This window comes from Sturnira hondurensis, unplaced genomic scaffold (genome assembly GCF_014824575.4).
Source record: "Sturnira hondurensis isolate 20B ecotype Veracruz unplaced genomic scaffold, ASM1482457v3 Scaffold0011378, whole genome shotgun sequence".
NCBI lineage: Eukaryota > Metazoa > Chordata > Mammalia > Chiroptera > Phyllostomidae > Sturnira > Sturnira hondurensis.
In genome coordinates, this window is record NW_028084009.1 from 8054 (window position 1) to 280104 (window position 272051).

At 53.1% G+C, this 272051-nt stretch overlaps 1 protein-coding gene across 2 annotated transcripts; it reads right to left on the reverse strand.

The window, feature by feature from the left end:
- Positions 1 to 54068: 54068 nt before the first annotated feature.
- On the reverse strand, positions 54069 to 223201 carry PREX1 (phosphatidylinositol-3,4,5-trisphosphate dependent Rac exchange factor 1). Of its 2 annotated transcripts, XM_037059849.1 has the most exons (41): positions 222829 to 223200; positions 156876 to 156947; positions 153143 to 153265; positions 143962 to 144066; positions 136749 to 136850; positions 124494 to 124655; positions 118033 to 118166; positions 113696 to 113814; positions 111977 to 112126; positions 109711 to 109858; positions 102927 to 103027; positions 101610 to 101713; positions 101338 to 101387; positions 99109 to 99184; positions 91621 to 91693; positions 86311 to 86453; positions 84616 to 84708; positions 83687 to 83835; positions 81925 to 82010; positions 80455 to 80591; positions 79653 to 79773; positions 77386 to 77573; positions 76934 to 77095; positions 75650 to 75860; positions 74935 to 75211; positions 73568 to 73774; positions 72144 to 72232; positions 70811 to 70893; positions 70568 to 70658; positions 68633 to 68761; positions 67365 to 67406; positions 66082 to 66302; positions 65502 to 65504; positions 63231 to 63327; positions 61368 to 61511; positions 61159 to 61273; positions 59399 to 59465; positions 58234 to 58406; positions 57779 to 57881; positions 57463 to 57530; positions 54069 to 55665 (listed from the first exon to the last, which is right to left on the reverse strand). In XM_037059849.1, the coding sequence occupies exons 1-41, from the start codon at positions 223039 to 223041 to the stop codon at positions 55623 to 55625; spliced, it is 4974 nt and encodes a 1657-aa protein (XP_036915744.1). In that variant the 5' UTR covers positions 223042 to 223200; the 3' UTR covers positions 54069 to 55622. The 2 variants fall into 2 exon arrangements, with proteins under 2 accessions (XP_036915744.1, XP_036915746.1); XM_037059851.1 differs by lacking the exon at positions 65502 to 65504 and having other exon boundaries at positions 222829 to 223201.
- Positions 223202 to 272051: the final 48850 nt, after the last annotated feature.

The following is a 272051-nucleotide window of genomic DNA, read 5'->3' on the forward strand; positions in this document are numbered from 1 at the left end:
GGTGTGGATGCCAAAACCACGGGGAGAACGATTTTGGGGAACAGGATGTGCACAGGACCTCACAGCACCGCCCCACACGTTATTCAGCAATTGCAAAGGGAAGGAGGATCCTTTACAACAGAGAAATCCAGTGGCCATGCCCTTGACCAAGGGCTCGACCCTGACATCCTGGTGATGGAGAGCAGATGTTACGTGTCCCCCTCTGTGTGATGGCCTGGGCGGAGCCCCCTCTGCAGAGACCCTGGCAACAACGTTTGGCCTCCATCTACCTGGAAACAGTCACGCTCATCCTGTGGGACGTCTGACAGGCCAGCAGGCCCAGCTGACGTCTGACCTCTCACCTGGTGGTCGACAGACACACCTTGCTTTGAGCTCTGCTTCATGCCAGGCCCTGTGCTGGCACCAGATGTGGGCAGAGGGAACCGTGGCCTTCAAGGAGACGATGCTCAGGAGCCTGTATCCTTGGGGTCTCAGGTGTTTGGACAATCTCCAAACCATTTCCAGATGATTGCAACTTCTCTATCAAAGAGGTAAAAAAGAAATATACCTATTTGTTGTTTTCTTCTCCTGGACAAACCAGGTGGGCCCGTTTCAAGAGAGTCCGCCTTCAGCAAGGTGCACTCAGGAGCAATCTGCGGGCTCTTGTCTTGGCTGTCCCATCAGGTGAAATGGCTCAGGTAATTGGGACTATTGCTGTCACAGCTGCATCAGGTCCCATGGCTACAACCTCAAAGGGCATCTCTCTGGAAGCATCAGCCCCGCACATAGCAGACAAGGAGCTTCGTCAGCGTGTCCGAGCCCCCCTGCAGCTCAGCTGCCACTGAGACAGCTGACTTGGCCCCAAAGGGGTGTGGCAGCTTCAGAACCGGAGAGAATGCGACAGAGTCGGGTCTGCAGTGGTCAAAGCAGAACACTTGGTTCAGAATGTGGGTTCTTTAAGGTTCTGAGTATCCAGCCCAGCAGCCTAAGAGGCGGCTCTCCACTCACTCTGCACGTAGCTCAGGAGGGCCAGTGTGTGCCCGGCACAGCTGAGGTCTTTACACTTTACACAGAGCCTCAGGCTGGAGCCTTCCCTAAGCCAACCCAGAGCCTGGGTATTGTTAGTACAGTCGCTGACCTGGAGAAGAATCCAGGGCACTCTGACAAGAGAGTAGGGAAGAGAGACAAAAAGGAGGAGGATTATCACAGCCGCCCAGGTGGGGACACCGAGCAGGTGACCACCGTGGGACCTTGTGCTCAGTCTCACTGGGTCCTGAGGGGGATGGTGTGAAACAGGCCTCCAAGGGGATGTGCTGAGGGCCAGGCAGCTGGGGTTTGTCTCACCAGCTCATGCCTGACCTTTGCTGAGGGTACCTCCCAGGGTGTCAGCTCCCAGGCCCCTGACTCCACCTACCACCCCCACCCACAGGCTCCTGCAGCTGAGGCCTGGGAGGGAGAGCCCTGGGGGCAGTTAGAAGCCACCACCAGACAAAATGGTGAGGAACAAGGGGACAAGTGGCATCAGCTGCAGGCTGCACTGACTGTCCTAGGTTGTCACTGTCCCACAAAAACCAAACCTAGGAAAAAGATAGGTTTTAGAGGTTTTGAACATAATCCACGGCAGAAATAGAAGGACCTGGTTTTGTAGGTGGAAAAGTTGAGTGTACACAGAGGAAATGAGTCATTCACCAAAGTTAGAAGCACATTTTGCTACCGAAGCGTGCAGGTGTACAGTCCACCGTAGGTGGTGACAGAGCACCGGCCACCTCTAGCCAGGAAATGTGTCATGACCCGCCCACAGTTCCTTGGTCTGGGCAGTCAATTTTCAACATTGAAAACGAGAAGCTTCCACCATGAATATGTACATCAAATCATCACGTGTATACTTTAAATATCTTACAATTTTAGTTGTTCATGATAGCTCACCAAAGCTGAAAAAAGAGAAGATTTTCGCCTAAAGATCTAGAATTTCAAGCTTCTTCTGAAAAATCAGAGATGTGGCCAAACGCACCTGCCTTCCATCAGGTAACTCCCGGCCTGAGCAAGCCATGGGGCTGCACTTACACACGCAGCCCCCTCCCTGTGCTCCCTGCGCTCCCTGCGCGAGGAAGCAGAGAGTGATCGATCCCTGTTTACTCTCTCTCCGGCGGCTGGCATTTTTTCCGTCATTAAAACAAATCTCTCTACCCATGTCTCTACTAAACACCAAAGAACAAAAGATAGATCGAGAGGGAGCCATGTGTTTCAAGAGGAATCAGAGTACTTCTTCCTTTGTGGAAATAAATTTCCTATGTATTTATGACGCAAACAAAACGCAATTGTGTTGGAAAAACACACACTCGATCTGCTTCCCTCACCTGCAGCGCCTACCTGGCCTCCATACGCAGGGGCGTTAGGATCTGGTTCTCACAGGCTCTGAGCAGGACCTGTTTCCTGCGCCCAGCTCCGCTACACTCCCCTGAGAGCACCTCCCCCACCCCCACCCACCTCGCCCTTCCATCAGGACCCACAGTCCTGCTCACAGTTTCCAGATGACGTCACCCCTGCGGGAGCCAAGTCTCTCTTTGGAGGTGTTTTCTTCCATTCTTTGTTGTTTTTCCTCCTTTCTAGACCCAGGAACCAATCCAAGCCGTGTTAGCTTCCCCGACAGGTTAGCACAAAGAGCCGGCCCCGCCAGCGGAAGAGGCACATGCGCCCTTCATCACAGCGCGGCGCTACTGACACCCTCGCCTGATGGACAAAGCCCTCCGTTTGGGAGGCAAACGAGTTGTCCACAAACAAGAACACATTTCGTCTTGAACGAAAATCTTCAAGACTCCCTTGGCAGAGAGCTCTGGGTGTTTCTTTCTTTTCCAATTCTGTCCTCTCCCTTCCCTGGGGGACTTTCTTGGTAATGGGGCCAGGCGTGGAGGCCCCACGAGGGTTTCTCCCGTAATTTCCCTCCACCACCACTCTCTTGCCTTTGCTGAAGCTGCAGTGGCCCCCAGACCTGTCCCTTCCTGGGCACAGCACCCTCTCCACGGCCCCAAAGGGTACAGAAGTCCTGGGTCGCCAGCCGCTCTCCCAGCCCCAGGCTCAGCCCAGGTGGATGAGTGACTCAGTGGGATGAACAGCACTGAGCAGAAGTTGCAGTGACGTGGGCAAAGAGCTTGCTTTAGCAGAAACTCCCAGATTACTGCCTAGTGCCACAAATAATGAAATCACCCATCATCCACGGGCTTAAAAGGGAATCTGCTGAGGCCAGTTTGAAAGGGGAGGTGAGGTGAAAGGGGAGTTGGCAGGTCCAACCTCCCAACTGAGCGGTGTGGGCCCTCAGATCTCCCTGCTGCCACAGCCCCGCCAGTCCTGGGGGACTCTGCCCAGCAGGTGCCCCGCCCCTGGAGGTCTTCCTGGAGGAGGAGGGGAGTCACCAACAACTAACCCACCCCGTGTGGGGCCAGGTGGTCCCTAACCCTGAAATTTGCTAACTCGGGACATACACCCTCGGCCCTTGGGAGCAAAGGAGGTCCAGGGAGGAGTGCAGGCCCTTCGGCCCCTCCGCCCCCACTTCCCCGGTCACTATCGCACATCCGTGTTGGTGTCATAAAACGACCTAATTTTCATCGCTTCCCTGGGACCATCTCAATAACACTCCTCCTGGAATCTGGGGTAGAATGTAGTTCAAGGCTTCCAGAATCTAGGACAGACTTCTGGAACTTTCTATCATCCCAATGACCCAGAATTAGGGTCCTCAGTCAGAGTCCCAGCATTAGTAGCAAAGGAAGGGCCCCCACCTTCCCTCCCCCCTCCACAGGAACCTAGGAGATGCAGGTTTTAGCTTTGGGTTCCCTGCAGCCCAGAGGCTCCGCCCACCATGGGCATCACCCACTTACCTGGGCTGCAGCTCTCTGCTGTCTCTGACAGGAGGCCCAGCTCACTCAAGTGCCCTCCAGACCCGAAACCGCTGGAGCACACACTGGGCTGGGCACGGGCACCGTCACCTGGGTTCTTTCCAGTCACAGGATCCAAGGAGGAGCCCTGAGGTCCCCACATGGCCAAGGGAAGAAAAAGGGCGGCTGGCCTGCTGCCTCCCACCTGCCCCAAGGCCAAGGGCTCCCTTTTCGTTGCTTCCTGAACAGGAACTCGGCCCCAGGTTCTCTTCAGCAGCCAATGCTGGGGGCTGATGAGACGTTTGGGAACCGCTCGTGCACGCGCCCCCCCGCCCCCACCCCCGCCCCCCCCCCCCCCGTGGAAAAGCTGCCATGTTCCACCGCGAGGTTCCTGACAATGCGGCAGCGCCCCACCGCGGTGGTCGGGGGCCCCTCCAAGACGCGCGGTGTTTGCTCTAACAGTGCAGACTGTTTGAGGCGCACCAGGCAAATGTAGCTCGTCGGATCCATAATTTCACTGACACCATGGCCTAAGATGAATAAAAGGGGTTTTTATTACAAGCAACTGATTTAAAAGAACAATTTTCATGATCTTAGAGGTAATGCCATTGACCCTTGAACAGCATGAGGGGTAGAGGCACTGACCCTCTCCACACACAGTAAAAAGTTTGCATAAAAAGAAAAGATAATCTGTGTATAATGTTTGAGTCCCCCCAAAACTTAACTAACAGCCTACTGTTGACCGGAAGTCTTACTGATGACATAAGCAGTTGGTTAGCACACAGTTTGTGTGTGTGTGTGTGTATCACACCCTAGATCCTTACAATGAAGAAGCTGGAGAAAAGAAAATGTTAAGATAATGATTTTTTAAAAAAACAGAAAATACATTCACGGCATCTACTGAAAAGATCCGTGGATACATGGACCCGTGTTGGTTCAGGACCAACTGAACAAGCAAATGGTAATGACCGTGAGGGTGGCTGGGTGCCTGCAGTTTGGGAAGCTGATGGGTGAGAAAATCCTCTCTCTGGGTCCCGTGGGTCTGGACACACAGGCTCGCTCCGCCACGTGGCCGGGGCACGTGGAATGGCCTCCTGGGCCTCCAGCTGCTCATGTGAAAGGGGAGGAGGCTGCCAGGGCTCTGTGGTTCCCTCTCCTTCACGTTCAAAGACTGACGGTGGTTGGGTCCTGGACTCCAGAGTCGGTGCCTGGACCAGGATGTCCCACATTCCTTCTGCTGAGACCTCCTGTGTGACCCTGGGAGAGTCCTTTCCATTCCTGGTCCCCAGCCTTCCCTGTGCCTGAACACACCCCAGAGAGCTGTCCCTAAATCCCTCCTTGGGTTGAGTTAGGCGTCTGTCGCTTGCAGCCTAAAGGATATAAATCGCTCTGGACTCGCACATCTTCCTGGGTCTTTGTCCAGGTCAAGTTCTCCTGGCCTGGCTGGAAGCACCTTTGCAGGACCTCTTTCTGCTCCTGGGATCCCCTCCCCCACCCTCCCACCTTCCCTGCCCAGCCCAGCTCATGTGTTGGCTCCTCTCCCCTGACCTCCCCACCTCCCTTCTCTGGGCCACTGGCACCTGCTTGCCTGGACAACTCTGCCCAGTGTGGCCCATCTTCCCCCAGGAACTGACCGTGACCGCAACAGAACTGACTGCGCCCAGCTGGTGGGACACTGACTCCTCCCTCTGTTGACGGGCTACACAGCCCCCTGTGGTGCACGCCCCCCCTTCCTGGGTTAGCATCCCGGTTTCCCGCCGACACGGACAGTCTCTGGGTTTGTAGCAGATACTCAGGTCATTTCCTGGCACATTCATAGCCCCGGGACGACTTCAGTGATTCATGGTGGATATTGAAGCACACGGTTTACGGGTTGAGGGGTGAACATCAGATGGGTGTGGGTGACGCCCTGAGCTGCGTGTGTCACCATCAGGACACCCTAAAGAACACCTGGGAGCTTCAAGTGGCTGCCAGCGCACTCTTCAGTGAACACTGACCATCGTTACTAAACACTAACACTCTCCACAGGAACTGCATAGAATGACCTTGGACTTGTTACTGACTCCTCTCCCTCTCACATCGTTTTCAATTGATAAGCAAATCTTGCCCATGTTACTTTTAAGATATGTCCTGAATCTAACAATTTCTCCCACCTCCACCCTGGACCAGGCGCCATCATCTCTCCCTGGGTAGTTGCTGCCCCTCCTCACAGGCCCCTGCTCCATCTCGCCCCCTACAGGCCATTTGCACTCAGCAGCCACAGGAGGCCTGTTTCCTTCCCTGGCTCATGTCCCCTGTCTGCCCAAAACCCTCAATGGCTCCAGCCACACCCGAGACAAGCCCAAGTCCTCCCCGTGGCCCACAAGGTTCAGAAGCACCTGGTCTGGAACCTTCTGACCGTGTCCCGGCCTCACTGCCCACTGCTCAGTCTGCCCAGGGGCACGGGCTCCTCTTGACTCTCCCCTCCCCACGCTCTCCCCCGCTCAGGTCCTGCCCTTGCTGGACCTGACCCATGTCTCAGCTCGGCTGTGACTGCGCAGAGTGGCCTTTCCTCACTCCCTGGGTCTCACTGTCTATTATGGCGAGACTCACCCCGATGTCTCCAGAATGTTCTCAGTTTTGAAAGGCACTGCATCACAGACAAGGCCTCAGCCCAACATAAACACGGCCACTGGCCACCCCGTGGTCTCTCTCCCTCCTGTGTGCCGGTCACTTTCCCTTTGCCCCTCCAGGTCCTCAGTCCTCCGTTCTCAACCCCGAGTTGTCCCCCTGACGGCTGACCTGTGGGGCTGACCTGTTGTGTTACGGAACAGCAAGTGGGGGCCCTGCTGCCCTCCCCCACCCTCTAGGCCGAATTCCAGAGGCAAAAGTTTGCTGATAAAGAAACGTCGTAGTTTGCATTCAAAAAGATTCAAAATTTTGGAATAACAGCTTTCCACATGCATTAATCACTTAAGCCTAGCAATAAAGGCTAAACTCTTTAACTCCTTAGTTATAGCTTTAATCACTTAAACCTATCAATTAAGGCTAAACTCCTTAACACCAGGGTTCTGCTAGCATTCCCCTTGTTAGTTTAATTATCTTATTTCTATAGGGTTAGTTTACAAACTAAAACCGCAGAAGGTGCAAAAGCTTCCCCATTTTGGAAGAATGGCAGGCTTCTGCCTCAGAGCTCGTGTCCTCTAGAACACTGAAGGAAGAATGACCCTGCCGCCCTCGGCCAGGCCAGCCCGGTTATAGGCCGAACCCGGAGTTCCTTCCCATCCAAAATACCTTCTGTTGGGGAACACAGGCAGCTGCAGCAAGATCACCCAACCATCCTCAAGGAAGAACAGCCAGAGAGCCCAAGAGCCCTTGTTTTATTTTAAATCTTCCAGCCCATAATGCCATGAACGCTGGAGGCTTCTCAGCCAATCCCAAGCCAGACTGTTGCCTCGGGAAACCTCCTCCTACAGCCCCTTCCTACTGCTGCCCCCCAACTCCCGTGACCTGATCAGACCTCTCTTAGCAGTTGGCCTGCCTCACCAGGCTCCCTGGACCCTGGCTTCCACCAGGAACTTGGCTAATGGGAAGGAACGGCGGAAGGTCAGAGGGCAGGGAAGCAGTNACACTGAAGGAAGAATGACCCTGCCACCCTCGGCCAGGCCAGCCCGGTCCTAGGCCGAACCCGGAGTTCCTTCCCATCCAAAATACCTTCTGTCGGGGAACGCAGGCAGCTGCAGCAAGATCACCCAACCATCCTCAAGGAAGAACAGCTAGAGAGCCCAAGAGCCCTTGTTTTATTTTAAGTCTTCCAGCCCATAATGCCATGAACGCTGGAGGCTTCTCAGCCAATCCCAAGCCAGACTGTTGCCTCGGGAAACCTCCTCCTACAGCCCCTTCCTACTCCTGCCCCCCAACTCCCGTGACCTGATCAGACCTCTCTTAGCAGTTGGCCTGCCTCACCAGGCTCCCTGGACCCTGGCTTCCACCAGGAACTTGGCTAATGGGAAGGAACGGCGGAAGGTCAGAGGGCAGGGAAGCAGTTAAGTCAAGGTGTCCATTTCCTACCAGAGGTCCTGTCCCCTGAGCTCCACGGCTCCTGTCAGGTGTCCCGCCTCCTAAGGTTTCTGCTCGACCTCTTTGTAAAGAATGCCCCCCTCTCTTGTCCGTTTACTTGTTCCTGGCCACAGCGTTAGCCCCACTGGCTCCCGTGGCCCTGTCCCCTCTGCTCACCATGCCCTCATTAAACACCCACCCCTCCTCTGTGAGCGGGATGTGTGTTTCTTACCATTTGCTCCCTGGCCAATACACGTAGCCACTTCGTCTCTTCCCTGCAGTTACTACACCTGAAACACTGGAGACTTCACTGACTCTCGGATGCCATCAGTTAGAAGATCCACCATCATTTTACGTACCGCCGAGAAAGAAAAACACGCTGGCAATTAACTCAGAGTGGTCACACACCATCCCTAAGGAGAGGCATTCTCGTTTTAGATACGAACATGGGAAAGCAAATCGTGCGTTTCTGCTTCCACAAAATGCAGAGACGATTCACGGGTTGACTAGCCTCACTAAAGTGTAAGCCCTCTGAGGTCAGTGACACTCTCTTTTCTTCCCTGGGGCAGCTGATGCTTGGCTCCCAGTAGGGCATCAAGAAAGACTTTCTGGGTGAAGGGATGGCATCTAGCTCTCCCTGGCCTCGGCTCCCGTAGGGCACAGCCCTTGCACTAGATACAAGGGGCCCGTGTATTTACCACCTTCCTGCAGGAATCTAGACGTGCCCCAACCTCCTTGCCCCCACCCCACCGCCAGCCTTTCAAGACGGCTTCTAACTTCTCCCCCCAGCCTTCGTACCAGACCTGACCGAAGGCAGCGCTTTTCAGAGCTTGATTCCAAGGTCACCTTGCCCCGTCCCAACGCCTCTGCTGATTAACTTTTCTGCAGGCTTGGATCCAGGTGAGCCAAAGACTTAAAGAAATGAGATGGAAATGTGTCTAAGAAAGAGCCTGTGGGGATCTGCAGAAGTAACATTCCCGTGACTTAATTACATGGGATTTTTCACCTAAAGTCTCTTCCAGCTTGATGTAAAAGGATTAAAACTCCTTCCTTCTGTTTTATTTACCAGCCCGGAGGGGACTGGTAAGTCTCATCTCCATCACACTTAATCGAGTGCCCATTCTAAGGTGACAACATCCCCTTCTGGTGATTTAAAGGCTACGCGTGCAGAACCCTAACTACACGGGGTCCACAAGCCTACCCCGCACCCCTCAGAAAGCGTCAGGTGACAGCTTTGGGTAAGGACATAGTGATCATCATCTCATTTCACTTTAAAAACGCAAGACCGGCTAAAAGAAGGCTTCTCCCAAGAGCAGAAAACATGGGGAATGTCTGTGGGCAAAGACGTGCCCCCAGAATGGGGAGATGAGGCGGGGCATGCAGGGAGCCCAGCGTGGGACAGAGTGGGGCTGAGGTCCTGGCATGTGGGCTGATGATAGGAAACCTAAAGCTGCCCACTGATTTAAGATTCCTTATGCTGGGGGCGGGGGGGAGATTCCTTGTACTGGGAGATGCACGCAGGAAGCCTTTTTCAAGGATATAAGAAGTGAGCAATTATTAAGCTAAGTTGCCATGGCTTCCGAGAGTCTGTGTGAGTAGTTTCATAAGAGAGGTACTGACTTTGCAAAACTTGAAAATCATTCTTCGCTTAGCTATTCACAGTGGGGAGGATGATGAAGTGGCTGCCAGAAGTAAAAGATAACCAAAATATGTTGTCTTTTTAACAGAGCAAAATGCCCCTGTGTATAAATACATAGAGATAGAGAGAAGAAGGGCAGGGAAGATAAAGCAGTGAAGCAAAGAGGGAAAAAGGGAATCGTAATGAAGGAAAATGAGGTTCTTTGTCTGCCGACGTTGTCATAGGACTTTTTATGACACAGAGAAGCTTGAAAAGCCACCTTCAGCCCGCCCTTGGTGCTGTGGCTGATACCTGTCTCCAGGTTCTGGTTCTGGTCGGGTCCCGGGGCCCCAGAGCTCTCAGGGAGCCATAAGGAGGCTACCTCCACCGCCTTCTGCCCAGGAGTCCTGCGTCTCCCCACTGCCTGCCCAGGGTCCCCCGGGTCTCTGCTCCCACATGAGTGCCCTGCTCTGCCACGCCCCTTCTGGCCCCTTCTACTTCAGACCTTCAGGAACCAGAATGCGGGCGATCATTTCACAGGACAACAGGCGTGGCACCAGGACTCTGACTCTTGACCACTTTTTCCACTGACCTCAAAGGCAACATCTTGATTCGGCGCTAACATGTCCTCAGCGCCTCTCTAAGCCTCGCTAATCATCCTCAGGAACAGAGAAGGAACAGGCCCGGGCTCAGCAGAAGGCAGCACCTCTGGGCAGGCTTATTGTTTCTGTTGCCATGGTTACCATCCTTTTGTAGCCAAACACGCTGCTTGGCCATTTGCTCTGCTGACACAGTTTTCCTTTCAAAGAAAAGTTTCTTGGTGAAAACAAAAATGGGGTTATTTAAAGGAAAATATTGAGTGCGCCAGCGGCCAGCCCACCTAAGCCTGACCTAAGGCCGACCGATGGGTGCAGTGAAACCAGAAAAGTTGACATTCGTGTTCCCTGTCACCATCAGAACCAACAAGCAGAGATAGGGACGGAACCTTTACAGGAGCTTTACTCAGACGGCCGGCGATCTGAGAAGATGATGGGTTTGTACCCTAAAAAGGTGGTTGTCTTACATTTCACTGCAAGCCAGCCTTTTTTACAAGTGTAGGCAAGGAGTTTGGAACTCCGGAAAAAGGTTAATCGGGTAGAAACTGCAATCTGGCCATTTCCCTAGCATCCTCCTGTCTGCCGACCCGTGGCACTTTATCTGTGTCCTGTGTCCTGGGTGGCAGGATGTCTCTCCCTGGGACTCAGTGGCCCAGGTACCACCTTGCTTGCAGTCTTCCTCAGGGCACAGAGGCCATTGACTGTGGTCTCCTGGAATCAGGGGAGGGTCCTGTCTTCAAGTGCTTAAAGCAATCGCTTTTCATGTGCATTCATTACTGAGCTTATTCACAATTACCTAAAGGTAAAATTTTCGGCTCTGGAGTTTCCCCATCAGTGCTGAGAAGCTGATTCGTTCACAGACCGTCTCTGGCTGAGCCGTTGTCATGGCGCAGCAGCAGCAGGGTGGGGAAGCTGCAACAGCGACCTCGTCCCACAAGGCCTGGAGGGGTAACCCTCTGGCCCTTCAGCTATTTATCCACCCCTGGAGCAAAGGATCGCCCTGGCGGTGTGCAGGTGTGGGAAACAGTGGCCTGAGAACGATTTAAACTGGTGAACAGTGAGCCATGGTTAGGAGCATGGACCCCAGGCTGAGACCCCACCGGGTGGACCCCAGCTCCCTCACTGACCATTGAATCCCTTCTCCTGACCCCGCCTCAGCTTCCCTGTCTGTAAAATGGGAGATGAGGCCCCACCTCATGGAGCCCTTGTGCGAAGTAATGAGATAATGTGGGAAAGGCACGGGCTCAAGGCCCAGTATAGAGCAGACGGCAGACGGTCGGGACGCGGCCGTGGTCATTATTACGAGTGCAGGTAGGGAGGACACAGAATGTCTGCCAGCTGCCATCAAGGTTGTTAGGGAGAGAAACGTTCACAGTGCCAGGACATCAGACTGAGAAGCCACCTGGGGTTGGAAAATATGGGCCCCAAATTGAAAAAAGGCCACGAAAATATAGCTTTCCCGGCATGAGAGGGCATGTGGAAGTGAGACCTGGAGGGAGGAGGTGAAGGGGAAAGGAGTTGCTAAGTGACACAACCCCGATGCTGCAGTTGGCAGGAGCGGCCGAGGGAGGGGACACGGATAAAACCACCTGCATCACCTCCCCTGAGCTGCTCCAGAGTCACCGGTAAAAGGGGCCCAACGCAGCTGCCACTGGGATGTGGGATCTAGGGGAGTGGGGGACAAGCCGGAGGGGCACATGCCGTGCAGGTGTGAGGGAAGAGCCCCCACGAGATGAAGAGTAGAGAATAGGAGCTTGTCATACGCTGGGAACGAGAGCGAGAGGAGCAGGACAAGGCCAGCTCTGTGGACCCCCAGAAAGCTTGGGGAAGACTCTGCACCTCCCGTTGTTGGTGGGTTCCAGCACCGCTACCTGCCCGCAGCTGGGTCACAGTGAGTCTGTGGTCCTTTCAAGCCAGAGTTGTTTGTGGCCTTAACAAATGTGCTGTGGAAACAACAGGTGCAGTTAAGACATGCTGGCCCCCAGGCCAGGAGAGGCCTTTGCCCCCTCCCGGGACTCCCAGGGAGCACAGGGTCTTCCTGGGGCAGCTGGCTCCTTCCCACACCAGACACCAGGCAGATGCTGAGGAGAGGGGACCCCCAGGGCAGTCACTTCCAGCTCCGGGTTCAGAAACTCCGCCCTGTGAAGAGACGCTAATTATAGCGGCCCCCACAGCAGTCTGTCACCCGCCAAAAATAGGCTGCTCTGTGCTCGCCCCCTCTCCACAGGTGCCGCTGCGTTTGGGGAAACAATGCCGGTTTTAGCGCTGGTGGGAGCAGGAGAGGAGAGACTCCCAGATGCTGGGGAGCCGGGTCTGTCTGCACAAGGACTTGCACATGGAGGGGCCCCACAGTTACAAATCCTTGGAACCTCGAGGAGGACCCAGCTCTCCTGCCAGCACGGTCTTGGGATCCGCTGCCAGGCTCCGCGTGGCTGGTCGGCACACTGTCACGCTGCGTGGACTTGTGTGCAGGCACCGCGGCAGCAGCCGCCACGTCCAAAGGGCGGGATTCTGCTCAGCAAAGAGCACCGAGAGGCAGAGCTCACCGGGCATGAATATGCACCAGCTGCTCCCTGGAAAGTGTGTTTTCCCCCTTCTCACCTGGGGGTGACTCACTGCCGAGCCCCTCAGGTCACAGGCATGCAGCTCTGGGGAGGGCTCAGGGACAAGCCTTAGCAGGCTGTTCCGCCCAGCTGGGGGCAGACCCGCCTCCACCGCACAGAATGTCTGCCTGGTGCTCAGCTACTTACTTACTATCTGGGCCCTGGGGAGGGCCATCTTTGCTGTCATCTCTGGTGTTACGAGAGAAGGGAATCTCTCCACCCAGGAATTAGGGCTCAAAGCCCCTCATTTTCCCCCTGCAGGTGGGCCCCACGTGTCACATGAACTTGAGCACAGTCCCTCTCAGTTCCCTTCCTCTTTAAGGCCGAGTAACAGTCCACTATATAGATAGACATTTTCTTTGATCCGTTCACTCACCTTCCACTTGTCTTTGCTTGGTACATTCCCTCCTCTTCACTCACATCTCAACTCAGATATCTCTTGTGAGAGCCAGCCCCGAGCCCCTCACCACGTGGTAGCATCTGAAGTTGTATCAGTGATCGGTTTCATTGTCCATTTCCTGTCTCTGCCTCCGGGATGAGGCTCCGTGTGTATAGGGACCCCGCCCTTCTGGCAAACCCAGGGCCTAGGACGGAGTCTGGTGTACAGAAATTCCTTGACAAAGGTTTGTGGAGCGAATTGGTCACAGAAGGATTTGGGGCACCTGTGGATCCAGGGTGACGCTCCTTTCTCCCTGAACCTTTCTCTGTGCTTGTCCACTAGCGTCTCTCATCCGGCCAGGCCGATGCCGTGCTGTCGGCTGCGGTTGGTTGGCCTCGGTCACCTTAGACGCATCTCCATCACACGTACGACCTGCTTGACAGCCTTCGGGGAATCGAGCATCCGTCACTCTTGAAAGTGAATGTTATAAATAGGTAACCAGAGGGCGGGGGGAGCATGAAGGCTGAGCAAGGATGCATTTCCCAGCAGTCAGCGAGCACAGGTTTCTTCCTGGTCCCAAGATCACAGAGGATGACCAGAGGGGAAAAACCCTCCAAGAAGTCTATGCTTTTTCCCACAGATTAGCCCACAGTCGAGTGTTGGGGGATCTGTAGCCATGAAAGCTCAGGGATGTGGTTTTCTTTTTTCACTGAAGAAGCAGAAGGAGAAGCGGCAGTGGCCCTGAGCCCAGAGCTCTGGAAGGTCCGTCGGACACCCAAGGGCAGCAGGCAGGACAGGCACAGCTCGGGGACGAGCCCCCCCACCGCCCTCTCCGCTCCCCCAGATACTCAGCCTTCGTAGGCCGTCTCTCGGGAGCTGCCTCTCAAGTGGTCCCCACAGAAACCTCTCTTTCTAAACCCAAAGCCCCGGCGCCAGGGCGGCCTCCTGACCTGCTTCACCTGCGACCCTGACTGGGAACTGCTGGTGGCAGTGGGCTGACGCTCTCGTGGCCCTCCCCCCCTCCCCCCGCCCCCGCCTGCTCCCTGCATCGCCTCACTTAGTCCCCACCCACACGCGATCACAGGGCCCTATCGGGAGCCGCTTGTCACAGGAGAGCAGGGCCCGGCAGGACAGGATGGACGCTCCCAGGCCCAGAGTCCAGGCTCACGCCTCTGACCACGGATCACGCACTGACCGTGTCCTCACTGGTGGGAGAGGGGCCTGGGTGACAACCCCAGACGCCAGTGTTGCTGCAGACGCCTCCTTCTGGGAAAAAGTCCCACCCTTCAGCCATTGCCACCTTTCTCCTTTTTTTTTAAGATTTTATTTATTTATTTATAGATATAGGGAAAGGAAGGGAGACAGAGTGAGAGAAACATCAATGTGTCATTGCCTGTCACTCACCCCCCACCCCCAATGAAGGGCCTGGCCTGCAACCCAGGCATGTGGTCTGACTGGGAATCGAACCAGCTACTCTTTGTTTTGCCGGCCGGTGCTCAATCCACTGAGCCGCACCAGCCAGGGCACCTTTCTCGTTTTAATTCTCAATGACACATGCACCAGTGCTGCTTGTGTGTTTCATCCCTCAGCAAAGTCACAGGCTTGATCTTTCTTGCCCACTTCCCCAGAGAGAATTGTTGGTGAACAGTTTCAGCAACTGGACAAATTGCCGCTGTTATCTGTGTTGCAGGACAGTCAGAGGCTGCCGACTGACTTCCTCCAACGAGAGTCTGATTCAATCTCCTGGTTTCCAAGGCTACGGGCAGGCAGCCCCCAGGAGACTGCAATTACACCTGTTTATGTTCCCTGACCACCCATCTGACCCTTTATTCCTGAACATGCACTTTTAGACATCAGGCATTAGTATAAATTACACTGTACAGTTATTTGTAATTAAGGGTGAAAATGCGGACCGTGCTGCAAAGCTGAGCCCTGTTCTGCCTAAATCACATCTATGCCAGCGTGCCTGCCAGGGAGGCAGCGTGGAGCACAATTAACCTTCCTCTGACTTAATGGGAGTTTATGTCGCTGTTTTTCATAATCATAATATCTCAGGGCATATAAACAGTTTTCCTCTAACGTAATTGCATTTCTACCAAGGAGATGGGCTTGGGTGTAACCATAAACTTGGGCGGAATTCACCAAAAGGACGTCTTATGTGGATGACACTGGCATTGTGTTATAAAATGCATGGACAACTGTCTCCCCTGCGGAGCCGAGGACTTCGGTCCCAAGTCCCCAAGGGCAAACCCACAGCCTCTTCTGCGTGTCCAGAATCAAGTTTATAGCCCAGCTTTCTGAGCCCTTAAAGCCACCTGGGTTCTAGTTCTGTGTCTTTGCACCCCAGAACCCCCCAGGAACACCCCAGGCCACATAGTTTCTACTTTCAACATTTCCCCTTCACACCTCGATTCCTCGGAGACATTAAAAGCTTGACTCTCACAACCCCAATGTAATCCCGACTGCTCCAGGCTCCAACCCAAAGCGGCCAGGAAGTGCTCAGCCAAACCAGTCCAGAACGCACCACAGCCTCTTGATGGAGAGATGGACACCACAACAGGAACTCCTGGTGTCTGTGGGTGTAAGCCAGGTACTCTCCACAGAATGCCTCCGAGAAGGGCGTAGCAGGAACAAAGACGGCTTTCCCAGGGAGAGAGGTCAGCAGGGTGACAAAGGACACAAGAGGAGAAAGGTTGTCCCAGACAGTGTAGTCAGAGATGGACAAGGGCTGGAGAATCAGGAGGCCATGAGGGTCCCGAGAATTCTGCTGAGGCCCCCCTCCCCCTGCCAGATGCAGCTCAGTTGTGACTGAGCGACTTCCCAGGCTGGAGGACATCTGAGTCCCCGCAGCCCCTCTCATCTCCCAGGCAGTCACTGAGCTCCCGCATGGTGCCAGATGGCCCCACCTGCCTGGACAGAACTGGGAAAACTCAGGCCGAGGCTGGGACTCTGAGCACCATGGAGTTCACTGTGAGTTGTGGGAAAGCAACATGGCCAGAAGGTGCTTTGCGGACCCTGCACCCTGGGGCAGCATATCTGAGCTGCTGACTGGTGAGTTAAATCCTCACCTGCAATGCAATCCACAGCGCCTGCCCCCGGGGAATATGCAGTTTGCCTGCACACACGCAAGTGCACACACGCAGAGGCACTCACAGATGAGGTCTGTCCCCTCCTCCCTCACACCATGGTTGGTCTTTGAACAGCCACTGTGGAAAATAATCAAGCGACAGCCACTCAGGCCAGCCCAGCCGCCGCACCACCTCTGCTGGGCATCTCTCTGCCCTGCCTCCATCCCTGTGTGTCCTTCGTGGGGAGAAAGGGGTGTCGCCGGACACTGTGGCCGGCTTGGCCAGCTACAGAAAAACACTGATTCTCAGATAAACAAAGAATAATCTCTCAGTATCAGCATGAACCGAACACACGGGACACAGTCATACTCAAAAATTACTTGTTTATCTGAACTTCAAGTGGAACTGGAATTCCCATGTTTGATCTGACAACCCTCCTCCCCACTCCCCTTTCCACGCACACAAGCACACGGACACGCTTCTTTCACGGGAACCTCATCCAGCACCCCCCATAAGACGCAGTTGAAAGTGAGACCCTACCCCCAGGCCCCTGAGGAGCCTCCATGGACTCTGTGGCCCCAGGTAGGAAAAAATCACAGGTTCAGTGAAAGGGTTGGTGTCCCAAAGCCAGACACAGCTTCAGCTGGGTCCAAACCCACCTGCTAGCCTTGTGACCTTGGACAAGACCCTTTACTTCTCTGAATGCGTTCGCTCATAAGATTCAGCTTACGTTTGAATCGGTCATTTGCACGTCTGTGCGTGTCAGGACACCCTCTCTTGTGGCCCCCCATCTGTCCCCTGACTCTCTCCCACAGAGCAGTCCCCCTCCTGAGGGACACAGACAGGAGGCTGCTCTGGAGAAGGTTCCCTGGAGGGGGGAGGGGGGGAAGCAGGTGGGATGATGGGCTTTTTCTAGAGGACTCCCGGCACCTCTCCTGGGGTTTGTTCACCCTGTAATTACTAGTGAAGGGGATTTCTTACTGCATCTCCACCTGCCATTAGAGAACTGCTGAAGGGTTTTAATTAAATTAAAACTATTCATTAAACACAGAAAGGGGGTGGGGAGGACAGGCTGGAAGACTCCCAGGCTGCTGCTTTTCCCTGTTGGCCATGAAGGAGAAAGCTCACCGCAGCAGTCTGCCCGGCTGTGTCACTGAGGGTCCCAGGAAGCAGCTGGCAGGGCAGTGGCAGTGGGCCTGGCTGGAGGTGGGCGTGGCTGGTGGCACCTCAGACAGCTGCACAGGAAGGACCTGCCTCCCTCGGGCCAAGTTTATGTGCACCCCGCAGCTGGGGGCTGGCTGTGCGGGTTGGGCTCTGGAGAGACCTGCTGCTTCGCTTTGTTTTTCTTTTTGGGAATTTCTGAGTTCTCCTGAAACATTAATAACATGTTAAGTGTCCAAGATTACTGTCTGAGAGACGAGTTAACTCGAAAAGTTCTGGCTTGGAGGATGACCACGTGTATCTCTGTGTGTCTGGGCCTCTGTGTGTCTGTCTGCCCCCAGAACATGGCTCACACTCACTGAACTTAAAGACCCAGTTCATGTATTTGCACAGACCAATAAATACAGAGAGCACCCCCCGCTATTCGGAGTTCGTGCTCCTTGACTTGGGATGATTTTCCTCTCCAATGGTCTGCATTGGTCTGCATCCGAGAACAGCTTCCAGTGCACAGAGTTTGGCTGGAGGGACCCTAGTGCTGTCCCATCCCGTCCAATGGCCGTCGTGACCTGTGCTTTGACATCCCCTCCTCAGAAGCTGAGGACCCTCCACTCAGAGACAACTCCGCCTTGAATGCTACCTCATACACTCTCCATACAACTTTTTTAAAGATTTTATTTATTTATCTTTAGAGGGGAAGGGAAGGAGAGAGGGAGAGAAATATCAATGTATGGTTGCCTCTCGTGAGTCCCCTGCTGGGAACTGGCCTGCAACCCAGGCATGTGCCCTGATTGGGAATCGAACCGCGACCTTTGGTTCATAGGCCCGCACTCAATCCACTGAGCTACACCAGTTAGGGCTCTCTCCATACAACTTTGAAACACAAGCCCACACTGCCCCATGGCCCTGGCTTCTGACTCAAACCTTCATCCTATGAAAACCCCATCACCGCTTGGGACTTAGGTATGTGCTCCCCCAGCCCCAGCATCACGCTATGAGCAGCTCTCCTACATGTGAGGTGCTGGGCAGGGCTTCTCCCAGTGCCCATGAGGCATCTGGCCAGATGGAAGCTGGATCTGTTAGAGGAATTAAAAGGCACTGTTGAATTATTTGTCACACGGTGCTCCAGTGTCACTGAAGTCCAGGAACTGGTCTAGAGAGCGGTGGCATGCGTATCTGCTGCCCAGGTGAGGCAGGTGTCTTGGACAGAAGTTTCTGGACTGTTAAGTCAGGTCTTAACTCTCCAGGTATCTAGTAAATGTCACGTCCCAATAAGCGGTGGCTGGTTGGACGAAATCTTTCAGAAGACTGAGTTAATTCAGCATTGCCCAAGGTGGGCGGCCTTTGTGGCACTCCAGCACACGAGGCCATTGTACCTGCCGTGTCCATAAATGTTACTTAGTTATTTAAGGTACGTGTTTATTTTCCCAGGTGAGATGAGGTCGGCATTCAGGGCAAGATGGCCTTAGGCAGTATGTGTTCATTTTAATGCATATGAGGAAAAAAATAGAAAGCGTGGACACACACTCCATGATTTCCCAGCCCTAAATGCTTGCTTGGGGTTTCATTTTTCACAGCAAGTCCATTCAAAGAAGAGTCTTAAATGACATACAGGGGGTGGTGCCCTAAGGTGACCCAGAACAGTTGTTGGGGGGGCGCACTCATGGGTGACGCTTGGGAAATGCCGAGTTCCTGGCGAGCCTGGTGTGTGGACACAGGGGTTAAATCTCCTCATCGGTCTGGGAAGGCCATGTCCCTACCCCACTGGAGTCACAGAGAGGTGTCAGGGTGGCCTCTCCCCCGGCCCAGTGTGGAGGGGAGGGTTTGGTCTTGGAAAGAAACTGCATCTGTTTTTCTCCCCAGGTCCCCGGATTGATGTTGGAAGAAACACGTTTTGGTGGCCTGGTCTGGCTTTACTTTAAATACTTCAGACTGGCTTCTTCGGCCCTTTGGGGTGATGTCTTTCATATTCTCACCTCCTGTCCGAGCTGGTGAATCCAGGTTGGGCATCAGAAGGAGTTTAGATTGTGAGCTTTGGTATAAAAGACGCAGATTTATAGAGTCTCTTCATTACAGCTGTTTCAGTGAAGCAGGTTACTGTCCCCAAGGCAGGGCTTAACGTAGCGCTACTTACAGGTAGATGCTGCTGTCGTTTGAAAGGATTATTAAAATTGCACTTTAATATCGTGTGGACATAAATCTTTGGACTGGCTTATTTGGGCAGGGATGAGTGCCTCTAACAAGTAAGTCGGCAAGGAAGCTTGCAAGCCAAAGTACCCAACAGCTAATCGCCTCTGAAATGACTAGGATGGAAACATAAGCAGCCGAGACCCTGATTTTATGCCCCGTAAGAATCTGAAATGGTTCTGCAGCCGTTTGCTTTTTGCCAACGCAGCGTTCGGAGAAGCTGCTGACTGCAGCAGGTGAATTATTCACCAGGTGGCGGCCTCCGGGGGCGCAGGCAGAAGGGTCGGGCAGGTCAAAGGGCAGCTAGCCTCTGCTCCTTTTCGCTCCTAAGGCGGTCTCTGGAGACCCACAGAGGGGGAGTTGGCAACACTATCCACTTCTTTGTGGCTTGTGAAGAGCAGGCAAAGGGCTGACTACACCTACAGTGCCCCAGGTTCACGCATCCAACAACTGTGCATCAAGCACCTACTATGAGCCCAGTGCTGCACTGGCTGAGCCACTAAGGAGAGAGAATGTGGACTGAAATACCCACCCGCTGCAGGGTGGTCCCTGGGAGGTGGAGAGGTAGAGTGGAGTTGGTTAGGTGGCTCTGGTGGTTTGTCACAACTGTCACCTTCTCCAAGGAACAGCACACACTCAGCTCACTTTTACTGAGCCCCACCCCCCCAACAGGTGAAGCGTGGTTCTGAGCCGTCTGTCTGTATGAAATCACCTTATTTAACCCTCACGACCTGAGAGGTGCATGGCGTTACTAAGCCCACTTTAAGAACAAGGAGACTGAGTCGAAGAGAGTTGTTAAGCAGCGTCACCCGGTGAGTGCACGGCACAGTCAGAGTAAGAACCACGTTCACTGCCCTTCACAGCCTCTGTGCAAATCACTAGGCCGTCTTACGCCTCCTCCTCCAACCTCCAACCTGCAGCGGCTGCAGCCAGATACAGAGCCCTAAAAAGCCTTTTTTTTTCCCTGAGCCATTTGTCAAAAGACTTTTTTCCCCACTGAATTCCCCGTGCACCTCTGTTGAACACCAACTGAATATAGATGAGGTGGCGTGTTTGTGAGTCTCTCTTGCGTTTTTCCTTAAGCCACTACCACACTATCTTGACGACTGTAGCTTTATGGTAAGTTTTGAAATCAGATCATGCAAATCCTCCAATTTGGTTATTTTAAAATTTACTCGACTATTCTAGATCCTTTGTTCTCACGGAAATCTCATCGTCAGCGCATCAATTTCTAAAAATGCCTCCTGGAATTTCAATAGGGATTGCATTAAATCCAGAGACCCGCCTGGGGAAAATTGCTGTCTTCAGGACGTTGTGGAGTCTTTTAATCCAGGAACCTGGCACACCCTCTCCCCTACTCCGGTGTTACATTTCCATCCGCCACGTTCCACAGTTTTCAGAAAAGAAGTCTTGTGTGCACCTGGTTCAATAAATCCCTCAGTTTCGAAGAGCCTTGGATGCTATTGCAAATGGCATTTTAAACTTTCATTCCCCAACTTTCCACTGCTGGTGTATAAAATGTAAATGGATGTTTCCTATTGATCTTCTGTCCCGCAATCTTTCTAACTGACTCTGTACTTCTTGTCAGTTGTTTTGTTGATTCTTTAGGACAAGTGTCTCTTTTATCCAATTTTGGTCCCCTCCCTAGACATCACCACGGTGATCTGTGGGGTGCATCTTCCTTGATCCTTTTTCATTCCTTTTCCCCACATGTATAGAGGCCCGTTAGAAAGGCGTACTATTTTATCCTATCTCGTGCCAAAGTTATTATCAAACTGGTATCATATTTCAACTTGATGTCATTCTTCAAGTCACTTTCGCTCCACATCACGTCTGGAGGATGTTTCCAAGACAGTGATAAAGATTTACAAATCCACTGTACAGTATTCAGTTGTTTGCAGAAAAAATTGTGTTTAGTTAGCTGTTCTGTGGTTGAGAGACATTGGGCCAATTGCAGTTTTTTGCGGTTCTGATCGTGGCCGCCATGAATATCCTCAAACATACTTCCTCGCTCACGGGGGTAAAATTTTCCCCGAGACTAAATGGATGGGCTCACTGGGTCATGAACTACACACACTTGACATTGGCCCAGCAAGCCTGCATCCTGGCATGGGGTCGCTTCTCCTTATCTGACTGACATGAAGCCCCCTGGGAGGGTAATGCTAATGCCAGTGCTCGGAGACAGGCATGGGTCCCAGTTGGTCCAATCAGGCGAAATCTGAGAATCCCCAGGTGCGACCAGGAAGGTCCTCTCTCCCGGATGCTGCTCAGGTAGGTAGCCTCTCTCCCCAGCGAGGGGGGAGGAAGAGAGCAGCACCACAAAATGGAGAAAATCTGGCTGGAGTCCCTGGATCCAGCCCTACCTGAGGCCCTCCCTCTTTGCTTAAGTTGGTTGGAGCTGCGTTCTGTCACTGATAACTACTGGACCCTTGTCTCGCCCAGAGGGTGGGAAATGACACCCGCAGGGCAGCTGGGTAGTTAAAGGAGACCCTGTTCTTGAAAAGCACTTTGTCGTTTTAAACACTCCATGCCTATGCAGGGCTGCTGGAGGCACTGGTGGCTCCAACCTCATCACCATCCCTCCTCTCCATCGTTCCCCAGGGGTCCAGGCCCCGCCCCAGGGCAGCCCCTAAACTGCCCCCACGGGGTGTTTCATCTCTCACAGCTCCCCCCTTTTGGTGTAGGAATTTTCTCCCTTCCCATTTTGTCATCTGGAGAGATGAGAAATTGAAACGCTCCATTTTCTTCCTGCAACCCAGTTAATACGAGAATGCAGAGCGGTGATGTGCCACAGCAAAAGACAAGTCCTTTACATCAGTTAACAGAGGCAAGCCTGGGCTCCGTGCATGCTCACAGTACAGACTGACCCCAGACGCATGCAGCCCAGCATGAAACCCCAGGATGAAGGGCCTGCTCCCTGGAGCCTCTTGGAGGGAGTGGGTGTCTGGGAGGGTACCACTAGAATTGCAGGTCATACCCTCTCCCTCCCACAAGGTCCCACGGGAAACATGTCCAGGAATCAAGAGGATGTCCCAAGAAAGCAACACCTCACTGTTTCCAAATCCAACTCCGCCAAGCTGGAACGCTGAGTTGGCCTCGTCCTCAGTCCCCCACGTTTTTCCACCACTGCTGCCTCCCTGGGCCGAGCCCCACCATGAGTCACGGCCCTCCTGGGTGACTCCGTCCGCCTCTCCTGGTCTACACGGACACCCACTTCCTTTCACACATACAGCAGTCAAAGCGAGTTTTGAAATGTCAGTCAAATCATGTCATATTCTGCACTGAAACCTTCAATAGCTCCCCACTGCTCTTAGAATAAAGTCTACACTGTCCATCAGAGACTCCAAGGCCCTGCACAGTCTGGCCACCTCTCAGACTGGCCTCCCTACTCTCTCCTGCTCACTCCGCTGTAGCCACACTGACCTCCTCACAGTCCCTCCAACTCGCCAAGCTCACTCCTGCCCCAGGTCCTTTGCACCTGCTGCTTGTCACCCCTTTCCTGTTGGCTCTTTCTTACCTTTCATGTCTCAGCTCATACATGACTCCCCCCCCCCCAGGCTGATGCCGTTTATCCCTTTCACATCCATTCAATCCAAAAACATCTGCTGGACACGTCTTGTGCACCAGCCAATCCCAGGCCCTGGGCAGTATACGAGACAGACAAAAACCCTGCCTCATGNGGGGGGGGGGGGGGGGGTGGTGGTGGTAAGGAGTAGGGTAGAAAACAGCAAACAGGGTAAAAAAGACCAAAAAATGTCAACTACTATAGGAAAAATGAAGACAGGTAGGGGGTGAGGCTGTCATCAGAAACTAGGTGGTCAGGGTGGGCTTCACAGGGAAAGAGGGGCTTGGACANGTCCAGGAATCAAGAGGATGTCCCAAGAAAGCAACACCTCACTGTTTCCAAATCCAACTCCGCCAAGCTGGAACGCTGAGTTGGCCTCGTCCTCAGTCCCCCACGTTTTTCCACCACTGCTGCCTCCCTGGGCCGAGCCCCACCATGAGTCACGGCCCTCCTGGGTGACTCCGTCCGCCTCTCCTGGTCTACACGGACACCCACTTCCTTTCACACATACAGCAGTCAAAGCGAGTTTTGAAATGTCAGTCAAATCATGTCATATTCTGCACTGAAACCTTCAATAGCTCCCCACTGCTCTTAGAATAAAGTCTACACTGTCCATCAGAGACTCCAAGGCCCTGCACAGTCTGGCCACCTCTCAGACTGGCCTCCCTACTCTCTCCTGCTCACTCCGCTGTAGCCACACTGACCTCCTCACAGTCCCTCCAACTCGCCAAGCTCATTCCTGCCCCAGGTCCTTTGCACCTGCTGTTTGTCACCCCTTTCCTGTTGGCTCTTTCTTACCTTTCACGTCTCAGCTCATACATGACTCCCCCCCCCCCAGGCTGATGCCGTTTATCCCTTTCACATCCATTCAATCCAAAAACATCTGCTGGACACGTCTTGTGCACCAGCCAATCCCAGGCCCTGGGCAGTATACGAGACAGACAAAAACCCTGCCTCATGGAGCTACATTCTCGGGGGGGGAGGTGCGGGGGAAGGGTAAGGAGTAGGGTAGAAAACAGCAAACAGGGTAAAAAAGACCAAAAAATGTCAACTACTATAGGAAAAATGAAGACAGGTAGGGGGTGAGGCTATCATCAGAAACTAGGTGGTCAGGGTGGGCTTCACAGGGAAAGAGGGGCTTGGACAAAGACCTGAGGGAGAGACATGTGAGTATCTGGAAGAAGAGTCTTCCAGACAGAGGGATCCGCAAGTGCAAAGGCCCTGGGGCAGGAATGCTCCTGGTGTGTCTGAGGAGCAGCGAGGAGGCCAGTGTGGCTGGGGCAGAGGGAGTAAGGAGGGGAGAGGGAGATGGCAACAGAGGCAGGGGTAGATTATATAGGGCCATCGAGGCTGTGGCGAGGACCCTGGCTTTGGACCTGAGTAAGGTGGGAGCTGAGGAAGGGCCTCAAACAGAGAAGGTCTAGCCAGATTCCTCCATGAGAACAGTTAGGAAAGGACCAACATGGTCCAGGAGAGCACTGGATCAGGAGCAATGATTGTCTACGGGGCAGAGTTTCGGAAGGAGGGTTCGAATTCCCTCATTAATTCACTCGAGAATTCATTCATTCATTCCAGACCTAGCAGAAGCTGTGGATCCAGATGAATATGGGTTCGATCCCTGGCTCCTCCACTTCCTAGCTGAGTGACTTTGAGCAAGCACCTTAACTTCTCTGGACTCGGCCTTCTCCCCTGCACAGTGGGGATTCAACAGTACCAAGCGTAACAGTGCTGACACTTGGCGGAGCTTTCATGGAGCCGGGGCATGGGCTGCACAGCACGGGGCCCAGCACGGGGCCCATCACCCAGCAAGCACTCTGTGAGCACGGCCTGCCTCCCTCCCTCCCTCCTTCCTCCCTTTCTCCCTTCATTCTTTCTCCCCATTAGACAATAAGCTCCACGAGGGCAGTGACTCGTATCTGTTTGGCTCAAGGGCCCAGGACCTTGCTCGGCACAGAGTAAATGCTCCGTAAAAATGTATCAAACAGGCGTATATCTGCTTCCTAAGCAGATGGAAAGCACCTTGCCAGAGTCAGGATTGATGGGAGAGGAGCCTGGGATCAATGCCAAATTCCAAAAATGCACCTCAAAGAAGGCGACAACGGATGTGTCTACAGGGAACTGGATCACCCAGCAAGAAGTGACAGGCGTCACCAGACCTGGTTCTAAATTCTAACAGGGCAAACAAATGAGCATTAATAAAAAGTCTGCTGTCTGCTCTGGCTCATGTGCAAGTTGTAGGTCAGATTTATGGGCCAGGGAGAGTTGTATTTTTAAGTTTTGTATATACGTGTTTTATTACATCGGGGTCCGTTGTATAATCAATATGTTTTATTAAGTCCCAGGACATACATTCATTGTTTTAATCACTGATGGAAGCGTGGTGTGGAGTCTCTGCCTGGGGAATTCAACAGAGCCCAGGGTGTTGGGAGTGCTCCCCGGTGCAGGCAAGTAACAATGAAGTCTTCGGATTTAACCAGCAAACGCTACATGTCAGGCCCCATGTCAGCTGTTCACGTGTGTGATTTTTCAGATCGAATGAGCACACGTTACATGCCAGGTCCCAAGTCAGCCGGTTGCATGTGTGACTCCATCGAATCCTCAGGACAACCCCATTCAGGAGAGTCCTGCTATTCTACCCATTTCACAGACGAGAGGACTGGAGAGCAGAGGAGTCTAGCAATTTCCCAGAGGTCACATGGCTCTTAAGCAGCAGTGTTGGGACCTAAACCCAGGGCCACCCTCCCTTACCTAAAGCCAAGGTCATCGACTCATCCCGGTTTGCCTAGGACGGTCCCACTTTGGAGACTGAAAGGCCCACAGCCTGGAAGTCCCTGGAGCCTTAGACACCTGGGACTTTCGGTTGCCCTACCCAAAGCCCACACTTCGAACCACATTCTTATAGGTGTGCACTCATGGATAGGAAGAAGAATCCTGGAAAGAAAGAGAACGCTTGAAAAATGGAAAGTGGCCATATTTTTTTGGAGTCTTTAGATTTTTTTAAAGATTTTACTTATTTACGCTTTAGAGATGGGGGAAAGGAGGGAGAAAGAGAGGGAGAGAAATTGTGCTAGAAATACATCAATCGGTTGCCTCTCATACGCCCCCGACTGGAGGCCTGGCCTGAAACCCAGGCACGTGCCCGGACCTGGAATGGAACCGGTGGCCCTTCAGTTCACAGGTTGGCACTCAGTCCACTGAGCCACACCAACCAGGGCTGGAATCTTTAGATTTTTAACTTTAAAATAACTATAGACTCAGGAAGCTGCAAACACACCCATTCAGCAACCTCAAGGAAAGCTGCCCCTTTTGATTTGGTCCCCAGAGGCCCCTTCTGAGTCTCTCACTGAGGCTGGGGAATGCACCACACTAATTGGCTAGAGCTCGGTGGTATGCCCGCCCCCGGAACGAGAGCAGGATCAGTCTGAGAGTGGGGAGTAGACCCACGCCCAAGGAAACCTGGGTCACTGTGCCCAGAAGACAGAGGAGGGGTGGATGCTTGACGGGCACCTACATCAAGGGGCCACTGAGGAAGGATGGCTCTGCCAGTGTATCTGGGATGGGCTGCAGGTGAGAGGTCGGCTACAGGTCATCGTGGGGATGAAATGAGACATTGAACCAAGGGTTCAGCCAACAGTAGGTACCTAATAAACGGGAGGTGAGCCTTGGGTTTGGGAAACCTAAGAGCAGAATTTGAGAGAGACAGTGGGACCAGAGATGAGGTGACACTTGAAATCATGAGCAAAGGGGAGCTGCCCGAAAGAGCAGGAAGCAGAATCCTGGGTCATGTGACAAGAAGGGCCAGGAGGAGGGAGACAGTCAGCCAAGGTGGTGAGAAAGAGGAGGAAAATCTTGACATCAGGATCTTGGAAGCCAAGAGAGTCATGGGCAGCAGGAAATTGGAGGTCATTACTGGGGTTGGGTCCTGCAAAACAGTCCAGGATTAAGTGGCGGGGAAAGTATTTGGGGAGGAGAGCTATGAGAGATACTGGTGGTTTTGAGCAGTTTCTAAGCCCCCTCCTTTTCATCAATTATTCATTCAGTCAACCAACATTTCCTGAGCTCATTCCATTGTGTGTTAGTTTCAAGGCCACCCATTTAGGAAATTTCTGTGGCAAGGTCACGCTGGAATGTTCCTAGTTCCCACCGGTTCTAAGTCTGCTTCTCGGCCTTCTCTCATCCTTGACCATTCTTTCTGCTTCCAGGAAATTTCCATTTTGCCTCAGCTGGCCAGATGCGGTTTCTGTTGCTGGAAACCAAATGGACCGAGAAAACACACTTGGTCTACGTGTTTTGAGTGGGGAATGACTCCCATACCCTTCTCTAGGGTGAGCGTGCACCCTGACCAGGCCAAGCAAAGCAGCCAATCCTTGGCCAGAATGAGTGGTTCTCACATCCACCCAGTGAGCATCAGTCTGGGATATTTCTGAGACTCTCACGAAGCAGAAAGTATCTTTCCACCAGGCTTGCTGGGCTGATGGGACAACATTGAGGCATCCTGGATGAAAAATGGAGACAAATCCTTTCCAGCAACATTCGGAGTCCTGGAGCCAGCCCTTCCTGAAACCCCTGACCTTGCCCATTGCTGGACCAACAACTTCTCCTTGTGGCATAAGTCAGTGTGAACTGGACTTATATCACGAGCAATCCAAAAATCTTAGTAATGCAAAGACCACAACACTCTACAGCGAGCCTTCACGCTTCTTCATGAACAAATGTTTCATAGACAAATGTTGTAACTGAATGCGAGACACAGCACATGCCAAGTCCTCCTGTCTCCCGGGCGGATTCACACATGAGCTCCCCGGCAAGAAGAGGAGGAGAGGTACTGCAGGCTGTTTTCTCAAGTCAACATTTCAAGGTCAACAACAGCGGTTTTATGCCCCCTGCCTGCTGAACTCACATACCTTCCCTCATCAGCTTTTTATCACCGTCTTGGGCCACCCAAATTATTCCAAAATAGATCTCCTAAATTCTAAGAAGACAAGCAAAGCTAGTGTTAATGAAATGTTTAATGCCTGTTATAGCTCATATGTTAGTTTTACATCAAATTTATGGGCCTGGAGAGGTGCATTTATATTGCATGATGTGTACGTTTTTATTACATTGGAGGACCCACATATAATTAACATGGACTGTCGATTTATAGCCATCTCTATAAGACTTGGAGTGGAATTTCATTACTTTTAAATATTTACAGAGCTTTAAAACTATAGCTTTGCTGCCCGGTGTGCGGTGACTGAACGTGGTCCCGTCTGTGATGAGTGTGATGCTGAGCCCGTGGTCAGGAAACAACCCCAAGGAGAACCTTGGATCCTTGAGGGATGTGAGCAGGGTCCTGACCACCGTGGGGTGGGGAGTGTCCAAGGGCAGGCAGGGCCTGGGGACCAGGGAGGACATTCACCTGGAAAGGACCCCCAGTGAGCGGGCCACAGGGCTGCCTCAGGACTCAGAGAGGACCCTCCCTGTGAACCTCGAACCACAGAGGAGACTGCAGAGGACACGAGGGGACTGGGCGGGGCCTTGAGGGCAGATGGGGCCTCAGGAGAGGGAGGAGCCAGGGGCGGAGATGGCAAACGAACCACGTGACATCATCCACGTGACAGTCGCCATCTCTCTGAAGATGCTGTGGTCGCCATCCCTGAGCTCTAAGCAGCTCGGGTGTCATTCTGTTACGTCTCCATAAACCCTCCCCAGACACTCTCGGGGACAAGAAACGAGGAGAACAGAGTACAAACCCTCGCAGAGCTGACAGCCTGTGCACAGAGGAGGGAGGGTCCAAGTGAGCATCTTGTTGGGGCTCTGGAGGCGTCCGCGGGGGTGGAGGGTGCACTGGCTCCACTGGGAAATTAACTGGGCGATGTTTTCAAAATTAACGGGGGAGCAGGGACACCCCCATAGACAGGAGGGCTGTGGCGGGGCCTCCCTGAGACTGGAGGAGGCAAATCTGCCCGAGCACCTGCCTCCAGTCCAGGCCCTCGTCCCAGCTCCAGGCACTGAGCTCAGTACCTCCCATGAGCTCCCTCCATCCCCAGGACCACGGGCTGAATGGAAGCTCTGGCCCAAAGCTGCCCTCCCTCCCTAGGTCCTGCCCAGCTCAGGCCCTGGCCACGCTGTTCCTGAAAGAGGCAAACTGCATGTGGAGGATGAAGGGAAAACAGGGGGCCCAGGGCCTCGGCTGTGGTCAAGGCTGTGGCATCTACTCTGAGTTACGTGGGAAACATGAGGGCTGTGGGCAGAGAGGTGACAAGGTCTGACCTTCACGTGGGAAGTACCGTCTCACTGCACCGGAGCCGTGGACTGCAGATGCCCCACGGTGGAGGCCAGAGGCCAGCGGGGAGGCATCTGCAGTGACCCAGGGAGAGGTGACAGTGACTCTGGAGATGTGGGGACAGGAGAGATGTGAAGAGGTGGGCCAGCCTTGGGGTAAAAGCAGAAGAGCCACACCGGGGGACCTCAGGTGGCATCAGGACCAGGAGTGGCTCTCAGATTTGGCCCGAACAACCGCCGGCCCAGTTGTGTATAGAAGTGGCTGGAAGCCTGAGCAAATGGGGGAGGGCGAGACCGTGCGAGTTAGAGCTGGGAACTTGACCAAGAGCTGCTCCCGCCCTGGGCTGCCCCCCAAACGTCCATCTCTGGCCTGAGAAGGAGCAACAACAGGTGTGAGTGAGGCGACCGGGGATGGCCCGGGGCCAGGGCAGCGTGGTGCTCACGTTTTATTTTCCCATTAGGAGGCAATGCGCTGGGGCCAGAGCAGGCGTCCACTGGAAAATCAATGGCTCATTAGACTTCATCTGGGCATCCCGCCCCTGCCCTATGAGTCCATTAGCATTTGGCCAGGTCAGAGCAAGACTCCGCCTCCAGAGGGAGCCTAGGCAGGGCCCGGGTCCTCCCTGCAGGGGCCGCTCCCCACCTGCCACCAGGGCCCCCAGCTCAGTCCCCAGGCCCACGCAGCCTTGCTGAGGTCCCCGAAGGAAGGAGATCTGATGCAGCATTTGGTGGCCCCGGAAATGCAGCTTTTGTTATTTTCCAAAACTTAACATACTCTTGGCTGCATCGAAGCATGATCGTTGAAGCACAGGTTCTGGATCCAGGACCAGTCTGCGGTCACTTCCTCCCAGCAGTGTGACCTTGGCCACCTGTACCTGAATGCTCTGTGCCTCAGGTCCTCTAAGGAATGCAGCAGTGGTACAACCGCTTCTTATTGTTGCTCTGAGGGTTACAAACCTGTTCCCATCCAAGCACTTAGATAAATGCCTGCCGTGTTAGCTGCTTTTTCTTTTCAGTCCCTATTCTTCACAGATGGTAGAAACTTGACCTCAGACAATTGGGGCTGGTCATTCCCCTCTTCTGAGGATTTATGTGGTACCAGGTGACAGCAGGGACCAGCGTGGTCCTCAGGCACCATCTCTCCAGGCCGGCACACTCTGAGACACATCATCCTTCAGCCTGGGTCCTGGGTTGGCTCAAGTGGTTGCCATGGAGATGCTCCTTGTGCCTGTCCCCCCTAGAGTGTCCATTCTGCTATCTCCCTGGAGCACTTGGAAACCTCCCCCCCCCCACACACACACACACAGCTCCAGCACTGGGAGGGGCAGGTGCTCTCATCCACCCTCCAGGCAAAGTTTGCAAATGCAGGTGCCTGAAGGGGTGGGCTAGGGACCTACGTGGGTGAACGGGCTGGTGAGGGGCTGCAGGGGGGCATGTGCCCTGTGTTGAGCAGGGGTGTCCTCAGCTCTGTCACCTTGTTGTGTGAGGGAAGCCAGGCCCCATATGGCTTCCTTTCCTGGTTTTGAATGAGGCCAGGGATTTTCATGTGAAATAAACAGTTGGTGTGTTTTTTAAATATTGGCAAAAAGACAATTTTTAAAAGCAGCACATAAAGGAAAAAAATTAGAGGCATACAGATTAGAAAAGAAAAATAAAATTGTTACTTGCATTCATATGTTTTTTTGCATAGAAAATTCCAAGGAACATACACACATAAAATAGTCTTAGAAGTTAAAAGTGAGCCCTGGCTGGTGTAGCTCAGTGGATTGAGCGCGGGCCTGCGAATCAGAGGATCGCGGTTCGATTCCCAGTCAGGGCACATGCCTGGGTTGCAGGCCAGTTCCCTGCAGGCCAACTCCCAGCAGGGGACGCACGAAAGGCAACCATACATTGATGTTTCTCTCCCTCTCTCCTTCCCTTCCCCTGTAAAGATAAATAAATAAAATTTTTAAAAAAAAGTGAGATTAGCAAGGTCAACACACAAAAATCAATTCTCTTTCTATACAACGGCAATGTAAAATAAGCAATGTATAGTAAGGAAAACAACTTTAAATGCCGCTTATAAAATCTCTCCAAAAATAGAACACCATACTTAAATGTAAATCTAACAAACATGTATAGGATTTGACGCTTTAAACTATAAAACAGTGATGAAAGAAATCAAAGGAGACCTCATTAAATGGAAAGATATACCATGCTCATAGACTGGGAAGCTCAACACAGGAAAGATAACAATTGTCCCCAAATTTATTTATAAATTGTAACACAATATCGATCAAAATGCCAGCAGAATTTTTATAGATATAAATATGTTAATCCTAAAACATATAAATAAAGGAACTAAAATGGCTACAACTATTTTGAAAAGGGATAATAATATTGTTTAAAGACTCACTAGCCTGTTTAATATTAACTGTAAAGCTACAGTAATCAAGACAGTGAAATTGACAAGTGGAGACACTGATCAATGAAGAACAAGAGAGTCCAGATCAGACCCACATAAATGTAACTACTGGTTTTTGACCAAGCACAGAACCAGTCAGTGGAGGATGGGCTGTAAACTCAACAATGGTGTTGGAACAAGTGGTCAGGTGTATGGGAAAAAACAGAGCTAAACCTCACACTTTGTATGAAAATTAGCTCAAAATGGATCATAGATCTAAATGCAGAACAGAAAACTATAAAGCTCTCTCCCCTCCAGTGAAATAACAGGCTGGAATAAGAAATTAAAACCAGTGGGGAGGGGAACAGGGTGGACTTCCGCTTCAACCAAATGTGTGGACCTGGGTTCAGCCCAAAGCCTGACTTGGGCTCATGCTTGTGGGTCCTGGACATCGCCAAAGGTGAGGACAGGTCTGCTTCCTCCCTGCGTCCCCAGCACCACACGCTCCCCACAAGGCCGAGGGCGGCAGCAACCCCCCAGCAGCCTGGGGCCCAGCAGCTGCTGGGTAATTCCTCAGCCCCAGGCAAGCGTCTGCCCAGACCCCATAATCCCTGACCTTTAGGGCTCTCGTGTGACTTGTGCCTGATCAGAGGGAGAGGAAGGGGGAGGAGCAGAGTGAGAAAGAGAAAACAAGCAAACAGAAAATCCCATGAGGCCCTGGAAAAGGCACCTGTTCGCCAGCTGTTAGGGTCCATGACGCACCGTGACAGGCATCACCTGCCTAGGCTTCAACCACCCATTCAACAGAGATCACCCACTCTCCAGCCCACAGGTGTGTGCGAGGGGTAAATCAGGATGGACAGCAGTAGTGAATACATTGCACTGCCCAGCTGCCCAGCAGGTGCCCACCGCATGAGTTTCTGCTCTAGCACATGCCCTGTGGTCCTGCCTTCGTTTGCCTGCAGGTCCTGGGACCCCCTGACTGTAATTGATGAAGCCCTTGTCAGAGCCACTTTGGGGAACTCCATCTACCCGCCAGCCAGGGCCTCCAGGAAGGCAGGTCCCTGGTGTCCTGCCTATCACAGTTCTGGGAACCAGCCCCCTGCCGGGAAGCTTCAGCTGTCAGGGTATTGATCTGAGTATTGGTTGATGGGGGCCTTGAACTACCCAGGCTTCCTGCAAGACCCCTGCAATCCTGGCTATAGGAACCTGTGCTCCTGAGGGCCAGCATTCTGGAGGTTTCTGCAGGAAGCAGGCGGTCAGCAATGGGACACACACCAAAGAGGGGCCTCAGGGAGTCACGACCCAGGGTTCTGCTCTGCCACAGTCTGGGCCCTAGGAGTCCACCTTCTTACCTTCCAAGCTGCATTATAAGTAGTTAATAATGACAGTTCACTCGGTGACCTGCAAATGCACAGGACCTCCCATGTCCTGGGTCTCATGTGACTGAGACTGTGGCCTACACAGAGCCACCTCCCTCTGCCCCTACCCTCTCTACTGCTCTCAGACGACACCCCACTTCTGTTTAGAGGCACATTCCCAGTATCAGGGGTATCACCTGGGCAAAGCCAGTCACGGGATCCACCCCTCACCTGTGATTGGTGGGCATGGACTACATCTGACCAATGGGTGTAAGGGGAGTGTCTCGGTGTTCTGGAAGAACTTGGTTTTCAGGAAAGGGTGAAGCTTTTAAGTAGAAACAACAAAAATAGCAGAAGTATTCACGTATACTCGTTTTTGCCCGGATCTCTTCAATCCTGCTTTGCACACTGCCATCTGGCCCCGTGTCCCACCTCCCTGACCTCCCCTCTGGCCCAGCCCCATCACACCCTGGACCCCACAGTGGTTCCTCCTGGGCTCCCCCACCCCCTCTCCTGCAGTTTGTCTCCACGCCGCGTGGAGAGATGTCAAAGCCCGCTCGGGTCTCTCCTGCGCTGGGACATCCCACAGCCATCTCATTCAGGGCAGAGCCCGGGGGCCCAGGGACAACGCACCCACCTGGCCCCTCTGCGCACCTGGCACCGGCAGACCCTGCTGCTCTCCAGCGGTGCCCCCTGAACCTCTGAGGCCTGAGCTCCGCGCTCTCCCTGCCATCCCCTACCCGACCCTATGTCCAAGTGGCTCCTCCAAGTCCCTCAGGCCTCTGTTCCCAGGTCCCCTCCCTCCGGCCTCCCTGGCTCTCTCACGCAGCACCCCTGTTGTTCCTGGTCCCTTTCCCCTGAGTAGTGTTTCCTTCTAAGACTTATCCAATCTAACATTTTATGTTATAGCTGGTCATTTACTTGTTCAGCGCCCGTCTCCTATGGCTGAACTGCAAACTGCAAGGGGGCAAGAATGTAAAATTGGGGTGTTTTTTCCCCACCGCCATATTCACACAGTGCCTAGACACGTCACCTGGCTCTTCGCTGGAGTCCCACAGATTATTGTCAAGTAGATGGATGGAAGGAGAGAAGCGAAGACCACCACTCCAGCGGGGACTGCGGTGTGCGGCTACCACTCTGCGCACTCCACGTCCGGTGCATTCATGTGCTCGTTCATTCACTCACTTGTCCACTCGTGTGGACAAGACTTCACTGGGCATCTCTTGTATGCCAGCCACGGCTGCGAGTTCCAGGAGTAAGCAATGACCCAAACTGACAAAAAATCCCTTGATTCAAGGACATGATGTTTTTGTGGTGAAAACCAGGCCAAGCACAAGAGAGAAGAAAAACACAGCGTGTGTTCAGTGCTGGTAAGGGCCGTGAAGAGAACTGAGGAGCAAGGGGGAGCGTGTGGCAGGGGCCTGGGTGGGGATTTTTTCAATGGGTGACCAGGGACAGCCTCCCTCAGAGGTGACATGTGAGCCCAGACCTTGCTGAGGTTGTGGAACCCTCCCGACAGCCCTAAGAGGGAGGGAGACCATTATCTTCCTTGTTTTCCCTGTGAGGAAAGCAAGGCTCAGAGGGGTTCAGTAACTCGCCCATAGCCACACAGCTGTCGAGCGGCAGAGATGCTTCCCACCCCTGACCCCTGGCCTGTTTGGAACTCTGTTCCTCCTGGTTCCACCCAGAGTCTCAGAGCGCTCTGGGCCTGGGGTGTTCTCGGCTGGGTCGCCCCTCTCCCCCACGGCTCTGGGGCTGCCGTGGCGGCCACCAGGGAAGGATCCTCACACTTCCTCTGGCGGCCTCTCTCCTCCCAATTTTCTGACAACCAGAGAGAAAAGATCTCGTAGCACAGCTAGAATTCATTTCAATATTAATTCTGGAACCTCGTTTTCAGCGGATAATTAAATTACGCTTTAATTGCAAACAGAATCTCCACGCGTTCTCTGCGAGTGAGCTTGGGCGGGTACAGAGGGAAAACCACGAAGACAGCCTCGAGGGACCGGCCAGCCTGGTGTTTCGCTCCAGCTCAGTTCCCAGCTGTCAGAATCAACACAGGCCACCCTGCTGGGGCCCGGCACCAAGGGTCCCCTCCCTTGTCATGTCTGAAGGTGATGAGCACGTGTCCAGGCCACCCTCCCGCCAGTCATCAGACAAATCTTAGAGATGCCCCTGTGGGTTCTGCATGACACGGGCAGCTGTTGACATATTTGTTCCCGACGGCCCGCCTCCTTCCCAACCCCTAAGACTGCTGAAAAGCAGGCACGCCAAGTTTCCGCCAAAACAAGGGGCGGGGGGAGGAAATCACTGTGAGGTTCAAGTGGCAGAGAGGCGTGCACAGTGAGGCAGCGGGCTGTCCAGATTCGGGCTCCTGCACCATCGGAGGGCCTGGCCCGTGCACAGTGTCCCGGCAGGAAGAGAGGGTGGTGGGCTCTTCCTTCCTGGGCATCTGGGGCTGTGGCATCACTGTCTGAGGGCTGTGGACCTGTCCCCTCCTGCTGGCTCCCTGGGAGAGACCCTCCATGAACCCTCATCCTGGGCATCACTGGCAGGAGTGATGAGGCGTCCAAGCCCAGAGGGTCAGCACTGAAGGGAGCCTCCCTCCCAGTGGGGCAGCCTCCTGGCCACTGAGCAGGTGCAGCCTGGGGACCACTCCCAACACCCTGGTCTCTGAGTGACCTGGGCAGGCTGAGCCCAGAACCGCCTTGGAGGGGACGAGCACAGATGGTGACAGCAGCCCTGGACGGCCCTGCCCCTCAGAGCCCACCCTCCTGAAAGCGCCTTCTGTTGGCTTCCTTCTTCTCCTTGACCCTCCGACCTTGTCATGGGATGAGTGACTCTCAGCACAACGCCCTCCCAGGAACAGATGGCAGCCCCCAGTCCCCATGCCATGTCCTGCCTGCCTTTCACATGAAAATGGGGGAGATGGCCAGACAGATGTCCCCAGGCCGGCCTGGCTGGGCGGTGTGGACTTGAGGACACCAGGTGCCCGGAGCAGCCCCGGTCAAACAGCCTCTGGTTAGAGCTTCTCCTTCCTGTGGCCTTGACCCCTCTGAGCCCTGTCCCTCCTGCACCCACGGAAATCGCATCTGTTTTCTCCCCGGCCCTCGTCCTCTGAGGTCCCGGGGATGGGAGCACTCAGCAGGCTGGGCTGACCAGCAGCCCGGGGAGTGAGAGCAGGGCCTCCCATTTCAGAGTGACAGCCAGAGCCCCCCACGGAAGGGCAGAGCAGGGCTTCACTGCCGACCAAGAGCATCTGCTGCCTGAGCCTGGCACAAGGCCTCCTCGTCTGCGTCCCCACAGACCCTGGGGCAGCAGAGGGGGCAGTCACCCCACTGCTCATACACGCATGTGTGCATGCACTCATTCCTTCATTCACCAACACTGTGGGAGCTCCCCAGTCAGCAGTGGGGATGACAACCATCCTCACTCAGAGGAAGTTGGGGCATTAATGAGACAGCGCTGGGGACACGTGGCACGATCTGGCTCAGAGGACGTGGTCACTAGTGTCTCCTCGGGCCTGGGCTCTCCCTCAGTGCCAGCGAGAGCCATGGGAGGCTCTGAAGCAGGGGGACATGATTAGATTTGGGTTCCAGGGTCCCTCCCACCACATGGACAGTGGAGTGTAGGCAGCAAGGGCAGTGACAGGAGCTGAGCCAGAGCCTCGGTGACAGAGCCAGACATGGCCTGCCCCCGCCTCCCTCCACGGCCAGGCCCCTGCCCACCCCCTGAGTCTGCCAATGGCACCCCCACTAGCCCACGGGGTCCAGGAGACGAGGCCCAGCCTTGTGTTCCCGACAGCCCTCCAGCCGCTCGCCCCCCATGTCTGCAGTGGGGTGGGGGGTCCTCCTGGCTGACTGTGGATTTTCCACCCCCAGAATCCAGCTGCTCCTCGAGGTTTAGCCAGTGCAGGGCTGGGGGGTTCCATCATGGCCCCCCAGTAAGAGGTGCTACAAGGCACTGCTTGTCTAAAAAGCCCACGCAGCGTCGTGCCAGCTCAGTGAGGGACAGGGGGCTCCTTCTACTCCTAGACCCCAGAATCTGTGAGCAAGGCCAACAAGCAGAAACCAGGATCTCTGCCCTTAAGGGGCCTCAGTTTTCTCATCTGCTAAATGGGCTTATCGGAGAAGCCAAGGGTCACTCAGAATTCTGCCAAGGCTGTGGATCTGGAAGCCAGTGGTGACTGGATTTCCCTGCCCACCTGCTCTCCCTTGTGACCCTCTTATGTCTCCTCAGAAAGTACCTCATCTATCCATCTCTTTTCTCCCAGAAGGTGAGGCCCTGTGAGAGCAAGGAACTTGCTTGTCATGTCTACTGCTGGATTTCCGGGCTCTAGAACAGCAATTCTGGCACACAGTGGGGCTTCAAAACTGCTTTTGGAGTGAGTAAATGAATTGGAATGTGAATGGATGGGTCGTATACAACCCTGATCCCGCTCCTTTCTAGCCTCATTAGCCCCCATTCTCCCCCTCACTTATCCGGGTCAGGACGGCCCCCAAACACCTGCTCTTCCTGCCCCTGAACCACCCAGACTGGTCTCCGGTCTAACCCCCTTCGGGGGTCTGTACACACTGCATCACCTCAGGCCCTCTCTGACCACCTTGTCTAAAAACCTTTGAACCATCCCCAACCCCCAGCATTTCCTACCCTCCGGCCTCCACTGTGGCTTTCTTTTCTCCAAAGCACTTCACATCTTCAAATATAATAACTTCTCTATTTTGTTTATTGTCTCACACTCCCCAATGGAACATCAGCTTCAAGAGGGCATGGATTTTTGACTGTTTTAATGGCTAATCTATCTGATGCTTTTAGCACAGTGAGTGCCAGGCACATGGTCAATGGTCCGTAAATACTTGCTGAATGAAGGAGTGAGCTGGAGCTGGGGTAAGCAGAGAGGACTTCCTGGAAGAGGGGACATGAGTCGAGACTACTAGGATTAGGAGAGGCATAAAGTTGGTGGGGTTCCAGGTAGCAGAAAGGATTCAAAACCAAACAGTTTCCCAGGGCCTGGAGCTGGAGGACCACAGGTACACCTTGTTTTTCATTCCCTTCCCACCAAATACTTAGATCTCATGCTGTCTGACAACGGTTCTCAGAAAATTTATTCAATGTTTTATTCATCCTTAAATTCTTTAAAGCTGCAAATCAAACAGTCACCGTGTGCTTTGCTAACATGTTCCAGGCTCCTGTGTTGCAAATAACTGTGCTCTTTTGCATACCAAGCAGACCTTTCGCCATCCCAGGGAAATGAATTTCTCCCAGGGTTCATTGCTCTAATTGCGTCCACCGTGAGGCAGAGCAAACATCTTCTCTTCCTGATTTGCATTATGCAAAACCTTAATCTCCTCAAGTTTCTAAAAGCACAGCGAATGATTCACAGACGCCAGGAAACGCACCGCTGATCTGCCGGCCCGTGTAAATTACTTTTATTGGGACAGAAATAAAAGAGCCTGGCACCATAAACTGTTGGGGAATAATCACCCTGAGCGTGGAGACCCCATCAATTTGCTTCTTCGGGGAAAAAATCAGGGCAGCTGACCACACACATGTTGCCGTATTTATGTCCTTTGTGGAATTATCAAGGAGAAGGAGACAGTGGGCTTCTGTCTCGTGTACTGAATGGGACGGAACTCGCCCTTTGTGAATGGGGGGTAAACCGGCCCATGAAAGGCCCCTGGGAGGCAAAGCAGGAAAAGGGGGCACTCGGGGTCATGGCACAAGCATGGCGTGAGAGCTAGCGTAGAAGCCCAGTGCGCACGTTCACGGCTCTGTGGTGTCAGGCAGGTTACTAAACTCCTCTGGTCTTTCATCTCCTCACCTGTCTTTGGTGGGGGGAGGGAGGTGGGAAATAAAACTCAATAAGCCAGGATTTGAGTGGAGGATTACACGCAGTTCTGGCCAGCATCTTTGCTGAGCGCCTTCTGGGCGCTGGGTTCTGGTCTGTGCTCTTGGGGAAGCAGTGAACGCCAAGTTGGGCACGGGCCTGGCCTCAGGGCGCTCAGAGACGGCAGACAAGTAACATACCTGGTGCCCGCTGTGCTCAGACAATGGTAAGATCTGCCAAGTGAGTGACACAGGGACTGTGGCAGTGAGTGAAGAGAAGGACAGTCCCATTAGCCAGGTGGCACAGTCAGAGCCAAGACTGTCACAGTGCGTGTGGGTGAGAACGGCCTGATCGCAGGCTGGCAGAGGTGGGGGAGCCAGTTAGAGGCATGAATCCATGCAGATCTGGCCACCAGCAGCGGGGGCATGCAGGGTTCAAGACGGAATGAAGCCAGATATATTCATGAGTAGTAGTATTATAATTTTACTACCATTTTACACACAAGGAAATCCACAGTCCACAAGACACCTACTTGATATGCTACCTGTCTTCCATCTCTAAACACACCTGCCTAGAGATGAGTGGGGAAGGAGTGTCTTGCTCCTCTTACCAGGTTCGTAAGCTATCGCCTCTCCACTGAAGTTCACCCCCATGGGCTGCTTTGTGATACTGAGGCGGCATCCACACGGCTTTGCTAGCCGTCCCGTTGGGGTTTGCCAGTAGGGGGTCCCAGAGGGAGATGTGGAAACTGGAGGAGGAAGGAAGGACCTGCTTTTTCTTGTCTGCTTCCTGTCCCTGTTTCACTGCTCCTTCCTGTTTCCCTGTTCCTCTCGATGTGACCCTCGTGTCCTCAGTCATACCGGCATTGGCCAGCCAGTGCCAGACAATTTTCAGCCCCACAGTTTCTGCTCTGCAAGGCCCTTCTTCCAAGCTCCTGTTTTAATAATTACAATGTTTCCCCTTGATTTCCCAGCCCTAAGGGGTTCAGTAATCCCTGCAGTTGCCACCTCTGTGACACCTTACTGCAGGGGTTGGCAATTTTTTTCATGAAGTGCCACGTAGTCAATACTTTAGGTTTGTAAGCCATATGAGCTCCGTGGGAACTTCTCAGCTCTGCCCTGGCCATGTGAAAGCAGCCATAGACAAAATGTAGACAAATGGGCATGGCTGTGTGCCAATAAAACTTTATTTACAAAGACAGCCAGCCCACCCATGAACGGCAGTTTGCCACTGTGTCCTCTCCTGGCATTTCCAGTGTTTGATACTTAGTTAACAGTTATGTGGTTAAAAGAACTGGGATGGTTTCCTTCTCCTGGCTGGGCTCACACAGAAACTGAAACCACAATTAGGGTTTACCTCTGACCTACTACGTAAGGCGTGTGATGCACTTGCCACCTGGTGCTCGTTGGGCCAACAGCAAAACGTCAACCCTGCAGTGGAGCAGCACGATGTCTGGTGCAACGGGAGGATGCTCAAGGATCTCTGACAACCGTGCTGGGGCACAAAGCCGGGAGTTGGCATAGCCTTGGGGCGAGACTGGGAATGTGTGCGGCTGACTCGGACGGGGAAAAGCAAACCACTTCTTGTAGTCCTCGCGAATGGGTCGAGAAGGAAAAAAAGACATCTGCCAGATCAGAAGCCGTGTGTGCGGTGTCAGAGGTTTGCTGACAGGCTCAGGAGAAGATCATACCTCTGGAATGGCAACTGCAATGAAAGTCGCCGCATCTGATTGGGTCTTTAGCCACCTACCGTCATCCTCCAAGAACCACTTGCCCCAGAATGGGCCCGACAGGCCCGTTAAATGGAGACCTGCCTGATCTCCCCGCCCCCGCATCTTTCTGGTCTTTGAGGGTGGTGCTAATCTCTGCTGTTCACCCCAAAATGCTATCCTGGTTGGGAAGGAAATCCCCAAAGGGTTTCACCTGGGTCTTCCTACTGTCTTGGATTTTACTCCGTGAGTCCTCCAGTTGCCCAAGAGCTTGGGAAATACCGTAAGGTGAATCTGCAGACCAACTGGGTCCACTGTGATTGGCACTTGGGTCAAAATTCAAGTTATTACTTGATCTCTTTGTTTAAAGTGAGGGAAGAGGCCATAGTGGTTTCTGGCCACTAGGCAGGGAATATTCTGCTATCCCAACCTGATTAAGTGAAGGCCACCACTGAGACCATTCAGCTGCCACCAACCAGCTAAACAGAGCCACTTCCAGCTTTGTGGCCTACCACTGAATTCGGAATTTCGACCTAGCCTACCCATATCAAAACTTTACTTTGATCCCATGCAGTACGCTGTCCTCCTCAGTCCAATACTATTATAATCTCTTCCTAGACACACTTCCCCAGTTTCTGCCAATGTAAACCAGCCAAATCTAACATCGGGCCTTGCGCTTGTCCCACTGGGACGTGCGGACATCTGACCCTAGTGTGGTAGCCACGAGAGCAGGGGGTGAGGCTTGAAGGCAGCGGGTAGTTTATTGCAAGGACACGTCATAATAACCTTGTAGAGAGACCAGGGAGGGGCTGCTTTTACTTAGTTCCAGTTGCTTCTACTTGGTTCTTCTTTCTTTTTTTTTTAATGTTTGTGTGATTTTCAGTGCACACTATGAGGGCAGACACTCAGTAGGTACACGATAAATATTTTTGGATGGATTAACACAAATATTGTATGGGCAACAGCCAAGCATTTGAAATTCTATTTTATCTTTTAGTTAGCAATAAAGCAACTGTCCGAACTTTGCCTTTTCCTCTAGTTAAATCTTATTTCAGCAGAGCCCCCGGGCCCCCTCCCCCGCCGTCCAGCTCCTCATAAGCCGTATCTCTGGCTAATGGGAAGCCCCTACAGCGCAGGCTCAGGGCTGAAGCCTCTCAACCCTGCACATCTGGGGAATGATTCTTGGCACCCAGCAGATGCTCAGTAAAAGCTCACCAACTGAATGAATGGGGGGGATTGCCCCCAGAGGCCTCTCCCAGAACCATCCATCTCGGGTGGGTGTTGGCCACACCTTACCCACCCTCTGTCTGCTCTGGGTTGTGCCCAAAGAAATAAACCCATCTTTCAATCCCACCAGCAAAGGCTCCCCCAGTCATAAACAGGTGCAGTTTTCAACCCACAAATATGGTGGGCTCCCAGTGTCAGGTCTTGGGGCTAAATGCTGATGCAGCCCTGCCTTGGTGGTCCTCGGGGAACCCTGAGGTCTCTCGGTGGGGCTCCTTCCCAGACATCTGCTACGACTCAGTGGCAGCCAAGCATCCATGTGTGGGCAATGTACTTGACATTGTGGGTGCCAAGCCAATAGCCACTACTGGCCTTCCACCCTGACTCAACTCTGATGTGGCTCAGGCACCAGGGAGCCAGGGCTTTGGAACACAGGCCCTCCTCCCAACCCAGGATGGGCTCCGATGGGCTCCCACCAGGGGTTCCCCTCCCATCCCACCCTCGGCCTCTCCAACAAGTGTACTTGGTGACCTTCCTACTGCCTTCAGATGAAATCATAAATAATTAACCTGTAACGTCACGTGTACTTAAGAACTCATCATAAAGCACTGAATGGATAATAACAAAGAAATAAAAGGAACATAATTTGCAATAAAATAAATCGCACTTCAGTATGCGGATAAGCAGGCACGGACACACCCGGAGAACAAGTGTGCATGTGACACAGGTCAGACGGGCAGCCACTCACAGCAGGACAGGAAAATGAGAGAGATACTCCAACGTAAAGGCCGTATTACAGAAGGTATGTGTGTCCACATCTTTCCAAAGTGTTTTGTTTCAACACATGTTCTTGGCAAAGATGGTTGAAGCAGCTCTTGGGCGTGTGAGTGGCCAGCTTGTCCCACACATTATGGGGCGTTAGCATAGCTAACGCTATCAAAATACTGGTGATCAGGATGCTCACAGAAATGGGTGAGTATGGTCACAAAATGGAGGAAAAAGGGAAGGCTGTGACAAGTGAAATAAAGGAAAATGCACAGGGAACCAACAGTGACAGTAAAAAAACCGGGACTCAAATCAGCGGTTTAGAGCCGAAGGAGGAAAGAAACATTCAACCAGAACAAAATAAAGAAACAAGAATTCAAAAAAAAAATGAGGAGAGGCTTAGGAACCTCCAGGGCAACTTTAAACACCCCAACATTCAAATCATGGGGATGCCAGAAAGAGAAGAGGAAGAGCAAGAAATTGAAAACATTGGAAAAAATAATGAAGGAGAACTTCCCTATTCTGGCAAAGGAAATAGACTTCCAGGAAATCCAGGAAGCTCAGAGAGTCCCAAAGAATTTGGACCCAAGGAAGCACATACCAAGGCACATCATAATTACATTACCCAAGATTAAAGATAAGGAGAGAATCTTAAAAGCAGTAAGAGGAAAGGGGACAGTTACCTACAAAGGCATTTCCATAAGACTATCAGCTGATTTTTCAAGAGAAACCTTGCGGTCAAGAAGGGGCTGGAAAGAAGTATTCCAAGTCATGAAAGGCAAGGACCTACATCCAAGATGGCTCTATCCAGCAAAGCTCTCATTTAGGATGGAAGGGCAGATAAAGTGCTTCCCAGGTAAGGTCAAGTTAAAGGAGTTCATCATCACCAAGCCCTTCTCATATGAAATGTTAAAGACACTTATCTAGGAAAAAGAAGATCAGAAATATGAACAGTAAAATGACAACAAACTCACAACTATCAACAGCTGAACCTTAAAAAACAAAAACAAACTAGGCAAACTTTCCAGAACAGGTGGAAAACTGAGAACCGAGACCCCGATGAGCCCTGAGCCAGCCGAACCCAGGGCTGCCTGGAGTACCCTCTGGATTCCCTGGTTTATGAAGTAATAAGTTGTCTTTAGTATTTAGCTACTTGTTTTGGAGGTTTTTTTTAATTTCTTAAAGCCAAAAAACATCCCATCTATGACAGGTAGAGTCACTTTTGCTCATTACCACAGTCTTTTCTATTTGGTGAGTAAAGACTTCGTCCTTTCCAAAGCACTAGAAATATATTCAAATCATCAGAAGGTGGCACTTCCATGTGAGGTGTGGGTTATGGTCCCCATTTACAGAGGGGAACATTGAGGCCAAGGAGGAAGAGGAAGCAACTTGCCCAGTGTCGGCCACGGGCAGTGGCTGAGCTGGGATGTGGCCCTTGTCCTGCACTGACCCCACTGCATGGCACCCCCTGCCCCCCAACACTGCCTCCAGGAGGCCTTCCTAATTCTGTGATGCAATGCCTCTTCCAGGCCTCCAGGCCCTAAATATCCAGCATCCCTCAACACCATCATTTTACACTCTCCTTGTTGGTGTGACTTCCCTGGATTACCACCCGAGTCTCTAGCCATTCCTTATCAAATGTGTATAGGTCATCTTGGAAAATGAATGCGTATTCAGGAGCACAAAGGAGTTCTTCGTTAGTTCTCAGAGGTGGCAGGCTTAGAAAGAAACAGGACGCAGGACAGGTAAGCCTGGAGCCGAGTCTACTCGTGGTGCCAGGGTGAGCATTCGTCCATTCCTGCATTCACTCTTTCCTGGTGATGCCAGGTAGAGGGAGCCAGATAAAAAGGATGAAGCGAGAGGCCACTGATGAGCCCCCTCATCTCCACTTTGACGGGGGACTGCAGTGGGAAAGCCCCGTCCGGCCAGGCGGCAGCGCCAGGGCGGTCCAGTTCAGCCGGGCTGAACTGTCGGTGCCCCGGAATTTTCTTTGCCCAAAGCTGCGGATCCCTGGAGTGCAGAATGGAGACTCGCAGGCTCATTGTCCAAAGCAAGTAGACGCCCAAAACATCACCTACATGGGCTTCTTTATTGGGTCTGATCTCAGGGGCCCTTGTGTGTTTCATCAGGCCTCTGAGGGACGGGGGTGGGGCACAGAGGGGGAGATTTGGGCAAGTGGGGAAGGCTTGAGACAGGCTCTCTCTCTCTCACACACACACAGATAGACACACACACATTCACACACACAAAATACACCCAGAGACGTGCACACATCCATGCCCAAGACTGTTACTGATGAATTGCTGGGATTTAGACAAAAGCTCTTTTCTGCGGCACTTCTCTCTGGGAACTGGAATGTAGAGAGAAGCACGATCCCTGCAGAATCAAACAAGCCCTGTGTGTACCTGCTCCCAAGCTTAGGTTTGTGGTATTAAAGGGAGGACCCAGGAGAGAAGGTCTGAGAGAGACTTAGCTACCAGCCAGGCTGCTCTCCACAGAGGAGCCTGTGGCTGAGGCTGACTCACAGGCGCGGAGAGCCGGGAGCCGCTGGACTCCCTCACCGCGCTGACGGAGCAAGATCGAATCCCCTCCTGTCCGGTGTGTTCTTGGAGGCCGCGTCCAGTTTCCAGGAATCTCTGCAAGTCACTGGTGGTGTCCACTCTCCGGGGACACACAGGGCTGCCCTTCCTGGTCCCCTATGGCTGTGGGCCATGTGAACAGTTCTGGCCAATGAGGGGAGAGCACAATGATGGCATCACCCACAGGCTAGGCATTTAACTGTCGGTGCAAGACCTCACCCCCAAGTTTGTCTTCTGCCAAGGTAGCAGTGACATCGGAGAGGGCAGCTACCCCTTCACCCTGGGTTACAAGTGAAGAGACACTGAGCACAGCTCCCAGCTGCCCCTCTGTAGTTTGAGCAGGAAATCAACCTTTATGGTCAGGGCCATATAGCTTGAAGGCAACTACTTGTTACGCAGCACAATCCTGCCAAACCTGACTATGAATCTGGGTGTTCAAACCGATCCACCTCAGGGAACTACTGCCATTTCTGCGCATTCCACATGACCTGGGCTTTGCACTCTTCAATGCAATGTGTGTAATATATATAACAAATATGTGTGTGTACTAATTTTCTTCCATCCAACAAAGGAGGAAATGATAAAAATGGCTAGCATTCACTGAGCATTTAAAATGCAACCAGCATTTGCTAAGCACTTTAACTGAGTAAGTTCTTCTAGCCTCACAATAGTCCTGGGAGGGAAGTGCTTTTATCTATTCCCATTGTACAGGTGAGGAAACTGAGGCTCAGAGTGGTCATTCATATGCCTAGGACCACACAGCCAGCAAGTGGTGCAGCTGGAATTTGAACCAAGGCCCACCTGACTCCTGATTTAGGGTTCGTGCTGAAGTTGACTGAGGCGCAGGTAGTGACCCTGAACTCCCAGGCAGGTCGAGGGAGGGGTGCAGACATTCAGGGTCTGTGCTGTCTACACCCTTTGCCACATCTAACCCTGAGGGTGGCACCAGGGAGTGCCGGGGTCAGAGTCAGCAAGGTTCCCGGACTGCCCGTCCTGGCCACTGGAGCCAAGATCATGCCAATGGCGGGGGGGCGGGGGTTCTGGGGAGTCAGCAAATCCCTTCCTACACTGCGCAGAACTCAGCCTGGGGCCTCCCCACCCCTTGGTTTGGAGTGGACCCTCTTCGGGAAAACCCCATTGATTCTGCCTAATTCTCTCTTCAAAACGAACCACGGTTATTTCGGTTATTTCAGGAGCAGCATCCTCACACAGGTTTCTCCCCACCCCCACCCCCCAGCACTGAGGTGGGAAATGCAGATAAGCACACCTCTTTGTAAAGTAAATAGATGCAATTAGGCCCAGGGCCGCAGCCCACCAAGGGCTCCTGGGGGTCGCTTTCACAAAAGGCCTGAGTGCTAGGCTTTTGGAGTGGCCTCCAGATGAGCCCATGTCCAGGGTGGACAAGAGACCGCAAGCAGGTGACTGAATAACCATCGCTGCACATCCTGAGCCGTTCCTGTGACGCCGGTGGAGGCTTTACCTGCAGCCCCCGCACCCCCATGAGGAGCACGCTGCCAGGAGCCCGTGCGACAAATGGGGAAACCGAGGCACCAAAAGACTGCATGATTTCTCCCGGGAAATTTGGACCCGGAAAGTCCAGCTACAAAGTATCCCTCTATCACCATCCTCACATACACCTGAAATTGGTGTATTTTTAGAAAATCAACGGAGCTCCTATTTTCTGAGCAGCACCACGAGGAAGTGTCCATTTGTCCACATCAACATACCGGCCAACTGTGGTTTTCATAACCTGTTTGGGCATTTCTTCATTTTTGTATGCCAGGAGCCTCCCGAGGGGTGTGCGTCCTGGGGGTCCCCTCTCTGATGGGCTCTGCCCACCGTGGCAGTGGGTTCCCTTCCACAAGTGTCCAGCAGGCCTGGGGGTTGGAAATAAGGGCCTCCTGACCCTGGCGGAGCCTTGTCACCCCCCCACCTCCTTCTTCTCCAGCGCCCCTTGGAGGATTACTGTGGGAACCCAAGAGGTGACATGGCCATGAGACCCCGTGCCCAGCATATAGTAGGTGTTCAGTTAACACTGCACATGGGATTAACTCTTCAGCCCCACATGGGCACTGGGATCCCTCTCAGCTGTTAAATGGGAGGAGGGAGGCGCGATTTCCCAGGGTGCCCATCAGGTGGGGTCAGACCCTCTGAGCCCCCCCCACTGGCGCAGAGGAGGGGCATGTGGCTGAGGGAGGCAGGGTGTTCCTGTCCCTTCTGAGAGCTGGGTCTCTGCGAACAGGACCCCCATCCATCCATGCACTTCTCCAGTCATCATTCATTAATGTGGCTTGTGCCCACCTTGCCCCAGGCCCTGGGACCGAAGCCGCATGGAGCTGACCATTGGGGCTGGGCAAGACAGACAATAAAGCAAATAACTCAGTACATGCATTGCACTGTGTGCCAGAAAAATAGCACAGGGAAAGGCAGGCATGCGGGGCATGGGGAGGGGGCAGTTTCAGGGAAGGGCGACAGGAAGGCCTTGGGGAGCTACTGACTCTAAAGAGAGACCTGTAGGAGAGCCACGGGGGCTTGTGGGGAAGGGCATTCCCAGCCCAGGGAACAGCTCGTGCTAGGGCCCTGAGACAGCCGTCTGGTGAGTTCCTGGGAAGCCAGAGCAGCTGGAGCAGAATGAGTGAGGGGGAGAGGAGCAAACAGGAAGTGCGGGATGGAGTGGGGTCTTTCAGGGGAAGGGGCTTTTACTGGGAGTGAGATGGGAAGGCCCTGGAGGGGTCTGAGGGAGGAGGGACCAGGTCTGACTTAGATTCCAACAGGAACCTCCCAGCTACAGGGGTCGGAGCACGAGCGTGGGAGCAGGGAGATCAGCGAGGAGAAGACTGGACAATTCTAGGGCAAAGATGCCGGTCAGGGTCAGAGTGGCAGCAGTCGCCGTGGGGAGAAGTAGCCGTGTCCAAGTCTAAAGCAGGAAGGCATGGGCACAGGGAGAAGAGAAATGTTCCTCCAGAGCCCCCTTTTCAGGGAGAAAAAGGTTCCCCCAGAGCTGGATCCTTGCACCTCATTGGCCAGAAGTGGGTTGAAGCCCATCAGTCACAAAGGGGTGGGATCCTGTGATTGGTTTACATCTCCATCCATAATTTGTGGAGCCCAGTGCAAAATAAACATCTAGAGCCTTGTTGAAAAATTATTAAGAGGTTCAAGACTGTGACCGCAGAGCCTTGAGCCAATCATGAGGCCCTCTGAGCACAGGTCACCCGCCTGTGAAGGCAGCCCTGTCCCCAGCCCCTGGATTCAGTGTGGGGCCACCCAGACAGACTGGGAGGGAAGGTGGGGGCAGGAGGGAGGTGACCCTGACGTGAGTCAAAGCCTCAGCAGCCTGAGATTCAGGGTCCGTGACTCACTGTGCTGGCTTTGCTTGTCCCTACGATGTGGATAACGCCCTGGGGAGATGCTGGGAAGATGTAGGTGATGCATACTGAGCGCTTGGAACAGTGTCACTGTTCTCATTAACTCTAGGGACAAGAGCCACCTCTTTCCCAGTCTGGGGGTGTCACACGGCTGTAACCTAAGGACCCCAGGAGGATTCATCTGCTCCCCCACCAGCCCTAGGACCTGCCACACTCCCTTGAGTCAGCACCTTGAAGAGCCCTGGAGCCCTGCTTGGGGATCATCAAGAGGCGGACAGCGGGGGAGAAAAAACAGACACACCATTGTGTGTCAGCCTAATGCCGCACACTTCCTGAAACGTGATAGGAGAAGCACAGTGCGTTACAGAGATGAAACGTGCCCCCGATGCCACTCGCGCTCTGGAGAGCCCTCTCATTCTCGAATGGGCAGGCGCGGTGGGCGGGGAGCTGGGACCAATGTTTTACAGATGAGAAAACCGCGTGTCCTTTGCTCAACGCGCTCATTAGCAGCTTCCCGATTCCAGGCAGACGCCAAAGCCCGCCAGTCACCTACGTGCCCAGGTCCCTGCCCACTCTGATGTCATGTCCTCCTATCACCTCCCCCCTCGCTGCTCAACCACTGTGGGCTTCTCACTGCTCCCCCAACTCACCAGGAGAGCCCCCACCTCCGGGCTGTTACCCCTGCCCTTTCTTCTTCCTGGAAGCAGCCATCTCTGTGGTCTCTCTTGCTTAGGTCTCCCTCCATGTGAGAGTCTGCCCCAGAGAGGCCTGCCCTGGCCCCTCAGTCACAGAGCCCATGCCCCTGTCTTTGTCCCCCACTTCACGTTTAACTCATTGGCATTTACACCACCTGACATGCTACGCACCTGTGTGTTTAGTGGCTTTTGGGGTCACCTTCCCGCAGAGAATAAACTCCGCGAATGCTTCACTGATGTGACTTAGGGCCTAGAATGGGGCCTGACACCCAGTGGGTCTTCAATAAATATTTGTTACATGATGCCTGCGATAGCCCAAGCAGGTTGTCGAGCCAGACCAGGAATCACACAGAGGTTTCTGCAAACCTCTTGCATGTGGGGATGCTGGACAAGGTCACATTCTGGATAGGGTCTATCCCCTTAGCGCATGGTGGCTTTGCATCATCACTGTGCCCTCCTGCCAAATCAGGCCCAGTGCCAGGTGACTCAGACCCAGCCTGATGGAAAAACACTCTTGCAGGACATTCGCTCCACCATGACTTTCGGCAAGGGATGAAAGGCCCCAGTGAGGTTGCGGGAGAGGGAGACAGATTGAGCAGAAGGGCTACCAGGGAGGCTGGGTCAGAGCCAGGACCATCAGAGCCCAGCAAGGCGGGAGACACGACAGTGGGCTTTCTGAAGCCTGAAGATGAGACCCACATGAACACCTGCCACAAGGGACAGCTGTATGTGGACCAGACTCCTCCCACAGGATCACCCATTGGATGATGCATTCCACTCAAGTCAACAGGCAATGAGCACATGCTGTGCACCAGCCACCGAGCTACAGATGCAGGGAGCACCTGTGAGCAAAGCAGGCCCCCACCCTCGTGGAACACACAGTCCATACCAGGACATGCAAAGACCTCAAGGTAGCACCCAAGACAGGAAGGCAGCCAAGTCCTTTCGTTAGCACGGCGAACTCTTCAACCCTTCCCCTCCGCCGCCCCCATTTCTGCCAAGTTCTGGGACCAAAGCCAGATTCTCCCATGCTGCACCTGGGTAGAGTCCACAAAATCCAGTGGCCACTGGGCGTCCCCCTGGCTCTGTGTAAGGTTGCTGCCACAGCCCTGGAGCCGCCTGAGGGGCCAGCATTTCTGAGTTCTGAGGCCAGGGGTGAGCCACTTTAACTACCCGCACATTTTCTCCTCTGTAAGGTGGGGGGCCCTTAGTAGTGCCCGTCTTGAAGGACTGGTAAGAGGATCTCAGGTCAGGAAGCCGTTAAGCCGCTGGCGAAATGTGCAGTAGATAATACGTGCTCACCAGAGGAGGGAGTCTGAATGTTGCTTTTGGTCCCTCAGACTAGTCTGGGAGAGGCCAAATCTGCAAGAGCATGAGTTCTTTTTGAGGAATGGAGCTGTATGCCCTCTTGTTATAGGTGGGGGAACTGAGGCTCAGAGAAGGGCAGGCCCTTGCCCAAGGTCACACAGCACATTGGGGGACTCTAACTTGGACACTGCTGCTCGGTCAGACTCATCCCTATAGCCCTCTCCTGACCCACCTTGACCCTCCAGGGTACTAGTGTTGGAGAGGGGCAGTTGTTGGCTGTGATTTCTGACCAACCTCCCCACAAAGCCCCAAAGTTCCAGGGACTTAAAACGCTCCCCAGTTGCAAAGAGGCTGGGCAGGATATCCTGGTGCACAGCGCCACCTGGTGGTCAGTATTTCCCTGTGGGTCGTGGATTCCAGGTCAGGTGGGGCTGGGCATGTTAGTAGTTGTGGGGTCCTGGTCACTGACTTCAAGCATCTCACTTTACAAAGGTCTTCCACACCCTCCTCATATATCCAACTGCAAGGGAAGGAAAAAGAAAGAGGGGGGAAAAGCACAAAAAGGAAAAAAGGAAAGACTGCTTCCATACTTTATGGGACAAAAATACATATATAAAAGCTAGAAAGAAAATGGAGGGGGAAAGATAAAAATAATCAAGACAGAAATAAAGAAAAATGAAAATAATAGAGAAAATATTCATGCCAAGTGAGGCTGAGCCCAGCCTAGAAGGGCAGGAGCCAGTGCCCACCATCAAGACAATCCCAGGCCCTCCAGGCCGCCTTTGTCCCAAATGTGGGCGCTTGGGAGCCAGTGTTTGGATTGGAAGCTGACACACAGGACCTGGCAGGACAAGGGCCCAGGTAACCTCAACCTCTGGGCACTTCGCGATCTCTGGCGCCACCTGCTGGATGGACAGGGCACCACGTTCATCCCCTGGAACTTAAACTGGGGACCCTGGAGACTGTCGGCCCCCAGCAACGCAGCCAGGTGGGTGTAACGTCTTCATTTCTCAGACAAAGAAACCAAGGCTCCTAGAGAGCTGGGGATTTCCCGAGAGATGGCCACTTAGCAAGTGCAGAAGCCTCGCAGTACAGGGGGCAAGCGAGGGTCTCTGATTTCAAAGGTCTTGGTCCACACCCTCCCCACTTTGGACAACCCAGCCTAGCTCCGGAACAAAGCCAGGCACAGAACAATGTGGTCAGAGGCACAAGCTTTGGCTGCTTGACAGTGGAAGAACCAGGCTCAGGTCAGTTCGGACACCTGGACCCAGCTGTCATCTTGGGGGAGCAGAGAACCAAGGGTCCAAGACTCATCCGCTTCAGGGTTCTCCCCCCTCCGTCCCCCCCACACCTCGATGTGCTCCTTCAGCCAGAACAGCAACTCTGGCCACCAGGCCCTCCCTCCGCCAACATCACCCCGGCCACTCCAGAGCTGAGGACCTGGACCAAGAGGCCAGCTCTGGCCATGCTTGCCTGGGCCAGGCCATTCCAGAGCCAGTGGGTCAGGTGAAGGAGCGTACTGGGCTGGGCCAGGCAACGGGAACTGGCGAGCTGGCGCCTCGCCCACAGGCTGTGGCCACTTCTCAGGTGCGGTCGACAGGTGGCCAGGTGGGGACATGGGCCATTGTAACCAGAGCTCCTAAGTTCTCAAGAAAAACCAAACATCGGAATTTGGAAGTGAAATCTGTTGGTTCTTAAATGTGAATGTCTAGTTCAACATGGTAAAAACACCGTATCAGGAAAAAAAGAAATCCATCCATGTCCACATTCCAGCTGTCAGCCTGCCAGTCTGAGGCCTCTCTCTTGTCTCCTGGGATGTACCCTGCTCACATTCTGTCGTGTAGCAGGGACAAAGGCCCCCTGGAGAGGGAGGCTTTAGCCCCACATTGCAGAGGCAGCTGAGAACTGTGATTTGCTCCGGGTCACAGAGACCCCACTTGTCAGCTCCAAACCTAAGCTGCCTCGGTCCATCACTACATCACCATAGGAGAACACCCTTTTCTCCTTGCAGGTCCCCAGGGTCCAGGTCAGGCAGAAATGACTGCTTCCTATAACAGTGTCTGCCCGAAGCAAGGCATCCCTTGCTCCCTGTGGGCCCCAAATATAGACTGAGGTGACAGCCCCACCCTTAAGAGGGATTCGTCTGGATCGGAAACTGGCCTCAGATAATTCCAAACAATCAGTCCGCCGCTGTGCCAAAATCCCGCCAGGGTTCACTCTCGCCAATTACAGAGTTGAGGCTTTGAAACCTGCCTTGGAAAGACACCAGTCTCTGGGAGAGACCCAGTCTGGCCTAGAGAGGATGAGCTCTGGCCAGGGCTAGTTCGGGAAGAAAAGAGATTAAAAGAGAATGGGCTCGCCTGGCTGGTGTAGCTCAGTGGATTGAGCGCGGGCCTGCGAACCATACGATTGCTGTTCGATTCCCAGTCAGGGCACATGCCTGGGTTGCAGGCCAGTTCCCAGCAGGGGATGCACAAGAGGCAACCATACAGTGATATTTCTCTCCCTCTCTCCTTCCCTTCCCAAGATAAATTTAACAAGTTAAAAAAAGAGAGAGAGAGAGAGCATGGGCTCTAGTCTGAAACGGCAGGACTGATGTGAGCCTGAGGAGAGCCCCGAGGGTGGCCACAACCGTGGGTGCCTTTAAGAGCAGGGTGTCGGTGTGTCCCCAAGTGCGGCAAAGGAGGGAAAGAAAAGGAGGCGGGGAAAAGGAGGGAAGATAGAGAGGAGGGGCTGGAAAGGGCAGGAGCGGGAGGGAGGGAGGCATGGGGCAGCTTAGCAACCCTGCAAAGTCAAATTCTGCCCAGGGAACGAGATTGCCCTGCCTGGGCAGACAGCCCCAGCACCTTCCTAAAGGTGGCCTGGATCCAGGCAGGGGAGAGCCAGCTCACAGACCGGGACTCAGAGAAAGGATGCAGGTATGCACACTGGTGTCTGCGCCAGTGTGTGTTCTGATTGGTCTGCTTGCAGCCAACGTGGATTCTGATTGGATGAGAACCAGTCCCACCAGTGTTGAGTATTCAGAACTCCATTCCAGCCCAGATCCCAGATCCCAGACTCAAATGGGACTTGTAGGGTGGGACAGAGGATGGCTCAGTGACTTCCCTTGGACCTACCCTGACCCCTGGGCACATGTAAGACCAGGAACTCTGGCATGACACCCAAGAGGGGGTAGGGAACACCTGAGGAGAAGTCACATGTTCTACCACCACAGTGAAATGGGAGGCCAGCATCCGAAGTAAAGGTGAAATACAACACGAAGACCATTGTTTTCCTGGCACACCTGAGGCACAGACCTGCAGTGTGGTCTCGGGCAGTCCTCACCACTCCTCTGCAAGGAAGAATGTACACTGCCCTCGTTTTCACGGGAGGACACTGAGGCTCAGAGGGGCGGCCTCACTGACTAGAGGTCACCATCTCAGTGACTCTCCAAGCAAGTTTTCGAGGTCTTGATTCCTTCCAAAGTAGGGCCGACCACACCACACCCATGCCACCAGGGTCAGTCCCAAAGGAATTACAGATCAAGATATTTGTATTATAAACTGACTTTTAATAATAATAAAAAATCTATAATGAATCTGATGAGCAGAATCTGTACATTTTAAAGTAAACCAGTGCACGAAGCCTTGCCCTCAGGACCCCTCCCTGCTCCCTGGTGGGGCTGAAGCAGGTCCTCGTGGGTACAGCTTGCGGTGTCCAGCAACAAGCCTGCCTCCTGCCATCCGGTGCTCAGGAAGGCGGCCCCTGGAGGCCAAGGGCGAGGAGACATCCCCTCTCTTCTGCCTCAGCTATGACGTTTCCCTGCTGGAGACCAAGAGCTGGAGGGGACAAACTGCGGAGGGGGGTCCCCGAGTGGGTCCCTGTGCCCAGAAGGTGGGCAGGTTGGCTTCCTGTCTCTCTAGCTGGCTGAAAATTCCTGAATGCCCTGCTGTGAGCTAACACCCAAAAAATAAATTACAGAAGCCGCCACCCAGGGTTTCCCAGGAGCCCTCCTACTTGCAGGACACACACCTGTGTGGATGGCATCTCACACGGTGGTCGACCCCTCCAGACCCCGCAGGGCTGCCTCTCGAACCCTTGCAGTCAGCCAGTCACTCAAAGAGCGTGAAGTAACTCATTCTAATACTGACCGGCTGCCAGGGAACCAGGGGAGGGTGGGAGGAGGAACCAAAATCCATACCTATCAGTAATACCTTCTGACCTTAATATTTAGAAAGAGGAAATACTGACATTTTTTGAATTTTCAATAATTTAGTCTTCTTTTTTTTAGTAGAACTGGGAAAAGTTGTCAATACTACCTTATGTTGGTCCCCTGTTAGACAATATACCTTTCTTTGAAATTTAAAAGGTCAAAGATAGAATCACACAACCTGGGGGAGAAAAAGTCTCAACACCACCAACAACATCATAAAACTCCAAAATAAACCATAGAGATTTCACGCCATATAAATAAAGTTGGAGCAAATCTCGCGCCCAGGGCTGATGGCTCAGGTCCCAGTGGCGGTGCTGTCAAAAGCTGGTGTGGCTTTCAAGCGTCCTCTTGGTGACAGGTTTTCCGCCCTGTCCCTCTGTCTTTCCTGGCCGAGGCCTGCTTTTCTGAGTCCACAGAGCAGGTTAGTGCAGGGCTAGGGGTGAATCTGGAGCTAAGGTGAGGCGGCGGAGACGCGTGGGGCACCTGGAATGTGGACTCAGAAGGAACCAGGGGTTTCGAAAGTGCATGTTGAGCCGTCCCGAGGGGGCAGCGTCTGCGGGCCTCCAGCTGCAGCGCCCGTGACTTCCCCTGTGTCCCCGGGACTCAGAGGCAGGCGCCCTGGCCCCGGGTGCCCCCTGAGCTCTGTGGGTCCCCAGCACCCCTCAGGTTTCTGGCAGAAGTATGGAGAACATGTGGGCCCCAGGCCGATCAGCCAGCTCGTCCTAGAGTTGGGGACACAGTCTGTCCTCGCGAGAGGTGATGAAAGGCCGGGCCGATCCCAGAGCAGACAGGAGCGAGGCCTCAGGTTGGCTCTGGAGCAGGCCGGACTGACCCGTGTCCTCCCGAGTCCTGGCTCCAGAGGATGTGGCCAAGCACCACGCGTCTCGGCGTTCAGAGGTCTCCATCCACCGGCGGCTGGCAGAGGCGGTAGAGCCTGGGGGACGGAGGGGAAGAGATGAGGGGCAGCCGGGAGGGCCAGGGCCTGTACCAACACTACTTCCATTTTTACTGATCAAGTAATCCACGCCAGGAGACGAAACTCAGTGGGCAGTTTTAAAATGCCCAGTGACAAATACGCTGCCCACACTTCCCCCGGCTACCGAATCCCCTCCCCACAGCCAGTCTGGTCTCCGCTCCCCGGAAGGCTTCACAGGCACTGCCCGTCTGCGTGTCTGCATGAAGCTGCGTGTGTGGGCATGTGTTTACATGTGTGGGGTATGTGCACTTTCCCACACTAATGGTGGCACACTAGTCACCGCGCCGTAGCCACCGAGTGTTTCCACTTAATATTAATCTGGGGGGCCTCTTCCTGCGCACACAAGAGAGCCGCCTTGCTCTTTTTAGTGTCTGCACTGGAAGGGCACTGAGTTTCATTGTCAAGCACGGAGGAGCTTCGAAGGAGTTTCAGCAGGAGAAGCAGACCTGCTGTGGGGACAGCAAGGGCAGGGGGACCAGAAAGGAGTGGCCACAGTGACAGAGACAAGACAGAGAAGTAAGGCAGGACAGTGGTTAGGAGCTCGGCCCCCAGACCTGGAGTGCTCGGGTTCAGAATCCCAGCTCTGCTGGTTACTTGCTGTGTGACCTCAGGCAAGACACTGAACCTCTCTGTGCCTCAGCGGCCCCAACGGCCAACTGGGGATGCTACTGGTACATTGCTCACGGGGTTACTGTCACAGTTAATACAGGTGAAGAGATAAAACAGAGCCTGGAATGGGGTGAGTCAACATATAAAAGTATCCCCAAGCCCTGGCTGGTGTAGCTCAGTGGATTGAGCGCGGGCCTGCGAACCACACGATCGCGGTTCGATTCCCAGTCAGGGCACATGCCTGGGTTGCAGGCCAGTTCCCGGCCCCTGGCAGGGGACACACGAGAGGCAACCATACATTGATATTTCTCTCTCTCTCTCTCTCCTTCCCTTCCACTCTAAGATAAATAAATAAAATCTTAAAAAAAAAAAAAAAACCCAGTCAGGGCACATGTCTGGGTTGCAAACCGGTTCCTTGCAGGCTAACTACCAGCAGGGGATGCACAAAAGGCAACCATACATTGATGTTTCTCTCCCTCTCTCCTTCCCCTCTAAAAATAAATAAATAAAATCTTTTAAAAAAAAGAAAAAAAAAAGTATCCCCAAAAAAGGGTAACAGAAAGCACAGAAAAACTAGTGACACACGACAAGGTCTGCGTGGGAGCTGCTTCGGTCACCAGTGCCATTTTCTGGCTGTGACAATGTCCTGTGGTCACGGGAGAGCTGCGGGAGGGCACGCTGGAACTCTGTACTACTTCTGTAACTTCCTGTGAGTCCAACTATTTCAAAACACAGTCATTTAAAAATTGTAGGCAGATGCTGATAACACGCTGGGGTGGTGGGGATGGAGCGGGCCAGGCCGAAATCAACGTGGAGAGATGACGGGTCGTGAGGACAGGAAGCAGCCGGTGGACTGGGGGCCCCCGGGTGGCAGGGCAGCCGAGAAAGGGAGGTGCGGCACGGTGGGAACTGAGCCAAATCCTTGCCCCTGGCTCACGGGGGGCCTTGATTCATCTTCCCAGAGAGGGAATTCTTCTGAGAAGAAAAGAACTAAGTGCATTTGTCTCTTCACAAAGTGGGATCCCCGCAAATGAGGGGTGGTGCCGCATATGACTACCGGGGTGTCTGCCTAGGGTGAGGCCAGGCGTTTAATGACAGCCTAGGTCCTGGTCTCCCCAGAGGGGAAGAGAAGTGGGGAGTACTCACCGGGGTGCACCCTGGGGCATCTGATCCTTGACCCGCAGGTTTTTGGCCAGAATCTCCACCCTGGGGCCCTGGAAAGAAAGACCTGTGAGGCTGGGACCTGCCTTGGCATGGAGTTCAGGGCACTTGAGCGAACGTGTGTGGGGGTGGGTGGGCTGGGGGAAGGGTAGGTAATGGGTCGCAGAGGGGGAAATCCCCGATCCCCTCCAGATGGGGAAAAGGGCCACAGGTGGGGCTGATCACCCAGTCCCTGATGGCCACCCCTGCCCTCACCCCAGCCGTGGCTGGGACACGCTGCAGCCCGGTGGGGCTGCCCCACCTGCTTCCGCATGATGTCCGTGGCCTGCATGACGCACTTGGGGAGCAGCCCGTGGCTTCGCGCCAAGATGGCTGCCTGCTCCAGGGAGACACTCAGGGTGCTCCTGCAGGGGAGGGGCAAGGGGGAGGGCAGGTGAGATGGGGCCTCTGAGACCCCCTCGTGCCCAGGGACAGGGCACCATGTTGACCCTCACAGCCTGGCAGGCCCTTATATCCTCCTGTCCCCTGGCGAGACCCTGCCTCGGGGCCAAGAACTGCCCCTGTCCCCACATAACTGCTGGGCTCACTCCCTACTCCCAGGTGTCTTCTCTCCGAGAACCCCCACCCCCACCCACCGATGGCCGCACAAAACCAGGGTTGGCTCACTGCCTACGCCCTCCCCTAACACGTCAGCGGCAGCAGCAGGCACCCCGCCTCTGGTCTCTGTGGCCCCCCAGGGCCCGGCTCTGAGCTCACCTCTGCATGCCGGTGCCGCACATGGCGATCTGGCAAGCCCCCAGGCGGTAGCAGAGCTCGGAGGAGATGGGGATGATGCCAGCACCCGAGCTCCCAGGGGCGCCAGGTTTGGGGTGGACGAAGGACTTCATGAGACGACAGAGCTCGTCCAGGGCGTTGATGGGACGTATCAGCTGTGAGGTGCACACACACACAGACCAGGTCGGAGGGGGGCCCCACCCGGCCTGCCTCCCTATCCACTCCCTCCTGTCCAACTCAGCTACTGCAGCTGTCCCCCCAGGCCCCTCACCGGGGGTTAGAGCCCAATTAACCTTTCCTGAGCCCTGCTCAAGGACCATCTGTGGCTCCCCACTGCCCCACAAGCTGGCGTTCAGTGTTCATGATGCATTTCAGGCCTAACCTTCCAGTCTCATTCTCTTCACCTGCCCAGGTGTACCCCCCAAAAAGCCTGAATGACGTGTCCTCTACTGTCCTCTCCGAACTGTCACACCAGCTCAAGCCGCACCTGCTCCTGCCCAGCTTTCCTCAGTTGCTTTGTGGAGGCATAAAATGCTGACCGGCCAAGTCTCTCTGTGTCATCTTCATCTTCTGCCAACCAGACTACAAACCCCCAGTGGGCCGTGCCCTCCGCTTCTCTCACAGCCCCAGGCTCACAGTCCCCAGGCCAGGACCCCCAGGGCACTGTCCAATCCGAGGCCTGCCTGAGCCTGGGGCCCGTGCCCTCGGACAGCCAGCTGCGGCACGAAGCAACGCAGGCCCTGGAGAGCCAGGTCTCCCCCGTCTCAAGGAAAACGAGAAGCGTCTAGTACACGGGAAATTTTTTGGTTTCAGTTGGCAATAGCTGAAACCAGCAAACAGGAAGACCCTCCAAGGCCACAGCTGGCCGAGCCTCAGAGAAACACTATGATAAACAAAGGGGTGAGGGAGGCACAGGGGAGAGGGTGCCGGTGAAAATAAGCCACCTGGGAATTCCAACACCGCAGTGGGGAAGCAGCTGGACCTCCCAGAATGGGGAGGGACCTGGAGGAGGGACCACGGAGGGCCCAGGCAGCTCTGCCAGGAATCCGGCTGGGATGCGACCCTGAACCCTGACAGCTGAGTCTTGACCTCAGAGCCCCAAACCCTGCCCAAGTTCCACAGCAGGGTGATGTAAGGGTGGACACACCTGGTCGATCTTCACTGCTGTGGTGCTGGCGTCCGTGGGCAGGTTAGATCGTTCCAGGTAAAACGCTCTGAGAAAGGAAGATGTGGGTTGGGGCCGGGGGGCGCCATGGCCACCGTGCATGCAGCCCCCACCCACTACAGCTGCAGCCCATCTTCCCCTCGCCCCCCGCAGCCCCCAAAAGAAACCACTGAGAACACCCTGCATGGCTCTCCATGCCCACAGTCACCTGTTCCTCCAACAGCCCCGGGGGGAGCAAGGAGGGGCCTCCCAGGCACCCCTCAAGTGCCACCTCTCCCTGACGGCCTGTCCTGATCAGTCCTGACAGCCCCAGTCTCTGCGCCCTTGTACCGAGCACCTGCCCTCCGAATGCTCTCACCACTTGGCTCTCAGCTCACTGGTTTATTGTTCCTCAGCCCCCAGAGCAGGGCTTGGCCCACTGTTTCTGTAAGGGGCCGAACAGTCAGCATTTTAGGCTGTGTGGACCAGTCCCTACCGAGGCCCTACTCAGCTGGGCCGCTGCAGCACAAGAGTGGCTGGAGACGATCCATACATGAGTGAATGTGACAGTGTGCTAATAAAACTTTATCGACAAAATGGGGGAGGGGAGACAGACAACAGCTGCTCTAGAATCTACGGTCCATAAAAAGAGGCTTCAGCCCTGGCCGGTGTGGCTCGGGTGCTTGGGCATCATCCTGCAAACCAGAAGTCCGTGGGTTCGTGTTCCAGTCAGGGCACAGGCCTAGGTTGCAGGTTCGGTCCCCAGTCGGGGTGCATATGAAAGGCAACCAAGAGATGCTTTTCTCTCACATCCATGTTTCCCTCTCTTCCTCCCTCCCCTCCCCTTCTTGAAATCTTCTCTCCCTCTCTCTCTAAAAGCAATGAAAAAAATGCCCTCAGGTGAGGGTAAAAAAATTTTTTTTCCTAAAAAAGAGGCTTTATTGGTCACTGCTGACTCCCAGGCAAGCCCCCACCACACAGCCTGGCCCACGGGCACTGAATGAAAGGAGGAATGAAGGAATGGGGATGCAATGTTTTAAATCCGCGACAAGCAGCGTGGAACAGACTGCTGGCATCGGTCAACCAAGGAGATGTCCGTTTTAATAACAAAGATGGACATTTGCCCTGAGCCTTCAGCCTCCCATTTCCAAGTGGTAACGCTGGACCCCAACACCAGGAAGCCCTTACCCAGGCCCTGAAACTCCGGCTCACAGAGGGAGAAGGTGAGGAGAAGGGGGAGGGCCGGGGGAGGGAGGTGGGAGGGGAACTGTTTCCCTGGGTGTGGGGCTTCCTCCCGACTGGTGTGGCCCCACTGCCTCCACTACTCTCAGGGGGTCTCTGCCCAGCAGAGCCAAGGCCCTGGGGGCCACGCCCCTTACAGGCTTCAGAATCCCACCTGGCTCCCACCCCCACGTAAAATGAAATAGGCAGCCTCCCTCAGCTGGAAGGACCTGTTTTGAAGAAGCCAAACAGACCCAGTCCCAAGCTCAGTCCAGCCACCATCTATCTGTGTGACCTTGGGCAAGCTGGGTACACGCTCTGGGCCTCAGTTTTCTCATCTGTAAAGCAGTTCAGAACAGCCAGCCGTGACTCTGGAGAGAGTCTGACGACCATGTAGGCAGAGGGCCCGGCACACAGCCAGTGTGCAGGAAAAGGCATTCTGCCCACCCCCACACTGGGGGCCTATGCACTGTCTTCACTGCTGATACCCAGGCCCCGCAGAAGATCCGATCCCTGGCCCAGCCTGCAGCCCAGGCGGGTACCTGAGCTTGCGGTAATACTGCTGAACCTTCTCCAGGGACTGGGCGTTGATCTCCTGCTGCAAATCCTCTGCCGCCTGGCTGCCTGGGGGAGGCGGCCCCTCCACGTTCTCCAGAGCTGGAAGGGAGAGGAGGGAGGGCAGGTGGTGGGGTCCCAGAGCGCTCGGAGCCTGGGCTGTCCCCCGTGGGCCTGCTCCCCACCCTGCACTCACCCTTCGTGAAGAGCACGGTGTGCAGCCTCAGGCTGGCCCCGCCCTCCAGGCGGGAGGGCAGCTTGGAGAAGTGGTAGCTGTCGAGGTAGAAGACGACCTTCAGCGCCTGCCGGCTGCCCTCGATGTGGTAGAAGACATTGGTGTCTGCGGGGGCACAGGGCGGGGCAGGGCAGGTCACCACCAGGCACAGGTTAGGGCAGCTGCAGACCACCCCTCATGCCTCCACTGGGGCACCCCGGGACCTCCCTGTTCTCCCCACCCCAGAAGGGTCGCCTTAGGCCCCCTTGTCACCCCACGTTCAGGGTGGCATCCTGGGTCGTCCCTGTCTGCCCACGCCAGGGCGGTGGCTTCAGACCTCCCTGCCCTCCCACTTTCCTGGGGTGGCCTCAGACAGCCCAGCCTTCGCACAGCCTGAAGAGCAGCCTCTGACCCCCTCTTTTTGCCTTTCAACAGGTCCCAGTTCCCACTGCTTAATTCTTAGACCTGAAGCTGCCTCTGCCTAGTTGGGGGGTTGTCTGTGTTTGTCTTTGAGGCCTCACCAGTGTTCCCTGTACCCCTCGCCTGGGAGCCTAGGGCCTCCACCTGCCAAATGCTGCCCTCAGACAGGACCTGTGTTTATTTACACACACAGGGAAGACCTTACGGCAGGCACAGCACCAACACCCCATCCGGCACCCAGAGCAGACATCACTAATCAATCAACAGTTCTCCCTAAGCCCAACTCGGCCTATCAATAGGCAGTCACTGAGCACTGACTGCAACTAGTACTGGACACAAACCTACTGTCCCTCGAGAGTCTCACACATTCTCAACAGGGTGACATCACGCCCGAGGAGGGAAAATTGGTTCTTGAAGGGATGTCAAAATAATTTGCTTTTTTAATATACAAAGCACGGATATACATGTGGTACATAAACAAATACACAATACACCCATGGTATTAACATTTCATGGAGGTGCAGCAATGAGGAAAAAACCTATCTACACAGACTCCTATGGAGGTGACAGTTTTTATAAGTTGGGAACCACCGATTGAGTGCCCTGGTTCTCACACGAGTCAACACAGATCCACGGGTTCTACTTCCGGAGTTTCGGATTTGGGTCTGAGGTGGAGCCTGGGGATTCGCCTTTCTAACAGGGACCGCACTCAGAGAACCAGGGCTCCAGAGCCCAGCCCAGCGGTCCTCGGTCTGGGCTGTCTATCAAAGTCACCCAGAAAGTTCTGCTAGAACCCCAGTGCCCAGGATCCACCCCACAGAGTGAGCCCGACATGCCAGGGCTGGGAGGAGACCAGGGCACTGGTATCTTTGCAGAGCTGATGACCGCAGTACAGCCAGGGTGGAGACCCACTGGGCTAGCCTGTGGGCTCCAGGGGGGCAGGGACCGTGGCCATGTTGCTCCAATACGGCCCAGAACGGTATTGAAAACTGGGCCTGACACATATTGTGTGCTCAGAATTGTGGATCTGAGGATGGGACGGAGAAGGAGTGGGTGAACGGGAGGATGAACCATGGCAGGGTCAAAGGGAGAAGGAGGAGGAGCAAGAAAGAGAGAAAGGAAAAACTTGTAATGATGCTATAAATTCTTAGAAAATCTTAACAAGTCTTCAACCCAACAGTGGATATCTTCAGGAATTTTAATACGAACTGGGTACTGGCTGTTCCCTTTTAAAAGCTTTTAGAGACAACTGGATTTATACAAGAAGAGGCCCTCTTTTTCCATGTATGTTGGGAGTGTGAGGCTTGAAAGCACTGGGTCCCGGGTCAACCTTGGGCGTCTGGCCAGTGGCAAGAGGGCCCCCACAGCCGTTCCTTCCACCCCAGAACCCCAGCTCTCACGGTGGGGGTGGGAGGAGTCACTCACTGGCCACGTAGTTCTCGTCCAGCTGCTTGAAGGAGAAGGTGACACTGTCCAGCTCGGAGAGGGTCACCCAGATGTCCTCCAGCATGGTCCGTTCCTCCTGCAGGAGGAAGACAGGGTGCAGGAGTCTCAGGTGCCGCGCCTGCCCCAGGGTCTCACTCCCAGATGCTGTGGTGACTCAGCCCTGGTCGGCACGGCAGGCTGAGGGCCTGTGGGCGCGGGTTCTGTGCTGGGCTCTCCGGGGCTGGGTGTCAGCTGGTGTTTGCCTGTGCTGCAGCTCCAGGGTTGGAACGCAGCCTGCTCTGACGTGCGGGGTGGCCTTCCTACCCAGCCCGCCCTGCAATCCCACTCCACCATCTCAACCCAAGAAGCCCAAAGCAGGCCTTATTCTCCTCCTCCCCCCGCCCCAGTTGGCCCCATCTCACTAAGCACACCAGCATCTGTCCAGCAGCCCAAGCCCCAAACCTTTGACTTGAAGGACTTCTTGACCTCCCTCTTCCTTCACGCTCTATGCAGCCCATCCCCAAGTCCTGATGGGTTGACCTCCAAAACGTACCCCAGGTCCACCCACCCCCTTCAACCCTCCTCACCACCCCTAATACAAGACCCCGTCCACTCTCCAGGAGGACCACCCCAGCCTCTCCACGGGGTTCCTTGTGCCACCCTTTCCCCCGAGTGAAGGGCAGCCATGGATAAAATGGGAGATGCAGGGGGCAGGGCCGCTTGGGGGCTACCAAGCCCAGAGTCACACCCTGGGGGTCCCCTGTGACTGCAGGTTATCTTTGGAAACCTTAACTCAATTTACATCATGCATCTGCTCCAAGCCTCGGAGCTCTCCCTCCGCTCCCGGAATAAAGTCCCGGGCCCTGCAGACGTGGCCCCGCTGACCTCATCCCCCACCTGCTCTGGCCTGAGCCTCTCTGGCCACACTGGTCTCTGTTCAGCACCTTTGCACCTTTGCTGGTCCCTCTGCCCAGCACTCTCTTCCTCAGACCATTTACTTATTAGCAGGCTGTCCTGGGACTCGGGTCCCAGTTCAAACAAACGTCACCTCTCTGTCACAGCCTCAAGAGAGGTCACCTCTGACCATTTCAATCCAAGGAAGCTCAACCACCTTCTGAACCTCCTGCATAACTCCCCTCTTTCCATCTCTCCTCCTTCTTCCTCCCTTCCTTCTTCTCAACCTGCTTCCCAACCCACTAAAGCGAGAGCCCCAGACACCCAGCACTCAGCTCAGAGGCCGGCATGTCGTGGTGACTGGTGATCAACGCGCTGGGCCTCGGGGTTCCCACCTGAGGATAGAGGCTGAGGGTTGGGTGTCCCTGGCTACCTTTCCAGGTACTTTCCAGGTACAGGGCGAGAGCAGAGCTCCAGCCAGACAGTGCCTGTGTGCAAAATTGGCCAGCAGGGGGCGCACCAAGGCCGTGCTCTCCCAAGAGCCAGCAGTGCTGGCTTTGAGTCCTGCCTGGGAAAATGTATAGGTGGCTCAGGGCTGTAAGGGCGGGAGCTCCAGCCTGGGCACACAAGGTGCAGGAGCAAACAGCCTGGAGCAATGATGCAGGCTTCATTTCTGGGGGATATCAGCTCTGGGCCCCACCACCCCTAAATGATGAGTTTTTGGTTCTGCCTCTTGGGGGCCAGCAGACGGACCTGCCCTGAGCCGTGAGAGTGGTGGGATAGTGGGATCAGGGGTAAAGGAGATGATGCAGAGGGAGCAGGACAGCCTAGGGGTTAGTGGGCCTGGAGTCAGGCTCCCAGAGTTCAAACCTGGCTGCCCAGGCCTCCAGGTGTCAATGGTAAAAAAAAAAAAAAAAAAAATCCTGCCTCGGGGATACTGCAAGGATGAACTGAGGTTCTGTTGGCACTAAGGAAGTTCATCCAACTGTTACAAAAGCCTCCTCACTGGCCTCCTGGTTTCTGCCCTTGCCCTCACAGTCTTCCCCACCCAGGAGCCAGGAGCAGGAGTGATTCTTTCAGTGTCAAAGTCAAATCCCACCGCACCTCTGCTCAAACCGCTCCAGGGGCTCACACCCACTAAGAGTAACACCCAAAGTTTTGCAGGAGCCGGCACAGTCCGACCCCGAACAATTCTCAAGACTCAAGTCCCCGTCCAGCAATTTCTGCTCCAGCCACAGCAGGGCCACCTGGTCCTTCCTCAAGCACCACTCAGGGCCTTTGCACCTGCCTTCTCCCACCTGAAAGGCTCCTCCCAACAGCCTCAGGGCTCGCTCCCTCCCCTCCTTCAGTTCCTTCACTTCCTAGGTCAGAAGTCACCTTCTTGCTGAGGCCCTTGCTGGCTACCTTGCTGAAACTTTCAATTGCTGTTGCCCCACCCCTTCCTGTCCCCTTCCCTGCTTGACTTTTCTCCGTAGCCTTCACCACCATATACAGGGGTTTCTCAAGTGCAACACTACTGACATTTAGGGCCAGGTCATTCTCAGGGGTAGGGGCGGGGGGAACTATGTTGTGCGTTGTGAGACGTTTGGCAGTATCCCTAGTCACTAACTCACTAGACACCAGTAGTCCTTCCCCTCTCCTCGTCCGTCGTGACAACTGACAATGCCTCCGGACACTGCCAAGTGTCCCCTGGGAGGTAAAACTGCCCTTGTTGAGGGCTACTCGTCTACACCACTTATTTCACTTCCTGGTGCACACCCCCTCCCCAGCTAGGATTTAAGATCCCAGGGAACAACAACTCTGCTTTGCCCACAGCTGGATCCCCAGTGCCTATAACAACAGCAGATAGTAGGTGCTCAATAAACAGCCACCGAATGCATGAGAAGAGCCCAAGTGAGTAGGCAGGAGCTCTCCTGCCCAGGGTCCCAGCGCACCTGTCCCTCGTCCCCGCACTCACCACAGCAGCTGGGGACAGCAGGGACTGGCAGTGCAGGAGGACGCCGTTGGCCGCCACCTGCTCCAACCACTTGCGGCTGGCATCCCGGCTGCTCTCCTCGTACTCGCCATTGTTGTTGTAGCGGTAGCTTAGGGCCGCCAGCAGCTGCTCGGAGAAGGTGCACACAGCGGCCACCAGGGCCTGGCAAAAGATGGCGTCCCTCCGCAGCTGCAGCTCGGTGTCTGGAGGGTGGGAAGGGGCTCGTTGGGCAGGGGCTCCTGCACCATCAGCAGCCCCAAGCCCCACAGCCCTGGCCCAGAACCAAATGCTGGGCCCAGCGGGCCACCTACCTGGGACCAACTTGCCAAAGATCAATCCTGGCCACAAAAGCACCCCACAAAATCAAGTCTCCAAAAGCAAGCCAATCTGAACAACTCCAGTCTCTCAACAACCCGTCTGCCCCATGACTCTCCCGCGGCCTTCCCAGAACCCTCATCACTTGGCTGTCTCTGCACCGGTCAGGGGGTTTCTCCACCACCACTGGCTGGAGGCCAGTGGTGCCAGGCAGTTCTGCTGAGCTCCAGATTTTAAGAGATGCAGTTTACTGTTTGCTCTATTTCTGAGGAGTATGCCTTCCTCCTGCCCCTTCCTTGCCCCTTCCTTGCCCCTCCTCTTGACATGGTTTGCAGAACTGGCCAATTTCGGGCAATCGCTCATCCACGGTCCCGATCTGCTGGGAGGGATTATTTTCGATGACTGGCTCTGGCCAACTGGTTCTCAGAGACCAATCTGACCCAGATCCTATTCTGGCTTCCCCTTGGCGGAGAAGTTCTGAAGAGAAGGGAGGGGTGAAGAACACCTCCCCACCTCCCCAGGCCCATCTGCCCTTTCCTCCTCCCCACTGTCTGCTGGGTAGCAAGTCCCAGGTGGGGCTGAGGACTCGACTGGCAAAGACCGCCTGTCATCACTGGTCCTCTGTCCTGTGTCCTCCTCAAGATCTGCCCAGGCCTGGGAGGTGGCAGGACACAGGGCTCCTGGCTCCCAGGGCCCTGAGACTGGTCCCCTGGACTCAGGCAGAGGAAACAAGCGAGGTCTTCGCAGTTCTTATAGGTGTGAGAGGCACAGTGTCACCCTCCCCCTCCTCCACCGAGCACAGGTCCTGATGACTGTGGGAATGGCACCCTCAGCTGGCATGAGAGGCCTCCCCTGGGCTGCGGTCACGAGTGCCCATGGCCAGGGTGGCCTCTCCTGGATGCAGCTGAGTGGGTGCCAGTCACAGGCAGCTGCTCCCTCAAAGCCCTCACCTGTGCACTTCAGCAAGGCCAGGAGCAGCTGGTTCTTCCCATCTGGAAGGAGAAGGAACAGAGAAACAACGGGTGGGCCGAGAGGAGTTAGCACAAGATTCCAGCAGAGCTGGGCCCTCCCTACAGCCCGAGCTGAACCCTGCGTGGTGACACCGGGTACACTGGGTACGTTCGTACAGTTGTGCTAAGGAGGCTCTGACTGAATGTTGGATGAAACCCCCAACTTCCAGGGGACGGAACCCCAACTCTAATCGCATCCCAGCTGTTCGCATACACCCACCAAAGAGAGACTAACACCAGCCCCTCCAACTCCTGGGCCAGAGCCCCCAGCCCACACCTCGTACACGTGTGTGGGCACGGGCTCACACATGCACACACAGGTGCATGTAAGCTCACACGAGCACACAGGCACGCACACACACTTTACGCAGCCATAGCCCTACACACGCGGAGATGAAGCTCAGACCTCTGGACACAGGCCTAACATCCTGGTCTCTTTTCTTCAAAACACGGCTCTCAGGCCCAGAAGGGCTAAAGAGAGAAGTCCGAAAGGCTACTCAGAGGCTGCTGCTCTGGAGAATGCTCTGCAGCTGTGCGCCTCCCGCTGGCCTGAGCGAATGCCTCCCTGGCCTAGGCTCCTGCTAAGCCAGGAGTCCCGGACTTCCATGCTGCCAAGGGCCAGGCAGGCAGCGTAGATGTCGCCTGCTTCCTGTGAGGCAGACCCCCGGAAGCCGGGAGTGGTGGGGACTCTGCCACCTAGGACGGCAGCTGCCACTCATCCCCACCTACGTGGGACTGCGGTGCCAGATCTCCTGACTGTTCAGGAGCAGCCGGAAATCTAGATTTTTACGTGGTTATTTCCAATAAAAAAACACTGACAGCCGATTCACATTTTCCTTTATGCTATAATATTAAAACCTATCTGTGGGCCCAAGTCTGATCAGGGGGCCCCTCGCTTGTGACCTTGATAATGAATAAAAGGAACTAAATTAAAGCCACAATCTCTGAAGCTGAGAAGAAATAAGCTCAGCCTTCTCAGCCTCCTGACTCTACAGGGGAGCCCCCAGCACAAAAAAAGCAGCTCCGGGGTGTCTAGTCTAGTCCCCGGGCAAGACACTCAGCTGAGAAAGGGGCACCTGTTCTTCTCGTCCTCCCTAGGCCTGGAGAGAATGGGACACGGAGACAGATCTGCCCTAACCCTACCACAGGCCACATTAAGACCCAATGGCCACAAATCCCCCCGAGTTACCCTGCCCTACCCAACTGACCTTCCACGTATTTCTGAATGTTGTCCACCAGGGTCTTGATGGAGTTGGGGAGGTTCCAGGGGTCCTCCTGGATGCTGATCTGGATCAAGCTCCGGCCACGGATAGTACAGTCTTCTTTCTGTTTGAACTCTGGGGCAGGAGAGCGGCATGAGGACAGGAAAGGGACAGAGGTGGCTTTGGAGAAAGGTGGCACAAAGGCCTACATCCCATCACCAGATCCCAAGGCTCAGAGTCTGAGACCAAGGCTGCTGGCAGGACTCTTGGGTACTATCTGGTCCACGGGGAGCAAATACATGGCATGGCGAGTGTGCCACTGATTCACAGTACCATACCCATGGCAGACATCACTCATCAACCTCAGCACTGCTTCCTCCTAGTCTGAGGCATGGCTCCTCACAGCTGGAACCAAGCCAGTGCAGACATCACAGATCGATCGCTGCACTCTCTTCTCCTAAGCATGGATGTAGTCACAGAAGGATTCTTAAGCACTACGTCCTCGCAGCCACATCAATCAAGTGGACACAGGAGTTAGAACCTAGTCTAACCTTTTCCCTACACAGAGGAGGGAGCCCAGGCACAGAAGGGGAAGGTGCCCTGCCCAAAGTCACACAGCTGGGTAGTGACAGAGCTGGGACTTGAACCTGGCCCCAGCAAGACCATTTGAAGGCCAAGCAGACACAGGCCCCTGTCTCTTGGGCCTCATCCCTGCCAGTGCCCAGGTCTCTGAGATATCTGTGGTTTGGGCTCCTCTGGACTTGCTCTCTCTGAGCTCTGAGGCCCGTCCCTGGAAGACGTGATCCTGAGACAGCAGGAGCAGCAGCCATGTTAGGGCACCCAACTCTCCACACTTCCCACCCCTATGTAGGAGCAACTTCCTGTTGCCTTCCCTAGCTCCTACACCCGGCTGGGAGCTCCTGGAGGTCAGGGGCACTGCCACATTCATCTCAGGGTCCCCAGCGCTTAGCACAAGGCCTGGCACAAACTGGCTCCTGGGAATTATTTCCCGGATGGCTACAGCTGCATGGATGGTGGGTGGATAAATGGGTGGGTGGGTGAGTGGGTAAACGAGAGGGAAGGCAGGTGGGAGGACACACAGGTCAGTTCTTTTGCTCTCACCCATCTCCAGGACAGTCTCCCTTTGGTGCTGCTAAGCCCTCAGCGCCTTCTCTAACCGCGGAGCCCTCTCAGGGAGAAAGAACAGAGGGCTCCGGGCAGGACCAGTGCCTGCCTGCAGTGCAGTGACACTTGTCACTGTTTCTGTTGACCAGGGTCACTGCTTCTTACGGCATGCTATACAGGTTTTCCATATATAGGGAGTTTAATAAGTTCCTTTAAAAATTAAACTTTTGCAAGGGTAAGGGTTTTTTTAAAGTTATGTCAATAATAATGCAGGCAGCAAATAATGTGGTTTTTAAAAATGTGAGCCTGAAGGTCAATTCAGTGAATCTCGGTCATGCGATGGAGGAGGGCTGAAGGCACTGAAGTTTGGCAAATTGAGCTCCATTCTGTCCCCATCTGCTACCTACAGATGTACAGACAGACAGACCGCGGCCCAGAGCAGCCACGGACCAGCCCAGGGCTCCATGCATTTTCACTGTGCAGAGCAGCTAGGAACAGTTTCAGGCTTTGCGGGGCATACAGCCTCTGTCTCATAACCTGTTTCTTTGTTCTGTTCTGTGTTTACTGCTCTTTGTAAGTGAGAGCATCACTCTCAGGTCACAGTCTACACAGAACCAAGCTATGGGCTGCACTGGGCCCGTGGGCTGAATTTGCCGACCCCCAGAAGAGCCCACCAGCCACAGGGCAGGAGAGGGGCAGAGGCGAGAGTGTGAGCCGTGTCCTGCCCCCAGCCCAGCACATGGTCCCCTTGTCGCTGTCTCCTGGCCAGATGCTGGAGGTCATTCCAAGCCCTGTGAGGGACACCCCTGTGCTCACCTTGCAAACTGTGGTCCATGGGGAAATGCTTGGTCTCTTCGAAAGCCCTGCTCATCACTGACCCCTTGAGGAGTGCGTGGATAGAGTCCACCTGGCCAGCAGAAATGTGGGGTCAGTGGGGCCCCATGGCCCTCCAGGCTGCAGAGACCCATGATCCACAGCCCCTGCCCCAGCTCCTGGCTTCTGGGTTCTCACCAGGGGTGACGCCCAAGGTCAGGCCAGGGGTGGGCACAAAGGGCCTACCTGGTTAAAGAGATGTTCCAGGCAGCCGTGAAGCTTGTCCTGCTTGTCTGATGGAATCCGCATGTCACAGGGCAGCTCATCCCCTGGAAGAAGGAAGAAGCCACAGCCATCAGCAAACAACTCTGTCCCATCTCATACCCTCCCACGTCCTTCCCAAGAAGACAACGTAAGTACAGAGCTCCAAAACCCACGGTGGGTATGGAGTTTGACAGACTCAGGTCCTGGCTCTGTGAGAGGCCAAATCCCTTGGCCTCTCTGAGCCTCAGTTTCTTCACCTTCAAAATGGGCAACAGGAGGTAACGCATTACAACTGTAGGCCATTGCTCTTATTCCCAACACTGCAACTGAGACCACGAGCCAGGGACACAGAGCTGGACCCCAGGCCTCTGGACCCATCCCCCTGCGCTGTTTCAGTCCAATACACTGCCACACGCCATGTCCTCCCCAAAACCTCCACAGTTTGCATACAGCTGAATATCTTATCTGATGAAATATTTATCTAGAGTTCAGCAACAGCTTCGATTTTACTTGAGCTTCTTTTTCTTCTGTTAAATTGGAAAAAAAATTAAAATTAAATTTTTATGCCCAGCCTACCACTGCAAGGTCACACCAGGCAGCTGTGACGCAGGGAGGCTGGGCAGCAGGCGAGGGGGATGGAAGGGCTGGAGGGAGGCTTGTCACCACCCGCCCTCTCCTGCTTTCCCAATTACAAACCACGCGGCTGTAGGACCTACTTGCCAAATTGAATTATTAGAGGCTGAAATCAATGAAACCAAAACCAAAACAAATTTTGGCCTCTCAGAAAAAGTTGTTAAGTACAGTGTAACCTAATTTACGGGGTATCGTTTATGTCTGTTCATCCACACAGCCATCTGCCCACACGTCCATCTGTGCAGAACTACGTGGTTACACAAGGTCTCCGAGTGTCACTGATGGTCACTTCTGGGGGATCTAATTTTCACGCACTTCTTTTGAGCTCGTGTGTCATCTGAATTTCTGGTTTGCGTACACGCCGCTTTTGTGGAAACGATTGGGTCACCCTGTTTCGGTGACATCATAGCAACTCCTCACAATCTCTAGCTGCATAGTGTGTGTTTTGTCTGTTCTGTGTCGACACACCACGTGCGTGGGGAACACCGGCTCCATGAGGGTCAGAATCTTGTGTGCTCCATACAATGTGCCGCGCGAGCGAATGAAAGGCAAGACATGACCACACTGCGCAACATGACACAAAATGAGACACCACAGAGTGAGGTACAATAACCTAGAAATCAAACAAAACCTCACGTGGTGGCGGGCAGGCCCTGCCCTTGAGCCAGGCCACTGCACTCACCTGAGCCCATCTCGTCGCTGCCCAGGTAGGAGCTGTTGCTTCGCACGCTGGTGTAGGACAGGACGGAGTCCCGGTTGCTGTTGCACTCGCTGCGAGGGGGTGGAGAGGAAGACGGCGGTCACCCTCCAGCCCACGCCTCTGCTCCCGGCACCCAGAACCCGCCTTCTGGAGTGCAGACAGAACTCCCGGCTCCTCGGGGGGACGACTGGCCCGGGGCAGCGCTGCTGCAGGCCAACCACCAGTGCCAGACCCGGTAAAGGTTGTCCTGGCTGGTGTTCCGACGGCAGAGAAACATTCCTAGGCCCCGGCCCAGAAATGCAGAGCCAGCAGGAGGGCAGTAGACGGCTTTCATTTGGGTGTAAACTTCTGTCACGCCCCTCGTCGCACAGCCTGGTTCCTGGGCACATGTGCACCTGCCACACTCGACCACACGGCTGAATGTTCTGTCTCCCCAGCCTGGCTGGGAACCTCAGGAGGACAGGGACTGTGTCCTCTTCACTTGTATCCCAGCAACTCAGAAGGGATGGGGACCAAAAGCCCCAACCCTGATATTCTTCCCTTCCCCTTTTGACAATAAAAGAAAGAACTGGAGGGCCCCAAAACGTAAGAATGGGAATCTAGGGAGACAGAGAAATCTTGGGCTGTGGTTGAGGTGCCAGGAACACACGGTGCCCAGTTGGCCGAACACTCGGTTATGGAGAAACCATGCCAGAAGCACAGGCTGGTCAGACCCCTCAAGGGGGTGCCGGAAGGCCTGGGGCACAGGCCTTTCTCACCAAATGCGGTCAGTCCGTATTTTGCAGGCACTCAGCTAAAGCGCTCCCACCCCCACGTTCCACTCTAGCAGCGATCGAATGTCCCACCTTCTTTCCCAGGAGCCCGTGGGGCTTGCTGATTTGTGGGAAGGACTTCCACTTACCCACTATATGGTTTATTACAGGAAATTGAGTTTTTCGTCCATTAAGCCACTAATTAGGACTTCACTGGTCTCGTTATAATTAGCTTAACCAGCAGAAAAACAATGCCGAACCTTTCAGAGTTCGGAGGAAAAAGAAATCATCTTCCTCCTTGGACCAAGCGAAAATAAACTGCCCGCTGCGGAAACCATGGGAGCTCTGAGCCACGCCAAGATCCGGGCTTTCCCTTCAGCTGCGTCCCGCCAGCAAGTGCAGCATGGACGTGAGGTGGGACAGGCGGGTGGTGTGCACAGGGGGACAGACCCCGAAACATCAGCCTCAGGACGGGGCAGCTGGCAGCGCTGGGGGCTCAGGTAACCCCCAGAACCCCTCTGTTTAGCAACGCTACCCCATCCGCTGCTTCCTGGGAAATGTCCCTCTAATTCTGACTTCCCCACAAGTCAGTGGCCTCGACTGTCCCGCCGGCCATCCATGCCAAAGCCCACGGGACGCCCATGGCGGCCCCACCTGTAGGAGTCACGGTAGCTCATGGTGTCATGACCCGAGTCCTCCTGATCCTCCTCAGACACCTTGAAACACACTTTCTTCATGCCCCCATGGTCAGTCCTGTCCATCTCACTCTCCTCGCTGACCGGCGGGGAGGACGAGGCCTCCTCGGCCAAGGGCGGATCGCAGGACCCTCCTGAGGTAGGCTCCGTGATGGTGGACAGCAGCCTGTGGGAGCGAAGATTTTGACTTTAAAATCACATGCCTGTGGCTTCCACCACCTCCATGAAGGCTACTGGGTAAGGCCCTGACCTTAGGCTTCACCTTTGACCCTAACAGGGGGAGCCATCAAATGCTCTGTCCCTTCCCTGAAAATCCCACTAGCAACTTGGCAGGTATACATACACTGTCTCTCCTGTAGGGGGCATGAGATACAGAGGTTCCTAATTTTACCACCAACTAACACAAAGTTCAAGGCCCCAGGGATAAGCAGGCCCCAAGGATGCCACTGAGTATCTGACACACCCGACAGCCCCTCCACCAATAACCCAGCACCCACATCGACAGTGTTGAGGCCGAGGAACCCTGCTTTAAACCTAACCAGCCTGCTACTACCTGCCTAACAAAATTAATGATTCCTCAATGTCACCTGGTACCCGGCCTATGTTCCAATGTCCCTGATGGTCTCGCACGTGTCTGTTCCCAGGTGGTGCACGAGAAACAGGACCCTAACCTGATCCAGACATGGTGTTTGCTTGGTATGCCTCCCAAGTCTCTTCTAGATCCTCCTCTTCCTCCTCCTCGTACCTGCTCCCCACCCCAACCCCCACCCATCATGCGTTAAAGGAACCAGGTCCTTTGTCCTCTAGAATCACCCTCCCTCTGCATTTGGCCATCTGTGTCCCCCAGGTGGCACGTCCCCAGCCCCCACCCCCACCACCCGCCGTGGAGCAGTGAGAGACCCAGAGCTCCGAGCAGAGGGCGGTGCAGTTTCTGTTGACGAGAACGCTTGGTATAAGTGCTGCTGTGTGCATGCCGGCTGCATTACACTGAAGGGACATCGTGTCCTGCCATCTCGCCCTCTGTTAAAATGATGAAGTCCCTTAAACCATTCACCCAATAGCCTGTACTGACGGTTGTTGCCCGCGTCCGTCACTTCATTAGAGAAGCAGTTCTCAGTCAGGAGTGATCTGCCGCTGCACCCCTGAGGGGGTATTCAGCAAAGGCTGAAGATATTTTTGTTTGTCACAGCTGGGGAACAGGGAGGCTACAGGCACCTAGGGATACTGATAAACAGCCTGCGACGCACAGGACAGCTCCCCACTACAAAGAATCCTGACTCCAACACCCTCCCCTCGCCCCAAGGTCCCCCTGGGGCCAGGGCTCACCTGTTGATCTGGGTGACATACTGCTTCATCTCCTTCAGGGCCACATCCAGTTTGGTGAAGAGCTGCAGGTAGGCGTCCTGGATCTCACGGTCCTCCTGCTTGAGGAGAAAGCTCAGGCCCCGGTCCTCTGGGCCCAGAGCCCCATTGGCTGGCCCAGTGCTGCTGTCCTGGAGACCTTGATGTTGAGGGTCCCCATTCACAGCAGGCAGACACTTCCAGGACGGGGCCGCCATGGTGGTGATGCAGTGCTGGGTGTAGGACATAGGGTTCAGGTGGCCTACACGGAGAGAGGGAGAGCTTGAGCGGAAACAGTGCCCGGACACCCACAATCCCCTTGGACAGAGATATATAAATCCACATTGAAGATTTCAATGAATAAGAACATTTCCCCTTTTAAATATTATTTTAATCCACTAGATTACTTCAAGAAGAAAGTTTCAGTTTGGTGCTAATATGCCTGTAACTACTGTAGATTTTTTTCCCTGTCTGGAAGGCAGGCATGATGGCTGGTACTCCAGCAGCCATTCTATTCCATGAGGCATCCTTCAGGATGAAAGCCACATAGAGAGATGAGGGTGTAGAAAGAGGAGCCTAGGTTCCCTGATGACTACGAAGCCACTATTCCAGCCCTGGGTCACTGGCCTCCAGACATGTTTCTGTTAAGTATCTGTAGCGTGGGATCCAAACACAATTTCTAACAGACACATGCAGTTACCTTGCTCTGGGTCAAGGCCAATGAGGGAGGGTTTGCGACCAAAGCGAATGCTGAAGGACCTGCCAATGGAGGGGGTGGTCTTGGGGTAGGACACTTCCATGACGTTGATATGGCAATTGGTGGGGCAAAAGTCCAGGCCACACAGCGGATGGGGTTCCAGAGTCGCCTGTTTGAAGGGCGGGCTGACCCTGCTCTTCAGCTGGGCTGCAAACTGACGAAGGTGCAGGGGGGTGAGGTCATGATTCAGGACTCTGGGAACTCTGGCCCCTCCCCAGTACCCACTTCATCCTGGCCTAGGCCTGACATTCCAAACAGGGCAAGATGAACAGCTCCAATGGAAAAGCAGATTCCTCTATACTGCATTTCAGTGGATCCGGATGTCAGGGAAAGTCTGAAAAAATCTGAGGCCCACATCCACGTCCCCACTTTAGCTGCACATGTGCCCTGCCCTCGAGGGACCACCCCTCCCCACCCTGCAGCCCTGCAGTTCAGGTAAGCTGCCTCCCCACCCCTGCACTGACCGATACAGGGTTAGGCAGGGGACCCAAGCAGAGCCAATAAAAGTTCTCACCCAGTCCCTTTACTACACGGGCTGCTAAGTTTAGAGGTACTACTGGGGACCCTTTGGTCACCACATGAAAACAGCCCGCCTGAGAGCGAAGCCAACACAGGAAAATAAAGTTAAGAGGAGAGAGGTCACGTTCTTAGGACAGGGCTACCTATCGGAGCACCTGACACAGCCATGCCTACAGTTCCCCTTCAGTACTTCAAACCAATAAACCCACCCCCTTGCCTAAGCTCAGTTGGGGGTGGGGTTCAACATGTACAACCCGAGTCCTCCAGGCTGAGGCCCCACGGGTGCAGGTACCTGCTGATAGCAGGCAATCCTCTGGCCGATGCTCTCCAGCTTGGTGTCACAGATGTTACGAAACTCAAAATGGGACATGGTCTTGATGTTGTTGCTCAGGGCCATGAGCCGCCCACAGTTCTGCACGAACACACTGTCGTCAGCAGCAAAGGCCTCAAGGATCTGCAGAAACATTAGCCACTCCTGAGCACACACTATGCCAAGCGGCGGGGAGGGGGGTCTTAAGCCGTTTATCTGCAGTGACTCCTATATGCCCCTAATAACCCCTGAGAGGTTAGGTCTGTTACTGGCCCATTTTGCAGATGCATAAACTGAGGCTAAAGAGGTAAGTCACTCTCCTAAGTCCCATGTGGTGGGGCAGAGACTAAANTGTACAACCCGAGTCCTCCAGGCTGAGGCCCCACGGGTGCAGGTACCTGCTGATAGCAGGCAATCCTCTGTCCAATGCTCTCCAGCTTGGTGTCACAGATGTTACGAAACTCAAAATGGGACATGGTCTTGATGTTGTTGCTCAGGGCCATGAGCCGCCCACAGTTCTGCACGAAGACACTGTCGTCAGCAGCAAAGGCCTCAAGGATCTGCAGAAACATTAGCCACTCCTGAGCACACACTATGCCAAGCGGCGGGGAGGGGGGTCTTAAGCCGTTTATCTGCAGTGACTCCTATATGCCCCTAATAACCCCTGAGAGGTTAGGTCTGTTACTGGCCCATTTTGCAGATGCATAAACTGAGGCTAAAGAGGTAAGTCACTCTCCTAAGTCCCATGTGGTGGGGCAGAGACTAAAATTCAGGGCTCTGGGTTAACTCTGAAAAAATGGGAATCAGGCTGCTCCACCCCCATCCAGGGCAGGGCAACGCCCAGCAAGACCTTGGCAGTGAGGCCGAAGCAGCCGCGGGGCTCCACAATCTTCTCCAGCACGTGACACTTGACACCGGCTGTGCTGGAGTATTCATACACCACGCCATGCTCCAGGTGCACATTGTCCACGGTTAGGCTGACCACAGGGCTGTCCTCATGCAGGCTCAGCTGGGGACCCAGGGACAGCAAGGGGAAGGCTGAAAGCCAAAAGGATAGGCAACCCTGAGCAGGGGGCTTCACCCCACAGCCAGCCAGCCCGCTCGCCCGTCCGCTGGCCCAGCACCACGGACAGCTCCTGCTACCCAGATGAAACTGAAGTCTGTGTGACAGCCCCGTTCAGTTCTGCTAGCCAACTATTGTTCACCCCTCGTCCTGGACCGTCTCTCTAGAAATCAGCGCTTGTGCCCTATTCTGTCTATGTGGCTCAGAAGTGGGGACCTGCGCCCTTCACCCACATCATTCCCCCAGAGGCACAGGCCTGGCCTATCAGCATACTCGATTTCCCTTATTCACAGTGACTGGTTCAGAAGTGAGCATGTGACCCAAGCTGAGCCAATAAGAGTCAACTCTGGGATTTCTGTTGGATCTACAAAGAAGGACACATTCTCTTTTCAACTGGATTCCAAGCTGCCAGAACCACCAAATGGAGAAAACAGCATGTGAAAGGAAACCCAACACAGAGGGAGCAGAGCTGAAATCTGAAGAGGAAGAGACCCTTCAGGAGACTCTATTAGAGCACTGGATCAAGCTAGACCTGAAGCTTGTCTGACCCTACTCAGATTTTTTAGTTTTCTGAGTCAGTGCTTTTAGGTAGCCCAGATTCAGACCCAATTCACATGGACCCAGAGAGGCTAAGTGACTCTTCAGAAACCATACAGTTAGGAAGTGACATATCGAGGGCACAAAGAAGGCAATGCGTGATATATGTTAATAATACATGCAGTGAAGAAGAGCAGAATAAGGAGACACTGGGACAGAAGGGCACTCAGGGATGGCCTCTCTGAGGAGGTGACATTTGAGAAGGGAGGTGAGCAAGATAAGAAATTCCCTAAAGGAGAGCATTCTGAGCAGAGGGCATTGTAAGTGCAAAGGTCCTGGGGCAGGGGTACACGGGTGCTGGGGTGGATGAAGCAGAAAGGGCAAATGGAAAGTGAAGAGATGCAAGGCTAGAGAGCCAGGCTGGGCTGGAGACCACGATGAGGACTCAGTCTTTGTCCTGAGGAGGGTGGGAGCCATTGGAAGGTTTTCTTCTCTTTTTTGAGACTAGCCCAGAGGAGGAGAGGTAAGGCGGGGCAGGGAGGACACTGAGCAGGCCACTGCAGTACTCCTGGTGGAAATGACGGTGGCTCGGACCAGGCAGCGACGGAGGTGGTGGGAAGTGGTCCGACCCTGGATGCACGAGGAAGGCAGGAGCAAGAAGATGTGCGGCAGAAGACAGAGGGCTGTAGGAGAGCAGCCGGGGCGGGGCTCTAAGGTCAGGGGCCTGAGAATCTGCAAGGATGGAGATGGGGTCCTCGGGGGCAGAGCAGGTTTCAGGGGAAGGTCAGGAGTTCAATTTTGGCCACACCAAGTCCGTGAATGAAGCCTGTTAGACACTGGGGGTGGGGGGTGGTAGATAAAGACAGGTCTGGAGTTCAGGGTTGACGCTGCGCTAGAGAGATACGTGTGGGAGTTTGAGATGGGCAGAATAAAGGCCCCAGAAAGACGCCCACGGCTCCAGCCCCGGACTCTGTAAGGATGCTGTTACAAGGCAAGAGAAAATTGTAGTTGCTGATGGGATTAAGGTTCTAATCAGATGACTTTGCAACCAGTTGACCCCAGCTGACCCAGGGGAACCCGATGTAATCACAAGGGTCCTTAAATGGGGAAGATGAAGGTAGAAGAGGCAGACTTAGGGAGACGGCAAGGTGCGAAGGACTCTGGCCAACGCTGCTGGCTCTGCAGACGAAGGAAGAGGGCCGTGAGCCAAGGAGCGCAGACCGCTTCTAGAAGCTGGAGCAGGCACGCGAACGGGCGCAGAAAGGAGCGCAGGCCTGCTGTCACCTCGACCCCAGCCTGGGGAAACTCGTTTCGGGCTTCCGACCTGCAGGGCTGTGACAGGACGCGTTGCGCTGTTTAGGCCACCAGGTTGCAGGGCTTCGTTACAGCAGCCACAGGGAGCTGCTGCAGAACTGATGGCGCCAGACGGACGGGGAGGGACCAGGGAAGCGGGCAGACACAGAAGGGGACCCAGGCCCCGCTGGAGTCTCTGCCACGCTGCCCGCCTGTCCCGTTACCTGAGTCAGACTGGTCTTCCTCCCGGGCCCCCTCGCCACCGGGGTCCTCGCCGGGGGCCTCCTGGCTGGCTCGGGCCTCCTGGGCGTCCTCATGGGTGTGGTAGACCCACTGGTACAGGCCCTGTGAGGGGAGCGGAGTAAGAGGGGGCCACGACGCTGGGCACCCAGGGGTGATGGGATGGGGCAAAGGTGCAAACAGTTCCCCGCCTCCAAAGCTCAGGTTTTCAGCCTGGTGGTGACACCACCTTAGGGGAGGCCCCCGAGACTTCACTCGGGAACCCTCCTGAGGGACCTCCCGTCACACTCTGCCCTCACCCTCTACCGTCTAAACTCCACACAGAAGCTGGGGAGGGGGAGCCTTTGACGATGAAAGTCTCCCCTGGGGCCCCAGGGCCTAGAAACATGTCAGGCGCGTGGCGGGTGCTTGATGAACACTAGATGAACCGACAGATGAGTATCACCGTCCACAGAGCCCCAACCCCAATCCGAGTATAGCATCCACTTCTACCACCAACAAGACCACCTGCCCAACGTGCCTCTGTAGTGTTGCACCCATTTCGCAGCTGTGAAAACCGAGGCCATGAGGTATCATGGCCCAGCTCCTCCAGTTTAGGGAGGCTGAGGGGGCACAAGGCCCAAGCCCAGCTCAGTCCCACCAGGTGGGCAGCCCCGCCTGACCCCAAAAGGCGTGATGCCTCAGGCTTTTTCCAGAGAAAGGAGGGTGGTCCTCAGCACCCACCGCGCCCCCCCCACACACACACAACAGGGCTCCCCTGACTGCCCTGGCTGCCAGGTTGCTTACCAGGGTCTCTTCTCGGCGGTTCCGGAATGCCTGGAAGTGCTCCAGGACTTCTGGGGCACCGTCATTCATCACATTGTTGCCACTGACCTTCAAGATACACTGGCCAGCACAGAGCCCTGCGGCCGCGGCCTCTGAGCCTAAGGGAGACAGGAGCGCTTGAGGTTGAATGCCAGGCAATGGGGGCCTGGGCCGCAGGCAAGGAGGGTATCCAGACGAATGCTGTCCCCCACCCACACGCTCCACCTCCAGCGCCCCCACACTCCAGTGGGCAGGGCAGGCGCTAGCATTCTCACTGTGCAGACAAAGACACTGAGGCTCAGAGAAGCAGCAGCGAGCCCACGGTCACACAGCTCGGGTTCCACCCCTGGCTCTACCACTAACCAACCATGTGACCTTCAGTTAAGGTCCTTATCCTCTCCGGGCCTCAGTGTCTTTGTCTGTAAAATGAAGACACTAATAATGTCCACCCATAGGATCGTGAGAGACTCCACGAGTTAAGGCATTCAGGCCCGCCCAGCTCTTCGAACGTGCTCAAGAGATACCAGCTGTTTTACGGTTTTCGCCTGGTTCACCTACAAACACCTACTCTTCTCTGGAGACGCTGCAAGGCAAGGCTCCTCACCTCAGCACTGCTGACATGCTGGGCTGTGCTGTGTACCACAGGGCGTCGGCGACATCCCTGCTCCCTACCCATGAGATGCCACTCCCCCCGCCCCTCCGTGGCAGTTAAACATGTGTCCAGACTTTGCCAGCTGTCTCCAAGAGGGTGAAACTGCCCCCAGCTGGGAGCCCTTGCTTTAAGAATATATAAAATAGAAATGCACTTTAAAATAGTAACCAATTCTCAGATTTCTATCCTGATACGCATTTTCTTAATTAATACATATGGAAAAAAGACAAATATGACTACAGAAGTAGACAGTTAATGTTTAAACTTTAAAAATGGGGCCGACAGATGCAAAAAGGGTTGGGAACTCAGGATCTCAGACTGGTCTGGTTTGCCTCCAAGGTGGAGTAAACCCTTAAACAGCAGATGGAAAGGCAGCACGGGAAGCAGAGGTCTCCAACTCTGAGCCCATGGACTGGCCCTGGCCACAGAGGTGTGGCCAAAGTTCCTATATGGCTTCTCTTTAAAAATGAAATCTGGCAAGGGTGGGCCCATATTCCTGCCGGGCAATAAGGAGCTTCAGCTGAGGAAGACAGCCCCTTTTAGAGTGAAGGTGTACTTTCCACCTTGTAACAGTCCCCACCATTCCCTATTGTCTTCCTCTCACTTACAAATTCATAACTGCTTCCTCACCCTTGTAGGCATTTGCATTTGCATGCCTTTGCTTCAAGCAAATTAAGTAAGTGGTAATGGAGCACAGTGAGGTGCAGGCCTGGTGGAAATGGTTTGGGTGGCTCTGGATTCCTGTCACACACGCAGACCCATTTCCCAGAGTGCCCTGCTATCTGCCAGGCTCCACTCACCTCGCCCCACGGCATAGACGTACGGCGGGGCAGCTCCGCGGATCTGGAAGCACAAAGCCTCTGGGTGGTCGGGGACTTTGATGATCCTGCACCAGGCAGACGCAGCCGTAAGGAAAAGCCGCATCACCCCCAACAGCCCAAGGGACCACCCTGGGGAGCCCCTGCCTCCCAGACTTTGGGGAAATCCAGCCTAAGAATAAGAGCAGGGCCAGGCTCACCAGCCCCCAAATATACAGAGAAACCTCAGGTAGCCTAAGCAAAGCCCACGCCACTGGGATTGTGGGGCTATCAGAACTACTGGCCTGCCCACGAAGCTGAAGCCCACGCACAGAATTCCACATGACCCTCCCCCTTCTCCACCCCCTCCTGGGGGGAGGAGGCCTCTTGGTGGCCGGTCCAGCACCTCAGCCAGTGCACTTGTTATTCAACAATCATGGACAGAAGGGTGAGCAGTGACCTACACATCTTGGTGCCGAATCTAGAAAAATGCCCACACGGGTCCCCTGGAGAACATGGTTCGAAAGCCCAGGTCTCGGCCATTCTGCGGGTGGCACACCACAGCTGAGCAAGTGGCACCTGCCCGGGACCGTGCAGTGGGGGGTCATTAACCCAGGGGCTTCAGTGCAGCTGTCTGCTTCCCCACCAAGGATGTGTCCCCCACAGTGGCCTTCAGGATCATCCTTCCTGTCCCCCACCAGATAAAGCCATCTTGGGAGCCTGTTCTCAAACCCCAGGTGTCTCCAGAACTTAAGACAGGCACGTTCCACCTTGGTGATTTCCGCCACTGCCACATACCAACCAACCCATCAATCATTTTCCCTAAATTGACTTGCCTCTTTACTGAAATAATCTTATTTAAAACTTTCCATCACTCATGTCAACAGAAAACTGCAAAGCGTTTGCCTTAAATAGAAGGGAGAGGTGGAAACCAAATGCACAATTTTTAAAATAGAAAATGCTTCTCCCTGTACCTATATCTGGTATCCAACCACTTCTTGCCACCCCTGCAGCCACGCAGGCCGGTCCAGCAGCCTCCTCACCATGCCTCTGCTGCCGCCTCTGCCCCCCACGATCCAGTCTTCAATAGTAGCCAGAGGCAATCTGCAGAACCCACATCGGATCATGCCTCACCTCCACTCAGAACCTTCACCGGGCTCCACGGTCCTGCTGTGGGCACAGTGTCCTGCAGGACCAGGCCCTGGTTGTCTGGCTGCTTTCACCAGACCACTCTCGCTCACTCCGCTCCAGCCCACCAGCTTCCTCACTACTCCTCACACACACATGGCCATGGTTCCATCCAGACCTTTGCACTGGCTGTTTCCTCTCCCTGGAGCCCTCTTCCCACACAAGTGCCCCCGGACTCCCCTCCCTACCTCCTTCAGGTCTCGGTGGCTCCAACCACCCTCCCTCCACGGAGGCCATCTTTTTTCCCAGCTCCCCAGGCTGGTCTCCACTTCCTACCACCTGGTTTGGTGTGCCCCTTGCTCCCCCATTTTTTGTTTCAGCATCTGTCTCCTGCTCTAACCTCCAACCCAACTGAGATCTACGGAGCATAGAAACATATCAACCCAGGGCCTGAAACACCACTGAACACACTGTGGGCCCTCAATAACCACCTGCTGAATGGCTGAAGGTAGCAGCCTTGAGGCAAGTGCCTGCCGAATGAGCCCCACCCATGGAGCACCAGGACAGCCCAGGCCCCTGCCTCCACCCAAGAGGAAGGTGGTGGGAGGTGGGACGCTTGGCCCCTGGGGACACTCACTCTTTGGCCTTGGTGGCCACCAGGAGGCGCAGCGGGCGGCGGGAGCAGAAAGACTGGTTGAGGATGGACTCCACCTCCGCAAGGGGCCGTAGGAACACCAGATCCTCGTTGATGGAGTAGATCCTCCTGGCCACCTGCAGGCCGGCCATCTTGGCGGGGGAGACACACATGGGACCAAGCATGACCAGAGCGACCCCCAGGGCAACCGCAACCCCTCCCCTCTGCAGGCTGGTGGTAAGAGGAGAGACCACCCCAGCTTGCTCCTGCTTCCTGCCGGGCCTGTGAGGACCGGGGGTGCCAGACTAAGGCAGCCACCTCATGACCGTGAGGGCGTGGCCAGAAAAGTGGAAGAGATGTTGACCCTGAACGAAGACTCACAACCACCTCCTTCGAACCACTTAGATCACTAGACAAACGAAGCCTTCTGGCTCCAGCCTTGGTGGGGTGAGCATGTGGCTACTTGCAGCCGAAAGCATTTGCAGCCACTACGGGGAGGCATGTGGGCGCCTGGACAACCCTCCTCTGCACCCCGGGGGGACAGCTGAGAGGATGCATGACCTGCCACACACTCGCTCTCCTTCCTCCACCAGACCTTCGTCCATGACAGAGCAGCAAATTTGTCTCTTTCAGGCCATCAAGGAGTAGTTTTTCCTCATCACAGCTGATTCAGAAACTTTTGGTTGCACCTCTCCCAAGGGCCAGCAGAGGGGGCCAGTGGCACATACACCAGGCAGACAGCCCTGAGCAGAGGGGCCCTTCCCCAGCTCCCCCACGAATGTAGACAAGTCAGCCCTAGACTCAGTTTCCCCACACAGGCAACAAGCAAAGAGGGGCATCCCAGGAACTGCTGCCTGCCTCAAGAAACATGGACAGACACCCCTCTCTCCGACCCACGCTCAGGCCAGGGCAGCCGCTCCGAGAGGCCTCACCTCGGCCAGCGAGCCCCTCTGGACCGACTTCACCACCACAGCCTTGTTTCTCTCCTCAATGTCAAAGCCGTAGTCTTCCTCCTGGGGCAGGATCTGTGGGCCCAGAGCAGGAGAGAGGCGGTGAGATGGGAGGGATGGGGAGCTGCACGGAGGCAGGGGGCCAGCCCTGCCTTAGCCCCCACAAGACAGACACCCTGCTGGCTCCTCAGGCCCCACATCTGCATGGGGTATGGGTGCAGGGCGGGGGCAGGGGGCAGGTATGGCAGGAGAGAATAAAACAGCACCCAGTACACAGCAAGTGCTCAATACCTATCTGTAAAGACACACCACCTGGTCCCTACCTCGGCCTGGTGCTGATCACACGGTTGTTTACTTCTCATCGCCTGGCTCCCCCTCTCCCCCACCCTGAGGACAGGCCCCTTGGGTATTCACCACCATCTCTCTGTCTGCTGGCGAGCTGTAGGTGCTCAGTAAAAGTGTACTGGCTTAATGAATAAACTAGATCCAGGTGTCTAGCCACCAAGAGCTCAGGGACAAGAAGCAGGCAGCCCCTTCCCCCTGCAGAGTGGCAGGCAGGTTAGGGACACCGGAAATTGCATTTATACGGTCAACAAATATCTGCTGAGCTCCTTGCTGCCTATTATACGGCTCAGGCACTTTACTGGGCGCTGGAAACAGTACTGCACGAGGCAGACGATCCCTGCCCTGATGCATCTGTTTGGTGAAAGAGACAGACAACAAATATAGAATGTGACACGGGGAGTGCATGAAGTTTGAGTTAAAATAAAGCACTTAAAAAGGCAGAACATGGTGTGGCGGGGGGCAGAAGAGGTGATGTGTGAGCCGAGACCTGAATGAAGTGAGGAACAGGACTTTCTAAAGACTGAAGACAGCGCTCCAGGCAGAGGGCACAGCATGAGCAAAGGCCCTGAGGCAGGCCCCGAGGGACTTGCTGGGGATGGGAACAGGTTGGATCAGACAAGCTGGGATGGACTGAGGAAAGGGAGAAGACAGCAGATGAGGCTGGAGAAGCAGAAAGAGTCTCGCAGACCATAGGAAACTGGGTTTTACCCTAAGTGTGGTGGGAAGATGGGCGGGCTGCAGAGCGGGAGAAATGGGAAACGCAAGGACGGCAGCCCCAAAAACGCTGCAGGAGAGCAGTCAGTGGGGCCGTCTCTGTGGATTTAGACTCGGGCCCCCGCTCTGGCTGCAGCAGGAGACCCGAGTTCTCGGGCTGTCCTGACAGTCCACCGCGGGCCAGGCACTGAGATGGAGGCTGCTGTCGGAACAGGGCCTGGTGGGCCGGGATGCCGAACTGCTCTAACTAAATAGCTCAAGGCTATTTACAGCACGTGGAGGGACAGGGTGGCAGCCCAGAAGGCCTAGGGCCCTGGCCTGCAGGATGAGTCATCTCGGGAAGCCTTGCTCTCTGCACAACACCAGGCTGGGAGGTGGGGTGGGCAAGGGGAGAGGGAACGGCCAAGACAGGCAGCCTGGCAAGACCAAACTTTTTTGAGAAGAAGGTTCTCTTGGCCAGTGAAGTGATCTGGCCTCTTGGCAGCACTGCCAGCCACTGCCTAGGATCACCCCTGCTCTGGGGCACACCAAGCTGAGCCCCCATCTGAAGGTGTCCCAGCTGCCAGGCCTGCAGGCGAGTCTGGGGAGAAAGATGCCATAGCTCAGCTCTGCTCCTACCAGCAGGCGCTTGGCCAGAATGTTCTCCACCAGCTTGAAGTCGTTGCGAAGCTGTTTGTTCTTGCTGCTCGTCCCCTCCATCTCCTCGTCTGCGTGGAAGCGAAAGTACTGCGACTCATCCTTGAACTCGCTCTTCTCCAGCACTGCAAACCCACAGACATACAGGCACGGGGTCAAGTTCACAGGGGAAGGGCTCAGCAACACCTGCCAAATGGCAGCCACCGGCCAGAACCAGCCCCTGGACAAGTTTGGTTTGGCCGGTGCCATGCTGTATTAAATGTAATCAGGTGCCAATACTAACATATCAGGGTATCGCACCCAAATGAGTGGCTTTCTGACTTCTCTCAAAAACCCCGAACTTGCCCCACCTGCTATAAAGACGGACTTCAAAGCCACGGGAACAAAGCCGGGGTGGAACGCCAGCAGAAACAGCCAAGGAACCAGTGGAAGGGAAGAGAAATCACTTAAGAGGGCCATGTGTTCACGAGAACTTAGTGCCTGACGGATGATGATCACATGGAAGATTCCAGATGGTGCAGGGAACCCGTGTAGGGGAAAACAATAAAACTGGACCCCTACCTCACACCATATACAGCAAACTCCTGGTGGATTTGAGACCTAAATGTGAACAGGAAAACTAAAGCTCACCAGACAAAATGCAGGAGAATATCTTTGTCCTAAATAGGAAAGGGGGTTCAGATACAAGACACCCCCCAAAAAAGCACTATAATTTCTATGCAATACAAAAGCCATGGGAAGACAGCGAATTAAAAAAAACCGAATATCTAAAACCAACAAAGAATACCCATCTAGAATATGTAAGGAACTCTAATAAACCAACCACAAAAGGTTGGGAAACTCATAAATAAACGGGCAAAAGATCTGAATGGGCAATGAACAGGTGGGTGACCCCTAATGGACAGCCAGTATGTGAAAAGGAGCTGGACTTCATGGATGATCGGGAGACCACAAGGAGGCACTGAGGACCAGAGACAGCCAGCTCCCCACCTCTGTTTATAAAGAAAGTTTTCTTGGGACACAGCCACACCCGTTTATTCACGTGTCGTCTGGAGCTGCTTTGGAGCCACCGTGATGGAGATGAATCACTGCAAGAGACCGCACAGCCCACAAAGCTCAACATATTTATTATCTGGGCCTTTAGATAAAGGGTCTCTTCCTTTTCTTTAAAGATATTTTCCCATTTATTTTATTTTATTTTTTTTAGAGAGAGGGGAAAGGAGAGAGAGAGAAAGAAAGAAACATCAGTGGGTTGCCCTTTGCACACACCCTGACAGGGGGCTGAACCCACAACCCAGACATGTGCCCTCACTGGGAATCAAACTGGCGACCTTTCGCTTTGTGAGATGACACCCAATGAACTGAGCCACACCAGCCAGGGCTGGAGAAAAAGTTTTTTGACCTCTGTTCTAAGACCAACAGGTAAAGGAATAAAAATAACCAGTAACAACCAGTACGACACCTGGTCCCTGTGGATTACAACGTAACCAGGCACCTGCTAGAGCCAAGCTCACCATGGACACAGGCTCAGGACCACCTACTCCTCAGATGAGGCTGTGCTGCGCCCCTCTGACAGAAGGGGAGACTCGGGCTGGAGAAGCTAAATAAACTGAGCGAGGTCGCAGAGCGCCTCCTTTTCACCATGCCGCCCAGCCTGGCCTGTTGGACGGAGGCTGGACGAGTGACAAGAGGAGGGGCGCCAGGGCCAGGGCTCAGGCTGGGAAAGGCGGCTGTAGGAAGTGGGGGGGCCTGAGAGGAGGAAGACCAGCTGCCTGCGCTTCACGAAATGTCCCCGGCTCCCCTGCAGACAGATGCTGTCTGCTGCCTTGGTGACTCAAAAGCAGGAGCAGGCAGCGCTCCATCCATCCTTCTCCTCTTCTCGGACAGCTGGCTGTGGGCGTCCCTCATCCCTCTCCAGCCACCCCGCTTACCTCTGGAGAGAGCAGACACACAAATTACGGCTCTCCCCAGAGCTGGGGAGCCAGGCCCCAGGGGGCCGGCTGGCTCCACCTCCACTGTAAACATGTGGGAAAAAGCAGAAGAATGTTGTGCTGAAACGTCTGGGGGACAGCTGGCGTCCCCGAGTCCAGCCGCTCAGCGAGGTGAGGTCCTGCCACTGCCATTGCCTGCTCGGGCCACGGGCCAGGCTTTGCGAGACGGGCACAGGCCTGGGTGCAGATCCCTGCTCAGCGCCTTCCCAACTTCACGCCCTTACAGCCTTGCTGAGCCTCAGTTTCCTCTTCTACGGGGACAGTAAGGGCTCCAGTGTGGCTGTGAGAATCAAGTGGCTGTGAGGCTCAGTTTCCCCGTGTGTGCCTAAAGTGAGAGAGTCGGACCATCAGCCGCTCGGGTGCCTCCCAGAGGACACCTCGGGGCCCGTGAGCTCAGGTCAGAAGCCTCGAGGCGCCACGCAGGCCCCACCCCACCCTCCACTCTGCCCCCTAACTTGCATTTTGCAGCGGCCACAAACCTAGGATTTGGCCCTTTCCAATTTTAGCCTGTTTTTGAGTTCGTGGCAGGGAAGAGGGGAGCAACGGCCGTGCCCTGCAATTTCTCTCCCTGGGGGGCCCTCAGAGTGTTGGTACAGCCCGGGAGTCACCCCCCCACCGAACGTCCTCAGCCAGCAGCCTTCCCGGAACGGCAGCTGGGTGGACCCCTAATTACTCTCACCCACAAATGAGAGGTTCTGCCCAGCCGAATGGCAGGAGGGACAGAGCTATTGAAGGCCCCACGGGGAGCAGAGCAGCTTCTGGGAATGAGGGACTTGGGTGAGCCAGGGCCAATGAACGGGAATGACGAGGCTGCCCCGGCTGAGCCGAACCTGCCACGCTCAGCTTGGGGGTGAGTCAAACCCTAGGGCCACAGGCCTGCTGATCTCGGAAGGGAGGGAACAGCGAGGCCCCCAGAAGAAAGACGGGGAAACTGAGGCCTGGAGAGCAGCCTGAGCTTATAGGGAGAGAGCTAAGGCAGGCCTAGAAGCAGGCCTGTGGGCTACCAGGTAGGGGAGGAACCAAGTGGCCTTCCCTGTGACCAGCACACCTCTCGCCCTACTGAAGGGACAACGAACCCAGCGGCTGACCCTGGGGGGGGGAAACCCTGGCTGCAGCCTGTGAGCACAGAGGTTCACTGGGGTGCAGCTGTGCCCATTTGTTTACAGGCCGCCTGTAGCTTTGCTCAAGCTGCCTCGGCAGAGCCCAGCGGGGACAGAGACCACGCGGCCTGAAACACCGCAACTGTTCACCGCTGGCCCTTGGCAGAGTTTGCTGACCTCCGAGTTATAGCGCAAAGCAGAAGCCAGGAGGAGGAGCGGCCAAGAGACCTTCCAGTCTCACCCTGTGCGCCACCCCCAATCCAGTCTCACCCCACAGGGGCCCTCCCCGGGACTACCACAGCCACCTCCTCCCTGGCCTCCCGGCTGCCACCCCCACCCTCACAGACACTCTCCCCGGGCACCAGGGGTTCCTGTACAAACCTCAGTGGCGCGTGTCCCTCCTCTGCTCTGACCCCACCCAGGACCCCCACCTCACGGGAAGGAAAGCCAAAGTCCTCCTCACGTGCTTATGAGGTTCCAGAACATGTCCTCACTTCGCTGTTGTCTCATTCTCACACACACGCGCGTGCACACACACATACACACACACGCTCAGAAACACTCAGCACACAGAGCTGTGAGCTCCCGAGGGGGGACGGTCGCCTGCCTTGCTCACTGCTCTGTCCCCAGAGCCTGTACGGTGCCTGCACACAGGAGACACCCCCTCGGCAAGTGAACAGAAGGGCAGCGTGGAGTCGGCCTGACCAGGAGTGCACTGCCCCTCAAAGAAAAGCAAGTCTGACCCAGGTGCCGAGCGGGGAAGGAGAGGAGCCCCTCCAGCTGGGTGGTCGAGGGCTCAGATGGTCAGGGAGGCCTTGCCAGGGAGGCAAGAACTGAGCAGGAATCTGGACCGAGTGAGCGGTAAAGCAGGCAGGGAAGGGCAGCCCAGGTGAGGGCCATGCAAGTACCCGGGACCTGAGAGTTTGCTGGAACCAGGAGACAGGCTCCTTGGAGGGGTTAAAGTCGACCTGTCCTTCCCAAAGGGCAGGAGACTTGAGGATCCCCCAGGGCCGGCAAGGGAAGGCGGGAGCTCAGGGCTGAGTGTGTGGCCAGGGAAGCCGGCCTGCTGGGGTCCACATCCCGACTACTCGCCATGTGACCTGAGCAAGTTTCTTAACTGCCTGGGCTTCTATTTTCTCCTTTACAAACGGGGACGATGTTAATACTGACATCAAAGATCCTTACAGGGATTAAGCCAACACATGGAGAGGGTTGAAACGGCCAGGCTCACAGCCCATTGACCTCTGTTCTCATGTAAAGTGCTATCAATGGAACCATTTTCTCCCTCCTTCCCCCCCAGCTTCCCGCCCCAGGATCATCTCAGGACCGTCCACCTCGCTACCCCTCTCACGTGCTTCCCCCCCGCCGAGGCAAGAGTGACTCATCTGAAGGGTGAGGCTGGGAACTGGGGCGTGAATGTGGCCAGGAACAGCCCTGCCTTCCTCTCACGCTCATAGCCAGTCTGTCTGCTCCTCCCCACGGAGCCTGTGGGCCAGGCCTGAGCCTCGCTGCCCATCCTGGAAGGCCACAGCCCACCCAGGAGGAAGAGCACAGGCAGCCCACGGATTTGTCCTCGAATCCAGTCTATTTCTTNGCTTCCCGCCCCAGGATCATCTCAGGACTGTCCACCTCGCTACCCCTCTCACGTGCTTCCCCCCCTCGAGGCAAGAGTGACTCATCTGAAGGGTGAGGCTGGGAACTGTGGCGTGAATGTGGCCAGGAACAGCCCTGCCTTCCTCTCACGCTCATAGCCAGTCTGTCTGCTCCTCCCCACGGAGCCTGTGGGCCAGGCCTGAGCCTCGCTGCCCATCCTGGAAGGCCACAGCCCACCCAGGAGGAAGAGCACAGGCAGCCCACGGATTTGTCCTCGAATCCAGTCTATTTCTTCAGCCAAGCTTTACCAGCCACCTCGGTCCCCGCCGGACACTAGAAGTGATCTCTTAATCAGTGCAGAACGGAGGGGAGGAAGGAAGAATTCAAAAGTCACCCCAAACCACCCCTCTGCCCCAGTCTACAGGCCTGCAGACCCGGTGCCTAGCCTGGGCTCACCCATGGGCGTGCTGGACAGCCTCCAGCCCACCCTATGCTTCCTCTGGGCCTCAGTTTCCCCTCCCAGTGACATGCACCAGGGACCAGAGGCCTTGCCGGCCCTTCTGTTCCAGGCCAGATGGAGGCCATGGGGAGGGGAAGGGGTGAGTTACCGTGGTGCATGAAGCCGTTGTTACACAGGCCCACGCCGAGCGCCACCGCCTCCTCCCGCGTCTGGCAATCGCCCTGGAATGGAACAAGAACAGGGGACATTAGGTGGACTGGCACTGGAGGGGCTGTGTGGGGCTGGAGGGAAGCCCACCCACCCCCACCAGCACGGAAGCTCCAAAAGGGCAGGGATTTGTGTCTCTTTGTTTACCGAGGTGTCCCCCAAACGTGTCTGGGGTTATTAACAAATCCCAGACAAGAATATTATTTTATTACACTTGTAGTAAGTACATTGAGCAGTGTGTGATAAACACCACAAGAGAGAAATGGAGATTTTTAAGTAGCAGACGCGGTTGGTTGGTTGCCTGGAAACCACCCTCTCCCAAGCCTGTGGCACTGAACCCTCACTGCTGTGGAAGGCAGCGCACCAATCCAGACAAACACAGGCCCAGCCTCCCCTGCAGCGGAAGGTGGTCAAGGAGATGGAAGCCGAAATCACTGGTAGGGAACTCCAGAAAAACCCCCTTTGTCCCTGGCCCTTCCTTTCTCTTCTCCTGTCTGGAACAAAGAGGTGATGGCTGGAGCTCCTGCAGTCACCTTAGACCACAGTGCAACCTTGAGAGGTAAAGAGCAGGCAGAGTGGCTCAGCTCCATGAGGCTGTATTCCCTGCCGCCTCCCAAGGGCCCAGCATACAGTAGGTGCTCAATAAGCATGTGTTGCTAAACTGAAGGTCTTGTGAGCAGGAACTAAATCATGCAGAAGCTTGCAGCCAAACCAATGAGCTTCAACTAAGTTCAGATAGCCTCTCATTTAAATAATTCCCAAAGTGAGAAGGTCCAAGAGGCCCTCGCCAGACACGGCCAGGCCAGAGGCCTCAACTATGCCAGACCCCTTGGGTACCAGAAGGGTCACAGAGGGAATTTCCCAGCTACAGAAGTGAAGGCCGGGGCGGCAGGACTCAGTCTGCCGGGATGGGGGCTCAGACACAGGGCAGATGGCCTAGAAGAGCAGCCGGCCATGGTATTTCACTGCACTGGCTGACCCGGCTGACCAGAGGAAGCCAAATCTCTCTTGGGGGACACCAGGCCAGTGGCTGGAGGGCTAGCGGGCCCAGAGCCGAGCCGGGGGAGACTGCCATCCAGGACAGGCCACACCTAGAGCAGCTGTTCCCAGCTAGGAGGGGCCAAAGGGGAGACACAGCCGGGCCCAGGTGTCCCACAGGCCCAGCTCTGACGTCTGGGAGGCCCAGGCAGCCGCCTAGAGCCCACCTGGTTTCCTGAGGCGCTCTGCCTGGGATCCCAGCCCATCCATGCTCCCCTGCTCCCCAAAGGACCCCGTGGTAACTCACAGATAGGCTACTAAGGATTCTCAGGTTAACAGTGAAAGATGTTGACCCTGGATGCACCCATCAGCTAAAAAGTAAGCCCCCACCGTACCTCCCATCAGCAGTGGGGAGACCACAGGCCACCAAGTCACCATCTTCTCCCCTCCCGGAGGCAGGCACAGACACACAGCACACCACGCTGCCCCGTTCTGTGCCCCCCTTGCCCACTCGCCCCCAGTGCTGGAAGCTCCAGCCATACTCGCCTCCTTGCCACTCCTTCTGCATACAACATGTGACCCCACCTCAGGGCCCTGGCTTTTCAGGTCTCGGTGCCCATGTCACCTCCTCAGAGTGGGCCCTTCCCTAATCCCCCCTAAAGTAGAGCCCACCCTCACCATCACACATCCTCTCCACAAACACTCATCCAGTCATGCTCTCTCGTCCCCTCGTAGACCGGCTGCGCCCGGCTTGTCACAACCAGCAATGAACTCGTCCCATCAGGGCTCGGCTCTCGGGGAGAACCAGCCCATGCTCCCTCCCCCTGGGTCCCTCCTAATAAACGAACTGGTTTAAGGTCTGTCTCCCACCAGAATGCCAGTTTCGTGGGCGACGACAGTGCCTGCCACGTCCACCCCACCCCCACCGTGAAGCATAGCCTATAGCATTTAGGGAGGCACGAAAAAGTCCGATGAATGAATTATCGGATGAATGAAAGGAAGATCCAATTTGGAAACTGAGCCTGAACTCTCCTCCATCTGCCTCCATTTCCGTGTCCCTAGAGGGGGGCAATCACCATGCCCACCCTCAGAGACCCTTGTGAGGGCTCAATGACATGCTCCACCCGGGGCTCCTGGCCCGGTGTGTAGAGGGCACTGGGTGAATGTCAGTCATTCTCCCTCGGCTACCTCTCAGGAGGGAGAACTACCCAGGGATGAAGGGAGCAGGGGCAGCGCGGGGCTGGAGAGGGGATGCAAAGGGGGGCACCTACCGAGGGCCTCAGTGAGCCCCCCTGCCAGGGACTTCTGAAACCCGTGCCAGTGCCCGAGGGGGCCTCTCATGACCCGCCTGATGCCAGGCACTGCACAGTCTCACTCGGCCTTCATGGCCACCCAGAAGCAATCCCTCTTATTAACCCCTCATGATAAACGAAGAAACTGAGGTACAGACAAGGATGGCGCCTGCCCAAGGTCACACTGTGAGAATGGAAGCCTTTCAGAGCCAGACTCTACCCCCCTCCATGGTACCGGTAGGGAAACTGAGGCTCTGAGAGGTCAGTTACCCAGGGCTGCAGCCAGGGCTCTGTCCTGCCTGTTCATACTGTTTCCTCGGCCGTTGCCTCAAGTCACCAGCCCGGCCCTTCGCCTGCTCCCACCCTGGCCCCCAGCCCCCCATACTGAACACCCTGCCACTGTCAGCACCCACCATCTGGCTGATGGTGGGAGTCTGTGTGCCAGGCGCATTTCAGCTGAGCCAGCACGGGAGCCGGGGGATTTGTGCCATCCCGCACCTGGCTCCCGGCCTGTCCTTGCTGGCTCCCACCCCATCTGACGGCCACAGCTGGGGGTGTCCTGGAGTGCAGGCAGCACAGACGAGAAGCCACCAAGCAGAGAGGGGGGAGGGAACAAACTCTGGAGCCTGATTCCCTGGACTCAAAATCCAGGGTGTCCTGTGGCTGTGGGTCAGGACAACCCAGGCCTCCTAACAGCTCTTCAATACCGCAGTCTTATTGGAATACCCCACGTGTGTGTGCCCTGAGGCAGGTTACATAACCCCAGCCTCAGTTTCCTCATCAGTAAAATGGGAAGAACTTCTTCTCAGATTGTTCTCAGGTTCGATGAGGTAACACATGGAACTGATACAAAGCCCAGCTGTCCGTTGAAAGGCTAATACCCACCTTATCCTCAGAGTTAAAAGTCCTCTGATTTGTCCAAGCAGTGGGCAGGAGCCCTCCCCCAGCCTCAGGGGGTGAGTTCTGAGAGATTCTAAACCACTCTCAGCAATCCCTGGTTCTGTCCCTCAGGGAGTGGTTTAGAGGTACATGTGGGACCCAGATGGCCCACGAGACCGCTGGGGTAAGTGGAAGTTTCCTCACTAAACAAAATGAAAAAGCTCTCCCCCACTGCCCCCGCTGCCTGCCTTGGTCTCTCGGTCTGCATAAATGTGATGGCTGGAGCTGCGGCAGACATCCTATGACCATGAAGCAACTGGCAATAGATGGCAGAACAGAAAGATGGAAGGAGTCTGGGTGTAAATGGCCCTAATGAGCTCTGCGACCATGAACCATAGATGCCTAGTTACGTGAGAAAGAAAATGTGTTACTGCATCAGTCAGGTTTCCTAGGATGTGCAGCAAAAGCGTTTCCAGCTAATCGGTGGGTTTCAATCAATAGTTTGTTTCAAGGAGCAGAATGACCTAGACATCAGCAATGAAGATGTATGTCTTCAAAGCAAAAGAATCCTCTGTATGTTTTCCTGACTTTCCTGCTAAGGTAAAGGCGGGCAGGCTTGCTGTAACCAGCCCCCAAGGTCACGTCTACCTACACCAGCCTGTCCCCACAGAGAGACCCCCCCACACACACACCCTCCACCCCCTTTTCCTAACCCAGAGCCAGATGCCAGCTGCCTTTCGGTCAGCCTGTTGGAAGCCATCCTCCTGCATCGGTTCCAATTAGCTTCCCTGTGGCCCCAGCCCAGGCCAAGCCAGGGGAGGTCTGCTGACACGGACAGACACACGTCACGGTCAGCGGCATCCTTACTTCATCATCCTCCCCCTGCCTCTACTTGCAACAGGATGCTTGGTGGGGGGTGGGGGAGAGCACCGTTCTCAAGACCAGCGCGCACTACGCCCAGCACCGAGCACCAAGGAGAAGCCAACCCTGGAAGCTGCCGGTTCCCCTCCTTGCTGGAGTGCTCTCGGTACAGCCCTGAGCTCTCGCACTCAGGCAGGACCCTAGAGTCATTTCAGGCTCCTGTCTACCTGTCACCTCCCACACCCCATCCACCTGTCAGCAAGCTCTGTTAGATCTACCTTCAAGAATTCTGGGGTCTGACCATTTCTCCCACCTTCCCCACGGCCACCCAGTTCTCAGGCCCGTGCTCTCTGCCTGGAGTTCTGAAGTCACCTCCTCCCCGGTCTCCCTGCCAGCCTCGTCACCTACAGCCTGTGCTCCACATAGTCAGAGGGACGTTACCTGGCCAGGGTGGGCCGCTGTCCCCCTTGTGCTCAGAGCCCCCCAGTAGTCAGAGCCCCCCACAACCCACTAGGCCCGTGTGACTGGCTGCCCCGCCTTCCTGGCTGCCCCCTCACCCCTCCCTCTCGGACACACCGAGCTCACCCAGCGCTGAGCCCCCAAGTTGCTGTCCCCACAGAGAAGGGTCCCTCCACACATGCCCCTGGCTGGCTCCCGTCCTGCCTCAGGTCTCGACTCAAATGTCCCTGCTCAACAAGCCGCCTCTGACCCCCTGTGAAAACCGTACCACCCCACCCATTTGAAGGGGGACCCCCCACAACTCCCACACTCTCTGCCCCCACCCCCACCCCGGCACCTCGCACCAGCAGAAGTACACTATATTTCCCTTCTTCTACTTGTTTACAAAATGCCTCCCCCGCCCTTCACCAGAATGTAAGGCCCGTGACAGCAGCAACTTTGTTGAGTTTGCTGCTGCATCCCCAGAACCCGAGGCAGCTTCTCTTGTCATTTTCTCTCCACCCTCCTCTAACTGTCCATTGTGAATACCACCCAAGAGCTGACAAGGAACAACAGCACATCCACAGCGGAGGTGTCACCAGAGCGCCACGTGCATCCAGTCTGCCCCTCCCCCACCCACCCACCAGAAAGCCCATGGGCACCCAAAGGCAGCGCCTTCCCACGCCCGTGGCACCAACGTCTCGTCCTGTCTCTCTGATGCTGTAAATAGCAGTCTCAGCACCCGTCGCTCCGAGACCCCAGGGCTGGTCCCTGAGCCTCACCTCACCCACAGCAACGCACCCAGAGCCTTCCCCGCTCCCCACACAGGCCTCAGATCCACGACTTTCCACCATCTCTGCGAGCCGCCCCACCCCCAGCCCACGCCCAGGATCAACCATTTAAGGCAAAATCCACATTGGGCTTTAGAGCCAACAGGCAGCCGTGGGCACTGAGGGAGCTCGGGAAACACGAGGCCACGGAAAGGTCTGAAGTGCAAGAAGCACCAGGTCAGAGAACCCTGACCCAGGCCACGTCTGGGCTTCAACCACAGAGCCTAAGCCACGAAAGACGACGCCAGGGGCCACCCCTCACCTGCGGCACATCCGGAACCCAGGATTCTGTGCACCCCCATCCCACCCACCAGCTGCTGCTCTCCTGGCTCACTGCGCCTGCGCCCCAGATCCCCCCTCCCCCGACCCAGCCTTCCTTACTGCCTATAATTTCAACCCACAGTGAGTCCTTTCGGAAGGAGATGAGGAACTATAATAACAGCTACATTCCCTGCCTGCCGGACATCCTTCGAAAATGAATTCACTCATTGAATCCTGTCAAAATAACCTAAAGGAACAGGGGTAGTTTCTCAGCCTTCATTTTACCAGTGTGGAAACTGAGGCCCAGAGAGGTTAAGGAGCTTGTCCCAGATCACTCAGTGAGGATGTGGTAGAGCTGGGACTTGAACGTGGGTCTGCCTGACTGTAAACACATGCCCTGGGCTGGTTTCATGGGCTCCTAAGGGCGGTGTGGCACTACGGTTAGCCGCTCCGTGCGTCCCCAGTGTGCACACCTGGATTTACAGCCAGGGTCCTTTCAGGACCTCCCAGACCTCAGGGTCCCACGTCCCAGCAAACAGCTCAAACGGCACCCACATCCTACATCAAGTACGTTTGATGGGCTTGTAAAATATCAGAAAGGGTTTTTCTAAACTTGCTTTTGAAGGTATTTGATGCCAAGAAACAATTACTTTACAGATTTGCTATGATTTCTAGGCAATCATCAGGAATGTGTGCAACAGGAGAAAAGCCAGCCAGCAAACTGTTTTTGAAACACACGAGGCTTTCACGAACATTAAATGGAGGTTGACACAAAGCTGTAAACGTTTAAACATGTATCCACTTTGATTCTGCAGTTGTCTCCTTGTCTTTGGAGCCAATATGTTCTTTTTACAGATGACAAATGCACATTCTCACAGGCTCCCCGAAAAGTCTGTGGAATTGAGGCACCTGTGGGTGACACACACCAGTCCGAGTCCCAGCATTGCTGCTGCAAGGCTGTGCCCCCCAGACCAGGCGCTCAGCCTCCCTGGGCCTCGGTTTCCCCAGCTGTAAGCGGGTTGGAGGACTCAGAGAGATACAGCCCGAAGCCCAGCCAGTGCCTGGCCCAGAGTACATGCCCCTGAACAGGAGCCTCGAAGGATAAGAGGCAGGTAGGCAGGAGTGTCTGCAGCGCCTGATGGAACACACACCTCCGGGAAGTTGCGGCAAAACTGACCCACAGATTTCCCAAGCCTCCGCCCAGCCCCTGCCCACTGGGAACTTGTGTGAATGGAGTAACTCAGCGAATTCCACACGAGACCAACTTGTCCCCATTTGCCCAGGACCATCCCAGTTTTACAACTGAATGCCTTAAGGTGGCAGCAACCCAAGGGTCCGTTCACTGGTGAATTGGTAAATCAAATGTGGTCTATCTGTACCATGGAATATTATTTCGCCTTAAAGAGGGAGGAAATTCTGGCACATGTTACAATACGGATGAACCTTGAGACATTACATTCCCTCCTGCTGAGGGAAATAAGCCAGCCACCGAGACAAATGCTGTGTGGTTCCGCCCATCTGGGGTGCCTGGAACAGCCGGAGTCGGAGAGAGAAGGTAGAAGGGGGCTGCCAGGGGCTGAGGGAGGGAGGAGTAGGAGTCGGTGTGTGCTGGGTGCAGAGTTTCAGTTTTGCAAGAGGCAGAGAGCTCTGGAGAGGGATGGTGGTGACGGCTGAAGAGCCGCGTGAATGTACCTAAAACCACTGAACTGTACACTTAAAAGGGCTAAGATGGTGAGTGTTACATGTATTTTACCACAAGTAGAAGAAAACTCAAAGTGAAAGAAGGAAAAGACCTTGAAGGACCCCATCCCGTTAGGCCCTCAGTCCCGGGCAGAGCCAGACGGCTGGCCCCACGGGTTCGGGGTAGCGGTGGGGGCAGGGAGCTCTCACCTGAGCCAGCAGCCAGTCCACCAGCTTGCTCCCAGGCAGCACGGACTTGTACGTCTTCAGGTGGTAATCGCGGTCTCTGCCGAGAGGAGGAGGCCCATTGTAAGGGGCTGGGGAGACTGGAGGTGGGAGCAGCCCGGGCTTCCCTGCTTCTACTGCCCTGACCCAAGAGACCCAGGCTCTCTGGACCCGGTGGAGGTGGGGGGCACGTACAGGGGGAAGGCCCGGGGACAGCACTGGGCAAGGAGTCTCCACCCGAATTCCACGCCTCACTCACAGCACGACCTGGGGAGAGTCTGTCCCAACCCAGGACGCCCTTCTCACCTACAGAGGGAGGGGGCAGGCGGTGATGGCTCTAAGGATCCTCTCTCCAGCCCAGGGGTTCTCAAGCAGGGGCAACTGTGCCCCCCAAAGGACACCTGGCTGTGTCTCAAGACAGTTTTGGCCATTACAACCTGGCGGGAGGTGGACGTGCCACTGGCACCTGGCGGGTAGAGACCAGGGACGACGCTAAACGTCCCAAATGCCCAGAAGGGCTCTCGGAGAAAGAACCATCCAGCCTGCAACGTCCACAGCACCGCGGCTACGGAAAACCAACTTGCTCTGAGCAGTGCAAACAACCCTCCATTTCTTTCCTTTTTTGTGTCACTGTTGACATTCGTGCAGGCAGAGGTAACAAACTCTTCCAACGTGGAAACGCCTCTTCCGGGGCTGGTGTGGGGAATCAGGCCTGAGCAGAGGGCAGGGGCCTGGGATATGCCTGGCTCTTTTGGAAGTAAGTGCTCCAGCCCGAGTGGCCTCTAACCTCCTGCTGAGTCCTGGTGCAAAGGCTTCTGCTGACCTTGCAACCAAACCGTAACACTGTCTCAGCCTCTCAAGCCACCAAAAGTGAGTGTCTGTGGCCAGCCCATGTCGAGGCTGATAGGGTCCAGATGGGGAGTTTTTCTTTAGGACCTGGAATGTCCAGCAGGCGGGGTCATGGAGGGGCCCCCCTGGGTTTGCAGAAGGACAGCAGGGGAGGGGCTGAGGAGGCGGGGGCAGGTCTGGAGACAAAAGTGGTTCCCAGGGCCTGACCTCCCACAATGAGGCCAAAGGCCAACAGAGGCCAGCAAACGCCAGGAAAGGCCCTTCCTCTCTGCCCCTCTAAGAGGTGATAAGGGCTGTCAGGACAAAGGGACAGAGGAATCAGCACCTGGTTTAAAACCGGGTCAACCTCTCTGTCCTTTCGTCCACAACCATAAGCTTCCTGGGAAAGAGAACAACCAGTCACTGGCATTTCCACAGCACCCACCAAGTGCCGGGCACCATTCACATCGAATCCTCACGATGGCCCGAGAGGTGTGAGCTAGTCTTATGCCCATTTCACAGATGCAAACAGAGAGGCTGAAGAGAGTCACTACCTTTCAGCAGTTACTCAACAGACACTCACTAAGTGCTACTTTGCCCTAGCCCTGCGCACTCCAACATGTGACCATCTTTCAATCAATGCATATTAAATGAAACTTACAGTCACATTCCTCGGTCTCAAGGGTTTGAGATCCACATGGACTAGAAGCTACTGGGCTGGACAGCACAGATACAGAGCACTTCGGCCAGTGTGGACAGTTCTACTAGGCAGCGCTGTCAGCCCAGCGCTGGGACGCAAGTGTGTGAGACACAGCAATGAGCAAGCTCCTGCCCCTGGTGAGTTTACAATTCAACATGGAGGAGACAGTACACAGATATAAAACCAAGAATATGCTGACTGACATACTGACAGCAGTCATGCTGACAAGTTCAAGGAGAAAACCAAAAGGAAGTAAGGAGGACAGTGTGTACCCGATGCTGAGACTTTAGAAAGGTGGTCAGGGAAGGCCCCCCGAGATATCTGAAGGAAGTTAGGAGGCAAATATGCCCGTATGTAAGGGAAGAGCATTTCTGGCAGAGGGAAGAGCAAGTGCAAAGGCCCTGAGGTGGATCCTATTAGTGTCCCCATTCCACAGAGGAAAAAGTTGAGGCACCAAGAGGTTCAGTGACTCTGTCCAAGGTCGCACAGCAGGCTGAGGTTCCAACCCACCACCATGCTGCAGTGTTTCCCCCAAAACTCACTGAGCCCTCATAACAAACCTACAGAGGAGATGTGACTGTTAGCCCCATCTGTTGAAGGAGACTGAGGCTCAGGGAGGCTGGCGGCCAAGGCCAAGGCACTGAGGAGAGGCAGAGTGACCCTGAAGGCGGGAGAGAGTGACTTACTTGATCACGGGGGTGTAGAGGCTGTGAAGGCGGCAGTAAAGCCTCACACCCTGAAAGAGAAAAGCGGGGAGTCCGGGATCAGGCCACAGCCTTCAGAGGGCTACGCATCCAGGCTGCTGGGAGAGGTGGCTCCCAGGACAGAACAGGGGGAGGGGGGAGGAGGGGGGAGACAGGTGGGCCCATGGAGGAGGAGGAGAAGCCGCTGGGGCCCAAACCCACTGTGTGGTGACAGAGGGATCAGGGTGACGGGGTCAGAGTGACGGAGTCCCTACCTTGGACATGATGTCCTCCAGCTCACTCCGGGCCTTGTAGGTGCCATCGTCATAGCGGAAGCGGTACATCACCTGCTCATTCTTGAACTGGTGCTTGTCCGAGACTAGGAGGACCCAGGGGGTTGTGAAGGAAGTAAAGCAGGCCCCCTCCACCCCTCCGGACCCATGCCCACCATCACCACCCTCCCCTCGGCCAAACTCTGTGCCAAACAAAATCTCACTGACTCCCCTGCCCACACTGCATGTCAGGCCCTGCTGAGATCTGCAACTTGGGCCTGGTGCACCTGCGGGGCTCTAGAGAGGCCCGGGAACGCCCCTAATTCAGCCTGTGCCGGGACCATCGCCGGCATCCCCTTGCAGCTAGAGCACCAAAGCAGTGCGGGGCCAGTGTGCTGGGTCCGAGGCCACCCTGTCAGGACTCACGGGACCACCTCTGCACCATGGCCCCAAGCTGCCCTTGGTGCTCCTCTCCTCCCCTCCCTCCCCACTTGGAGCCACCAGCAAGTCCTGCAGGCTCTTCCTTCACGCAGCGTCTGACTCTACACTCCCACCTGCTCCAAGCCACCTTCACCTCCCGCCTGGAATATCACAGCTGCCTCCTGACTGGGCGCCCCGACACCACCCTCGGCACAACAGTTCCCACTCGGCACAGCGGCCCAGAGGGTCCCGTCAAAGTCTGGGTGCAGGCGGGTCTTTCCTGTCCTCGAAACTCAGCAGTGGCTTCACATGTCACTCAGAGTCAAGCCAAAGACCCTACAATCCTCTGTAAGATCCTGGACCGCATCCCCTGAATATTTCCCCCGGGCCCCGTGCCCTCTGACCCCATCGAACACTCCCCCACCCACTCCGCAGCAGCCATCCTGGTCTCCTTGTATTCTCCAAACAAACTGCTTATCCTCCTGTCCCGGGGACTTCGCACTGGCTGTTCCCTCTGCTGGGAACCCCTGGCTCCCTCCCTGTAAGCTTGGCCCATGAGAACAAGAGTTTTCATCTGTCCTGTTCGCTGCTGCGTGGGCAGTGCCTGGCCCAACACAGCCACTCAAGAAACTTAAAACAAGTGGGTCTTGCCTTTTCTGAAAAACAGATAGGAAATTCTCCTTCTGTTAGCCCGTCTTTTCAACACGTCCCCACACTGCTGGTCCACAAAGGGAGTGAGCAGTGTTACAAGGGCATCTAGTTCCCTGGGGCCCACTGCGCCCAGGGGCCAGGGCAGCTGCACCGAAGCACAGAAATAGCCTCTGAGTTAGTGGAAACGGCACCGCTGGAGTCTGGCCCACTCGCACCCCTGGCCCACATGGGCTAGCCCCACGCGCTCACCGTGGTGGATGATCCCATTCTCCAACAGGGCTTGGCCCAGGTTGACTCCTTCTTCAGTCTTGCTGATTTCACCGATTTCCAGGAGCCAGGCAACAAACTCACTGCCAGGAACATCACACACAGCTGAGAGGACCTCCCCAGACCTGGGACCCCCGGGGACCAGCACTGAGCTGGCCTGGCCTCACCTGCGCCTGGGAATGACAGCTAACCCTTCCCTCGGGGAAGCACAGCCTAAGGGCCCACAGCCCGGGGCTTGTGCTGAGGCCACAAGCTTCTCCCCATGACCAAGGGCAGAAGGGTGAGTGTGACCAGACCCCAGGCACTGCCTGGGAGGGAGGGATGGATGGAGGGATGGAGAAGTGAGAAGACGGGTACACAGACACGTGAGTAGGTAAGTCAGCGAACAGAAAGTGAACGGATAAATGGATGGCTTGACAGACTAATGAAGGCGAGGGGGCGGGGAAGGCTGGTGAGTAGGTGGGCAGATGATAAGTGCAGAGATAGCTGAGTAGATGGGGTCGGGGAATGGACGATGGATGGCTTGACGGACGGATGAACCGAAGGAACGAAGAAACAAACAAGCAGGAAGAAAGAAGGGTCCAGAAACACAACTGTGGAGCGTCAAGAGAGTTCATGGTGATCGAATCATGTCAGCCTCCTATTTGAAACCTTCCATTGGGCTTCCCCATTACTCTCAGGGTAAAAAAAAAAAAAAAAATACCAAAACAAAAACCTCTGCCCACCCAAGAACAAGGTCCTGCAGAAACTGCCCATTCCTCGCTGGTCTCATCCCCCATGTCTTCCACTTCCTTTGCTTTGGCCACACCCACCATCTTCCCCTTCTTAAAACATGCCAGACTCCTGCCTGCCTCAGGGCCTTTGCACCTGCTATCCCCGCTGCCTAAGCACTCTTCCTAACCCTTCCTTTTCACCCTCCAGGTCTCAGCTCAAATGCCACCTCCTCAAAAGTCCCTTATCTCCATACAACCCATCTCTTGGTGTTATGCCCCTTTTAATACCGTCTGAAGTTGTGCTGTCTGCGAATTTCCTTACGTGTCTACCAGCCATCTCCCCCAACCAGAATGCAGTCTCCGTGCTGTCAAAGTCACGGCTCCACCCCCGGAACCCAGAAGGGGGTCTAAAGCACAGGGGGGTTCCATAATCATTCACTGAGCAGATGAAAGAAGGAACCATGGAGCCAGAAGGAATGTTCTGGGACCAGGAGGAAGGTCTCGGGGAGAAAGCTGGGCCCAGAGGCCAGGAGAAAGCAGGCAAATCCAACATGACTGACTGCCCAGTGGGGCAGAGGCCCAGCCAGACCCCCGCTCCGGGCTCCTGGCGGGCACTCGGCCGGCGCACAGCTCAGCCCACTGGAAGTCAGCAGGAAAAGGGAGAGCTGGGAGCGCGGCTGCTTCCGCCCAGCAATCTGTGTTCAATGAAAGCAGGTGGCAGCTGGCCAGAGCATAGAGCTCTCCTGCTTATCGAAACCAGCTGTCCCGCCTCCAATTACAGGGCCAGAGGGGGGCAGGGCTATTTTTAGTTCTCCAGGGTTTGCTGAGCAAAGACCTGCCTTGTGTGTAGGTAGCGGTTGTGTGTGAGCATTGAGAGAGCCCCGGGTGCAGGGCCCAAGGGGGCGCAGAAGAAATGGATCTGTTTTGTGGAGCAGAACCCCAGGTAGGGAAGAGTTTGTTCTGGGTTCTGCCCACCCCCAGTTCCATTCTCTGGGTCCCAAAAATCAGACACAGAAAGTTACCAGCCACTGAGAGAAGTGAACAGATGCTGAGTGCCCGCTCTTGGAAGCTGGAGGCCTAGCATCCGGCTGCCCACCCACCGTCCCACTGGGGGCTGCCTCTGGGGTGTGGGGGCAGGGCATGACCCACCGCAGATGTTAGGACAGAAGACAGACCAGAGGACAGCAACGGTGACGATGTTTCTGCCCTGAGCGGAGTCCTGCCCGTTTCACAGGACAAAGGAGGGTTCTCTGGACTTCACAGGTAGACTCTCTAATCAAATAAAAGCTGGGGTCCAGCGTGCAACACCAGATAAAAGTCACCTCTGAAGAGGGGAGCCGGTCCTCACTGTGGCTGACTCCAGCTGCAGTGGGAAGACCAAGGCAGCTTATGGCTGTTCAGGAGAAGCCGGAAATCCCTCATTTCCTGTGAAATCTCCCAACTGGTTAATGTAGAGAGCGAGTCCCAATTTTCTGAAAGCACCATGTGGCCTATAAAAAGCCCGTCTGTAACCTGCACTGGGGCACTGGGGCACCACTTGCCACCACAGGGGTGCAGAGAAGGGTGTTCTGGGCGGCGGGTGGGGGTGGTCAGCACACACGGAGGCACAGAGTGGAGAAAGGTTAGGGAACCAGCGACCCACCGGCTGCTGGGGGCTGCGAAAAGCAGCAAGATCCAGTTTTGCAAGAGGACAGAACTCAGAGCAGTGGTCTGGGGACAGAGAGGAGGCTGCCCCAGTCTGGTGGCGTGTATGAAATTCAGGGCAGGGGGGACTGCTGAGAGTTAACATGCGTCCGGCTTTCACCCCTCCTCCCTTCCTGGTCCCCAGAGTTGTTCACCCAGGACACGTGTACTCAGCCTAGCACGTGCCATGCCCAACACCAGCCTCGGGGATACATGGGTACATCTTTGCACTCTTCCCCAGGGAAGCCCCATAGCTAAGGCCCAGGGTACCACTCAGCACCCAGTTCGCCTTTTCTCAAGGTCCATGAGGGTACGGACTGAGGGGTTTATAGTCATCCCTGTAACTCCACGGCCCCAAGGCGCTTCCTGAAGATGCCTACGGCGAGGTTCCGCAGGCCCTCACCCATCAGCTGTTCCATGAGAACACGGGGCTCCTGAGCACACAGGCGGATGAGACAGGCTCCTTCCACCTCAGAGCTTCTGTTCTGGCGGGCGAGAATACCTGAACGACACCCGACCTCTGTCAAGTGCCTTCCAGGAAGCCTTCCCCGACTGCCCCTGCCAGGCAGACCCTCCCACCTTGGCCCCTGAGCTCCAACAGCTCTGACGGTGCCCTCCCTGGGGGCCGGCAGGACGGTTCAGCCTCATCTCCCTCTCCTGCTTAGACTCTCTCAATGGCTTCCCAGAGCCCCTAGAATGAAATCGGAACCTCTCACCCCGCCCCCGCCTGATCTGGCCCCTGTCAACCCCCGTGATGTGGTCCCCTACCCCTCTGCCCCTCCCTCCCTCCAGCCTCACTGACCTCCTCACTGTTCCTCAGGGTCTTAGTCAAGGCTCGTTCCACTTCGCTGCTCATGTCCCTGCTGTTCCCTCTCCCAGGATACTGTTCCCCCGGGTCTTTTCACGGCTGCCTCTTGCTTGTCACCCAGACATTGGTCAGAACGTCACCTCCCCGACAGGCTCTTCCTGACCACCCACTGGAAACAGCACCCCTTTGCCTTGCCTCCTCACACCGACCTACGTACTTCCTTACAGGACCTCCAGCTCTCCGAAATGCCCATCTTGGTTTATCTTGACTTGTATTTGTCTGCTTGTCTGTTCGCCCCCTCCCTGACTGGTCAATTATCTGCGTGAGGTCAGGGAGCTCGCTGGTCCCGATCGCAGCCCGCATGTGGTGAGCAGACACTGAATGAATGAAGGGGATGACTGGGTGAAGAGTCGATCCTGTCTCCCCAACTAATCTGAGGATCCTAGAACAAGCACCTCCACGGGGCCGCCAAGGTTTTACTCCTCGGGTATTTTCACGTGGCAGCTGTGAGTTCTGTCTGTGCTAGGCCAAAACAGGCCACTCCCTCGAGCCCAATGCACACGTCTATGGCTCTTGCCAGCGCTGTGTTCGGCACGTCACACGCATCTTCTCACGGCATCCTCCAACACCCCTGGCAGGCACGATTTATTTTCTCTCATTAATCGATCATTTATTTACTGGGCTCAGAGGAGTTGAGAAACTTGCCCGAGTCACACAGGCCGATAGTGGGAGTTCCGGGACTCAAGTCCAAGTCTGACGCAAAGCCCAGTCCCTGAAGGTTGGGAAGATAAATCAGACACTTTCTGTTTTCGTGGAAGTCCCTGTCTGCTGGTGGAGACAAATGCGGGGAAAGTAAAGCTATCAAGTAAAAATGAAACATGCTGAACGGAGAGGAAAACGGATACATGCAGCAGAGTGCCTGGATTCAACCCCAGCCTCCCACTTGTGACCTTGTGCAGGGCCTTTGCGCTCTCTGCGCCTTGGTTCCCTCGGCCTTCAAATGGGGGTGACGGCAGTAACCTGCCTCCGGATGCCGGACCAGGGATAAAGGCATGGCCATGTGCTGGCCCCTGGGCCCGAGAAAGGCTCAGTAACTGTGTCCCCATGCTGCTGTTTCCTTCCCCCCCCCCCACCCGTCCAGGGGACAAAGGTGCTCCCAGAGGAGAAGGCTCGGGAGCTGAACCCTGGCAGGGAAGGAGACAGCAAGCCCCAGGTGGGGTGCCGAGCAAAACCATGCAGGGAGAAGAGTTTCCCAGAACAGTCTCCTGCAGGACACAGGCCTGTAAGGCCCCGGAGATTACACAACAAGCTTCAGTTCTGGCCCTGCTTCAAGTGGGCAGTGAAAGAAATCGCCCTAATCCTTCCTGAGGAGACGGAACACTCCCCGAAGCTGTAATCACAGAAGGTCATCCCATCCGGCTGGACTGTGTTCTCAGATGGCACTGGGAGATCCTCCAACCCCGGGGGGCCGGAAGAAGGCCCCTCCTGGGAGGAAAATATCCTTTCTTCCCTGGGATTAATGATGAACAAATGGAGACCAGCCAGCCTGTCCCTTCCCCACTTCCCACATCTCCTCTGCACCCAGGGAGCCTGGAGCTGGGGTGGCTGACCTGAGGGCAACAGGGCAGCCCAAATCCAGGGCATCCTGGTCACCCCTCAGGGGCCCAACCACCCCTGCACCCCTGCCTGCTGCCCTGCCAAGCACGAGCCTCAGGCCAGAACCAGTCTGTGGCCCCAGTGGCCCGCCTGACATCAATGCCCAACTGTCTACCAGGCACTCCAACAGAACACGTCCAAACCTCGGCTCCTCTTCCCCACTGTCTCTGCATCTTACGTTGTGGGGACTCCAAGCAGCACACTCGCCCTGAGTGCCTCCCTCTCAGGCCCCTTCGCTGGCCCCTCCTCCAGAGGCCATCAAGCCCCAGGCCCCAGGCCCCGTCCCCACCACGTCTCTCTCCACCCATCCTCTCCAGCCTTCATTTGGTCTCTGTGGCCTTGAGGACAGCTAACTGTGCATGACTCCTACACGTGGATCTCCAACCCAGACTTGTCTCCCCAAGTGAAGATTTTATTCCCAACTAACAAGTCAACATCTCCATCCCAGTGACTGACAGTCTCAGCGCAGCCGCCCAAACAGAGCCTCTGAGCTCCCCTCTCACCCCCTGCCCCCTGCCCCCTGCCCCTCCCTCCACCCCTGCCCCTTCTCAGCAAGCAGCAGCTCCAGCTTTCCTGGGACTCACGATCTTCGACTGTCCTTGTTCTCAGCCCATCCGCAAAGGCTGACCTGGAATGCAACCGTCTTCCCCCATCTCCACCATCAGTGTCCTCGTCTAAGTCACCTCTCGCCTGGTCTACGGCACTGTAATAACCCAGTGGCTTTTCCCCAAAGCCTCTCCAAAAGCTTTTGGGAAGTAAGTGAGACATAAGTGAACAAATCCTAAATAAAGTCCCTGCCTTGTAGGCAAACGTCTCCCTGAGTTGGACACAGCTCCATGAGGCCAGGAAGCCTTGGCATTCTGCAGCCCTCTCCAGTGTCGACTGCTGCGTCCAGCACACAGTAGGGCCTGAGAACAGCCTGACTGCCTTTCTCCTGCCCCTGCCAATCCCCAGGTGAACGCCCCACCCCAGGTGAATGAAACCTGGGTTTGAGATCCACTCTGGCCACCCCTGTGCTCTGACCCCTTTGCTCCTTGTTTATACAATGCAGGCGGGGGTACAATGTTGTATTAGTAGGAAGTAACGTATTTCCCAAAGAGAGAAATTAGAGGCCCTAAGTACTGAGAAGCCTACAGAATCCGCCCCCTCTGCCTCCCTCACCTATAACTCAGGAAGAGAGGCCTCACCAGGAGGCCTTGTTCTCAGGCGTCCGGCCCCCAGCACCGAGAGCGAACGGATTTCTGGGGCTGATGCTGCCCGCTCTGTGGCACACTGTCACGGCGGCCCCAACAGACTGACGCAGAGCCTGCGTTCGCTCTTCCAGGCCTCCCATGGCCTTTGCCACTGATTCTCTACGTTAAACACCTCTGTGCTGGAAACATCTACAGTGGTGTCTCTTCCCTCGAATGCTAGAGCAGCACATATTTCCATCCCTGGTGGGCAACCCGTTAGTGGTTTGTGAAATCAATTTCATGGGGCTTGCTCAGGATTCGTTTTGAAATAAACAAAGAAATAACTTGAGTAGACGAGAAAGGACAGGATAGGACAGGACAGAAATCACACAGAAACACAGATATTTTCAGAGTACATCAAGCACAGGGAGTTTGGCCAATTTTCAGCTTCATTCACTTACTATGTAGATGTGTGCACCCGGTTACAACAGAAAACTGATGATTTGCAGTGAGTTACGGTCATGCACGTTTGCAAGACTGATACGGGGACCCGAGATCCTTCTGGGTCTCTGAGGGCTGTTCCACGAGGACTTAGGGTCCGGTAGTAGCTCCTCCCAGTGGGGAGGGGCAGGGCTGGGAAGAGCCATGTGGGCACAGACGCTCCACCCACCTCCAGCCTCCACCTGAGACCCAGGAAGCCAGAAGCCAGCAGGAGCCAAGGTCGGGCCACTCACTTGCCAAGGAAGCACTTGGGGACAGTGCTCAGCTTTCTCCGGCGGTCCTTGATCAGGTTCACCTTCTTGCTCATCATCATGTGGTAGAGCTTCTCCCCCTTCTCTGCAATCATGACATAGGCGTCCCGCTCCATGCCCAGCTTCAGGCCTACGGGGGAGGCGCGGTCAGCACCAGGGACAGCGCTGGTGCGGAAAAGAGGGGTAGCCCAGGGCAGACCCTCAGCTCCTGAAAGCTGCCCCCAGCTGCCCCCTACTACTCCACAGCCAGCAGCCACGCATAAAGCACTCACTGCATTGGGTCACTGTCCTAGGCTCCTGGAAAGAACCCCGTAGGGGAGGGTGGCTTATCTCCCCCATTTTACAGACAGCAAAGCTGAGGCCCCGAGAAATTAAATCTTGGGATAACAAGCAGTTGGGCTGACTGAAGCCTTTACCCCGAGGATAAGTTTCCAAATTCAGAGCTTATCAGAAAGCCTGCCGAGAGCTTTTTTCCAGCCAGGGATGGAAACCCCAACACACAGGACCCAGATCACTGCCCCCACACTTTCCACTTGGACCCTGTCCACTCCTGACAACAACAGGAACACAGTCACAGAAAATGCTATGAGCGCCTGCTATAGGCCACTTCGTCCTCAGGACACCTCCAAACAAGTACCCTTATCCCTGATTCACAGATGAAGACACTGAGGCCCAGGGAAATGAAGCCCTCTGTACACGGCTACTCATGCCTGAGTGAGTGAGTGAGAGAACCAGGGTTTGGACCCGGGAAGTCCAGCTCCAGGACTCTGCTCCTGACCACTGCACGGGCCACCACCTCTGCCAACACAGCCCAGAGATCAAGGTTTTGACAACACCCCAGCTGCTACAGCCAAGGCTCTCTCAGGCCACAGGCCACTCATGATCACATACCCTGGGCACTGACCACAGCCTGGGATTCTGACCACAGAGATACCGACCTGCCCCATGAGGCCAGGCCACGCCCCTGACCCCTCCCAGTCCTGACCACACATCCAGCCCTGATCAGTTTCCAGTGTCACAACCAGGGTCCAATTTGGCCTAATGACATTTTAATAAATTTTAACGTAATATTTAAAATTTTTAAAAATACCATCTTAAAATCCAGATGTCTAGCTTCTCTAGGAAAAAAATGAAATCAATGGATCTAGTATGCTGCACCCATCTTCTTGAGGGGTGACAGTCACCTGTGCTTGGGGAGAAGGAGGAACAGGAGAGAAGTGGAGGGATCTGGCACATGTGTGGGAGGCAGAATTAAACGGACTTGATCTACTAAATTGGGTGAGCAGGCTGAAGTCAGAGAGGACACCAAGAGTTTGAATCTGAGCTCATGAGAGAAGGGAGGAGCCACTTCCTAAGACCGGGCAGACGCTGCGATGAGCAGGTTTGGGCCGAAGATGTGATGGGGACGAAGAGTTCCGATTAGATGTGGTGCGCATGAGAAGTCCACGGCACAACTTGGGCAAAGGTCAGGAAGGATTTTAGGGTCATGTATCAAACTGCCAGGCAGGGCCAAATGCAAACCTCACTCAGCAGCATCACAACATCCTGCAGCAGAAACTCGCGTCCCCACACACAGGATGACACCGCCGGGGCCTGGGCAGCTGGAGCAGCTTGCCCTAAACACACCACACCTGGTCTCTCCCAGCCTGGTGCCCACTGCACAGCAGGCCTGTGTGCACCCCAACCTCACCCAGGGATCACACCCAGCCCTGCACTTCCTACGGAGGCTGCCTCACAGGTGCCTGGGCCCAGAGGCTCAGACCACAGGGGTGGGCAGCCCCCAAGGACCTTCCTCCCCAGCGCAGACTAGGCAAGTCTCTATACCACAAAGAGCACCAGGGAAAGGGAATAGAACCGTGGAGGAGAAAAGGTATGTAGGGAGCATCTTGGCTCCCAAACCTCAAGGTGAAGGGTGCCAACAATCCCAGGATGATCAATCGTATCAACATGACCTTGGGCAAGTCCCTCTCGTTGGGCCTCAGCTTCACCATCTATCTAGTGGGCTATCTAGCTGGCTTCGGGTGATCTGAGAGACCACCAGTTACAACACAGTCCCAGAGCTCACTGCCCCGTCCAGGACCTGCTTCTTGTAGCTCTGACTTTTCTAGAAAGGACCCTGTGCTCCCTCCCTAGGCCCAGCCCTCACTCTGCAGAAGTGACCAGCCTGGGGAACGCCATACACAGCCCAGGGGTCCCAGGAAAGCCCCCCAGAGCCTCCAGGGGACTGGCGGGGGGCCCAGCCACTCACTCTCGCGTTGCTCCCGCTCTCGGATGATGGCGTCCAGCCACTTCTGCTTCTCCTCCGCCGTCTTGGCCATGCAGACAAACCACTTGTTCTTGGCTGTGTTGTGGATCTTCCAGCCATTGGTGACAGTGTAGCCGTTGCTGTGGTAATCCGCTGGCAAAGGCGGGCAGAGGTGGGTCAGCGGACTCAGCAACACCACTCTGAACGTCCCCAACCACACGCCTGTGAGTGAGGGGGCGGGGCCAGCCCTCTGGCTCCAGACAGGGCACAGCGGCAAGGCCAGGATCAGGATTTGAGAGTTGAACTTCCAACCCTTTCTAATGCTCACTCCCTGTCCTGGCTCTTCACAGGCGGGCAAGGGAGACCTACAGAGACCCCTCCCAAGCCCTCCATGACAGGGGCTTCCAGACCTCAAACTCCAGGCACAAATGCAAGACAGACTCAAGGGGAGACACCTGCCTGGAGCTGAGGGACGCATCCCTGTGTCCCTGCTTCCCCGCCCGGCTCATTCGGGTCCTCAGGCTACTTGAAACCCTAGTGCAAGCCAGACAACGCCAGGTCATGGGCTCTCACATGCCGCCTGCGCTGCCGGGACCGGCACACCTCTTTGACTACAGGGCGCCGTTATTCAGGGAAGCTGATGCAGGGTACTGCCCGTACCCTGAATCTGAGCAGGGGAACACAGGTTTCATGAGACTGGCAGAGGTGCCTGCGGGCCAAAACCCTAAAGAACCCCTGCCCTAGACAAGATCAAGAGGTTTACACGAGAACTCTCACAGCTTCACTGTTCATCATAGTCAACAGCGGAAATAACCCAAGTGTCGATCCCCAAAGGAAAGGGTCAACTGTGGGCTATTCATGCCATGGAATATTATAAACCAGCCATCCAGAGTGAGCTGGCAATCAACGTGCAGAAACACAAATGAATCTCACCAGTGTGGGGGGGGAGTGAAGGCAGCAAGATGCAAAAGAACGTATGGCACTCGTGACCATTTAAATATAAAGATAGTAAGTAAGTAAATATAAATATATTTTAAAGCCATTAAATATATACAGCCATTTAAATACGATTTTAAAACAGAGAAGTTGTGATTAAAATATGTAGTAATGCACACTTAGGAAGTAAAAATATCTTAAAAAGCAAGAACATGACTATCACGAAACTTGGACGTAGCTACTTCCGAGGAGAAGCGGAGGCTGTGACCAGGGTTGGCGGGTGGGGGGGCACAGGTAGCATTTTACTTGTTCACCAGAACGGTGACTACCTAGGCACCGTATTTTGCCGTGTATAATACATACCCACGTTTCTGGCCCAAACTTTCAGGGAAAAGTATTTTTTCATTTTAATTTTCCAATTCAATATTTTATTTATTTGTATTTAGATACTTGGTTTTTGTATTATAAAGGAATTTCAGCATTTATTTTGAACATACTATGGCATAAGAAATTTTATGAAACAAATAATTACAAAACACACGAACAGATTCAAGCTACTTCAGGTACTACCCACGTATGATGCGTATCCTTATCTTTCCCTCCAAAATGTGGGCAAGAAAAGTGTGCATTTTACACAGCAAAATACGGTACTCACTCTGTGTGCCCAAGGTTTAGGCACTTTTCTGTAAGTAGGTCCCACTTCAAATCAAAGTTAGAACTAACTGGAACATATCATGCCAGGGATCCGGTGGGGCTGGGCTCGGCACGGCCTGGGGTCGGGCCTACCTGTCCCATCCTCGACGTTCTCCACCTCCATGACCTCGGTGTTGATTCGGCCCCTGAAGATGTAGAGGGAGCCGTTGATGGATTTGGTCCTCTTGGTGGATTTCTTGCCCCCGGTGACCCTGAAAGACAGTGGGAAGAAGTCAGTGTCCCCCACGCCTCACCCCACAGTGGCTCAGCTCTCTTCAGCAGAGCTCAGTGGGGAAAAGCAGCAACGCAGAGAGGCACCAGGGATGGGAAGGGCGCCACACCGGGGACCCGAGCCCGGGCTTTTGGCCAGTGGCTGAGTGACTTCTCCACTCCATCGATGATGACACAGGTCTCCCCCTAGTCTGTAGCCCACCCTTTTACTTTCCTCATGGTGTCTTTGGATAACTTCTTAATTTCAGTGCCAACTGATGACTCTGTTTTTCCTTTGCAACGGTACTTTTTGTCCAATTTAGGAAATCTTTGCTTACCTCCAGCTCATGAAGATAGCCTCCTCCACCTTCTTCTAGAAGCTTTATCGTTCTACCCTGCACATCTAAATCTCCGATCCATTTGAAGTTGATGTTTCTGCATTTTCTGAAGTGAAGGTCAAGTCTCATTTTCCCCACTGGATACCAAACTGACCCGGGCGGTTTACGGAACTACGCTGGCGCTTCTGTTGACATTCCACGGACTGCTTACACGTGGGTCTAGGTCTGGACTCACTATCCTACGCCATGAACCTACCTGCCCCTTTTTACAGCGAAACCGCATCTCAATTTCTGCAGCTCTACAGGAAGCCTGGTGTCAGCAGTACAAGCCCTCCAGCTCTGGCCTCCATTTTTGTGTTCCCATGTAAATTTACGATCATTTACAAACACACACAAGCAACCTTCCTCCCAAAATTTTTGTGGAAATTTCACTAGGGTTCTGGCGAAGGTTTGATGATGGAAGGAAAAATGGGAGTCAGGGTGAAGTGGGTCAGAATCAAGGGCGACTGAGACTCTGAGCCCCTGCTGGGGCCGCGGGCGAGGGAGGAGGGAGCTCACGGAGGAAAAGGCTGAAAGTGGGAGTTGCACTGGAGATAAAGCATCTTGTTTTACACACGGGTTGAGTGTGAGTTGTGTGTGAGACACCGGAGTGAACGCAGAGATTTATGTTCCTTCTACTTCACACACATGCGCCCGGCCTCTTCTAACCACTTCGCATGTTTGATTTCACTTAATCTCTAAAACCAGCCCTATGAGACTTTTATCCCCATTTAACAGGTAGGAAAACAGAGGCACGGAGAGCTGGCACCCCTTGCCCAAGGTCGCACAGCTGGTAGGCGGCAGGCCTCTGCACCTTTAACCGCTGCCTGCTGCTGCCTCTGTGAAGATGCTCGGCAGGCCGTCGATACCCATGAGACTCAGCTCCTCTGAGTTCATTCCCCTTCTGCAGAATGGGCAGTGGGCTTTTAAAACACTCCCTTCCACTCTGGCATCCAAGGAGCCTCTGCTTTTGAATTAGACCAGAAATACTGAGTCAGAGACCTTCCCTGACCCATGTCCGGGACAGGCGGTGCCCTGCGTGACCCAGGCGAAGACAAAACAGCTGGCAGACACCTAGCTGCGCCAGGCATTTCCTGTGACCACATCAGAGTCGGGCCAGCTGTACAATCCACCACTGCCCAACTCCTCTAGGGCCTCCCAACCCAGAGGCAGAAACACTGGCCACCTGCCAGGTCCTCGCAAGAGACAGATGTGTCCTCCCCCTCCACCAGCCCAGCTCGCTTGCAGAACTGAGGAGGGACGGGCCTTCAGCGAGCTCGTGGCGGCCACAAGGCAGCCCTAGAAGGCCCACCTGGTATCCAGGAAGGTCAGGACCAGCTGCTATAGTTCTGACAGGTACGACCACGCCATGCAGCATGGGCCGGAACTGGGGTAGGCGAAGCTAACTCAAGCAAACTCGGCCAGAGCTGGGAGCAGGTCAGAGGCCTGAGGAAACCCTGTGTTTTCTAAACCCCAGTACTCTGGGGGGAGCACCTATTTCAGACAGCCCAGGCTGGGTGGCAGGGAAGGGGCGGAGGTGCTGGCAGTGACCTGGGCACTGGCAAAGAAGGGCTCTCAGAACAGGCCCAGTGGGAACAGGTGAGTAAAGCAAGGCAGAAGGAGAGGGCGACGCTGATGGGGGGGACAGAAGGACATGGGACAGACCTGGCAGAGTGGGAAGGCATAAAAATCAACTGAGGAGACAGGCCGATGTGCTGCGGCCAGGTGGTGAACGAGGGAGACCAAGGTCTCTAACGAGAAAACCTGAGCCCCAGAACGGGGGAAACGGTGGGGGGAAGAAGCCTGCGACTGGAGCAACTACTATGTGCCAGATGCTGCACCTGTGGGATGGCACTGGTAGAAACCCAATGTGTGCGGAGGTTAACAGGAACAGTAAGAGCAGCTACCCCTTATTCCGTGCCCTTTCTATGTGCCAGGCACCCTTAGCACATTCATCCTTCACAATGACTCGGGGGCACATACGATAGTTCACCCTATTTTACAGGTGAGGAAACTGAGGCAAAGAGAAGCAAAGTCACAGATGCAGAGAAATCGCTGAGCAGGGTTTCCATTACGAGGAACTTGGCTCTTACCCAAACACCATTGTAAGAAAGGTTTATCAACCCCATCTACAGAAGAGAAAACTGAGGCTCAGAGAGCTCAGGCCGGAAGGGGAGGCCCACACATGTGCATGGAACATCCATCATTCTTCCTGTGGGAAGTCCCTCCCCATGACATCAGGTGGCCGGCAGAAAGAGACGAGGAAAATGAGGCTCACACAGGAAGTGCCATGCCCAGACCAGAAAGGAAGTTGGAGCAGTGCTGAGAGAAGGGCCCAGAGTCTGCACCCCCCGGAGCTGTGGCTTTTGTTAGATAAAGGAGTAAAGCCTTGGAGAGTCACTGTTTCACCCCTAACACAAAGTGACAGGAAGCAGAGTTCAGAAAGGGCTGCGTGGGTGGGTACGACAGCCCTCTGCCCGCTGAGGACTGTCATCGTGCTTTCATACCCATTTCTCCAACTACCCAAACATCCATATGCTCCTCCAACGTTCTCTCCATCCCTCCAGCCAGCTGCCTCCTGCACCTCCAACCACTTAGCCTTTCACTCCTGCACCTGCTCACTCAACTCAGAAGTCAATTCATACATCCGTCTGATCTCTCTCCCCGTCTGCGTCCCTTCATCCACCGCTCACTCATCTCCCAAACTTCCTACTACCATCCACGCCTCCTCTCCTTCGCCCATGCATCCCACCACTCACACTCCCAATCACACACACACGCGTGCATCTACCACTCACCCGCCCATCCATTCACTCCTAGACTCTACAAAGTGTAAGGCGCTCTGGTGAAAGACGCAGAGATGACAAAGGTACTATCCTCTCCCTCGAACAGCTTAACAATAGAAGAGGCCCTCTCCCCTTGAACTCTCTACCCTGGATCTTAGTTCACAGGATGCTAGGGACACAAAAAACTTTCAGACCTCCGTGGTTGCCCTGGCTGGTATAGCTCAGTGGGTTGGGAATTGTCCTACGAACCAAAAGGTTGCTAGTTTGATTCCCCAACAGGGCACATGCCTGGGTTGTGAGCTGGGTCCCCACACTTGGGGACACACAAAAGGCAACAGATCAATGTTTCTGTCACACATCAGTGTTTCTCTCCCTCTCTTTCTCCATCCCTTCCTCACTACCCAACAATAAATAAATAAAATCTTTCAAAATAAAACTTCCCATGACTGCTTCAACCTACATAGTCCAGTCACATACGGCAGCCACAGTCACATACGGCTACTGAGCACTTCAAACGCGGCTAGTGCAAAGTGGGACGTGTGGCGAGTGTAACGCAGCGTGCGGCAAAGGTGGGTTTGCAGTTGTTTGCACAGAGAGTAATGCAATAGTTAATAAATACTAAGACTAGAATCACTCTGTGTTTCACATACTCACCACTGTAAACCTACTTTTGCCCCATCCTATCCGTAACACACTGCAAAGATTCAGTGTAAAATTTTTTTAAATAAAAAATACCTCTTTAATAATTATTTTTACAGTTGATTATGTTAAAAGGATAACATTTGAGGACATAATGGGACAGAATATATTATTTAAGTTTATTTCACTGGTTTCCTTTCACTTACTGTGGCTGTCTCAAATAACCACTTGAAGTTTTAAATAACCTACGTGGCTCCCGTTGTATTTCTACTGCCCAGTGCTGATCTAGAACAAAGCCCAAAGCTCAGAAGAGAGGAGGAGGCCCACAGAGGGACACTGTCCCCGTGAGAAACTGTCAGGGTTCGATCCAACCCCCGCTGCCTGGCCCACCTGGGCAGCCCTGCCCCCAGAAACTCACCTGGATTTCCGCTTGCAATAGACAAGGAGGTTGTCAAAGAGGAAGAAGGCCCTCTCCTGGATGTTGCCTGCGGAGATCTTTAACAAAGTGCCTTGCAGGAGGAGCTGGGTGCAGATGTCCGTGAGGTTGGAGCCCTGGGGGAGTGACAAGGGCACCGTGGGTGAGCTGGCCGATCCAGAACACCTGGGGACATCCCCTTCCCTCCCAGAGACAGAACATCCCGCTGCTTCCCTCACACCCCAAATTCTAAGCGCACCCCTGTGGGCACACCTGTCAGCCGACAGAAAACCAGTGTAGTCTGCTCAGCAGCTTCCAGCTGTTGCACACACCAGAGCAATGCTGGGAACAGCGGGCGGAGGTGACCATCTCACAGAAGAGGGACCCGGGGCTCAGGAAGTGAAAGGACTCACCCAGTCACACAGCCCCAGGCGGCATCTGATTTTCTTTTTTTGTGTTTTGCTTTGCCTTTTTCCATGTTTATTTACGTCTTGAATTGTTATTCCATCTCCCCTGCCCTCAAGAACCCTCTTCCATAAACACAGGAAGCTTATCAAATATTTTCACCAAGCATTCGCCATTGTATTCCCAGCACCTATCACACGGTTTGGCACACAGTAGGTGCTCAATAAATGCTGTAGAACAGGTAACAAATGCAATGTGAACGCCATGAAAGTAGGATTCTGACAGCTGGGAACAGTTCCCAAACTAGCTGGTCATCTATCTAAGTGATGAGGACCAGGGAGGGTAGGGGTGGCTGAGATGCTAAGAGAGTGTGAAGTCCACTGAACTCCATGAGGTTCAAGGCGCTGTGGTCAGGAAAGGCATCAGGAAGGAGTGAGATGGACCTGGGAGGAGGGCTAAATAAAGAGGCTGGGGGTGGGGGGGAAGGTCCCTGCAGGGAAGAATCCTCAGACCGGGACCATACCCATCTGTCTGGGACTCTGGGGGGACCAAGGCAGGGGCAGAGAGATCCCCAAGTGCTAAGGGAGAGGAAACTAGAAACAGACCTAGGAGGGCACAGAACGCCAGATAAGGCAGCCCCTGGCCATCCCCCAAATCCCTGCTCCTCTTCTGCCACAGGGATGGAGGGTCAGCTGGCCCCTGGCTGCCCAACCACAGGCTCCATTCCCCAGCATCCCCAGCACCAGGCATGGTCTTGTGACGAAATTATGGCCAGTGCGCCTCACTTCCACATCATTTCCTTGAAGGAAGATTGCTCCCCTCCCCTCCCTCCCACCCTCTCTCCCTTCCTTCCTTCTTGCCACAGGCTGGGGATGGCCACAGTGGTGGTGGAATACTGTAGCAGGTTGGGGAAGGAACCTGGGTCCCAATGGAGCAGAGCTGCCCCACCCCCCGCCCACTTGCACTGCTATAAATCTTTATCTCATTAAAAACACTGTCTCTCTTTCTTACAGCAGCTCACTGTATACTTGAACTGACACACCCAGACAAGGACATAGGCCCCATGGATAGGTGGGTCATGGGTGCTTCTGACACCGAGGCCCGAGGGACAGTATGTAAAAGTAGTGTTCTAAGAGAGATTCATTCCACAGACCTGCTGATTGCAGCAAAGGGAGAAACAAAGAGACATGATGTTCTCTGCCTGGACATGAACATGGGGATAAAAGAGGGAGAACTGTTCACAGAACCTCCTTTCCCAAACACTCAACACCCAGAACAATGAGGTCAGACCCCAGTGAGATCTCCTGACTCAATGAATTCTGAGACCCAATAAGGGAACTGGTTTTGACAACTCAGAAACCAGGCTGTTTGGTGAGTGCCCACTGCAGTTACCTGGCTGCTATCAGAGCTGGTTTGCTCTGTGTCCATGGCCGAGCTGAGCACAGAAAACCCATTCACCCAACAATGCCAGAGACACCCCTTGGGCCCACTCAGGGTCCTGGGAAACCAGCTTCTTTCTGCTCAGGAGCTGTGCAGCCCAGGGCAGAGGAGGCAAACAAGAGCAGAAGTCACACCCTGGACGCTGCAGGCTGCACGAGGCACCTCAGCAAGACAGTGAGCCTGCTGCACCAGGGCCAGGGGCTCTCCTGCCAAAGAGCCCTTGAACCCCAAGATCCTTGCAAACCGGATGAGTGTGACTCCCTGGGTCATCAGTGGCCTGTGGGCCAGCTCAGAGCAGCCAGCATTTTGGCAGTTCCTCAAAACCACGTGCTGCCCCGTCTTCCCCCCTCCCCCCACCTATGCCTACCCACCAGCCTCTCCAGGCTCCACAGGGGGATTTTAGTGGCCTGTATGTGAATCTGCGACCTGGCCCATCTGCAGGGCCCAGAACTCCAAGGTCACGCAGGCCTAGACCTGATCCTTCTGTCAATGTTAGGGGGCCACAGAAGGGACATGTGCCCAGCCTGCAAAGCTAGCTCTCCAGCCTTGGCCAACGACCACGCAGTGCACTGCATCTGAAATGTCAAGGGTACTTTGCGGGGTGCTCCTTCCACCCCAACCCTGCTGAGAAGCCCAGCTGGCCCTCAATCTCCCCCAAATCCTTGAACCCAGGTCAGGGGTGGTGCTAAGGATCCGATACACAGGGAAGAGGCCGAGTACCAAAGCGTCCACCAGGAAGGGCTGCAGACCTCCTACAGACAGTGCAGACTCAACTGAGCGGAAGCAGTAACATGTAGCGATGACCAAAGCTCATGCAGGCATGCAGCTGACCACATACCCGCTACTGTTCTAAATGTCTTACACAAACTCAGTTACTCCATTTGGCAACTTTTATTTTACAAACGAGGAAAGTGAGGCAACAGGGGAGTGAAGTGACTTGTTCCAACTGGGATTTGAACCCAGGCAGGTGGACCCACCATCCTACCCACCAACCTCTGCTACCCCGGGCTGCATCTTGGAAGCCGACCTGAAAGGTTTTTGTGTGTAATTGTTGGTCAAGAGCAGGGGTCTCAGAAGGGGACACACCACTCACCCCTGGGAGCAAAAGACACCCTAGGCAGGGTGGGAGAACATATGAGAATTACTATTCATGGTCTTTTTTTTAAACAGCTTTGTTTCCTTGCTCCTGTTTCCTTCTGTCCCCTCCTGGGTGAGCAGCTGATGGGCTCTTAACCCAAGGCTCCCAGAGGCGACAAGAGGAGTGTGCCCTATTTCTTTCTTTTAGCATACATTCCTCTCTATCACTGTGGCATCCACACCAGCGTGTGGGGCTCACATCCGGAGTGTCCCCCTGCAGGAGGGTCAGCCCAGGCTGGGTGTGAGCTCCAGCCAGAGTTGCATGATGCTTGTTCAACTAAAACAATTAAGAAAGAAATCCCGCTTCGCTGCCATGGCTCATCCGGTGTTTACTGAGTGTTTGCGCCGAGCCAAGAAAGAAATCACTGTTCTGAGTGCTTTGCGTGCATCCACTCCCTGAATCCCCGAGTGACTCATGAAGGCTACAGCCACCATCCAGACTTTCCAGATGAGGAAACTGAGGCAGAGGAGTCCCTCCACAGGGGGGGGGGGGGAGGGCGGGGGGAGGGGGGAGCTCATGCACCCATTTCCCCAGTATTGCGACATACTGCCATTTCCTTGTGCTTAGCAGAATGAATTCACAGATTAACCTATCTGGTTTTAACTACACCAGTCTCACGACTAAAGAGGACAAGCAGCTTACAAAGGATCAGACTCCCCCCAAACTCAGATCGGATGTCAAAGGAATGATGCCAGGAGCCCAAGCCCACAGCCCGAGAGTGGCCCGGCAGACACTCCCCTCCCCCAGCAGCAAGTCCCTCGCCAGCCAGGTTCCGAGAGAGACAACAGCCATCTAATCGGATTGGCAGGAAGTCAAACAAAACGATTAGAAATTATCAAGGAGGGCATCAGGAAGACGGATTGGTGAGCGCTATCGTTCTCCGTGAACGACACCCTCACTCACACTGCCCCCCGAGATCGGAACTACCAGTGGCATGAAGCCAAGGCAAGTCGCTTGCCTCCCAAACATTATTTTTTCTAGCTAGAATATATTATTGTCACAAGTCACCTGGAGGATGGAACTGTATTTAAAAACCCTTCTAGTGCACAGAAAACCACTTCACATTTTCCAAAGAGCTTCGGCACTTCTCTTCTGTATTCCATACTTCACTTCCCCCTCAAAATGACACCAGGAACTAACTTCGGAGATATTATTACCAAAGTGAAGACAACCAGGGGGACAGGAGACCAAGAGAGCAGGACACACTAGCCTGAGGCAGGGCAGTCTGTAAGTTACGGTGCTGAGCTTCGAAGCCGATTCCCTGTACCTCGGTTTCCTCATCTGTAACACCACCTCCCTCCGGGGGGTGGAAGCATACAACAGGTGCTCGATAATTGCCAGCAATTTTTATTCTGGGCCACTCTATTTCCTGCTGTACTGATCAAAATACGAGCCACTGTCAAACTGCAGGATTTCCTGGGACAAAGGGGCTCCAAAGACCCTTAGTTCCTGTCTCCCCGGGCCTTTACCAGAAGAAATCTGGAAATCACTTCTGCTCTGGCTGCCAAATTGCTTGCTCAACACCCTCTCCGCAGGGGCCATGTGAGAAATTTCTTTTCCAGCCGGTTGCCAGGAAACTATCTCCCAGAAGGACTGCTCCACTTCTTCCTTTTTTGACAGTGAATGTTAAGTAACTTACGTGTCCTCTTTTCATCTTGGCTGCCAGGAAGCTCAAGTCCAAACAGACAGACACTTATACATGCCAACAATGTCTGCTCTTTAGGGTAGCACATTTGTCGAAAGTGGCCACGTGACCCACCGCCAGCCAATGAGATCAGGGGAAAGTTTCTCTGGGGCTTCTGGAAAAGGTTTTCCCCCTACTGGAGAGAGGAGCTCTCTCTCACTACCCTGGATATGCCATTGTCTCCTGCTGCTTTGGACACGTGACGTCTGGAGCTGCTGCCATCCTGGAACCACGAGAAGAAGGCCAATGGAATCGCCAGAGACCGAATCAGAGCTCTGACATCGTGAGGCTGAAAGAAGAGTCTTACGGAATGCATCCTAATAGACATATGTGATGATCAGGCAATTTTCTGATGCAGGAAAGAGAAACCAAGCTACATATTTTAAGCAGGAAGAAATAGGGGGCTTCCTCAATCCATAAGGGACAAGAAGGGGCAGGAATCCAGGCCCGGGCTCCCAGCAAACCGAGAACACTGCAGAACTGCCCCTCCAGGGGCAGCCCCCTCTGCACAAGGGGGGAAGGCAGACTCTAAACAACACCTGCCTGAACTGATGCTCCAGGAAAATGCCAACCTGGCTGCAGCCAGGCTCTCGGGAGCTATCGCCTCAAGTGTCAGCTGCAAAGCCACCCTGTCCTGCTCGATGCACACCACCAATGACAAGAAGGAAAACCCATGCCCTGCCTCCTGACACCCAGGAAGATGGAAACTGGCCCTCCGCAAATGCTACCACAGAAAGCCAAGCGTGAGCAGGGCTGGTCACGCAGAGCGGCGTAAGGGTGGCCTCCCTCCTGCTCCCCCTTCTGAACATCAAGCAGCTGGATCTGATCTTGGCCACTCACATCCCAACCCTGAGCTACCAGGGGGTGTGAGAGATGCAGCTGAAGGCCCAGGGGAAGGAGGATGGAAGACAGCAAGCCCTGACCCACAGTCCCCACCTCTTCCCTGAACACCAGCCCCTCTCCTCTCTGCAGCCAAACCCTCAGCCTCTTACGTGAGACATAGTGACATTTAAGGTTCTCCCACACAGGGAAAAAAAAGTGGAAATCCCAGACACAGCAAGTGCAAGAAAGCCCAAGAAAGGCAGACGATTCAGAGGATAATCTGTGTCCAAAGAGGCTTTGATCTTTGCTCCTAATCTCCCATTCCAGCTGTATTTACCCTGATATTGATGTTTTTATTTATTCAGATTTTCCCATTTCCTTCTACAGATTTGCAGGAAATCTCTACATAATCTAAAGGAGATGTGGAAGTTTAAACGAATAAATTTCACACAGTCAGAAGATCTCAAGAATCCCATCCCCTAGTAAGCATGACGATAATACCAATACCTACCATGTACTGAGTACATACTATGTGCCAGGTATCAATGAGGAAACTAAAGTTCAGAGAAGTTAAGACATTAACCTAAAGTCACCCAGTAAGGGAGTGGCAGAGCCAGACTCCTGTCCAGGCCTATGGGCAATCACGCAGATAAGGCCACATGGGAAGGAGCATGATTGGGGAGCAGTGGGGACTGGTGAGGACTGGGGAAAACTGCTGGCTCCAGTGGCTACTATCCTAGAAAACAGGGGCCCAGTTTTTCATGAGAAAAACTAATTTTTCAAGAGAAACTTGAAGTATAGGTTTTTATGTGGACTTAACCGGAAAATCATTGAACAATTTTTTTTACAAACATGATAGAGGCCAAACAAAACATGCCAAGGGCTGGATGTGGTGCCAGGCCAAACCCCGCTCCTGCGGCTGCCCACGCCCTGGGCCCCTCGCCGGGCCAGGGGCCCCTCCCGCCCCGGACTCACCTCCCAGCCTTCGATGTGGGACTGCAGCTGCTCCAGGGCCTCCATCTTCTCCATCTGCCTCTTGGTCTCGTTGATGTTGGAGCACACAGTCTTCATGGCCTGCAGGGCGCTCTGGACCGCGGGGTGGTCGGGGTGCTTGCCAGGGGTCCTCTTGGCTAGCTCCTAGGGAGGAGGAGAGGGCAGGAGTGAGAGACCTCAACGCAGAGGGGACCAAACATCACCTCCAGGTCACCCAGCCAGGGCCAAATCCCAGCTCTGCTATGTGCAAACGGTGTGATCTGGGGCTGGGGAACATCATTTGTTCATTCATTCATTCATTCATTCATTCAACAAATGTCCCTTCAGCTCCTCTTCCACAGCCGGCAGAGCTCTAGGATCTGGGGACAAAGCTGTTAACAAAACGAGAAATTCCTCACCTGGTGGATATTACAGTCTATCAAGGAGATCAGCTAAAGTAAAGAAGAATCAATTGTATAATTCAATGTCAGACAGTGAGATACTGTCAAATTTGAAGATAAATCAGAGTATTTGAGGGGCAGGATGGTCTGAGGAAAGGAGGTGTTCTTTCAAACAGGGAGTCAGGAAGACCCCTCTGAGGAGCTGACGTCTGAACAGAGCTCTGAGCGAAGCAGAGGAGGGGATTCTGCAATAGTCCGTGGGGAAGGTGAGCCTGGCAGAGGGAACAGTGAATGCAGAGGGTCTGAGGTGGGACCGTACGTGGTAGGTAGCAGTGAACGGTGAGGAGGTGGTGTGACTGGGGTGGATAAATGCGGGGGGTGGGGGAGAAGAGAAATAGGACACAGAGAGAGAGACAGACAGGGCAGAGAGAGATGGGTAAGGCAGAGAGATGGTCACTGATACTAATCCCTGTCCAGCTGTTTTCTCATCTGTAAAATGGGTAGGAAAATGCCTCACCTTGGGGGTGCTGGGTGAGAAAGGTGAAGGGACTAAGAAGTACAAATTAGCAACTACGAAATAGTCACAGAGATGCAAAATACAGCATAGTGGATTCAGTCAACATTATAATACCGTGCACGGTGTCAGGTCGGAACTAGACTTATCAGCAGGTCACTTTGTGAATGATACAAATGTCTAACCACTCCACGCTACACACCTTAAACTAATATAAATCAACATTAAATGTCAACTGTAATTGAAAAAAATAAAACCATATCTTTGCCTTCACAGGGACGGGGCAGGGAGGGTAAAGAGGCCAATCGGGACAGACCTTGGACCCGTGAACTTCCCCCCACCACAAGCACAGGCAGATTAGACTGGAGGTCAGGCCAGTCGCGCCCCAAGGGTTCAGCCATCTGCTGAGGGTGATGAGAGAGGAACTGAGAGGCAGGGAGCAGCCGGGCCTGAAGACAGCGGGGAAGGTACCGAATCACTCCAACGACAGGACCATGCCAGCAAACCTAGGTTTCTTTAGTCACGTGACCCAGACATGCCCAACGGTTCCAGAATCTCCCCGTCTCTCTGCTCCTTAAAACATCACAGAGGTGACGTTCTGGGGTGGTGCTTCCAGGCACAGTCACACTCGGCAGCTGGGCGACCTTGGGCCAGTCACCCTCTGTGCCGAGCCTGTTTCATCACCTGAAAACCAGTGAGGATGAAGAGGAGGCTGTGGATGATGATGGAGGCGATGGTAGGGAGGATGGCCACGGCTGACACCTACGTTGCCTTTCCTCTGTGCTGATGAGGCAGTTCCTATTATTATCCCACTTAACAGATGGGATGACTGAGGCCCAGCAGGACAGCCCAAGGCCTCCAGGAAGTCAGAGGAGGAACCTGGATTTGAACCTGGCCATCTGGTTCTGCTGGTGGGCATGGTGAGGGGTGGACCAGATACTGCAGGAAACGTACCTCCATGTAAAGTACACGCTTGGGAAGCACTCAGTCTTTGCACAAGCAGAAGCTCGGAGGCAGCGGGAAACAGCCAGGAGGCCAGTGAGGCTGCAGCAGAGTAAGCAACAGAGAAGGAGGGGCCGCGCAGAGGCTGGATCACACAGGGCCACAGTTTCATCCCAAGAGCATGGGGGAGAGGACAGGGGTTATGAGCTGTGGCCTCACCTTGCCCTTTAAAGGATCCCTCTGGCTGCTGAGCTAAGGACACTCTGGAAGAAATACAAACTTCTGGGAGGCAGAACCTAAGCCTTGATGGCAATGAGACACCACGCTCCCCCTGGACTGCCTAGTACAGAGATAAACTTATATAGAAGTCACTGTTAATCAGGTCCCTATCAATGCAGCTAAAATACATGTATCCTAATACAAGAGACCCCATCTTGAAATGTCACCTGGAATAAGCTTGCCATGACACCATGTTCTTCCTTTTGCTGGTTCGAATGAGCTTGGTGGTGGTGAAATGCAGTGAGTGGATTATCCCCACTTAACAGATAAGGAAGCTGAGGCTCAGGCAGAGGTGGGGTCACGTGCTCAAGGTCGTGGACCACTAAGATAGAGCCATATATCAAAGCCACGCAGTCTAACTCTGGAGGTCACTTATTTAACCACGGCTCCCTGCCTCTTCATCCTGTGTCCCTGGTCCTGGGCCACAGAGAGGCGGAGCCAGGGGCACAGAGCCAGAAAGTGGGACTGGTGGACCCATGTCTACAGACCCCTCCAGAAACAGCCACAGAAGAAAACAAACACTCCCCAAAATCAGGCTCTTGGAACACACACTTGTGAGCACGGGCAGACCTTGAGGAATCCCGAGAAAAACTGAGGACCGAGAAGGAAGGGGGTGTGCCCAGGGCCACCCTGCCTATGGCAGCGAAAGCCCCTCCAGAGCCAGGCGAGCGGCCTTCCCCCAACATCCGCCCCGTGAGCCCGTGTGGTTTCACGAGCAGGAACTGAGGTGAGAACTTCCTAGAAAAGAGGATGTCGGAGCACAGACACCCAGCCTTTCCGCAAGCTCCCTCATCTCCCTCATCTCCCTCACTCCCCCCCAACCACACTTTTACCAAGAGGGAGCCACTGGTGTGGGCTGCCTGCAGCCCCATCATGCTTCAGAGGTGTGGGCCCTGTCCAAAGCGAGGCCACCGGAGGACAGCCTGGGACACGGGGCCTCCGACTCCACGCCAGCCAGAAGTCGGATCCAGAAAACCACAGTGTGAAAACAAAACTGGACTGACTTGGCGCTGGGAGAAGTGACCATATCCATCATTCACTGTGACTTGGGGTTGGTGGAGGCCCAACAGGAGACATGGCTGTTGGAAAGCCATTCTGTCTTCTCCATAGAGAGAGAAAGGCGGCTCATGGGAGTAGAGGGTGTCACCAGCGGGGGCTCGATCAGCAGAGGACGCTCACTTTCTGAGGATAATTCAGCCAGCCCCAGGAGGGACCGATTCTGCCCTCAACTCCTGGCTCTGTCCAAAGACCTCGCCACCCAAGGTGCCATCGAAGCCCGGGAGGCTGAGCTGCTCTATCGGGCACTTTCTGGCAGCTCTGGGGTCCCCTCGTGCCACAGCTTGGGGACAGCAGAGTTCAAATGCAGAGGCTCTGACAAGGCCCACCGCCACTCACAGAAAAAGAAAAGAAGAAGCGAAAGACATCTGGAAGTCCAAGAAAACCCAGAAGTGAAAAGCTGTCCAGCACAGCACAGAAAACCTCCAAGCCTGCAAACTCTACAAAAATTTCATGCAAATATACTTCCAGTTTTAACCATTTTTATCCACTACTTCGAGGCTGGGAGAATGGGGACCCCATGGATTAGGAATTAATGGAGGAAAAGAAAGAATGCTCATGGGTCTTAAAAATTCCATCCGTCCACTGGGAGAGGTGAGGGGACACCGTGGGGCGAGGGCTCAGGACTGAGAGTTCAAGTTCTGGCCTTGACCAGGACATATTACGTGACCTCAGGCAAGTCGCCTCCCCTTTCTGAGCCTAGGTCTCCTTGCTGTGCCCTTCAGGGACTGGATCGGGGCCCAGGTCACAAACCAGGCCCCACAGGCCATATGCCATTGCCAGCCTCTCTCAATAAAACAGAAGCTCTGGCCACCCCAGGCCTCTGTTTCCACCTGACAGTAGCGGCTGGCTGAATGATGGCCACCCCCTCAGACGGGACATGTGCTCGGCAGTCTGCCACAGCACCCACACCACCACGTCACTTCTAGTCTACTCCCCTTCTGCCCGTGCCCTGTAGGCGCCGTGGCTGACACCCTGGATCGGCAGGTCTCTACTAACAACCAAAGGTAGGGTGTCAACACTCAGTGGTTCTACATCCAGCTTCCCAGGAGGCCCAGCACGGCTCACTGTGCGGAGTGCTACACCCTGCACCCCTAGCCTCGGGCATTTCTCAAGAAGAGAGGGTAAGACTGTGAGAAACGGCAGTGGTGGTGGTGGTGGCGGCTCTAAAGCCCAACTTAGCAGAAGCCAAATGAAATGGAACAAGAGGAAGAAAAGGAACTAAACCAAAAACAAAACACGAAAACTATGCAAAATAAAACGAGAATCGGTGGAAACAAGAAAACAAATAAACATCAAAAAGGAAGATGGTAGAAATCAGTTCCAATGTATTCAACAGACACAATAAATATAAGTGAGCTAAACTCTCCTGTTAGAAGACAGGGATTGACAGACCAGAGTTTCACACTCTAACTTCATGCAGCTCACAAAAGAAGTACCTTCATCCGAATGACAGAGAACGGTTGAGAGTAAAAGGGGAAAACAAGATATATCATGAAAACACCAATGAAAAGAAACCTGCTACAGTTCGATTAATATTGGCAAAACAGATTTCGAGACAATAAAAAATAGCTAACACTTACTAAGCACTTACAAGCACATTCAAGGTATTATTCCACTTAACCTTCACAATGGCCCATGACTGACTAAGGCACTACCTGACAGAGGAGGAATGTGAGGGACAGAGTGCTTACGTCATTTCTCAAAGAGGCGACACGAACAAGTGCATGAGCTAGGATCAACAAAAATAAAAATTATTGAAATAGTAGAGTAGCTAACATTTACCAAGCAGGACTATCTGCCTGGTGACAAGCAGAGTGTTCTTGGTTTTCTCATGCACTGTCTTCGCAGCAGCCGGGGGGGCAGCTACCATCACATTTTGCAGATGATGCCATAGAGGCTCAAAGAGGTTAAGCAACTGACACTTGGTCACACAGCTAAGAGGTGGAGTTAGAACCAGGCAGGGCATGGCAGAAAGCAGAATGCAGGCAGGATACCCAGGAAGGGAGATCTGGGAGGGCTCCTTGGAAGACCAAGTGCACGAGCTTGGCTTGGAAGGAAGAAAGCAGGTCTCCCACCCTGAAAGAGGGGGACTTCATTCCTTGAGCTACTGCTGTTCAAGAGCTGGTGCAGGTTGAGATGCTGAAGCAGCGGTGGGCAAGGTGTCAGTTCCCAGACCAAGAGGCAGGATGCAGGGTGGGCACTATGGTTAGAGGAGGATGGGGACCTGGGCAGAGAAAGCCACAGTGCAGAGACCTCTGACTTCCTGTGCCTTCTCAGCAAGACGGTGACAGTGCCAGGTCCACGGCAGATGGGAGGCTCATCTCGTGAACAGCAGAGGCCAACGAGAGCTCCAAAGAGACAACCTAAAGTACCCAGGATAATTTAGAAAACTCTGGCAAGTCAATACAAAGACAACTATCCAATAGAAAATGGGCAAATGCTGGGAAGAAGCAATTCTCATAAAATGCACCCTCACCACTGCTGTCACCCTAGTCCAGCCGCCTCCTACCTGGACCACTGAGGTCGACTCACCCCCACCTCCACCTCCACTCTCACCACCCAGTCCAGTCTCCACCGACAGTGGAAGGATCGCTGTCCAAGTCAGGTCCTGTCCCTCCTCTGCTCAGTACCTTCCCAAGGCACCCACCTCACTCAGAGAAGACAAAGACCCTACGGCAGCCCGCAAGGCTCTCTAACCTCGCTCCCCACTCTCCCCCTCACCTCTCTGGCCTCTGTGCTGTTCCTCAGACACATTCCAGCCTCGGGGCCTTTGCACTGGCTGTCCCTCTGGCTGGAAGACTCTTCCCCAAGGTACCTTCCTTAGCTCCTTCCAGTCTTTGTTCAAATGTCACCTTTCTCAGTCCATCCCTGTTAGCCTGACACCTTGAAACAAGTATATACATTTCCTACTTATTTGTTGTGTGCCTCCCCCCACTAGAACAGCAGAACACAGAGGAGTTTGGGCAGTCTTTGTCACTTTGTATCTCTAGCACCTACTGCAAAGCCTGACACGTAATAGTTGCGCAATAAATAGTTGGCGAGTGAACAAATGGCTTCAAAAACGCTATATACTGCAGCACCAACTGCGGCCCTCTCGGAGGTCATCGGGAAGACTGTGTGATCCACTGTGTTTTAGTGCTGGCTTCTCCCCTCCCCCACTCACCCCACCCACCTACATCAAGTCTTCTCACATGCCACCTAAAATCCTTTGGAGAACATAATTGGTGCTCATCCCATGCTCTGGGAAACTTCCTTTTTCCAGCCATCTTCCTGCACCAAGAACTGAGGCCGTACCTCCTGAGTGACAGACCACATCCATCCCCAGGAGACACCACAATGCTGACAACCACAGAAACAGAGGTGACTAGCGAATGGCAAGGTCCTCCTCCTGAGCCTGGGTGACAGCTGCATCACCCACGTGGAAGGTGGAGAAGACGCTGGAGATGCGTGGTGCCCCCAGGCTACACCCTGAGCGCCCCTGGCACACACTGCAGCCACTGCCCCCAAATAGACGGCCGCCTGTTTGGGCCCCCAGGTATCTGACAAGTTTCAGACCAAGCTGGCATTTGGAAATCAGGCGCTTTCACCTGGAAGTCCCAAGTTCTGGATTCAGACACAGTTGGCACACTAGGATGACATTTTCACAGTCATCCACTTGAGTCATTGAGAGGCACCTACTGTGTGCTGGCCACCATTCTGGGCACTGGGGAAGTTTCCTGGGAAAATTCCCAAGCCCCTGCCCTGGCAGGGCAGATGTGCTAATGAGGAACACAGAAAGCGACTCCACACACCGTGAGTCACAGAGCAGAACGGGAGCTGGCAAGAGGTGATGTGTAGAAAAATGAGAGCAGGGTGAGGGGACGGAGACGGGCAGAGGCAGCTCTTCCACAGTTGGGGAGGTTAGAGAAGGCCTCTCCAAGGAGGGGGCGTCTGAGCAGCAGAGGCCTGACAAGACTGGGAAGTGAGCCCCAGGATGTCTGGGGTAACAATGTCTCAGGTGGAGGAAATAGCAAGTGCAGAGCCCTGAAGCAGGAACCTGCCTGTGGTGTTCAAGACCAGCCAGGAGGCCAGTGTGGCTGGAACAGAGCAAGAGAGAGAGGGGGGAAGGGGAGAAGGAGGCCAGAGAGGAAACATGGATTCAATGCGTAGTGCTCTGTAGGTGGCACTGGAGAGGAATCCGGATTTAGATCTGGGTGAGCAGGAAGCCGCTGGGGGGTTCTGAGTGAGGCAGTGATAGGAACTGAGTTAGATGTAGCTGCTAAGACGAGAAGAAACTGCCCTGGCTGGTGTAGCTCAGTGGATTGAGCGCGGGCCTGCGAACCAGAGGTTCGCGGTTCGATTCCCAGCCAGGGCACATGCCTGGGTTGCAGGCTGGTTCCCTGCAGGCCAACTCCCTGCAGGGGATACATGAAAGGCAACCATACATTGATATTTCTCTCCCTCTCTCCTTCCTCTCTGAAGATAAATAAAATCTTTAAAAAAAAAAAAGACGAGACGAGAATGTAGAGGACAAGGATGGAGGCGGGGAGGCGGGGAGGCCCGTCGTGACCGCGGCCCAGGAGAGAGCTGGAGTGCAGGAGCTGGAAGGGCCGGGCTCCGATGGATCCGCAGGTAGAACCCACAGGACTCGGTGACGGTTGGACGTGGGGCAGGCCAGAGAGAAATCCCAGGTTTGCCCTGAGCAACCGGAAAGAGGACAGGCCATTCACAGAGACGGAGGGGTGAGGGAGAGGAAAGACAGGTTTGGGGGAAGGAGAGAGCCAAGCACTCGGTTTGGGACATGCTGGTAGGAGAGGCCTGTTAGGTAGCCAAGGGGAGAAGTTGAGTGGGCAGAAGAAAAGTCCCACCCGAGGTTAGCGGATAGATCGGGGCTGGAAGTCGTTGACATGGAGATGGAGTTTGAAGCCATGGGAACGTCCACACAAAAGCATGTAGGTGGACGTTCCTGACGGCACCACTCATAACAGCCAGGGAGTGTCGAGAACCCGAAGGTCCCTCAACAGATGAATGCGTAAACAAAATGTGACCTGTCCACACAGTGGAGTATTATTCATCCATAAAAAGGAATGAAGTTGTGACCCCTGCTACGAGGTGGGCGAGCCTTGAAAACATTGCGCCACGTCAAAGAGGACGAACACAAAAGGTTAGATATTACACGATTCCGTTCACGTGAAATGTGCAGAACAGGCAATCCACAGGGACAGGAAGTAGGTGAGCGGCTGCCAGGAGCTGGGGGGGGAGAGGAGGGAAAAGGGAAGTGCCAGCTCATGGGTCCAGAGTTTCTTTTGGAGGCTATGAAAATATTTCTAAATTTATTATGGTGATGGTTGCACAACCTCTGAATACACTTTTTTTTTAAGGACACAGAATAATAAGTAAGGCCTCCAAGAGCAAGTCTAGATAGAGTCAAGGTCCAAGGACTGAGGCCTAGGGTCTACCCCCCCGTTAAAGGTCTAGAAGGCAAGGAACCAGCCAAGGAGACTGAAGGGTTGGAGAGACAGAAAGCCAAGGGGCGTGGGGGGACTCCAGTGCCAGCTGCCCACGTTAGACAGATGTTCCCTCCAGCTTGCCCCCTGCCTGCCTCACCCACTCCTGTTCTGCAGCAGACAGGCCCTTGTGGGGCTCAGTCCAAGGCCAAAGCCCCGAGGTCTGTCTCGTTCATGACTGTGGACCCTGAGCCACATCAGCAGCCGATGCCCAGTAAGGGCCCCAATGAGATCTGGGCATCCTCACCATATCTGAAAGGGTCGGGGACGCTCGGTCTCGCCTCGGGCACCTGCCAAGTTGAGCACCAGGGGCATCACCCCAAATATGAATCATCTCCCTGGAACTGTCGACGGAAAACTCAACAAAGCCTGAAAATGCCAACTGTCTCTCCCAGGCCCGGGCTGAGGGCTGAAATAGAATGTTCCGGCTATTCTTAGGCCGTGTTCGAGTTCAGCGCATTGGGGCTGTTCCCAAAGAGGCTTCATTCTCGCCTCTTCCCTCTTCCCACCCAGCCCCTCGATCCTGTTCGCCCACCCGATTCAGAGTTCAGCTCCAACAAGGGGGCTCACAGGGTCACAGCGACAGCTGTGAGCGAGTCAGAACCCGAGGGGCCACAGCAGGGGAACTGCCCCACAGTTCATAAGACTGTCTTTTAAAACCTACTGGAAAATGTGACAGAAAGGAGGAACTCCGGAGGGGTATGAAGATTCCCCGCAGAGGCCCAGCTGTTTTCTGATGCAAACAGCCCAGCTGTGGGTGCCCAAGGCCGGACACTGAGCAATTTGGTCAAGTGGGCAGCACGGCATGGCCCGTGGACTCTGCAGCCCTGCTGGCTGGTCCCCCAGTGCTCTCTGAGCCTCAGATAAACACAGCTGGAGACCGAGGAAACAGGGCCTGTAAACAGCCATTTGGTCAGGGGAGCAAACCCACAGCCCGGCTTCATCACCATTTCCTGTGGGCAGTTATTCCTCCACCAGTTGCTGGCTGGTTCTGTCCCTCGCTCTCTCTCTCTCTCTCTCTCTCTCTCTACTCCACTGGGAATCCAGAGCCCAGAAATCCTGCCAGGCCAAATGGCGGCCCCTGAGGCTGAGCAGACCCCAGAAACGCAAGGGCCTCTTGTTGAGACCCGGTGTCCACCCCGTGCACATAGGGCCAGCCAGCCCCAGTGGCTGTTAAAATACATTATGGAAACTGCCACTCCAGGTGCATGGTGGGATCCCGGACATTCCCAAGATCTGGAAACCAAAGGGTTCACAGACCTAAGGAACCTCCGCTGGTGGTTCTTCTAATGGGTCAGATGTTTAAGATTTTGAAACCCAGGAAAGGAGGAGGAGACCTGTCACGAAGTCACAAAACACAAGGCTACAGACCTTCCCAGGCTCCCCACTTAGGGAACTGAGAAGGTCAGCACCTGCAACGCCCGGCCACTTCGGCAGCTGTAACGCCGCAAAGTGCTCCTCAACGGGCAGCAGCGCTGACGGGGGAATTCTGGAATCAACAAATCGTGGTTCCTCCTCCTTACCTAATCTGTGGCCTTGAGCAGGCCACCTCCTCCTCTATGCTTCAGTTGCCTCATCTCTAAAATGGGGCTAATCAAAGCACCCACGTCACCAAGTTGCTCTAAGAATTAAGTGTCTCATCATCGCAACAACTCTGTCCATGCTTTTAGTGCGCACTATGTATTACACATGAGAAACTGAGACATGGAGAAGCGACGGGCCCAAGGTCACACAGCAAATAAAAGGCAGAGCTGGAATCCAAAGCCAGGCACCCAGGCAACCCAGGGCTGCAAAGTGAGGCTCTCATCCAGGGGTCGGCAAACTCTTTTGTGAAGGCCCAGAAAGTAAATATTTCAGGCTTTGCTGGCCACATCCGGTCTCTGTCACATAGTCTTCTTTATTGTTTGGTTTGGTTTGGTTTGGTTTTACAACCCTTTAAAAAAGAATGTAAACACTATTCTTCACTCACGGGTTGTACACAAACAGGCCATGGCCAGACCTGACCCACGAGCCACAATTTCGCTAGCCCCTGCCTCAAGCCAGTACATAATTCTGCCTCTTTAAATGCTGCCAACTAATTCCCGTGTGGAAGACACATCAAACAGGTCAGATAAAGAACATGAGCAGGTCCAATTCAGTCCACTGGCTACAGGTGACAAGGTCCACACAGAGCTGCTTCTGCACCAAGGTGAAGGGCCCAACTGCATACGGCGTTGCCAGCACCCACTTGGACTCCAAGCAGCTGTAAGGAGCACTGCAGAAAGTCCTTTCCACGTCCCCGGAGGGCCAGAAGATGTGTGCCGAGAACCATGTCCCACCTCCCACCCACTGCACACGTGACAGGCTTATGTTCACAGGCAGCTCTGATGGCCCCGGGGTCTGGGCCAGCTCAGAGGCTCAAGTGTCACCCACCATATCCAGTAGAAAGTCAAGCTCAAAAATTCCCTAGTGCTTTCTCCCTCCCCTTGCCCTTCCAGTTCATGGAGCAAAGATGCACGTGACCCCAGGGAGCAGGTGTGTAGATGAGGCAGCACGAGCCAAACCAACCCACCAGCAGGACTCCGGGAACAGCTGTCAGACACGAGGCCTTGAGGATAGAGCCAGGGTAGGCTAGGGTCATCAGGCAACATTTCCAAGGGCTGAAAACCCTGGGCTGAGAACAGCAGATGGTAACAGAGCCATCTACCCAGCTGGAGATCTACCCAGAAGCCAGCTCTGAAGCTGAGAATTAAGATTTCTTGGGTCCCCACATAAGCAGCCAGCCTTGCCCTGACCAAGACTGAGTCAAAGGTGCTGGACAGTAAAGAGAACAGCAGTATATGCATGCTGTGTGTGGTTTGCCCACCCAGCATCTGCCCACCCTCCTCCACAAATAGCCCAGATTTTGGTGAGGGGGGGTCCAGTCTGTCCCCTCACTGGGCTTTTGGCCTGTGGGATTCAGTGACACAAATCTAAGCCAATTAGAGATCTCTTGCTCAGAGTGATTGGTTTAGGTATGAAGCCCCTGACCCCAATCTCGGCCAATCAGAACACAGTACTGACTTGCTTACTATCACTAGACCACATCTTAGACAATCAGAGCCTAACACTGCCCAGCTCATAGTGATTGGGGCAAAGCCCAAGCCCAAGCATATAGGAGGAGGAGAAGTACCACAAGCAAAGGCTTCATGTCACTGGTTCAAATTAAAGCACATGACCCGGGCCCAAACAATTTGGAATATCATATTTTCCTGACCATAGATGGCCCAGGCCTGAATTGCCCTCGGGACTTCAGTCAGAGCTACTAGAGGAGAGGTTCACTCCTTCCCAGTGTCATTGAACTTGAGATGGTGTGAGGCCAGAGCCGCTGCAGTCCTTTGCCACCACCACCACACTGAAAATAAACCCGAGCAGCTGAAAGCAGAAGTGAACACGGGAGAAAGAGGCAGAGTCCTAGTAGGATCCAGCCCGGCCCAAAGCCCACACTGCCCCAGACTCAGCTACTTGAACAAACAAGTTTTATTTTATGCTCAAGCTAATCGAAGCTGGGTTTCCTGTTCCTTCCAATGTGCTGAAAGGAGTGGGGTGCGGGTCTCACCTTGAGGAGGAGGGGGTACTTGCAGATCCTCTGAATTGGAGATAGCAGGTAGCCCTCCAGAGGGATGTCGGTGGTCTTCCGGCCTCCCAGAAGCATGCAGCTCTGCAAAGGGACAGGAGACCTTCATTAAAACCCACCGAGGATAGCAAAAGGAACGGCCCCCCCTCAAAGAGCCATGGAAAGCACTCTCCAAGTGCAAAAAAAATGACTTTGGAAGCAACTTAGCAACACCCAGGAGAGATGGCAATGTGCACACAGGGAGGGGCAAAAGTAGGTTTGCAGCTGTTCGTACGGAAAATAATGTCATAATCAACCACTGGTAGTACAACAATGAACTGTGTTTCACATACACACAATCCATAAACCTACTTTCGTCCACCCTGTACTCTACAACCCAGCACATGGCCTCCGCCGGGGTGAGCCAGATCCTGCCCAGTCCCTATTTCGGTAATTAATGTTTAATTGGAACATGGCCACGTCCAGTTGTGGACATCCTGTCCACAGCTGCTTCCGAATGATCGTGGCAGAGTAGAGGAGTTGTCACGAAGACCGGAGTCCCAAAATCTGAGGTATTTACCACCTGGCCTTTCACAGACAAGTTTGCGAGCCCCCGGTCTAAGGAATCTTCACAGATGCTACAGGCCAGGAGACAGGAATGTGGACATCAAGGCCACCTTGTTTGGAAGAGCAAGACAATGAGAAGCAACCTAAATATCCACAGGCTAAAAAACAGAAAAACACGTCCACACGAGATGCACACAGAGGCTCACTGCACCGCAGGGACCAACGCTGCTTAAAGCTGTGTGGATGAACCCCCAAAACACACTTTTGAGGGGGAAAAAGAGAAAACAAAGGATACGTATAGTACGTACCCAGTTAAAGCTTTCGAAGGCACACTGAGCAAAATCGGGCACCGTTTATAAAGAACAGGTCTGCAGTGCCACACAAAGACACGCACAGGAAAGAAAGGATGTACCAAGACCTAGTGGGGGTCCCCTCTGCGGAGGGAGGGTGACAAGATTTGGAAAATGCGCTTGCCACCTTCAACTGCTCCTGAAAAGGCTTTGTTTCTCCACCGGGAAGGCGGGGACATGAGCGTGTGGCAGGAGAAGCTCTGTTTGGGTTTGCAGGATGAGGTTGGCAGCTCTTCAGGAATCAAGCACATTCACCCGCCAGCTCCTGGCCACACAGGTCACCTCAGTGCCCAGCCACCTGCAGCCACACCAGTATTTCCTTCAGGACAGCCCCTTTCCTGGGTTCGCTCTATGCCCCCTGCTTAACATGCTTTCACTCCCCCCTGTAATAATAAACAGATTACTATCCTCATCCCTAGCTAACATTGACTGAGAGCCTAGACGTGCCCAGAAGGCCACTGACAGCTCTGACCCTGACCACCAACTGCCCTATGAACCAAACACTATTCTTATTCCCGTTTCGAAACTCAGGCACCTGGGCTTGGGAAGGTTTAGCGTTTCTCCTCAAGGTGACCGCAGAACAAGTGAGCCGCAGAGGCGGCACCTGCACCCAGGCGAGCTGATGAAGAACCTGGACTTGGAAGCATGGCGCTGGGCCGCCCTTACCCAAGCCCAGCATTCCTCTGGGCCAGCCCAGCCCCCCACCCTTTCCTAGAAGCCTGTTCCATCTTCTCTCAGTTCCCAACGCTCTTTCCTCGTGGCACCTCCATAGCAGGTCATTTGTTCCACGCGGCAAAAAACCCCACGCATGTATTGTCCTTTCCTCTGGAGGGGCTCCAACTTCAGAATCCGTGGTTTGGATGCCAGTAATCATTAGTTATGTGTCTGTGGTCCTCCACCCTCCCCATCACATTCCTCAGTCCTGAGGGCTGACAGTGTGCCCAACGAATGCATGAAGGAATAAATGAGTGGGTGAACTAATGAAGGAACAAACCTCCAGCACACCCAGCAATGAACGGGTCTCAGCCTTCCTCCTCAACACCACGCTAGCGAACGGGAAATGAAACGGGACCCTTGGGGAAAGGGATTCCCATTCTATCATTCGTTTGTTCAACAGATTCCCATCGAGCGTTTACTGTGTGCTGGGCACAGATCCAAGCACCAGGGAAACTTCCCAACAAAGCAGACACATTCCCGGCCGTAGTCAGGTGAAAACAAGATCCGAGAACATCTGCCGTGCGCCCACCCTGCACTAGGCGCCGTGCCTCGTGCTTCGCCTATCGGTCGAGTCTATCCTCACAGCCCTCAGGTAAGCACATGGGCTGCTGCCTCCTTCGCAGGTGGGGAAACTGGCACAGAGAACCCAAAGGACCGGCCCCAGACTCGGGACTTAACAGCCCTCTCCTAGGACAGGCAGAATCCCAGGGACCCCGGGGTCCTGCTGGGGTGGGCGCTTCACGGCTGCCACCCCATGTGCACCCCCGTGTGCACCCCGTGTCCACCCCGTGTGCACCCCCCCTGGCGCAGATGGGGGATCAGGGCTGCAGCAGCTGGGAGATGCCAGGCCCCACACTGCTCACACTCAGGCCTTTGTCCTCGGAGCCAGAACTCCCCACAAGCTGCCCTGGTGATGTCAGCTCTGGGCGGAGGAAGGGGAGCATGGGGGTGGGGAAGGGCTTTCCAGAAGCCCCCAGGGCTTAGCCAAAGAAAGGCCTGCCTCTTTGCCCAGAACCGAGGAGTTTTCACAGGACTCACCACCACCAACTCTGCCTGTCCCAGATGCCCTGGAGTGTTGTTTCACTTTATTTTCATTTTTTAAAAGGAAAGAAAGCAAACACACACACCCAGCTACGATTCACTATTACGATTACGCTCTGGGCACTCCGAGAAGAACTTTTGAGAAGTATCCCTTTCAAGCCTCCTAATTCACAGAATTGATCCAGGTGAGGTGTCAACGTCCTCATTTCCCAGCCTCCTAGGCGGCAGTCCCCACGCGGTCATGGGCCATCCTCTCTGTCCACACTCATTCCCCGGCTGACCTCATCCAGACCGGGCACCTTAGCACCATCCTGTCCGCTGACACCCAGACTCCTCTCTCCGCACTGGCCCCTCCCTCCCCGCCCTAATCGTGAGACTCCAAGCTCTGATTCCAAGTTCACATCCCCACCTGGATGTCTAAGAGGCACCTGAAAACTCACACATCCAAAATGGCCTTCCTCATTTTCTTCTCTTGCCTGCTCCTGACTCAGCCTTTACCATCTGGGGAAACTTCACTTCTGTCCAGTTGTTTAGGCCCCAACCCTGGAGTCGTCTTTGACTCCTCTCGTCCAGGTACTCCCCAAACCCAAGCACCCTGCAAATCAGGCCACTGGACCCCCAAACTCTATCATTCCAACCACCTGCTGCATCACCACCCCTGTCCTCACCACCGTCATCTGCCTGGACTGGTGCAGCAGCCCCGTAGTGGGGTGAGAATATCCCCCAAAATGCCACTCACCTGGAATCTGAGAATATGACCCAATTTGGACATAGGGTCTTCTGGGATATAATTAGTTAACATGGGGTTTACTAGATCACGGTGGGCCCTATCTCAACAGACTAGTGTCCTTATAAGAAGAGACGGGACCAGAGAAAAAGGCCACAGGACGAGGGATGCAGGGACCGGAGTCCTGCTTCCACTGGGCAAGGAACCCCGCGGCCACCAGAGGATGTAGAGGAAAGGCAGGGCCCTCCCTTGGAACCCGCGGACGGAGCAGAAACCTGCCAGCACCTGAGGCCAGTCTTCCAGCCTCCAGAACTGGGGAATGACACATCTGTTTTAAACCACCAGTTGGTGGTCACTATAACAGCCCCAGGACACTTATGTCAGTCCCCCCACCCACCCATCCACCCTCCCTCACACAGAGCGCTCCAGTCAATCCTCCGCTCAAAACCCTCCCGGGACTTCCCATACCACTCAGACTAACACTGAACATTCTATTCAAAGTACCGCCTCGTGCTCCAACACAGACAGGTCTCACAGACACTATGTTGAGCAAAAGAAGCCAGACGCGAAAGCACCCTGCAGGATTCCAGTCGCGAAAAATTCCAGGACGGGCAAAGCTAAGGTGTCGGTGAGAGGCATCAGCATGTGCCGAGACCTTGGGGACCTTCTGCAGTGCCAGAAATGTTTCAGTCTTGACCTGGGCGGTGGTCTCCTGGGTGTGTGCATACATGAAAACGCTCACCAGGCTGTGACTGCGTTCACTGCGTGTGTGCTAGACTGCAATAAACAAGCTTCGTAAAAACCTCGGATCCTTTCCACTGTCTGAACGCACCATCATTATCTGGCCTCTCAATCTTTCTGACCTCATTTCCTTCCACTCCTCCTCTTAGGCTCTCCATTCCGGCAATTCCTCAAACACGCTCCTACCTCAGGGCCTTTGCATGGGCAGCTCCTCTACCTGGAAAGCTCCCCCCACCCCAAATACCCCTTGCCTCTCTCTCTTACTTTATCCAGGTTTCTGCTGGATGTCACCTAAGACATCGTTTTCCCAAAGACCAATCTAAAATAGACAGGCACCCCCTAATCCCTCAGGACATCCTGCTGTCCTCAACTTTATTTCCTGCGGAGAACTTAATGGCAGGTGACACATCAGGTAAGTCTCCCCTACTTGAACGGCCCTTGAAGGAGAGTAAGAACTTCTCTCTCCTCAGTCACTGTTGTGCCCCTGAACTTGAAATGATCCCTATCACACAGCGGGTGCTCAATAAGAAGCTACTGAGTGACTAAATGATCCCCACTTTTCAGACAAGGAAACGGAGGCACAGAAAGACAAAGTTCCAGCCCCGTCTTCCAGCTGGTGCAGAGCACGTAGCACCATGAATGGAAAGCCAGATTCTGTCTGTTCTCACCGCCTTAATAGCCCATGATGGACTGAGATGACGCTTCTGCAGGTGGTCAAAAGCTGGGAGATGCCAGCAAGGAGAGAGACAGATGGCACGTGTGCTGGCACCCCACACATCCTCCCCCCAGCCAAGCTGTCCCAGCCCAGCTGCTGCTAGGAAGGCTGGTTGGTCCACTAGGAAGGCTGCAAAAGAGAGAGGAAGGAAAGACAGGAAATTTGAGGCTCTTCCCTTCCCATACCCCTGGAAATGCCTTCTTGCTTCCCAAGACACCGCTGAGCCCAAGGGAACACCCCTGGAGGGTGGGGCTCTGTGCCAGCGAGCCCAGAGCCCGGGCAGCATCGCTAAGGGGTACTACCTGAAAGTCTCCAGGTCCATCGCAGACACATGGTCATGTGTGTGGTCGTACACGATATGACTTTATTCTTGCTTTTTGCCAAGCCTCTTTTATAAATATACGTGCAAAGCTGGAAACACAAGACGCAGCCACCCACAGCGAAAAGCATCAGTCCCGAATGCTTGAGACAAAAGCGAAAAATCAACCAACCTGCGCCTCCTCAGATGCTCACTGGAAGTGGGCCAAGCAACATGAACTCATGAGTGAAGGAAACATACATTTTGAATCAAAATTCTGGGAATTCTTTGCTGGAGACTGTGCATTAGGAGAAAGCATAATGGAGAATTTTATTATATAGTTTAGCTTTCCAAACACATGGTTAACACTCCTTATGCAAGGTTAGTTAACTGGTCTTTGTTTGCTGAAATCTGTATGTGCTGTCAGAAATAAAACAATATGGGGGGGGCGACTGAATGAGTAGGGATTTACAGCCGAAAGACCAGGATTCAAACCCATGAGAAGCTCAATCATTTTCCAAATATGTACTCTTAGGGAGTCGCTTAATCATTTGGAGTCATCGAAATCACTTTTGACAAAGGCTTGAGATGTCCCCTAACATATTCCTCCTCCACAGCAACAGGATTTCCAGCTGGGCACATGGCTGCCCAGAATAAAGCCTAAATTTCCTAGCCTCTCTTGCAGCTAGGTGTGGGCATGTGACTAAGTTCTGACCAATGGGGAATGAGCAGAAGAGGTGTGTGGCTTCCTGTTGTGCCTTTACCAGGAGAAAGGCAGTCCTCCCTTCCCTCCCGTCCTGCACCCCACCACCTACAGGCGGAAATGGTAAGAGGTCCCCTTAGACCACAACGATGAGGGCACAACCTAGGGCTTCAGCCTGGACACTGGAGCCCCAGACTGTCTACATCATGTTAATTAACATGGGAAAGAAATAAATGCTTATTTTGTTTAAACCACTGTTATTTGGGATGTCTGTAAAGCACACAAATATGTATCCTAAGTCACATACAACACAACTGGTAAAGCTCCAAGGAGGTCGCAAATGGGAACCCACTTACACATAAGCAAGGCTCTCCGCAATTGTAGGAAAGACCAGCACGGGTGTCTATGGCTTTGCCTGATCAACATCCATTTCCAGCTTACTTCCACAAGAACCAACCAACTGGCCTTGAAGGATCCATCCACCACATTCTTAGGGCCTGTGGCATATGTAGAGTTGACTCCGCCCTCCAGCTCCAGAAGTGACCAATCAGAGCCCCAACCAATCCTCTCTCCACAGCAACTGGTTTAGGGATAAGGTCTTGAGCCAAGAGAAGCCAATGAGCATGATCAAACACGGGATTTCTGCCTTACTACTGAGAAAGAGGAGTTGTCTTTACCCTAGAGTTGCTCAGCTATGGGTGAGTATAAAGGTAGGGTTGCTAAATGCCACCTGAAACCACTTGAGGAGAGCCTGCCTGAGAATGGAGCCAAGACTGAGAAAAGCAGAGTCAAGAGACACATTCCTGATTAAATCATTTGAACACCCGGATGCTGCTGTGCCTGAAGCCCTCTCAGGCCTTAAACTTCCCAGGAAAGTGAACCAGTAATTTTTTTTTCCCATAAGCCAATTTTAACTGGATTTCTTTCACTTATAACTAAATAACCCAAGTAATACAGTCATTACCACTATCACTACCACTCTCACTAGAATCATTACTTTACAACAGGAATCGGCAAACTTGTCTTTAGGGCCAAATACAACCCTCGGCCTGTTTTTGTAAATAAAGTTTTATTGGAACATAGCCATGCTGATTTCTTAACATATTTTTTATGGGTGCTTTTATGCTGTAACAGCAGAGCTGAATCATGACAGAGGTTGAAGGACGCACAAAGGCAAGAGTATTCACTCTCTGGCCCTTTACAGAAAGGGTTCAATCCCTGGTTTGGAGAGAGTACTCTAGCAGAGGACGGGATCAGGCAGCAAGGGCAGTGTGAAGGCACGAAGCTCTCTGGTGCCTAAGGACGCACATGGCTGAAGCAAACAGAAGACAGAAACAGGGATGGCGGGTAAACTTACCAAGAGGAAGGCGCGCACAGTGGGGATCTTGTTCAGCTCCACAAGCAGCCGCAGGGCCTTCTCATGGTTGCTGCAATATTCCTCATACACGCAGAACTTGTCCTTCTGCAAGACAAGGACAGAGCCTGAGACAGGTCATGGCAGTCAGGCAAACACGCTGAGATGTGCTGCTGATTGGACCAGCAGGCTGGGGAGGAGAGGGCCCCGAGAGACCCCAGACCCTGAGAGACTACACAGCAGGAGGGATTTGGGGTAAAGCTCACTGCAGGCCTCTCAGCCTCCACTCCGGCCCCAGTTCTGCACCCATCGGCCTGAGTAACCTTTCGGGAAGCAGCATGGGCCAGGGTCAAGTGTACAGACACAAGCCAGGGCTTGGCCCTGGCGCTGCACTTCCACCTGGGAACTTGAACAAGTTACCTGACTTCTCTGTGCCTTGGTGTCCTCACCTGTGAGCTACAGTTAGTAACAGTCCCTAATTCATAGGGCTGTTATGAGGATTAAGGAAGTTAAAAATGTAAGCATTCAGCATGTAGTAAGTGCTCAATAAATGTCCAACTTCATCATTAAAACGCAAGTCAGACTGTGTCATGCCAACGGTGGCCTATCACACTGGGAATGAAACCTAACACTTGATTAAGAACTTCAAAGGTCCAATAATATGACCCTGCCCTTCTCTGACCTCATCTCACTAGCCTTCTATCTGCTCCTTCTATTTGCCAAGCCTGTTCCTACCGCAGGGCCTTTGCACTTAGCCATTCTCTCTACCTGGAATACTCCTCCCCAAGGCCTGGCCATGTCCCACCATTCAAGACTGCCACCTCTCCAATGACACCTGGACTACCCTAGCTAAAAGAGCCACCCCGGTGTTCTCTATCACCCACCCACCTGCCTTCACTTTCTTTATAGTGCTCTTACAATCTGGAATTATCCGGATTATTTGTTCATCTCCCCACTTGGCAGTCAGCTCCCTGAAGGCCGTGAACATGTCTGTCCTGTGCAATGAACCCTAGCACAATGCCTAGCACACCGTACACCCTCAACAAAGACTTGCTAAGTGAATGAATTCTGCACACCTACTGTGTGCTACATCCTGTATATATGAACCAGAAGAGTCAAGGCAGGCTCCAGAACTTGGGGAATAAGCAGATCTCTGCAGTGGCTGTCCTGAGGCAGAGGGACAGTTCTGCTGACCTCCAGATATCCCCAAGCCCAAAGCTGGTCTCCTTTTCAGCCTAGAGGTCACACAGGGGTCATGAGGTCTGTAACGATCAGTCAAGGTTTCCGGGACTGGAAGGGACAGGAGCCTTCTTAGCAGGAAGCTCACCACAAAGCATTCTCGGTTTCAAAAGTCTCACAGAACACTGCCTCCAACCAGCCAAACTCCAAACAAGGATGTCCTGGGCAAGGCCACTGGGGAGGAAGAGCTGAAGGGCCTTGACCTTGGGCTGGGGGACGGGCAGAAGACCCCAAGCAGCAAAGGAAGGAAAAGGTGGGTCTGCAGCTCGTCTTGTTTCTAAACGAGCCCCCGTCATCCTGCCGATGGGTGGCTACAGGAAAGAGGAAACCAAAAAGGAGAGAGACTGGGTTTCAGAATCAATCAGCCGCCCTGACACCCCCAGTGCACTCTGGGGGTTCCGTGTGCACCATCTGAGCAGGCGCCTGAGTGCGCACGGCCAGAGCCGACAGCTACCAGGGAGTCTGCTCCGGGCACTGAATGCCTGCCACGCTCGCTCTCCTAGAATGAGGGTGGACTCATAACACCTCGCAATAACCTGACGTGGCCACCACCGCCTTCAACCCAACCACACGTGGGAAAATCGAGGAAAAGTCATGAGCCCGGGGTCTCACACCTAGGGAAGGGGCACACCAGGATCAGTCTTTCTTCACGTCCATGCCAACATCCAACTCAAGGTCACTGGAAGGGGTTGGGGATGGGAGTGGGAGTGGAAGCCAAAGCAATGAGCGCAGATCTCGAGCCACAGACCCACGGACTAAGCTCTGAGGAGCATCACAGAGTGACGAAGGGCACAGTGACTCCAGACCAGATCACCTGGGCTGGAAACTCGGCTCCAGGCTCCCTAAGCGGCGAGTAACCTTAGGGAGCTGCCTCACCTACTTCTGCCTCAATTCCTTTCCTGATAAAATGAACACAACAGCAGATCTCCTCCCCCGCGCACTGCTTGGCCTGCTGGAAAATTAAATAACCGCACATGTAAAACAAGGTGAAGCTTTCCTGATACGCAGTGAACACTCACAACATTTCAGAATACCCTAGCCCTGGCCGCGAGGCTCAGTTGGTCGGAGCATCATCCCAAACACCAAAAGCTTATGGGTTTGATTCCCAATCAGGGCACACACCTGGGCTGTGAGTTCGATCCCAGCTCAGGGAGCCTGTGGGAGGCAACCGATCAATGTCTCTCTCTCTCTCTCATATCAATGTCTTGTCTGTCTGTCTGTCTCTCTTCACCCCCACCCTCCCTCCCTCCCTTCCTCTCTCTCTAAAATTGATTACAAAAAATTATAACAATAATGACCTCCCCACCATAAGGTTGTTGTGAGAATTATCAGGTAAATTCATAATAAGTGCTTAAAATGGTGCACAGTAAATGCTCATTAAATATTAGCTATTATTATTGTTGCTGTTACTGACATTGCAGCCATTGTTACCATCATTATGATTTCAGCCAATTCATTATCCCATGGGTGAATCAGGCTGTGACAGGGTGGAGCAGCGGACACGTGGGTTCAATGGCAGAGAGACAGGCAGACAGAGGACAAAGAGAGCTGGGGTGGCTCCTGGGTCTGGACAGGGCCACTGGGGGAAGGCACCAGGCAGGTTTTGAGAAATACGCTGGCCACCGAGCCCTGGGGTGCCTTACTTCTCATCCAGGCACCGTCCATCTCCCCCATTTGCCCCTGCACTGGGGGCTCCATGGCCTGGGTTTGCTGAGGTCACTGTTGGGGTGCAATGGGGACTGAAGTCCCAGCAGAGAGCAGGAATTATGAGTATTTGATGAATAAAAGCCAGAAAGCAATAGGAGGAACTGAGATGGGCCTGAGAGCCCTAAAACCAGCCCCATGCTCCTTCCAGAAGGACCTGGTCCACCACACCAACAGCTCGGCTCTTCATTGGAACATCTGTTGTCTTACGCACCCAGCATCCATTCTGTTCCGGTCACGACTCACAGTTCTTCCCCTGCCAAACCTTCTCTGCACTTGGAGCCCACACACCCCACTCCCCTCCCAGGCACCACAGGTGAGCATGTCACCCAGGCCAAGCCAATCAAAGAGACCCCTGTCCTGGCATCAAGGCCCAAGCTGGGCCAACGACAGCCCTCAAGGCCTTATGCTAAAATCAATGTAATGAGAGCTCTCTTTGAACTCTTGCTGCTGAGCTGTGTCAATCTGAAAAACTGAGGGCCACTTCCGCCACCATGTGAGGCATCCACGGCCCCCACCCCCCAAGAATGAAGTCCATCCCAAGAAAAGCAGAGCCTAGAGACACAGAAACACCAAGCCATGAAAACATATGGGGTCCTGGATCCAGCTATGCCTGAAGCCAACATACTCCTGAAAATTTCATTTGTATGAGCCATAAAGCCTTTTTTTGTGTGTAAGTCTATCTGAGTTGGTGTTTTTGTCACTTGCAATAAAGACAGTCCTAATGCATACACACTCTGAAAAGGAGGAGAAAATGAAGAATGGACCCAAGTGTGGTGAGGTGACAGCATTTCCATCTGTACTATGAAGGGGCTGGGCCAGAAAGCAGAGACAAAACTGTTTACTCTCACATGCCAACCCCAATTAATGGGGGCTGCTGATTCCAACATGGGCGGGAAGAATTCTGGAGGCCCCCAGGGAGCCCAGAGGCAGAATTCTCAGATGGATTAGCGATGTCTGCCACAGATGCGGGAGAGGGAGTACGTGGTAAGCTCGCCACAGCTGTATCATTCCTCCTCCCCCGAGCCCCTTCTCTCACACTGGGCAATGTCATCCTCTCCTCCGGACTGTGAAAAGGGCAGGGAACCAAGGCTTGGGGCTTGGAGAAGTTAAATTTAGCAAATGAGAACACCCCTCTTCGGAAGCATGCCCAGCTCCATCCCTCCCACGTCCTTCCATTGAGCCCAAAGCCAGCTGCATCTCGGGTCTGAGACGCTGCAAATCTGGAAATGCTGCCTCTGACAGCTAAGAGTCCACGTGTTCCATTTCCTCTGAGGGGCCCCAAGTGGGCTTTGATTGTTTTGCCAGGAGGCAACAAACAGTTGTGCACACACAGATGTGGTGGGTAGGGAACTTGAGGCTGTGGTTTCGGGCTGTGAAGGAGGAGAAGGGGCCAGCTACCAGCCTGAGGGCAGCTGGGCCAGAGGGTTTAGGCCCCCAGAGAGGACTCAAGGAATGTCAGAGGTGGTGGCTGCTGCCCCCAGGACCTGGGGAGCAACACTGGCTCCACGGAGACCATCTGCTCCAAACCAATCACTTCAGACAGAAAGACTGCGACTCAGCAAAAAGAGCTGGCCATGGGGACCTCTCCTTGGATGGGGAGGGAGCATGAGATCCAAGTTTCACTTTCACGAGGGTTTTCCGAACCTATCCACACAGCTGCAGGAAGAGGAGGCTCAAGCATAACTCAGACCACACCGCTTCCCTGCTGAAAACTCAGAATAAAATCCCCACGAGCTCTGGCCCGAACATCCCTCACTCCCTCCATTGCTCTCTGTTCTGGCCACCCTGGTCCCCCTCTACCATTGCAGGGACCCCACCCTTCCTCCAGACCACCCCATCTCTCTGGCCCACCCTGCCCAGGGTTGCTGATAGAACACAGGGCACCCAGTAGAGTTCTCGTGTCAGATAAACAATAAATTCAAGTGTAAGTATGTCCCAAATACTACATGAGGCATACTAAAAAGTTGTCATCTACCTCAAATCCAAATGTACTCAGCTGTCCTAGGGGTTTTAACTTGCTAAATCTAGCCACCTGCCCCTAACTTCCCAGCGTCAGACCACCTTGACTAGTCACCTCCCCTGCATCTACATCCCGGTTCTTCAGAGCCTGTGCCACCATCTGAAATGACCCCCTCTGTGACCATCCTCGCCCTCCATTTCTCTGGTCCATGAGCCTGACGGCAGCAGGGAGCAGGTCTGCCTTATTTGGGGCAGCATCCAGAGGGCCTGGCACCGTGCCTGGCACACAGGAGGTGCTTAGTATGTATTTCAGGAGACTTTATCATGTGAGATGGTGAAAAACACAAGCCCTAGAGCCAAACTACATGGGTTCAAACCCTAGCTCCAACACTTACAAGCTGGAGGCCTCAGTTTCCTCATTTGTGAAGTGGGCATAATAACAGCGCCCACTGTTTAAGGTTGTTGTGAGGTTTTAATGAATTCATATACCGAAAGCACACAGAACAAGGCCCAGTACCAAGGAAACACTCGCTAAGGGAGAGTTCGTGATCATGTCAGTAGTAGTGGTTAGGTTTGGGAAGAAGGGGGTGAGGGGTTCTCCTACTGTCCACTGATGGATGTGGCACTCCCCCCCAAGGGGACAGCCGGCCAACCAGGGCCCTCACTGGGTCTGAAGCCAACCTTCCTCTCCCAGAGAGCCTGTCTGCAGGGCTCTGTGCCCAACTACCGCCTCAGCACCCAGACGCTGCCTCGGCAGGGAGTCAGCAAGCCTGGGCAGGCGGCTGGCCTGGCGACCCTGCCCCTTGGGCTGTGGTGGATGCTGTGGTGGATGCTGTGGTGGATGCTGTGGTGGATGCTGTGGTCCACCAGGACAGAGGCACCCACAGCTCCCATTAAGTCCCTCCCTGGGAACTGCCTGGGCCTGAGGCTTTCCATGCACTCCCAGGACAGCCCACATCCAGGGACTGGGCAATGCAGGTTGCAGAGGCCCACCTCCACTGCCGCAATTTGGGGTGAGCTGAAGAGTCACCCCAGCTCCAGAGTCCCAGTGGATTGAGCACGGGCCTGCGAACCACACGATTGCGGTTCGATTCCCAGTCAGGGCACATGCCTAGGTTGCAGGCCAGTTCCCAGCAGAGGACGCATGAGAAGCAACCATACATTGATCCTTCTCTCCTTCTCTCTTTCCCTTCCCTTCAAAAGATAAATAAATGAAATCTTAAAAAAAAAGGTGGTTTTAATTTAAAAACACTGAATCACGGGAAGAGGAGAAAGTCGACTCTTTTTTCAATTGTTCCAATGATCTCAGGGAGGGAGCCTCAGCCGGGTGTGACTTGACAGAACACACCACAGTCTAATGCAGTTAATCTTCCCTTTGATCAAAGTGAGGGCAGGCACCGGCTCAGACACCCGGGGTGGGGGAGTTTCTAGACAGAATGCGGTACCTCAGTCGGTTTCTATTGCATTTCTTTTTAAAGTTACCATCTATTTATAGCAATCATTTTCCATGTCCAATGATGATGCAAATTTCCCTTTTTCAAATGTCTTCAGTTTCTTCAAGCGAAACTATTTCTTAAAAGACGAATCAGGTAACGATATGAGAAATTATAAACAGCGTATGAATCAATGAGTTCCGGCTTTGCTGTGAGGAGGGTTCAGATCCTAGCTCTTCCACCGATCTAGGCCTGGCCTTGGATTTCACCCTTCTCTCGGGTTGCTTGCCTGTTGAGTAAGCTTGGGGCTGGGTGCTGTTCTCGATGCAGGGACAGGGCAGTGGACATGACAAAGTCCCTGCTCCCATGTTGCTGATTTTCTAGGGGGAAAGACAACAAGCAAAAAGAAGCGAAATATGCAATGTACCAGAGGGTGATTAAGGGCCCCAGACAATGACAAGGGCGGGGTCTAGAAGGTGGGGGAGCATGACAACTCTGAACAAAGGGGCCTGGAAGGAGGGGAGCATTTCTGTAAAGATTTCAAGGTGGGGAGGATCCAAGTCTCGGGGATGGCCCAGGGTCCAAGCGGAGGGAACAATGCACGCAAAGACCTGACATGGGGACGGGCCCACCGTGTTCTGGACAGAAAGGAGGCCAGGGTGGCTGCAGTGGCGACAGTGAGGTCCCAGGCTCTGGCAGGGCCTAATAAATCCCCAAATGCCCCAGACAACCCAGGCAGGCATCAGAGAATGCCTGGTCCCATGAACAAACACGTACGTGGTATGAGTGAGCAAACACTCACTGAGCACTTATCAGTGTGTCGGGCGCTGCCACATTTAATTCTCTCCACCACCCTAGACAGTGGGTTTCACTGCTCCCACCTGACATGAGGAAACTGAGGCTCAGCCAGGTGAGGACATTCTCCCAGCATCACAGAGCAGCAGAGCCAGGGGCAAGGTCAGGCACCCGGCTCTAAAACACCCCATCTCGAGGGACCAGGCAGGATGTGTGCTGGGTTCTCAGGGTTCGAGGAAGGTCCCGGCCCAGAATGACTTCCCACAAAGGCCTGAACCTCAACCACAGATGCCCAAGACTGCGACGGTAAGCACTGCCTTCATCAATGCCCAGTGGGATGAGGCTACGTGGGGAGGGTCTGGCCAGTGAAGAAGCAGAATGTATGGAGAAGTTGCCCCCTGGGCATGAAACTCCCCACCCTTTCCTCCAGCTACCTACCTCTGCATCTCCGAATGAGTTAGGGATCCTGTAGAGAGAGTGGGGAGAGCTCAAGTGGACACACAGGAGCCAGAGACCCTCACTGACTGACCAATAGCAAAACCCACTTACCTCACCTCTGTGGCTCAGGCAGAGAAGTCGGGGGCCAGGGGGCTTGGGGTTATTGGCAAGCAGATAATGCCCCTTGAGGACCCCTTCCCCCACTTGGGCTAAAATAGGGGCTGTGTGACTCTCAGGTATCATCACTCCATGGTCACCTCCTCCCGAAAGCCTTCCCTGGTGTCCCTGCTGGAACAACGCCCCGGGCTGACACCCACACAGCATCCGTCAAGGCCGGGCTGAATATAAGTACTGCAGTTGCATGAACTCACTCACCCTCACGACAGACCATGTGGCAGCTACTCTCCTTACCCAGTTCACAGAAGCAGAGACTGAAGCCCAGAGAGGCGGAGGGACTTGTCCAAGGTAGAACAGGGATTTGAACCTACTAAATAGTCTAGGTCCAGGGAAATAAGGGCTCACTCTTTCCTCTGAACCCAAAGGGAAGACTGGGTCCCCCATTTTTTATCTGCCTATTCAGGAACTGTTTCCAGAACCACAGCTGCCATGCCTTCTCCCCCTCTTCACCCTCCCCACTCTACCCTCCTGCCCCAGGGCACCATCCTGCCAGAAGGCACAGTGAACTAACTCTTCCCGGTCCCCCTGTCTCCCCCACACTCCGCTCCCCTCCCGCAGCCACGGGGCCCTCTAAACCCAACACAGATCACATCTTTGCCCTGCTCAACACCCTCCTTTAGCACCCAGCCCTCCTGCGCCCTACCTTGCTCTCGAGGTTCCCCTGCCCCAGACACCACGAAAAGGAGACTGCACGGAGAGGAGGCCGAGTCCAGCACTCACCGAACACTGCCCAGTGCCAGGAGCTGCTCTGAACACTCACCTTACACCATCTCTCTGGATACTCAGCAACATCACGGGCAGGTCTAGTTCTTTGCCCATTTTACAGGTGAGGACACAGAGGCACAGACAAGTCCAAGCAACTTGCTGAGAGAAGCACAGCTTCCAAGAAGCTGGGCAGCCCCACTCCTGGGAAGCCTGCCCTCCCAGTACCATAGGAGCCCATGGCTTCTGGGGCTGGAAGTCCCAGAGGGCAGAGAGGGCTACACAGCCTCTGCCCACCCAGAGGTGATCCTTCAGAGAAGGGAGTTAGAGACGAGGATGACTATGCAAGAGCCATGGCGGACCCAGGCCTTGCTATACACCAGGGCTTCTCACTCCAGCGCTGCTTACATTTGAGGTCAAATTATGCTCTTCCGGGGCTGGCCTGTGCCTTGTAGGCTGTCCTGGCCTCCACTCACTAAAGCAAGTAGTCGCCCTTCCAGCCCCCAAAGCTGTAACAGTCAAAAAGTGTCTAGACATAGCCAAGCATCCTGAGGGGCAAATATCACCCGCTGGCTGAGAACGCCTGCTCTGCGCGATGCCCTTTATTGCATCATCTCTTTGAGTCCTTCTACCAGTCCAAGGAGGGAGGCACGATTACCCCTCCTTCTCAACCAGGGGAGAAGCCCGCTTCCCAAAAGCTGCAGGCTCCAACCAGGGCTTGGCACTATACTCACGAATTTTAAGAAAACATTCCCAAGTTCGTGTTGAGACTGCGGCTCCGGATGTAAACAATACTCCAAGGCAGCCAGGAAATCCTTATGAACTTCCAGGATGTCTTCAATGTTCGAGAACAGGATCTGGGAGGAAGAGCAGGGCCCAAGGAAGGCATCAATCAAGGCATAAAAGATGAGCAAAACCAAGAACAAAAAATATTTATCCCCCACAGTCCAGGTGAGGGTGTGCCAAAACAGGCACTCTCCCCCCCTCCGGAGCCAGTCCGCACTAACGCAAACAGGGACAGTAACGAAAAGATTGCCAGCATTAACTCAACAGGATTAATGCCTTAGCCTGTGCTAAGAGTTTGACATGCATTTATGGCATCCAATCCTCACTCTCACTCCGAGAGGTAGAAACTAGGATCATCCCCAATTTGTAGACGCAGAACGAAGGCTCAGAGGAAATCATTATCACTGCCAAGGTCACGCAGTGTGGTGAGCAGCAGGCTGGGCTGCGCACTCGGCGTGCGGAGGAGAATGCATCAGACATTCATCGCCGTCTCCACTGTGGCCACACCGGTTACTGTCCAACCATGAGGCTACTTCTTAAACCAAGGAGGGCAGTTCAATGAACCAGGAAAACAACATGGTAAGAGAAAGCACGATGGGGAAGGGCATCTGAAATGTGCTGTTTAAACTCACCCAAACAACCCGGGTGCCCGTGTACAGCTGTGGAGCCTGCAATGCACACCCGCTCTCACCCAGCAAGCTCTACATTCCAGAATTTGACCTTTCGACCCGTGCTTTCCCTTCAGGAGCACTTTTGCCTCCTGAGGGACATTTGCCAATATCTGGGGACATTTTTGTGTGTCACCAATCGGGGGGCAGAATGCTCCTGGCATCTCATAGGCAGAGGTCAGAGAGGCTGCTCAACACCCTCTAATACACAGGACAGACCCCTCCCACAGCAAAGAATCATCCAGCCCAAAGCGTTAACTGGGCCGAGGCAGAGGACTGGGTCGGTGGGTGGGTGGGTGGCCACCACCATACACTGCAGCCTCACTGCGACAGCAAAAGACTGGGGGGAAGGTCACTCGTGAGGACTCATCAGGTAGTTAATACACGGGACCGGTTACCATCAACTACGTTGCACACACCGCAGCACTATGCAGCCTGTGGCGAGAATCTGCAGATCTGGATACACAGACACGAGTTCCTGGCGGGGACCCTTGATCTACATCGCTGGGGGGTGGGGTGGAATCCTGGTGCCACAGAGAATCCCCGGGCCGGCCCACCTGGGCACAGAAACCCACAGAAAGGCCGCTCTCCTCCATGCCGGCTGTGGCGGAGGCGGCCAGGACAAGGACACGAAAGGCCTCTGGGAAGGAGGCTCAGGGGAGACTTTCATTTACTTCAGGTCCTTCTGAACTGCAGAAATTCCTTTTCCTGTTTCTTTTTTTAAAAAGATGCATTTTTATTACATTTATTGGGGTGATGTTGGTTAATAAAATTATACAGGTTTTCAAGTGTACAGTTCTATGATACATCATCGGTATATTGCATTGTGTGCCTGCTATTGTGGGCGAATCTTCTTAAACAGATGCATTTTGAACTTAATTTTGAAGAAGGCACTCACGTGATTCAAAAGGCAAAACACAGTAAAATAAATGCGGTGAGGAGTCCCTCTCCCACCCATCTCCCCACTCCCCACCCACCGTGGCTCAAGGTGACCAGTATCACCGCTGATTTTATGGTCCCTTCTAGGGCTTCTTATGCATTCACTCATCCAGCATGCATTGGCTGAGCACCTACTATGTGCCAGGTGCTGTTAGAGGCCCAGGGGATACAGCAGGGAACAAACAAGTGTCTCCCCCTTTGTAGGTGACATGCCGGTCAAAGGGTACAGACAACAAACAGATAACTGTGGTTTTCTAGGTGGTAAGAAGCAATAAGAAAAAAAATAAAATGGGAAGTGGGTCCCCAGGCAGGGCAGAAGACTGTAAATTTAAATATGGAAGCCAGGGACAGCCGCTCTGAGAAGGTGCCATTTGAATCAAGGCCTGAAGGAATGAAGATCGACCCAAAGGACCCCAGGGAAAGCACCAGCAAGTATGCAGAGGGAGACGGCCTGAGGGAGGTCAGGGGAGCTGAGGGCCGAAGACCACCGACCCAGTGCTGTGGTCTGAGAGCACCAGGCATCGCCCTGGGGGGACGGGGGGCGGGGGCTGGACACTCATGCAGACAAGTGGCTGTAAGAATCACCCCACCATGTGACTGGTTTCCTCTCACTTCTGTCGAGATCACATGACTGGGTCTCTGTTTATGTCGAAGACACCTACCTACGACAGGCCCTCCTGCTGCGCTTGCTTCCAGGAGTGGCTGTAAAATTTCAAAATTAAGTACCTGTCTCCTGAGTTTACACTGAGAAGAAACGCAAGCCTGTGTCCACCACAGATGCAACAAGAATGGTCCTAACAGCCAAACCTGGAGATAACCTACCTGCCCATCCACAGGAGAGTAGGTGAGTAAGTAAGTACACTGCGGTGCATCCGTACCGTGAAATAGAACACGGCACCGAAAACGAATGGATCGCAGCTGCAACGTGGGTAAATCTCCCAGACACACGTGAGCAAAGGACACCAGACACGATGAAAAACCCAAAGACAGGGAAAGCCAATCAATGCTACCTGATCAGCAGCTGTCCTTGGGGGAGGGGGGCAGGTATGTGCTGGAAGAAGCACCGAGGAGTCCACACTTGGGACTACATCCTTTACTGTATGTGAGTTCCACCTCATAAAACAGGTCATTTTCTTCAAAAACTAATACAGTTTGAAATTGTAATAATTTTTAAGTTGTAGCAGACTGTCACGAAGAGACGTGACGAACAGTAAGTGCTCAGTAAATACTTGCTGAATGAGTGAGTGTGAACGAACGCATGAAAAGCTCCAATCCCAGCACTGCCAGGGACCAGCCACACAGTGACCCCGAACAAGTGACCTCTTCACACTTCTAAGCCTCAGCTTTCCTACCACAAAAACTGGGCTCAGAATTGTCAACATGCAAGGTCACTGTCCAGACTAATCAGGACGTGTGGGCGGGCGGGGGGCAGCTCCTGCCTGACCAAGTCCTTTGTGCGCTGCACATGCCAGCCCCACTGACTCCATCCCTGCCCTGTCTCCCCTCCTCTCTGGGGCCAGGACCCTGCAGCCCTGAGGACGAGGACGGAAGGCAGTTTTCCAGAGAGAGTGAGGTCACACAAGAAAGCCAGGCCCGGGGAACACGGGGGCCTCCATCGTGCACACAGAGGGCCTATTGACGTTCTCCCAAAACTCCCCAGAGCCGCTGCCAAAACGAAGCCCCAGCCCAATCATTCATCCTCCCAGCCTCGACATTTCAATGCCCAGAGCAGGGCAGGGGCTGGGGCTGCCGGGAGGGCAGCTGGAGGTGTCAGGCTCCCAGGGGCACTTGGGAAGGGATTTTCCGCTGGCTCGAAGCCAAAGGGCCTGGCACGAGGTGGGTGGAAGGCAGGAGGGTCATGGTGAGCAAGGGGAGAAAGCTGAGTTGGGGAGTGGAAGCCTGAGGCCGGGTGCTCCTGACATCCACCAGGCACGGTCTGCTCACAGGGCTGAGAGGTCCCTAGGGGCTGCAGGGAGCTGCGCAGGAAGACCAAACCAGCTTCCGGCAGGGTGGCCGTGCCCCTGACCTCCCAGCATCAGGTACAATGTGCAAAGGGGCCCCCAAGTGTCCACACCTTGACGTTCTCCTCCGTGAGGCCCTTCTCCACCGAGTCTGCCACATTCTGCCGGATGCGATGCAGGAATGCCTGGAGGAGAAAAGCAGGAAGATGTGAGTGCCCACACCTTGATCTTCCAGGGATGGCCTAAAAGAAGGCAAGGTCAAGTGCCAAGGAGGACCTGGGAGGTAGCACAGGGCAGGGGGCATGAGCAGGGAGTAAGGAAAAACTACTCGGCCATTCAAGCGACATCTGTCACCGCGGAAAACTCCCAGAGCCCTGCCCTGCTTCACCTCCCACCGGCCCCTCTCAGACCAGCGCTCTCTCCCTTTTTCCTTTTTCCTTTAACTTCTAAACAGTAACACATTTCACATGGCTCAAGAGTCATAAATACAAAAAGTCTCTCCTACACCCGGGGCCCCGTTCATGGAGTCCCTCCCCTCCCCAAGCCCCCAGGACTGCAGCTACTAGTGTCCAGCACATCCTTCCAGAAGACCTTCACGTAAACACACACACACACACACACACACACACACACACACGCCGGTCAAAGAGCACAACCCTCCAGGTGTAAGATGAACGAGCTCAGGGGAACTAACACATACCCAGTTATGGAGATTAAAATACTGTCATTTACGATTGAAAGCTGCACTGCGGCGGAGTTGGTTACACCGTAGACTTCCCCAATGTTACATGTCAAATGTATCGCAACGAAGCTGGGAAAACCAACACATAGTCTTATTTTCCCCCCTTTGGATATTCCAAAAACTGGCAGCGTACACAGAGCGTGCTGGCCCTGCCTTTTCCACTCACCACCATTGCCTAGAGGCCTCTCCCTCTAGTCCCACGGGGGGCTCCTCGGTCTGTTTCTACAGCTGCCTGGGGTCCTACTTTAGCAGGGATGGGCCCCAGTCGTTCTGCTGCTTCTTTCAGGGGCTCAGCACACAGAAACCATTTCTGTCCTCAGTGGCATGACAGGTGACCAAGGACAGCAGCAGAGGCATCTGTGGGGCCCGCCTAAGGGGCAGCCACTCGCCGCCCACCCCAAGCGTGGCCAGGAGGGAAGGCAGCAAGCCCAGTATCACCAGATGTTCTGGGCTTTGGTTTTGTTTTGTTTTGTTTTTTCCAACAGAAACCAGAAGTTACAATTTCTTGAAAGCAAAGTCTCCCAAATTTTCAATGTTGGCCCAAGAGCCCTCTGTTTTTGTGAGGAACTGAATTTTAGGGGTCGGGCATGGAAGTGGGGGGACCAGAATGGAGGGTGTGTTGTCTGAGGTGACGGTGGCCTGGCTGGCTCGGGTGGCAGAGCAGACGGAAGAGCTACTGAGAAGGTCTCGTGGGCAGGTGAGAGGACAGAAGGAGTAGGGGCAGACGGGGCACCAGGAGACGGCACCAGGGGGAGACCGAGGCCCGTCACGCAGAGCAAGCCCCACGTGGTTGCAGACTCGAGGATGCGACCCCAGGGCGACCTGGCAATAGGCAGGCGGTCACCCTACAAAGATCACCTTAGGGTCCTGTCACGACCACAGGGCAGGAGAAGCTGTGGTGGCCAGCCAGTCGCCTTCCTTGCAGTGGCCAATTACACACAGGGGACTCCACCAGAGGGGCGGGGCGGATGACCACATACTGTCCTTGTCACCACGCTCAGCCGCAGGTTAATCAAGGGCGAGTCTCATCCAACCATGCTTATCTGGGGAGATCTCTGCGTGGTGGGGAGATGAGGGGGCCGTCCAGGATGGAGGGAGGCAGGGGGGACAACAGCTGTCGGATCCTTTCCCGTCACCCGGACAAACGCCCGTGGCTGTCATGAGGAGCTGGCCAACCACAGGTCTCCACACGGCAGGTCACAGAGAGGAAAGTCGGGGACACGAGCACAGCAGCCTCGCCGCTGCCCCCACTCGCTGCGGGAACGCTCCGCCAGTCCCTCCACCTCTGTCTACCTCCCCTGACACCCAGACTCTCACCTGGATTTCTGCCCACTCCACACCCCACCTGGCCATCCAAGGAGCATTTCAAATTTAACCCACCCAAAACCTAGATCCTGACCCCAGTCCGACCCACAGTACCAACTGTAACGCACCCTTGCAGGAACTCCAGCCAACCCCCACCCCCTGATACCCCGTTTCCATCTTCACCCCACCTCCTCAGCCACCCACCTGGTCCAAGTCACCATCACTTCCGGCCAGAACTAATGCAGAAACTAACCTCTTCCCTGGTCCCCCTGGCTTCCCTCTCCCACCAAAGAAAGCCCTTTCTCCACACAGAGAGCCAGAGGGATCCTTTTAAATATGTAAATCAGATCCTGTCAACCCACGGCTTTAAACTCTCAGGCCTCCTTCCACAGTCCATAAGGTCCCTCGTCCTAGTCAGTCTCTCCGAACTCCCCTTCTAGCACTCCGTGCCCCCCACACCTCAGTAACCTGTAGCCACACCATCATTCGCTCTGTGCCTTCCACCTGCCAGGCACATTCCTTCCGCAGGACCTTCGCACGTGCTCTTCCTACCAGCAAGACAGTCTCCCCAGCTCTTCCCCGGGCCAACTTCCCCTCATGCATCAGGCCCTGGCTCAGATGTCACCTGCGCGAGGCGCCCCTGCACTTACCACCTTCCCATCCTGTGTGAAGAGCGTATGTGACGAGTGAAGACGGAGGTTAAGCCGTCCACACCAGCTCCTGAAGGAGGGCCCGGGTAAGAAGCGAGCATGGCTGGGATGAACCTAACCCTTGTCCAAGGACAGGGGCCAGGTGTGGACACTGGCGGTTTGGGTTTAAACTATAGTCCTCCTCTCTCCTGCTGTGTACGTGGCTGCAGGACGAGGCACTGGCCTCTCTGAGTCTCAGTTCACTCTTCCCAATTATGGAGAGCACAGCAGCCCTGTCCTGCCTTTCCGGGTGTATCAGCACAAAGTGAATGGAAGCCGCACTGAGGGCAGGGGCCTGGCCTCCCTAGTTCCCAGCTGCCACCGCAGGCCCAGACGGTGCCTGGCACACAGCAAGCACTCAGAAACCAAGGGAAGGGATGGAATGTGCCTGGCACAGGGCCTGACACACAGCCAGAGCCTCCATTCAGGCCACTTGGTAGCCTGCTGGTTTTTCTTTTTAAAGGGCAATGGGCAGTGGGGACAGGGGACGGGAGTTCCTAGAGGTTGTTTTAAACAGAGCCCACGATGCTGCCGGGAAATCCGGCTCCCAGCCTCCTCGGACTGGATGGAGACAAAGGCAGCCTCCGTGAACGCCAGCGAGTGCAGGAAGCCGGGTGTGCAAGAAGGCTGACCTAGATCTGGGCTTCCTGTCCCGGTTTCTTCACACAAGCAGGGCCACCACTATTGTGCTGGGACAATGAGAGGCTCAGGCCACCCACAGAGAAGCCGCAAACAGGCCAGTGCGATGGGCTCAATGGGCAGCTCGTGGCCCGGAAAGAATGGGCAGGCAGGGGCTCCGGGCCCAGCCGTCATGCTACCCAAGACACGACCGTCTTTTCCAGGCGACTCTGATGCCCTCTGTGCAGGGGTGGGGTTGAAGGGACCCTCAGGGCAACTCCTTGTCTCAGCCCTGACAGCTGTGCAAGGCTCAGCCTTCATCTACGAAACCTCTGCGGAGACGAGACCATTCTCAGGACCACCAGGGCTGCCTGGGACTCGGCCTCGGCCATGGACGGCCTCTCTGTCCACGCCCTGTCCGCGCCACTCGTCTGCAAGGGCCACTGCCCCGCATCTGCCCAAGTCCTCCTCCTCTCCTTGCTATGATGACGAGGATGACATATGGCAAGGATCCAGAAAAGGATAAAGAACAATTTAACCAACACCCACAGACACATCATGGCTCCTCTTGGGTAAATTTTAGCATTAAGCCAAATTTGCTTTAAACCATTTTCTAAAAGAAATGCATCAAGTCTGGGGAGGCACAGACTGCGAAGGGGCATCAGAGAGCCCTTGAGGCTGCTACAAACGTTCTCCTTCTGGACCCGAGTGGTGGGTACGCAGGTGGACGCGTGTGCACAGCCTCCTCGGTGTGCACCCAGGGCTAGTTCACTTTACCCATGTGCTGTGTACACATCAAACTACCCCCCGCCATGTAGAAACAGGAAGAAATGAATTGTCACAGAGAGAGTTGAGCCACCTGTGCACCTGCCCTCCCTGCAAGGCACCGCCCGCCCTGGAGATGGTGCCTCTGCTCTCTTCCCATGCACGTGAGAACCGAGAAGCAATAGGGAGTACCGTTTGACAGGTTGCTGGACACACACATTTCTAAAAGCGGCACGTACACTTCTGCTTTCCCATTCACGGCATCTTCCTCATTTATCCACATCAATCCATACAGCTGGCAGCACGAGCGTCCAGACCCCAGCCGTACCACTTACCCCGGGGGAGGGGGACAGGCGCACGCCAGCTCCACTTCCAGATGCCAGCACCCACATCTCTTGGCTCACCCACAGCCACACAGCTAGAAGGGGCAGAGCTGGGCCTCAAATCCAGGCAGCATGGCCCGGTGATGGATCCCCAACACACGTCATCAGTGAGTAACTGTAGACAACATACTACACAAGCATAAAACTGGGCGCAGCTGCCCTGTGGGGGGCCCCAGGGACCCGCCATCTGTCTGGAACCTGTGGTCACAGCCTTGGGAGGAATAAATGTCTCCCTGGAGATAACAGGGATGGGAAGAAGCCTCGAAGCACTCTCTGAGACTGGTGCTGGGCAACCTGATCACTGAGGGGAGCAGGACTGGGCGCCCCCAAGGACATCTCCTTCTTGGCCAGGGTGACCTCACCAGACATATGGTGAAACCTGAGAGGACCAAGGGACCAGTTAGAGGGAAGGGGAGATGGGAGGCAGGGCAGTCCCAGACCACAGCAAGGACAAAGGAAAGGGGGTGCCCGAGGACCCCACACCCCCTCTGTGGTCTGGGTGGTGGGGGCCCGGGGAGGCAAAGCGCCATGGAAGAGCTGAGGCCTGAGTCCAGGTAATAATAATAATAATAATAATAATAATAATAATAAAACAGCAGTGACAGCAGCATAGGACGGCTTTGCACAGCCTGCTCCAAGCCACACCACCCAGGCCAGAGTTTGGGGAACCCCCAATGCCCAGTGACCCCTTCAAAGACCAAATCCTATGTTCCATCCACCCAGGTTGTGTGCATTTATCCCTCAGGGAAAAATAAATCTCACACGTATCATCGAAGTTTCACTTCAGAATCTCATGTATAATTCTATCACTTGAAGCTTCGTCAAATAAACTGTCCATCTCGACAAAGGAAAAGCGTGCTAAAACTCATTTGTAGGAGTCCATTTAATGATATTTTTTTAAAAGGCTGTTGATGTATCCCTAGCTGCAATAATAACCCAAGTTACAGAAAAGTACATAAAATGTAATCGCATTTGGGTTAAATTATCTCTACATAAGCATAGAAAAGCAAAGTACAGACTACCCTAAATTGTGTGGGAGGATGGCCAAAATTACTAGCTGTCCCCCAATATCTGGTCTCTCCTTTTCCTTTAGAAATAGAGCCCCAGATTTTGGGATAAAGGCTGTATTTCCCAGCTTCCTTCAGCGAGGTGTGGCCACGGACTAAAGTTTGGGCTAGTGGAGTATAAGTAAGTGTATTTGGTTCAACAACTTGTAAGTATCCTTAGGGATGAGGGGAGAAAGGAAGCAAGGATTCTCTTCTGTTGCTTCTCCTTCCTACTGATTAGATAGCAAATGTGATGCCTGGAGGTCAGGCAGCCACCTTGTACCATGAAGTGGAGGCCATGTGTTGAAGAGGGTGAAATAGCAGGGCAGAGGATTTTATGTCTCTAATGACAGTGGAGCCTACACATCTGCTCAGAGATGCCTATAATTCAGTAAGAGAGAAAGAAACTTCCATTCTGTTTAATGCACTGTTACTTGGGCTCCCTCTATAGCCATGAAACCTAGCACTGAGAGTGGAATTATCAGTGATTTCAATGTTTTCTTCATTTCTGTTTTTTCTGAAGTTCCACAACAAATACGCTGCCTTTAAATCAAAGGTCCTTTTGTAACATAGAAGTTTTTACTTTTTTTTTTTTTTTGGACAAGAGGTTACTAAATGTTCCAGGCTCTCTCTTGCCCACCCCAATTATCACATCCTCAGCATCTTTCCCCAATTATCACCTCCCTCAGGAAGCTCATTCTGCATTTTCTTCCTGGAAAACACGTGGCCCCGTGCAAATGGGCTGTGTCCGCAGGCAGAGAGGAGAGCAGGAGCCAGGCAATACGAGGTGACAAGGCTTTCCTTCTGCAATGGGGCCTTGGAGCTACCCACCCCTCCTTTTCCGTGTTGACTCTGGAAACCACAAACCCCGCCCCAGGAAGGTACCCATCCTGGCCAGCCCACATGAGCTGGCCTGGCGCTTCCACAGCCTGGGGAGGAACACCAGACCAGCCCCATCCAGCCCTGATGCAACCCAGGCTGAGATTAAAAACCTGACCATTTAATTCTCAGCAAGCACCCTCTTCGGGGCAGGCTTATGCTGGGAACAGAGTCACTGACCCAGAACCAGCTTGTCCAGAAGACCCAAATTTCAGATTTGAGACGTCATCTCCAAGGAAGGTCACATACTCAGTCACAGTTGCCATACCAGAGAGGGCTGAGAAGGTAACATTCCTTCACGGTGGCCTCTCTGATAGCACATTATAAATTATACATTCATGCCATTCTACAGTCACAGCATAGATACGTTACATTGCACTGTACCTTTAACAGATGGATGTCTTCCTGTGAGCACTAAAACAAGCTACAGTTGTGAACTCCATACTGTTCCATGAACATACCAAGCACAGTCCTACCTCAGGGCCTTTGCACTTGCTGTTCTCTCTATGGAAGACTCTGTCCAGACATCCACGGGGCCCTTTCCTTATTTCATTCCCATCTAGAATCCAAAGTCACTTCTTCGGAGAGGCCGCCTCCCACCGCCCCATTTAGAGCAGAAGCTCACGCTTCCCCCCCCAACTCCCTCTCACCCCTCCTTATCTCCCCCTGCGGCACTTACCTCCACCTACACTTATCTACTGCTTTGCTTGTTGCCATTTGCCCCCTGCAATGTCAGCTCCAGGAGGACAGTGGTTTGTGCGTGCGGCATTGCCCTCCACCCCAGGCCTAGACCACTGTCTGGGACAGAGCAGAGCTCAGTACCATGGGCTCAGTGGGTGGCTAATGACCAGCTTTTGTCTCCTTCCTGCAACCCCATGGGCTGTGCTGTGAGGATCCCCTTTTTAGGAAAGAAGAAAGCGGGGCATGAATCACCAATGGGGTTTGGGGTCAGGCAGCCAGGCTTTGGGTGATGGGGCCTCAGCTTTCAAGGCGCCAAAGGTAGGAGTAAACGTGACACAGTGCGCCACAGCCTGGCACCTCTGTGTTCCCCTCTGCCCTGACCCTGAGAGCCCCCGGGTCCAGCTCGGTGCCAGATCACAGGAGGTGCCCAATACCCTCCCAACACAGGAGCACAGAAGGGGCGGGCACTTGTTTCCACGTTGCCCTGAACAACAGTGGGCCCGTTCCCGCAGGCCTCGGTGTAAGAGGCGCCATTCCTCCACTTTCGGAAATACTGGAGGCTGTTTCCTCCGACATGAGTGCTGGCGCCGAATTCAAAAAGGAAACTGCGCTGTCATAATTACTACACTTTGATTTAAACGTCTACAAAGCGTAAGCTAGGTCAGCGTGTTGAGCACCAACCAGCTCTATCTACAGCAGCTGCATAGGCAGAGGGTGTGGCCAAGACGGGAGCCTGGGCCGGCTCCGCAAAAGAAAACTCTGAGATGAGCATTTGAGTGCAAGTAGGTGACCAGAGAGAGGATCCCCGCAAACACAGGCAGGGGAGGGCAGTCAACAGAGGGAATGAGACTGAGCGAGGGGTCGGGACCGGTGACCAGGCTGGATCCCTTTGAGGATGAGGAGCCAGTGCAGAACACACACTTCTGAGGGATCCCCAGGGGTTGAGGGGGCTGGGTCATTTATACACCAGTCCTACTGGTCACTGGTTGGAAGGGGGTGTTAATTCCCTGCAACTTCTGATGCGCCCTAAAAGTGCAGCAGCTGCCCTACTGGACAGACAAGGCCATCAGGCAAAGACTGCAGGTGCAGGCGGTGGAGTAGCAACAGTGTCCGCAGGGAGTCCAAGCCCTGATGTAGATAAACTTGAATCCACTGTGTTTCCTAAGGGGACTTCTGTAATCAGACCAGCCCCATTTATAGACCTCCTACTATGTGCCAGGGACTTTTACATTTGTCCTACATTATTTTTGCGTATCACCATTTGGTTTTTCCATCCTAAAAACAGTTCTGTTCTCTACTGCTTCCAAGTGCCCCGGGGGGAGAGCTGAGGAGGGACAGCTTTGCAAACCGTAGAGTGCCCCACACCTCCCCACCTCGCTGCACCCGACTGCCAACCACATGGCCTCAGTGAGTCACCCAACTTCTCTATTTCCTCATCCCCCCCCCAAAAAGAGGCAGTTGAGGAGATTTCAGCAAGATGATTGAGATAAAAGCTCTGTAACTACACAGACGTCTGGAAGAGGTGGTACAGGGGCTGGGCAAGGGAGGTGAACCGGACTACGCGGGGAAACGAGGAATTGCATGTGATTATATCCCAGGGGAAAAAGGCCATCACCAGGTGCTCTCTATGCCAGCAAGCGTATCCACTCCTGCATTCGTATCCACTCTTGCATTCGCCCGTCCCATCAACACTGACAGCACACCACCAAGAGCCAGGCACCACGCTAGGAGCCAACAACACATCGGTGAATGAACAAATCAGACCCGATTTCCCACCTCACAGAGCAGTGGCAGGACAACAGAAACAGATTTTAAAATAAAATGTCAGGTAGGGATAAGTGCCATGAAGAAAAATAAAGCAGAAGGAGAGACCAGAGAGGGACAGGGTTGGAGGGCAGCTGTCACATGTTCAGAGAAAATCTCTTGGAGATGACATTTGAGCAGTGTGGACCCCCCACCCCCCAAAATCCATACCAAGAAGGACTTGTGGTGGCTCAGTGGGCTCAAATTTAAAAACAGAGCCTAGTAGCCACTGCTGGACAAGGGCCTCTCATGCAAGCCATGCTCCAGGGAGAAGCCTGCACTGACCTGCCCACCTCCCTGCCTGCCTGCCCACTCTGTCCTCTGAGCCAACCCTTATAAAGAAGGACCTGGAATCATATTTCAACCAACAGAACTAAAGCTTTTCCTGTCCAATCAGGGCTGTGCAGCTAGATCATTAACTTACTAACAAATCAGAATGGCTCCATTGCACTTATTGGACCAATCAAACTGTAAGGATTTGGAGTCCTCATTTGCATGAGGATAAATTAGGGACCAGAGGCAGGAACTTCTCTTTATATAAGTCAGCTCCCCTGTGGCTCAGGAAGCCCACCCGAGGCTGAGTTTTCTGGACTGGACCTGTGACACTGGGGCTGTCTCAGCAGAGCAAAGCGGCCTGAGGCAGTGGGCTGGAGCAGAGCGGTGCTCTCTACTAGACAGAGGTCCCCCGGAGCCACCTCACGGCCAAAGCCGTGCCATACGTACTGTGACTGAGCTGCATCAGAGCCCTGCTACATCACCGCTGGGAGGTCTGCACTGAGCAGTGTCCCCCTTCATCTCCCCCCACACTGGGGACTCCCATTGGCACTGAATAGGCACCAGTGACCACGGTTCACAGCGCCTGTTCCAGGACTGAGGAGAGGGAGCAGCTGCGTGCGTGCGTGTGTGTTTGAGGGATGGGCATTCTGGGTAGAGGGAAAGTCAGTGCAAAGACCCTGAGGCATACGCACCCTTCCCAGACCATCCTGACTGAGCCGCCTGTCCCTCTTGCTGCCCTGCTTTCTTCGCAGCACCTGCCACTGTGAACTCATCAGTCCATCGGTCCATTGTAAGCTCCCCTCCCCCTCGGAGCATCAGTTCAAAGAAGGCAATGACATTTGCCTTTCTGGGTCACTTATCCCCCGGGGGGCCTAAATCTGGGCCCAGCACATCGAGGACCCTCAATAAATACGTGTCTAGCTGATTAATCAGTCAGCTGTCTGGAAAACACCCCCGGACACCTATCCCTATTCAGCTTCTAAGTCTGAAGAAAGGTGCTCCGTTCTCATCCAGCCCCCACCATGGAGGAAGTTGAAGCAAAAATGAAGTTGCTACAACCTGTTGTAAACAGGTCTGATGTAACCGTGGGGAGAGGGGAACCACAGAGGGGAAGCGAACGCTCTGGCCCATACAGACCCCACTCCAGGGGCGGGGCCCAGCCTGCGACCTCCCTGAACTCACCATTTCTTCAGCAAAAATGAACGCACTACCTCCTGCGTGTCACTGAGTTCTCAGTCACTCTGGGGGGGTCTCACACCAGGGGCCCACAGGCGTGTTTCGCTTGATCTTCAGGGTTTCAGGAAAATTCAGGTCTGTGTTTGCATTTCAGATTTCCCATTCAAATCTCAGTTCCCGGCGTCTTCTGAAAAAGTGACCCACTTGTCTCAGATGCCTGCAGGGCTACAGGAAGCTGCTGGAGAGTGGCAGCCCTCGTCTTTACCCAGAGTGGGTGCTCCTCGGTTTTCCACCACCCAACCTGCTCTTGCACTCATCTCCAAGTTGGGCCCTGTGGGCACTGGAGTGTGAAGCCCCCATCCCAGGCACAGGGCTGACAAATGTGAGGACTGTCACTTCTCCTAATGCCCTCACCCTGGACAGACATCACCAGTGGAGCACAGATCTCTCTCCTGCTGGGACTTCTCTGTGCTTCGAGGTTGCTGTCACCGACACCCATATGTGGTCTGAGACCCTTCCCATTCTCCCTCCAACTTCTCCCCGCTCCTCTGAGCCCCTCAGCCCTTTTCCCTGAAGAATGGGCTCAGCAGAGTGAGATTAGAGCAGGCCCACAAGAGTGGGACCCAGGTTCTTGAATAAGTAATTTTCTGTCACGGGAGCCATCCTGTACATGACAGGATGCTGCCAGCCTCCCAGGCCTCTACCCACTAGGTGTCCACAGCAGCCCCCAGCTGTGACAACTGGAAGTGTCTCCAAACACTGCCCGACGCCCTGGAGGGCAGGGGAGAGCAAAATCTCCCGCAGCTGAGAATGACTGCACCTCAGGGAAGAACATGTCTGCAGAGCTGAGTGTTTTGGGCACAAATCCTGGCTTAGTCGTTCACTGTCTCTGTGACCCTCAGCGGCCTCTGAGTCTGTTTCCATCGCTACAAAATGGGTGCTAATGGGGACGGAGTTTCTTTTGGGGTGTTGAACACGTCCTTACATGAGAAGGTGGTGATGGTTGCACAACTTAGTGAATATTCTAAAAACCACTGCATTCTACACTTTCGGGGGGTAAATTGTATGGTATGTGAGTTCCATCCCAATCACCTGTTAGGTGCACATACAAAAAAGGTAGCTCCCTCATGGGGTCTCGTGAGAATTTGGTAAGTCAGGATGAAGTGTGTTAATAGGCACAAAATGAGTCTCAGCCTTACTATCAGCATCAGCCCGAGCTGATCTGGGGCTCATATGGGCGGGTGGCTTCGAGGAAAAGCCTAAAGTAACCGAGACAGTGGTGGCTGGGAACAGACTCCGCTTTGGGTGGTATTTCCCGCCGGAATGTCCCAGACAAAGCCAGCTAAGTCATTCAGGGCCCCAGGATGCAGGGCGGGGTGGCTGGACGTCCTGGGGTCCCTGTGCCCATCTGCAGCGGGACAATGGGTGGAATGTGGTCTCCTCTCCACGGGGCTGACACTTGACATCTGAAGACAATGACTTTCAAGAGGTTTTGTTTTTTCCTGGCCCAACTTTTTTTCCCATCTCCCCAAACAATTGTTCCTGGGGTTGGTGGGGGAGCCGGGTCCCCCCCTTAGCTTGTGAAGGATTGTGTCTGGAGAGCCAGGAAACAATGCACAAAGTGAGAGAATGTAAAAATAGTGGCGTTCAGGGAACAGGCCAGGGAGGGGGCTCAGCGTGGAGGTTTCCTCTGGTTTCTTTTTCCCAGCCCCGGCTCGGGGCCCCAGGAGGGAAATTGGGCCCGTGAAGGGGCTGCTGACAGCCACGCCAATCTCCAGGGCACAGACCTTTGCTGCTGAGAAGTCGTTTGGAGTTTTGAACTCAGGGAGTGTCAGCTATGTTCCCACTGCCCCCCACACATTGCCATGGCCCAGACAACCTCACCCATTTCACAGGAAAGGAAATTGAGGTTCTCAGTGGAGGAAGAGCCAGCCCCAGAACACAGAGCTAAGTGGACAGAACTGGGATCTGGTTTCTAGGCCATCAGAGTCCCGACACTGACCTTCTGCCATGTCCACTCTGACCCAGTCTGGACCAATAGGCCCTCACTTAACATCGTCAATAGGTTCTCAGAACTGCAGCAAATGGCATGTAAGAAAACCACTTTTTCCACGGGCTAATTGATATAAACAAGAGTTACATTCCTGGGCGTCTCCTCAACATTATAATGAAACGATGTTGAGCAAAAAGGATGCGATTTGAGGACCTGCTGTACTCTCAGCTTCCCTAACTACCCGCCCACCAGCAATGGGGCCACCTCACTGAAGTCATCTCTCCCGCGCTCCTCAAGGGCAGGCACCTTTGTCTCCATGGTCCAGCACAGTGTCTGGCTCTCCAGGCCCAGGAGGTAAAGGGAGGCCAACCTTCCGAGGGGGCTCCTGCGGATGCCGAGGGGCAGAGAAGGCCCCAGCTGCCCGTGCCTACGGTGGCTGGCTGAGTAATGGCCCCCCAGACATGTCCACAGCCTAATCCCTGGACCTGTGCATATGGAACCCTAGGGGGCAAAAGGGACTTTGTAGATGTGATAGGGCTAATGATCTTGAGTTGGGGAGATTACCCTGAATTACCCACGTGGGCCCAGTGTAGTCACCAGGGTCCTTAAAAGCAAAAGAAGGGGGCGACGCAGTGAGAAGGGCTGCACTGGCTACTGCTGGCTTTGAAGCTACAGCGGGGCCAGGAACCGAGGGGTGTGCGCAGCCTCTGGGAACCGCAACGGTGAGTAGCCGGAGTCTCCCCTCGGCCTCCAGAGAGCACGCGGCCCTCCCGACACCTTGCTCTAAGCCCTGCACGTCCCATTTCGGATCCCTGACCTTCAAAAATCTAAGGTAATAAATTTGTGTCCCTTGACCAACTCTGTGGCAATTTGTTGCTATAGCAATGAAAGAAAACTAATAAAACCGCTTGGCTTGAGACGTGTCCACGAGAGAGAAAGTAAACCTCCATCACGTCTTCATTTATCGCAGCTGAACGTGATTCTAATATCCCATTATTACTATGAATACATAATACTGGTATATAGCACAGCTACATAGTTCATACATTATTTATTAGTCTTGTAATTAGTAAGCTGTGAAATATCTTCTCACCCCAACTGTCTCTATTAACAAATATTCATAAGGACACACGATCTGATAACTATAATTACTCTAATAGGTTTAATAATATAAACTGTCCTTAACTACCCACCTCTGTTCAGTCCCCAAGTTTACGCGGCAAGAAGCCATTTCGTAAGATCATGAGGGAAATCTTGGGACACCGAGTTACCCAAATTAATAGACGCCTGTGTTTCCAATGGAGGGTGGACACAAGGACCAGCTGCAACAGGTATTAAGCCCTCCCTGTATGCCAGCACCAAGGGTATATGAGGAGCTGACCACTGTATCTCCATTTCACAGATCAGGCAACGGAGTCAGGGTCATTTGCTCAAGGTCACAAAGGGAGGAAAGGACCAAGCCAGGACTGAGCCAGCCCAGGGGTCTCCAAAGACAAGACTCTTCCCCGTGGGACTACAGTGCCTCTTGGGTTCAAAGGCTGGGAGAATTTAGCTGGGAGGAGGGGAGTGGTGTGGCCAGGTGAGATGGCCAGAGGTCGGGAAGCATAGATCATTCAGGCCTCCCTGACTGGGGAGGCACTAGGCAAGTCACAAAGGGATGTTTACGAAATGCAAATGTGGTCACCCATGGCCTTGCCATGCCCATCAATGGCTTCCCATTGCTCTGAGAATGACAACCAAAAAGGCCAACCTCACCTCCACCTCCAAACTACGCTGCAGACAGCTCAGTCAAGCGTTAGGCTCTCCAGTCTATCCCAAAACTACAATGTGCTCCTCCTACCCCAGGGCCTTTGCATGTGCTGTTCCCTCCATCTGCAACACTCATCTCCCTCCCTTCACCTAGTTAACATCAACCCACCTTCCCTGCCCTCCCAACGAGGCCAAAGCTCACACACAGACTCCAGCAGCAATGTGCCCTCTGCTTAGCCCCACTAGGCCTGCAACTTAGCCTTGATGCACAAAGTTATTCAATTAATGGCTGCCTCGCTCACCAGACTGAGAGTTCCCAGAGGTCTTGCTTAGTCATATATTCATTCATCTCATTCACTGTTTTATTCATAATTATACAGCCCCAGCACTTACCATCATGGTGCCTGGTATTCAGTACATTTTTGAGGGAAGGAAGGAAGGGAGGGAGGGAGGGAAAGAGGGAGGAAGGAAGGTCCCTTTTCCTCATCTGTAAACAGGAATACTAAGATCGCCAGCTCCAACAACCACTATGAGGGTTGTGCGAAATGATGCACACCAGCTGGGTGGTTTGGGAGGCTGGCTCCTCCTCTCCAGGCCCCAGGTCCCCCTGCACAGTGGGGACCATACAGCGCACTGCTCGGAACCTGCTGGTCTGGCCTCCAAATGCGGCCCTGCCACAGACCCACTGTGTGACCCTGAGACAGCTACTCCCACGCTCCACCCTCTGTTCTCCATTCTGTGAACTGAGACTCGTGGAAGTCAAACCACAGGATCCCCCAGGGCACCCAGCTCTGGAGTTGGGGGGGGGGGCTGTAACACGCTGTAACCACTCCCACCCCCACCTTCCAGCCAGACCAGTAACAACCAGCCCCACCACAGACTGACAGGTCACCAGAGATTTCGCAAGTGAGTCTTTCAACAGCTCCTTCTCTAGGGGACCCAACCATGGCCCAGTGACCCCCGAGGAGGCAGGGAAGAGGAAGGCGGGGACAGGCTCTGGCTGAGCCCCCACCAACCAGCGGGGGAAGGCACGGGAGCATGAACCTCCGTTTCCTCTCCTGTAAGTAGAGATTCAAACACCTACCTCAGAAGATGGAACAGATACCGAACCTCAAGTTCAGCGTCACGCCAGAATGAGGCTGTATGACAGGCTGCCACTTACTCTGCCACCACTGATACTGTTTTATCTGTCAGCACATCGTGATGAAAGAAATCCCCAACCCCAACATGCAGACCACACGGAATGATCCTGACGTGTCCTCGAAACTGCTCACTGCACTCAAGCCACGCTAGCTAGGCTGCCCTTTCCTAGGACACGCCAGGCGTAGTCCCACCTCAGGGCCCTTGCACACACTGCTCCCTCAGCCTGGAAGACGCTCCTGTGTCAGTGCAGGGCAGGGACAGGTCAGCTGTCACCTCCTCAGAGAGCCTGTCCTGACTAACCTCGCTGAAGCAGCCTCCCCTGACCCCTACTGGGTCCCTCTCTCCCACACTTTGTTTTGATTCCCTGTACAGCAGACCACAATCCACGGGTTATTTTGTGCACTGGCTGGCTCCGTGTGGGCACAGGGATCTGTGTGTCTGGTTCACGGCTGCATCCACAGCACCTGGCACGAGGCAGGTAGAGGACGCTCAAAAACTACTTGTGATGAGAAAAAAGGCAGGAAAGTTACAAAACCCCCGGAGCCTCTGTCCCCTCTGTCCTTATACGTGTAGTACTACACAGATAAGAGCCTCTCTCTCTCTGAGGCTCCTCGAGGATGAAAGGAAACAGTACACGTAACATAAAGTGCTTAGCACAGGGAAAGGAACAAGATAAAAGCTCCAGTTTTTTTGAAATCACAAGCGTCCATCAACGGGAGAATGGCTGAACAAATTGCGGTTTAGTCGCACAATGGACTTCAGCTCAGCAATCAAAGGAAAACCGTGACTCACCCCACGACACAGATGTGTCCTAAAAACATGACCCGAGCAACAGCAGACGAACACAAAAGGGCACATCCTGCATGATACCACGTCCACAGGAGCCAGAAAGCTGGCGAAACACATTGTCATTCCTTTTCTAAAAACAAAAAAAAAGTCTTTACCTTTCCTTGCCAGGTACTGGCCAGCAAAAAGCACGAAGTGACCGCTGAGGTCAGTAAACATTCCAGGTCTTTGCCTGCTGGTGATGCACAGGTAAAAACCCATGAAAATGTAAACTTAAAACTTGTGCATTTCATTGTATGTCATTATACGGGGATAAAACTTACCCCTCCCCCCCGAATTTTTTTCAGCAAAGTGATGGACAGGGGATGGCTCCTCTCCACCCTGGGCCATCACAATTGGGTGTCCCAGCTCCAACGGCCAACATGTCCCGCCCCCTGCAGACAAACCCAGCCCCCCACCTATACAATCCTGGCTTCTGTGGGGCCCGTGGACAAAGACACGAGCTGCCCTCCACGCTCGCCCTCCCACTGACCCCCACCCAAGCCCAGCTTCTGAGAAGATGCGAGAACAGGAGGACCGTCTGCTACGAGGTTCTGAAGTGAAAAGGTCGGGGGCGGGGGGAGCCGGGAGCTCCCCACTAAGACAGACATGCTGTGAATAGTAGGAGGACCCTATCCAGGCACTTGCCAGGGGACCCCCACGCACCCCAAACACAGGAACAGCAGGAGCTTCGGCTCTACAACTGCCGAGGGGGCATCTCCAGAGACCCCACACTGAGCACATGGCGGGCCGTCACACACCACTGCTTGGTGTGTCCCTGCTTAAGACCTTCCATCTACGGACACCACTCTCAGAATGAAGCCACACTCCTCACCTCAGGCAGCCTTTTGAAGCTTCCCACCACTTCGCCTCCTCCCTCCCCCTCACTAGCTCCCCTCTCCCTCCTCTCCTCCCACTCTGGCATCCCGAGAACACACCTAGCAGGCTCCTGTCCCAGCCTCTGCCTGGAGCCCCCATCCCAGGGATCCACCAATTCATTTCCTCGCCTCTTTCAGGTCTTTGCTCAAACAGCACCTCCTCCATGAAGCTCTCCCTGACCACTCCCTTTAAACCGGCCACAGCACCTGTCGCCCTCACCTTGCTTCATTTCTGTCCACAACACTTATCGCCCACTAACACTACAGACTTTTCGTATTTAAAATCTCCACTGCCTGTCTGTGTTGTAAACTTATGGGGGTGGGAGCCTTTGTCTGCCTCGGGCACGGCTACATCCCTAACACCCGGTTCACAGTAGGTGCTCAATAAACTAGGTGTAGGCGCACAGAGGTAAACCGGAGGCTTGTCACGGCACTGATGTTTCTCACAATTTCCAGCATCATTTCAATTCTCTGTTCCGAGTGCGTGTTACCTTTACGACTTAAAAGGCACAGTTAGAAATCCGGTTCTAAAAGCCAGGAGAGGGCCAGGCCTAGGTCCATGGGAGGGGCATAAAAATTACCCAGGGAGCTTTTCAAAAGACACGTTTGCCCAAGAGGTGCACCAGGAAGTTTGAATCCGATTCACGGTTGACAAGGGCTGGGGAATGCCGGGGAACCCATGCCTTCGTGAAAGCTCGGGAACACAGGGATGTGGGGGGGGGGTGCGGCGGGCAGTCAGGGAGTGCCGCCCAGGAGTGAGCAGAGAGGGTCCTGGCAAACAGGCAGGAGCAGGCTGGGCCGATTCCCAGGCCCTGCTATGCAGAGGTTCCGATTCGGTGGAATGAAGGAGCCCAGGCACCTGCATTTTTAATACTCTTCCCCAGGTGCCCAGGACAGACACGGAGGTTCGGGTGGCACCGGCCGAGTCTGATCTTCTGGTTTCGGTGTGCACAGCAGCCTTTCACACAGACACCAATCAAATCACACTGAGAAAACGGGAAGTCACCCACTCCGACAGCACCCACTGCTCCTACTTTGGTGCGCCCCTTTCAGCGGTTTCTGGGCCGTTGGGAGGGTACAGCCTCCACCTCGAGTTGTGTGTTATTCGAGTGTCACCTTTTCCCAGCTCTGCAGCAGATGAGGAGAGGGTGTGGCTCGTGTACCTCACCATTTCCCCATTTTGGGACAGTTAGGTTGTTTCCAGTGTTCTCACAGAGGGGTCTTCAATGAAAGTCTTGGTACCTAAAAAAAGTCAGTGGGGCTCCCCACCGGGCACTGAGGATGCTTACTTGGACTCAGTTTTCAGCGTGGGACCTCAGGGTCCCAGGGGCATCATGTTCAGGAGGCTCCTGCTAAGTTCGCTACATGTTTCACCAAAGAATTTGCACCAAGTAACTGCCCCCAAATAATGCCAAAGGCAACAAGTTCGAGCCCCATCTGAGGGCGGCCCCACCACCATGCAGAGGACCACCCGGCCTCAGAGAGCGACACGTTCGAGGCTGCTACCCAATGAGAGCTGAGTGCATGCTGGACGCTGCCCTGAGTGCTCTGGCAGCAGGACCTCACATGCTCCTCACTGCTGCCCTGTGGGCCGGGGCAGGTGCCCCCGTACCGGCACGCACTGAGCATGCACTGTTATCATCAGCAGCGTTTGACTTTCCTACAAGAACAACCTGTTCAGCCACATCATTGACAAAGCTCCACGTTCCAGAAAGCTGGGTCGAATCTCTCCTGGGGACCTGGGAATGGCGCAGTGGGGTGCCCACACCCCCAAGCAGAGACGAGAGAGGTCTCATCAGTCCACCCCCTGTGGCAGAGCCCTTCCTGGCAAGGAGACCAGCTCTGGTCCCCAGGATACTGGGTGACACTGTCTGCTGGAGAGTGTCCCCGCCCTTGGCACAGGGCCCAGGACTGAGCCCCCTCTGTTCTACAACTGAACGAAGGTGTGAGTCTGCAGAGGCGGTGGCAGAGGAAGACAGCACCTCAGTGCCCCAAATACTGTCCTGGCCACCAGCCACAAGACACAGAACCCCTGTAGTCAGCTCCAAACAAACCCCCCAGTTCTCCTTTTCCCTTTGTGGGACTTCCCACCACGTTGCACTGACAGGAAGTCGGCGACCCAGCAAGAAGGGTGACAGCAACACAAATCATTCTATGTCTGCAGAAGAAAGAGGAAGAGGTGGCTGGGGCTGGGCTAGGGCTTCTCTGTCCATTGCCGTCCAGCCACGGAGGCCACGGGCAACGTGCCAAGGCAGGAGGGGAAGTTGTCTGCAGAAATCAAACAAGCCGACTCAGCAACTGTGTGTCCTTGGGCACATCACTACCTTCGCTGGCCTCAGTTTTACTCCTCTGTAAAATGGGCGAAACAGTGCCCACCTCAAGGGCAACTGCAAAGATTTAAATAAGAGAAGACCCGAAAAGCACTTACTGGCACAGAGCACAGCACGCAGCACATGCTCCATAAAGGTTCCTAATGACCAATAGTTCAAACTTCTCATCCGGGCATCTGGCTACCACGTCCAGTCAAAGCCTCCTCTGGTGGGGCTGGGGACCCACCCCAGTGCCCGCATTAATCCTTTTCCTGACCACCACTAACCATGGAAAGTACCGGCAACCTGCCAGGCACAGAGAGGCACAGTCACTCTCTTGGGACAGAATCTCTGTCCCCTCATTCAGTAAGTGTTTGCTGAGGAGGTGGCACATGGGCTGGGCCCTCCACGAAGGTGTGGGGAGTGAGCCATGAGGGCCACCTGGCTGTGTGCAGAGACTGGACTGTCATTTGGGGGGCAGGGGGTGGAGGCAGAGAGCCCGGGACGGAGGCTCCTGCAATTGTCCTGGTGGGAGATGACAGTGGACTTGACCAGGGTGGTGGTGCGGCGGTGGGAGAAATAGATTCTGGATGTCTTGTGAAGGCAGAGCCCACAGGGTGTGCGGATGGAGGCAGGAGTGAGGCCGACTCCCAGGCCGGAGACACAGGCAGGACGGAGGTCCCTTTCACTGAGACAGGAAAGACTGTGGTTTGGGAGGGAGGGAACAAGAGTTCAGTTTGGGACATTTTAAGTCTGCCCTCATGCAAGCCAGTCTGGCACAGAAGACAGATCATGAGGAAATCATTGCACAACTCGGACTCAACTGCAGTGGTGCTGAGTGCTAGGAAACAGGATGGGTAAGGAGCCCCAGGAGGGGGTGTTCCGGGAAGGCTGCCTGGAGGAGGCACGTTGGAGTGGAGGCCAGAAGGCTGAGGAGCCCAAGAAGAGCAAGGGAGTTGTGGAAGCTGCGACGTCTGAGTGTTCTCCACCGTCCTCACCACTTCACCTCCCACTTCACACCCAGAGAGGGGGACAGGGTCCCAGAATGAAAGCCATGTGGTCTCTGGGGTTGAGCAGTGGGCTCAGACAGAGTGAGGGGCAAATCCCACACCCTTCTCTTTGTTATTGTGTGGCCCTGAGTTGGTGATGTCACCCCTCTATGCCTTGGTTTCCTCATCTATAAAAGGGGGTAATTTTGCTAACTTTTTTTTTGGGGGGGTGAAGCTCTGAAAACCCAGAGGCAGGTGCCACCTCCCTCCCCAAACAGGGTGTGCCTGCCCCGAGCCTCAGTAAAAGCTGCTTTGTCCAGGAGGCTGGAAGAGGACGGGCAGGGAGTGGTTGGACCCACCGGGCTGAAACCACAGGCCAGGAGCACGGCTCCAGGACAGCCTCCTGCCCCCGCTGCCCAGGCAGGCCATCCCTGCTGGGATGTTTCCACCGGCCCAAAACAGAAGGCTCTGAAAACTCACAGCCTCCCAGTGGGCCGCGGGGCAGAGATGTTTTTCCACAGTGACGCTGAATTTAGTCTTAAAAGGCTGTGCAAGGCAGCAGGGGCCACGGCCCTCTGAGAAAGAGGAGAGGGGACTGGTCAGCAGGCAACAAGAGCCCAATTTCCCCAGCTTTGGGGAGATAGGGCACCTGTGGGCCGACTCCTCCACAAGCCAGTCCCTCTCTCTCACACGTTTCTACCGCCTGGAACACGCCACTTCTGTATCCTCGATAACGCCATGAAGTCCTCGCTCACTTGCTCAGCAAGTAACCGATTTAGCACCTGGTCAGAGCCAGGCAGTGTTCCAGTCCTGGCAGTGGAACAGTGAACGAGAGAGACGAAGCTCCCGCCCTCACGGAGCTTCGGGGTGAGGCACAGGTGGTAAACCATACACCGGAGAAAAAAACCAAGCACGAAAAGGAGACACAAAGTGGGGAAGTGGGTACTGCTTTAACTGCAGCGGCCAGGGGACAGCCTCTCTGAAAAGAGGATGTCCGGCAGAGACACAGAGGAAATGAGGGAGTGAGCCACGGGGTACCAGGGGAGAGCACAGCCCGGCAAGTGAAAAGGCCCTGAGGCAGGGGCCTGCTTGGTGTGCCCGAGGAACAGCAAGTGTCCGGAGCAGAGCAAACAGGGAAGGAGGAGGACTGGGCAAGGTGACTCAAGTAGGGAAGGAGGGGGCTTCAAGGGCTCAGACAGAAAGATGCTCGGGAACCAGATCACACAGGCTGAAGGGACCGGATTCTCTCTGAGCGCGGTGGGCGAGGCCCTGGGGAAGGACCCTCAGCAGCTCTGACAGCAGGAGAGGATCCCGTCCTCAGGGCATCCCTGCTGGACGGTGCACGTGCCCCAGGGTGCTGCAGAGGACGCCACCCCACCCACCAATGGACCTCTCCCTCACCTTCCTGAGCCTCATTCGCCCCCCTCCGTAAAATGGCGACACGAGCCCTGTCCAGCCCCTGTGGGACTCCACTGAGGAGCACCCTGAGATACGGGAGCCGGAGGGTGGGCATCCCAGACCCCCGCTGCAGGGCCAGCTGCGGGGCTGCTCTGACCTCCCCGCCCCCGAGAACAAACCCCCCAGGTTCCAGTGTCCACTGCGCCCCCTCGAACAGTCCCAAACAGTCTCTCTGAGAGCCCAGGTGTCCGAGGAGGCAGTGCCTGGCAACCAGATGCCTGCCTAGCAACGGTGGGGTGGGATGACAGCCGGACTCCATGGCAACCGTCAGCTGGGCCAGGATACCAGGCACTATTTCAGAGGGGGAGTCAATGGTGACAGAAAAGGGGGGTGGGGCCAGGCTCCCCTCTAAAGCAGAGTGACTCACAAACTCTCAGAAAATGTAGCCGGCACCACTTGTGGGACTTAGGACCCGGCTCCACTCCCCTGCCTGGCACGGGGGTCCCTGGGTGGTCTGCTTCGCTTCTCTGGGTGCTCTGTCTCCTCTCAGGAAGGGAGACCAGTGCTTATCATGTGGAGACACATGAGAATTCAATGTTAAGTTTTAAAATAAGCCCTGGCTGGTGCAGCCCAGTGGATTGAGCGCAGGCCTGTGAACCAGAGGATCGCAGTTTGATTCCCAGTCAGGGCACATGCCTGGGTTGCAGGCCGGTTCCCAGCAGGGGATGCTTGAGAGGCAACCATACACTGATATTTCTCTCCTTCTCTCCTTCCCTTCCCCTCTAAAGATAAATAAATAAAATTTAAAAAAAATAAGAACAGCAAGCACTTATCGGGAGCACTAACCTTGCGTCAGGCTCTGTGCTGCATGTTTTATGGGCCATCACCCCACTTAACTCTCCTGAGGGAACTGGTATGATTTATTCACCCCATTTCACAGGCAAGAAAACTGATCACTGAGAGGTAAGCATCACAGGCAGCATGGGGCTGACCTCCAGGCTAGGCCTCTGAACCACACCGTCACCCATTCGCACCGTAACCCTCGCACCCTTGTGAGATGGCCACAATGAACAGCCCTTTTCATGGAGGGGCAAACTGAGGCACAGGGAGGTGAAGCAACCTGCCTAACCAAGGTGCACTGGGATGTGGTACCATTGAGCTCCGACACAGGTCCGCTGACACCAAAACCCCCACAGCACACCAGGCACTTGGTGTTTGATCAGCGTGACCTGGAGCAGACTATGGAAAAGGCTCTGAGCCCCTAAGTCTCTGCCTCTCCGGGCTCCAGCCTGGGGCCCAGGGGGCCCCTCACCCGGCCACACCCCACCATTCTCCTGAGGGTGCAGTGGCTTCCTCTGGAATCCCTACCCCAGGCTGCCACACAGTGTCCCTCAGGTTGGCCACTGGCTAGACATCTGTCCCACCTCCCAACACCACCCAGAATTAACCGCAGACAGACCCTGCAGTGAACAAATAACTCCTTAAGGTCCCATCACCACTTTGGAGGACACAACGTCACAGCGCAGAGCAGGTGGGGAGGTAAAAATCTTGGAGGCTGACAGGGGCTCTGTCCTCGGTCTCCAGGCAGCCAGAAAGACACATGACACAGAACGGACTCTGATAACATGACCGGAGACCCGCAAAGCCGAGCTGCAGGGCCTGAGGCCAGCAGCGGCAGCTCTCCGAGGCTCAGCTTCCACATCTGTAACCTGGGCACAGTGAGGGCAGAGCGCTGCAGTGGCAAGGAGCAGAGGAGAGACCGTGGACAGAGGGGTGAGAACCGTGCCCAAACCACAGCCCTGACTGCCCCTGTTGTGACTCCTCTGTCATCACCGTCATCACCACCACTGTCATCGGGATGATGAGTAGTACCTCAGATCCCTCGGCCAGAGGTGTCTACACCAGGAGATGCAAACAGCAAAGCCTACCAGAACCAGGCAGGTAGCATGGACAGGTGAGGCTGGCCAGGTGCAGCACAACAGGGAGAGGGTGGGGACTGCGGCAAACCTGAGGGCAAATGCTCGTTGAGCAGGCCAGCCACTGCTCTGGTCACGGTCACCAGGCAGAAAAATGGCCGCGTCTCCCTGTTTTCCAAGAGAAACTGAAAATCTAGATTGTTGTGACAATTTTTCTAATATTTAAAACCCTGTGCCAGCTGATTCTGAAATGGGTGTGAAACGCAAAGAAACAAGAATAGCAAGCACAATTTTGAAAAAGAACAGTGCTAGAGGATTCACACCTATCTCCTTCGAGAATTACTTTGAAGCTTCAGTAAGCAAGGCCGGACGGCGTGGTACCGGCCAAAGGCCAGATCCCTAGAGCAAAGGGATGGAAGGAGTCCAAAAACAGACCCACACGAATGTGGCTGTGTGACTCATGATGACGGTACACAGGCCATTCAACAGCTAAAGAGAGACTTTTCACAAATGATGCACCAACGACTGACCTCCTATGCAAATCGGTGAACCTCGATCTCAACCACACAGTGCACACAAAAGTCGACTCAAACTGGACCACAGATCTCCTGTCAAACTGGAAACCTCATAGAAGAAAACACAGGAGAAAATCTTTNTTTGAAGCTTCAGTAAGCAAGGCAGGACGGCATGGTACCGGCCAAAGGCCAGACCCCTAGATCCCTAGAGCAAAGGGATGGAAGGAGTCCAAAAACAGACCCACACGAATGTGGCTGTGTGACTCATGACGACGGTACACAGGCCATTCAACAGCTAAAGAGAGACTTTTCACAAATGATGCACCAACGACTGACCTCCTATGCAAATCGGTGAACCTCGATCTCAACCACACAGTGCACACAAAAGTCGACTCAAACTGGACCACAGATCTCCTGTCAAACTGGAAACCTCATAGAAGAAAACACAGGAGAAAATCTTTGTGGCTTCGGGTTAAGCCAAAAGTTCTCAGATATGACACTGGAAGCTGTTGACGGCCATACCCCCCTGAACACACTCAGTCTCGTCTGAAAGCCAGATCCGTAAGAGAAAATAAGCAATTGGTTCAAATGTAAAACTTCTGCTCTGCACAAGACACTGCTGAGAGAATGAAAAGACCAGCTACAGAATGGGAGAATATGTTTGCAGATGACACGTAGGACAGGGATTTGCATCCAAAATACAACTTTAAATCCACCAGTATGAGAACAAACCACTCAATAAAAAAAATGGGTACACACCTGAACACACACTTGACCAAAGAGGTTATGTGGATGGTAAACATGCACATGGAAAGACATTCAACGTCATTAGCCAGTAGGGAAGTGTAAAGTGAAACCACAATGAAAAAGTACTGTATTTCTATGAGAATGGCTTTCAAAAAGAAAACAACCTGACAACAGCAAGTGCAGGCGAGGATGTGAAACAAGATCTCTCAGGCGCTGCCCGCGGGGGCCGGCGGGAATGTGAAGTGATAGAGCAACTTTGGGAACTAATTTGGCAATTTCTCACAATGGTAAACATCCAGCTAACATAGGGCCCCATTCCTGGGCATTTACCCCAGACAAATAAAAGCTTACATGCACACACAAAAAAGTACACAAATGTTTGCAGCAGCGAAACCTGGAAACAAAACACCGGGACGCTGTGCAGCAATGAAAAGGAACAGACTAGCACACGGCTGCACTGATGCCTCTGAGGCCACGCGTGGAGTGAAAAAGCCAGCCTCCACAAGCTGCGTGCTGCATGGTTCCATCTCTGTGGGATACACATTCTGGGAGAGGCAAAACTGTCAGGACAGAAACCAGACGAGTGTCCATCAGGGGCTACAGGTGCGGGAGGCTGTGACCTCTCGGTGGCCACACGGGAGAGTTTTTCGGGGAGATGGAACTGTCCTGTATCCAGATTGCAGTGTAGGAACGTGACCAGCAAGTGGAAGAATGACACTACACCAGAGTCTGTGCATTTTACATGTATTAACGTTTACCTTTCACAGTAACCCTGTCGGTGGGTAGCATGATCACCCACATTTTACAGAGGAGAAAACTGACACTCAGCGAGTTTCCATGACTTACTGCTCACAGATGGTGATGAACCCACAGTATCCAAAGGTCAAGGGGGCGGGGGCAGGAAATCTGGGCTCTGGGGCCACGTGTACCTCCCTCTGGCCCCCCCTTCACTGGCCAGCACCTCCCCTCTGAGCCTCAGTGCCTTCATAGGCTACTCAGCCAACTATCAGCAAAGAAACAAGGAAGGTCCAGGCCACGTGTCCACTTCCAGATCCTATTCAAAGGGTGAGAAGGACCCTCATTTATATTCGGAGAGTGTGTTGCAATGATCTGACTTCCAACAACGGCAGGTCAGGGCCGGCCTTCAGACGAGGTAAAGTCTGAGCAGGACACAGAGAAGTGACGGGCCGAAGCCACCACGAAGTCTGAGGACAGAGCTCTCCAGGCAGAGGGAACAGCAGAGGCAGGTGACGAGGGGCAAGGCTGTGCCCAGAGGGTCTGTGCAGAAGTGAGAGCGATAAAGGACATTGGCTTCTACCCGATGTGATGGGGAACCCCACGAGGGATGGCACCAGGGAAGGGTAGGGGCCAGACGGGCATCCTGGTCAGACTCTGGTTTTACCCGGATCCCTCCAGTTGCTGTGGAAGGAGTGGAATGAAGGCAGTGTTGCTGGGTCCACTGCGAGAGCCCAAGCAAAAGACGAGAGGAATTCAAACCAGCGGGGCGGAGAAAGCACGGTCTCTGGAGCCAGGTGGCATGGGCTCAGATCTTGGGTCCGCCACTTACTGGCTATGTGACCTTGGGCAAGGGGCTCACCCTCTCTGACCTTCAATATCCTCATTTGTGAAGTGCAGCTGAAACAAATACATGCCTGACAGGGTTTTAAGATTAACGGAGACATTATTATAAAGTACATGAAAGGGATGACACCATACTGGCCTGTGGGAGCACACTGAATGGTTACAGGAGGCGATGGCAGCGAAGGAGGTGGCAGAGAATCAGATGATTTGAAGGCTGACCAGTGGCATTTGCCGCTGGACTGGATGCCCAGGGCACTGAAGGAGAGGATCGAGACTAACTCCCAGGGGGCTGGCCGGAGCAACTGGAAGGATGGAGCTGACGTTAGCCAGGAAGGGAAATCAAGAAGAGACATGAGATCACCGGGAAGGAAAGAGGTCCCCGGGCCGAGCCTGGCACACTCCGACTGTCAGGGCTCAGGAGGAGCAGGAGAGTCGGTGAAGGAGACCACGTGGAAGCACAGAGGGAAAGCAGGGGTTCATGGCATCACATCACAGCCCCTTAATTGCCCCTGCCCATTTCAGGAGTATGACAGGTCCCCTCCGCTCCAGTCTACCTAGTACTTGTCAGCTCCAGAACTCGTCAAACCCTGCACTCGTCACACTTTGACGAGAAAAAATGTTGCAGCACTCGGCTCTCACTCGGGACTCCTCGCACTTGCTAGGACTTGTACGAGTCGCTGCTTCACCGTTCAGTACTCACTGGTGCTGGCCCTCGTCACGAGTTCCGGAACAAATGAACAACCAGTACCGAGGCACCTACCCTGAATTCTTCAACTCCCCAGACACAGATGCATCCTGCAGGCTGCTCTGTGTCCACTGCACCGCCCACTACCCAAGCCCCTCCAGGGAGAAAAACCAGCACACCTTCAAACTACCCCGACCACGCTGACTGCCTTCCAAATTCAGTCCATAAACAGCTCGCCCTGCGTGACATTCATGTCGTCACGGTCCCCGCTCTCCTGAATGTGCCACGGTCGGGACACGGGGCAAAATGAAAGCAGAGCGGTCACAAAACGAAACTGCAAACCTTGCAAAAGATGCTGGGTCCCACGACACCGATGGCAGCGATGCTGGGAAGCAAAGCTGTAAACACACGAAGACCCGGCGGGCAGACCAGGTCGCGTCGCAAGAGAGAAGGGCCAAGGAAGGAGGTAAGACAGGACAGTGTCCATGGAGGCGGCCTGACCATCACAGACGGGCACGCGTGAGACCCCAAATGGGCAAAACGTCCCTGTATCATCATACTCTCCATCCTCACACTGTAAAGGGCCACGAGGCGTGCGTTTCATCAGATCATGCAGGCCCTGAATTTTATCAGAAAAACGATGCGTGCCCAGTGGAGAAAAATCGACACTTGATTCCCTCTTTGCTGCGTCTCAGCAGGCCAAGTTGCCACTGTAACCTAAATATACTGTAGCCTAATACAGGAAAGGACGAAATTCAGCTTATTTCTAGGATTCTGGTCTTCTCTCCCCGTGAAGCCCTCACCGAGCCCCTCCCCCACACACTCCCAACGCTGCTGTGTCAGGGCCTTTCCAGCGGAATCTCCAAGCAGGCCTTCTTCTGTGCCGATCACTCAGGGACAGGGAGGCCAACCCGGATCTGCAAGACAGTCTGCTGGGCTCTCTGGGACCTGGAGGCCTTCCCCTCTTCCCTCGAGAAACCTCTTTCTGGGGAGCAAGCTGATGTGCCCCCAGGAACCATAAATCCACAAGGAGAGAAACCCAAGTGGACTGCCGGGCGTGAAGCTTGAGTGGAAAGCACCCACATCCTCCCCTGCAGCCATCTGACCCCAGAGCGGCCCCTCCTGCCCTGCTGGCCCAGCAGGAAGCAGCCATCAGCTCCCCAGCCTGTCCCCAGTGGGCCCCTTCTTGTGAAGCCTCATAACAGTGTTGACTTTAAATGAGATATAAGTTACCTCTGAATAAAGCTGATACGTATATTTGTGAAGGGTCGGTCTGCCTGTGAGTACCCTGCTGGCGGGGGGGGGGGCGGGGGGGGCCAAGGGGGATGTCTTTTCCAACAGTCCAGGTGGAAGATGGTGGGCAACAGGCTGCCCAGCTGCCACCAGTGACAGGTGAGGACCAACACAGGCCAGAGAGCACCACTAGGGCTCATTCATAAAAAATGCTCAGGACGCTGAGGGCTGCCGGCGCCCTGTGCTGTCCACCCTGCCCCAAGTAACTGGCTTCAGGGCTCCTCCCTCGGTAGTGCTAAGGCTGGGCTCCACCACTGTGGCGGCCAGCGAGCGCTCCCAAAGCCCCCTTCCAGGGGCCCAGCACCAGGACAGCAGAGCCATCCGGGCCAGTTTCTAGCTCAGGAATGACCCCTGACATGCAAACTCGGGGCGCCTCCTCTGACCCTGGGCACATGGCCCTCACCTCCTCACCGGTCATAAAATTCATCTCAATGGGTCGGCCTCTCTGGGCCTTTAGGGTCAACCTTCAAGACTTTAGCCCCCCTGAGACTCAGGCCCCAGCCCGTAGCACCAGCACATATATATTCCACGAACATCTATGAGCCCCTACCATGGACGGGGCGATGGAGATGCAGGAACGAAAGAAACCTAGAGCTTACTCCTAGGAAAGGGAGACGGATTATCTGCAAGCCAGCAAATACATACAAGGGGGGCGGGTAAAGCTGGAGGCTGGGTGGGGTTTTTCCCAACACCATGACCCGCGAAGACCTCTCTGAGAAGGGTATTTCAGGAAGAGGCCTCGCAGGGGCAGACTAGGCAGGTTCTGGGGGGCAGCATCCCACGGGTAGAAAGAGGAGTGAGGTGGGACTGTGCTGGGGGGCAGGGGGCGGGGCCGATGTGGCTCCAAAGGAGGGGGGGCTGGCGCAGCCACCTGGGTTTGTTCAAAGTTCCCTGGGAGAGGGGCCTCGGGCCTCCCTGAAGGTGGGAGGGTGACTGGTAAGACCCCTCTGCGTACAAGTGAGTGTCCTCAGAGGAAGCAAACCAATCTGCTTCTGGATTCATCCTGCGGAGCCCCAAGCACCTGTGGCTCAGCACATGCCACACAGAGGAAGCAGGGCGGCGAAGGGCAGAGGGGCAGGAGTCCTGAAGGGAGGGGAGAGGAGGGAGAAGGAGAAGAAAGAGAGGGGGAGGAGAGGAGACAGAGAAAGGAGAAGAGGCAGGAAAGGGAACCAGGGACAAGAGAAGAAGGAAAACTAGGGGAGGAGGAGGAGGAGGAGGAGGGGAAAGAAAGGGAGGACAGAATGGGGGAGGGGAAGAAGAATAGAAGGAGCAAGAGGTCACTGGGGTGGTCAAAGCATCATGGCCAATGACCCATGACCCTCCCAGCACCCACTCCCCACCCCACACTCTGAGAACCCATCAGATGCTCCCCTGACTACAGCACGCTGACGACCCTCCGGGGATTCATTTCCCGGGCCTCGCTGGTGGCCGGCCATTCCCCACGCCCTCCTCGTCCACCACGGTGGCTGAGTGACGGGTCCCTGCTGCTTCCCCTCAGCCCCAGGCCTTTCCAGAACACAGGTGGAAGAAATTCTTAACCCTGGAAACAGACACCTGGTCTGTCTGCCCAGACCAAGGGACCACATGGCACCTGGAATTACACCCGTCCCAGAACCAAGTAAGAGTCAATTCCGAATGGCCGAGTTAAAAGTCTCGAGTTCTGTTAAAAGGCATCGTAAAGGTCCTTTACTTAAAAAAAGAGGGGGGGGAGGCTAAATCCCGAACATCACACATAACAAGTGTCTGAAGGGACACCGGACGCCCAAGACGTCTGCTGGCCGCAGGGAGCCCTTGGCCACAACCGAACGTTTCAAAGGCCTGCGTGCTTTCTGCCTCACTGGCTCTTTCCACTGCTCACAACATTATATATTCACACAAAAGCAAAAAGAAAACTCTTGCAAAAAAAAGGAAAACCCATTTCTGCAAGGAATTTCATAAGCAAATCTGAAGGGCAGGGGGAAGACCAAAGAAACGCCTGAAGAAGTCTGGTTGCAAAATGTTCAAAAAAAAAAAAAACTTTTCATGTAGAAACACCCACTGGTACAGCTTTAAAGTCTAATTCTGAAAAATGATCAAAACACTTTTCTTTTTCCAATATCCCAAATTACAAGTGGCCACCAGATGCTGGGGTCTGGAATTACAACTGTGGTTTGTTTTATTTTCTTTCTTTTTTTCTTTCTTTTTTTAAAGAAACCTAAAACTTAGGGGAGTCACAAATACCCAGGGAAAGACACACAAGGAAAACGGCTGATGCAGGGACTCAACTTCCCTTGCGGACTGCCAGGGGCTTCGCCATGAAAGCACCCAGCCACCACACATCTGGCACTGGAGGGAGACGCCACAGGGGGCAAGCCCAGATGGAACTTGTCATTCACATGATGTACTGAAAAGGCCCGTGGGACACATTCTGTAAGCCGAAAACATTTTACTGGGAAGAAGGCATCCGCCGTGGAACCCCACTTTCCCCCATGGAGGGACAGGCGGGCAGTGTCCCGGAGCCTCTGAGCAGGATGGGGGCATATGTCTGGAGATATGACGTAACCTGATGGAGGGAATTCATCTGAGAATGAGTCATAATAGCAGCTTTCAAATGCCCTTCAGAAACATCAGTTGCAGAACACAGGACTGAGACCCGCCCCAAACAGGACTCTCCCTGCTATTAAGCTCAGCACCCCTGCCACAATGACAGACTTCTCGCCTTTTTCCACCAGCTTCTATTTCCCTGTTTTTGAAGTAAAGCACCCCAATGCTGCTTGAGGGGTATTCTCCACCCTCCACCTACCTGAGCCAGAGAGGGCAAAAGAATAAAGCCAACAGGAAGAGCAGTAGAACTAAGAGGTGAACATTGAGCCCCTTGATCAAACTATACTTGAAGCTGATAGCCTAGCTTCATGAGCTATTTATTACATTTCCTCTCTTGTTTAAGTTAGTTTGGCTTGGGTTTTCAGTCACCTACACAGAAGCTACCATTTAAGGATTTAATAAAACCCTGACTTTAGTAACTCAGAAATCCAGCTATGTCCACCCCTTCCAAATAACCACCAATTTCAGAATGAAGCGAGTCCTTCATGTGTCATAGAGGAAGGCAAATTACAGCATTCAGAACCCCCTATCCTCACAGTGAAATCCAACATCAGCTTCCTCAAAGTCTTCATCCCCTTCATTGCCATGACAACCTCCTGATCCTAGGCCTGGACCCTAGTTCTCACTATGAGCTTTTCCGAGGGAGGCCGGGGGAAAGGAAAGGGAAGTGGAAATGGAGAGGAAAAAGGAGGAGTGGATCCACCGCAGGCTCTCCCTGTGCACTCGGGATGGGCCGGCAGGCCCCACTCTGCCTACTTCCACAAGGCTCAGTGTTTTAATGCTCACCACACCCTCAGAGGTAGGTGCTGTTGTTATCCTCACGCTGCAGGTAAGAGTGCTGAGCTGCAGCACGGACATCACTGGCCCAAGGTCTCACAGCCTGTCTGTGGCAGGGCCAAGCTGTCAGCCAGGCCCAAAATGCTGACCTGCCCCCTGCCACTTGGCAGCAATCACCCACACTGCCCCTTTGCAGACACACGCCTGGATCAAGCACTTCAGCCTTCAACAGCCTAGGGGTCCTCAGCTCCTCCACGCATCCTCCTCAGTTTACTCTCTGCTATGCAGCCTCAGCCTCTCCGAGTTCCCCCAGATGCAAGCATGGCCCCACCACCAGTTCCGAACTCCTTAAAGGCCTCTATTCAACCCTTACTGTCTCTGGGAAGCCAGCTCTGCTCACTCCAACTAAGAAGAGCAACTCACTCCCACCCCTGCACTCCTCACCCCGCCCGCCTGCCTTTGTTTCCTCCCTGGCATTTGTCATCAACTGGTACTCCATGTATTTATTTGTTTACTTATTCACTGCTCCCCCAAAGTCTCCAACTCAGATGCTCAGGCCGAAACCCCGGAGTGTCCTCAGGGCAGCGGTAAGTGAGAGGAGAGAGGCAGCGAGAGGCACTCACCCTCAGGGTTCTGCCAGCGCTGGGTCAGCCCCTGAAAGGGGCACCTCCTCACCTCACCATCGTCCCCAGAGATTCCTGTCTCTCCCTACCCGACAGCCAGCTACCAGGAGATGCTGTTGTCGCCACCTTCTAAATATCTCTCTTTTCTCTGCCACCTGCCTGGTCAAGGCCACTCGCATCGGCCAGCAGACCACTGCAGTGGTCTGAAGGCCTGACGCTCCTCCCACCCCGATGCACCCAGCAAAGGGGTCACTCAGAAGTAAAGCCCACTCATGTTCTTCCCCTGTTCTCAACCCCCCCGTGGCTGAGGGGCCTAGAAGAGAAATCCCAATTCCTCAGCTCATCAGGAGAGAGCTGGCCCCAGCCCGCTCCCTGCTCACTCATGGGCCTCACGACTCAGGACCTCTGTACTTGCTACCCTTCGACTCTCCCCAAGAGCTCTTCTCCCCGTTGCTCGGTGACACCACCACCTGCTTCCCCGACTGACCCAGCTAGCACAGCAGCCCATCCAGACCCACCCCCGAGGCCATCGCCCATGGGAAGCGACCTGCGCCTCGTTCCTTCCGTCTCCGTCTATCTCCCACTCACCTCCAAGCACCCCTGAATGTGAGGCCCACAGGGGCAGGAGCAACTCTCCTGTCAACCTCGTGTGCCCAGCACCTGCCCACAACTAGAACTCAAAGACTATGTGACAAATCAAAAAACAAGATCCTATGGTGGCTTCGGCTCCAATGTCACCTCTCCCTGACTGTCCAGCCAGGGGTGAGCTCTGGTGAGCTCCCAGAGCTCATGGACACAGGGCTCCTGGCAGAGCAGGGGGCACTTTCCTGGTTGTCCAGCTGCTAATAAGCTCTTGTCTGACCTTCCCCGTGACAGTAAAAGCTACTGGTGGGAAGCCCGCATCCAGAACAGCCCAGCCACCCTGCACCCGGTGTGAGGAAGAGAGCTTCACGTTTGCCTCCCGCCAGGTTTCCCCGGGAAATAAATCCTAGCAATGTGGGGGGAGGCGACAGCGGGTCCACACTCGGGATTAGTGTGATTTTGATATCAATGACTGTAGTTACCATGTCAAACCCATGATTCAGAAACATTATTGCTTGGTTTGAGACTAACGTTTTTAAAAAGGGAGGAGGGCCAGACAAAGTACAAATATTATATAGGTAATGTTGCAGCTGGTGTATGGCTATGACAAAAATCATGACACTGGTAAAAGAATGAGTAAATTTTAGGAAACACTGGGTGGGTGGATGGATAGATGGATAGATGGATAGATGGATAGATGGATGGATGGATGGATGGATGGATAGATGGATGGATAGATAGATGGATGGACAGATGGATGGATGGATGGATGGACGGATGGATATGTGGATAGATACGTAGATGAATGGGTGGGTGTGTGGATCGATGGATGGATGGATGGGTGTATGGATGGATGGGTGAATAGATGAACAGAAGGGAAGGAAAGAGTGAAGAGGAGGGGATAAGAGACAAGGAAAAATAGGCATCAGCACATAGTAGGTGCTCAGTAAATATGCTGACTCAACCCACTCACAGAGGAAGCAGCCTGGTGTAGTGGTAAAAAGCCCAGGCCTCCGGAACCGCACTGCTGGCTCACCTCCCGGCTCAGCCTCTGCTTGCTGTGGGGCCCTGGGCATGCGGCATAACCTCCCTGCGCCTCAGTTTCTTCATCTATACAGCAGGACACTAAGAATACCCTCCTCAAGGCTAATGAAGGGACAAGAGAGTTACTGCACGTAGAATGCTCAGGACAGAGCTTGACTGATCCTAAAGCTTGACAAATATCATCAACTAATAACAGGATGAATAAATTATTGAACCCATCCTAGGACTGAGACCCAGGAGACCCAAAATTGAACCATTCACTCTTTCAGAAGCAACCTGAAGCGCCACTGGCCTCCCCAGAAAGTTTTCCAACAATGGAAGAGAGGAAAAAGGGGGACCAGGGGCCCCACTCCTTACAGGCTCAAAGGGGAAAGGAGGGAGGTGGGCTGCACAGTAATTACATTTAACAGGGAAAAAGAACTTGAACGTGAGAGGGGGAAACAAATTCAGTAGCCAGGCTGTCTCCCCAGATAGCTAAATTATGTTGTGCTAATTCTGCAAGCTTCAGCTTTTCTTAGCCTCCAAGGAGCTCTTGCTTAAATTAGTGCCTGCAATATGCCGAGAAGAAGAAAGGGAAGGTGGAGAAAGTCAGAGAAAGGCTGGGCATGCCCTCAAGGAAGCGAGGTCTGCTCTATCCAACCCAGGCCTGAACACCAAAAGGGTGAACATCGGGTCCCGGGCCTTTCCTCAAGGCCTAGGCCAGTGACTGTGGGTCACAGCCATGTCCACAGGCCAACCCTCAGTGCACCCAACACCGTTTCTGCCCCACCCCAACCTCCCGAGCAGCTCGGCCCTCAGTTCCTCTGTCTACACACCATCTGTGCCCACCTGTGAGCACCCGCCCCCATCGGGCTCCCACCCTCCCAACCCAAACATTACTGGCTGCTCAGGTAGTGGGATTCCCTGCCCGAGAACCCCAATGTGGATTTATTTCTGGGGATGTGTGAGAGAAAGAGAGAGAACATGATGTATATACTCTACGAATGCCAAGTGTCACGCACGCAGAAAACAGCACCCCAGCTGGCCGGCCCGGGGCCGAGCAGACTCACATGCGCATGCGTGTTAACATCACTCCCGGCGGCAGTGAGCACGGAGATCCGCGCACGGAAATAAGTAGTCCCCTCCGCGCCGTTTCTGCCAGATGGCAGGGCCCTGGCAGTTACTGCGTGTGTCTGCACGTCGTGCGCTTGTTTCTAGGCAGTAATAACAACAGCTGACAGCACTGAGTGCGGTGCCAGGCGCTGCCCTAGGTGCCACACCAACCACACAACAGAGGTGGTGTTATTATTACCCCCATTTGACCGATGAGGAAACTGGGGCACGGGGGACCAGTCACTTGCCCCAAGACCGCACTTCCGGCGAGTGGAAGCACTGCGACTAACACCCATGCAGGCCAGCACCCAACATCACTGTTTTAGGCTTCTAGGATGCTAGGCTCCGTGGGCATGCTGGTCGCACCTTATGTGTTCATCCCTGAAATAACATATTAGACCCACTTCACAGATGTACACATGAGTTCACTGAGGCACCAGGACTTTAAATAACTTGCCCAAGTTCATAGCTGGGAAGGAAGCGGCAGGGCTGAAGTTTGAACCAGGTACTGAAAGGCTAGATCCCAGGCTCTGAGAAATAAGGCAGCTTCCAGTTAGAGAAAGGCAGGATTGTACGGTGAGCTCCCAGCATGAGCAAGCCATGGTTTTACGACGCTGGGGGTGACAGGGGGGATCCCAAAAGGACCAGACACCACGAGGCCCTCGACAAGCCTGCCATGCCCGCGAGGGGCTGTATGTGAATGAGGCTGGCACAGACCCAAGCCAGAAGCCCTCGGGGAAGGTGGGTGCCCAAGGCCCAGAAGCTCAGGCAGGCGAGGTCAAAGCCCAACAGCACGGCCTCCGCCACCAGCCAGCTGCCCCTGGAGCAGAGTGTGCAAACTGGCAACCCGTGGGATCAGCCCCCCAGACGTGTTTTGTTTGGCCAACGGCGGTGTTTGTTAAAAATGTGACTGAGTTGCCAGCTTTTAAAAATTGAGTGATTTCATACCAACAACTCCACATTTCCGCCTGTTGGAAAACATCTTTAGAGTCAGGAGATCTGGCAAACTGGGCTCGTGTTCCCACATGGGAACCGCTGCTCAGGGCCAAGAAGCAGCGGCCCCTTCACACGGGACACAGGGCGGGTACTCTCCTGGTCTCCAGAAGGTGCGGGTGCCAGGGGCATGGGCTCCAGACCACCGGGGCTCCCTCGCATCTGGCCTCTGTCGTGCCCTCGTTGGGCAAATTAACACTGTGCCTCAGTTTCCTCATCTGTAAAAGAGCAGCCACTCCACAGGGCTGGTGCCTGGTACCCTAAAAATAAGCGTTAAACAGCATTACTGTCTTCCAGGCCAACATCAAGGCCAAGAGCTCGAAGCATTGTTTTGTAATAATTAGAGCTATCACGTTGAGTACCTACTACGTGCCCCATAGTATTCTAAAGAGTGGTAGTGATTTTCTGGATTCATTTGACCTTCCCAAGAAATCTATGCATGACACCACTCCTAGACACACACCCAAGAGAAATTGAAACCCACGTCCACATAAAAACTTGCACACAAATGTTCATAGCTGAATTATTCCTAACAGCCGAACAGCGGGGACAACCCAAATGTGCAGGAACTGATAAACAGTCGCGACATGTCCATGTGGCAGAGTATCATTCAGCCGGGAGAAGGAATGAAACCGTGACACGTGGTACAAGACAGCTGAACCTCAAAAGCAGGTTCGCCTCGCCAAGCAAAAGAAGCAGACGCTAGAGGCCACGCCTTCCTGACTCCACTCCCAGGAGATGCCCCAATCTGTCGGGACAGGCTGGATCGGTGGTCGTCAGGGCCGGGGGAGAGGGAAGAAGGGAGAGTGACTTCTCGAGGGTCAGGGGGTTTCATTTGGGGGTGATGACAATGGTCTGGAGGGAGAAAGCTGGAACGGGGCCCAACCTGTCACTGTACTAAAAGCCACTGGAGCGGACACTTGGACAGAGTCTGTGTGATGGTATGGCAAGTGTACTGCACATTTTTACAACTGTTTTAAAAGAAACATCTAGAAAACAGATGCTATGACTGCCATTTCCCAGGGGACACGTGGAAGCACAGAGAGGCTACGGACATCTTTCTCAGTGTCTCGTTGACAGGGAAAGTGGGGACACAAAACAGGCGCTGAGTGACGGGGGCGGGTGACATTTCTCATAACTGATGTGACTTCACAGAGCTGCCCGTTTGGTGAGTTCCAAATGTCACCCAAGCAAATCACTTCCTCTCTCTGGGCTCCGGTCCGGCAAAGGCCAGCCTGGGATGGCTCTTATCTAAGGTCGCCCTAAGGTCCTCAAGCATCCTGCAAGTCCAGGCGTTGTGGTGGCGCATTATTTATTCATATCTACAGGGACAGCTGTGGCATTAATAAATGATGACTTTTAACGGCCCACAGTGGGAACTGGCCCTCTCCCAGGTGCATGGGAAGGAAACGTCCTGGGTTGTCCAAGTCTAAGCCCTTTGAGTGGCTGGCTCAGATGTCTGAGCAAGGGGCCTCGACAGCCCACCTTCTCCCATGAGGGTCCAGCCGGGAGGACCACCCCACCAGACAGGAGGCTCCCTCACTCACTAATGGGAAGATTACCTCACTGGGCTAGAGGACCCCCTCCCCTCACCAGAAGGGCTCTGCCATGGGACAGCAGGACCCCCCCCTCACGTGATGGAAAGACCCCACCCACTCCATTTGGAGCAGTCTCACTGGGCTGATGAAGGGTGGGGCCATGGCTTTTCTGCACATGAACCCCTATAAAGTGTGGCCCAAGCCAGCCCCCATTCTCAGAGGTGAGACCAATCTGCAAATGATGCACTAGAGGCCAGATAGAGAGAGAGAGGCAGAAGGGAAAAAACAGAGGCACAAAGAGTGAGACAGGAAGAAAAACAGGGGAGGGGAGGGGAGGAGAAGGGGAGGGGAGGGGAGGAGACGGGTTGGGGAAGGGGAGGGGAAGTCCTGGGCTGACAGAGCCCCAGGAGGAGGCTGAAAAATGGAAACCAGAACGCTCGAGCCAGAAGCAAAGAGTCCAGGAAGAAGAGAGGAGACCCAGCAGGGCCCTTCCTTTGAGGTCCTTCCCACGCAGCAAGGCAGTGCCAGCCCTGCCCAGGAGTCTCTGCCAGTGGGAGGCTGGGGGCAGCTTCCCCAGCCAGGCAGGAGCCTGCCAGAGCAGATTCAGCAGAGGAGGAAGCAGGCTGGTGAGGCTGGGGGCTGGGCCTAGGAGTGCCGAGGGTCCAGCCAGGTTGCCATGGCCACGGAGACAAAGAGAGGGGCTGATGAGAGACCTGGGACAGTTCCCAAGAGGGGCCCCAGCCACCTACAGATCCCAGGGGAGCCCAGCCCCTCTGTAGGACCTGATTAACCAGGGCTCCAGGCTGCTGGCCAACCGCACTGCCAAGGGAAGGCCTGCAGGTCAGGCCCTCTCGGGCTGCCCAGGCTGGAAGGAAAGGGGCAGTGAAACTCATGGCCCAGCCAGGAGCAGCCAGAAGAAAGCCCCTTGCCCCACCCCCAAGCCAGCATCCAGACCCTGTTTACCAACCCTGAGTACCTAACCTGCCCTGGGCCCCAATTTCTTCATCCAATAAATAGGAAGATCTCTCAGCCTGTCCTGGCTCCCAGGGGCCAGGAGCCTGTATGGAGAGAACTGCCTGTGGGAGTTAAGTAATTAATAATAAAGTTTACACTCAGCCAGGACTTGCTAAGACCGAGGTCTGCCCTCAGCACATTCCCCAGCCCAACACAGCATTCCTCCAACTGTGCAAGGGAGAACTGCTTTTCTCCTTAATTTCTGATCCCTTTGAAACTAATGCTTTCGTACAATGCAAGAAAAATAGATTATTAAACACAAAGAAAAAGACGATAAGCCTAATTTTTTTTAGGCGTGGACTAAATTGGCATAAAAAGTGTTCATGTTTCCTCTCTGTTTCTGTCCCTGAGTCCCACTGGCTTTGCTCAGGTGACCCTCAGACTGTCCAAAAGTGGGTATGAGGGTGGGGCTGCAGCGTGGGTATGTTAGCAGCCCAGGTTCTGGTCCAGCTCTGCCACTTCCTAGCTAAGGACTTCACCCCTCTGTGCCACCTGCCATAAGGGAATAACACCAACGGTGACTCATAGGGCTTTTTGGTGGGGATTCAACAAGTTAGTTGTGCGAAACTCTTTAGAATAATAACTGACATATTGAAACCCTCACTACACATCAGTTATTACTGTGAAGTATCACCAAATGGCAGGAGGCACTGGTACTGAGATTCTCTATCTCCTCACCCTCACCGACCACCCCCCACCTGATGTGGCATGGATCTGCTGGGTGACAACCTTCCTGGCTGTCGCTCCTACCCGAAGGCCCGATCTGAGAGGGCAGGGGCTCGGGTCTGAGCCATTACCCAGCTCAGCCCAGAACAGTGCCTGACACTTGGAGGCAAGAAGCATGAGTGCAAATCCTGTCTCTGCCATGTATTCGCTGTGTGACCTCGAGTACATGACTGCACCTCTCTGGGCCTCCATTTCCTCATCTGTGGAACGGGAATACAACAATGACAGCCCTGTCCTCATGCACAGAGAGGTTTGGAAACGAAGGCTCCCTGCAGTACCTTCTCAGCCCTGCAAGTGGCAAGGTCTGGAGTCACTTCTGGCTGTCCCAGCTGGGGACAGGGGGTGCCACTGGCATCTAGTGTGCAGAGAGGCCGGGATGCTGCGAAGCCACCTACAATGCGCAGGAGAGCCCTGCGCATCAAAGAACCACGCAGCCCAAACTGGCCAGAGGGCGGAGGTTGAGAACTGCTGATATCGAAGAAAATGAACCACCCAGAGGCCCATCAAGAAGAGAGTGGATGTATAAACTGCAGTATTATCGTCCTGTAAAAAATAGTGGGCAGAAGTCTGAATGAACTGGAACTGTGTAAAACTACAGCAGCAAATCACCCAGACACACACAGTCAGCGAACAAAGCCAGCTGCAGAATGCCAGGGGCCTCCGCCACCTGCCCTTGGAGAACAGGGGAGGGACAGAGCTAGAGTCCACACTCAGGAGCAAGGCCCCAGAGCCTGCAGTTTGAACCACCTGCCCCTGGGGCCTCGGTGTGACACCTTTTACTTAAATAAATGCACACACTTAAAAGCGTGCCTGTCGTTTCCATGGGTTCTTATTTCCGTATGTCAATGGCATGAGCACACAGGGAAAGAGCTAGAAGGCTGCCCAGCAGACTAGTAACAAGCAACTGGAGGTGGGGGTGGCCAGGAATAGTAAGGGGAGGGTTACCTCATCTGTAATGGTTTGGTTTTCTACAAGGAACTCCCATTCATATCTGTCAGGCAATTATACACGAATAAAAAATTACCCATGTGTATGCCACCCTTCAAACCAGAAATTCCATTCCCACGACTGCACAAACCTACGGGTACAAAGTGGCCTGTGTCCGTCATACACCATGTGTAATGGCAAAAGGTAGGAGCGACCTCGGTGCCCACCCTGAGGGAACCAGCTTAAAAGAAATCAAAGCCATACTGCCCCCACCCAGCGGAATTCTCCGTGCTATTATGGAACAGCCTCCATGACCGAGGGTGAAAAGGGACAAAGCCAAGTGCAAAAACGTGAGCACAATGAGCCCCCACTGACGCAACAAAGCAGGCGGGTCCGGTGCCTGGCTGTGGGAAGGGAACTGGAAAGTTGACTTCTTTTGGCTTTGGGTTTTTTTTTTTTTAAGATTTTCTTTTTTTAGAGTAGTTTTACATTCACAGCAAAATTGAGCAGAAGGTGCCGGAATTTCCTCCATGTCCTTCTGGCCCCCCCCAAACATGCACAGCCTCCCCCATTATCACCATCCCCCACCAGAGTGGAATGTTTGGGGAAGCCACATGGACACATCCTTGTCACCCAGAGTCCAGAGCTGACATTAGGGCTCACTCTGGGCGATGCACAGTCTGTGCTTTTGGACAAATGCACGATGACACGCCCCCATCCCTCGAGTACCACAGAGGGCACTCTCAGCGCCCGAGAACCCCCCCCCCCGGGCTCTGGCCCTGGCAACCGCTGGCCTTTTACAGCCCATGTCCGTAGCTCTGGGGGCTGACTTCTCACTCGGCATCGTTCACGTCTTTCACATCTGTGCCACGGGAATGACTACGTTTATCTATTACATACAAAAAATATAGAGCATACAGATGACATATAGTTTACATACATATATGCATATACAGTTACATATACGTGGATAGTTATACTTTACAAATATTTTCAAGACACACAAGGGCATATACTGTATGATTCAATTTTATGTCAAGGTCAAAAACAGACAAAACTAGAGTTTAATCACAGGAATCAGAACAGCGGTCCCACTGGGAGATGCTGACCAGGAGGGAACACCCTGAGTGGAGCAGTATTTACTGTCTGATGTGGGTAAGGGTTTATACAGATAAATCACATGCAAAAATTCATCAAGATGTACACTTAATATTGTGAATTTTGCATATGGGGTGGGCCTAAAATTTTTTAATTAAAAAAAACTTTATGAAAAGAAACGTTTGATCACAGTGCAAAAGGGATTTGTGGAGAGTCCCCAAATTCCATCATCCCCCCAATTCCCAAAGGGACCTCTTTTCTAGCCAGTCCTAGAAACTGGCTCTGTCCTGGGAGGGGGGCCAAACTGGGGTCGAGCTCCCCCCACCCCACCCCACCCCCAAGGAGCCAAATGGGAATCAAGCTGGCCTTTGTGGCTCGGTCCAGCACAGCAGGACAAAGGGCCAAATGACGGCCCCCTGCTCCCCCAGGACACTGCAGCCCATTCATCTGGAGGCTGGCCATTTCCCTGGGGCTCCAGCCGCCCTCCTCTCCGGAGCTGGGAACAATGTCCCCTTTTACCGTCCCCTTGTCTCCCACTTCCGCATTTAATTGCAAGTTCATGGGTATTAAGTGGCCCATACAGCTGACCTAGCTCCCTCTCCCCACCCCGTTGCCCAAGAGAGAGGCCCACAACCCTGGCTCTGTTCACTGCCTCAGTGGGCCCACTCTGTCAATGATCTCCCCAGAGAGCAGAGAGAAAGGGCCCCCCTGCGCCCCCTCATCACCTTCCTCAAACAAGTCGGTTCTCACCCAGAAATGCCGCCTTGCAGACCAAGCTGCTCTTGGCCGTGGCGCAGGGCGTCAGGCCCTGGAACTGTGCCCCCTGCTCCGACATGCCAGGCCGCTGGCACGCTCACTCTGCACCTCACGGCAGCCCCACTGGATGCCTGAGGAAACTGAGGCCCAGAGAGGGTCAGAGACAGATCTGTCATCCAGCCAGGGCCGGTGCTAAGAGCCTCAACACTCTTCTGCCTGGACATCCTCAAGTTCCCTAAATTGCACCCTGCCCACCCCCCCTTCAAAGGGGTGGCCGAAACCTTTGACCCTTAATTTCTCATCTCGCTTTGAAATCCCAGGGACAAATCCAACCTCATCTGGTGACCTACAGAGACCACATAAGCCAACTCCTGCCCTTTACATGAACTCCCTCTTGCCCTGGCTCATGGGATTCCTACACTGGAACGTCTCCAAGCCTGTCACACCTATCCTGAGAGTCTCCACCTCCTCCAGGAAGCCTCCCAGGTTACAGCAGTCACTAATGTCCCCGCCACTGAAAGGCCTCACCTCCCATATTCCTCAGCCACCAATTCAAGCCTGAGCCAGCTTTATCACCATCCTACATTCTCTCCAGGCCACCTCCTGGTCCAAGCCGCCACCACCATCCTTTCCCAGTCACTGACAGCTGACCAGGAGCCCCCTAACCGGTCATGCTGCTCCCACACTTGGACCTAAGTGGCCTCTTTTCAAACACAGAGCAGACCACTGTCCTGCCCTGCTTCCTCACGGCTGCCGGCTGCACATGCAGGAAGCCCTGCTCCTCACCTGTACCTCCAGGCCCAGCACTCTGTGCCGTGAGCTTCCACGCCTCGTCGCCTTCCCTCCCTCCGCTGCAGCACCTGCCGCACCTCGAACTCACCAGGCTCCTTCCCACCTCCCAGCCCTGACCCCTGCCGTTTCCTCCTGCAAGAAGTCGCTTCTCCCAGAAAGTCACATCCCTGGCTCCTGCACGCTACTCATGGCGTCAGTCCTAGGTCAGGCCTTTCCTGAGCACCCCCGACTGAAGGCAGGGCTTCTCCTCTCCCCCAGGTCCCTCTTCATCACCCCCATGACTGGCCTCCTTTGTCACCATCCTGGCAGGAACGAAAACCTGCAATGGCCCTGCTCACTGTGTTCCTGGTGCCCCCACAGAAACATCAGCTCCCCCTGGGCCACAACATTTTTGTTTGTTCTCCCCAGGCCCTCGTACGGCACCTGGCACACAGGAGGTTCTCAATAAAGATGGAGGACTTGAGTAACAAAAGGTTGTTCCTGTTCTTTAATGTACATCTAATTCAGGAGCTGGCCCACGCGCTGTCACAGACCACGCGACACGCCTCCCTGCCGAGGAGCGTTCTGGGGACCAACCAGGCTGGCTCCTCTCTGGCAAAGGACTCCTCCTCTCGAAAGGTCCGACTCAGCCAGGGCTCAGCAGAGACCGACCCTCTCCCTGGTCAGATTCATCTACTCCCTTTCTGTCTTCTCATCTGGTGCCCCACCCAGTGGTACAATAGGATGGCCAAGAGCAGGGCTCTGGCACTGGGGGCGGGGGGGCCCTGGGTTCGAATCCTGCCTCTGCCTCTTGTCATAAGACTCTTTTATAAACTCTGCTAGCTGCATAAGCCTGGGCAGGGTACCGAACCTGTCCATGCCTCAGTTTCCTCTGTTTTCAGGAACCCTACCTCACAGGGTGGTTGTAAGGACAAAAGGAGTAAATAGCACCAAAACCAACATTTCCCCAACTACAGCGTGCTTGCGAATCAGCGGCACCAGCAGATTTCAAAAGCAGATTCTGATACGGTGGGTCTGGGATAGGCCCAAGCCCACATGCTGATGATGCCGGGCCCTGGGGCACACCTGGAGCACAGCAGGGGCCTAAAGGGCACTGACCCATAGTAGGTGCTCAATGAAATCATCTCCTGCAGTTATTATCTATCATCTGACAAAATTAGATTGGAGAGAGCTGTGTGGCTGGTCCTCTTCCCAGGATTAAAATGGAATCTTTTCAGATCTGTGCAAGACCCTGTCCTAAATCTGTAAATACAACTAAAGGACATTTTAATTTCAATTTAAAAGAAACAGCAGCTCCCATCTCCCGATTCCCCACATATTTTCTTCCCTTTAATCTGAAGATTCCCCTGCATGCTGGGTTGGGGGTGGCAGGCACTTCCTGCATGGAAGCCCCTCACAGCCGCCAGCGAGATGTGCCCCAGGAGGACACGCACACAGGACTGAGAGGAAGACTTCGAAGACCCCTCTGAAGTGTGTCCACCTGAGCACCTGGTCTGGGGCCCCCCAAGAGCCACTTCTGTCAGCCCCGTAGCAGCCCTGCCTCAAGCAGCACGGCCACACCGCCCTGGGGTCTCTGTGTGCTCAGAGTACTACCTGGTTCCCAGTAAAACATTTCCAGTGCCTCCATGTGGGGACCCAGTTGTGTCCTACAAGTATTGCTGTTAACGCAGCCCAAGACCAGAGGTGCCCTGGCATCCGGACAGTCTGCTTTACAGGGGAGGAAAATGAGACACAGAGTGGTTTCCAGCCTGTCTGGGACCCCACTGGTGCACGGGCTTCTGTCCACCCCCAAGAAGACCATCGAGGGGCCAGCTGAGCCCACACCCAAGACAGCACCAGCCAGTACTCTGGGCTGTGTAGGAAGGGCAGGGGCTGCTAGAACAGGGGCCCGCAGCCTCCCCCCTGCTGGGCACCTCCAACCACACAGATAGGATCTTGCTCTAATCAGCCTCTGGACCAGGGGCCCCCAGCCCCTGCCATAAAGGGGATTGGGATGGGGGGGGAGCTTTGATGTGGCCGAGGATGGAGCCAGCCAGACTCCAAAACCAGCTGCGGGGGAGGGAAGGACCCCCAAGGCCCCAGATGGGGCCTTCGAAATGGTCTCAGCTTCTCTCTAGTCCACTTTGGCCGCGGACAACTTGCATAGAACTCATCCACCAAAGCCTTGATACACACGATCTCGTTTCAACCTCACAAAGCTCTCCGAGCTAGTACCCCAGTCACGCCCCATTCAGCAGGGGCAGGGAAACTGAGGCACGGGGAGGCTAGGTAAGCTGCTCAAGGTCACACAGCAGGAAGGGGCAGAGCTAGACTCAAATCTAGGCTTAGCTGACACCAGGGCCTGAACTTGGTTATAAGCACTTTCCTGGGAAAGTGACCAGCTGTCCCGGTGTGCCAAGCACTGAAGGGTCTCCTGAAATGTTTCAAAATCAAGACAGTCCTAAGCGAACCAGGGCAAGCTGGTCACTCTGTTTACCAGTCTGCCTGCCAATTAGAATAAAGAGCATAATCACAGTAACAGTGACACTCAGCACTTAGCGTGCCAGCCTCGGCTGAGCCTCCAGCACACAGCCGTATGAGGGAGGGGCTTCTGCTCTCTTCATCCCCTCCCCCACTGCACAGGTGAGGAAACTGAGGCCCAGGCAGGCTGCAGAACCTGCCCACAGTCAGCACAGAGGACAGGGAGCAGTCTCTCAGAGGGCAGGTGCAGTCTGGCTTCCTGTGTCCTGAGGCTCTCACACAGGACAGGGCAGGACCCCGAGGGCCATGGTGAACTTGGCACACTGACCTGTATGAGATCTGTGCCTTTAACATACATGACACAGGAGCAAACTGCTGTGGATGCAAAAAAGCGTGGCACTTCTAAAAACATGCTAGCTTACGAGGTGCCTTTTACTGAGTGGGCGGTCTCTGGGCAATATCCTGCACTTCCAAGTCCCATCCCTACATTAGCTCATTCACAGCTCCTGTCCCTTGCAGGGGTTTATTTGCTTTACTGACCACCTCCCCCGATTCGAATGTCAGGCCTCTGAGAGCAGGGATTTTATCAGTTCACTGCTGCTTCCCCGGTGCCTGGCACACAGTAGGAGTTAATTGGCATTTGCAGTCAGTGTGAAAACAGCAGAAAATAAGATTCCTGAAGCCCGAAGTGTGTCTAACATGGTGGGGACAGTCCCTTTGTGACAAGGGCCCTAAGAGAAGACACAGTTCTGTGAGCTTGTAATGGGGAACCTGACCCAGGCTGGGGAGCCAGAAGGGCGTGAGCCAAGGAAGGCTCTCCGGAGAAAGTGCTTGACTCTCGCCCCTCAGAGTGTGGTCCCCAGACCAGTGGCAGCAGGGGCCTCTCACCTCCAGGGAGCCCGTTAGACAGGAGGCATCTCTGGCCCCACCCTGGACCTGCTGATCCAGAATCAGCATTTTAATTAGATCCCTAGGTGGTTCCTGTGTGTAGTAAAATCTGAGAGATCCTGGTTGAGATCCCAGAAGAGTGGGCGACGGCAGGCCTGTTCAGTTCAGCGAGTCCCTGGGAACTGAACGGTGAAAGGCGCGGGGCCAGCCTGTGAGGTCGCCCTCATGTACACGGGGGCTCCCCAGCATCACGGAGGCCCATCGAGGGACCCTGAGCACCCTGCCCCCCTCAGACCCAAAACAGGGTCTGAGAAGCTCAGATCCAGAACGTGCGGGAGGGGAGGGTGAGGAGAATGTGAACCCGACAGGTTTGCGTGGCAGACGCCCCGAGAGCCGCGCCATCTGGAGCCCCTTTGTGATACAGAGGAGGAAGGATGGCAGAGAGCCAGGAATATTTATAAAGTGAGGGGCGAGGGAGCAAAGGAGGTGTGCAGGGGAGAGGCAGGGGGGCCTCTCGTCACCAGGAAACCTGCAGCGCCCCACTCTCAGCCTCCTAACCACCTGTGACAGACAGGCCCACACGCTCCAAAAACCACTCAGAATCCACGTGAAATCCCCACTTTCTGCAGCTCCCAGCAATGTGACCTCCTGAAAGTCAAGCCCTAGTCCTGCTCTGGGCGCATGTGGTGGTGCAGGAGCTGGTTCCTCACCTCTGTCTACGGTGACAGACATGTGACCCAGGCCTGAGCAATCGGAGCTCTGGACAGGCAGTAAGGGGTCAGGCCAGGGAGCACCTGAATCCAGCTGTGCCTGAAGCCATGGCTCCTGAAGCAAGTGAGCCCCTAAAAGAGTTCCGTTGCTGTTGCTGTTTGCTTGGGACCCTTTGAGTTGAGGCTTCTATCACTTAAGCCTAAAGAGTCCTGAGTAACAGACCTGCTGAAGCCCCTCCCACCCTGCAGTGTCGTTTCTTGTGTGTCCAGTCCCCCCAGGACTGAAGCTCCTTGAGGACACACACCATTGTCTGATTTAACTCTGTCCCTGATGCCCAGAGGCCTGGTATATAATACAACCTCAGGAGATAAGAGAGAGTAAATGAATGTCTCTTCCCTCCTTCCCTCTAGGAATATTTACTGAGCACCTGCTATGTGTCAGGTCCTACTGTTCTAGATCTGGGAACAGCAGGGAACAGGAGAAATAAAAATCGCTGCCCTCCAAGTACGGGGAGAGTGGGCAATCATGGAACGAGTAAAATACAAGTGCAACGGCGAATGGGGAGAGGAAGCACGGTGGGGAGGTGCAAGTTTTAGATGAGTGCACCAAGGAAGTGATATATCTGAGCAGAGACACCACGTGGATACCTGGGCAGTGTTCTACACCAAGTCGATGGCAAGTGCAAAGGCCCTGGGGCAGGAATGGGCCGGATGCTCGGGGATGAGGTCAGGGAGGCGGACGTGGAGAGTAGGGAGACCACCTACTGAGAGGCCTTCTAGGTCATCCTCGGGGCCTTGGCATTTACGGTGGGTGAAGTAGGAGCCATGGGAGGGATTTGAGCAGAGGAGGGATGCGACCTCACTTACATGGGACATGTGTCAAGAGCTGACCTGCGGGGAACAAGGGGAGAAGCAAGGGACTGGGAGGGGGTGACTGAAGTGTCCCAGCAGGAGGCGATAGTGGCTGAGACGGACCACGTGGCAGCTGTGGAGAGGTGAGGAAAGGCCAGCTTCTGGGTGCCTGTCGAAGGTGGAGTCAACTAGATTTCCCGACGGCTTGGACATGGGATATAAGAGGAGGGGGCAGAATCGAGATGGCTCCGAGGATGTGCCCAAGCAAGTGGAAGGGTGGAGGGGCCTTTAACCGGATGGAAGGAAGCCAAGAGAGGGGCAAGCTGGAGAAGGCAGGGAGTCTGCGATGCCCACCAGACACCCAAGGAGGAATGTCCAGTCAGCACACGGACATGGACACCTGGAGGACAGGGTAGAGGTCAGCGCAGGAAATCCACACTAGGAAAGTGTCAGCAACGGGAAGGCATTTAAAGTGATCGGACAAAACAAACTAGACTGCAGAATGATGATGACAGAGGGAGAGGAAGGAGCCGGCCCCGTCTCCCTGCCACTGGGCCCCCACCCCCACAGCCCCCCGACTACTGCTGCGGGAAAGAGGGGATGAAGAGAAAGACTGACCCCGTGCCTTCTTCCGGAGTGCCTGCCCCAGACAAAGGAGTTGGGCATCCAGCGTCGCCGGGCCCTCCCAGCTCCGCCCCGTCACCCAGCTGAGAAACTGAGGCTCAGGGAGGGACAGGCTGACTGGGGGATCTGAACGCCAGCGCAGCTGACAGAGCTGCTGGAGCCAGGCCCTGGGCTGCAGCCCCAACACCCTGCTGCCAAACAGAGATTGGCATGAACAGGACCCCCCACACCTCACCTCCCAGAGGACCTGGCAAAGACCCGACACCTAGAGAGGGCTCTGAGTGAGTGTCTTGGTCCAAGGACCATAGCGACTGTGCTGGCACCCAGCTGGGGACCCAAGGGGCGGCCAGCACCAAACTCAGGACTGGGTCTCCTGAGTCTCCCCCACAAGCATCAAGGGTGTCCGTCTTCCTCCACCTGCAGGCTGGCCCTGAACCCAGAACGCCACCTCCCTCCCCCGGGGACAGGGTGTCCTGCTCCCACCTTTGTTCCAACACCTCTCCAAGCCTGGATTTCACCTGTAAGATGAGTGACAAATACAGAGACGTTTATGTCCTCATTTTGTCATAGCAGCTAATGTGCACTGAGCTCTTACACTGCGTATGTGCCAGACACCGACCTGGCCCAGGGGTTTCCACCAGATCCTTAGGGTGGGGCTGTCCTGGGCACATCGGGGGTTGAGCGACATCCCCAGCTTCACCCCACTGGATGCCATCGCATTCCTCTCCCCAGTTATGAGGAGCAAAGATGTGTGCAGATGTTGCCAAAGTCCCCTGGGGTGGGGGGGGGGTGCAAAAACTGCCCTCATTGAGAATCACAGCTCCTGCACAGTTCTAAGCCAACCAGGACGTCGGCTTCATGAAAGCGAAGGCCTTTGTGACTCTGCCAAATCCAGACCCCAGATATAAAAATTAAGAGGGCTGATTTCAGAATCTTGCTCATCGCCCCCACCATCCCGATTCTCAGAGGACGAAGGAGGGTTGGTGTGACCCAGTATTATATGCACACAGGTCCGCCACACCGTGGGGGAGAAGCCGGGAAGGGTCTTTTCGTTGTTAAAGTTCATCTTCACCTGAAATGTAATCTGCTAATTATAACTAATGAAGCAACGCCAAAAAAAAAATGAAGACAAGCATCCTTCTCTATGTCACCCCCATTCTCGGTGCAAGGCCACCAGCATTCAGCAAGCATCCCGGTGTGCCTCGCACGGCGCTTTTCTCGATGTTCAGGAAACCTACGGAGAGAGTCCTCCAGTTCTTATTTTTCTGCAAAACTGGGACCACGCTCGACATTTGACTCGTAACTTAACCTTCCCTGTTGAAGGGCACGGCACACACAGCCTTTCACGTCGAGAGATGAGATCCACTCATTCCTCTAAACCAATGATTTTCAACCCTTTTCACCTCAAGAGGCACAAAATGCGTTCCATGGTTCTGCCAATCTAACAAAAAAAATAGGTGTAATTTTAGTTCGTTCACATCAGACAGCTGTTGCTGTGTTGGCTGTTGTCATCTTATGTGACAACCTAAAGGAAAAGAGGTCAGTGCCCCCGACTAAACAGTCAGGTACTGCGTGTTTTAAAACTTTACGCGTCGCACCGGTGCGCCACTGCATACCAGCTGAAAAATCATGGCTTTAAACAGCTGCCTGACATCCCCACATACAAATGAACAACAACAATCTTAGACTTTTCTCTGCTAATGAATTAAATACCTGTGTGGTTTCCTTTTTTTTTTTTTTTTTTTGGCTGTTACAAACAAAGCTGGAATAACATCTTTGTAACTTAAATTTTCACATCCTTTTTTTCTTGGTTTTATTGGAGAGACTCTCAAAGGAACTGAATCAAAGGGTATCGTGGGGGGCGGGGGGGGGCGGTATTTTTAAAGACACTGCCAGACTACTTTTCCCAATAGACAGCAGTCATTAGGACTCCCACCGGCACCATAGGAAGCTGCCTGCTTCCCAGCAGCTATGCCAGCACTGGGTATTATCGCTTTCTGTGTGTGTGTGTGCGCGAGACGGTGTCACGCTACGAAGGTAATGTGGACTGATGTGGCTACTCAGCAGAAACCCAGCTCCACCTTCTCATTCCACAGAACCAACTCAAGAGCACTCTGGACCCAAATGAGGACCGAGGGACTGTGGGGGGGGGGCCCCCCGCAGGCCATCCATCTAAAGGGGAAGCCTTCCTCCCAAGCCCCTCCCCATCCTCACAAGCTGACTCCTGTGCCTGCACCATCCTCATTTCTGAAATGGATTTCACACCCAGGCATAACAAAGATGCCTTTGTCACTAGGGAAGAGGGAGCGACTGTTGCCAGAACATTCTGGGTTCTGTTCATTCAACTCTCCATGTGTGGGGAGGAAGAGGGGTACTGGGAGGGGAGAACGGGATGCTTCCCCACTCGGGGGCTGACCGCAGGGAGAGATGCCCTGGGAAGAGCTGGAGCGGCCCCGAATTCCCTGTCATTCACTCACCGGTCCATTGCACAAATATCTGCTGAGCACTCACAATGGGCCAGACAATCCGGGAAGCACGGTGTGTTTGTCACCTCATGCAACTCATTCCCACAGGCCGGTGAGAGAGGTAACATCCTTAACCCCATTTTAAAGGTGAGAAAGCTGAAGTCTCAGTGGGATGAAGCCAAGACCCAAGGCCACACAGTTGATGAGTAGTAACACAGCAGCACTAAAGAGAAGCGATTAACGAACTTCTAACCACGTGCACCACACCCTAGACCTCAGCCGCCACACTGTTTCACCAGGGTCACCGGGGCAGCCTCCTCCCTCTGTCTCCACCCTGGTCCCCCACGATCCATTCTCCACTGGCAGCCAGGCGGGTCCTGCAAAAACTAAGTTCAGGCTGTCCCTCCTCCACAGGCTCCAGGGGCTCCCATCTCCCTCAGAATAAAGTGCGGAGTGCTCACGATGGCCCATGGGCCCTGAACAATCTTCCCATCAGCCACCTCGCTCCTACTGTTACCTCCCAGGCTTCGACGCACTCTGCTGCTGGCTCACTCGACTCCAGCCATTCTGGCCTCCTTGTCTTCCTGAGACATGCTGCTGCCTCAGGGCCTTTGCACTGTTTCCTGTGCCTGGAGTGCTCTTTCCCCAGACACAGAGGTTAAGTCATTTTCCTGGGGTGACACATCTGGAAGGAGCCTAGTGGCCAAAAGAAAACCGAACACTCACAACGAAGTCACCAATAAGAGAGAAGAGACCAATAAGAGACCCTGGGCGGGTTACCGAACCTTTCTGAGCCTCTGTTTCCTCATCTATATAATAAGCAGCATAGAAACACCTTCCCCATCAGGGTCCTAGAAGGCTACACTGCTTGGGACATGTCCACGGAGCACAGCAGCTCACACATGTGGACACTGGTGTTATTATTAGACCTGTGGGAAGAGCTGGAATCACCAGAGATGGCCTCCGGGGAAGGCAGGATATGAGCAAAGCTCTGAAGATAGGACTGGGAAAAGCTGTGAGACACGGCAGTAGGCCAGGTGACAAGTGGGCTCCCCTGGGACCCAAGACTCAAGTAGTGGCAAAGGCCTCCAGTCTGGGATGGAGGTACTGATGTAGAGCAGAGATGCTCCCCTTGATTCCCCAACCTCCTTCCAGTCCCGGCACCCTGGGGGCTTCCTTCCGGGACCCACCACTCCCCTACTGCCATATGGCTCAGTTGGCCCCTCACCTAGGCCAGGCAGGGTCTCAGTGTCTTGCTTGGGGATGGGAGCACGACAGCCCAAGGCAGCCAATCAGAGGACAACAGAACAGACCTTTCCTTAAGAAAAGCCACCTAGTTCCCATCTTCCCTAAGGCAGTTTGGGTGGGGCTACCTGTCACCTGTGACCCAAGACCCCTGACCTCCAGCTCTCACTAATCTCATCAGCAACATGTATTTTTGTTGATGTTGTTTCAAAACCTTCTAGATTAAGAGAAGGCTGGGGAGAGGTCCCCACTGGGCTGAGCAAGCTCTGGAAGACACCCAGCCTGACCGTGATGTTCTCAGGGTCCTACAAACCAACAAACAACGGCCCCAGACCAGATGGAGGGACCGTCCCACACCCCTGCAGGAACCCGCTGCTTCTTGTATGGGATCCACGCCCCAAGGTCTCCCAACACAGAGTAAGGACCGGACGAGATTCAGGAAATATAACAGGCGAACGTGGGAACCTCCAGCCCTCTGGCCGATGTTGGAAAAAGAAAAGACAGTGACTGCCCACAGGCCACAGGAAGTGGAATTTGGGGTAACAAATCACCCTTTCTAAGGGAGAATGGCCTTTTCCCCCTCTACCCATCTGCGCACACTCAAACACACCTCTCAAATGCAAATGCCCACAGGTGCTGGGCAGGGGAGGGGGGAGGGGAAAGGCACTTTTTTGCTTACTAAACACAATTCTGTTAAACACATTTTTTGCTTATTAAACGTCTATTTTCCAAAGAGAAACCTGCCACTTTCTCCTTTTCCTGAAACGTGTCCCTCTTGATCTGGCTTTCAGTTTTCCATTTGATAGACACAAGGGTTTGGAAGAACCTCTGCCTGCCGTTATCTTCTTAACTCTAATACTTAAAAAAAAACCACACACACACAGCAGCCCTGGCCAGGTGGCTTAGGTGGTTGGAACACAACACCAAAAAAGGTCACAGGTTCAATCCCCAGTTAGGGCACAACCTAGGTTGCGGGTTCAATCCCAGGTCAGGGTGTGTATGGGAGGCAACAGATCAATGTTTCTTTCTCTCACCTCCACCCCCTTCCTGTCTCTCTCAAATTCAATAAACATAACCTTGGTAGAGGATTTAAAAAAAAAAAAAACAGGAGAACAAGCACAATGATAAGTGGCAACCAAAGTTTGGTTTAAATGTCAGAGTAATAGGGAAGGGTGGAGACTGTGGCAAACTGAAGATGGAAGCCCTGTCTAAAAAAGGCAGCACTAGCCTCATGTTTACTTTAGGGATACAAGCTTGATATAAACAAATCTTTTGGTTATTTAAGAAGCCAGAAATACAGATATGTGTATGAAATTTCTTTTGTGTGAATTTCAAATTTTTCAATGCTGGCACTAAAAAAATTTTGAAAACACCGTAGGGGCCTGACAAAAGCCACTTATGGGCCTGAGCTGCTGGCCTAGGGATCCCCAGTTTGGAACCCATGGTGCTAGGGACTCACAGACCATGAATGACAGTAACACACACATACACACCCCATTTATGGTCACAGAAGTCAAAGAATCTGGTAACAATGTCTCCCAGAGACACACAAAATTCCTGGGCCCACAGAATCCCCCGGACTCATCTGAATACGAGGGAAACCTCCCTCTGTCCTCCCAAGCATCTTAGCTAGTGGATAAAAGCAGGACACCACGGGTCAGGAGTCAGCAGACCTTCAGCCGAGCTCCATCTCAGCCACACACTCACTTGGGAGGCCTCGGCCAAGTCGCTGAATGGCTCAGAGCCTCCGGCTCCCCTTCTGGACGAACCAGTGAGACGATGCCTTAGTCTTCCGCAGCTCTGACAACCTGATTTGGGGATTCCAGATGCTAATGATTTATCTGGGTTAGTAAGGACCAAAAGGTCCTAAGCCAAGGTTTCTTCAGCCCTCAGTCACAAAATTGATAAAAGAGCTGGCAGCTTCAGCAGAAACGTACATGGTCTGCAACTCTGAAAACCTGAAAACCATATTGGGCATCTGCCCAATATAAGAGGAATGACTAAACAGTTATTATGATTTAATCGATCTAAGAGGTAGGCACCATTTTTGGCACTATCATTAAGGAAACTGAGGCACACGCTGGTGAAGTGGCTTCTTGCCCACAACCACACAGCCAGTAAGCAACCAGGATTTGAACTAGACGCAGGGATCCGGAAGCCCTACGTTTCGTTAGGAAGCCGCCCAAGGGCTGGTGATGAAGAGTGCTTGGAGGAACATGAGGGCGGTGCACAGGAGGGCAGGAGGAGCAAGACACACTATCGTGTGCAGTGTGATCACACCCTGGGAAAGATGGAATGCACAGGATGAGGGGGAAATGCGCCGAACGGTGAAGTGGCTTCACTTTGGAAAGGTGAGATCGTTTTATTCGTCTTTATTTGCCCAACGTTCTACGACGAACACAGCGACAGCAAACACACGGTGCATGGCAGGCATCCCCAGAGGCCCAGGAGGGTCTCTGTCACAACATGTGCCCCTTTCACCGTGCCCAGCTCTCACTCCACCGAAACCACCTCCGAGAGGTGGAGCCCCACCTGCACCCCAGGCTCAGATGTGTTCCTGCCCTGCCCTGCTGTGTCCCCAACATCTACAACAGGGCCCGGCACACGGCAGGCACTCGACAAACATGTGGAAGACCAAAACAAGCCTGTGGGGTGGGAACGGAGATTTCCCCATTGCACAGACGAGGAGACCGAGGCCCAAGAGTCAGTTGCCCAAGGTCACAGAGCTGATAAATGGTGGTCCGGGACGCACAGTGACAGAGCCGCATCTTGGCGGAGAATTTCCACCAGCAGCACTGGCGCTGAGAAGCACAGACAGCCAAAACCACCAGACAGGGGGACTAAACATGGTGCGTGGTCCAGGACTGAACCCCAGACTGGGGGCAGGAGTGAGGGTGGGGGAACAGGCATGAAGAATGTTGTTGGGAAAACAGGTGAAATCCGGATATGGACTATGGATTAGGTAATTGAGTGTCAATGTCAAATGTCCTGATTTTGTTTATTGTACTGCAGTTATTTAAGAGACTACCTAGGGTCTTGGGAGATATATGCTGAGTTACTTAGGGGCATCATGTCTACAATTTCTCTCAAGTGGAAGTGTGTATAGGGGGCGGGGAGGAGACAAGTAGGAGGATTGATAAAGCAAATGTACCTAGTGGCCAACATTTGGTGAACCTGGATGAAGGGTATACAGGGAGCTCAGTATACATGGTGGGGGGGGTGGAGAAGGACACGGGGGATAAATGGTAATGGACGGAGACCTGATCTGGGGTGGTGAACACACTATACAGTGTACAGATGATGTGCCGTGGAATTGTACACCTAAAACCTGTACAATTCTGTTAACCAGTGCCACTCCAATAGACTCAACAAAAAGGAGAAAAGTTACCAAACATTAACTTTGAAAACAATGTATTGAATTGCTTGTAAATTCAGCCTACTGGGGTGTGGGGTCTGGACCCCGGTCTGTGTGCAGACATGCACAACCCACAACATCCCCGCTCCCGGGCGCCGTGAGAGCTCCTGCCGCTGAACACACACACTGAACACAAACGCGCTTTGACACGTGCTCCCCCACTGCATTTTACAACCTTCGCGATGAAGGGGAAATAAATCTCCCAACCCACCCAGTCAACAACCTGGCCGGCCAACAGCTGGTGGCGGGGACCACACAGAGCTCCCTGTGCCCTCCCTGTGCGGTAAGGGCAGGAGGCCAAGGACGCCCGTCTGCAGCCACTCCCCACACTGGGGCCCGAGTTCCCCAAAGTCAAGGCTGCTCATTAAGAAACAGCAGGAACCAGGAGGGTCTCTGTCACAACATGTGCCCTTTTCACTCACTCCTTCACTCCACTGACCAACACTAAACAGAGCATCCAGCAGGTGCTGGGACTTGTCAGCGTCCTGACCTCGTGTGACTTAGATTGTAATGGGGGAGGCAGACGCTAACCAACTAAACAGGGTAATTTCAGAGAGCGGCAGGTACCAAGGAGAGCAGGTGTGGTGATGGAGAGCATGTGACGGGAAGGCTCTCTGAGGAAGTGACGCTGAAAGGCAGGGACGGGCACCGGAGGCAAAGCACAGGTCAAGGTGTCATGGACGAGGGCAACAGCAAGTGCAAAGGCTCCGAAGCTGGAACCAGCCTGGCGGAGTTCAAGACCAAAAAGAAAGCATAAGGAGCGCCTGGGGAGACGAGGTTGGTGTGGTGAGCAGAGGAGAAAACCCGAGGCCCGCCCAGAGAGGAAAAGCTCCTTGCCCAGGGCCACGGGGCCACCCAGAGGCAGACCGCCTGGGCCAAACACCAGGAGCTTGACCGTGGCTCAAGCAGAAACACGGCAGATAATTCTCCTGTGCTGAAGCCCCTCAGCCCCCCCTCAGCCTTGCCTTCAGTGATGTTAGGAAACCTCAGACTATCTGAGTCCCAGGGCCCCAGAAGTCAGCGAGAAAACACCTACCAGCTATATAAACCAAGATAAGCACATTTTGGAAGAAAACATAAATATGTATACAGAGGAGAACATTGTTTTTTCATTCAACAAGTATTTAATGAGCACCTACTATATGCTCGGCATTGTTCTTGGTGCCAGAGAAACAAAGAGAATTAAAAATCACAAGGAAAAGGAGCTAGGAAGTGGTGAGGTGGGGGTGGAGTACAGTTCTCAATGGTGGGGGCGAGGTCAGAGAAGACTTGTCAAGGACAGGACCTTGAGCCAAGGCCTGAAGGAGTGAGCCGTCCTCAGAGAAGAACCTTCCAGGCAGAGCAAGTAAGAAGACCCCCAAGGCAGGAACAAGTCTGGTGGTGCATTTGAAAAAGGGCAAATGTGGCTGAGAGGAGATGAGGGAGGTGAGTAAGAGCAAAAGGAGATTCTGGAACTAGACAGCAGGGCAGGTTGCGCAACTTTGTGAATACAAAATCACACATTTTGACAAAGTGAGGCTTAGGGTGGGCCCCTCATATCTCAATTTTAAAAAAACTGCGTGGGGAAAGAAAACAATAACAAAGGAGGAGACAGGCGAACCAACGGGGGCAGATCTTGCAAGACCTTCTAGGAGAGAAGGGGTGTCCAACCTTTTGGCGTCTCTGGGCCACTGTGGAAGAATTGCCTCGGGCCACACGTTAAATACACACACACTAATGAAAACTGATGAGCCAAAAAAAAAAGGTTCGTGCATAATTTTTGTGATGTCCACCATCGCAGAGAAGCAAAAAAGTCCTCACGTAATAACCCTAATTATGCAGTGGCCCTCTCGCTAATCTTTTCAAATCATCCAGCAGGTCCCGAGTGTGTGATCACTAATATAGAAAATGTACATACCTAAGTAATAAAACTGGGTAATGTTTTAAGTAAATGTACGATTTTGTGTTGGGCTGCAGTCAGAGCCATCCTGGGCTGCCTGCGGCCACGGGCACCCCTGTTCTAGGCTTTGCTTTTACTCCACGGGCCTTGAGAGCCAGTGGGGGGCGGGGAGGGGGTGGTGCTCTGAGCCGGGTGGGGCCAGACCTGCCTTTAAGTGTTAGCTGGAGCCCTGGGGCTGTGAATGGGGAACAGAATGAGCCAAGCCTGGGTGACAGCAGCAGCCCTGGTCATTTCCCAACCGTGCCCTCGGGCAGGCCACTGTGGAGTAGGTCTGAAAAGGATACTGGTGAGGAAAAGAGGCAGAGCTAATGTAGTAGTGGAAAACATTGTTCTGATGGCCCAGAGGGGAGGGTGGAGTCGAAGGTGCCATCAAACAGTTTTTAATCATGCAAATGAGTTTCCTGAAATGAAAACAAGGGGTGCCTTCCTCCCTCACAGGAAGCAGGGACCCACATCAACAGCCCTTCCGTCCAGTGGCCAAAAGCCCAACCTGTCCATACCCAGGCCACAGACGGGCCCAGACTCCTCCCCAGGTGTGGTCCGCTCGCTCAGACTCAGCACCCACAGGATGCTAAGATCCAGATGGGGACAGAGATGGCCCTGGGTCACACAGAAGCCTGGGAGCAAACTGGGAGTTGGCCTGGGCAGGGGAGAATGCAATCCCTCTCTGGATGGGCATCCAAACTACACGCAGGAGAGGCCACAGGGCCCTCAGGAAGGCCACTGGCCAGTCCTGATTTTCATGTGCTCTGTGAGACCACGCCACACCCCTGCGGAAAACACTCCATGGGCTCCTCACCCCACTACTACTGAGGCCCATGCCACCTGCCCCCAGCACCCACGCCAACCTCATCTCCCCCACTCTCCCCTCCACCCACCCTAGTCTCTCGCTTCTCCTCAAACACTCCAAGCACAGCCCTGCCTCAGGGCCCTGACACATGCTATTCCATCTACCTGGACAAGCTTCTGCCAACTCTTTCCACAGATGGCTCCCTCTCTGCCCCAGCACTCAGCTCAGAGGCCACCTCCTCAGAGAGGCCTCCACTGACCACTCCTCAACACCTGCCTTCATCCCTGTCACTGACATTTTACTTCCTTCCTGATGCCTCTATTCCCCGGCTGTGTGGGCCTCTCTGGGCCTTAGTTTCCCCACCTGCAAAACAGGTACAATGATGACATCAGTCTACCTCAGAGGACTGTTGCAGAGGCTCCAAGAGGTCACCCACACAAGGCACTCGGCACAGCACCTGGCACAAAGTAGGGCCTCAGCAGACACCGGTAATATTACACCTCCTGTCACTTTCTCAAGTGGCCCCTTTGTAACATTCAAAGATTCCATGATGGTAGGGACTTTGACCATCCTGTCCTGGCTACATGCTGGCACTGGCCCAGTCTGGCACATGGTACACACTCCAGGTCCATTTACTGAGTGAATAAGTGAATTCATGAATGAAAGTACCAACTGCCCACACCCTGCTCTGACCCTGACCTCGCTCCCCCTGAGAGCAGCTCCTTCCAGAAGCCACCACCCTCCCCCCACCCCCCGGAACAAGACCCCAGATCCCGATGGCCAATGCCACCTGCCTCCACCAGCCTGCATGGCCCTAGTCCTGCCAGCCTGAAATAGCCTCGCTTCCCCTGGCCTGAGATCAAGGGATCGTCTGTCAGTTCCACCCTGGGGAAGGAACCAGGCGGGTAAACACAGATTGGGTGTCTGACCACAAGACAAAAGAGGGGTGGCCTGATCCCCTTCTGATCCTCCAAGAGCTGGGAAATAACCTCAAAAATCACCCAGGGCTGAAAGGCTAGAGGGTGTCCCCTCTTCCCCAGGGCTTCATCTCAGAGAACAGGAGCGGCAACAGCAGGTCCTGGGTGAGACTGACCTTGGCCGAATGCTTGGCTATGCCAGGCACGTGAATGACCACACTCCTTGCAGTGACCCTAGGAGGACCACGGTCATCTCCATTGTGCGGGTGGAGAAACTAGGGCTCAGAGAAGCAAAAGGACCTGCCCAAGGTCACGCAGGGGCAGAGATTCGAGCCCAGGTCATTTGTCTCTAAGGTCCGTGCACTTAACCATGAACCCAAGACACACTACTGGGTGAAAAGAACAAATAGTGTCATGCTAATTATGTAAACACATCAATATATCTGGTTGTCCCAGCTGTGGAGGGGAGGGGCTACTGGTATCTAGTGCATAGGGGCCAAGGATGCTGGTAAACACCCTGCCCAGCACAGGACAGCCCCCACAAGAGAGTGATCCTACCCCAGGGCGTCACTAGGGCTGAAGGTTGAAAGGTGGAAGGATTTAGCCCGGACCAGCTGCTAGGGCAAAAACACCAATCCCCAGAGAAGGACGTGGGCCACCGGAGCCCTCCCCTAGAGGGAGGGAGGGAGCCCTGCACAGCTGCAGGGCCACTACCCTTGACCAGAGTTCACTTCCCTCCGGGGACCAAAACTTCTTCAAGGGGTCGCTCCAGGGGAGTCTCACCTAAAAAAACAGGGAGACTCAAACCCCCTTGCTTGCTCTCAAGTTCTATCTCCTCCTAAACGCTGAGGCCACATTCAACTCTGACCTCACCCTGTGCCTGGGGAACAAGGCCAGGGGGACACAGCACACCAATCTGAGGGGAGCCCATCCTGATCACCCACCTCCCGCCAGGGTTCCAGCCAGAATGCCTGTGTCTGTTGGGGGGAAAAAAAGGAGAGAAACCACAAGAACCTGAGAGGTCAAGCTCTGCCACTGGGCAGGGCCTGCCTGCTTCGCAGACTCGACTCTTGTGAAAGCCTTGGAGGGGGGGCGTTGTGCAGAAAAGAGGAAGTGGGTTTCTTGATCATAGGGAGTGGCCCCAAGCCCAGCAGGTCTTCCGCTCACTGGCTTGATAAAGGGGACACTCTCTAAGACAGGGGTGCCCTGGAGCCTCCAAGAGCCAGGGACCACCCCACCCATCTCTTCTTACCGTGACAGATAAGTAAATGGCTATGAGGGCAAACACCAGAACAACAGGGAATGGGTGTCCAGGATGCTCCTCTGAAGAAACACATTCAAATGCACGGGTTCCAGTCTCCCCAGCGGGTCACCCTTCCCATAAGGACAGGGACCCCATTCACCCAGGGGATGGCTGCATTTTCCTGGTCATGAACACTGCCTGGTATATACAAGCAGGCGCTCCATAAATTCCAGCACACTGAGAAAAGCAACTTTACTTTCTTTATGGTTTTATCTTTTCACAGCTTCGTTTGCAATGCACAAAAGATGGGGCTAGCACCTGATGACCCAGGATTTTATAATCAAGAGATTTCCGCTGACTTCCTGATGATGTTCAGCCCCACACAAAGTGGCCTGGTCCAGGCTCTCGAGGGTCCCAAAACTCAGATAATTTGGACCTTACGGCTTAATTCTTGCCCGCCTGGGCAGTCCGGAGTTACCTGGGTCATAAATGAGTCGTGATCAGGCTAGCGGTAAAGAATGCAGGCTACAAGGCCAGGTTCCCTGGGTTCAAGTGCCAGCTCTGCCAGGCTGTGTGATCTTGGGAAACTGACCTGGCCTCTCTGTGCCTTCACTTCCTTTTTAAAATGGGAAGAATAACACCTGGAAATTCGGAGTGGATACCCAGAGAATACTTTACACGGGGCCTGCAAACATTTAGCGCTATGTAAGCGTTGGCAAATTATTATTACTATCACTATTACATAATTCTAATAGTCTTGCTGCAAATACAACTCTTTCTACTGGAATTCTGTAAAAAAATACATGCACAAACATATGCATCATGTTGTATGAAAAGGGTGTAACAAACAAGATTTCTTGGTACATTTTTTTTTGTTTTCTTGCTTGCCTTTCTGCACAAGACACACATCTGTCCAGCCTTTCCCCCAAATTCCTGTAATGTTATACATACAACATCCACGTGTGTATTACAGTTGTTTATTTTCCCAGAGTTACACACCCACACCCACATACACACACGTGTGCACGTGCACTTCTTAGTATCCTACTTTTTGCAACACGACCTCACGAGAACCCCCCAAATCACAGGCACGTTATCTGTTTCAGGGATGGCAGAATGAAAACACGTGCTCTTCCACCCCATCCCCCAGCACTGCTCCCAAGTGTCAGACTAGGAGCACAGAACACTTAAAAAAAAAAAAACAGTGACGGCACAAAACCACAGTTTCTTGTTTTGGCAAGCAGAGCTCCAATGAGGAGAAAAGCTTTGGTCTCCCACCCCCGAAAAGCAGAACCACTGAAAGCATTCTGGGGGCCTTCTGCTCACACCCTGGATCCTCAGGGACCCCAACCCAGCCCAGCCAGCAGGGCAGACCCTCTGGGTGCCTGGGAGCAACACGTTTCTATCAGCCCCGGGGAGCCCTTTAGGGAGCTGCTGATCAACCCTACACCGAGGAGTCTCTCTGCCCATCTCCCCAGGCTCCCTCTCTCTTCCCATCACTCTCAGGACCTATTGGACCTGCCCTTGAGGTCTCCCTCCTTGCAGGCAAGGACCCCAAACCAACCCGTCCAAGAAGTAGGTGGGCCCAAGGCTCACTCAGCCTCCTCTTTAAGGGGCAAGACTTTGAGCCCCAAATCAAACACCTCATCCACCACCTCCCCACATCGCTGCAAATCCCCCCAAAAAGCCACCATAGCATTCTAAACACCTACTATGTGACTGGAGCGATTCAAGAGCTTTAACGTCAGGTTCATTCAAACTTTCTAACACCCCTATGATACAGATGCTATATGCCCATTGTGCAGATGGGGAAACCGAGGCACGACACAGGCTGGTGACCTGCCCAGTCCATGTGAGGTAAAGCAGGATTTGAACACCAGCAGCCAGGCTCCAGAGCCCCACACTCAAGCCCCACACCAAGCACAGACCCGGAACACAGAGGAGGAACACGGAAGCCTGGCATTTCCATTCCCCTACCATTCCGGCCAGTCTGCGGAAGAGAGAAAAGGAATCACAGGGGGAAGTAACTGAGGAAGCACAGGCAGGGGGTCAGGGTCACAGTGACCCAGGCTTGATTTCCAGTCTTGCCACCTTAATAAATCACATGGCGGCTAAGTGGCTAGGGACGCGAGTTCAGGGGGTGGCAGCCTGGGATCAAACACCGGCAAAAAGCTGCCTCCATAACCCAGCAAAGCTCATGTAAACTACACTGGCCTCAGTTTCCTCATCTGTCGGTGGGGATCACAACAGCACCCCCTTCCTAGGGATGGGGAAGACCAAATGGATTGATACGTGCCAAGTGCTCAGAGCAGCCAATGATGAATCAAGGTCAGCTCCCATGCTGTCACGACTCTCATTGTCATTATCGTTATCAACACGCCCAAGAGCACCCAGGGAGCACTGGGCACAGCGGGGGCTTCTAACTGTGCAGACCCCACACTCAGAGTCACACGTCAGGGCAATTTCTTTCACAACCCCTGCGGCGTCCCTGGAGAGAGATCCAGCACCTTTACAAGGGGCCTGTCCTTACCTTTCCCTGTCTCAAATAAACACACACAAAACACAGCCCCAAAGCTGTCAGCCCCCTTGGGGATGGGGAAGCGGGTGCAATCTATCTCCCAAAGGAAGTGGGAAGAGAGAGAGATCCTGGAGAAAACACGGAGTGCCAGGCCCGGAACCCAACAAAACCACCGGTTCCTGCGGTCACTTTACACGGTCAAAACGAATGCACTCCAAGCCCCTGTCCTCGCTTCCATGCTGACTCAGACCCCGCTTTCCCAGGCAGCCCTCCCAGACACCCTGCTCCCTGGATGCTGGAATCCTATAACCCTAATCCCTGCCTCACTTGTTTAATCATTATAGTAATGATAATAACTAATACTCCTATACCTTACTGCCTGCCAGGCCCTGTTCCAAGTGCTTTATACACATTTCTGTAACTCACAGTCTCAAAAACCCTCTAAGATATGATCAATTATCATTCCCCATTTTACAGATGAGGAAAGTGAGACTGAGAAAGGGTAAACCACTTGTCTAAGGTCACGCAATCCCTGGACTTGACCCCAAGCCCTCTAGCTACACAGCGCAGCCTTGTACTTGGATTTCTGTAAACCCCCATTCTGCCCACCTCCATGAGACTGTCCTCTCCTTGCGGGCAGGAACCTGGACCTGGCTTTTCTGCAGCTCCCACCATGCTCGGGCTACACAAAGGCTTCCCTTCTACTGGCAACGGAACTGGCAAACCAAGGACACGGGGAGGCCAGGAAAGCCCTTCGAGGTCTGTCTTCCCCACATGGAATTAAAAGCAGGGAAGGGATTACTGAGCATTCTTCCATCCTCCTGAGCCAGGAGGCTGAGGGGAAAAAAAATCCCTTAGCAAGTACAAAAGCTGGAAGGAGAGAGTGGGAAGAGAGATGAGAATCACAACCTGCGGGCTGCCAGCCTCACTGCTGCGTGGAAAGCCTTCCTAATTAGCAGTTCCCGAAGCCCTGAGCCCTGGGCTTTCCCAATGAAAAGGCCTTGGGTCGTGAGGGGGCCATTTCTGAAGGAGCAGAAGGAGACGGGCCTCTCACGGCTCACAAACAAGGTATGGCTGCTTGGGTTACACAATCAGCACCCTGAGCACCCTTTCTGGCACCGGGTGCTCAGGGACACCCAAAAGGGCAAGACAGAAAGGAAGCCTGGGTGACCTCCCCTCTTTTTCAGGTGAGGAAACTGAGGCCAGGACAGGTGGCACGACTGGTCCAAGACGCCAAAGCTGGACCAGCTCATCTCAGAACGGACAGTGATGAGCTCAGCAAATTAAAAGTGCCAAGGAGATCGTCAGTAGTCAAGAAACCATGTTTCCCCTGTTTCTTTAATAAGAAGAATGGTTGATTCCAATCAATTTCCATTCTTCCAGCTTCCTCCGACTCTACACATGGACAATGTGAAACCACAGTTAACCCACACGTAATCTCTGTCTGCTCTGAAACACACCACACCATCTCGGGCATGGGCTTTCTTTCCCATTAATAGGAAAAACTGCTTTCCTCTCTGCCTTCCAGACTGAAGAGCAGGGAGCCTCTCGGAAGGAGAAGTGAGGAGTTCCCTAGAATTTGACATTGCTCAGCCATGCCAGGACTGCCTGCATCTTTAATTCAGAAACTGCCAGCTTCAAACTGAGCAGATTCTTTTATTTAACTGTGAGAGAGGGAGAGATGGGCGGAGGGGGGGTGCGAACCCTGCCTTATTCTCACAGGCCTTTCTAGAAGGGTCCTTTAGCCAAATGGTTTTCAATGCCTCTGTACAACCCCCGCCCCCCCCCCGCCCTCCTACATACACACACACAACCTCTTTTCAGAGAGAGAAGGGCTCTCTCCTCCCTGAGTTGGAACTCGGACCTCACACAGCCTCAGCTACACCCCCAAGCTACTGGGGACCCTGCAGGATGCCAGAGTCTCCCTCTTGCCCCCGGAGACTGGAAGCTCCAGAGCCTCGCACTGAGGTCTCTAAAGGAAACACCACCGCCCCCGCCAGCCCTTCCTGAAGCAGGATTAAAAGACTTCCTAGAGCAGAGAAGGGAGTAAATGAGGTCCCAGCAGGAGGCACGGAGATTAAAGCCCTGGAGTCTCCTAACTCTCTGAGAGGCTGGGCCCAGTCCCACCCCCTCCACCCCTCAGCCACTTTTCTCACTTCCTAGGAGAGTAGGGAAGCAGCCCCTTCCTCCCTCTCACAGAAGAAGAAGAAGGAAGAAATGCAGCATAGGACCGGGGTTCACAGTACCGGCTGGGCCTGCCCTGATTCGAAACCCACTATCCCCAATTAACCAGCTGCGTGATTTCGGGGCAAGTAACTCAACCTCTCCCATCTGAAAAAAAAGGAAAGGGGATCGGCCCTCCTTCTTGAGCCACTTGTGAAGGTTAAACCTTCTAATGACACATACAGGTACCTGCCACATAGCGCTCAGTTGTTATTTTACAGGCTGTCGCTGTGGTTTTGCAACTGGGAGATAAGGGTGGGGGAGGCAGAGTGGGACTGCCAGGTCGTGAATTCTAACCCCACTCTCCCCAAGCTCCAGCAAAAGCGTGTGCATGGGGACCCGCAGTCCTACTCCGGGGTTTTGTCGGTCTCCGTCCGTCCTCTGGGCTATTCTACTCAGCACAGAGGAACCCTGGCTCTAGCGTTCCCAGGGTGCGTCCTGGATGAGAAGCCCGTGGTGCACCCGAAGGCGAAGAAAGCCCCGGGGGTGGGGGGGACGAAGGAGCGAAAGCTCCCGGCGCCTGGTTCCCAGAGCCCCTGCCTCACGGATGTAACTAATTTTAAAACTATTTGAAAGGCGGGGAGAGGAAAAGAAAAAGACAAAAGGGCAGCGAGCCGGGGGGAACAGGAGTGCCGGAGACCCCGGGGCGGTCTGGACTGCCTGCCAGCCTAGGAGGAGACAGGCCGGCTCTATAAAAGCCCGGGTCTCCTCACTTATCTATGAGCCCCGAGGGGCGCCCCGGAGGCGACTCTCGCGACCCCCGGAATCTGCGGCCACAGGTTGTGGGGACCGCCCCGCGCGGAGGCCCCAGCGCTGCGCTCTCCCCGGGCTCCCCGGGAGCCACTTACCGACTGCAAGAAGCGCAAGGTGCCCACGTAGTCCCTCTCGGTGCCCAAGATCTCGTTGAGGACGCAGAGGCGAAGGCGCAGCTGGCGCTCCGACTCCCGGGCTGCAGCGCAAGGACCGGAGCTGGGCGCAGTGGCGCCGGGGGCCCGGGGGTCCGGGTGGGCACCGTCCCCAGTCCCATCGCCGCAGGAATCGTTGCTGCCGGGTACCTCCATTCTAGCGCGGCCGCACGGCGCCCGGTACTTCCCCCGCGCGGAGGTCGCGCCGAACGGCGACTCAAGCGTCCAAGCGCCCCATCTCGGACGGGGCGCGCCGGCTTAGCCGCTGGCCCGGCGCTCGGCGCGGCGGGCGGGAGGGCTGGCAGGCGGGACAAGGGGCGGGCGGCCCCGGCCGGGGGCGGGGGCAGCGCGCGGAGGCTGGACCAGGGGCGGGAGGAGGCGGCCTTCGGGGCTCCCAGACGGCGGGCCCCAGCCGCCCGCCCTCCCAGGGAGCGTCTGCCAAGTGCCACGCCGCGCTGAGCCGCAGAGACGCGCCGCGGCGCTCGCGGGCAGCGTCGGAAACTCCGCGCGACCGGAGTGGGGCCGGCAGCGGCTCTGCGGCGGGAGGAACTCTCCGGAAGGGGCCCGGCGGAGCTCGGAGGGGAGCGCACCAACTCTACCCCAACGCGTGGCGCCCCCACCCCCGCCGCGGGCTACGCCACTCCCTCCGGACACACGCGACACCCTGCGTTTACGGGCACAAACACGCAGGTCCGGCCGCCGTGGCCGCTGCCGGGCTGAGTAAACACCCAGTTGGAAAAGCTGGCAGCGGAGCCGCTCCGTAGCAAGCCGGCCGGAGGAAGAAAGACGGGCGGCCCGTGCACGGGCTGTGTTGCCTCTGGGACACCTAGCCCTTTGGGTGCCCTCGAGCGCAGCACACGACCTTGAGAAGGAAGATGTGAGGTTCTCGCTGTTACTCCTTTTCCCCTTTCCTTCTCTTATTTTTCTCTCCATCCTTTCTTCCTTTTTCTCTTTGTGGATTTCTTTGCCTCCGTGAGCTGAGCCTATCCCGTCCACCTTTCCCAGAAGAAATCATCTGTTCTTAGTTTCTAAGTGGTAGTTGCTCTGCCTGAGCCCCTCTCCCATCCACCCACCTCCACGGATAAGGTCTTGGGAATCTGGCTTCTAGTCTAGGCTGCTCTGTGTGACAGTGACTTTGCCTGCCTCACAGGAAGGTGTGATGCTCAAATGCAAACCACATCTGCCCCACTTGCTAGCTGGGTGACCTTTGGCTGGTTTCCTTGTCTCAAGAGCCTCAGTGTTCTCTTCAATCTAATGGGAATAAAAATGGCATCTAGCTCACAGGGTCCTTCACAAGGTTACGAGTTAATCCATAGGGAATACTTGAAACAGTGCCTATCGCTTAGAAAGGTGTCTATAAGTGTTTATTCTTAATTATTATTGCTTGTATAAACAGCCCTCTTGGCCAGGCCCCATTCTCCAACCTGTCCACCCAATCCCTATTCACTGGCCAGAGATGGTATTATCTCCGAAGTGGATTAGCTGTTTCGTATAATACCCCCCTGTAGACTGTAATCATGGAGAAGATGACGTTTGATCTGGGCCTTGGGTGGGTGAAGTTCCCTTGGGCAGGGAGTAAAGGGTGTGAGGTAGGTGAGTCTGCCAGGTTTGGGTAGTGGAGTCCGTTATGTCCAAAATGTGGCTGACTGCCAGGGTTCTCAGAAAATTGTAGAGGTCGCTGGAGTAGCTCTGCTATGTGACGTTACATGTCTCTTTGAGCTCCGGTTGCCTCACCTTTTCATTAGTCCTGTCTACCACAGGGCAGTGCATAATGGATGCATCCTGGTTTTGGAGTGAAACGGGCTTGCATTTCATATCTCCACTCCGAATCTAACTGGCTGGGTGACCTTGGCCAAGACACTTCACCTCTCTCTCAGCCTCAGTTGCCTCATCTGTAAAATGGGAGCCTTTGTAAGAGGAAAAACTGTATGCAAAGCAGAGTTTCTCGGCCTTGAGACTGTTGGTATTTGGGGGTCATTCTTAGTTGTGGAGAAGCATCCTGTGCTTTGAAGGACATTTAGCAGCACACTCTCCCCACTAGACACCAGTAGCCTTCCCTCCCCAGTTGTGACAACCAAAAATGTCTCCAGACACTGCAAATGTCCCCCGAGGGGCAGAATGACCCCTAGTTGAGAACCACTGACACAAAGTATCTGACACATAGTAGGTGCTCAACACATGTTAGTCCTCCTTAGCCGTGACGATGGAAGATGTGCCTCACCTTCAGAGAAACTTGTTTCTCACACACACACACACACACCCATATTTCACCCAAGAACTGGCCCACGCTGCCAAAAAGACCATCTAAACATTTCACATTTGTGAGTGGGTCCCACCCTTGGCCCACTCCCAATACCTCTCTATTCTGTCACTACCTCAGATACCTCTGGAATATTTCTCCCCACTCTCCCATCACCAGGGAAAGATAATCCAACTTTTAATAAATTACTTAAGCTGCCTGTGCCTCCTTTTCCAAAGCTGTGAGCTGAGGCTAATAACTACTGACATCATAAGGTTGTTGCAGAGGTACCTGAGTTAATTCAGGGAAAGTGCTTAGAGCAGGTACTAACCACTCAATAAGTGAAGGCTTTTATTTATTCAACTCGTGATTTGAGTGCTGAATTCATTTGGCTGCAAGGAGGAGGAAAATGGGCTACCGAGGGGTTAAAACATAAAGACATTGTTTATTTAAGAAAGATCCAAAGGAGATTGGTTCCACTGGCAGTTTCAGGACTTGGTGACAACGTGAAGGACCAAGGTATCCTTCCACCCTGCCATCCTGATCATGGTGGCTTTTCTCCCGAGGTGGTGGAGCCTCAGGTTTGCAAGATGGCTGCCACAGTGATGACATCACCTGCTTACACAATGAGTAAAGCAGGAAAGAAAAGAAAAAGGTGAGGGGCGTTCTCCTCTTATCAGAGAGAGAAAAATTTCCCCAAAGGCCCCAGCAGGCAGAATTTCCCTTATACCTCACAGGGCAGCCTGGGTCACATGACCTCCCTTAAATAGTCCCTGACCAAGAACCGGGTTGTCACTGTTAACTTAGAACAGTCCCGCTGCATCTCCTGGGACCTGGCTGCCTGGACCACCTGGGGCTCTATTGTCGAGAGGAATATCCGCCAAAAGCACCTACTGTGTGCTGGGCATTGAGAGAGCTCTTGGGACTGCGGAAGGGAACCAGATCAACAATGTCAGGCCCTCATGGAGCTGAGGTTATTCTGGGATGGGGAGGGCAGACGACGAATTAAAGACAAGTTCCTTCTGTCCTTCACTCAAGGAGTGTTTACCGAGGGCACTGACCCACCCGGCTGGGATCCGAGCAGTGAACACCACAGATAAGGTCCCTGCCCTCCTGGTGCTCCCAGTGCAAAGCAGGCGGAGAGGGACAATAACCAAGTCAACAGTCAATCCGTAAACAGAACAAATAAGCAAGATTCTTTCAGCTTCTCCGGTCGGTTGGTGGCACCTTCCAGCCTCTGCCTCAAGTAACTGCCTACTCTAGGTCTCAAGCCTCAAACAGGGGGCTCAGCACTAGTGTTATCAATGGGGACTCCAGGGCCTGGCTGATCTCCCAGCTACTCCTGGCACCGAGAAACTCCCTGAACAAACATGACTAAGCATCACAAGCTGGGGGAGGTTTTCCTTTCCTGCCCCCATTTCAGCCTCTGTCTCTCCTCCCTTCTTCCCCCTCACCTCCACCCATGCTCCCAGGATCTCCAGCAGGGAGCCCTTAGATCTTTGTATGTGTCCAGGGCAGGGCCTAAAATAGACCATAACTGGGAAACCATCCCCCCAAAAAACAGTTTTTTAAAATGAAAAAAAAAAAACCTTTCAGTTCAGTGGGGAAAAGAGGTGATCGTAAAGATAGGGAAATTCTCTTCTGCAGGGACGATTTTTAGAGTTTCTGTTGCCATGTACTTCGCAAATACTGGGAAATACCACTTTGTTTCTATTGCATAAGTTTCTCATTCACAGGGAAGACGTTAATGCTGCTTGGAAACATTACAGTTCCTTATTCCATGACGGGACGTTCTCAGGTTCTGCAGGCTCAGGGTTTGAAGGCCCCCTTCCCAAGCCCTGCTTAAAAGAAAAAAAGGGGGGGGGAATAAAACAAGGAAAAACAAAGGGTGATTTTGGTCCACCCCAAGTTGAATGAGCCCAGTGAGAAATGAGTAACCAGACTGCCCAGGATTACCAGTCATTTCCGAAATGCGAATGAAGTCTTCCCTAAGTCAGGCCAGCTACCCAGGGAGTCTTTTCTCCATTCTGAGAACCAAGAGCTGCTTTCTGAAAAGAAGAGTCATCTCCACCCTTGACAGTGGACAGAACAGCAACAACTGAACCCAGTGCTAGACACGCAAGCCAGGACTCGTTTCTTCAGACCAAACTATAATGTGCGTCCTAATTGTCTTAGTTTAACCAACCCTCGAATCCTCAAGTCAAAACTTCTCCAGAGGAAGCCTTGCTGTTGGGAGCAGATCTCTCCAGAGGACTCTGGTTCAAGGTCTGATTCAAGCAAAATAGATACCAGATTAAACCAGGGCTCCAGAGCATTGCCAAATCATATTCCTGCCAGAAACCATTAGAAATATAGCCTGGAGGAAATGCTTAGGACCCTCGGTTTGAATCCCAGCTGCTACTGACACACGTGCCTTCTTTTTCAGCCTTTGGACATTATTGGAGTTGTAGAGACCAGCTTCCTGGGTTCATATCCCAGCCCCACCACTTCCTTAGTGTGTGACTTTGTGCAAGCAAGTTAATCTCTCTGGACTTTGATGTATCTCTCTGTACAATGGGGACAATAAGACTTCTGACCTCACGGGGTTGTTGTGTGGGTTAAAATAGTTCATAGATCCAAGGTGCTTAGAATGTTGCCTGACCTTCAACTGAGTGTTAACATTGTAACTGGGTGAGATCATGATGTTTGGAGGTGTGGCAGCCGTCTTGACACCATGAAGAAGAACATTGCTAAGCAGTTGAAAATACCAAATGAGAGATGGAGAGAACCTGAATCTTTGATGTCACTGAGCTCCTGAATTCACCAACTGTGGAACTGCTCTGCCTCTGGACTTCTTGTAGAAGATAATAAAATTGTATAACTGTGTATAAGAAGGTAAAATTTATTGTTTAAGGCACTTGGCTCAAGTTTCCTTTACTTGCACCCAAAAGCATTCTAACTAATATTTCATTTTTCCCCTAGATTTCCCCCACAGATTCACCCTCCCGCACACACTTAAATGAATTCCTTTATTAATGACATGACCAAATATGCTGGCTCGTATTGGACAATCCAGGTTTATACCAGTTGTCCTAGAATAATTAATAACATCCCGGTTTGGATGACTATAGTCACCCTATCCTTTGAAAAAAGCATTGCCCTCTTCCTCCTTCTCCCTTAAAATGCAAAGGGGTGCTGCTGTCCACCATACTGAGGTGAAGACCTAAGGTTTGTAACGTGAAGCCTGGATTGAGGGTAAAGTTAAGAAAATGGTTCAGAAAGAGATTAGTGCATAAAAAGCCAATTCTACAATTTATTCAAGACCCAGAGATTGATCTGGGTGGTGTATCTTGAAATTCTGCAGCCAGAATGCCAGATGGTTTCAACAGACATACTGGACACACATTTATACATCTTTTTTCTTTTTTTCAGTTTCTTTCCTGGACTGAAAGCTCAAAAACACGGCTGCCCGGTCCAAATCCAGCCACTTGGCAATCGCACTGGTAACTCTTACCGAAAGCTGGTGGTTTCCTCTTTAGCCAGCAGAAACACAATTAGCCATGCCCTCTTCAAATGCCCTTTGTGCCCCAGCCTGCCTTTAAAATTTCCTGGTCAAATTCCACTCCTGGAGCCTTAGTTGAATGCGGGAAAATTCTAATAAAAACTGTTACCATTTCTTGAGTGCTCACTACGCACCAGGCTCTGTTAAAACGTGATATCAAATTCTCACAACTGCCCTTCCTGGTAGGTGTTATTATTATTGCCTCTTTCTTACCGATGAGAAAAACTGAAGCTCAGAAAGGAACCCGATCCAGATCACTGTATTAGTTAGAGTAAAGAGAGCCACTGTGAGGAGACCCAAGCAGTGGCAAATTCTTTTAAATGGGGCTGGTTTCTCTCTCATTATAGTCCAGGGATAAACAACCCAAGGCAGGGATGAAGCCCTCAAGGTGTTGGGGACCAGGCTCCTTCCAGCTTGTGACTCCACCACCCTTAACATGTGTTCGCCAGGTTCTCCAAGATGACTGACCGCTCTAGGGTCATATTTCAACCAGCGGGAAGAGAAAGGGGGAAGGGGAGGGGTTGCCTAGCCCTTTTACGAATGGGAGTTCCACATGTCACTTCCACTTTCACCCGATTAGCCAGAGCTTTGCCATCTAGGTATGTCTGACCCTAAACCCATGCCAAGCCACCTCGAAGGTGTTGCCAGTGGACTGTGAGAATCCTATTTGCCTCATCGAAGAACAGTGTCAGGTGCACCTAAATATTACTTAAATGGAGGAATGAGTACCTCCAGGTTGGGAGGAAACCTCACCATGCGTGCCTGGCCCTGTGCTAGGCACGGAGAACAGTGAACAGAACAGGTAAGAGTCCTTGACTTCCTGAAACTGACATTCTAGTGCCAGGAGAGATGGCCCATGAGACCCCCATACGTCAAACACCATATCAGCCACATGGTGGCAATGGCCGTGGGGAAAACCAAAGCAAGGAAGATGACGGAGTCATGGGCCAGGCATCCCCAGGGCGTGAGAGAAGACCTTGCTCAGGAGGTGACATTTCAGCAGAGACCTAAAAGAGGTGAGGGAGCAGGCCCTGCCTGTATTCTGGGCAGAAGGACCAGCAGGTGCTGGGGCTTGGAGGCGGGAAGAGCCAGGAGTGGAAAAAGCCAGGGGCAAAGGGCAGTAGTAGGAAAGGCAGTTAGAGGAACGAGAGAAGCCAGATGTGGGAGCTACATAGGTGGCTGTTTCTCTGGGAAGCCATGGAACGTCTGAACAGAGGAGAGATGTGACCTGACAGGCTGTAGCAGGGTCCCTCTGCTCCACGGGAAGAGGCTCCAAGGGGGTGAAGTCAGAAGCGGTAAGACGGGGGCGGGGGGGGGGGGGAGGGGAGGATACTGGAATAGTCCAGGCCAGAGACGCTGATGGCTTATGCTGGGGCGATACCAGGGCAGATGGGGAGAAACCGCCTGTTGTGGAGACATCCTAACAATAGAACCTGTAGGGTTTGTGGAAGTGCTGGAGGTGAAAGAGAGAGTTAATCATGACCCTGAGGTTTTCGGCCTGAGCGCCTGAAAGGATGGGGTTGGAATTTACCAGGTTAGGAAAGACTGTGGGAGGGGCCGGTGCGGGGGAGAAGATGGAGAATTTGATTTTGGCCGTTGTTCGATGTCAAATTCAACAGCCACATGGAGATGTTGAGTGGGCAATCACACAGTTCCAGGGTTCAAGGCGGAGGTCAGCCTGGAGACAGGAATGCAGGCATTGTCAGGATCTGAGTGAGAGCTAAAGCCACAGGATTGGGTGGGCTAACTAACCCAGGGAGGGCACAGGGATGGAGAAGAGGACAAGGACAGAGATTCAGGACACACCAGTGTTCGCAGCTGGGGCATCCAGGGGACACCAGAATAAGTGTTAGAGTCCATTTCCAGTCCATGGCACCTCCCTGGCTGCCTTAAGAAGACTAGACGTAGCAGTGAGTTTCCTATGAGCTCGTCCCCTCTGGTGAAATGGAGCAGAGGGCAAGTTCCCAGTTCAGTCATTTCTTTCATGGCCCTGAGTCTCTGTTTCCTCATTTGTTAAATGGGGACTAAGAATCCTGCTCTGGCCCTGGCTGGTGTAGCTCAGTGGACTGAGCGCGGGCCTGCAAACCACAGGATCGCGGTTCGATTCCCAGTCAGGGCACATGCCTGGGTTGCAGGCCAGTTCCCAGCAGGGGACTCACGAGAGGCAACCATACATGGATATTTCTCTCCCTCTCTCCTTCCCTTCCCCTCTAAAAGATAAATAAATAAAATCTTTAAGAATCCTGCTCTGGCCTTGACCAGTGTGGCTTAGTGGATTGGACATCGTCCCACAAACTGGTTCAATTCCCAGTGAAGGCACACGCCTGGGTTTCAGTTTGGTCCCCAGCCAGGGAGTGTCCAAGAGGCATCTGGTCAATGATTCTCTGTCACATCGATGTCTCTGTTTCTCTCCCTCCCTTCCTCCCTCCCTTCCCCTCTCTCTAAAAATATATAAATAAAATATTTTTTAAAAAAGATTCCTGCTCTGACAGCTCTCTGAGGAAATGAAAGAACACAACAAGATTTTGCAGACGATCTTGTGACGAGATCTTACAAAATGCTTGAAAAAAAACTGAAGAATGCAAACGAAAGAAGACGCTTCCCCTGCCACCCGACTTCGGGTCCTCAGAAATGAGAACCTGAAGCAGAGAACAAAACTTACCCAGATTCGGAGAAAACAAAAGAGAAGCTGTGGCGGAGAAGAAATGACATACGGCTCCCTGCAGCACCGTGGACGAATTTTAAAGCCATGCCGAGAGCCAGCGAAACCAGACATCAGGGAGCACGTTATGTCGATTCCAGTTATCAGTGCCCAAGGCAGACAGTATTGCACTGCGGTGCTTAGAGGTACATGCTTGGGTGGTAAAGCTGTAAAGAAAGGAATACAGCGTTTACATGTAAGTCGGGGCAGTGGTTTCCTCCCAGGTTGGGGAACAGGGGTTTGGGATTCGTTGGAGGCTGGCCTGGCCTATTTCTCAACCCAGGTAGTGATTTCACAGAGGTTCCCTTTAGAATAATAGATGATGGTTTACATTATGTCTCATGGACGTTTCTCTGTGTGTTTTCGCTTTCCCAACTTTAAAAATGCATCAAAAGCCTGAAAAATAAATGCGCCCACCTATATTCATATCCCTTGACCAATTCATTCTCATTCAAAGAATCTAAATTGCAGACATAATCACACACTCAGACAAACTTTGCTGCAAAAAGATGTTCGCTGCAGTGCTACTTACAATAGGCCCAGATTTGAAAGGACCCACATTCTCACTAATAGGTAAAGAGTTAAGTACCTTAAGGCATATCCACAACTTGGGAAATTATTTAGCCACTTAGAAGTCTGCCATCAAAGTGTATTTAATGGGGTGGAAAATGGTCACAATGCCTGAATGAATGGAGAGGAAAAGCGTGGAATGGGAACTACATGCGGACTGCAATCTCAGCATTGGCAATGCACATTACATATCTGTACAGAAAGACAGGGAAGAAGTTATAAAACTAGCAAGAGTAGTCACCTCTAGGCAGTGGGATGATGGGTACTTGTTTTTGTTTTTTCTACTTCTATTTCCCAAATTTTCTGCAATAGATATATGTTACTTTTATTCTCCCCTTCTTTTAACCTGGATCTCAGATGCACACAATTAGTTAGCCACACTCCTCAGACCATGGCGCACCATCCATGGCATCCGAGTATGGCCTCTATTTTGTTTTACTTTCACTTGTTTTTGCCTTCATCACCCATCTCTACTGCTCCTGTTTCCCCCTCCCCCACAGACGCCCACTCAGGTGTATTTAAAGTGTGTTCTTTCTATCCGTCTGCTGTACGGTTGTTGGGATATTATGTGTATCCAAATAGACACAGTAAAAAAATATACATGAAGAGAGAAAGTGTTGTTTTATGATTGTTTTAAAATTTTTACATAATGGTACAGAGTGGTGCAGCTCATGCTATTTTACTTTTTCACTCAGCATCGTGTGCCTGAGGTCATTCCTTGTTGCCATTTGTGATAAATGCGTGACTTCCGACTCTTGCTTAGCATCCCAGTGCGTGCATGCATCACTGTGGTAGAGGCTGCTGGCTGTTCCCCGAAAGCAGTTTCTTCCTCTTCCAGGACACACTCGGGGACTACATTTCCCAGTGTCCCTTGCAGGTAGGTGGAGCCCAGGCCTTCTCCTCTATGCTCTTTTCCCTTCTAAGCTGGTTGGCATGAGAACCCCAGAGTGACCTTGGAAGCCATGGGTTGAAGGTGTCAAAGCCACCTCAGCCTGGGTCTGAATTCCCACTTGGAAGGGAGCCAGACAACCCCTCGGTAACACTCACTTTGGGCTACTACCTGATCAAAAAATAAAACTCCCAGTGGCTCTGAGACTTGACGAACATCAGGGTCTGCATCGAAGCAGTATACATTAACTCTAACCAATAAAACCACGTTCTGCGTGGTTCTGCAGCATTTCCTAATGCTGCACGCAAGTCCCTTGAACTCCTTGAAGTAATGCTGCAACCAGCATCCTCACAAGCGTTTCCACTGAACATCTATGAACAAGGTTATTTTTAGGTGGTCTGCCAGAAATGGAATGGTGGGGCCATAGGGTTCGTACGTGTTTTGTGTACCTGGCCAACGTGATGGCAGAGGCACGTGGCTTCGGTGCCCGGAGGCAGCAGGGGTTTTGGTAATCAGTTCCCCGGGGCCGACTTTGCCGGACGCAGCGTCTGTGTTCAGAGGGGTCACCGCTGCAGCCACCCCGCAGAGCGGTCTGGGCATCGTTCCATCGTCTCGGCCTCTAAGCCCGGCTTCCTGGGCACCCTGGACATTCCCTGATGAGCCTCCACAACCGTTCCTAAAATTACCAGGGCGGGTTCTGTTGTTTACAACTGCAAATTCCCTATCTCTGCTAGATTAGGGGTTGGCGAACTGTTTCTGTGAAGGACGAGACAGTCAATATTTTAGAGTTCAAGGGTCATACCGTCTGTGTCCCAACTCTTCAGTTCTGTTGTATCCCTAGCAGCAGCCAAAGACAATATGTAAATGAGCGGATGTGGCTGCATCCCAATATAAGTGTATGTGTAGAAACAACAGCCTGCAGATCGCAATTTGCCAGTCCCCGAGCTAGACAAAAAGAGACCTCTCCTTTCTCTAAATCTCTGTGTAGACAGTTACATCAGAGTTCTTGGCCTTAGCTCTTGGGTCAGCTGCTTTTCTCAGCAACCCACTTTGCGGTCGGTCCCAAAAAGAACCTCACATGTTACCTCACCTGCAGTGGGCTGTCTGACTGAATGAATGAGTGAGTGAAGGAATGGATGCATGAATGAGCAAACGAACGGATGAATGAATGAATGAATGACTAGACGGATGAATGGCTTTCATTTAGAGGTGGTGATCCCATTGAATAACCCAAGCAAAGACCAGCCAGAATGGGAGCGGCACTACACACAACAGTGTGTAGGGCAACAGTTCAGCTGCACGGGGAGTCTAGTCCAGCCCTGTGGACCCCTGGAGGGCAGAGTGCTTTCCTGAGTCCTCAGAGCCCGGTGCTGTGCTTTTTACAGGAAGGTGCTTCTCTGTCCAGGCTCTGCGCAGTTAATGTTTTAGAAAGCCCCAAGTCGGGCCCCAGGCGTGGGTAGGTCCCTAGCTTTTCACACTTTCACCCGACACTGAACCCATCCCAGGCTGAGGAGGAACTGAGAGAATGACCTCCCAGCCCCTGATGGGGTGGGAACAGATACTTAGGGGACTCCCAGAGGCTTTGTAGAAACTCCTGCCTCACCTTTAAAGGTCAAGCTGGCCTTCTCAGGCCTGCCAGCTTGCCTCTCTGGTTTTCTGGGCTCAGAGGGAGAAGCGTGGGCAGTGGTGCGTGAGGTGGAAGGGTGGAGACTGCCACCCGGGCAGACAGTAGGGTCAAGTGACCATCTCGCTCCTCTCTGGCCCCCCAGGGAGCTCCAGAGTCCCAAGGTGGGTTTAGGTGAGAGTGTGTTCGCAGAGGAAATCTTTGGCTGGAGGGCAACTGGGCCATTCACATTGTTTTCTGTCTCCAGCAACACAATAGAAGTTTTGCTGAGGCTCAGGGAGCGTCTACAAAGTGCTCTACTCCAAGAGCAAGGCACTGTGGCCCGGCTTTTGGTGGCTTTTTATCTTTGCATCTCGGCAAAGGTGTTGAGCAGCCAGGCACAACTGAGGAGGTTGCGGACAATAGTAGCAGCCTCTGGCTGTTCGGGCTGCTTGCTAAGGGAGTGGTCCTGCCAGATGAACAAAAGGCCAGGCTGTAGGAGGACAGGGGTTGCAGGGGGAGGGGTCACCTCCATCCTTAAGGTTGGCAGGCAGGCCACTGGGAGCTGGTGACTTGGCTTCCAGCCAGAGCCCTGTTGAAACTCCTGCTGGAGACGGGAAGGCACAGACAGGATACTGTTCACACCGCCAGGGTTAAGATTGCCGAATCACATGTTTAACTTTTGTAAGAAATTGCCAACAGTTTTCCAAAGTGGTTGTGCCATTTTATTACTATTAGTAATTTTCATGGCACAAGTAATACATGGGTATACAAGGATTCTCCCGTAAAGCTGAAGGAAGTGCCTTTGCACGACCACTCAGCACCCACCACTCCCCCAAAATAAGGCTGTCAGCAGTTGGGGCAGCTTCCTTGCAGACCTTTTCCTGTGCATTTATATCCATAAATAAATATGCATCGAAAACACATAGTATTGTTTTATGGCGATTCTTTTTGCAAAAATGGGAGACAATGTTCCATTATATATTTCACTGCACTCACCACCCCGACATACCGTTTATTCCCTGCCTCCCCCCAGGTAAGATGCCATAGTTCGGTCAGGTCAGGGATTTGTTTTGCTCACCGCTGTATCCCCAGTGCCCAGCACAGCGGCAGGCAGAGACAAGATGCTCCCTAGATATCTGGAGACTGCAAGAATAGTGTCTGTATTGTCCTGCCACTGTTTTCTCCCCGTCTCGGGACGTCGTAGATCTTTTAGCATTTACACATCTATTTCCTTCTTTAACCTGTGCCATAGTATTCTGATAGGCATATGCAAAATGTCTTTTTCATTCCTCTGTGGATGGGCACTCAGGCTGCTTCCGATTCTTCGTTAATTAGGAGTGCTGTTGCTCTGAACATTCTGTGCTCGCCTCCTTGGGCAAGGTCTTTCTCTAGAACAGTAACCCAGCAGGAAATGGCCCAGTCAGAGAGTCTGCACACCATCCATTTTAGTAACACTGGCCAAAGGGGCAGGATTTCTACCACCAGACGCTGCAAGGAGATCAACCCATAATCTACTTGAGATCATGGTAAGTGGAGAGAATCTCTAAGATTTGGCAAAACAGGATGGTCGGGAGAAGGTAGCCTCGAAGTTATAGTCGGGGTGAGGGAGGCTATGCACACACCCCCAGAACCGGATGCCCTGTGTTCGAATCATGTCTCTACCGCCATCAAGCTATGTAACCTCAGGCAAGTCACCCAACCTCCCTGCCTGCAGTTTCCCACCTGAAAATGGGAATAAGAATAGTAACCACCTCAGAGTGTCGTTAGCAGATTTAACACAAATATAAAGTGCTTAGAGCAACGATGCACACCTGTGAAATATTCAGGAGGTGTCAGCTACTGTTACTATTTAACAACCCGAGGGGGTGTGTGTCCAGAGAACACATTCAGCTCACTTCAGTCATAGTCTCTACCTTCCTACCCAGCCCCGACCCCACCCCTGGCTTTTCCATCTGTTGACTTAGGACACTTAACAGCAAAGGGAGGTCTCTCCCAGGTGGGAGATGCCAAAGTCCCAGGGGGCAGCCATTCAGGGAGGAGGAGGAGCTTTACAGGAACCGGACCCAGAAGGTGCTGCTGCAGCCTGGGAGCGAGGACGTCACCAGTGACCTTTGGGAGGGACGTTGGGGCAGAAACCAGCTCCAGAGGGACAGTCCCTACCCTTAATTAAGGGTAGCCCCTGATCTAATCTGGAAGAGTTCACGGAAATATGAAAAGGGTAAAGTCACGATAAAGAGGTGAAGCCCGGAGGCAGGCCTGGACGGGAGAAAGGCTGCACACTGGCGACCGACCCGAGGCTTCGATGGTCCGCAGGGAGGTATTTTTAAAATTGACTTGGTTGCCATTGATTACACATAGGAAGTTTTCACAGTGAGATCTGAATGTCTCACGCCCCCACATCCTCCACATCAGCAAATTCTATAGCTCCACCTTCAACATGTAAATACCCAGAGTCTGATGACTTCTCCCTGCCCACACTCTTACCAACCTGCTCTCCATTCCCCACATGCAGCCAGAGGGGTCTTGTGAGGACCTGCGACGTCAGATCCTCTGCTCAGAACTCTCCATGGCTCCCACCCCCTCAGAACAAAAGCCAGAAACCTCACAGTGGCCCACAAGGTCCTGCCTGGTCTGCCCCCATCACCTCTCTGTCCGCAGCTCCTTCGACTTCCCTCCACCCTCCCTCCACTCCAGCCACACAGACCCCTCACTGTTTCTGGGATGGTCCAGGCAGGCTCTGTCCGTGGAGCCTTTGCATTTGCTTCCCCCTCTGCCTGGACAGCTCTTTCTACAAATCTTTCCTCAAGGGCCCCCTTCTCACTGAGGTTTCTGGGATACCCATCTAAAAGTTCACACTACGCCTGACATTCGCAACCCCCCCCCCCCGCCCTGCATGCCATTTCTCCATAGCACTTCCCACCATCCAACATGCTACCTAGCTCATTAATTTCCCTCTCATCTGTCTCCCATTCGTTCCCCAGCAACATCTTCAGTCTGTTTTCACCCTACGGTCTCTCCAGTGCCTGGGGCAGTCTTGCACTTGCTAAGCTCTGAGAAAACATTTGTGCAATGAGTCCATTTCCCGCTTCCCCAAAAGAATTTGGCAACACTGGGCAGGAGCGAGATAAGGGGGGGCCACCCCTCTACTGCTCTTGGAAGTCTCCACCCAGCCCCCTTCACTCATTTATGTGTGTCCCCTGGGCAGGTGGCAGAGACCTGCTTTGGAGCCAAGAGCCTGGCATTTCGATTCCAACTTTTCTGTTCCAACTTTCCCTCCTTGCCACCTCCCTGTCCCTGCCAATCTTCCTGCCTGGAACACCCGTCTCCCCGTCTGCCTGGCAAACTCCTCTTCCTCTTCTAAATCAGGGGTCCGCAAACTCCAGCCGCCAGCCAGATCCGGCCGGCCGCCTGTTTTTCTGCAGCTTGTGAGCTAAGAATGGTTTTTATATTTGTAAATGGCTAGGGGGGGGAGAAAATCAAAAGCAGACGATTTCATGACACGTGGAAATTATATGAAATTCAAATCTCAGTGTCCATAAATAAAGTTGTATTGGCCTCACGGGGCCACACCGCTCCTTCACCTATTGTCTGTTGCGTATGCGGGCCCAGCTGAGCAGTTGCGACAGAGGCTGTGTGGCCAGCAAGTCTAAAATAGTTGTCATTCTGGCCCTTGAGATGAACAAAAACCAAAAACCACCAACGTCTTTTTCACCCTTAGCTCCTCTGTGAAACCTCCTCTTGTTCCTGGAACCGCTTCAGCCCAGGGAACCGATTCACGTTATTGCACGTGGCACTGCGTATTTGCCCCTCCGTGCTTGAGGACCTGGACCTTATCACGCAGGCTCACATCACCCGGTCCTCAGCACACTGTCTAGTTGTCGGTAACTGTGGATTAAGCTTTTCTGCAGGACCCAGCGCCTCCCACCTCTCTCTGGGCGTAGTTTTCTCATGTGTATAGTGGACACCCTGGTCCCCAAGATCTTCAACACTGCATGGAGGCAACATCACTGAGTCCTCAGCAGGTGGCATGAGATTATTCACCAAAACAGATTTTTTTAAAGTCACTGTGAGGGCCCAAAGGCCACAAATTCATAAACTATGGCCCAATTTCAGCCCGAATACGTTTTGCTTGGCTTGTGCTTGTTCTAATTTGGGGGTGTTTTACTTTTTTTTTTTTTACTTCACTGTCAATATAACCCACTATAGCCCGCTATAACTCAGCCCACTTCAGTCACGAGTACTGCACGTCTGGCCCTTGTGAGCGCTTGAGTTTGCCGCCCCTGGGCGAAGAGTTAAAGATCGTTACAGCAACAATGCCCAGAAGCCCTAACGCAGCTTCTGGAGTCAAAGGTCAGGGAGGTATGGAGGCCTCCGTTGTTCCCAAACTGGGTTGAACATTGGAATCCTCAGGGAGTGTATAAAATGCAGATGCCCGGCCCACCCCAGTCCCACTGAATCCTACTCTCCACCGTTTGTGGTGCTAGATGTGAATTTTTTTCAAGCTTCTCCCACAATGCTTACGCATTGCAGATGGGAATATATATTGAATCAAGCTCTGCAGATGTGCATTTGGCTGTATGTGTCAAAATTATATATGTATCTCTCTCTTGACCCAGCGTTTCCACTGCTGGGAATCTATCTTCCAGACCAGCGCTTCTTCAACCTTAATGTGCATACAGATGCCCTAGGCATCTCTCTGAAACGCAGGTCCTAATGTAGCAGGCCCAGGGCGGGGCCCGCGATGCTCCACTTCTAACAGAGCTCCCAGGTGACACCCAGTCACCAGTCCTGGCGCATTCTGAAACACAGGTGCCCAGTGCTGCCTGTGCAGGATGACTCACTGTGCCACACTCTGTCACGGCAAGTGGTGGGAAGAACCCAAATGTTTATTCACAGGGGACCGTCCTGCAACAAAGCAGGACACAGCCTGAGAAAGTATCAAGGCAGCTCTCTATGGAACGGTATGGAATGTTCTCCAGGGCGTGTTATTAGACACAAAAAGCAAGGGGCAGAACAGTGAGTGGTGTGATCAGCCACTTGTATGAAGAGTGGGGGGGAGAATATTTATGTCCAGACTGACTTGAAGAAGCGCAGAACAGCCTGGCAGGAGAAGCTGGTAAGTGAATGCCTCTGCAGAGGGGAGAGGATGGATGGATGACAGGGGAGAGAGAGTGATATATTATAGTACCCCCTTGAATTTTGAGCTATGTGAATAGAATGCCTGTTCAAAAATTAATAAAAATGTACATNCAGCTCTCTATGGAACGGTATGGAATGTTCTCCAGGGCATGTTATTAGACACAAAAAGCAAGGGGCAGAACAGTGAGTGGTGTGATCAGCCACTTGTATGAAGAGTGGGGGGGAGAATATTTATGTCCACACTGACTTGAAGAAGCGCAGAACAGCCTGGCAGGAGAAGCTGGTAAGTGAATGCCTCTGCAGAGGGGAGAGGATGGATGGATGACAGGGGAGAGAGAGTGATATATTATAGTACCCCCTTGAATTTTGAGCTCTGTGAATAGAATGCCTGTTCAAAAATTAATAAAAATGTACATTATAATGATATATAAATAAAAAGGCTCACTCTGCACACCCAGTGCTCAGACTGAGTGGGGACCATCAGAAAAGTTGTGCCACAGTGGGCCAGCTCCTTGCTCAGCACTCCACGTGCACTTGTGTACACGTACTCACATGCAGCTTTGGGGACAGCCTGTGCAGTGTGCTGGCAAGCACACCAGGCATAAACTCTGCAGACTTCACTGAGGTCCCAGTTCTGCCGGCCAAGAGACACAGAGCAAAACACTCAGCCTCCAGGAACCCCATTTCATGGGGACAATCAAAATAACCCTGGCCGCCCTGCAGACCTTGGGGATTAGGAGAACACTTCACAAGTGGTCAAGGGTACCTGTGAAAACACTAATTATAACATGAACCTCAGTGGTGAGCAGGGCATGGGGCTGCCTCTGCCTGGTCTCTGCAGGGTCTTGTGCAAACCTCCCAGGACACCATGCAAGGTGGAAACCTAATACCCTGACCTTTGCAGTGAGGCAACTGCTCTGAGCAACCCCTGGCAATGCTAATCTCCAACTCTCCTCCCACCATCTGGTCCTGCTGCCAGGCTGAGTCACACGCAGGCAGGCTGAGGGACAGGCACATGACCTGTGTATGGGGCTGATGTGTGAGGTGGCTGGGGGAGGGAGAGGTGGGGGGAGGGAAAGACCACAGGAGGCTGTTGCTCCCTGCTCAGTGGGAAATTTCCTGACAGAGGACATCTAAGCTTGACTGGGTTTAGAACTCAGCTGGCTGTCTGGTAGAACTCCTCCAGGAAGCCCACCGGGTGTGTGAGTGTGTGTGTATGTGTGTGTGTGTGAGAAGGAGAGAGAGGAGACAGACAAAAAGAAAATGTACAGAGGATGATAATAAAAAATAACTAGCAAATATTGAGCACTTACCACATGCCAACCTCTGTCCTGAGCATCTTGCAGCTAAAACTCAGTGAATCTTTGTGGATACCAGCATCCTCATCAGCCCTATTTTCCAGATGAGGAGACTGAGGCATGTGCAGCCATTAACTCACTCAAGGTTATATCGTCCAGAGGCAGAGACAGTTGGTCCGACTCCAGAGGCCCCATTCTGAACCTCCCAGCTGCAGGGAATTTCACTCCTCAACACAGTTTTTCAGGTGTCACTTGGCTCAGGACAGGGAGTGACGATGATAGAAATGTCGCCAGCCTATGGTGGCGTCTGTCTGCAGAACCTTGGACAAATGAACCTTATGCTTCATGTTGAAGCGCCTCTGTTTCCTCACATGTAAAACAAGGACCCTTGTGGTGCCCCACCTTTCAAGGCTGTCTCAGGGCTTAGTAATGAGGTGTGGAGAGCCCTGCACACAGAGCACACACTGTGAACTTTGTTCTTGTAGTTTTCAGATCCATTATTATCCAATACTATTGAATGAAGTATAAAAAAGCAGTGGCTGGTGTGGCTCAGTGGATTGAGCACCGGCCTGCAAACCAAAAGGTCGCTGGTTCAATTCCCAGTCAGGGCACATGCATGCATTACGGGCCAGGGCGTGCAAGAAGCAACAGATCAATGTTTCTCTTCCTCTCTTTCCCCTTCCCTTCCTCTCCCTCTAAAAAAAATAAATAACTAAAGCCTAAAAATCTTGTGACTCAGCACCATCACTGAAAAATAATAGAAAGACCTTTTAAAAATTATTTTAAAAAGAAAAACAGCTAGAAACTTGCACAGTCCTGTGCAAGAAGGAATCAAATCTCTCTTTTTAGCTGTTTGTCCATATCATTCATCTGTAACATGTAACCAAAATATCTTGCCTTTTCTCCTGTTTCTGTAAGAAAGCAAGATAGGGCTAGCAAAGAAAGCACGCAGATCTTGGTCATGATTAAAATCACTTTTTTTCCAGAGACACTGAGCATCGTGATCTCTGCTGAGGCCTTCTCGCAGAAGAAAAACTCACACTCAGCCCCAAGTGCAGACGGGTGGCGGGAGGACAGAAGAAATGTAGCTTTCAAGGTCACTTCCACCTCTCTGTCCTCGGGAAATTAATTTAGTTCCATAATTATTTATTGAACATTCTCGCTGTTCCAGGCCTCTGCCAGGGGCTAGGGAGATGCCCCTGAACAAGACAGACAAAAATCATCGCCTCATAGACCTGACATTTTGGAGGAGGAAGCAGACAATAAACAAGTAAAGAGGTCATCTAATGTCAAGTGTTGAGAAAGGCCATGAAGGAAAATAAAGCAGAATAAGGGCACGGAGAGTGATGGGAGTGGCGGGTATGGGAGGGATGCTATTAATTTGAACAGGATGACATTTGAACATGGAGACATTTGAGCAGAGAGCCAATGAAGTGAGGGTAATTAGGGAAAGAGTATTCCAAGTTGAGGGTATGCGTGGCATGTGCAAAGGCCCTGAGGCACAGCCAGGGGGAGAGACTGATAGAAAGTGAATATGGAAAATCAGGCAAGGCCTTGCCTCTTTCTTCTGTTCTTCTCTGCCAAACGGGGATGAAAATAGCAGCCTGCCGCCCCACCTCCATCCCAGAGCCGCAGGGAGAAAATAGATGGGAGAGTGCTCGGAGAGGAAGAGCAGGAGAGCAGTGTTACTTAACGGACATGCCAGGTGCACTTTGGGACGGTGTGGTTTCTCCTCCCTCCCAGCGATTCTGTGCTGTCCTAAATACCGGCAGTGGGAGAGTCCAAAATTTGAAGGCCTCTGTGCCCTCCTTCAAGGGATGGAAAAGGTGGGGCTCACCGAGGGGAGGAGACCTGCCTCAGGTCACAGAGCAAGTTCCCCCACATCCCTGGTGTTCAGGGTTTTCAGGATCAGGCTTGAAAGTGCAGAATAAGCCCCCTGTCATGTGAAGATAAGAGTAAATCAAATCAATATTCTTATCTCCTTAAGAAGTTGTTATTTCCCCAGGGCAAGAAGGAGGTGAGACTATTTGCTGGGGGGTTGGGCTGGGGGAGCGACGCTTTGCAAAGCAAGTGAGATGTGTAAAATAAGCAATTTCTCCCACAGGCTGGTCTCTTTGCTCTCTGCAGGTGACCTCTCATTTGTGCTTTTCCTAACGTTCCCCTAGTTTTCCTAGGTCTTCACAGCCCAAGTCTCTGGGCTCCTAGTCACCTCTTCTCAGACTGAGGCTCAGAGTAGTGACATAGCACATTTGAGGCTGTGCAGCAGTTTATCCATTGGGTCAGCAGGTTTCTCAGTCCATTGGACTGAGAAAACAGTGGGGAATGGACCACACAGGCAATCACATAAGGCACAGGATAATTTCAGAGAACACACGGGTGAAATAAAACACAGGGACTATAGGACTAATTTAGTGTGGTCAGAGAAGGGCCCCAGGGGAGGTGACACAGGAGCAGGGCCTGTAGCTTAAGCAACCAGCTTTGTCCAGCGCCAATCAGAAGAGGGTTCCTGGCTGAGAGTACAGATGCAAAGTCCCTGTGGCAGGAACAAGCACGGTGTTGGAGGAAGAGAAGCAGAGCAGACTCGGGGACAGGTGAGAGAGGTGAGTTCGGCGGGGTAGGGGCGGGCCTCGCAGGCCACTGTAAGGAATCAGATTCAGTCCTAAAGGCAGGGGCTGCTGGTCCGGGGCTCTATGGTTTGTGGCTGAGCAGCACCCTCAAACCCAAATCTCATTCTTCAGAATCAAGGCTCATTCTTCCCCAGCACCCTTCGGCCTTTTGTGCATCCTCGTCCTTCCTCAGCTGACCCTGGAAGTTCCTGGTTGGACTCCTAGCATGTGACTCTGTCTCGTCCAGCTCAGCCCGCATTTCCCACAAACTCAGCAGCCACTGCCTTTCTCACGTGCAAGGGCGACCTTCACCTTGGCTTCTCAAGTTCACACACTCGGGGAAGCCTGGTAACAGCAGTTGAATTTGCATCCCCCTGTTCCCCCCGGCAGCAGCAGGAATTGGGGCTGGGGAAAAGAAGAGGAGGAGGAGGGAGAGAGAAAGACTTTCAAGAGTGAATCTGCCAGCAAACCAGGTAGAAAGGCAGACAGAAAACAGGCCAGGCCAGGTGTCACGGGCTTATCAGCCGTGTCCCAGAGACAGGCTTCCAGGGCCATCGTTGGCTCCTCTGGCCTCACTCCTGGTGTTAGGAGGTGGCAGACAGGATCCCGCTGGCCAAAAACAGCCAAGCAGCATGGACAGCCTCTAGGGGACCCTGAGGGGGAGGGTCTTAGGTTGTATAAGGTCATCATTACTCTCCACACATTTTGTCGTTCCTTGAACGCATTTCCTTAAAATGCAAAGCAAACATAAAAAGAATGAATTGGAAACTCTATCCGCCAGCATAGGGTGTGGGCATGGGTTTAAAGAGAGCCAATGAATCAATCTATTGCATTTTTACCGGAGAATACACCATCAGTGTTTACAAGCACATCCATGGGGTGGGCTTCCAGAAGCACGCTCCTCCGGCACACAGGAAGGTCTGGAAATTCAACGTGCAGGAGAATGGGAGCTCCGGAAGTGCACTTTGACCCAGGCCGAAGGAAGAGGGACCGTCCCTTACGGGTCGCTGTACGCTCATCCAGAAACGAAATGAGGATGGAGAGTCATCAAACAAATGCCCCCTTTGGCATGCTCCTGTCCCCACTTGCACAAATCTGCAGTCAGTGCGGATGAGAACTAACTGCCGGTTGTCAAGTAAAGTTACGAAACCAAGAGATTTTTTAAAGCCAAATAATCAAACTTTTAACACTGATCCTACGCTTTTTTTTTAACTCATAGATATTGAAGAGCAGTTTTATGTTTACAGAAAAATTGAAGGGCAAGTACAGAGGGTTCCCTATTACCCTCTTAACCCCTCCCCCCAATTCCCCATATTAGCCTCTGGCATTAGTGTGGTACATTTGTTACAACGGATGAGCCAATGTTGATACATCACGAGTAACTAAACCTATCATTTACATCAAGGTTCACTCTGTGGTGTATGTTCTATGGGTTTCCACAAGCATATATAATATCCTATTTACCACGGTAGTATTATACAGAAGAGTTTCACTGCCCTACAAATCCTCTGTGCTCTGCCTACTCATCCTCCCTCCCCCCACCCCCCCAGACCTCTGGCAACTGCTGATCTTTTTACTGCCACATCGTTTGCCTTTTCCAGAAAGTCACATATTTGGAACGGTACAGCACGCAGCGTTTTCCGATCGGCTCGCTTCACCTAACAATATACACTTAAGCTTCCGCCATGTCTTTTTGTTGGCTTGGTAGCTCTTTTTTTTTTTTAATTGCTAAATAACATCCCGTTGTCTGGATGTACCATAGTTGGTTTATCCACTCTCCTGTTAAAGGACATCTTGTTTGCTTCCCAATTGGGGCGATTATCAATAAGGACTCATATATTTTGCATACTTTTTTCTAAGTGCAAAAACTGTAGATTAGGAGAGCACAAACACACACAGAGGATGAAATGAAAATCTCCCCTTTTACAAATAAAGAAACTGAGTCTCAGGGAGGGACAGCTCATTCCCTCCAGTGAACACTTACAAAGCTCCCATCATATGCAGACACTGTGCTGGGGCAGGAGACTCCACTGATGAGGTCTCCCTCTTCCCTCCTGAAGCCGACATTCAAGACAGACAATAATCCAGTAAATAAATACTATGAATAATGAAAGAACGGCGAATATTTATTGTGTACTTTTCCTGTGCCAGGCGTTGTTCCAAAACCTTTGTGTGGATTAAGACAACCCTCACAAGCACATTGGGAAGTGAGCCTATCATTATCTCATTTGCAGATGGGAAAACTGGGGTCCAGAGAGGTCAGATAACTAATCTAACGTCACACAGCTGGAAAGAGGAGGAAGTGGGATTTGAACCCAGGTCATGGACTCCCAAGATTTACCACTGCTCTACAACAAGAGGAAGTCTTTTCAGACCAAGGGTTGGTGGCAGAGCCCAAGCAGCACCCTGGTCTTCAGCTTCTTGTCTCTGCCTTTCAGGGTTCTGAGAAGCCAAAGGTCATGGTTCTTCCTGGCTTCTTCCAGTCTCTCAGCCGTGGTCCCAAGGGTTGGGGGGAAGGGCTTGGAGCCCAGGGCTTCTGAGTGCAATCAGATCCCCTTTATTTTTAAGCCATTAAATCCCTGATGACAAATGCTGCTCTTCAGAGCAGCAGGCTGACCTGACTGAGGGAGACTTGCTAGGTAGGGGGAAAAAGAAAAAAGAAATTATCTCAAAGCTGTACATCCCAGCTGATGTGTTTGCCAAGCACAAGAGGGGTAGTCTTACCGAGCCCTGCTTCCTGCTGGGCTGTTCAAAACCAGCAACAGAAAAAGCCAAAAGTTTATAAAATGGTGTTGGTGAGGCTCTGGGGAAACAGATACCATGATAGACCACTGGTGAAAGTCATTGTCATTGCTTTAGAAAACAACCGACATCAACTACCCAGCTTTTAAGGGACACAGTCTTGGATCCAGCAATTCCAGGTCCAGGAGTCCGTCATACACGCATCCTCACCTGTGTGTACGGTGATGTACCTAAAGGCTACGCAACGCAGCAGATTGTAGGAAAGAACTGAAATGGCCCGTCACCACCCCATCCCCCAACCAGGTCGCTGGTTCAACACAGTGGCCATACAGGCGTCCCTGGCTACAGTGAGCTTCACAGGTGTTGCATTTATTACAATCTGAAGGCAAGACGCTCCACCAGCAGAGATTCCGACTCGCTTTACTCGCTGTGTTGGGGCGGTCTGGAACCGAACCCGCGACATCTCCGAGGTCTTGCCTGTGCTCTTACGGAAGTGCCCTGCTCTTGTTGAAAAGGCCAGGGCAGTTCCCCATGGAGGAGCATTGAGCCCTGTTAGAGATGAGTTGTTTAGGGGGCGGAGCAAGGTCAGAACGCTGAATGATGTCTCTGCTGTGAGAAAAAGGAGGAGGGGCCTGTTACAGAGGCGCTGAATCTCAAAAGGGGACCTGGGGTCAGGCACCCCTTGCTGTGCAATGAATAGCGAAGTCCTCAACCCCTCCATGCCTCAGTTTCCCAAACTCTAAAATTGGGACCTAGTATCTGGGCCTATTGGGAGATTTGGATAATCTATGTTAGGGCCTCTGCTCAGTGTCTAGGACATAAGAGTCGATCCATAAAGAATGGCTGTAATATTAATAATCATTACCTACAAACACTCTCTGGAGGGAGACACGAGAAACTGGGTAAGGAGCTGCTTCTGGGCACTGGAAGGATGGGGGGTGGGAGAGAGAGCAGCTGACTTTACAGGGTCTGCCCTTATGGAAGCATTTGACTTTTTTCTTTCTTTTTTTAACTTGTGTGCTTATCACACGGTTAAAGAATACCATTTAAAGGTGGGGGAGCAGGGCGAATTCAACAGGAGGTGACTTCCAGCTGGATTTCCTGAGCAAACAGCAACCTTTGTTGGGGAGCCCTGCTGCTCCTGGGCCCCACCTGGAAGAACCGCAGCTCAGCCCCACCCCGGCCCCAGAATCTGCATTTTAACCAGACGTCCAGGTGGGTCACTCACACGTGCAAGATTGAGAGGCTCTGGTTGTAGGAGCTAGCTAGCCTGCCCTAGCAGCTGCCAACGGCCGGAACACAAGTGTTTTTTTCATCTTGTGATTCAGCGGGAACACAGGATGAATGGAATACATTGCCCCTTCCCTGGGGTGATATGGGGGAGGGGAGAGAATCGTAAGATTTAAGAACTCTGCTTACTCTCTCCCCACAGGAGGCTGTAGCACGTGAGATCTGAGGTGTGTGGCTTTTAGCAGCTCCCCACTTAGGGTTTAAAATAACTTTCTGGTTAAAAAAAAAAAGAAGAAGGAAAAGAAAGAAAAAAAAAGGGAACCTCCCCCCCGCAGCCCACACAGCCCAAAATAAAAGGAAAGCTTCTGCTCCCCATCCCATTTCATCTGTCTTTGCAGACAGTGACAGAATTGCTCAAGGAGAAATCAAGTGGGAGCTGAGGGGCCTCTGAGATAATCCACTTCAAGCTTCTCATTTAACAGGTGGGAAACCAGGGGCCCAGAGTGGGTAAGTGGTTTGTCCAAGGTCACACAGCGGATTAGAGGAAGAAGCAGTTCAGGGATCACAGAGGAAACAGAGACCTGAAACTCGAGGGGCCACTAATGCCACTAAGAGAAGCAGATCAGCAATTCCACTGCACAGGCCACACGGCAGGCATGTGCGCCTGCCGAGCTGATGAGAATTGGTTCTGGATCTTTTATTTGTCCTGGGAGCCGTCTTTGCATCCACTCACAGGTCTAGAGCCTTCTATATTTAAAAAGTTGTAGTAAAGTACACATAAGATTTACCCTCTTAACCATTTTTAAGTGGACAGTACACTAGTATTAAGCACATTCAGACTTCTGCGCAATGAGCCTGCTGCTTTTGATGGAGACACGAGCATAAGAAGTGTTTTACTAAGTCCGCAGCTTATTTGCAGATGGTGGCTGTGAATGCGGCTGCCCTCACACCCAGCAAGTGTCCTCCTCTCAGATGTACCAGTCAGCTTTAGCTGTGTAACAAACGACTACAAAATTTTCATTTATTTCTGCTCTTTTTAAAAACATTTTAATTGTATGTTTTTAGAGAGGAGGGAGGAAGAGGGGAAGAGAAACATGTATGTGAGAGAGAAACATCAATTGGCTGCTCTCAGCACACACCCCCAAATGGGGACTGAACCCACAACCCAGGCACATGCCATATCCAGGAATGAAACTGCAACCCTTTGGTTTGCGGGATGACACCCAGCTGACTGAGCCACACTGGCCAGGCTATTTTTGTTCTTTCATCCTAAATCACTTCACCAAGTGCCAGAGAAGGCCCCTTATTGCAGAGTTAAGTCTGCAACTGAAACCCGGGAAGCAGATTCGGATCCAGACAGACCTGAGCCCCAGTCCTGGCTCAATCTCTTGCAAACTGTGTTAACTTCCCTGCTAAGCTTCCATTTTCTCAACTGTAACAGGGGGATAATGAAAGTCCCCACTTTGAATTGTATGTACTTGGTAACCACAGTGGGCACAAAATAAGTACCTTAAGCACCAAGATTGGGCCCAGCTCACCAAGATGCTGAGACTCTGAAAGGCTGGAAGAAACTGGGCCCCAGTAAGAGAAGATTCAGGGGTCCCCTGTCACTCATCCTCCTCCAAATCACACCTTCATCTAGACAAGAACAGTGGGCAGAATCACCCACACTCATTAAATTATGGCAGTTTTTTTCACTGAGTGCCTATAGTTGGATAGGTGTACATAAACAGGGAAGACAATGGGTTCATATTTATATTGCATTTATGCAACTAGATCCCAAGCTCTGTGAAGGCAGGGACTGGCATGGAAACAACCAAATACTTTACACGATAGAATGAAATAAACGGGGGCTGCCAAGTGCCGTGGGGAAGGGCAACCCCTTCGAAGTGGGGCCAGGAGTCTTCTGAACCAGCCCTTGAAGGAGGATTAGGGGCTGGAAGAGGATCCAGCATTTATCAGCGATTTGCTTGGCACTCTGTTTCCTGAATGTCTCCTTTTCTACTTAGTTTTTTTTTCTCTTTACAAGATGACATAAGTGTATCTGTTATCTTTCATTATAGAATAAACTCGTTTATTTCTGGCTCATGCATCTGTGGATTTTCTGGGGGGTATTGTTGAGCTCATGATCTTGGCTGACTCTCTGGGGAGTGGGTTTGGTTTGGCCCACATGCGGCTCATTTTGGGGGGATTAGCAGGCTACCCATGGTGTGTTCTCCTCATAGTGAAAAACGGGAGCATAGGGGACTAGCCCAGCTCCACCAGCCCAGCTCCACCAGCACAGTTTGTGCCTTGGTTTATATAATGTCCACTAATATCCCATTAGCCAAAGCCAGTCACATGGCCAAGGCCAAAGACAAGAGACAAAGAAGTACATTCCTCCCCTGAAACTGAAGGGTGAGAAGGTACATATTTGCTCAACAATAACCTACTCTAGAGCAATCAGTAATACATGAATGCAATCCCACTAAACATTCAAACAAGAAAATATAAAAGCATGACAAGGAAGCAAAATGGTATCCTCATCCCCCCATCCCGCCCTCTCCCTCCCAGGCGTAAGTGCTACACCTGTTTGAGATGAGTCCCGTCGGGCTTTTCCCCACACTTTCACACGGACACACACACAGAAGTGTTTTTATTTTACCCAATGAGAGCACACTACCGAAGTGTTCACACGACAAACATAGGCACCTAATCATTTGACTATGATATTGACCCTATGATGAGACATACTGAGTTTCCATCTTATTAATGAGGAATGTGAGATTAAGATGTTTGGACAAGATCACTCACCTCTTAAATAGCTGGATCAGGATTGGAACCCAGGACTTTCTAAAGCTTCTTTGAATTGCAAGGAGGCCGCCTCTATAAAAAGGGGGTCGGGTTAGACCACCAAAGTTGTTACCGGCTCACTGAACCTAGCCTCTGGGACCACAGAGAAGCAGGTGTGTGTGTGTGTGTGTGTGTGTGTGTGTGTGTGTGTGTGAGTTTTAGGAAAGGGAAAAGGGAGTGTTTACCCTGATCAGACTTGTGTTATGGGCTTTGGGAGACACAATGCAGCGGAGAAAAGACCCTGCCCCTCAGGTCACGTTTAATTAAGGCAGAGAAACCCGGAGTCCCTCTTGAGACAGTTCGATAAACACAGCAGAATGCGCTGGGGGAAGTGTGGGGCGCCCACAGGAAGCTTCCTTATCTGTCCATCTAGCAGTTGAATGCTGAAGGTGGGTGCAGGAGGGGCCATTAGCCCTGCTCAGGCTTGGGGAGGACACAGGGCTTAACCGCATTCGTAGAAAAAGGGTAGGTTTTATCTTTTTCCCCCCAAAGTACTGTTTCTATTTATGTAGAGTCCTAACCACTTCAGCGGCAGGAGTAAGGGGAGAGGTTCCTTTTTCAATCCGGGGGCTTCCATTTTGTTAGTCTGTTGCTACCAAACACACGGTGAGGGGGGTCAGGGATTTGGTAAACTAACTACCGTGTTTAGTTTCTCTGCTAGAGCAGCAAGGTGAGCGTGCCTCTCGGCTTCTGTAAGAATCCTGAATTTAGGCTTTTCAACTGTTACTGCTCCACCTTCTGTTTCTGAAGGTTCAAAATCAGTCAATACAACAGCAGACAGGCATGTAATCGCAGTTTCCACTGTCTGCTCAAACGTCCAATTAAATTTCTTCTTCACTTTTTTCTTTTTTCTGAGAAAGCTGGTTGCTGGAGAGGGCTCGGGCATCAGAGAAAGAGAATGCCCAAGGGTTGTGAGGAAGAGGGTGGGGCCAGGGGGGGGCTAGGGATGTGGCTCACGATAAGGCTGGGCAGTTGGTGGGGGCCAGGCACGCAGGGGAAGGGCTGAGAGCTGAGCTCACTGGGAAGGTGAATAAGAGGTGAAAGGTGCGGTGTGACCCCAGGTTGGTACCAGAGGAGGCACGTGCCTTAATGTGACCTGTGTAAGAATGGCTTCATGAGCATATAAGAGAGCCAGGGCAGAGCGGCACACGGCTCTGGAACAGGGCCAGGTTGGGGACTATGTGCACAGTGCAGTGACTCCGGGAATGATTTACCCTGCAGCTAAAAATTCAAGGTTTTGAAAGGGTGCCTCAGATCGCAACATTTGAGAAGCCCTTCATACAGAGTTTGAACAAAGCACCAAAGAGACAAATTCTGGTGTGTTTGTGGTGCAGAGTAGTGGAAGGTGTGGGGGAGGGGTTGGCATCAGGAAGGTGTCACGAGGTGACACCTGAACTAGGTCTTAAAGGATGAATGGGGGATCACTCGGCAAGAATGGGGGCGGGGGCTGGGCACGACAGGCAGAAGGTGCAGCAGAGGCAAAGGCAGAGTGTTCAGAAAGTGCCCGGCAGGTGAAAATTGATGGCGGGATAGAAGTCAGGTTCTCAAAGGAGAGGAGCTCATAGGAAAGCTGGGCGGTTCCGCTGGGGGTGGGCCGAGCAGAGCCTCCCACACCAGCCTCGGGCTCTGGGGAGCACCAGGGTCAGGTGGTTCATAACCACACGCTGGGCTGGCCTTCACACTCTCTCACCCCAAGGGACCAGGGCAAGGCTGGGGCCCTTCCCCCTCTTCCTCCACACAAAGACACACCTCTTGGCGAGGTCAAGTTGGCAGATGGGGGTGACAGATCCTGTAACCCTATCCTCAGTCCCTGAGTCAGAAAGCTCTTTCCACAGTGGGTTCCCATCCAGGTCTACTGTTAAGTCCGAGGTAGGAAAACTGTTTTTCTCATCCACCTGGCTTCAGGTGGGCGGGAGGGAAGCCAAGCCGAGTCCTCTGGAGACAGCTCTGGCTGTGGGACTGGCCCCTTAGAAGACACAAATGAAACCCAACGCGACATGAAAGATGCCAGGAGGTGGCCAAGTGCTGATCTTATCGAGCCTCGGAATCAGAGAAAGGAATAGAGAATCGCTTGTTTTCTGTCCTTTTTCTTCCTGGTTAATTGCCGACCAGGGGTCTGCGGCTGTGTCATCAGGGGACTGCTGGGTGTGTGATCAGGCCTGGGAGGCAGGTTTCCCAACCACCCGGAATTTTTATCATTTTCCTGTTGGAACTCACATCCTCAAGCAAACTGGTAAACACCATTTGGGGAGAGAGAAAGAAAGGTAAAAAAAAAAGACAGTCTCAGCAAAAAGTTTTTAGTCTTGATGGAAGCAGGGAAAGAGGCACAGGTTTTTTATCTGTCTCAGTCAACTGTGAGCTCGTTAGGAGCAAGGACCTAGTCAAAACCGTGCTGGCATCTGTTTTCTGGAACCAAGTTCATGGTAGGGTTCAATATACATGTCGTCTCCTTCAGAAATCTTTCTGTTTTGGGTATTAGAAACTCAGCTAAGTCAACCTAATGAAACTTCCATCAGAATGATTAAGAACAAAAGCTCTCTTTATGCTGATGTTGTTAGAAGGATAGTGCGAGCATTAGGCCACCAGAGCTACCACAGGAAGGTNCCAGTCAAAACCATGCTGGCATCTGTTTTCTGGAACCAAGTTCATGGTAGGGTTCAATATACATGTCGTCTCCTTCAGAAATCTTTCTGTTTTGGGTATTAGAAACTCAGCTAAGTCAACCTAATGAAACTTCCATCAGAATGATTAAGAACAAAAGCTCTCTTTATGCTGATGTTGTTAGAAGGATAGTGCGAGCATTAGGCCACCAGAGCTACCACAGGAAGGTTCTACTTAAGAAACACCAGGGAGCTCTGACTAACGAGGCTCCGTTGGTTGGGTGTCATCTTGCAAACAAGGGGTCTCTGGTTCGATTCTCAGTCAGATCATATGCCTGGGTTGTGGATTTGGTCCCCGGTGGGGGTGTGCAAAGGAGGCAATCTATTGATTCTATTGATTCTCGAGAATCTATTGATTCTCTCTCACATTGATGTTTCTCTCCCTCTCTTTCTCTCTCCCTTACCCTCTTTTTAAAAATAAATAAATGAAAATTAAGGAGAGGGAAGGAAGGAAGGAAGGAAGGAAGGAAGGAAGGAAGACAGACCAGGGAAAGCAGAGCAGGGAGAGAAAAACTGGGTTCTGATTGATATATTTGAACCCCTGGATTCAGCTATGCCTGAATCCCATTACTTTTTTTTAAAGATTTTATTTATTTATCTTTAGAGGGGAAGGGAAGGAGAGAAGGAGAGAAATATCAATGTATGGTTGCCTCTCATGAGTCCCCTGCTGGGAACTGGCCTGCAACCCACGCATGTGCCCTGACTGGGAATCGAACCGCAATCATGTGGTTCGCAGACCCCCGCTCAATCCACTGAGCTACACCAGCCAGGGCTCATTAGTTTTTTTTTGAAGATTTTATTTATTTCTAGAGAGAGATGAAGGGAGTGAGAAAGAGAGAGAGAAAAATATCAGTGTGTGGTTGCCCCCCAACTAAAGACCTGGCCTGCAACCCAGGCATGTGCCCTGACTGGGAATCGAACTAGCAACCCTTTGGTTAACAGGCCAGTGCTCAATCCACTGAACCACACCAACCAAGGCTGAATCCCATTAGTCTTCATGTTACATGCCTTAGTAGTGTCTCTTCTTTGCTCAAGGCAGCTCAAACTGGGTTTGAGTCACTCATAACCAAAGGCCACATTGAAGGACTGCTTCAAGGTAAGGGTTAAACAAGACTGTAAATTATAAAGTGCTTCAGCACAAGTGCTCAAAAACCAGAAGTCATCATTATTAGTATTTTATAATTCCGTCTTCTGCACACATGCTGAAATCTGTTTTCACTTTCAAAGCTTTTACTTAAGGGAAAAAATGTTTCAAAGTCTGTAAAATTGGGGTTACTATTCCCTTGGTACCAGTGTGGCCACAATGATGATTGTAGGACTGAGATGTTTCCATAACCACTTTGGATGGCCCACCTGTCTCTTTTGGAACCCATCAGCCCGACTCACAACCTAGCACCTGAGGGGTTAATACCACGGCTGGCAGGGGATCCCCAGACCCGCTTTCTGACTACGGCCTCCTCCATGCTGTATGTTTTTGACATCACCTCTGGGTGTAACTGTGTAACCTTTCCTGATCCCAAAGATGCCAGAGATATAATTTCACACAGTGGTGACTAAGCAGGTGCGGGTACCAGGCCAGTCCTGTCTCTCTCCCTGCCCGTTACCTGCCTCCTTGCCTTATTTCTACATCGGGACCGTATTTGTCATTTCTCACGGCCATCCCATAGTCCTTCGTTTTACCACACTGTAGCTGGCCCAGCCCTTCCCCCACAGGGGACATATGGTCCGTTTTTGTTCAGCTTTTCAAATTTTAAAAACTCACTCGGTAGGAAATTGAATTTCCATGTGGTGCCCATCTTTCTGCTAATAAGCAATGGATTTCCTTCCTGCTACGTATTTCAGTTTTGCGAATCACAAGACACAGTTTAACTTTTTGTCTGGAAATGTTTTTTGGTTGTTGCTCTTTGAAATAAGAATCCATGTGCTCGACTGTGTAATGCTGCCATTTAATAAATTATTTATTTTGACTCTGAGTCTATGAAGGATTTAAAGTGGTTTATAAAAATACACACAAGATGAAGTCAATACAAGAGGGAATCAGGGAAGAAAAAATAAGGAGCAGTATATCTGATAAGTTCAGTGGTCAGCTGCTGTTAAAAGGCCAGAAATAACAGTGGTCTGAACACCATAGACATTTTTCTCTTACACAAATAAAAATTTTTTAAGACTTTATTTATTTCTCTTTAGAGAGGAAAAGAAGGAGAGAAGGAGAGAAACATCAATGTATGGTTGCCTCTCATGAGTCCCCTGCTGGGAACTGGCCTGCAACCCAGGCATGTGCCCTAACTGGGAATCAAACCACGATCGCAGGCCCATGCTCAATCCACTGAGCTACACCAGCCAGGGCAAATCTTTTTTAAAAAAAAGATTTTATTTACTTATTTTTAGAGAGGGAAAGGGAGGGAGAAAGAGAGGGAGAGAAACATCAATGTGTGGTTGCTTCTCAGGTGCCCCTCACTGGGGATCTGGCTTGCAACCCAGGTATGTGCCCTCACTGGGAATCGAACTAGTGACCCTTTGGTTCACAGGCCAGCACTCAATCCACTGAGCCACACCAGCCAGGGCCATGAATGAAATATGGAGTATAGAAGTTTAGATCTGATGCAGCAGCTCCACAAAACTGAGGATACAGGCTCCTTCCAGTGACTTGTTTCCTTGGATCCTTAGAATGCGGCTTCTAGCCTCAAGGCTACCTCATGGCTCAAAATGGCTACAGGAACTCCAGCCATTGCAGTCACATTTAAGCAGCAAGGAGAAGAAAAAGAGTACACACTGCAATCCTAGCTTTCTTTAAGGAACCTCTTGGAAGTTTCAGCCCAAAACTTCAGTTTATGTATCAATTGGCCAGAATTCAGCCCTGGCTGCATACGAGGCTGAGAATTGTAACCTTTTAGATTGGCACCATGCCATTTCACATAAAAACCGGGGCTCGGTTACTGGGAAAAGAGGGGGAATGGATAACAGGTAACCTCTGCTACAGGTGAGCAAACAAAATAAAGCCGGGAATGCAGCTGGTTCATAAAACTGCTTTTTGTAAAGACCTTTCAGGCTGCCAAATTTTCTCTGAGCATGCTAGTGATGACCGCAGACAGAAGTCCACGACTAAATGCATGGTGTTCTTATCAAAGCAAAGGAAGTAAACCCACTGCTCAGAGAAAGACTTATCTTTCCCCATACAGAAGTTAAAAAGAAGGTCTACCCACAGGTCTTCATTAGGAAGACATGGGACATGGCATCTTTAACAATATTCCGACGACAATGAAACGACATGCTTCTGGGATTTGCTTCAAAAAATTCGGGCCGAGGGAGTGCGTGGGAGTGTGTGGGAGTGTGTAGCTAAAACCAGAGGAGCCAGGAGTTGACAGCTGCTGGGCTGGATGATGGAGACAGTGGGGTTTGCTAGACATTTCCCCTCACTTTGGTGTATGCTTAACATTTTTCCATAAAGAAAAAAAGAGCTTCAAATCCTTTCTTACAGTTGCTTTTTAAATGTTCCTTTCAATAAACTTGCTTTTCAAGTTCATATGGTCAGGCAGTTTCTATCATAATTAATCCATTGTATTTTTGTCCTTTTTGTATAATTTCCTTGTTTATTAACTTGTTTAACAGCATTATTGAGATTTAATTCACATTATGATCCAATCTTTTAAAGTGTGCCATTCACTGGTTTCTCATGGAGTTGCACAACCATCACCACAATCTAATTTTAGATGCTTTTGTCAGCCCCAAAGGAAACCCCACCCCCGTGAGCAGTCACACCCCCTTCCGTTCCCCCAATCCCACCCCCTGACAAACACTTAATCTATTTTCTGACTCCGCGCATCTGCCTATTCTATACATTTTATATAAGTGGAATCGTACGACATGTTTTTGGTGTGTGACTAGCTTCTCTCACTTAGCGGGATGTAGTCGAGGTTCATCCATGACATAGATGTGTCCGTGCTTCATACTTTTCCACAGCCAAAGAATATTCTGTTTTATCGATAATGCCACATTTTGTTCATCCAACTGTCAGTGGATAAACACTGGAGTTGTTTCCAATTTTTGGTTATTAGGAAGGTTGCTGATATGAGCCTTTCTGTGTGAACCTACATTTTCATTTCTCTTGGGTATGTTTGCCCCAACAAATGAAGTGGCCAGGCTAAGTAGCAAACTCTGTGTTGAATTAACATTGTGAGGAATTGTCAAACCATTTCCAAGGTGGAAATGTGTCATGGTTCCAACTTCTCCACAGCCTCAGCCACACTTCTTATTGTCGTCTTATTTATTTTAGACATAGGTGGTTTTGATTTGCATTTCCCTAGTGATTAATGATGTTGGCCATCTTTCAACGTGCTTATTTGTCATTTGTATATCTTCTTTGGGAGATGATCTTTTCAAATCCTTTACCCACTCCCCAATTGACTTATTGTCTTTTTACTCTTGGATTGTAGGTGTTTTTATGTATTCTGGGTACAAGTCCCTTATTTGCAAACATTTTTTAACATTCCATGGCTTGGGGTTTCTTTTTTTATGTTTTGTTTTATTTTTCAATTTCTTGATGGTTTCCTTGAAACACGTAAGTTTTTAATTTTTATGAACTCCAATTTATCTATTTTTTCTTTAGCCACTTGTGTTTTTTTCGTGTTATGTGCAAAAGGGCTTTGCTTAACCTAAGATCACAAAGATTCGTTCCAATGTTTTCTTCTAAGAGTTTTAGTTTTAGTTCTTACCTTTAGATCTATGATTTATTTTCAGTTATTCTTCATCTGAGGAGGGGGTTTAAATGTATTCTTCTGCGTGTGAACATCCAGTAATCCCAGCACCTGTTGTAGAAAAGTCTTTATTTCCCTATCAAATTGTCTTGGCATTCTTGTCAAAAGGATGTTGACTATAAATACAAAAATGTGTTCCTTTCTTTCAATCTATTCCATTAATCTCTATGAGATCTAGAAAAAGTCCAGTCATTGTTAATATAACAGGAGTGGTTTGTGCCACATTGATGTAACCTGCTAGTTAAGGAGAGTGGACCGGAATGCACATGTGTAAACAATGACGACTTCACTGTACTAGTCAGTGGGGATGGTGGTGGCTGTTGAGTGAGCATGTGTCCTGTGCGGCCATCACATTCAAAATGACTAATTGAGTAGAGCAATGAATTTACATCAAATTTTGCATTAACCTTGAACATTCCTCTGCAGAAACTACTCCGATGATTCAGAAGGCCACAGCTATGGGCAACTAGTGACTGGCTGCTCCGTCACGACAACGCACCTGCTCTTGCATCGTGTCTTGTGCAGAGTGTTTTGGAGAAACATCAAATCGCCCAGGTAACTCAGCCCCTCTACAGCCCAGATTTGGTGCCCCATGACTTCTGGCTTTTCCCCAAACTGAAATCACCTTTGAAAGAGAAGAGATTTCAGACCGTTAATGAGATCAGGAAAATACGATGGGGCAGCTGGTGGTGATTGGGAGAACTGTGTGAGGTCCCAAGATGCTTACTTTGAAAGGAACTGAGACATCGTCATCCTATGTATAACGTTTCTTATAACTTGCATTTTCTTCAATAAATGTCTCTATTTTCCATATTACATGGCTGGATACCTTCTGGACAGAGCTCATGGGTCTATCCTTGTGCCAACACCACACTGTAAGGATTAGTGTAGCCCAAACTAAGTTTTAAATTAAATAATTATAAGTCCTCCGACTGTGCTCTTTTCCAGGGTTGTTTCACCTGTTCTGGGTTCCTTGAATTTCTGCATGGATTTTAAGATCAGTTTGCCAATCAAAAAGAAGCCAGCTGGGATTTTCCTATGGATTGCTTTGAATCCATAGACTAGTTAGGGGAGTATTGCCAACTTCACAATATTAAGTCTACTCACTCATGAAGATGGGACAGCTTTCCATTTACTTAGGCCTTCTCTTATTTCTTTCCTTTTTTTTTGAGAGGACAAATACTGTACTTTTGTTCATTCATTCCTAAGTGTTTTATTCTTTTTGATGCTAAAGTAAGTAAAATTGTTTACTTAATTTTATTAGCAAGCTTTTCATTGATATTTTATAGGTACAATTGATTTTTTATATCAATCTTATGTGCTACAACCTTGTTTATTAGTCCTAATAGTTTTTTTAGTCAATTCTTTACCATTTATATAACATATGAGATAATACCATCAACAAATAGAATTGCCTTACTTCTTCCTTTCCAATCTGGGTGCCCTTTATTTTTTTCTTATCTAATTGCCCCAGATAGAATGCCCAGCACCATATACAATAGATGTGGTGAGAGCAGACAGCCTTATCTGGTTCTTCATCTCAAGGGAAAAGCATTCATTCTTTCATCATTCAGGAGGAGGTTAATTGTGGGGTTTTTGCAGATGCCTCTTACATCGGGTTGAGGAAGTTCCCTTCTATTTCTAGTTATTTCATGTTTTGTTTTGTTTTTTTTTTAAATGAAGAAAGGGTGCTGGATTTTGTCAAATTTTTTTTGTGACTACTGAGATGATCATATGTTTTTATTCTTTAGTCTATTATTATATTAATTGGTTTTTTAATGTTAAGTTCACTTTGCATTCCTGGGATAAATTCCTGGCGTGTAATCCTTTCCATATGCCTCTAGATTCAGTTTGCTAGTATTTTATGGAGGATATTTGCATTTATATTCATAAAGATATTAGTCTGTGCTTTCCTATTCTTGTGATGCCTTTGTCTGGCTTTCAGAGCAAAGCAATACTTGACCTCATAGGATGAGTTGGGAAATGTTCCTTCTTTAATTTCTAGAACAATTTTTGAACAGTTGGTATTAATTGTTCCTTAAATGTTTGGTAGAATTCACCAGCAAAGCTAGCTGATCCTTGCTTTTTAAAACAATACCTAGTATTGATTATGCTATTACGGTTGTCACGGTTTTTCCCCCTTTGCCCACCTCCACTCAGTACCCCCATTACCTCCAGCAGTCTCCACCCATAGTTCATGTCCATGGGTTATGCATACAAGTTCTTTGGATACTCAATTTCTCATGCTGTTCTTAATTTCCCCCTATTTTGTACCTACCATTTTTTACTTCTTAATCCCTGCACCTTTCCCCCCATTGTTCCCTTTCCCCCTCCATATGATAAGGAGATAACACTCCAAATGATCTCCCTATCTATGACTGTGCTTCTGTTCTGCTTGTTTGCTTAGTCTGTTTTTCTAGACTCAGCTGTTGATAACTGTGAATTTATTGCCATTTAGTGTTCATAGTTTTGGTCTTCTTTTTCTTATATCATTCCCTCTAACGTTTCACATAATAGTGGCTTGGTGATGATGAACTCCTTTAATTTTACCTTGTCTGGAAAGCAAGTGTATTGGTCTCTGTGTACTGGGGGGAGCTGTTTTGGCTCCCTAGCCACTGTAGAAAACACACCTGTAAGTTGTGTGAGGCGGAGCCTTAGATAACCGCCTGAGTGGGGCAACCCTTGTCACTGCTCTGAGTGGAGGGGAGGGCTCAGAGAGGGGACAGTGCTGCTGCCTGGCCTCTGGAGTTCTACCTGCAAGGAAGCCACCTCCCAGGACTCACCCTGATGCCAGCTACCCAACCTCTCCCCGTGTGCCACTGGCACCCTTCCAGTTGTGGCCCTGGTGCTGAATCCCAGAGGGTGTGTGTCTGCACAAGTCCCAAGTCCACTGTGGGCCCCCTAAGAGGAATTTCTCAAGAATTCTGCAGTTTCTTCTGCACCCCAACCCCCACTGGTTTTTACAGCCAGAAGTTACGGCGACTCATCTTCCAGGCGCTGAAACCCTGGGCTAGGTGGTTTACTCTGGGGCTAAGATCCCTCACTGCCAAGGTATTCCTCCCAATTTTTATCCACCACACATGGATGTGGGACCGCCTGTTCTGTGTGTCTGCGCCTCCCCATGCCTGCCACACCTGTCCACACCTCTATACCTCTCCCCACCTCTCCAAGTCTCTGCCGCTCCTACCCATCTGGAAGAGCGTGCCTCTTTAAGTCCTTGGTTGTCGGACTTCCATACAGCTCGATTTTCTGATGTTTCTGGGTGATATTTGTTTTGTAGTCTAGCTGTAATTTTTGCCATAATTTTGCCAGGAGGCGAGGCATATTTGCCCATGCCCCAACCTTGACCAGAAGCCCTTGTCTCCTTGCTTTTCTTGGTGGAATTTATTTTATTATTATCTCCTTCCTTGGTTGTTATTCATCTATTCAGATTTCCTGTTTCTTCTTGAATCATTTTTGCTAGTTTTTCTAGGAATTTGTCCATTTCAGCTAAGTCATCCGATTTTTTGGCATCGTTGTTTATAATTCCTTTTATAAACACTTTTTGTTGTTTTTCTGTAAGGTCAATAATGATGTCTCCTCTCTCATTCCTGATTTTAGTAATTTGGGGTCTTTTATATTTCTTCATCGGTATAGCTAAAGATTTGTCCTTTGTTGATTTTTTCAAAGAACTATCTTTTGGTTTCATCAAATTTCTCTATTGTTTTCTGCTCCTTTGTTTTATTCATTTCTGTTCTTATGCTTCTTTTTTCTCCTTTTGCTTAACTTAGGTATATCCATAATATTTTTAAAGTAGGGTTTTCTAAAGTATTTTCCACAGGACTAGAAATGACTGGGGAAGAAAAGGGATTTCCCTGACCAAACAGTTTTGGGAAACACTGAGTTTAAATCATATTAAATCTTCCTCCACCTCCTTAACTGTGGAGGTTCTCAAAATCTTTGCTATCTTTTCTTAAAGATTTTATTTATTTATTTCTCTAAGAGAAGGGAAGGATAAAAGAAAGGGAAGGAGAAAGAGAAGGAGCGAAACACTAATGTGAGAGAGAAACAACAATTGTTTGCCTCCCGTAAGCTCCCAACCAGACCAAACCCGTACCCTAGGTGTGTACCCGGACTGGGAATGGAACCAGTAACCTTTCATTTTGCGGGACGGCCCTCCAACCAACTGTGCCACAGGGCAGGGCACAGAACCTTTACTGTCTTTATGAATATTATGGATTTCCTAGAGAGGGCTTCGGTGTGCAGCACTTTCAAACTTTATTTAATTAGAAAACTCATGTTTTATTTTTGCAATTTTGGATCCTTGAGATTTTGTGAGAATCTACTGTAGGGTTTTCTGAAGTTTTACCATGCCCAGAGATTTTATATGGTTAAGGGTAGAGGGACCATGTATCTTCCAAACCAGCACACTTTTGAGATTGGTAGGAGTGTGAAATTTAAGGGGTGCCAAAAACATGATGATTGAGATAAAAAAATAGCTCTAATGTGCTTTTTAAAACAATACAAATCAATGTAAAAAAATCCATGAGGGGCCTGACTGGTGTGGCTTAGTGGGTTGGGTGTCGTTCCGCAAACCGAAAAGTCGCTGGTTCGATTCCCAGTCAGGGCACATGTCTGGGTTGCAGGCCAGGCCCCCGGTTGCAGCTGGTTGAGGGCGTATAAGCGGCAATGGATAGATCAGTGTTGCTCTCACACACAGATGTTTCTCTCCCTCTCTTTCTCCCTCCCTTGCCCTCTCTCTAAAAATAAATATATAAAATATTTTTTAAAAAATTCACCACAAACAAAATAATCAACCTTTGAAATGAAGACAGAAGCAGTATCCCTGACTTTGTCTTTTGCTTCGGGTTCTAGGATGTCTTGGGCGTGACATTGTTCCTGATCCTATCTTTATTAAAAATGTTGGTATTCAATTCCTTACGCATTTTTTGCACTCCTTTTGATGCCTGTCAATACTGCATTACAAATATAATTATCCTGATCAGCAGGGTTTTTTGGTGCCCACATTTTGCCTGGCTCTCTCACCTACCCATTGGGCACTCAGTACCTGCCAGCTACTGCTATTGTTGTCAACAACTCGTTGTTGAGTGCCAACTCTGCACCGGAAATCGCTGTGAAGAGTTTTGTAAATACCCATCACCTCACCAACAACGAGAGGGGAAACCAGAAACAGCATTGCAACGCAAGTGACAAGATGGAAGAAACTATTTGTAGCTTCAACCAGCTGAGGATCACTGCCCAGTATATACGAAGAACTCCCACAAGTTCATTTTTCTGAAAGACAAAGGACCTAACACAACATCAGGCGAAGGAGAGAAACGGGCAGCCCACCAAAGAGGGAAAACGGTCAACCAACACGTGAGAAGGCTTCAGCCACGCTGTTCCCGAAAACAGATTCTGAAGCTTGATGCTATCAAGTCGTGGCAAGGGTGTCAGGAAACTATACACGGAGATCCTGCCTGGAGGGCAATGAGGCCTATCTGTTACATAAAAGTCGCACTCTTCCTCTGGCCGAGCCATTCCACTTCTTATCTACACCAGGGGATACCATGTGCACGCACCCGGGATGTTTCTGAGGCTGCTCGTAATGGCAGTGAATTGGAAACATGCTAACGGTCCTTCAAGAGGGAGCTGACAAATACACCAAGGTATGATCGGCAATCCCATTCTCATGGTGCGGGGGTCGGGGGGAGGGGGTGCCTGCAGACGGCGGCATCTTCTGTCATCAGCCCTCATCTCCAGAGAGGGCCAGCCCCACAGAGCTTCTGCCCTGACATCTCTTATGGGCTGGGGAACAGGAGCATTGTGGGGCATGGTTTCCTGCCTTATCTATTAGCGTCGCTTTTGCAAACCTGCCTCTCTGGGTCTCGCTTCTCTTCCTTCACAGTCTGCTGGGGCAGTGATGCCTTTCTGCCACACGTGGTCTGGAGCCACATTTTCCCGAGCTGCCCTCCTGGGAGCATGTGAGCAGCATCTGCCTCCTGGAAATTGAAGGTGTTCAATCCAGTAACACAGGAGAGCACTCACAAAGGGTAAACACGCCCTTATCCAGCATCACGTTTAGCTCCCTGCAGGGTTGTCTCTAGATCCACACCCGCAGTTGGTCCACTCTCTCCCTGTTCTGGGTGGTCCCTGTGAAACTCATTCTGCAGCCCTTTGGCGTCTGATCCCCACGCTCCAAAGCCTAGAGAACATCCCTCAGTTGGGTTGCCCTGGAATGTGACTCTTGGTGACCAAGTTGGACAGTGGGGCGGGGATCCTGTTTGATGTTTCTCCACTTCTAGGGTTGGGGAGAGAGACTAGATGAGTCCTTGGCACAGCGGTGTTGACTCCAGCTTCTGGAATCACGGGGCTCTGGGTTTGAGCTCAGACGCTCAGCACTTTCTGGTCGCGTGGCCATGGGGATTCACTTGATCTCTGTGAGCCTCCGTCTCTTCTTCTACCAAGGGCAGTGAACCCCACGAACCTCACAGCCTCACGGAGGCACTGTAAGGATTAAAGGAGAAAGAACCATCAAAGCTCCCTGCAGACAGTCTGGATGGCTGGGCTGAGCATCTCGCATGGGCCCTTACAAACTTGAGATTCTATAAATAGGAAGAAAAGCTTCCCAAAGCCGACTGGGGGATTGGAAGCAGTGGCAAGAATTGGGGGAGAGGAAGAAGAGGAGGACTTGAGGGGCAAAGGAAGCACAAAGTGGGCTCCACTGCCACTGTGGGGTGTGCTCAGGGTTCTCTCCAGATACTTCTGTGTTGTGGGCTCTGTCCTGTGCATTGAGGGGTTAGTGCCACACCTGGCCCCTACCCACTGGATGAAGCAGCCCTCCTGCTCTCCCTCCCCTGTTGTGACAACCAAGTATGCCTCGGGGGCAAAGCTGTCCCCAGTTTGGAAACCACGGCTCTAAAACTAATCCTCCTGGTGAAACAGGATAATAATGTAGTGATATCCACCTTTCATGGTGGCAGTAAGGATCGTCATCATTTGTGGTGTGTTTATTGAGCACTTACTGTGGGCCCATGGCCATGTCGATGCCTGACATGCTCTCCCAACCCTCTGGTCCATCCTACTTGGCACTGCTCTCTTTATCTCCACTGTATGGGTGAAGAGACTACCACCGTCTCTCTCATCTTCAAATTCAGTAAACATCTTCCAAGGACCTGTGGGTGCCAGGACTCAAGGAGGAATTGTATGTATGTAACATCTCTGGTTTCTGGGTGGATTCGACCAACGGAAGTCACTAGGTGGAGACCAGAAGGTGAGAGGAAGGGAGGATCCAGAGCATTTGCCCTGCTCTCTCTGCCGTGGAAGCAACTTCAGCAGCCGCTGCATCTCCTCTGTGGTTCCAGCTCCCGCCACACAGCCCCTCCCTTGAGGGTCGTGGCTCTGGCTGCCTGGCCAGGCTTCCTCCCAGTGGCCCAGACTCCAAACCACAGCAACACCAACCCCTCTCTTTATTCCTCCCCACACAGCAGTGGGTCATCTTCCTGCTATGGTTAATCACCGGGTTGCCTAGCACGTCCTTTTGGCTTTTTAGCTCCTCCATCACCCATGTAACCAATGCCATGTATTACATTCCCTCAGTTTAAAATCCCGAGGGTTTTTTTTGCTTCTCTGATGGAGCTGTGACAGCCACACACAGGATTCCGTTTCCTAGGTCGCCCTCTTAGACATTAGGCTGATGAGCTCTTGGCTTTACATGGAGGTCTCCTGAATATGAGAATAAATGTGTCTGATAGATGTATTAGTCAGGACTCCTTTGATTGCAGGAGACAGAAAACCCAACCCCAAAATGGTTTAAGCAGAAAATGAAATGTATTCATTCACTTAGGTAACTTCCGAGGGCACTGGCTTCAGGCACAGTTTGATCCAGGGACTCCAGGGCTATTGTCAGGATATCTCTATCTCCAACTCTTATTTTTCCTGTGTTAACTCATTTGTAGGTAAGCTCTTCCATTATGCAACAAAGGATGGTTCCAGCAGCAACAAGCCTGCCTCCTTCCAACTTACCGACCCCAGCAAAAAAAAAAAGAGCCCTTTTTTTCAATATTTCCAATGAAGTCCCAGGGAGGATTCTCATTGGTCCAGCTTGGATCCCATGCCCATTCCTGAGCCAATTACTGTGGCCAGCAAGATGAGATGCAGAGTTACATACCCAACTTAGAGAGCTGGAGATGGGGGTCAGCATCCCCAAGCCACCAAGGGCCCAAGAATGGTAGTTGAGCACAGTGGGGAACTGCTACCAATGTCTGCACATGCGCATCTATATAATACACACCATTCGGTTCACTCAGTGCTGATGCAAAAGAAACCAGTTGATTGGGAGGGGCAGAAGACGTGGAATCAGAAGGCCTGTTTCAGAATGCCAGGGTCTCTGTGTGTCCTCGGGTGTGTGACTTGACCTCTCTGCACCCGTTTTCTAATGTACCAAATTCAATAGCAGTAACAACCACACACATTTATTGAACGAATGGCAATTATGTACCAGGCACTGGCTTAGACTCTGGAAACACAGAAGTGAGGGAATAAAACCGGGGTTCATATCACTTGCGGCTCACATGTAACTGTAAGACATGCATGAGATTCTTTGTGCCAAATATCTCCCGAGCCCTGACACATACCACGCCTTCGGGAGAAGCTGGCTACGTTGAAATTTGAAGGAAAGTCAGGTAAGCCCATATAAATTGTAAATGAGTCTGGCAAAGGCAGTGAGTACTGCCGCGGTCATTTTTTTCTCCCCCTCCTCCTTAGTTAGGCACCCTGCTGCCTGAAGTCAAGACTACATTTCCCAGCCAACTCTTGCGGCTGGGTGTGGACATGTGACTAAGGTGTAGCCAAGGGGTGTATGTGGAAATGCAGTGTGGTGGCCGGGAGTGGGTGAGGATGGAGGTGGAGATGTCTGCAAAGGGAGAGGTCAGGCACCTATCTGTCCTGGCTCTCCGTGGGTCCCTGAAATGCACGTACAACGGCGGCAGAGCAGGTGTCTTGGGCCACAAGGGGTTAATTCCTGGATCTTTCCCATCATTTCTACCATCTTCAGCGGGGAAAGAAACCTCTCTTTAGCGCATCTCCAGCTGTAGCCCCATTTCTCTCTTTCTCTTCACAGCAAAAAGTCCCCAAAGAGCATGTGTTTCCTGTCTCAAATTTCTCTCCACTCACCCTCGACGTCCTCCTCCAACACGGATCAGCGGCGTGTGGCACAGTTGTTCCCTCCTTCTTTCGTTATTTTTAATTGTGGTAAAATACGTAAAATAAAATTTGCCCTTTCAGCCATTCTTAAATGGACAGTCCAGGGGCGTTAAGTACATTCAGGCTGTTGGGTGACCATCGCCACCATCCAGCGGCTAGAAACACTTTCCTTTTTTTTTCTAACTTTTTTTTATTGTTGCTCAAGTCCTGTTGACTCCATTTTCCTCCCACCACTTCCCCCACCCCAGCCATCCCCACTTCCCACCCTCGATCCCACCCTCGATCCCACCCTCGATCCCACCCTCGATCCCACCCCTCCGCCGCTCCGCTGCTCCACTGCTCCACCTTTCCCAAGGGAAACTGGTGCAAGTTAAACCACGCCCCTCCCCCCGCCCCGCCCCGCCCCGCCCCACCAGCCACCCTCTAATCTACTTTGTCTAACATTTGCATATTCTGCAGATTCCACATACCTGGGGTCACAGTATCTGTCCTTTCGCATCTGGCTTCTTTCACTAAGCGTAATGTTTTCAAGATTCAGTTACGTCGTAGTGTGGATCCGCCACACTCTAGTCTTTTTACGGCCAAATAATATTCCACCGTGTGCCTAGACCACATTTTTGTTTTTCCACTCATCACTTGACCGACACGCGGGTTGTTTCCGCTGTCTGGCTGTTGTGCAGAGCGCTGCTGTGAACCTCCCTGCGCAAGGTTTTGTGGGCCCTTTTTTCGGTCCTCTACCCCTTGGAGGAGGGTTGCTGTGCCAGCGGCAGTCGGGGGCTATCCGCTGTGCGGACTGGGCTGCGTGGGAGGGACAATGACTTCCAGCCTCTCGGACTTCCTGAGGCCAGTAACATGTCTTAAAAACTAAACTAATGGTTGGGCAACATAGGTAAGATGGTCTGTTTTTTATATCACCAAGTAAAGACTTCAAGATAAGGGGAAAAGGGCATTTTAACCATCGCTGCTACGCCCCCCGACCCCCGCCAAAAAAGAGAAAGGGAAATTTAAATGTTAAAATAAGCAGCAGTTAAAGTTTATGAAAATTTCACTGCGTTGTTATTTTCTCCAAAGTACACAAACTGCTAAACACACACACACACCCCTCCTTACAATCTAGCCAGGCTCTGTGTGTGTCTTTGTGTGTGTGTGTCTCGAGGGGGATGTGGAGGACAGACGCAGCTCTAGGAAATTCTAAGATGTGTAAGAAGTAGTTCTTTCCCTAAGGAGCTTCAGGCTCTGAAAAGAATAAAAACCAGGATAATTGCTTTAATCAAGGCACAAGCAACAAGAGAACTCGAAGAAAGAAATCCCTTCCGGCCGTGGGAATGCCCGTCGGGGAGCAGAGATTCTGAGTGGGCTGAGATGCATTGTGTGCCCACAAGTCTGGGAGATAATTTTTACCAGACCAGGGAGAATCTGCAGTTCCTAGAGTCCTGGTACCTTTAGGAGCAGAGAGTTCTATTGCCAAATAATCTCTTCCAGTTGGGGCACTAATAAAAGCAGTGGGAAGGTGTGGTCCTCTCTTCTCCTGGGCCCCAGGGGCTCTGAGAGCCACAGCCTTTACAGGATCCAGCTCGGAAATTAGCTCCAAAGTGCCTGCCACCTGAGTGAGTTTGGGAGGAAGCAGTTGTCCCAGGAGGTTGGGAGACTAATGGGATCCTAGCACCATCATGAAGGACAAAGTAGCCTGTACCTGAGGCAGCAGACACCAGGGCGTCTATGGGTCTCTGGGCCCCTGGCTCCCCCTAAGCTCCTAAAATCCCCTTGGAGAATTGGGGGGAGGGGACATAGGGGGCAATTGTAGCTGAACTCATTAAGGGAAGGAATTCTTCTCTTTGCTTCCCATCCCACAGCTCCCTGCTGGAAGCACAAAAATGGAGAAAGGAGACAAAAACATGTAGCAACTTAGTATGTGACTCAGCGACTCCCAAGGAAAGAGGCAAGTCCTGCTGAAGGAGTTGAGAGAGCCTCGGAGGAGGGAGTGAGCTGGGTGGGGAAGGGTGCCATGGCCTAACCCAGGCACAGAGGAGACTCGGGGACATTTCCTTCTGTCTCATCACCGAGTGGTTCTTGCGCTCTGCCCAAGGTCTTAAGGACACTGCAGTGAACAAAGGCCCCGAGAGCCCTTACCCTCGTGGACCTTAATTTCTAGTGTGGGGAAACAATTCACACATAAACCAACATGGGGGCCGCTAAAGCCTTATCTGTAGCCCAGGTTATTGATGGGAAGATGTCACTGGGAATATAAGACAGAAGTGTGAGTGTATCGGAATCAAACATGGCTGATTTTCACCTAAGGTTGGCAATGAACGTAGACGAGAAGTGCCCAGATCGTGTGAGGTGGGCTCACAGAAAGCTGTGGTGACGCAGATTTGCTTCTGATTATCTCTGAAGGGTTAGATAATCCAGTACCAAACTCACACACGCCATAGCTATCAGATTTTCTTCTGGTGCCAGGGTAGCTCGTGAGAATGATGCCAAGGCCAGATGAAATCAAAAACCTTCTCCCTCCTTTTCTTCAGAGGAGTAAACAGGACCAGGTGGCGGGTTCCATCTGAACTGCCTGGGCATCGGCGTCCTCTGGTGGCCAATGTATTAATTGCATCAAGGCTGAGGACAGAATTAGGGTGGAGGGTCTTCTTTCCCTTTATGAAAGGAGCAGAGTTAGATGTACTGAGATATTTTGGAGAGGCTGGTACTGAATTGTGGGAAATAGCAAGCTGTTGTATTAAGCTGCTAGGTTTGGGGGCAGATTTTCCAGTGGATAGTCAAAACAAGGAGTAAGACCACTAGAGTGGGTAGAAGGTCCATGGAAGGTCCATGGAAGTTCTAACCTCAGGATTCCACAGCCAGCTGCCCACTCTGCGACGAAGGCAGAACAGTGATCAGAAGTTAAGCTCTTGTCCCAGCTGGTAGCCAGGGTACAAGCTCATGACCTCTACTTGGCCCAGCGGACGCTTGAGCTCAGGCCCTTCAATCTGGAGTAAGCAATGCAGAGAGTGAGAAATTGAGGACTTGTTCTGAAAGGAGTGGGGGTGGGGAGGGTGGCCCTAGACCAGCATCCGGTTTCCAGTGGCAGCCACTGAGACAAAGGCAGGAGTAAGGGCCCAGTAGCCAGTTCAGAGAGCAGCAGTATCCTTTCCAGAATCTTCTTTGGGTATGATCCCGGATCCCCTAACATCCCTCATTTCCCACTTACTTTCTCAGCCTGGTTCTCCAGTCTTCTAATTTGTTTTTTATAAAAGACCCATTGTCATTCTGGTAAAAGCCTTTTTTCTGCTTAAGTTAGCAAGAGTTAGTGTATTGATTAGGTTGGGTTGCATACATCAGAAGAAAAAAATAATGGTGACTTAACCAAGATAGGCGATTTTCTCTTTGTGAAGGAAGTACAGAGGTCAGCGATCCAGGTGCCCCATTCCCTTCAGAGACCTCATATCCTTGGGTTTTAATACTGTGGCTCCCCACGGTCATAAATGTGCCTCAAAATCTAAAATGGCTGCTCTAGCTCCAGCCACTGTATCCACATTCCAGCCAGAAGGGAAGAGGAGAGGGTGAAGAATGACATGCCCCTCCCCTTTAAGGTGACTGGGACAGCTTACTTAACAGCTCATGGCTTGAACTTCATCACAAGGCCACTCCACAAGGAGTGGATAGTCTTTCACTGAGTAGTTAGGTTTCCAACTAAAAATCAGGGTTACATTGCTCACAAGGAAGGAAAGACTGTGTACTGGGGTCAACTACTAGGAATCTCTGCCTTCATCTGCCTGTGCTGCTGCTCAGCCCAGAACCTCGCATGGAAGATCCAGCCCAAGCTACAAGTCTGGGACCACGTGAGAACAAGGGACTCTGACGATATCTGCCACCTTGACCTAGAACTGGCTTCCCCTCTTAAATCTCTCTCATTTCCTTTCTTTTTTGTTTCTTCCCTCCTTGTACTGGCCGCCTACCATTAGTGACATTAATTCCTTTATCTTCCTGCCGTATTTTTTTTCCCACAGGCCCAGCCCAATCCAGCCTCCACACCTTGATGCACGCTGTCCCTTTTACTTGGAAGGGCCCTTCTGCCTCTGGCTTGTCTGTCTAAAGGTTACCTGTCAGGCGCATGAGTCATGCTTTTGGCCCCCCTGTCTATGTTTGGGGGACATCCCCCTTACACACAGAAAGCAGAGCCAGGCCTGATCTCCAGCCTCCCTTGCAGCTAGAGGCAGGCATATGGCCTTGGCTTTGCCAACAGTCACACCCATGTGGGCCTTCCATTTGGAAGCGGGCCATATGAAGAAGGCATCTGGTGAGAGCAGCAGGTTCCAAAGTTTTTGGAGACCGCTGTGGAAGTGGAGCCCTGGAAATGGCATCCCACCTCAGCACTGGCCGTGTGGGGTGGGATGCCATTCCCACCCCACGCCAGGGTGGGGCAGTGGGCCCTTCTGAGCTGCCCAGCCAGTGAAGTATGGATGGAGCACTTGGCTGTGGAGGCCCAGACCTGATTCCCTGGCCCTCCCAGAATTTCTACGAGCTTCTTGCTATGTTTTAAGAAAATTCTTTTCTGCTTAAATGATCTGAAATGAATTCTGTTGTTTCCAATTCAAAACCCTGTTTCATACCCTCGTCGTCTAGGTATTATTTTCCTGTGGCTGCTGTAACCAATTAATTGCCTTAGTGGCTTAAAATAACACAGATTTGTTACCTCATAGTTCTAGCAGTCAGAGGTCTGAAATGAGTCTCATGGGCCAAATTCAAGGTGTCGTGAGTGCTATGTCCTTTCTGGAGGCTGTAAGGGAGACTCTGTTTTCTTACCTATTCCAGATTCTTGAGTTGCCCACCTCCCACGGCTCAGGGCCCCTCCCTGCCCCTTCACAGCCAGCAATGCCTTCGCTCCAACCTCTGCTTCCGTCATCACATGGGCCTTTTCCGGCTCTGGCCTTTCTGTCTCCCCTTTTGACCTATAAGAACCTTTGTGATTATATTCAGCACCCTCCCACCCCCACACACAAATAATCGACAATAACTTTCCCATCCCAAGATCCTTAATTTAATCCCATCTGCAAAGTCCCTTTTGCCATGTAAAGTAACATTCACAGGTTCCGGGGATTACAACGTGCGTATCTTTGAAGAACCATCATCCCATTCATCATAGTTAGGTTCCCCAAAAGCTCATCCAGAGACAAGGATTTGGGTG

Bases quoted from the DNA above. Each gene is read 5' to 3' on its own strand.
- PREX1 (XM_037059849.1), bottom strand. From the start codon at position 223,041: ATGGAGGTACCCGGCAGCAACGATTCCTGCGGCGATGGGACTGGGGAC. The intron at 153,266-156,875 runs GTGTGGACACTT...TCTTCCTCCCAG, and splicing joins TCACGGAGGAGAACGTCAAG to ATCCTGTTCTCGAACATTGA. The intron at 58,407-59,398 runs GTGTGTCCACCC...TGCACCTCACAG, and splicing joins CAGCAGTGAAGATCGACCAG to CTGATACGTCCCATCAACGC.